This window comes from Podarcis bocagei (genome assembly GCF_964188305.1).
Source record: "Podarcis bocagei genome assembly, chromosome: 16".
NCBI classification, from domain to species: Eukaryota; Metazoa; Chordata; class Lepidosauria; order Squamata; family Lacertidae; genus Podarcis; species Podarcis bocagei.
This window is the reverse complement of record NC_138142.1, coordinates 24,582,565-24,865,365: the sequence shown is the minus strand read 5'-3', so window position 1 is coordinate 24,865,365 and position 282,801 is coordinate 24,582,565. Positions and strand designations below refer to the sequence as shown.

At 46.8% G+C, this 282,801-nt stretch overlaps 12 protein-coding genes and 2 long non-coding RNA genes across 27 annotated transcripts in view; 5 read left to right on the top strand and 9 right to left on the bottom strand.

Moving 5' to 3' along the window:
* Window positions 1–1,087: 1,087 nt before the first annotated feature.
* Window positions 1,088–15,145, bottom strand: FAM89B (family with sequence similarity 89 member B). Its single transcript, XM_081174388.1, has 2 exons — window positions 14,005–15,145; window positions 1,088–3,488 (listed from the first exon to the last, which is right to left on the bottom strand). Exons 1-2 carry the CDS (start codon window positions 14,260–14,262, stop codon window positions 3,204–3,206), a joined length of 543 nt encoding a protein of 180 aa, XP_081030514.1. The 5' UTR covers window positions 14,263–15,145; the 3' UTR covers window positions 1,088–3,203.
* A 2,444-nt stretch (window positions 15,146–17,589) lies between these two features.
* Window positions 17,590–38,424, bottom strand: LOC308575628 (protein ZNRD2-like). Of its 2 annotated transcripts, XM_081174380.1 has the most exons (4): window positions 37,849–38,299; window positions 20,412–20,560; window positions 18,762–18,846; window positions 17,590–18,121 (listed from the first exon to the last, which is right to left on the bottom strand). In XM_081174380.1, exons 1-4 carry the CDS (start codon window positions 38,195–38,197, stop codon window positions 17,709–17,711), a joined length of 996 nt encoding a protein of 331 aa, XP_081030506.1. In that variant the 5' UTR covers window positions 38,198–38,299; the 3' UTR covers window positions 17,590–17,708. The 2 variants fall into 2 exon arrangements, with proteins under 2 accessions (XP_081030506.1, XP_081030505.1); XM_081174379.1 differs by lacking the exons at window positions 17,590–18,121; window positions 18,762–18,846; window positions 20,412–20,560 and adding exons at window positions 25,957–27,959; window positions 28,891–30,235 and having other exon boundaries at window positions 37,849–38,424.
* A 1,709-nt stretch (window positions 38,425–40,133) lies between these two features.
* On the bottom strand, window positions 40,134–49,358 carry CCS (copper chaperone for superoxide dismutase). The gene is made up of 8 exons (XM_081174387.1): window positions 49,168–49,358; window positions 48,235–48,307; window positions 46,665–46,802; window positions 44,750–44,930; window positions 44,586–44,646; window positions 43,480–43,557; window positions 42,407–42,510; window positions 40,134–41,390 (listed from the first exon to the last, which is right to left on the bottom strand). Exons 1-8 carry the CDS (start codon window positions 49,210–49,212, stop codon window positions 41,237–41,239), a joined length of 834 nt encoding a protein of 277 aa, XP_081030513.1. The 5' UTR covers window positions 49,213–49,358; the 3' UTR covers window positions 40,134–41,236.
* Window positions 49,359–49,430: 72 nt separating this feature from the next.
* On the top strand, window positions 49,431–52,575 carry CCDC87 (coiled-coil domain containing 87). The gene has a single exon (XM_081174378.1). It carries the CDS (start codon window positions 49,585–49,587, stop codon window positions 52,180–52,182), a length of 2,598 nt encoding a protein of 865 aa, XP_081030504.1. The 5' UTR covers window positions 49,431–49,584; the 3' UTR covers window positions 52,183–52,575.
* Window positions 52,576–55,219: 2,644 nt separating this feature from the next.
* LOC308575629 (RNA-binding protein 4B-like) lies at window positions 55,220–69,795 on the bottom strand. Of its 5 annotated transcripts, none has more exons than XM_081174381.1 (4): window positions 69,674–69,795; window positions 64,098–64,520; window positions 58,374–59,031; window positions 55,220–55,797 (listed from the first exon to the last, which is right to left on the bottom strand). In XM_081174381.1, exons 2-3 carry the CDS (start codon window positions 64,507–64,509, stop codon window positions 58,382–58,384), a joined length of 1,062 nt encoding a protein of 353 aa, XP_081030507.1. In that variant the 5' UTR covers window positions 64,510–64,520; window positions 69,674–69,795; the 3' UTR covers window positions 55,220–55,797; window positions 58,374–58,381. The 5 variants fall into 5 exon arrangements, with proteins under 5 accessions (XP_081030507.1, XP_081030508.1, XP_081030510.1 ...); XM_081174382.1 differs by having other exon boundaries at window positions 69,679–69,768; XM_081174384.1 differs by lacking the exon at window positions 69,674–69,795 and adding an exon at window positions 69,624–69,648.
* A 2,537-nt stretch (window positions 69,796–72,332) lies between these two features.
* On the bottom strand, window positions 72,333–166,608 carry SPTBN2 (spectrin beta, non-erythrocytic 2). 2 transcript variants are annotated; one of them, XM_081174376.1, is made up of 37 exons: window positions 166,336–166,608; window positions 137,800–137,903; window positions 129,415–129,601; window positions 113,799–113,950; window positions 108,745–108,918; window positions 107,299–107,390; window positions 106,935–107,015; window positions 106,482–106,597; window positions 105,321–105,433; window positions 104,037–104,224; window positions 101,572–101,689; window positions 100,496–100,654; window positions 99,389–99,691; window positions 98,564–98,717; window positions 97,357–98,227; window positions 96,472–96,609; window positions 94,062–94,818; window positions 93,214–93,416; window positions 92,537–92,627; window positions 91,820–91,966; window positions 91,082–91,345; window positions 90,643–90,867; window positions 90,163–90,252; window positions 89,155–89,427; window positions 88,178–88,308; window positions 87,458–87,662; window positions 85,635–86,009; window positions 84,917–85,161; window positions 84,260–84,398; window positions 83,198–83,282; window positions 82,552–82,748; window positions 80,980–81,119; window positions 80,079–80,154; window positions 79,217–79,452; window positions 78,182–78,355; window positions 76,810–76,852; window positions 72,333–75,803 (listed from the first exon to the last, which is right to left on the bottom strand). In XM_081174376.1, exons 3-37 carry the CDS (start codon window positions 129,569–129,571, stop codon window positions 75,570–75,572), a joined length of 7,146 nt encoding a protein of 2,381 aa, XP_081030502.1. In that variant the 5' UTR covers window positions 129,572–129,601; window positions 137,800–137,903; window positions 166,336–166,608; the 3' UTR covers window positions 72,333–75,569. The 2 variants fall into 2 exon arrangements, with proteins under 2 accessions (XP_081030502.1, XP_081030503.1); XM_081174377.1 differs by lacking the exons at window positions 129,415–129,601; window positions 137,800–137,903; window positions 166,336–166,608 and adding an exon at window positions 121,462–121,642.
* A 4,521-nt stretch (window positions 166,609–171,129) lies between these two features.
* Window positions 171,130–211,509, bottom strand: LOC308575633 (acylphosphatase-2-like). 7 transcript variants are annotated; one of them, XM_081174390.1, is made up of 6 exons: window positions 211,416–211,509; window positions 202,935–203,055; window positions 178,644–178,842; window positions 176,485–176,501; window positions 175,213–175,322; window positions 171,130–171,780 (listed from the first exon to the last, which is right to left on the bottom strand). In XM_081174390.1, exons 3-6 carry the CDS (start codon window positions 178,696–178,698, stop codon window positions 171,666–171,668), a joined length of 297 nt encoding a protein of 98 aa, XP_081030516.1. In that variant the 5' UTR covers window positions 178,699–178,842; window positions 202,935–203,055; window positions 211,416–211,509; the 3' UTR covers window positions 171,130–171,665. The 7 variants fall into 7 exon arrangements, with proteins under 7 accessions (XP_081030516.1, XP_081030517.1, XP_081030518.1 ...); XM_081174391.1 differs by lacking the exons at window positions 202,935–203,055; window positions 211,416–211,509 and adding exons at window positions 181,500–181,542; window positions 182,820–182,923; XM_081174392.1 differs by lacking the exons at window positions 202,935–203,055; window positions 211,416–211,509 and adding an exon at window positions 191,359–191,539.
* Window positions 182,910–210,550, top strand: TOP6BL (TOP6B like initiator of meiotic double strand breaks). The gene is made up of 16 exons (XM_081174396.1): window positions 182,910–183,043; window positions 184,991–185,135; window positions 186,242–186,295; window positions 187,669–187,769; window positions 189,399–189,482; window positions 190,785–190,840; window positions 192,840–192,911; window positions 194,304–194,496; window positions 202,165–202,318; window positions 203,719–203,856; window positions 205,414–205,535; window positions 205,753–205,863; window positions 206,948–207,046; window positions 207,742–207,865; window positions 209,044–209,312; window positions 210,422–210,550. The coding sequence occupies exons 1-16, from the start codon at window positions 183,014–183,016 to the stop codon at window positions 210,473–210,475; spliced, it is 1,806 nt and encodes a 601-aa protein (XP_081030522.1). The 5' UTR covers window positions 182,910–183,013; the 3' UTR covers window positions 210,476–210,550.
* On the top strand, window positions 211,494–219,729 carry RCE1 (Ras converting CAAX endopeptidase 1). The gene is made up of 8 exons (XM_081174386.1): window positions 211,494–211,702; window positions 212,498–212,600; window positions 214,289–214,372; window positions 215,246–215,324; window positions 216,086–216,253; window positions 217,302–217,373; window positions 218,167–218,229; window positions 219,143–219,729. Exons 1-8 carry the CDS (start codon window positions 211,566–211,568, stop codon window positions 219,388–219,390), a joined length of 954 nt encoding a protein of 317 aa, XP_081030512.1. The 5' UTR covers window positions 211,494–211,565; the 3' UTR covers window positions 219,391–219,729.
* Window positions 219,730–221,545: 1,816 nt separating this feature from the next.
* On the bottom strand, window positions 221,546–264,276 carry ACTN3 (actinin alpha 3). Its single transcript, XM_081175264.1, has 21 exons — window positions 263,954–264,276; window positions 243,490–243,604; window positions 243,015–243,134; window positions 241,934–242,020; window positions 240,734–240,821; window positions 238,820–238,898; window positions 237,333–237,414; window positions 235,970–236,055; window positions 234,749–234,841; window positions 233,741–233,971; window positions 232,862–233,009; window positions 231,282–231,432; window positions 229,864–229,972; window positions 229,620–229,760; window positions 228,871–229,053; window positions 227,518–227,652; window positions 226,530–226,709; window positions 225,613–225,759; window positions 223,746–223,811; window positions 223,266–223,424; window positions 221,546–222,312 (listed from the first exon to the last, which is right to left on the bottom strand). Exons 1-21 carry the CDS (start codon window positions 264,086–264,088, stop codon window positions 222,154–222,156), a joined length of 2,694 nt encoding a protein of 897 aa, XP_081031390.1. The 5' UTR covers window positions 264,089–264,276; the 3' UTR covers window positions 221,546–222,153.
* Window positions 229,981–247,544, top strand: LOC308576181. The gene is made up of 3 exons (XR_014003131.1): window positions 229,981–231,018; window positions 245,939–246,096; window positions 247,420–247,544. It is a non-coding gene; the product is annotated as an uncharacterized lncRNA (long non-coding RNA).
* LOC308576179 lies at window positions 254,645–263,946 on the top strand. Its single transcript, XR_014003129.1, has 3 exons — window positions 254,645–254,792; window positions 260,540–260,673; window positions 261,684–263,946. It is a non-coding gene; the product is annotated as an uncharacterized lncRNA (long non-coding RNA).
* Window positions 264,277–271,499: 7,223 nt separating the features above from the next.
* On the bottom strand, window positions 271,500–277,465 carry CHCHD10 (coiled-coil-helix-coiled-coil-helix domain containing 10). Of its 2 annotated transcripts, none has more exons than XM_081175319.1 (4): window positions 277,243–277,465; window positions 274,025–274,247; window positions 272,418–272,568; window positions 271,500–271,799 (listed from the first exon to the last, which is right to left on the bottom strand). In XM_081175319.1, the coding sequence occupies exons 1-4, from the start codon at window positions 277,434–277,436 to the stop codon at window positions 271,780–271,782; spliced, it is 588 nt and encodes a 195-aa protein (XP_081031445.1). In that variant the 5' UTR covers window positions 277,437–277,465; the 3' UTR covers window positions 271,500–271,779. The 2 variants fall into 2 exon arrangements, with proteins under 2 accessions (XP_081031445.1, XP_081031444.1); XM_081175318.1 differs by having other exon boundaries at window positions 274,025–274,250; window positions 277,243–277,464.
* Window positions 277,466–279,332: 1,867 nt separating this feature from the next.
* LOC308576170 (phosphatidylethanolamine-binding protein 1-like) overlaps window positions 279,333–282,801 on the bottom strand; it is a 5,940-nt gene continuing 2,471 nt past the window's right edge. Inside the window, exons 2-4 of the mRNA XM_081175320.1 lie at window positions 282,632–282,741; window positions 282,017–282,117; window positions 279,333–281,039 (exon numbers count right to left, since the gene is read on the bottom strand). Of these exons, the coding sequence (XP_081031446.1) occupies window positions 280,822–281,039; window positions 282,017–282,117; window positions 282,632–282,741 (429 nt within the window). The 3' untranslated portion in view covers window positions 279,333–280,821. The remainder of the gene's footprint in view (window positions 281,040–282,016; window positions 282,118–282,631; window positions 282,742–282,801) is intronic.

Below are 282,801 nucleotides of genomic sequence, written 5' to 3'. Positions count from 1 at the left end.
GATGTAAATGTGGACCTTTGCATAGTAGACTATCAGGGTTTCCCAAACTTGAGTCCCCAGCTGTTTTTGGATTACAACTCCCATCATCCCTTGCTAGCAAGGGGCCTTCTCGGTAGTGGCACCCACCTTGTGGAACGCCCTCCCATCAGATGTCAAGGAAATAAACAACTATTTGACTTTTAGTAGACATCTGAAGGCAGTCCTGTTTAGGGAAGTTTTTAATGTTTGATGCTTTATTGTATTATTAATACAGTGGTACCTCGGGTTAAGTACTTAATTCGTTCCGGAGGTCCGTTCTTAACCTGAAACTGTTCTTAACCTGAAGCACCACTTTAGCTAATGGGGCCTCCTGTTGCTGCCGCACCACCACTGCATGATTTCTGTTCTCATCCTGAAGCAAAGTTCTTAACCCAAGGTACTATTTCTGGGTTAGTGGAGTCTGTAACCTGAAGCGTATGTAACCTGAAGCGTATGTAACCCGAGGTACAACTGTATTTTGTTGGGAGCCGCCCAGAGTGGCTGGGAGTACCCAGCCAGATGGGCAGGGTATAAATTATATATATAATTTTGTTGTTGTTGTTGTTGTTGTTGTTGTTGTTGTTGTTGTTAGACCAGTGGTCAGGGATGTTGGGAAATGTAGTCCCAAAGACAGCTGGAGACCCGAGTCTGGGAAACCCTGGACTAGTACTCTCACACAGCCCTCTCTTCTTCATCAAGGCAAAGAAGCAGCAGAATCCGAGTTGGAGGACTCATCCCCAAACCAGGAAAAAACCCTAAAAGTGAGGGGTGTGGCTTGGGGAGATAGGTATGGCCTAGGGACTGCTGCTCCCCACTGCAGCAAGACCATCTAGATCATGAGGTAAAAGAGAAACTGAATTGAATATGCCCCAGAGGAGGTGTGGCAAGCTGGAGCTGGGTCTGTGTGTGTCCACCTATGTCCACATATTATTCTTAGTGGCTCCAGTGGATTCCACAACAAGCAGCAGGCCTGGTCCATCATCAAACGCAAGAGATCTCTTTAGAGGTTGTTCAAAACCAGGATCCTCACTCCCGCCCCAGCTTGGAATGAAACGCAGACAAGACCTGGTTCTGCGAGGCCATTTTATTCCCTGGATTCATGCCACGGTTGCAATGGGCTCCGTTGCAAAAATGCCCCATTAAAAATAAACAAAACAATATATTAACTTAGCCGTCCAAAGTTTGTACCCAGTTATATAATGTGGGATGGGAGAGAAGCAGAGATCTGCCCCAACCCTTGTATTTCAAGGCCTTAAAATTAAAACAAAAAACCCAGAACAATCATATATAATTAAATATTTTAAAGAGGCCGCTTTTTAGGTAACGCAGCCGAGGCACTAATAATTAATCCAGCAAACGCAACTCTGCCTAGAAAAATCTAGCAAGTAAGCTTCTTCGTGCACAGCAAGTTCCTATCCAGCTACGCCATTTTGGGATGTTTCCAAAGGACTGGGGGTGGGGTGGAGGCTGGGACAGAGCTCAGCCTCTAGAGCAGCGTTTCCCAAACCTGGGTCTGCAGCTGTTCTTGGACTACAAGTCCCATCATCCCTGACCACTGGTCCTGCTAGCTGGGGATGGTGGAAGCTGTAGTCTGAAAACAGCTGAAGACCCAGGTTTCGGAAACCCTGCTCTAGAGAGACACAGGAAGCTGCCTTATATTCAGAGTCAGACCCTTGGTCCCTCTCTAAGCTCAGTACTGTCTACACTGACTGGCACCTGTTCCCCGTGGTCTCAGGAAGGGGCTGTTGCCTACCTGGGGATGCGCTGCTAGGGACTGATCTGACCTCCTGCATTCAAGGGATGTGGGTCTTCATCTCCTAAAGAGAGAAAGAGAGCAGGTTTGGAGTGGCAGCCGGGGGGACTAAGCGAGGGAGGTGGCCGAGGGGAATCCTGCTACCCCAGCCCAAGAAGTCTCTTTCAGCTGGAAAATACAGTGCCAAGTTGAGGTGTGACGCATTCCCCAGAAACAAACAGTGAGGTAGCCACAGACATGGCCTCAGTTATGCCTCAAGCACCGTGTACATGGAACAGAGCTGCGGCTTTTCTTTGAAATGGAAGGGGCTTCCTTGTCTCCTCTTGAAGAGACTTCCCTTCTGGCACAGCTGCAGGGTCAGATCAAGCGCTGCTGGGCAGCAACGCTGGGAGGTTTCTTCTAGGTTGGGGTGGGGAAACTTGGAGACCCCCCCAACGCTGCTCCCAGAGGCCACAGGACTAGTGGCCAGGGATGACAGCGGCTGGAGGGCTCCCCCATCCCTTCTCCAGGAACCTGGTTGGCCACAATGGGAAGCCAGATGCTTAAATCCGAATGACTGCAGCGGCTCATCTGTCCCATAAGCCCCTTTTTCTGAGTGAGAAGAGGATGGCCTTTGGACTGGAGGCAGGCACTCCAGCCCATTGTTTTCTCCTGCTCCGGAGGATAGGACCTGAACCAATGGCTTCAAGTTACAAGAAAGGAGATTATGACTAAATGCCAGGAAGGACTTCTTGACAGTTAAGAGCTGTTCGGCAGCAGAACGGACTCCCTCGGGAGGTGGTGGACTCTCCTTCCTTGGAGGTTTTTAAGCAGAGGTTGGAGGGTCATGGATGCTTTAGCTGAGATTCCTGCATTGCAGGGGGTTGGACTGAATGACCCTCATGGTTCCCTCTTTACGATTCTGTGGTTCTATGCCCTGGAGCAGAGGTGCATTTAGGGGACAACGACCAGTTCACCCGCAACAGGTGCCAAGCAGAGGGGATGCTGCAACAAGGACTTAGAATGGAAGGCAAGAGGCAGATTTCGGCGTTGCATGGGGCGCCGCTGAAATTTGAAAGCCCGAAGTCCGCCACTGCCTAGAGGACTAAAAGAATTGCACTCTGTTCGTGAACTGGCCACACACACAAACCTCTTTTTCTCTCTCTGGAAAGATTGCTCTGTGACATCTTGGCGGTGACTGAATGCTAAACCCCCCAAAGGTTAATTGTGAAGCGTAACGTGGTAGTGATCCTCAGGGGTCATTTGATTATGACGGAGCCAGCTGTAAACTGCCCGATGCGAACGGCCCTTCTCTCAGCCCTCCTCTCACTCCTGCCTGCGACCGACCCCCTCCATCGCCCCCCTGAATGTCTTTTGTGAAAGATGCAGGAGTCAGGTTTGGCAGCCGACACACAAGGGGGGGAAAGGCAGGTGTGGAGCAGAGGCAGAGGCTTCAGATGGTGATGTGGAAGGAGTCCTGGAGCCACTGATCCCGGGAGTTCTGGGGCTGGAGCAGGCGGAGCCGCTGTCCCAGCGGGTTCTCCTTGTGCCCGTCAGGGCTCATCTGATCCACCTCAAAGTCCTCGTCCTCATCCGAGAAGCCGTTTTCAGCAGCCAGGCTGCCTTCCGAGTGCAGCGAGGAAGACATGTCCTGGAAGAGGCCCTTGTATTCCTGAATGGACTCGTACAGGGACCAGAGCTGGCAGAGCAGAGACATGTCCAGTTGCCGGAGCCCCACCTGAAACAAAGAAAGAGCAGAGAGGCTCAGCTGGAGAATGGGCAACACCTCCCCGTAGTCCCAGCCGTTCAACGTTTGCTACTTATTCCACACCATAGAAAGAGGCAGTGCCCACGTCTCACTGCCCCTGGCAAGATGGGTCCCACAAGCTGGCTATGCCTACCTCTGCTGGATCAGGCCAAAACTGTTAGAATTCCTGCTCCATGATTGCAGTCATGGGATTTTTGTATATCACATGACGGTATATGTTTTGACTCCACAGAGTGGGAAGTAACAGAGACAGGATGTTTGTGTTACTGTGTTCCGTGAAGTGGGACTTTTGTCCTCTGTCTTTTTCTCTTTGCTGTCTGATGCTAGAGAGAGAGGGAGCCATGTTGCAGTGCTCCGTGTGTGTTTATATGTAAATAAAGTAGATTAGCCAAAATGCTGAGTTGCTGAGGTCTGTTACGCCAGTTGCGCAAACTCTGCAGATCCCTAAGTGTGCTGGTGTTGGTTGGCATCAGTCGCTGTGATGTTCGGGCAGAAGAAAGCTTTTGAAGCTCCTGAACGATTCATCAGGAGGGAGAGAACATGCCAGTCGGGCAAGTGTCTCTGCCAGGGTCCTACTTTAGTGAAGGGTGGACTCCTGTGCTCCATCTAGTCCTGTTCTCCCAGTGGCCAACTAAGTGCCTCTGGGACACTGTTGTTAGGAAAAAAACTGCTCCCTTTCGCTTATGGGGTATCTAAGAGCCCGTATAGAGTCCTTACGTAGGTTCTTTATCGCTAGGAAAAATAACAGAGGCCAACCAGAGAATATTGAGAAGCAAAGCAGCTAGTAAGCATGATCTTTATTAAACAGGGTCCCCCCACTCCCCCACGCAGGGATGGAGGAGAGGAACCCAGAACATGTGTGCAAGCTCTTATATAGACTTTTGAAATTGTCTACCCTGTAGTGTGGCATCTGAATATAGACTGCATTTTTAATCAAGGCATATATTGGCTTATATCTTGATCAGGTTCCTAAATTAAATGGGCTTAGATTTTCAAAAGTTTCATGCCAGGCAGGCCAGCTGTTTTTAGAGAACCTTGACAGTGTTTTCCTCCTAGACGGCAAGACGCCATCAGAGCTGTCCTGATATATGGCTGTCAGACATTTGTTTGGAAACCTTCAAATGAAGGATATCTTTCAATGTTGATGTGAAACTCAAGATCCTTGACATATGTTTAAGATAAAAATTTAAGATTAACCATTTGTTTTAGAAGGCAATAGGGCAGGGAGGGCAAGAGGTGAGCTGGTAATTAAGATTCCTTGTTGAGACACATGTAAGATATATTACTACTTATTTGTCATTTATAGATGTAACAATATATAGCTCTTTGTGTTCCATATAAGGACAGGAGGATATGAGTGTATCTTAAAATTGGTTATAGCAATCAGCCAATAGGAAATTCAAGCAGGCTGATTGAACAGAGGCAGCCACAGGAGGAGCAAAGGGGGGTGGATTAAGGAAATATAAGGGCTGGCCATAATGGCAGGAGGCAGGCCAGAGCTTGGTAACCATATACCACTGTGCCTCTTATTTATTTGTCTGACAAATAAATAATTATTTTAATTTCTCTGTTGCTGCGTTGAATATTTCATTCCAGCTAAGCGTTAACCACAAGCAGGGTGCTACATTTTATGGTGCCTGCGACTCGGATCAGTGGTCTGCTGGAACGCAGCTCCTTCGCCTCACTGGGCGGGGTACAAGAGAGAAGACAACTGATTGCCTACCCAAGCGCGCACTGGGAAAAATTTTTCCAGGGGAACGCAGCAGTCTCGTCTGTCTGATACCCTGCCCACCGACGGCGACGGACCGGGGGGGAACAGAGAAATAAACAGGGAACCAGCTAAGGGTAAGTGCACTAAGGGGTTTTGGCCCTCCAATTAATTGGGAGGAAGAGAAGTCCTGATCAAACTTCTGCGTCTCAGTAAAGGGGAACTGAGTACGCTAGGTGGCTGGGTACATCAGATGGTGATCTGGTGTAGGGAAAAGGGAAGATTGGGAGGTAGAGTATGGTTGAAGTATCTGGCGCATTGCATGTGTGAGAAAGTACAATGTGTAGCTGACCTAAGTGTGGAGTGAGTACTACTTCGTTTCCCAGTAAGGTGTGTGTGTGAGTGACTGAGTGGATACTTCACAGGGCCATACAATGGGAGTTGGGGGTTCAAAGGGGGGAAATACACCTTTTTAATGTATGTTAAATAATTTTAAGAAAGCCTTCTCAGGGGCATATGGAGTCAAAATGACGCCAGAGCGCCTGAAAACGTTATGTGAATTAGAGTGGCCGAAGCAAAATACTGAATGGCCATCTCGAGGAACCTTTGATATAAATTTAGTAAGCAAACTTTGGTCTAACATCGCCAAAGAGACTGGAGGGTGCCCAGAACAATTTTCACATATAGATTCTTGGCTGAGCACATTAAATAAAAATCCTCCATGGATAAGGGAATGCAAAGTCCAACGATGCAAATTATTGGCTGTAAAAGCCAAAGCTAGGAAAGGAATCTTGCCAAATAAATCCAAACACTCCACCAGTTGTAACCCCAAGGCAAGAAAGTGGAATGAATAATGGGGGTGGAGTCACAGAACTTGATTCCTTGATAGATTATGATAAATATCTTCAGGAGGCATTGGAGTTCTATAATGAAGCCCAAGCAGAAGTGGTTATTCCACCTGTGAGTCCCAGTAGAACTCCATCTACAGTCTCCTTTAGTGGAACAACTAATTGCCCACCCCAAACCCCTGTACATCCAAGTCCTAGAGAATTATTACAGAAGTTACAGGGAGACCTTAATCGGTCAGCAAGCAATACAGCCAGGCGTATAAAGCTGCTAAAAGAACGCCTTGGGACAAATACCATCCCCTATGATTTGAGGCCCCTAGAGCAAAGCGAAGAGAAAGATCACGTAGTAGCCCCTCTCAGAAGAGTATTTGATGCACTTGAGGAGCCTGTGCTGGTTAATGGGCAACCAGACCACGGCCACCTCGAACTTCGACCCTGTAATATATTCCATTCACGACTACAGGTCTGATGAATTGGAAAACACCCCATATTTCGCAGAAAAACCTCAGGCTATGATGGACTTGGTGACTTCAATAGTAAATACTCATAGTCCTACTTGGACAGATTGTCGCCAGCTCCTGAATACTCTCTTCACCACTGAGGAAAGGAGAGACATAATTGAAAAGGCACAGATATATTTGCGTGAGCAGGCCAGAGTGGGAAATATTTATAATATTGATCGTCATCTCCAGGAAAACTTTCCCTTGGAAGATCCTAATTGGGATCCAAACAATGCAATTCACCTGGCCAGGCTTACCACCTACCGCCAGACGCTTGTGCAAGGTATCTGCAGGGCATGCCAGAAGCCCACTAATATGTCTAAAGTCTCAGGAGGGTAGACGTGTTACCCATAACACTGTTTCGTGTTCGGTGCACACCCACAAAAAAAAAAGACTTAAGTTGTCACCTTTTGAGCTCCTGTATGGGAGGCCGCCCTCCTTTGTTCAGGATAGTCCAACTGACCTCAAACAAATAAGAGACCATGTGACACAGGGACAAGTGCAATCTCTCTCCCGTGTTTTTGTCTCTCTCCCGTGTTTGTTTGTTTGTTTTTTATCTTAACAGGTGGGCCCTCGAGCGCACGCAGTGCAGCATTGCCGTGCCGATTCATCAGCTTCAGGCTGGCATAGCATATGGGTGAAAGAGTGGAAACGTGATCCACTTGCACCTAAGTGGCGTGGACCTTACACCGTCTTGCTCTCTACTCCAACAGCGGTGAAGGTAGCTGAGGTGACCCCCCTGGATTCATCACTCCCGTTTGAAGAAGTCCGAAGGCAGTTGGACGTGCAAAGGTGACCCCTCTAATCCTCTTAAACTGACTCTCTCCAAAAACCCCTGTATCTAGCCCTACGGGGAACGGGCTAGGTCACGGGCAACATTAGACGACCGGCCTGCTGCAGCCACCACCTGGAAGCTGGCTGACCTGCGCACGCCTGAAGCTTGAGGAGCGTCTGAACCAGAGACTGTGAGCGGGAAGATTCTCTTATACAATTGATTGACTGCCCCCTTGTGGAACAATTATCAGGGATATTACACATTGGGGATCCTTGGGATATATGTTTTGGTCTTGGTGGTTCCCCGTTTCTGTCACTGGGGGAATTATATTGGGACTAATATTTATATGCTATCACAATAAGGTAATCTTTTGTGGAAGGAATGCATATGCTAGACATCAACATGATTTTATTATTAATCCTGATCCCTTGGGAAGAGGAAGGGTCCTTGAATCTGACCAAATTTGCTAAATATGGATTCCGCTATGACCACAATATGTGGGTAGGTTTAGCTGAAATGGTAAGCCAATGTTGCAAATAGGACTAATTGCCTTGTTTGCTCTCTTGGGCCAGATGATTCAGAGGGAGGTATGCCCTTATTACCGATACCATTAAATGCCATTGGTATGGTAAGCGAAATGCCACATCAAACAGAAGTACAGAATTTCCCCGGATGGAACTCAACTAAACATTACGAGTTATACCTGTACAAGGGGAATTCTGTGTACATAAATCATCAGATGCAGCTGATTCTACCATGATAGGCTCTTCTCATTGCCACTATACTTGGGATTATATTAAGAATAGTCATACCTGGGCAAACGGTACTACCTATCGAACTCGGAATACCTTGCCCTGTGCACCTCCTTTTTATTCATGCATGGAAAGTGGTATGGAACATAACTGTGACAGAGAAAGGCAATCTAACATACTGCACTGTGAACTCTCTACCTCTTTTGCTATTTCGCCTTCTGTACTCCACATACCAAAACCCTCAGACCCGATGGTTGTGGTGGATATGTGGAGAATGGGCATACAAGAAACTCCCTTCCAAATGGAGTGGGACTTGTTTCCTGGGATGGGTATTACCACCAATGTGGATTATGCCCACTAGTTCAGCTAAGCGAACACGAAGAAACGCTGATATTTCTCATATAGCAGGAGGAAGTACCCAAAGTTGGAGCGGTACTGATGATTGGCCACCAGAGCGCATTATAGCCTATTATGATCCTGCCTCCTGGAATCCTGGTGAGCTCATACAAGGGGCACGGGATCCTATTTATAATCTAAACAGAATAATTCGATTGCAAGCAGTAGTGGAACTTGTAACCAATGTAACGGCCCAGAGTTTGAGACTTATTGCACAACAGTTGGATGAAAGTAGAGCCGCATTTTGCAGCTGAAAATGGGAATGGATTATGTACTTGCCAAGCAGGGAGGCCTATGTGGAGTCATGAACTTGACAGGGAATGCCTGTTGCTTTAACATTTCTGATAATGGTGAGGCAATCCGTGTGTTGGCCACAAAGATGGAGAATATAGCACATGTCCCAGTACAAACATGGGAAGGATGGGATATGGGATGGTTACCTAATGTCACAGGACTCAAAGGGATACTATTGTCTTGCTTGTTTTTCTTGACAGTAGTGGTAATGGTTTTATGTATGATGCCATGTATCATTTCATGTTTTAGAAGTACAATTAGCAAGATGATTTCGAATGAAACTCTACCTCATATCATGGCCCTATACAGAGCTTTAACTCAGGAATATAATGCAGATCAAGCTATCAAGGACACTTGGTACCAAGGTCCTTGAGCTTGAAAGGGGGGAATGTGGCATCTGAATATAGACTGCATTTTTAATCAAGGCATATATTGGCTTATATCTTGATCAGGTTCCTAAATTAAATGGGCTTAGATTTTCAAAAGTTTCATGCCAGGCAGGCCAGCTGTTTTTAGAGAACCTTGACAGTGTTTTCCTCCTAGACGGCAAGACGCCATCAGAGCTGTCCTGATATATGGCTGTCAGACATTTGTTTGGAAACCTTCAAATGAAGGATATCTTTCAATGTTGATGTGAAACTCAAGATCCTTGACATATGTTTAAGATAAAAATTTAAGATTAACCATTTGTTTTAGAAGGCAATAGGGCAGGGAGGGCAAGAGGTGAGCTGGTAATTAAGATTCCTTGTTGAGACACATGTAAGATATATTACTACTTATTTGTCATTTATAGATGTAACAATATATAGCTCTTTGTGTTCCATATAAGGACAGGAGGATATGAGTGTATCTTAAAATTGGTTATAGCAATCAGCCAATAGGAAATTCAAGCAGGCTGATTGAACAGAGGCAGCCACAGGAGGAGCAAAGGGGGGTGGATTAAGGAAATATAAGGGCTGGCCATAATGGCAGGAGGCAGGCCAGAGCTTGGTAACCATATACCACTGTGCCTCTTATTTATTTGTCTGACAAATAAATTATTATTTTAATTTCTCTGTTGCTGCGTTGAATATTTCATTCCAGCTAAGCGTTAACCACAAGCAGGGTGCTACAGTAGCTCAAGACCACCCCCAAAACATCATACATACATCACAGAAAGAGGTGATCCCCAGCAGAAATTTGAGTGTGTTGCTTCTCTCCTGTCTGCCAGGATACCTGATAATGCCTTATCTGATTGCCTTTTCTGGATAGCCTGGCCATTCCTTTGAGATGGTAAATACCGTTCCTGAATCTCTTATGCATATTGATAGTTTGCCCAGCTTAACAGACACTTGCCAGACTGTATTTGCAGGGAGGTGTGAGCCCCTACAGTCCAAAGACAAATGGAAAGCTTTCCCCATTTCCTTCCTCCTTGCAGAGAAATATTTGAGGTCAATTTGGGAGAGTCAAAATGGCTTCAGGATTGCTCTCCTGTACTATTTCAGACACGTGGTTTATATACTTACGTGCTTGCCTTGTGCATTTACTTTATATATATATAAGACCTTAGAATTCCCATAACAGTATGTAATAAAGTGATATGGTGGGGAAAGACAGTGCGACCAAAGCTCTGTGGCAGAGCTCATAATTTGGCACCTCCAGGTACATCTGGGAAAGAGTCCTGCCCCAAACCTTGGGACCCTACCCAGACCCTGAGAGCATCCTCGAAGGCCCTTCTCTGTGTGCCCCCAATGTGAGCGGTCCAGACCAGGGTGGCAAGATGAGAAAAGGTCTTTTCTGCAGTGGTTCCCTGCAGAGGATTTTTGACTCCGTGGGTCTTTGGCCTGATGCAGCTGCTGCTGCAAGGGTCTCCACATGCTCTTGTTTTGTTTAATCACAGGGGAGAACAAAATGCCCTCAAAGTCACAAGGGCCGATTTGACATCAAGGGCCAGGAAGCTCAGACTTCTTTATCAGGCTGGCTCATGTACAAAGAAAAAGAGAGTAAGCTATAATTAAAAAAAAGGTGCCAGAAGACAATTGCTGCAAACTGAAAATGGGTTTCTAGTATGGGTTTCCCTGCAGATGGAGTGGCTGCTGTGTGTTTCTGCTGCTCCCTGCTGGAAGAGGAATGCACAACACATGCTTTGAAGCCATGCCAAGTCACACTTCTCCTTGACTCCCATTCGTTACATTTAACGGTTACAGGCAACCAACCCAATTTACGTGGGGGCTGCGTTTAAGTGAAGCCGTGCATATTTGAAACACCACTGGAAAAGCCTGCAAAGAACCTCTCAACCTTTGGAAAACCTTGAAAAACCTTTTTAAAAAAACCAGACTCCCTCCAAACTTCCTTGCTCAAGCTCCAACTCTCCACAGGCCTCAAAGGCTCCTGGGATTACACTTGCAAAGGCTTGTGGGATTGCTAGGTACTGTTTCCATTCCTTTTTTGCCCTTTCCAGGCTCTTCTAGGGACATTTTTGCAATTTTTATATTAACTTCTGGGTTCAGCGCAATGCCCACGTGCACAATTGCTCATCCGTGGGGAGTTGCCTGTGCTATTAAGTGGACTGCAGTTCCAAGGGTGGTTTGCCGTCTTTGTTGGGTTTGTTTTCACAACCACCTAATGGGGGGGAAAGGCCACTGTTTAGTCTCTTCACACACAGGAAAAGCTGAAGTTGCACCCAACCGTACAACATAAAAAGAGCCCTGATGTCTCAGACCACCAGCCTGTCTGGCCCAGCCTCCTTTCATCACAGTGGCCACCCGGATGCCCCAATGGAAAGTCTGCAAGCAGCACCCGAGGGCAAAAGGAGCCTGCCCCACTTGCAGTTCCTGACAACTGGCAGCCAGAGGCATACTGCCTCCAGCAGCAGACCAGTGTTAGAAATTAGTCAGGCGCCAGGCGCGTTTTGCAACGGTCCAATTGTTACCATGTGGAGATTTGTGGATGCCAGGGGAAAGCAAAATGTCACTTAAGAGAAGGATCTGAAATATTTTCCTTGAAGCTTGGATCCGTTTTATTCTGGATAGTTTTATTTAATGTTTTAATGTGTTGTAAACCGCTTCGAGATTTCTTCTTTAAAATATAAAGCAGTATAGAAATGATGATGATGATGATGATAATGATATATCATTGGGGGGAAAGGCACCTAGACATTCCGTTGTGGCAACCGTAACCTAGGTGCCATTTAGCAATTAGCTTATATATCTGAGTTTCTAACACTGCAGAGGACATAGCCTTATCCTGCACAAATCCCACTTTCCCAGACTTCATAGATGGAAGCTCTAGGCAGAGATGGGAGTACCTGATGCTTTCCAATGCCCAGGAGCCCCTTCAGCCAGCATGACCAATGGTCAGGAATGATGGGAGTTGTAGGCCACAGGGTCCTCACGCCCGCTCTAGCCACTGTACCATACTCTCTCTTGAATTACCATCCTTTCAGTTTTGATTCACTTACTTTTAAAACTGTCGGTCATTACAAAATGGGTCTCAAGGCAAAACACTAACAACAGCTGTAGGAAATAACCTTATGTTTTACTCTAGCCTATTTAGAATTCATTAACACGGAATGCCGTTGGACACTACTGAGTACTGCATTAATGTAGACTTTGGCTTATATCAAATTATCTTCACAGCCTGACATTTGATTGAGTGCACATAGCTACTTCTAATTTCCTAGGCACTGACTGCAAACAAAGACGTCTTGTAAGTAGCAAGTTTGTCCTGATCTGATGGCAGATAACAAACACTCTAAAGATGAATAAATCCAGGGTGACTGTTTCAAGGAGGCAAAATACTCCGATCCTAGTTGTATTTTACAGGTGATTATGTACTATGCGGGACACGGGTGGCGCTGTGGGTTAAACCACAGAGCCTAGGACTTGCCGATCAGAAGGTCAGCGGTTCAAATCCCCGCGATGGGGTGAGCTCCCATTGCTCGGTCCCTGTTCCTGCCGGTTAACCTAGCAGTTCAAAAGCACGTCAAAGTGCAAGTAGATAAATAGGTACCGCTCCGGCAGGAAGGTAAACAGCGTTTCCGTGTGCTGCTCTGGTTCGCCAGAAGTGGCTTAGTCATGCTGGCCACATGACCTAGAAGCTGTACACCGGCTCCCTCGGCCAATAAAGCGAGATGAGCGCCGCAACCCCAGAGTCGGCCACGACTGGACCTAATGGTGAGGGGTCCCTTTACCCTTTTATGTACTAAGTAAAATAGCACCATGCAGAGCCCAGTCGATGTATGCAGGTTGATCCAAAAGCATTTTAGCATATTTACCATCCGGCTAAACTGATAATTCGGGGTGGGGGGGAATGATTATACTTTTCTCCAGGAAGAAATCCAGTGTGGCATGCAAAAAGGTTTTTAAAGACAAACAGACCATTGGCATACAGAAAATACTTAGGTCTCTGCAATAAAGTCCAAATGGTTATCAATAAAAAAGTAAGGGTGGTGTCGTAGTTAGAGAGTAGGAACAGGGGAAAGTAAAGTTAAAATCATAGAATTGCAGAATTGGAGGCCTTGTGCAACTTCCAGGAGGCTGATGCAGGAAACTTCCAGGAGGCTGATGCAGCACCCCAAATCTATGCCTGTCCATGTCAAGCTGACTGGGTGACCTTGGGCCAGCCACTCTCTCTCAACCTACCCTACAGGGTTGTTGTGAGAATAAAAGGGAGCAGAAATCTTAGTGTTTATTTTTGTACATCGCTTTGAGTCACTTTTGTGAAAAAGAATATGCGTAACTGCGCACTCATCCTTGCCCTTCAGGTTCTAAATGGAGAACAAAATTAAGCTGTGCCCTGCCTTGCAACCAGCTAGAAACCTTATTCAGTGTCTTTCTGGATTCCTGCAGACACAGTCATATCCTTGCAGTCAATGAGGAATAAAAAACCTGCAGAATTTTGTAGCCCAATGCCACTATCTATGCAGGCGGCTTGAAAGGATCTGAGAAATGCACATTCTGGTGGAACCCAAAAGTTGAGTAGACCAAGACAATTTGTTGCCCAAGGCAGAATAGTAAATTACCCCCTCCAGTGACAAGGGACACAGCACCCAAGGCTGGCCCAGCTATGTTGGCACCTGAGCTCGAAAATCCCACAGGTGCATCTCCCTGCTGGCACATACACAAAAGTAATACTACATCAGATAACATAACAACTTCCTCCTCTTTCATGCCATCCCAAATCGTCCTGCTCCTTTTGCCCCGTACCAGGTCCGCCTGAGGGTCCCGACTTACCATCTCCTTGCGCAGCACCGCCAGGGCCGAGTCGAGGTTGGCGGGTTTGCTCCGGAGCAGCAGCTTCTCCGAGGCGGCCTGGGACTTGCTCAGGTCGTCCTGGATGCGCGTCTTCTTGCTGTAAACTTTCTCGATCTCGCGCCACGAGCCTCCGCTGGAGTTGAGGATCCCGCTGAGTCCCTTGGGTAGCGGGGGGAGACCCTCGATGGCGCACACGTTCCCCGCCAGGCTGTCCTGGGAGGACTGCAGGCAAGTCATGGCGAAGGAGAGGAATATGTTTGGGGGGTGGGGGAGGAGAGGAGAGAGAGAAAGCGGAGGGGGAGAGTCGAAATCAGCCCCCACCCGCGCCCGGGGATGGAGAGAAGAGGCCGGAGGCCGAGAGGGAGCGCCCACCGGACGGCAGAGCTAGCCAGCCCCCAGCCATATACGGAGGTGAACAGAGATGGCGGGTGGGGGCGACGCTTCAAAAAGGAGAGGTTCGGGGGCCCAGGCCTACCGGTCTCCACGCCGATTTGGCTGCAGAGAAAAAGGCACTCTGGCTATGCTCAGAGGCCCCCTCGAGACTGCTGGCTTAGGGACCTATGCAGGCTGGGAAACAGGCCCGCGCTGTCCTGCTCTCCCTCGGGCCGGCTAGCTTACCGAGGTCGGCTCGGAGGCGACCCAGCTGGCTCCCCGCATCCCGCGGCCCTGCCCCGGCCGCTCCCGACACCAGACGGCAGTGCCCTCCCGGCCGACCCGCTTGGCGCAGGAGAAGCGCCCCGGCCGCGAAGAGAGCAGCTCCGCCCGGCGCCCGTCTCCGCCTTTGTTCACGCTCTGCCCGTGGCGGCGGCGGCGGCCACACCCGCAGCGCCCCTGCCTGCCTCCCCGCTCGCTTGCCGTGGCGGCGCGGCGCGCACAAGGACGCCGCTTAAAGGGGCGGCCGCCGCAGCGGTAGGCGAAAGGACGCGGGCCTCCTTCGCCGCTTGAGCCCGTTTTCAGGGCCGGGAGGAGCTCTCGGACGTGGAGCACGTGCAGAAGTCGACGCCCTTCCCACTGGCGGGGAGAGCGCAGGTGCCGCGTCTCCAGGTTGGCAAAGGGGCTTGTTGAGCGCGGCAAGGGACTGCAGGCGTGCCTGCGCTGACGCAGGGCTGCGTTTGCTTGGAATGAAGGTCAGCGGAGACCGTGGTTTCTTTAGGTTATATACCTAGGGTGGCAGCTTGAATAAAATATGGGGGGGGGGGGGAGGTAAGCCCCGCCCCGCATAATCGATCACAAGACGCGGCACACGCACACCATTTGAAATGGGGGGAAGGGACCTCTGCCCCTAGGAGTTGGTTCCTATGATATTTCAGACCCTCCAAATCCCAGATTTACAGGAATTGTCCCAGTTTCTGATTGGATCCCGGAATGTCCTGCTTTTCCTTAAGACGTCCCTATTTTCATCGGAGAAATGTTGGAGGGTATGGAGTTATGCGACTCCGGAACCAAGGGAATAAGTAATTATACAACCTTTAGAAGACAAGCTATATTAGGGAAGTCTGACCTGGTATAAGCAGCTTCTTAGATTCCTAAGAAGTCACTGAGGATGCACAGAGTACCCGAAACCCTCAGGCTGCTTCCAGCATCGCTAAACGCATAGTTCTCTCTGCCTCTGTGTGGCGCCAGAGCTCTGATCTTCCAACGCCATCCCTGCAGGTACCGTATATCACTTCTAAATATTGTCCTTGCCTTTCATGGAGGAAATATCAACCCATCTCCCCTGAGCAAATAATTTGCTTTATCAAGAATGGTCAGTTCAGACTTTCCCACCTGTTAACCATATTCACTCTGTGCCATCTGTGAGAGGCTACTTTGCCAAGCCAATGGTAGAGCCCACCCTGCTTTTGGCAATGGCTAATGAGCTAAAAACCAAGCCATGTTCCTTTTCTCCAGCACTGCTTTACTGGAGTCTGAGACCTAGTGAGAAATCCGCCAGAGGTTACCATATCCCAGTCCTTGCTGTGTCCTTCCAAATGACAAGCTAATATTTTTACCATTGTGTTTCACACATCCTGCCCTATGTAGAATGCTAAGCCTGCCGATTTTGATATGCTTAGGTCTGCCTAATTCTGATTAGGAAAAACGCAGTTTGTTTTTATTGGTGGGGAGAGAAGCTTGGCACCTTTCCGCTATCAGACTGCAGCTCTGGAAGACTGCCACTGACTGATCGTTTCTCAGTGCATCCTTTCTATTTCAAATGACACCCAACTTCCCAACAGGAATCATGATAGGGCAGGCTATAGTTGCCTGCTTGTGGCAACATTCTCTACTGGATTTGTTTACTTCCAGTGCAGAACGCCAAGGTATTACGCCAGACTGGGGCTTAGTGTTGCGTAACTGGGGAGGACCATACTTTGGTAGCAGAACATATGTTTGCATGGAGGCTCCATCTTTGGCATCTCAAGAGAGAAAGCATCAGGACAGTCACAGGAAATGCTGCTAGGAAGCAGCTCATAGTCAACATAGGCCAACATAGGTGCCCTCTAACTGGCCACACACTGGGGCAGCTTTAAAATAGGATTGGCCAACTTCAAGGACAAAGCCATCAGTGGCTACTAGCTACAACAGGTATGTTCTACCTCCACTGTCAGAGGCCATACACCTTGAATGCCAGTTTCTGGGAATCATGTATAGGGAAAGTGCTGTTGTACGAGGGTTCTGCTTGCAGGTTTTTCATAGGCATCCAGTTGGGACACTGTCAGAACAGAAGGCTGAATTAGATGGGCCTCTAGCCTGCTCCATCAGGGCTCTTGGGTACACCAGGCAGCTTCTTCTGTTCCTGTTGCATTTGTCTGTTGTCATGAAGCATAAAAACAAGACGCATTCCAAATTCAGCCCCAGACTCATAATGCAAATGCAGAGAAACCTTGGTTGAATACTGTTTCACATTAGGAAACCCGTATCACTTTCCCAAGGGCTACATTATGCCAGCAACTATCTTTGGAGCAGGCAAGAACCCAGAATTCTCACAGCAAGATGTATGTTCATGTTTCTCTGCTGTGTATAAGGATCCAACTCTGCCAGTAGAAGAGGACTAGAACATTCTATCTTCAACCCCCTCATAAAACCACCCAGGCAGGGAAGATGCCAGATTTCTCCTGACTTTCTGCAGCTTCCAATAAGCATAGGTGAAGCTATTAGTTTAATTGATCATTCATGAAGGAGAAAGCAAGGCCTATCAGAATCCACATGGATTTAGGGATGAGGAACCAGCAACATATGGAAAGTCTTAAGTCTCATCCTGACCACATTGTCTTGCCTAAAAGCAGTTGCTGAACCACACCTGAAAGGCCATGGGTGTCCTATCTCTGCTCTACATTAATGTTTGTATAGCTTGTGACTGCCCCCCCTAAGCTAAACCCTTGACAACCCTAATTTTAGAGTATCATGCAGGCAACAAGACCAGGACGTTTACTGAGTGGGCCCAAAGTTCTGCAGGATGGTTCTATGTACCCTTGTCAGAGGGGAAGTCTAACTCATTTCCCTTCCTCATTTTGTCCCAAATGAGACCCAAATAGTTCAACAAAGATCTCCAGGAACCTTTCCCAAACTTCAAGACAACCAGAATGAGACAAAAAGCAACACATTTTAATCGGAAGAAAGAGCACAGTCTTGTTTGAACTGCTCAGACTCTAATCTAGCCTCTAAGAGACACATTGCTTGGTGCCATAGGCAAGGCTGTGCTCCTATGGCTTGCCAATGCTCCTATACATCAGGGCCACTCCCTGCAACAGTTCCTTAATTCCTTTGAGGGATTCTGTGCAGGACCGGATAAGTGAGCAGAGCTGTATGCTTGTTTCAACGCAAGTGCTCTGCTGGAGCTCGTGGACAGCCCAGTTGATCTTCTGCAGAATGGCCTCCTCTGCTGCAGCCAGGGCACCAGTGGAAGGTGGGCAGGCAGGCACTGCAACAGGGGCTGGGAGGGCTGGAGCAATGGCAGAAGCTCTGAGTCCTGCTGCTGCCCCTTCACAGTGTTCTGGGCGTGGCACATGGCGAGGAGTTGGCAGAGAGGAGAGGTACTCAGGTGAAGTGGCATCATCCGAGTTAGCAGCTAGCTGTCGTTCACGCACTTGGGATAGAGCAGCTTGAGCATTCAGGGCTGCAGAGAAGAAGCACATAGGCATCACCACAGGGCCCTGTTTCTCCTGGGCCTCCCTGAGCCCCTGCCCCAGTCCTGCACACACACACAAGCCTCTTGCAAGCATCCCAATGAAAAATAACAGGCAAGTACCACTGGAAGATCTAAGCAGCAACTTGTTAAGTGAAGCAGAAGAGGTTCTTTCCTGGCACACCCAGAGGCCCACTATAATAATTTTACAATAATAATATTTTTATGATTTATATGCCGTCCATCTGACTGGATTGCCCCAGATACTCGGGACATCTCGGGACAACATTTAAAACTTCCCTGTACAGGGCTGCCTTCAGATATCTTCTAAAGGCAGAATGAACAATACAAACATGAATATAGGGATTATCCCAAGTTGCCAGAGCATCAATGTGTAAGCATTAAACAAGTGCTGCAGCACCAGTTATGGTTTATAGCAACGGCAGCATTTAAACTGCCAGAAATGGAGTCAGGCTCATGAATTATTTCCAGCTAATTAAGAAATACCTCTCCCCACCAACATATAACGGGAGGAAAGCCCTAGTTCCTAATTCCCACCCTCTGGTCCAAGACTCCTGTCCTTCCCAATCCATCCCAGTGAGGCAACCTCCACACACTACCCCAAACATACCCGGATTGTCCTTGTCAACATCAGAATTAAGTTCTTGGCAGGCAACACAGTACAATTTCTTCTGCTTGTCTTGCAGCAAAATTGTCTGAAAGGGCAAGGTTATAGCAAGGAGAGAAAAGTGTCAGAGCCTGCAAAAGGAATGTGATGGGTGTGAGAGAGAAAGAATGGTGTATGGGGGTGGGGAGGTGAGAGAAATGACACCAGCGAAATAAATAAAAACCTGGATTCTAGGCGCCAAAATTCTGTGAGCTAATGTTTGATAGAGAAAAGATTGTCACAAGATGTCAGGTGCTGAGGAGAGAAGCAGGAGCTTCCTCCACTTTAAAGACACAGATGCAAAATACTGGGTGCCAACCTGGGCACAATTTACCTCATTGTTTTTGCAATTACATTCAGGGACATATAAAAAAGCATTCTGCACTTGCTTAAGACCAACAGATATCCCTTCTTCAGAAAGCCTCCAGCTCTCTCCAAGGAAAAGATTAGGGCAAAACTATTGTGTGCATGTGTGTGTAGTGGTGGGGATCACAAATGATATGCAGGTGCTGCTTTCTGGATCCCTCCTATCTTCTACTGACCATATGACTGCATATTGAAACCAGTGCTCTGATTACTGGAGAGAGAGGAGCTCTCTTGGCTCCTGTTTTTAGAAAACTACAGGAGAAAAAGATTTGGCTAAAATCTGGGTGAGAACTCAAAGGCTTGTTGATCTCATTATTCCCACCCCAACTTTCTCGGGCATCATATTTTTTTCCATGGTTTGAGCATAACTTGCCATTTCTCACGGTTGTTGCAGACTTGCTGAGCCTATGTGTGGCCCTCTCCCACAACCTCGTAAATAAGACCCAAAAGTCTTAGTTGCCTTCTAAAAAATAGTTGGCAGAGGTTAGCTAAGGAAGGGCAGAGAGCTCTGTTTCTCCCACAACAGCCTTTCTTTGGATGAGTGGCCTTTTCTCTCCCAGTAGCCCACTTACCTTTTATGCTGGGATCAGAGGAAGGATGGAACCTTCTGTTTCTCTTCCACCAGCCTACTCGCTAGCCTGTGGCACCAGGTGAAAGCTGAAATATGCTTTGCAGGCCAGTGACTGCCACAAAAACAGCATATACAAGCCATAATAATACTCAAAACTGCCACAAACTATTTCAAGCATTCAGAATGCTTCTCATATGTTATCTCGCTGTATTCAACAGCCCTGAAAAATGGAAAGCATATTGTAGATGGGGAATGAAGTGCAGCTAGGAGACATGGCAGTGCAAAGATTCAGACCAGTGACTTCACAATTCAGAGCTCAACCTCAGCTCAACCTGCTACCCTGATGCCTTCGTGTAGGCATCAGGTTGGCAAAGGCTGCCTTTGCCAGTCGCTACACCAACTCTTCATTATTATATAAAAGCACCGCACTTCAGGGAATTCTCCTGCCTTTAAGGTGCTTGAGTTTAAGAATGGTTTATTATTATTATTTATTAAAAGCCCTTAAACTCCTCTCAGATGTTCTGCAGCTCCGACCTCCCCAGAAATTCTTCCTTGGCGGAGCAGGGAGAAAAGGATGACAGAAGATAGGGCACTCTGAGCGTGCTCAGAGGTCCCTTCGTTCTCCCCCTCGGCCTCGCGCTCTGCAAACGTGACCAGGCGCCTTCGCCTCCTCTCACCCCGCACTCCTCGCAGCAGTCGCCCAGCATGCGGTAGCCCTTGAGGAGATAGTCGCTCATCAGCTTGCTGATCTTGTCCTGCCGTTCGCGCCGGGCCTGGATCACCTTCAGCTCCGCCTCCGACGGCGGCTGCCACTCCGGTTCGTCGCCTGGGCGAGGGGGGGAGAATGGGAACAACGGCGGTGGGGAAACAAGCCTTCGCGGTCCCCGTCCCGCTAGCCGATTACTGGGCCAGGCTCGCCTCTCGCCAGGGCCTGCAGGCCCGGTTGCCATGGTTACCCCTCCTCCCTCACTTACCTGCCGCGTTCAGCGCCATGATGTTTCCCGGACGCCGCAGCTTCCGGCTTTGGCCACGCCTCCTCCCTGGTCGTCCTGCGCAGAAACTCCGCCTACAAACCTCTCTGTCCTCCTTTCTTTCCCTCCCCGCACGAAACTGAGGCGTTAAAACGAAGGTTCCGGCAGGACGTTTGCTTCCACTTTACGTGAACGCACGGAAATTGGCTAGGGGGCAGCGTAGAGTCTAGTTTCAAGCTTGCCTGGAATCCGTAGATTCTGGCACGCACAAGCTTCCCTCCCATAAACCCACGATGTGTCTGCGGAAGAAAGTTTGCAGCCGCTTCAAGGGAGAGAAGTCACTCTGCACATGCTCAGTGGGAAGCAAGGTTCAGTGGTAGAGGACATGCTTTCAGAGTGCCCCAGGATTTGGCAAGGCATTTGAATGAGAAAATGGAAAGCTGCTGCCCAGTGGAATACACAGTGCTGGTCTAGGTGAATTAAGTATGGGTGGGATCATAGTTCACATCTTTGCATGCAAAATGTTCTAGGTTCAATTCATGGCATCCTCGGTGAAACCAATATCGGGTGACAGGTGATGTAGAAGAGCAGCTGCCAGTTTGCGGGGGCAATAATGGGCTAAATTGTTGCTTCTTTTCTTTCTGGCTGGGGTTTCCCAGAGATATAATAATAATTTATTATTTATACCCCGCCCATCTGGCTGGGTTTCCCCAGCCACTCTGGGCGGCTTCCAACTGAATATTAAAAACAGTACAGCATCAAACATTAAAAACTTCCCTAAAGAGGGCTGCCTTCAGATGACTTTTAAAAGTAAAATAGTTATTGCTTTGACATCTGCTGGGAGGGCGTTCCACAGGGCAGGTGCCACTACCGAGAAGGCCCTCTGCCTGGTTCCCTGTAACCTTACTTCTCGCAATGAGGGAACTGCCAGAAGGCCCTCGGCGCTGGATCTGTGTCCGGGCTGAACGATGGGGGTGGAGACGCTCCTATATGGCCATCTTGCAGTACGATTCTACACAGATACACAGTACACAGATATCTTGCAGTACGATTCTATGCATGTGTACTCAAATTTAACTGAATTTAATGTGACATACTTCCAGGTGTGTATAATATTGCAGCTCAACACTAATAATTCATTTACCTGCAGGACTTACAAGTTCCTCTGGGATACCCTTAAGTTCTAATTAAAGTGAAAACTACTTCTGGAGATGGTGGAGAAACCCAGCAGTTTATTGTTGCAGTCAGTTGGCAGCAGCCTGGGTATGCTGACCTCTCGCCCTCAAGTAAAGGCAAAAAAGAAAGGAGTTCATGCTATTCAAAATCAACTTATTTGGGATAAATGTGCTTGAGGGTTTTTAAAAAACTGAAATGCAAATATAGGGCAGATTTTTATCTCCATACAGACAGTGTGCACAACGTATATTTAAATCACATTGCTTTCCCCAAAGAACCTCAGAAACTAGTTTGTTGGGAGTTGTAGTTCTGTAAGGTGGAAGTTTCAGTTCCCAGAACTCTTGGGGGGGAAACCATATGCTTTAAATGTAGGGCATGTATGCAGTCCAAGTGGTGGGGTAGGAGGGTGTGATGTCTATGACAATCCAACAGTGTATTCCCCCGCTATGATCCCCAATCTGCATGTTGGGGATGAGGTCATAACCATCTTGTTTCATGATGCTGATACCAACCCAGTAGTTGGGAGACTGAGCTTGATACTCTCTAATAAAAGACTTCATATTATTGCCATTTTGCTCTTTATTGATGAAATGCAACAGATCAGATCACGGTCTGCAGTGAAATATTACAGAGATCACTCACTATTAATTTCCAAATAGAAACAATAATGTAGCAGGATATTAAAAACATTTCAAGTGTACTCTTTCGGCTAGCTTTGTTCACATGGTTGTATCTTCAGACAGACCCAGTTCCCGAGGTTCTTTTCTTTGCGGGCGGCGGGGCGGGTTGTCCCGTTCAAACGAGACAGGGAAGCAAATGGCAGAAATGACTGGCAGAATCCGAAACCAGGGAAAAGAGACGGCGGAAGAAGATTGGAAGAAATTTAAGAATTATCTTAAGAAACATTGTAAAATTAATGAGTGTTAAAATGATGCGGTTTTAGAAAATAAGTGGATTACAGCTGTAAAGATTAAGTTAAAAGAAAAGAAAGGTTAACAATTAGATAAAATTAAGGGTGAGGATTTGCTGAACTAAAAATTTGAAAGTGGAATGCAGAAAGGGGAGGTATGAGGAGGTCGGTGAAGTAAGTTTTAAGAAAATAAGGATTTGAAATTATACTTGTTTTTTCTTGTTTGTGTTTGTTTGCATTGTTGTGTCTGATTATAAAATTTGTGAAACTTCAATAAATATTTTATTAAAAAAAAAGAGACAGGGAAGCAAAAACCAAGCGATACCATGTCAGAGGCAGCAAAAATAAAATTGCTTGGTGGTTTTCTTTCTATACCTTTCCCCCTCCGGTCACAGCAACGCCGAAACTCTCTTTCTGATGTTCTTGCAATAGGAAGCCCTCGTGTGCCGCGGGCGACTAAAAATGGTTTACAAAGCTACCCCGGAAGTTTAAGCTAACGACAATTCACGAGCGCCCACTAAAGGCGGGCTGACCCGAGAAAGAAAAATACAGGCTGGTCCAAAGCAGGAATTCTGTTTCTCGGTGGACTTTTCCCGCCCCCACTATACAGAAGCGAACGCTGGGCATAGAAATCATTGGGAAAATCCAGACTTAAGTTGTGGTTGGTCAAAGATTGCAGCAAATATGAGTAATTTTTTGTCAATTCTTATTTTTTTAATCATTTCAGAAAAATGTGAAAGCGCAACTCTTCTGTGCGCGAGGTAGCGGGGCGTGAGACTCCTGTAACGCAACTGATTGCTGAATTAGGGCTGTCAGAGACTCAGTAAGACTGAAGCAAAGTTTCAAGCAACGTAACCACCATGCTGGCATTTGCACTGGCAGGATGTTTAAACGCAAGCAAAGCAAACAGTGGGGTTTTTTTTCATACGAAGACTCAAGTTGGAAAGAGGACGAAGAGGGCTAGAGTCGCACTTATAGTAAAACGCCGGATTTTGCAACACAGTTCCAGCTCGGCATGTAGTAGCTGTTTAAAGTCCGTGCGAGGTGCGCTTCTCCGTTTTGTCGTTCTGTGGTTACGACCAATCGCGACTATGGAGCGCTGAATTTTAATACCTCCCCTCCCGCTCGCCCTCGGCTGTGGAAAGGACCAGAAAGCAGCTAATGGCGATTGGCTTAGGTCTCGGAGAAAACTGGCTTCTACCAATCGACGTAGAGTATGTTAATGAGGGCGGAACTTCCTGCCACCATTAAAAAGTATCGTCCGGTTTCGCCTCTGAGGCGGTTGCCGTGGCAACGGGTGGCACGCGCTGCCGCTGCTCTTGCAGCGGCTGCGGGATACGGTGGGGATGGCCTAGTGGCGGCGTCTACCTGTGCCGCCGCCAACCTGTCTGCACGCCGGCCTCGGGCTCCCTCCAAGCGAGCACACATTGGCCCGCCACGTCTAAATGCATAGCCCGAGTGCAAGAGGCTTTGCAGCGCCGCCTACTGCAGCGCCTTCTCGGCTGCCTCTCCTCTGTTCGCCGGCGGTTGTGTAGTGGGCGCCCAGCGCAACTGCCCCTCCTTGAAGACACATTTGGTGTGCGACCCGCGAAAGCAACCTCATCATCATCCGCCGCCGCCGCCACCCTCAAGAACTCCGTGTTGGCTCGCCTCTCCGAAGGGGCCGAGCTCCACCAGCTGGGGGCGCAGGGCGAGGCGGGTTTCTTAAAAAGGCCTACTAAACTCTGCCAAAGGGCTCGAACCTAGTTTTATGCTGGAATAATTTCTCGCAGAGACCTATCAGACGGGGTACAAGTCTGACGCCGCAAACGGGTTGACACCTGGAGCCGCAGATACCTGTGCTCCATTTGTCCCGCAGTCGCAAAGCTTCCGGGGGAAAGTCGGTAACGGGTCCTAACCTCTTAGGGTTCCCAAGGGAGTCGGCGTAGGAAGGGTAGGTTACAAAGGGATATGTAGTGACACCTGGGAAACTAGGCTTGATGATGTGTCTGCTTAAGTGACCTGTGATGCCTATTGACACCTGATCTGAGGTTTGCTGAAGGGTAAGTGTAAGCAGGTGTGTGACTAACCAGTCTTTTCAAAAAAGTTTGGCTAGCACAGCAGGCCAATTCATGCTAGAGGAAGCAACAGAATTTTCTTCAACACAGAAAGTACAGCAGGCCCCTCTCAAAGCTACGATTTCAGTGTTCTTTAAAAGGAAGCCGATTCAACCTAAATGAGATTAAACCTGAGGTTGGGACACAACCCAGGGATGGACACACTGCACTGAGTGAAATGGGCAACTTATAAGGCACATACTATTTTAATATTTAATTCAGGGCGTCAGAGTGCATAAGGCTACAAACCCCAGAAGGAAACAGCAATTGCATTCGTGTTCAGGAAGCTGAACTGAAAATCCTTGGTTCAGCAAGGCTTGACCACTTGGATATAGGTCTTCTGCAATACCTCTAATGCACTTTTTACACACTTAACACAGTTCACATTTCCTCTTCTGTCTGCAGAGGAATGGAGCAGACTTGTACTGTCTTGAACTACTTCCCTGAGGCAGTAGGGAAGTGTTAGATTGTTTTCTAGACCTATTTTTAAAAATGCCCCACCACACCATTTTTAATAAATGGGAGAAGAGACACAGTGTAGATGGGCAATAAGCTCTTGAAGGATAGAAACTGAACATTTACCAGGAGAAACACATGCTGTCTTACTTCTACCACAGTAAAATCAGAGATCTCTTCCCTTTGCATTGATGCACATTTTGACCAGCCCATCAACTCTCAAGCCCATAATTACCTTTTCCCCAAGGGGCACAGAAGGCAGATGATTGTGTAACTACAGGCAGCATAAAAACAAAGAGCGCTGCTCCTTTTTAAATTTCCATTTGTGGTCTCATTGGGAAAGTTCAATGTAGGCCTCACTAATTGAAGGGGAAAGTAATTATATGTAAGACTGTGCCCTTTGGTTTTAAGGAGCAATCCACTCTAGACTGGAATTGCAGCTCATCTGACACAAAGGGACCAAGCAAAACACTATTTAGAGCTTGTTGATGTGTTCTTGGGTGATTCTGTCTGTGTCATAGGGAAACTAAGAGGGCAGATCATGCAAGTCACAAGAAGTATTTGCCCCAAAACTCAAGAGCCTTAAAAACATGGAACAGATTCAGGCCAGGAATACAGCAAGTTTGCACATTTTAATCAGTTGCCCAGAAAGCATAATCCTATAAAAAGCAGTACAATTATTTATTAACTACCTACTTGGAAAAACACAGATAAGATTGGCTTCACTCCAAGCATTTTTGTCAAATTATTACTAGAAAATGAGCAAGCGTTCAGCCAACATTGTCAGTTGACAATGCTGCTTTTTGCTTTGTGTAGCCACGCTTACTTAAAACTCTGATTAGATTCTAATTGCTACTGCTGTTCATAAACAGTTGTAATGAAATGGAAAAATATGAAGAGGGGGGAAATGTCTCTTTGCAGTTGCACTGTGAGTTAACAGTGGCAGAAAAAGGCATTCATTAAAAAAACAAAAAAAGTTATGCTGCAAGAGATGAAAACAGGTTTCCTGCTACAAAAGCAGCAGCACTTGGGGAGAGTAAAACTACCTGCCAATAATGTCCTGGAAGATGTCCAGCTGTCCTCACCCTTCAGCATTCTGGCACTATATTTTGTGCAGAGATAGCAGTAGTAGGACATGGCACAATCTAACAAATATAGTAGGCAACATCAAGCTGAACTCCACACTTGCTCCTGACAGAACCATCACTTCAGCCCTTCACGGCTTCATGAACATCTCTCTCAATTTCTCCTACATCTTGGGGTGTGGAGCCCTCACCTATCCATGGTATTCCTCTACTTGAACCCCTGTGAGAAACCTGACTTCTCCCACTATCTGAAAAACTTAACACCATGAAAGACAAATAGGACAGATATATTGGTTGAAGTGGGGAGAGAGAAGGGAGAGGTTCCCAAAAAGCTTGTAAGGGAGCAGTCTTAAATATTGCAGGAATAACAAGCACTGGAGACAGAGACCTCCCAGTTCTAGGCCTGAAGGGTGTTCCAGGCCTGTAAATATCCTGTGCAACTAACAAGGGGAGTATTTTGATAGCATTGATCACTTATCATCATCACTGTGTGATGATCACCCACCAGCAGGGATGGTCCTGAGTTCTGCTGTTTACATACACACTTGTATGTAATATGAACGGAGTAACAGCAACATACACACCCCACCAAAACCACCAGGCAGCTGGATTTCCTAAACTATCAGTCTGCCTACTTTTTATTTACAGTTAATACAAAAAATAAAATCTAAACTCACTTCTAACTTCAGGTTTACTTGTGCACTCTATATTAGCAAAAATCAATGGATGCTGTTACATAAAAGCAACTGAGCTCACTTGGAAAGGATACAAAGTGATCCTTTCAACAAGCACATTAAATGAGGATTTCAATGCTAGAACATTTCCTTTCTAACAGGTGGGACATGGCAAGAGGCAGGACCAAGGAACCAGAAGCAAACGTTCACCATGTTGCCATCCTCACCCAGGGACTTTGGTTTCAAAATGACTGAATATACAGCAATTTACAGCAGTCCTGAGGCTGAGCACAGAGCCCTAACATTGAAATTAAGATAGCAACCACAAGACTCTCCTAGAAAACTGTTTATCTTGGATGGCCCCATATGGCTCGCTAAAGTAAATAACACCCTTTACTTGGTATAGGAAAAGACAACAATAACAGAAGATACAAGAGCTACAATGACAAGCTGCTAAGGGCACTGTGACAAAGGGTGAGAAGAAATGTAGTGACTAAAAGGATATTCTGAAATCAAATGGCAAAGACTTCTCATCAAGGATGCAGCAGCCGGGGTTTATGCTAGACGTGTTACAACGGCGGGCGCCAGAACAATGACGCAGTCCCACCCCAGGAAAGACGGGGAAAATCCTTTACAGGCGGCGCTGGTAACTAGCATGCAGCTGCAGTTGTGCGTTACGCATGTAATCGCCATAGGCACCCGCATATCGGGCATAATCAGACTGTGTTTCTGGGAGACGGCGATAATCCAGTTGAGCTTTTGTCGGCGAATGGCGGTACGCGTGGGGGGAGTCTGTTAAATGGCGAAAATCTGAGAGGTCAGATAAACGGCGGTCATCTGAGAGGTCAGAACCGTACCTGGTTAAGAGAAGAGACATTAGATATTTGATAAATAATAAAAACCCTCATGGCCGATGCCTTACATTATATACACACTATGATTGAGATGGCCCCCCTCCACCCGCACAGAAGATGACTGCTGAGCTGTAAGCACAGAAAAGAGCCTGCTAAAGGAATCCAAACAATAATCTTTCCTCCATTGCCTGGCTGCAACTGGGGCCGTTTTACATCTCTCAGACATGGGGAATAATCTCTCAATGGTTCAGCTGTCCTGTAATACTAATTATACTTCACCATTTAAGCAGAATTTTGAGCCTCCCATCAGAACAGTGATAAAGCACAGTACCATGCAGGAGGCCCAGACCTCACAAATCTACACTTAATAGTTTCTAAGATGGATACAAGAGCTAAGGCGTATCAAGGCTCAAAAAGACTTGGAGGTGTTGGAGGTGACCGAAAACGATGGGTTATGCTCATCATTGCCAGGAATTAAAGCTGGTGCAACTCTTATTTGCAATCTCAGTCAAGTCTCAAAGGTCTAGTTTGCCATCTCTGTGGTGGGATCTGGTCAGGTAGCAGAGCCTTCTCGCAAACATGTACTCACAATTATCCAGAGATATGTGCAGGCGGGGGGGGGGGGGGGAAAGGTAAGAGCGCAGCCCATATTTGCTCCCTTCCCCACAAACAGTAAAGCACAGAAAAGATTTGAAAGATCTGATAGAGAGAAACTAATGGCACAGCCAGTGTAGCAAAGGTTAAGCAAGCCCCACTCCTGACCCATCCTTGCTTTCGAATAAATGCCAATTTAAAGGCATAGCGGGAACTCTGCTCCCTCCCATGGAACCACAGAATGAAGTTGTCCTTTGAACCCCTCTGAAAAGTTCAGAAAAATCCTTGGGCAGAAGGTGCGATTGGCGTGAAAAGCATTACAACTGGTCTAGCTGCATACCTCTTATTCATTGCAGCTGCTTTTCTGTAGAGATCCTCACGGTTGCCACGTGGTGGAGAGAGGCGAGTGCGTTCATACGGCGGATGGAGAGCTGCAGCTTCTGACTGGGACAATGCTGTATATGAGGCTGCCTGTTGGGCAGATTGAGTCAGCCCATTGTATGATGGCTGAGCTCTGTAACCTGCAGCTAAGGGAACAGAAGTGGATTGCTGTGCAGCATAAGCTGTCTCTGCTGGGTTTGAGACTTGTGCTCTGTAGGCTGTTGACAGTGAAGCAGAGAGCTGTGTTTTATAGGAAGCAGCAGCAGCAGCTGCTGCTGCATCCTGCATACCATAAGCGGCCGCCAAGTTTGCTGCAGCCTGTGCCCCATATGCAGCTGGCAGGGCAGATGCAGCCTGGGCCCCATAAGAAGCGGCATGGCCAACAGCTGACTGGACTCCATATGAAGCTGTCTGTGTTGAGAGAGGGTGGGTACCATACAAGGCTGCTTGGTTGGCTGCAGGTTGGGCCCCATAAGATGCTGAGAGGGCAGCAGCGGCAGCTGCTGCCTGGGCACCGTAGGAAGCTGCTGCATATGTTGCAGCAGCCTGGGCCCCATAAGTGGCAGCGTATGTTGTTGTGGGCTGGGCCTCATAAGAAGGGACTTGAGAAGCAGCCACTTGTGCTGCTCCATAAGCAGCTGCTTGGGCACTGAGGGATGTTAGTGCTGAGGCTGCTGGCTGGGCCCCAGAAGTTGCCAGGGGAACAGAGGACTGGGCTCTATATTGATTTCCAAGCATGGCTGAGGACTGGGCTCTGTACATTGCAGCCTGCCCAGTTGTAGGCTGGGGTCTGTAAGCCATCCCAAGTGATGCTGCAGGCTGGTCTCTGTAGGCTGTCCCGTGGGAGGCAGAAGCCTGGTCTCTGTAGGATGCTTGCTGGGCTGCCATAGGAATTATGTAACCTGCTCTTGTTGGTGAGCGTCTAATGGGGCTTCTGTCCCTTCCAAAATAGGAAGGAGATACCTGCCTAGCCTGACTGTCTTGGGAATCAATTTTGGTTAAATTGTTGTTCCCCAGGCGCTGCTGATAGTCATACTCCAGTGAAGAATAAGTTGATCCTCCCGCTGGGAAAGCAAGATTACTGGATCTCAAAGCGTCATTCCTGGGCTGGAGTTTATCCAGGGTTGGTATTTTGTTCTTTTCAGCTCTGTTGCCCAGCTGGCCGGCGTGCCCAGCTGGCCCCCTTTTATGAGCCTTATTAGAAAGTTCCACATTAATTCTCTTGCCCTTGACTTCCCTTCCATTAAGATGTTCAATGGCGGCTCTGGCATCCTCATCCTTCTCCATGTGAACGAACGCATAGTCTGATAAAGCAGCAGACAGAAGGTTATCAATAAGGAACATATGACATTTAATTACTGGAACCCACTCATACTTCGATGTGCCCTAGAAAGGCTTCAGCCTGAAACACATCTGTTTGATACCAGAAGAATGCAGAATGAATCAGCTGATGTGGCTTGCTGGGCAACTCTTTAAGAGCCACAAGGAAGGAACAGGCCACTGGCACCTATAAGGTACAAGGAACTGGCCCCTGTCTTAAAAGTTTGAAGGCTAAGCATCAAATTACCCATCCTATCCCACAGCTCACTCCGCCTCCTGCATGATTTGCACATAATTCACAGTGTGCCAAAGCATATCAAACTCTCTCTGTGCTGCTTGATTTCTCATCTTCAGCGTATTAATCCTCAGCAGGACTTTCCCCCACTGCCCCCAGTCAAAATGCTGAGAACATTCCTGTTGCGCATTAAAATGTTACAGTTTCATTTATACCTGAACATCTTGCATATGGATACTATCCTACACAAATGTAAATATTTTCCCCACCCTCAAGAGTTCTGGCTTCTAGAAGCAATATGAAAAACTGCATTTAGGATGGTGGCTTGAAGCTGAGCTATCAAAATTTAAGGAAAAGATTAACTCTGATAAAAACAGAGGCATTTTATATGATTTTAAACACCAGAATTATGCACTACTTTAGCAAAGGTGGATTTCAAATGACAGCACAAAATATACAAGGACAAAGGCCACAATTTTATTCTGTATGGTTTCCCTCCACCCACTGAATTCCACAAATCGTAACAGAATGGAGAACATACTAACAGCTTTCTCAAGGTGTGTTCCCTATTGCATCTTTCCCAGCCTTACATGCCACAGCAGGCAAAGGACAAGCACCTCTGTTGCAAAGGTTGTTGTCTACTGGACTCCGATAAGAAGCCTAAAGGACTCGTGGTTACAAGAACTGCTGGAACAAACTGTTAAGACTGCTGAATACATTTAAGACTTTCTGATGTTTCAACCTAGTGGCTGGATCCTGCTGATGCAATAAAGCAATTTAAATCTAGGGAGCTTAAAATAAGCACCCAGTGGAATGAATCTGAGGTTCTATTCTCTAAAGTGGCTTCTTAGCTTCAATAAGCAAGTCTGTGCCAGTTTCACAAACCACACACTTTTCTTTCACTGCAAATCCAGACAATGGAGACAGGTTGCTATGCGCACATCCCCTCATAGATCTGAAAAAGAAAATATGAATCTGCTGGTAGATCTCTGGGTCATTTGCAAGGATTTCTGGTTCTGTGTTTAACTACAGAAGCAACAAAATTCCTCTCCCCTAATTATGGCTGCTGAAATGAAGAAAACCTGGGGTAACCAGGAGAGGATTTTTGTGTGGAAGGACTGAGCTGTGTTCACATACAATCAGAATTATTTGATTCTAAGTTTGTCTTTTGCACCAGGTTCCTGAATCTCAGGAGTCTAGTAAAAAAACAAACTCAAAATTAAAACAGATCCTGCAAGTCTGAAGTCTGCTCATCCCTGCCCATTCAAATAGCTAGAACAAATAAAGCTGAAATATTAGACTACTATTTCTTTAACTGTATGCTCTATGATGAGATCAGAAAAGTACTATCTAAAAGGTTTTAAGTTTGGGCCAGTATGAAGAAAACGGGAGCACTCATTATTGATGAAGACTGTGATGTATTTACTGTTGTAAGAATTTAAGGTCTCAAATATATAAATTAAATGTACAAGGCAAACATGTACATATATAAACCACATGTCTGAAACAGTAGAGGACAGTCCTGAAACCATTTTGACTCTCCCAAACTGACCAAATGTTTCTCTGCAAGGAGGGAGGAAATGAAAAAACCTCCCCATTGTCTCTGTGCTCACAAATCCTGCCTTAAGGGCACATTTAAGGTGTGAATAGGGTGAGCCTGTGACCTGGATTCAGGAATTAAGTAGTTATACAGTGGTGCGTTCCGCGAGTCTTTTCGTCTTGCGATGTTTTTCGTCTTGCGAAGCACGGTCCGTCGCAACTGCGCCTCTTCAAGCGGCTTTTTAAAAAAAGCACAAGACGTTTTCGTCTTGCGAAGCAAGCCCATAGGGAAATTCGTCTAGCGAAGCAACACAAAACCGAAAAACCCTTTCGTCTAGCGAGTTTTTCGTCTTGCGAGGCATTCGTCTTGCGGGGCACCACTGTATTAACAAAAGATTGGCCAAAGCCCAGATAATGCAATCAGGTAACCTGGCAGACAGGAGATAACACACAGGATTCTGTTTTAAACTGCCCTGTGATGTATTTCTGCTGGAGACCACCTCTTTCTGTGATGTACGTATGATGTTTCTGGGGGTGGTCTTGAGTTTGAGGGTGGGCAATTTCAAAAGTCTATATAAAGGGCTGGCACACCTTTGTTCTGGGTCCTCCTCCTCCTGTGTGTGGGGGAAGCACCCTTTTGTAACAGTTTTAATAAAGATCAGGCTTACTAGCTGCTTTGCTTCTCAATATTCTCTGGTTGGCCTCTGTTATTTCCTCCTTGTGTACCCCATAAGGGAAAAAGGAGCAGATTTTATTTGCAAATAGATGTATTTTACATATCTGGCTGCAACAACTAGCGCAAATTTCTTGACAATGCTTGTCAGTTCTATGAGTGGCATTTCAGTGTTTAAGCAGCTGCATTTTGCAAAAATGTAATAAAATGGAAGACTGCTAAACCAGCAAGCCATTCATTCTGCAGCACACAACAGATTCTGTTCTGACTCTCCCTATCAACTGGAATGGGGATGCACACAAATATAGAGGAGTATGTATCTGTTTTCCCCTGGTGAGATACATTGCTGACCTAGCCCGAACGCAAACTGAATTTTCATAAGTCTTCGCGTTCTCAGCCAAAGTACTTTAAAAAGAAAACAACTGATCCAGAAGAAGAAACAGAAGGGAGGAAATGATTAACAGAGCTTACAGAGACAGAGCCAAGGAGATAGCATTAGACCAAACAAAAGAATCCATCCAACAACAGTTTAGAGAAAGAGAGAGAGGCAACCATTACTGGGGATGTGAAACCCAAACCTTTGACCAGTCTCTAAGGAAACCCTATATATACTACCCTCCAGAGCACTCAGTTGAGTCTCCTGAGGTGCAGTCTGCTTCTATACACCCCAGCCTACACAGGAGGCTAATGGGAAAACTTCAGGATGGGTTTAGCTGTCCTGGAACAAATGAGATGTTGCATTTGATTACATGCTGCAAACAAGACCTGAAAGTGGCATTCAGAAGGATGTGTATACGTAAACGCAAATTAAAGATACTGTCATACGACTTACTGGAAATACAGGAGAGGAACAAAACATGAACCTTCCTCCTGACCCACTTAAATGATAAAGTTGGGATTGAAGAGACAGTTGCCTCTGACTGACAGCTCTGTACAGCATGATGCACCGCCGGGTCCTTTAAAATTATGGAAGATTCAGGAAGGCTCTAAAAGGAATGCTTGACACATCATAGCTCAAGTGACAGAGAAGAGGAATATGCAAACTCTTTGAAGCAAATGCCTACCCAAAAAGCACAGGACGCAAGTGCATTTGGCAGTAATAGTTGGGGCTATAAAGGAAAGGTGGGGCTTGCAGCTTGGGGTGACAGCTTCAGATTTAAAGAAGCTACTTACCAGCCTTAGGACTAAACTACTTGGTGGAAAAAACCTCTCTAACCACACCATTTAAAATTTTAAAAAGCTCTGTATAGCACGTGTTACTATTAAAAATTACAAATTAATGTCTTGACGAAGAAATGAAGCGAGGGCTTTTAGTTACAAACAAAGTGGCTGAAAAATGTGTTTAAGAAACTGACATTCAAGCTACACAAGCTGTGAGGAACAGTTCAAGACTCACCAGCTACAATTGTGGCAACACCTCATACCTTGGTTCAGTTATCAGTTGGAGAACTCCCTTCCTGTGGCTCTTGAGGGATACATGACTGAAACGCTGGTTGGCACTCAAATAATTTATTAGGTCGTTTTTCTTAAATATCTGTTTACTGTATCTATTTGGATTTGGAGATACAAGTAGTCTCTACAGGGGACCCATCAGATATGAATTTTATCCCCAGATTTTTGTCTGGTATCACTGGAAAATTTCTCCTTATTTACAGATACTTGCATATAAATCTTAAAAAGAGAGTGGGAGGGGAAAAGACAATAGAAACCTAAACACTAGACCAGAAGAACCCTGGCTTATTAGAGGCTGCACATATGGGCATGGAGCCTCAAATCTGAGGAGTGAGGTGGGACTGCCTTAGGCACATCAGCAATAAGCACGACAGGGATGTTGACCAAAAGTCTAAGGAAAATGAATTGGGGTATTTTTCTGCCTAGGCAGAGAATAGAAATGTTACTCCTTTCTAACACAGCAACAGGACTTTTTTTTAGCACTATAAAATCCTGCCAATGGAGACGTGGGCAAACGGATACCCATGACCACACCACACACAGTCCTAGCACTATCCACCACGCAAAATTCTACCTTTGACTCTGCTCTAAGAACAGCACTTCTGGTATCCTTATAGTACAGAAGGAGTGTCTGTTGCAAATACAGTGGTACCTCTGGTTAAGAACTTAATTTGTTCCAGAGGTCTGTTCTTAACCTGAAACTGTTCTTAACCTGAAGTACCACTTTAGCTAATGGGGCCTCCCACTGCCGCCGCAGTGCGATTTCTGTTCTCATCCTGAAGCAAAGTTCTTAACCTGAGGTACTACAGTGGTACCTCGGGTTAAGTACTTAATTCATTCCGGAGGTCCGTTCTTACCCTGAAGCACCACTTTAGCTAATGGGGCCTCCTACTGCCGCCGGAGGATGATTTCTGTTCTTATCCTGAAGCAAAGTTCTTAACCTGAAGCACTATTTCTGGGTTAGTGGAGTCTGTAACCTGAAGCGTACGTAACCCAAGGTACCACTGTATTTCTGGGTTAGTGGAGTCTGCAACCTGAAGTGTCTGTAACCAGAGGTACCACTGTACTTATTAGGCAGTACTTCTCACAGCAGGGGTGTACTGGAGGGGGAAAAAGAAACTTTAGTACTAACAACAATAACTTAGAAGCAAGTCTCAGAGAACACAGTGAGACTTACTTTTGAGTAAAGTGGCATATGATGCGGCTGCTTATGTCAAATATAAATCTATGGTGCACCTGCATTTAGAACAATGTAAATAATTCTGGTCATCTGCTGTCAAACTGTATAGAAAAGTATCCATTGAGAAATAAATCTCTCAATTAGTCATAACAAATGGAACTTGAAAGAAAATGTTCAGTGTTGAGTGCTGCTGTTCAGGATTCCAGTCACACCATCTCATCCCCATATACCCCTTTTTCTACCCCTCACAACAGTAAGTCAACACTGTGTGCCTACCAAGCATTGAGTTGTTTGGAGGGGATTTTTTTCAGGGGTGTGTGTGTGTGGAAGAACTTTCTGATGGAAAGAGCTGTTTGACAGTGGAATGGGCTGACTCGGAAAGTGGTGGACTCTCCTTCATTGGAGGTTTTTAAGCAGAAGTTGGATGGCCTTCTGTCACTGATGCTTTAGTAGAGGTTCCTGCAGGGAGTTGGACAGATGACCAGCAGGGTCCCTTCCAACTCCACAATTCTATGGTTCTACTGGTTCCCAATCCCTGCTTCATTAAAATCTTGGATTTCTCCATTGATTTTTATGGGCAGCTTTACAAATAGTTTCTCAGCATGAACCAAAAGACCCCAATTCAAACAAAGAGATAGTTCTCTCTACACTTTTTATGTCTATGTCTCTTCCTTCATGCTCCTTTTTCAGTAACTCCCATTAAATCTTCCCTCCCACCAAGTTTCTCCCATCAAATACAGCAAGTTCTCCACAGACATAAGACACGCTCAGTTCTTATTGGACTGTTTTGGGACTTCTCCCACTTAGGCCTTTTTCCCTTGAAGTTTTTGTATTTGGTACAGTGGTGCCTCGCAAGACAAAATTAATTCATTCCGCGAGTTTTTTCGTCTAGCGAATTTTTCGTCTAGCGAAGCACGGTTTTGGAAAAGCTTCAAAAATCACCAAAAACCTCAAAAAAGGCTACCACACCGCATTCTATGAGTTGCTCCTCGAAGTCAAGTCACAACTGTATTAACGGTGTTAAGAAAAAGGAAACAAACTTGCAAAAAACGCAATACGTTTTCGTCTTGCGAAGCAAGCCAATAGGGAAATTCGTCTTGCGAAGCAGCTCAAAAACCGCAAAACCCTTTCATCTAGCGAGTTTTTCGTCTTGCAAGGCATTCGTCTTGCGGGGCACCACTGTACTTTTGCAAGGCTTATCCAGAGTCTGCCAATACCCCCCTCTTATGCGTGTCTGTTGCCATTTTGGCTATATAAGTGGTAGCTGTTGATGAACTAAATATAAATTAGAATACAGGATATTTAAGAAGGAAATGTTCATGTTTAGAGATTTTTGGGATGCTGAATCCTAGTGATAAACAGTTCCATGGTACTTTGCTTGTGAAGTTCCCAGGGGCCAGTTGGGGCTGGAGAAATGTTTTAAAGTAGATGGACCAATGGTCTGATCCATCACGGTAAACTATATACTGGTTAGGAAACTTAATGGACATGAGGGTCAATGAACTGAAGCTCAGTCCTGACAAGATGGCAATACTGTGGTTAGATGGTTCCCTACTCAGGAAAAATTGTGTCCCACATATTGCACTTGCCCCAAAGGGTAAAGTGATACTTTTTTCTTTTTTTACACTAGACTGGTATGCCAACTGTGACCACCTCTGCTGGACAAGAATAGTCTAGCTACAATGATCCATGCTCTGGCAACTCCCTACTTACACTACTGCTGGATATTGTGCATGGGGCTGCCTTTAAAAGACAATCTGGAAATTGCAAGTGGTAAAAAAATGCAGCTGCTAGCTGAGCTACTGGGTGCATTACTGGCCACGTTTCTGAGCCTGTTCAACATACCAGCCTGGCTCTTTAAAATACTGCACGGCAGCTTGGGATAAACATACATTATGGAAAGCCCATGCCTCCACCATCCTGCCGTGAGAGTACTACCCTTCTTCACATTAGCCCCACCGTCAGGTATAAGGCTTCTGTCAGCGGTGTGCACGTTACAGAATTGCCTTCCCAAAGCATGACGCTTTTCATTTAGGTGTCAGGGGAAAAAACCCGCGTCTACTGTCCCGGGCTTTTCAGCTACCGTTAAGCGCAGCAAGTTTGTCTTTGCAATCATTTAACAGGAAAAGGCGCACTCCGCACACGTTTACAGGCGCTCTTTACCTTCTCACTCAAACCAACTTTTTTACGCTCTCACGAGAAGAACTAGGCGATTTCTCGCGGAACAAGCCTACCGAGAAGCATTAGCAAGGAACAGAACCTCCCCAGCTGGAGGCAGTCTACCTCCAAGTACCTCCAGCTACTGAGGAGGCGGGGGCGGGGAGAGAGATATACAACGGCAGCAGACGGGGGACGTTGTTGGTTTCAACACCTGGCGAGCAAGGCGGATCCGGAGCGGCGGGGGCGACTTAGGAGGGGGAGAAGCGGCCTCCTTCGCAGCCGAGAGGGGGAAAGGCACACGCCGCGGTTCGGGCGGACGGTGGGGTTTTGAGGCCGAGGTCGCCTCCGCCTGCCGTACCTTTGACGACGTCGCACTCGACGACGGGCCCGTACTCCTGGAAGAGGAGGCGGAGCTCGCCGCTGGTGCAGGCGGCCGGGACGTTGCCCACGAAGATCTTGACGGTGTGCGTGGGCCTGGGGCGGGAGGGCTCCACGACGACGCGGTGCCCGTGCAGGAACTGCCCGTTGAGCTTGAGGATCGCGCGCTCGGCCGACGCGTCGTCGCGCATGTGCACGAAGGCGAACTGCTTCATGAGGGCCACCCGCAGGACCTCGCCCGGCTCGGCCGCCTCGAACAGCTCGCGCAACTCCACCTGCGAGGTCTCCTCGGGCAGGTTGCCCACGAACACCTTCACGCCCGGGTGCATCGGCTCGCCCTTCTCACCGAGCGGAGCCAGGCAGGGACAGAGAGAGAGAGAGAAAGAGATAGGAGGGGGGAAAGGAGGGAGGAAGGCGAGAAGGAAAGCGTAAAATGGCGGCCCCGGCGGTGACTGTGGCGATGACCCACAGGAAAGGAGGGGCCCAAGTCGCCGCGCGTGCGCAGTGTGCCCCGCGCATTGGCGCTCCCCTCCCCCTCACAAACCGTAAGGCCCTGAACTCTGAGGAAAGGATGCGAGGAGCGTGCGCAGTGTTCCGCTAACGTCGCGAGGCGCGTGCGCACGAACACCTCCCCGGGGAGATACAGCAGTGTCTTTTAACCCTTAGTGCGTCGAGGCTGCATCTTTACATGTGTACACGTGTCTAAGGGCGACATGTTATATTGATGGGTCCCTGTAAAGCATGGGAGTAGCCAAGGGGGGTGGGGTGGGCAGCTGCCCCCCAGATCAAGTAGAAACACTTAACTTGGCCAATCACGTCGTTTCTGCCCCCCCCAACAAAAATCCTGGCTACGCCTATGCTGTGTAGAGCACAGACTTAGGTAAAAATATAAACTACACTGTAGGTTGCACTTCTGAGTCAAATGGAGCATTTCCTCCCCCGCTTACCTAAATTCCCCTTAGATGGAAGTTAGAACTGTAAATCGATGGTTATTTATCACATTTATATGCCACTTTTTTCTTCAAAGAGCACATGGTCCCCATGAACCCAGTCAGGTAAGTTAGGCTGATAGGCTGGCCCAAAGTCACCCAGTGCGCTTCACAGGCCAAGGCAGGATTTGAACCTTGGTCTCCCCAGGTCATGGTCTAACCATTACAGCACACTGGCTTGTGACTGGCCTGCTGAAAAGTTAGTAGCAAAGATGGGAGATTCTATTGTTTCTAAAATGGGTTAAACTTAAAAGTGCAACGTGTCCATTTTCAAGTTAATGTCAAACTAGGAGACCGGGTAGGGTGTATGCCTGAGTCCTCTCTGATTCCTGCACCCAGCAAGGATTCAATTGCTGGAACAGATTTTTGTTGACGTAGTGGCCCCCTAAGTATGGGTCCTTAAGGTAACAGAAGGAAGTGGCTCTGAGCCAGACTCGCTGGTAGTTAGAAAGACAACAGCCAGAGTTGAAATGTGCATATGAGCTAGCATCATAGAATTGTACACTATTACTTTTTCCTCTCCAGAGGAATAGGTGTGTTAACATATTGTAGTGTGATACCTTAAAGACCAACAAAGTTATTATGGCATAAGCTTTTTTGAGTCAGAAAGAGTGGAAGCAGCTTTGCCCCCCAAAATGAGAAATCCGAGAATGTAGCATACCTTTAACCGGGCAACTGCATGTCCTCCCCCCACCATAAGACCATTCTTTGATGCACTTTATAATTTGCATCTTACTAGTGGGACCTTCAACAGAATGTTGCAATGTTCCCTTGCCTCCTAACAGGAGTTCTGCTCAAGGTTCTAGCCATTCCTTACCACAGGATATTCCAGTCAAATTCCCAACCTCCCTTTCCCCCCAAATCAGCATGACATTCTTCAGCTGCAGCAGGCATTGTCCTCAATGACATTTTGGGGTGCGGGATTCTTCTGCAAACAGGGTTCCTTAGGGCATACCAGTACCTCCATCTTGTTTGTTTCTGAGTTATTAAATGGTCTCAAACTCCTTCCCTTCCTAGCTCAAATTCAGTGTTCAGCTGAAAATCCCGCAAACTTGAGTGACTTCTATGCAAGGAAATTCCTGATAGGTAGAGTTGAAAGGGTCCCAGACCCTGCTTAGCTTTACACATAAGGCAGACATGTTATGCTTCTGTCCCAGGCAAAGCATGAAAGAAAAAAATGCAAACTTCAGGAATTCTCTGAATACACCACAAAACATTGCTCTCATGCCAGATATACACACCAATGAACATGTCAAGCCAAATAAGACTGGATAGCTACTAAAAAGAATTTTAAGTTTTAATGGTTCTATTAGGAGCATAATGGCACGGGTCTAGAGTATGCACACCTCAGATGTCATGGATTCCCCTTCCCATCTCCCCAAAACATGCACTGTAGCACATAAGGCAGCCACAAACCCAACATGACAACTACTGTGCATTTATTTATTAATTCACAATAACGCCCCCTCCTGTGTTTCCATACTCACAATTATTAAGCTGGATTAGTTTCCCTATTCTGCTCATTAAACATGCACTGAAAGAGGGGGGGATAGCCACCCATTACCTTTCCCAATTCTGTGTCCCAAGGGCAAGGATGGGAAACCTGTGGGTCCCTTCAGGTGTTCTGGGACTTCAACTCTCTACAGCCCCAGCCAGCACTGGCCAATGGCCAAAGCTGATGGGAGTTGGGAGTCCAACAAGACCTGGAGTACCAATGGTTAAGTGTTGTGTTCATTTACCTTGTATTATATACAGAATCACAGTGAAGGTTTATCGCAGGAAACACCACCTCCAAAGTTCAACCAAGATCCTTAATTGGCAACAGAGAAGGTCAAGAAAGTGAGAAGCAGCCAGCGAAGTCCTACCAGAGTAGACCCATTGAAACCAAGGGCCATGATTAACTTAAGTCCACTGATTTCCAATGGATATACTTGAGAGTAGGACTCATTGGCTACAATCAAAGTGAGTGTGTCTGAAAATAAGGCACTTGAAACACCCAAAGATAAAGCTAGCAGACTTGTTTATGGGTGGCCCAAAGACACTGGAAGAGCAACAACACTTTCCAACAAACTCTTTGCTCATAAATGACTATTTTAGAATTCAGACAAGGGATATAATTCATATGACACATACCTCACAAGGACTGATGCTTTACCATGTCATTGCAGAATAGGCTACATTTCCACCTCCAGTGCCTTTTAAGAACTTCACAATTAAGACATTCAAGGGGCTAAGCGCTTGCCATTACTACGCCACTACAAAGCAGCACCTGTTGAACTCCTGCCTAACACATTGCACTTAGGACACACAGGAAAATGAAAGCAGCTGGAACCCTTGGGATGTCCTAGCCCAAAGAGAGCCTGGGCAGAACTTCAAAGCCTAGAGATGAGGGGTGGGTTGGCCAGCAGCTTTCCGGTCTGGCCTGGCTGCAGGCCGCTCCCGTTCTTCCCACAGCGTCACTCCATCGCAGGTGCATATTTTCTTGGGGTTCTGGAAGAGGCCGGCAGAGCGCGCAATGATTCCACAGGCCACTCTAGGAAGGAAAAGGAAGGCGGCTTAAGTCCTTAGCTGCAGAGAGGACCACTAGACCGGGTCTCTGCATCCCATTATTGCAGCCTTTCTCAACCTGTGGGTCCCCAGATGTTGTTGAACTACAACTCCCATCTCCCCTAGCTAGCAAGGCCAGAGCTCAGGGATGGGAGTTGTAGTCCAACAACATCTGGGGACCCACAGGTTGAGAACCGGTGCATTATTGACTGAAAATAGTTTTGCAGCTGCCTTCCCACAGCTCAAGCTCTGGAAAGACTTGGGTATGTTTAAAAAAGGATATTAAAAAACCATCCACACACACAGAAGACCCAGCAGACTAGACACAGTCAAATCCAACTCCAGAGATGCACTGCATATCGTGGTGGGTGGGGAAACGATCTGGCTGGCAAGAACAGGATCCTTATCTCCCCTATACCTCTCGCCCCCGCAACAAAATTTTACAAGTGGTTGGGGACACCTACTGGATGTCAGAATGTTATCAGGTGCCCTGTTTTTGCAAAGTTTGCAAAGAAGTTTGAAGGAGAAGCACCGGTGGGTGTGGGTGTGAAGGAGCAGTCTTATGAGTGCACCTTGCTTGACCAAAGAACAACTGGGAGCTTTAAGCTCCCGATTGCTCCTCTGAAGTTTCGCCCTTTGCCCATGCCATATGGCTGGCGTGGCCTACTGAAAATGGCCTCATGGACCAAATGGGGAGGCCTGGAGGTCTACATGCTGACGGTTCCTCACCCTGCTGTACCTGTTTAAATGGAAAACCAGTTGTGCGATCAATCACCTGGCTAACCTTTTCCTCAAGGCTCTGAGGAGTCCAGGCAAGAAACACCTCCAGGTAGCAGGAAAGACTTGGGTCTGCCAAAGACTCTGTTGGTTTTCAGTGAGCCAGAGTAGGCAATGCTATGTCTGATGGACAAAGAATCTGCCCCGGTTTTAGACAGCTTCCTAGGTCAGGTGCCCCACCTTGCAGCAGACAAAGAGAACTCAATAAACTCTAATCCTTCTTACCTCTCACCCGAATTTCCAGTGACTTTTGAGAGCGGGTGGCTTCCGCGGCCCAAGTCGTCCTGCCCTGCGTCTACCACCAGTGAGCGGCCAATGATGTCATGAACCTAAAATGGAGCATAGCAATGCATGTGCAACCAGTCCTTGTCGCTCTAGTGATGGTGGCAGCTCCCAGCAATGCTGGCCGCGCAAGGGGCACTATTGTACTTGATCCTAAACTGAAAACAACTCTGCCCAAACTACTGGGTCATAACAAAACTGTTTGGCCACTGGATGAAGTGCTGCAACACGGTGTGTTCCTGACCACTGTCAATGCTCTGAGAGAAGCTGCCAACAACAGAAGAAAACCGACAAGCAAAGCAGGTTTCATGAGCAACACCACAGAAAGGTCATTTTGACTGGAAAGTGCGTCACACAAAGCCTTGAGGCAGGGGTGGGTGTGATGTCCATTGATAGGAGGGAGCTCAGGAAAGTCTGTTTAATACAGCACAAGGTTTGCTCTGTGGAAAAGATACTGGAGTTTGTAGACATAACAGAGCCGACACGGGAGTTGGGATGCAAGTGAGCTGTGCAGGACCAAGCTGATTGCTAGCTTAGCAAAGGCTCTTTTTATCAGCAAGATATGCAAAACCAGCAAGATACATTCAGGGCTTTGCCCTTTATACTGCTCCAATCCCAAGCCCCCTGGGTGTTGCCTAGTTATCTACGCAACTTGCTCCACCACATCATGTTCCCATTACAGGGGGAAATGAGCGATACCTTTGCAAAGGAGGTAACGGTCAGGACATGGAACACTGCTGAGGAGACAAAAGGTCAAGGAGTGGGCATGGCGGCTAGACAGCTGTAGCTTGTCTTATGCCGCGGAGGAGGGTGTGCCCTCACCCTGCAACGCCATCCCTACAGGAGTTAATGAACAATCAAACTATAAAATTTTCCTACACTGTAAGAAGGGATCTATTGATCCTGAAGAAAATGGAAGGGAAAAGGAACCAGCTGCCCTGTGTCCTGTTGTTTCCATCAGTTTTTTGATCACAAGCCCATTCACTGTGCTCCTCACATCCTCCAGGAAGCCTCACCTTCAGCTGGTTGTCTTCCATCCGGAAGGAAGCCCTTCCATCATCAGCTGCCAAGATATTTCCAAGATCCCCAGCATGCTGCAAACAGAGCCCCAGGAAGCACAGTTAGATTCTGGGCAGCTCAGCCCAAAACCACTATATTTGTTCCCTTTCTCTGTCCCTCCCTCTCATACACACAACACAATGTTAATCCCTTGCCTCCCTGCACACCTTTCTCCCCATCACAACCATGCTCCCAGCCAGCCCATCAAGTAACAGTTGGAGGAGTGCAGTTTACATTGCGAGGGACCATGCATGGGCTTAGGCAGGGATCTCCCCATGAGCTTGGCAGGGAAGCAGAAAAAGTTGTTGGTGGAAGTCAATTTGGCAGCCCGAGAGAACCTGCGAGTGCTACACCAAATTCGTCTGATTCTAAAGAGCTTTCACCAAATGTTGCCTTTCCCTGAAGAAGACAAAAGGTGCTTGCCTCTCCTTCAACGCTCACCCTCTCCCCACTTCTTGGGGTTTTTTAACGAAAAGCTGGACTACTCAGAAATAAAAGTTCACACCACTGGATCACACCCACAAATGGATGCTTAGCCTGCCCTTAACTCCCAAAATTGGAAGTGGGTCCCAAATCAGGGCTGCAAATATTTCATTTCATTCAGTTACTTTATTATTAATTGGTGGGAAATAAATTTTGAATCACTATGGGCAGGTTTTAATTGGAGATAATGAGAGTTCAGGACACGGTTCTTTATTTTTGAGGTTATTGTGGATCTGAAAAGTTATTGCAATAGGGAACGAAAGAAGGATGCCCCTTCTAACAAATGAGCAATAGCTTGTACATTATCAGTATTCAATCAGTTACACACTTGGTTACCGCAATTAATCAACTGAAAGTTCTTTAAACTGGCTCATGGTCCTGGTTGACAATTAATTTCATTTATCAGTCACCTAGTTAAAAAACAGTCTTGTGGTGACTTAAGAGCAGAAAAAAATTGCAGAGTTAAAGCACAGCACTCATCAATATGAAAACAAGACAACCACCTCAACACCAGGAGGAACCGGGAGGGTTCCCACCCCTGCCTTAAGTAATTTAATACCTGGCGATGCCACAAACTCACCCTATGAACATCCTGGGGACCCCCATGACATTCTCCATGAGGATTGAAGTGGTCTCCACAGCTGTTTGAGAGACAAGAAAAGTTTTGATACTGAGAGTCAGTGAAAGAAAGGGCTCCCTAAAGCCAAGGAGACGCCTCAGAAGGTGCCTGTTAATGCCTCTCACCTGTCGCAGGAATTGGTGACATCCCCAAACTCATGCACATGCAGGCCGTGCAGCCCCGGCTCCAGACCATCAATGGCGCCATCAATGAGGCAGCTTTGTGGGGACAGCTGCAAGAACCTCACCACACCCTGGACCAACCCTGGGCCAGACACCATTGCCACAGCGGCAGCACCGAGACTCCCTATAAAGGGAAGAGGTCGCACAAGTTTGCTGCTTGCTTCGAGGAGTTCCCTTGCACACGTCACTCTCAGGACCAAGAGACTTCCAGGGGAGGAAATGGCGGACTGACTGCCTCTCTGTCTACTCTCTGCTGACAGAGGTTAATTTTGTGGTGATTGATGGTAATCAGACGAAATCACAGTGGGATAAAGAGTGATCAAGGGAGTAACCTCAAGTGCTCTGATCAAAACTGTTTTCTGCTGTCTGAACTGACACTGCATCCAAACTCCTCATAAGAACCCTTCATAAGTTCTGCATCCTCCCTTAAACATTTTTGGGACAGGATAGCCTATAACTTAGTGAGATTTATCAGCCGGCAGATGAAAACTCACTGTCAAAAAACTTGCAAGAGCCACTTTCTGTCTTTAATAAAAGAGAGAAAACTGGTTGTTAAAGTGTCTAAGGCAGAGCAAAAAGCCCAATTTTTGGTTGACGATAAAGATTAAGCAACTGAGGGAAAATCTTTCTTTCTTTTTTTCTTCTTGTGGCTGGGAAACCAAAAGTAAATCGGCCATCACTTCCTCTGTGGGGGGAAAATATTGTGGGAAAACAATGTTGCTGTGACTGTGATCTTAGGGTGGAACCTTAAGGCAGAAATCTTAAGTTAAAGTTGGAACTTATAAAGAAACTGTGTTGTTAATAATGATGCTTTTACACATAAGCAGGGAGGGCGAGAGAATCTGCAACTCCTGCAATCACGACGAACGCTCTAGAACAGGGGTAGGCAGCCTGTGGCCCTAGGACAGGGGTGAGAAACTTCTGACCCATGGGACACCCTTAGCTTGCTAGGGGTTCCCATTTTTGCCTGCAAGGCTGTTGTGGTTAAACCACAGCTACCTGTCAATCAGATGACATCATCACAATGTTTGATGGGTGCTGTCAACTCCTGTGAAAACCCTATGGGTACTGAGCAGGGAGTTTTCCCTTGCTTGACTTTCCAGGACTTAAAGTGGCACACAGAGCTGATCCCTGCATCCCGCAGGGATGAACCTGCAGATGGGCAGAGGATTCAGTCCTGCTAAGTTCAGCTGCATATGCCAGTTCTGGTGGGGAACTGACACATGCAGCCCATCTGTGTAGAAAGCAGAATTGCAACCCTCCACCCATCAGATGGTGCACAGGGAATTCAACCCCGCTTGGTCACTATCTTCCCCATACCCACTTATCAGTTTTGGTGGTGGTGGGCAATCATGGGTGGTATCCAACTAAGTTCTACTTAGAGTGGATTGTTAAAATTAATGGCCTTAAATTAGTCATGTTAATTAATTTCCATGAGTCTGCTCTGATCCAGTGATCTAGCCCTAGGCCTAAGGTCAAAAGTCCCCTGCAAGTTACCCATTTAGGCCTTTGGCAAGGATGGCTTGTCGATCCCCCACACAGACTGATGGGTGGAGAAAGAGAGATGGCAGACAGCCACTGACAAGTTGCCCATGAGCAAATGTCACTCTCGATGGCAGGAGGGGAGGTTGACAGCTCCTGCTCTAGCCACTGTTCTTCTCTGTAACAGCACATTTTCTGATAAAAATCCTTAGCCCGCCCCTCCCCCAACCCCCTGGTTAGCTAAAATTGCCAATATTCATTTGGGAGGAGATGAAGAAGCCATGATGCTTGGCACCTATTGAAAACCAGTTTTGAAGTTTGTTGTGGAGATATTCTAGGTGGGAAGCTGGAAGGAGGTGAGGCAGAATCAGCTTACCAGGCACAGCAGCCCCCATCCCTTTCAGCACAGCACTGCGTCCGGTGCTCTCCAATAGGCTTTGGACCTTCTCAGCACCAAGGCTAGTCTCCACCAGCACACTCTGTGATTCCAGCTGGACGTTAAGCACCTGGAGGCCTGGGGAAGAGGTAGGAGGTGGAAAGAGATGGGGAAGGAGAAGGTGAAGTGCAAAGACAGAAGTCACTGCCATGATGCAACTGTTGCATTCCACACTAGTCCATTAAACTGCCCTACTCCCCTGACAAGCCACTACTTTTAATCATAACAAGAGTCTCCTCCTTTATCCTTAACACAAAACATTCAGAAGACCTTCCTGATGGCGTAGGTGTTCTGGCTGTGGAACCAACTGCCTTGGAAGGTGGTGGACTCCCAACTTTGCTGGAGGTTTCGAAACACAATCTGGATGGCCAGTGATCAGGGATGCTGTGGTAATAAATTTCCTACACTGGCAGGGGGTTGGACTAGATGACCCCTGAGGACCATTCCAACAGTATGAGTCCTCCCACACAAACCTGCCTGTTGAGTACCACCAATCTGCTATATATTTTAGAAAGTGATTTGTCTGTCTTTCTATCTGTTCTCCATAGGTCTGGCTACCTCTTTTGCCAAATTTGGCACTAGGGTTCCCACGCTGGGGGTAGCTGTTGTTGTCAATGTTTGGGCATTGGCTGCCATTCTGAAGCAAGACAGCAGACCAAAATGTCACTTTGGCGTGACTTTGTCTGGGGTTTTTTTGGCATCGGTTCAGTGGCCTTATGAGATATCTTTACCCCTGCTTCTTATTCTCCTGGTGGCATCTGTATAGTCACTGTTCCTTTTTTAAATGGATAGCCATATGTTTTAGCAATGTCACAAGGTAGCTAACAATTAAAATAAAAAACAGTACAAATCAAGAAAATGATACAAACACCTGGCGGGGAGAGTGGGGAACAGTTTATCAGAGAAAAGAACAAGCCCAAAAACTCAGGAATTAACCTGGCACCTGAAGCCAGGGAGTATCTAGGTTTGATGGACCTCCCTGAGTATATTGTTCCATTAAAAAGGCCCTTCTGCCAGAGGAGGTGTGGGAAACCTTTGGCTTTCCAGATGTTGCTGATCAACAGCTCCTATCAGCTCCAGCAAGCACAGCCAGAGATGATGGGAGCTGTAAGTTCAGAGATATATGGATGGCCAAAGATTCCCCACACTTATCTTGGCAGATTTAGACAGAAGAACCTGGAGAAAGGCTTTTGATGTTGTATGGTAGCTGTAGACAAGATGAAGACCTAGATGGACAATTGTGCTGATATTGTAACACATTTTTTTAGTACTGCTGCGCTTTCTGAGGAGTGTCAATGTGAGCAGTGGGGAAAAATAAAATTGCAGTGCGCCCAAGGAACAGGAAAAATGCCCACTCCCTGGACAGGGTTTAGAATTGTCACTTCAGATGTTGTTCCAACTTCAACTACCATCATCCTTGCTGGCTAGGGCTGATGGTAGTTGGAGTTCAACAGCATCTGGAGGGCCATAGGATCCTGACAAATGCCACAGGCCTTCATCATCTGATCACCTGGTATTCCCTGCAGAGATGACTGAATGGCCTCAACACAATTCTGACACACCATCTGGACAGCAAACTCCAGCTGTAAAAAAGCGAGAGAAGCTCATATGAGTCCAAAGCTGCATATTGAAAAAGGAAAGAAAGAAAAATGTCGTTTTATGTAGAATGCAGAATATCTCTTACTGATCTGCAGCTGGAACATGATTTCAAATTACCAGACACTATTCAAGGAAAGCAGGGGGAACAGTGCTGAACCTGGTGGGCAGGTGGTCCTCCTTAGCACATTATGTTCACAGGATAAGGTTAGTACTATGTTAGGAGCAGTAGTTTGAATCCTTCACCCATTCAACAGTCTTTCTGCTTCATACCCTATCCATGGACACCCTAAACCTGCACGTTTATCATCATCATCTTTATATCCCGCCTTTCCCCCAAACCGGTAATCAAGGCAACTTAAAAAATAAAAGCATGAAAAGATATTCATTAAAAAGCAATTAAACACTAAAGCTATATCTTTATTGTGTATATGTAAGCTGTATTTCACCATGGCAGATTATGTGTCCATCTAGTTGAGTATTGTCTCTTCTGACTGGAAATGGCTTTCCAGGGCCTCAGGCAGAGGAGGGCCTTTCCATTCCTCGCTGCGCGATCCTTCCTAACTGGAGCTACCGTTGGAGGAGGACTTTGCACGTCTGTTCTGCCGCTGAACGATCCCCCGCCCGTTTCTCCAACCATCCGATAAAAGGTAACAATTCCACCCACCCTCACGGAAGGCTTCCTGCATGTTTGCCATAGCAGGCAGAAACACAACAGGGGCAGACGCGGCGAGGAAAAAAACTTCCCCTGCTAGATTTCTGCATGTCATGCCTCTGCTTTTTAAGGCGAGATAACGGCTGGGCAAAGAAATTAGTGGCCCACCCCCGGCGGGGGATTCTATCCCACCTTGCAGCTGCTGCTGCCTCCACCGCTTCCTGGAGGTGCTTCCATCGCCGCCGCCGCCGCCTCCTTCTTCGTTTTCCTTCACGGGGAAATGTTGCCCGCCGGACCCGCTTGTACAAACACAAAACAGGAACCCGGAAGACCCTGACCTGCCACTCTAGCTCATCTCTATGATCGGCGACCGACTCGTCCTGTAAAAAGAGCAGTAAACGGAGTTGACAACGTCACTTCCTGCCCCTCCTCTTCGGAGTCCGCGCGCCCTTTTCCCAGGCCCGGAACCAAACTCTCGCGCTCAGCGTCCCTCGGGGAAGCCGATTGGCACCGAGTAGTTCGTTGTGGAGTAACCATGACGACCGCTCCATAAGCCACCTTGGGGTTGCTGTTGCTGCGGCAGCTGCAGCTTCCGCCGAGCTCCCCGCCATGAATTCGTTTGTCGCGCTTCCCCGGCGCGAGGTGTACGCCCTAGACAACACGGAAAAGGCCAACCAGCAGCTGCATGACCACTACCAGCGGATCCTCGCCCCCCTGTCCCTCTTCCCGGCCACCGTCTCCAGGTTGAGGAGCTCGATCGACAAAGGGTCCTCTGCCATCTCGTCCCTGCAGAAGCCTGTGCCTGTGCCCATCTCCCTGGCCAACCTCATGCAGCTGCTAAAAGGCCGGATGGAGGTGGGGACCCAGTGGCAGCAAATACCCAGCCCACACCAGCGGGCCTTCCAGCAGGTCATCCTAACTGAGGTCAAGCACATCTTTAAGGATGTACAACGTTCCCTGTATGACCCAGCCTTCAGTCCCCAGGAAAATAGGGAACTCTACCAGCACCTGGTGACTTACATTGGCTTGGTATGCCAGCACCTTTTCCGTCGCTATCTGTCTGTCATGGAGCGCCATCGTGCACTGTCTGTCTTCACGGACTGTGCTAACCTAACTCGCTTCTCTGCTCAACTCTCTCTAGACTGTTCCAGGCTCCTCAATGTAGCAGCCGTCCGCCACCACCTAATAATGGACACGAAGACCCTGCAACTCCGCCAGACCGAAACGTCCAGGAAACGGGTTAGTATGGCGGGTTGGAGGTCAACGCAGATGGACGCATGCAATCTGCGTTTCAGCATTGACTACTTCATCAGGCTTATGAAACCTCACATACCAACGATGAGACAGAAGATAGCGAAGGATATCAAGGAATTGGAGGACTTACCTTTGTTAGACATGAACAAAATAAAGCAGTTAAATCTACCAAGACCGAGCTCTAGTAGCCACTTTAGACAAATGCAGTCTGATGTGATGACAATGCCATGCTCACGCACCAGTACTTTAGGAGATCGGCCTAAACTCCAGCGGGTTAAGTATGCCATTTCCAGCAGTCTCAAGAGGAGCCAGTCGTTGCCCAATATGAGAGTTGGACAGCTCCTAGCAGATGAACTTGGAATTCGTTTATCTGTGCGCCCTATCAGTCCTGATCTGCCTTGTCATTATGGTGAGACCACTGAAGATGATGGGCTCAAGGGAATGGCCGGGCTGGCTGAGGACCTCCGAAGACTAGCACAGAGAACAGTCCTGAAAAGCAGCCAGCAGAAAGGAGAGCAGGATGAGGATTTAGAACTCCCTCCCCTCATTAAAGCCTTGACACGGCGCAAGACTAATGAGGTTCGCCTTGAGCAGCTTCAGAGAATACTTTGCTCTCTGCAACGAGAGGAGTCCTTTGAGATGTCACGGAAGAACACCATGATTGCTGCCCCAGCCACACACCCTCAGGCTGCAACAGTGAACTTTAAAGTCAATGAAAGGATGGTTGTGAAGGCAGCTGATATGCAAGTGTCAGAAAGAACCTACGTAGAAGCTGTGTCTATGGAGATATGTCCAGTAATTTACAACCACCTCCTTGGAGAGATAGATAATGCTACAGTGAAGTCTCTAGATGCAAATCTTTCGACTGGTGAAGAGGTCAGGGAGATGTACAAGGAACTAATGAATACTATCCCAAAAGACCACCTGAAATTCGACCTAGGGCCCATGATAGAATCCCCTGCAACCAACATTCAACTGGCTGGGTGCTTTGCTTCCTCAACATTGACTAGGGGGGAAAGTGAACAGGTCATTAATAAAGAGCTGAGTAACATCCTGCCACCTGGACCATTTGTCCCTGAGGAAGTGTCAGAGAGCCCAAATGTACCCTTCAAAAAAAATACTGGTAAAAAAACCTCTTGGCTTAAATGGTGGAAAGCAACATTCAACACTGACGATTACTTGAAATACATTGGCACCAAGGAGTCTGACTATTTGCCAGTGATATTTCATTTATACAGCGTTAAGGAAGATGAGGAGCAACAGCCTGTATTAGATGAGGTGCAAGTAAAGAAACAAGTGAAAGTGAAGAGAGACGTGATAAAGAAAGCTGCTGAACTTCAAACCAAGAAGGAAGAGTTTGAGCATGGGAAGTGGAATACCAAATGCGCCATGCTGCGGGGGTTGGAAAATGTTTTTTGCTCTGACCACACATCTGAGGATCTCAAGGTCTTTCAGAGAAGGCTGGAAAGACTGTGGACAGTTCTTCATTTCTCTGAACAGGAAAGGCTGGATATGGCAATTAAGTACAGCTCCAACCCATATTACTGGCTGCTCCCAGACATGCTCCAAGCTTGGGAGACAGCAGCACGGTCTATCCAGGACCGAGAACTCCTGCTGGCTGATTTGGAACAGTTTGAAGAAACTGCTTCGAATCCAAACCGCTTGTTTGACCTGGCCCCCCGCTCCTTCATAGCACGAATGAAGGAATCCAGAACCAGGAACCGCTTGCGCTCTGAGTTGGCCCAGTATGACTCAGAGCTCTATATCATCCTGAACAATATCAAAGAGTCTTACAATGACACAGTGACCTACAAGGGACGCCCATACCTGCAGAAGATGGCATGGGACACAGTGGAGATGCTCTATTGGCTACAGCAGGAGCGACGTGCCAATACATTGAGGAGAGTCGTCCAGAAAAGGGGCCTAATTCGAAGACTTCCTCCTATCACTTAAAGACTGGTACCACTGTTTAGCTCAATGGCCAACACACCAAGATGGCAGTGGAGAAGACATCTTTTCTGCACATGCACCAAATTCATCCACATACTTTTCCAGCAGACCTCTCCTTCAGCCAAGCCAAAGGTTGAGAAACATGGAGGCAGACTCCAACAACCTAGATTCAGTTTGTAGTGCCATGGTCTATTGGTGGAATAAGGGAAAGAGCAGAGAGTGGTGGTGGGGAAAATGTGGGCATGCACCAAACATCCAGAATATGTTTAGCTCATTCCAAATTTCAGAAGGGTTGTCAGTTTGTGAGATGTGCCTTATCCACAAATGAATTGGATCCTATGAAGAATTTAAGGTTCCCCGATATCCTCAAATTAAAAATGTTTCTTGTCCTCATGATTTGAAGTGCTGCCATGATCTTTGAAGTAATTGCTTACAGACCACATTACGCCTGCTATGAATTTCTTCCCTATGGTTTACCTTGCCATCTTATCCGGAATTCTATTAGACCATGATTTTGCAAAGAATCCTGATGTGCCTGCCATGCACATTCTCTTCAATCCCCCAGGGCCTCTGGCACAGGTTGTGTCCAGCCTGTGTCAGTGCCCCTGGGGGATGGAGGAAGCGGGTTGTGGCAATTTAGTGTGTCTTCAGAGTTTTGGCTACTGTACTACAGGTTCTACAAAACTGCAAGCATACAGTACAGGTTGCCCTTGATGGAGCTGGGGTGGTGGGGTTCTGCTCCATCCCATAGTTGAGTAATGGGGGACCTGGCTTACCCATCAATCTTACATGGCAACTGGAGGGTAGATGTAGAGCAACGATTGTTGTTGTTGTTGTGGAGGGTAGATGTAGAGCAACAGTGGTGGTTGTCAGCAACTAGTTTTCCTACAGTAGAAACCAAGACCACAATCCTCATTCCAGAGTGGTTTTCAAGTAGTTACGCTATCATATGAAACTATTCATACCTGTTAGTAACAAAGAGGCAGCTAAAATCCTTTGGGGGGATAGATTTGGCAGAGCTGCCAGTTGCGTATCTCTATAGTAGACACCCAACTTTCTCCCCACTCAGTCCTCTTCAGTCTTCTCTGGCTATTGCAAATGGATTCCAGGAGAGGTCTGCAGGTTGGTAACATGAGAGTGGACCTTTTCTGCAGTGGCTCCCCATTTGTGGCATGCTCTCCCCAGGGAGGCTTGCCTGGCACCTTCATTATACACCTTTAGGCACCAGGCAAAAACATCTCTTCAACCAAGCCTTTGGCCAATTAACATTCTATGTACTTTTAGATGTGTATTTGGGGGGGTTGTTTTGCTTTGCTTTCGTTCTTGTGTCTTTTTATGCTGTGAACTGCCCTGAGATCTTTGGATGAAGGGTGGTATACTGATTTAATAACAGATAAATTGCTTTGTGAGGTCTGTCTGAAAAGCAGTACAACTTACTGCACCCTATTGCCCTGTAGAAATTTTGGATTAAAACTTCCATCAGCCTCAGCCCCCACCAGGTGATGATGGGTGTGGTGTATAAATGCCTTAAGGCTTAAATATTCAGTATTGGTGGCCAGTTTGGTGATTGAATAAATGCCTGCTGATCCTTCTATCAACTACTGTATCAATTGTTGCAAATGAAGCAGGATGACAAAATCACAGGCCAAAGTTGCTGGTTAGAAGAAGAAAGGGTATGCCATGAGCACTTTGCACTACTGCACAGATAAATTTGTGTACCAGATAGAAGTTTATCATTGACACCCAAAAGATAGCTCCGTTGGTTACAGCATAGTGCTGAGAACACCAAGGTTGCAGGTTTGATCCCCATAAGGGACAGCTGCATATTCCTGCATTGCAGGAGGTTAGACTAGATTATCCTTAGGGTCCCTTCCAACTCTACAGTTCTATGATTCTATGAGAAAACAGTTGAGATGCCAGCAGAATAAAACCTCTGGTATGTGACTCAGAACAAGCAGCTGGGGAAGCACAATAGGAATAGGTCCAGTTTGACTTCAAGGAAAGTTGCTTTCTGGGTCCAAATGTGGCTTGTAGTATAAGCAAGACCAGCGCTCCACCCTTTCTGCTTTGCTGTCCCTTGTTGCTTGGAGGAGCCTCTCAGAACACCTACATGATGTAAGCTCTCTTCTAATCCACCATCAAAAGCAAGCTGCATAAAGCCTTTGGTCCCCCATCCTGTGCTGTATCTCGGCAAAGACTACAAACCTAGTCCTGCTTACCTGGGAGTGAGCCCCACTGTGTTTTGAGTAATGTGGTTAGGATTGCACTGTAACCAACCCTTAGCATGAGACAACTGGAAAATGGGATAGTGGCGGAACATGCATGTAGAGATCAGTAAATCTCACACCTTGCAGCACCTTGTGGTTGCTATTTGACATCACAGCAGGGTTTCTCTCAAGTGAACAAGTGGCAGCTAGAAAGTGAGAAGGGTTGTCCCCACGAGGGATAGGCACATCCTCCCACACACATTTGCAATTTTAGGCTAAAACGGGTAAACAACTCAACACTAAGGACCGCTCTGTATTAACTCAAGAGGCTGTACCTCTATGTTAACCATCACAAAGCAACTTTTTGGCCATATGGTTAACTCAGCCTTTGTTTTATGGGCTGTAGTAATATGCAGGTATGGGCTTGTGGGTGAGGGGGAGAGGGAGATGTATAGAATTACGAAATGATGCTCACTTCAGACCAACCAATTCCTGCCGGGAAGAAACAGCAGATGGGATTGATCTCCCTAGGCCTCAGATGATAGTTCTTGTGCAACTGATAAATGAAGCAATAAATAAGACATTTAGACATCCTGCTGTACAATGAAGTGAAATAGCCTAACTCAGGAGAGCAAAAAGAAATCAACCTTCAGTTTTGCAGGGGGCTGAACTTTGCAGATGGCCTGTAGCAGAGGGAATGTTCGCTCATCAGGTGCCTAAATAGCTACACTGTCCTATTTCACTTTAACACATATCATAGGGGCTTCACAACTGCTTTAAGTTATCGTTTTGTCTTTTAGTCTATAGTACAGCAGACAAAAAACTCTCAGGCATCTGTTACAAATGTTTTATTTTACTGGAGAAAAAGTTTTGTCAAACTTCAGAGAACAAAAGTCACAGGTTAATTATCAGTATAAGGAGGACTCCACAGGAGGGAATAAACTCAGGAAAATACCAAATATGACAAAACAAAAACAAAAAAGGGGGGAAGGGGGGGAGTACTGATTATTCACTTTCAAAATTAAGCCACAAATAGGGAGACAGAAACTGAGCTGGGAGGGAAGGCTGTGGCTTAAAGTAGGCTCCAGAAGGAGAAGAGCTTGCCTCCTGTTCCACCCAGGACCACCCTAAACTTAAAATCCAGGTCTAGGCAGGGGCTGAAATGTCAGTTATTGCCCACAACACCTCCCCACAGCACCTCCCTCCCCCAGCCCTGCAAAAATCCTTGGGAAATGTGTTCTATTTTTGTTTTTGTTTTTAAAGGAAAGTTAGTTGTCACTAAACTTTGAAGAGACACAAGATGTCCATTAGTGAGACCATGCTAAACACAAATTGACACATCGTGAAGCCTGGCACAGTTTTGTCGCGGATGTACCACAGGAACCCGACGTCCAGCCCTCAAATAGCCTACCTGAAAAATAAAAGACACAATTCATTTGAAGGCTCAAAGGTGGATCTCTGCCTAGAGTGCCTAGAGGGAACCCAGGACCACGTTGCACAGGATTCCAACACAAAGATCTTCACTTCTAAGGATGGTGCGTGAGTACCTACCCAAACTTCTGAATGTCAAGTAAGCTGTATGTGAGGCTGGTGGAAGGAACAGGCATCAGGGATAGAAAGAGAAAGAGAACTCAGAATTGTAACTATTTCACAAATAGCTCTGGAAAGATAATTATCAGCATATTCCTCAGTGGTTTACAAAGCATCCCACTTTGGCTGGGGGCCATAATACAGGATGAGCAGTTTAAGGGAACATTGGTCACCGCAACCCCAATTAATGTGAAATATTTATTTTGAAAAGCAAAAGAACCTCCCTATTTATAGGAAATTCTCAGTGTGCTCATTTTAGTTACAGATTTCCTGAAATGTAAGCAACTAGTTAAAATGCACATTGGGGCAACCACTTTTGGGGCAATGCTTCATTTGTTGGCATTTGCAATCCACCCTGAAGCAGGACTAAGACTGCCTTCTCTCAGCTCAGACCAGTGACTGACACTGCCTCCCAAGCTCCTAGGCAGAGGTCCTTTTTTCACAACCAGGGATCCTTTTAACACGAGATGAAGGGTACTGAACCTGAGACCTTCTGTATGCAGAGCTCTACCAGTGAGCTGTGGTCTCTTCATTGAGCAAGCTGCCTTACTCCAATTTAGATTACTTCTCCATCTAGTCTTATGTTGTCTACTCCGACTGGCAGCAGCTTTCCAGAGTTTCACTGAGAAAATGGGTTTCTCCAACACCTGTTACTTAATCCTTTGGGGGGGAGACTGTGCCTGGGACCTTCTGCATTCAAAGCACAAGTTCTACCAGTGATCTACAGCCTATGTCAACTGTAGTTAAACCCTGACTTGCATGTGAATTGCCCATCCATTCTGACAGACTGCCGAGGAGCCTCAGGCTATCCTACTGTGCACTGGGGTCATACATACCCTACAAACAGCAAATGGTGGCATTTGCTATTATTGCAGTTGGTTGCAAGCAAAACACACCTACGGGACTCCTCATTCCCGTCAACTGCACACAATTCAACCTAACTTCCAGATGAATGCATGCTGACTACCCGAATAGGGAGCTGCTGTGTATTTGTGTGTGTGTGCTCAATAAAAATGTTGCAGTTAGAAAAAGGGGAGGAAGAAAAATCCCTCAATATGGGGAATTATTAGGGTGAGATTGCAAACAGAATTACAAGTGTAATAATATGCATCTGTGGTATGGTAACATTTTATAATGCTGCATATTATCCTATCCCTCAAAAGGCATCACACAGCTGGAAGAAATACAGAAAGGAAGCAATTAAGATATCAAGGGGGTGGAGTGCTTTCATTATGATATAAGGCTTTTAGTTTTTGTTTTAGAAAGAAGACAAATGGGATGGATGGAGAGAGGTTTATAAAATAATGAACCACATGGGGAAAATGTGGAAAGAAAATTATTCACCCTCTCTCATACTACTAGGACTCAGTGTTACCTGCCAAAAATAATTTGCAATGGGTTTAGAATAGAGAAAATCAGAGTATTCCTTCATATAATGTATGATTAACTCAAGAAATTTACTATCAGAAGATGGGGTGATGGCTACTGAATTATGTGGCTTTTAAAAAGAATCAGACAAATTCATAAAGGAGGATATCTTCTCAATGGCCACCTCCATGAATTGAGCAGGATAACTCTGAATGAATGCTGGAGTAGACGAGGGAAGCTCAACTTTATGCCCAGCTTGGGACGTACCTAATTAGCCACTGCTGTAAGGAGAAGGCTGGTCTAGGCAGATCTTGGTCTGATTCAGCATGGGTAATCTTGTGTAAGGAGATGTTGAAACTGCACCTTTGACAAGCTGTCATCTCTGAAAATTCACAGGCCCTCTGCGAATGACCCTCCCAGCACACAGCTCAGAGATGAAGCTGGGGAATCTTCTGGATGCTTAAAGACTTGCTGCTTATTTCAGAGCTGCGTTGTCTAAAGGCCACTGCATCTCCTGCAAGCCAGAGTGACTGCTACACCTCAGCCCCAGCCTCTATAGTGCATACCAAGCTACATATGCAAGGGGGGTGCTGGCAGCCTTGTGAGCAGATGGCAAAGGTACAAGGTCAATGGCAACAGCAGGGAAAACAACCGAAGCACTTGGGCTGGAGAGCAAGAAATTGACAGACAGGGCCAGATTTTAAGAGCAGGAGAGTGGAGCCTATTCTTCCCATGGGAAAATACTCAGTCCAGCTATGCAGCAAAACCCTCAAGGACAGCTTGCTTCTCCTCCCTCTATTGCTGGGCTGGTGACAGTGGTCCAAACTACACCTCCCACACCCAGCTGCATCGCTTGCTCCAGGTTGCCTATGCTAGGCCTATGCTGCTGCCAGCAGCTTTGCAATCCAGAGCACAGCAGATACCAGAAGGTATCCCTCAAGACACAGCAGACCATTTTCCCAAGTCTCACCAGCCACACTAATGTGCCATCCCCCTCCTCCAAGCGACTCAGGAAAAAAACGCTCTCACCTCCAGACTCAATACGCGGAGTATCGCAACCTGTCCGCGCCTGCATCCCGCCCGAACCGCTGGACATCGTAGAGGGATGATCGCGGAACGGGAGAAAGCTGAACACGCTCGTATCCGTACACGTCTCCGACGGTGGAAGCCGCAGCTGCCGAGCGACGCAGGGGGCTTCTATCCCGGGTGTAAAATGAGGAAGTCGCGGCCGCCGCCGCAGCAGCTACTGCTGCTGCAGTTCCCGAGGCAGGCAGCAAGGCCCTCTCGTAGGGCTCTAAGGCAGTGGAGAGGCGATTGGCCATGGCCGTGGCTTGTGAGTACTGGGCGTACTGGGAATACTGGGCCATGGTCTGCTCCGCATAAGCGTCGTATGCAGAAGCCCCATACGCCGCGGCGGACCTCGCGCGATACCGTTTATAGTAGTCCACCATTCCGTAAGGGTCATCATAATACACGGGGTCCCCATAGCCCGTAGGGTAGGGGGTGCGCACCATTCCGTATTGCTCGCTATAAGTTTCGGTCAACTCGGGCACTTGCCCCGTGCGATCTACCGGGCACTCTTTAGACCAGTGACCCTCCTTCCCACACCGGTAGCAGCCACTCTTGTCTCCCATCCCGGGTGCGGTCCTGAGACGGCTGGTGGACAACTGCACGCGCATTCGTTTGCCTTGAAGAAACAGACGCAAGAAGGGCAGCTATAAAGTTTTGTTAAAAACAGTTCAAAGCAAAAGCACAGCAGGTCAGGTTTGTTTGCTTGTTTATGTCACGACAACCAGCTGGCCCAGCCTGCACAGCTAACAGTACAAGAGGCAAAATAAAAAGTGTTTCTGGGACCACTGTTTTCTGGGGAAAGTGGAATCCTGCACCTTCTGACTTGGAATAGCCCACCAATTTACCTGAGGAGCAGAGTATACAGCAGCAGAAGAGTTGTTCCAGCCTGCTTAGGAATGTGAACTATTTCATTCAATCCCCAAACATGGTTCTGGCTGCAGTAACACAAAAATATTTTGGCAGGCCTGCAGAATGTTATGGTAAAGCCCGAATGAGCCAGCAGACCCAGGAGGTTTGGGTTCAAAAACTTTGCTAGCTTACTTAGCTAGCTCACTGTATGGCTGCATCGGGAAACATACAATATCCCAATACGTGGTCCTGAACACTCCAGAAAAAACTGTTGCTCTTGTTGTTTTAAAATAACATTTGTGACCCTTATGAGGGGATTAGATGCTTATAGGGGCATAGCAATGTATGCTAAAGGTTCTAAAAGGATATGAAGAAAGTTCCAACTCTGGTTTCACACTGAATTAATCCTTACATTCTTGATCCACTCTTGTCTATCCATTTTCCAAAGGCAACAGCACTTCCCTGACCCTGACACCAATAAAGCTTGCATATAATGAATCAAATGTAATCTATTCATTCTGCTCAGAGGGATCTTGCAGGATAAGGCTTCCTGAGTTTTCAAGAAATGCAGTTAATTGAGATCCCTGACTATGGCCCTGTCTCTATTCCTGGCCTATTACAGACAGACAGACCTTTTCATGCCCAGAGAAATGACTAGCACAGCAACTAAATGGAAGCTAGAGAGGTTGCAGGGCATCAGGGAGGACAGTGACCCCTTATGGAAGTCATAAACCAAGACCACCCATTTCCTCAAGCCAGACCAGAACCAGACATGCACCAAAAATGAAAGATTTACACTTGGCACACAGCCAAACAGAGCACGGCTTAATTCTTACAAGGCCAGCCAAGTCTTTTTCTTTCTGCTGCCACTTGCCTTAGAATCATAGAACTGGAAGGGGCCACAAGAGCGACCGAGTTCAATCCCCCGCAATACAGGGATCTTTCAGCCTTGTGGTCTTACCATGCACAGAGGCTGATAACATCCACCCAGCAATGCAGGGCAAGTGTTGCTCACCAAACTAGCCTAGTCCATCTTTTAATTAGGGCAACTGTTTACAGTCCGTGCCCTCATATTTCAGCAGTGAAAAGGTTTAAAGTTCAACCCAGCTGATTTCTGCAACATGCATCCAAAAGGCTACTAACAATGGCTATCTGATACCTGTAGTGGCAGTCAAAATACCAGTCATGAGGAAGCATGAGTGAGAAAGGGCTCAGGTTCTAGCTGAGGGCTTCCGAGGCATCTGGATGCTCACTACGGGAAACTGGGCATTGGTCTGACACAGCAGGGCAATTCTTATGCATGAAGCCCCCTACAAACTTGCCCCAAGACCACTGCTTCTTTTCAGCTCTCCTTTATTCCAACACGCCCCCTGGGAACAGGGGAATCTCAACCACCCCCACCCCCGCGCATCTTGTTAGGATAGTGGAGAGGAAGGGAACCTTTTTGTGCCTGGGGTTTTCATGCACAGTTCAGCAGCTGCTTTTGCTCCTAGACAACAAGCCCTGGATAAAACCTACCTCCTGATGGAAAGAGGCCAGGTCATCCTGAGAGTAGTGTTTGAAATTTCCCAGGTGCCTTTTGCAACTGGCGTGGGTCCAACTGCGACCACGTGGAGATTTCTGGATGCCAGGTTGGCAACTGACCTCTCCATCTGGCTGGCCCCTCCAGCTATCTTAAGCAGGTAAGCAGAAGAGCTTATTTATTGCATTTGTATCCCACCTTTTTCTCCAAGGTGCACATGGTTCACCCCCATCCTAAATTAATCCCTACAGCAGCCCTGTGAGGTAGGCTAAGAGGCTGTGACAGGCCCAAGGTTACCCAGTGAGCTTCACAACTAAGTGGGGGTTTGAACCCTGATCTCCCAGGTCCGAGTCCGACACTCTAGCCAGTACACCACACTGACTTCTTAGAGTGGAACAGCTATATAAATTAAGTAGGTAAATAAATAAATAAATAAATATGGGAAAAGCAAAATGTCACTCAGAAAAGGATCTGAAATATTTTCCTTGAAGCCTAAATTTGTTCTATTCTGGATTGTTTTATCTGATGTTGTAATGTGTTGTAAACTGCTTTGAATGTTTTTCTTTAAAATATATAGTGGGGTAGAAATGAAATGAGTAACCAATAAAAATTCCACTGGGGGTGGGGGGGAAATGGCACCTAGGCATTCTGTTGTGGCGACCGTTACCTAGGTTTAAGGTGCCATTTGGTGATTAGCTTATATATCTTAGTTTCTAACTCTGCCTGGGAGTACATGTGGCTCAGCTTCCAAAGTTATCCTTCTTGCCCACTTTTGTCCAATGGATCAGGTTGCACAGCTTGGTTACTGGGAAACAGCTTCTGTGTTCTTGATCTCACCTTTTGGGCTTTATGCTCCATTGCATGTCAACCCACAACTCCAAATAAGCAGCAGATGGGATCCTGTGCCTTAAAAGCTGCATGAACAGGGTAGGCACTGCTCACCAGACCCCACTTTTAACTGAGGAACACCACTGAAGAAGGAACTTCAGCAAAGCTTCTCTCATCTTTCCATCATCAGCTGTGTTTGCAAAAATCCCTTCTGGTTCAGGCAATTTGTACCTTTTTTGCTGCTACTTAGTTATCTCCTGGAATTCATAAACAATCACTGTTACTAGCCTTGCAGTCTTCAGGGAGTATGAGTGAAGCACCTTGGCACAGAGAAACACACTTCGCTGCCAAGTTAGCTACAGTGGCTGAATTTAATTGTATAAAGTCTTCCAACACCAAATCCAAGACTATATACAACTACTGTATGGGTACTCTTTGGAGCCAAAAGGACTGCAAGTAGGAATTTCTCACCTCAAAGTGTGGCTTGATACTGCCAGATTGGGAGATGAAACAAGCAAACAAATAATGGGCATTAGTCTGCAACTCCTAAGATGCTGAAACAACAGAGAGACTGCAAAGGTGGAGGCTTGCCTTATCTGTATGGGTGCTTAATAGGTAATAAATATTATGGCTTATTTCAGCATATGTTTATCCCTGTCTTAACTCTATACAGGCTTCTCCCCGCCATGAACACAGCTCAGCCAAACAATTTCAAATGAACCAGGCCTTTGCTCACATGACTTACAACCCTACCAATTCCTTGCCTTGACCACTCCCTAGAGACATCTAACTTTATATACAGAATTACATCTTACCTATCAGCATGATATAGCTAGATTCTAACCACTTTCCAGACAAGCTAAAAGGAAAATGAAAAAAACTGTGCATTTTAATTGTACATTTTGGTTGTTGTTTTGTTGGAAGAAAGAGTACTTTAACATATTATCATGCAATTCTCACCTGGAAGGTATCAACGTCATCAAAAATTGACATGAATGGCTATTTTGGATTTCTTCCCCCACCCCAAAAAAGCTCCAGATTGGAGAAATTTGTTTTGCTAACACATTTTTGCAAACACTGTACTGAAGAGTTTTAGTAACCAACTAAAGTACAACTCAGATGTTCAACATTCTCAAAATTAGGTATATATCCCTCTCCAAACCCCCGAAAAGTGGAAGTAAAAAAAAGAAAAGAAAAGAAAAGATAAATAAATAAATAAATAGAATAGAATAGAATAGAAATAGTAGAGTACAAGAACAAGCTAAAAAAAATCAATCTTTGCTGCCTGTCCCTAGCCATCAGATTTGCTATGTTTTCTTGGATCTAACAATGACATTCTAACTGCTCGGCAGGAAGCTGTTAGCAACATAATGTTGATAAATATTGCAGCTTCTAAGAGAGAAGTAAAAGGTCATGCAGGCCTTGGGAAGGAGAAGCCATGTGTTGTCAGCAATAAAAGGAAAGGGCAGGGGGGGGGATCAGTTAAGAAGGCCTGGAAGTAGAAAACACAGGAAGTGCAAAAGTAAACTGGCTGAAGGAATGGGAACAGAGCAGGCAGTGGGCTGGGAAGCATGGACTTAAGTGATTGATAGCTATAGAGGCGGGAAGCGGGAAGAAGAGAAGCAGTTCTTGTTTTTAAAAAGGATCTACTTGCTGAAAGGAAAGTGACAGGTAGGTAAGGAAGCTGGGTGAGGAGGAAGGGTAGGATTGCACAAGGTCAAAAGGCTGATTAGGTGGTGGACGAGCTCCATATCGCATGGATTTGAGCCGATCTTCAATCATCAGTGCTGAATGCTTATAGCAATTCAATCAATAACCAACTAACTAAAACTTTAAATACACACTGAACATCCACAAACACCACATAACTAGTAGGGCTAACAAGAAGCAGAGACCTGGGAACTCTGAAAGACCTGGGGGCTTTTTCATTGCTGTTCTGTACTGGATCTAAGAGAAATTTAAAGTCATTTTTAAATTTAAATTTAAAGTTAGAAAACTTCTTTTGGGGTGGGAGGATACATTGAAAGTTTTTCTTCTAACACGTTGGCTGTTCAGCTAAAATCAATTTTTAAGGCATCTTTCTGGGATTTCATTAAATTTACTTGTATTTGAAATTGTTCTGGCTCTACAAGTGGTATATACAAATTTGGATGCAAATGTATTGAGGAGGCCTTCCTTTTTAGAAAGCAGTGAGCTTTGGTTCATTAAATTTCTCTCACAGAAAATAAAGTACCCACTTTCAAATCCACAAACGAGGCCTTTTGCCAAGAATGTACATGTATTTAAATTGAATCTATTTAAGAAAACCATTGGTTAGAAGCCAGACTAATCAAATATTAAAATCTAGCCAGCGGACAGCCCTCCTAGCTGCTGAACGTGGCTGGAATAGTTTGAAACTCTTGTCGGCCCCCGTGGGAGAGGCGAACCCGTACATGGGTCTTTTTCCTTCCTGTTCCTAGCCCACCTGGCTCCCCCTTTCCCACCTTGGAATTCTGTGTTGTCAAGGCCCCTGATGGCCTCCACGGCATCCTCTGCTCTCTCCATGTGCACAAACGCGTAATCCTTAACAATGTCGCATTCAAGCACCGGCCCATACTCCTCAAACTTGGTTCGCAGCTCCAGGTTGGTGCAGCCGGGGCTGATGTTGCCTACGTGCAGTTTGGTGGAAGCCTTGCTCTTGTTCTTACTGGCCTCCACGTTGATGCACACCCCGTGCAGCTTGTAATGGTGCAGATTGCGGATGGCATCCTCGGCTGCCGTCTTGTCCTCAATGTGCACAAAGCCGTAGTTCTTGATGATGTCGCATTCCAGAACCCGTCCGTACTGCTCAAAAAGGGAGCGGATCTCCTGCTCCGTGGCCTCCCGAGGAAGATTGCCAATAAAAAGTTTCACCATGGTGGCTAATGCTGAGCGTGGGGGACAAGAAAGAGGCTGCATTTCAATGAAGGAAGACAAACAGTATTAAGACACTTACACAAAGAAAGAAAACCAAACCGGGATTCACTAGTCAAAGAACAATTCCTCGCATCAAGATCAATAGCATCTAATGAATTTCACAAGCCCCCTTCAAGTGCTATCTTCCAAGAGATCATAATCTTGGGGGTATGGCTCTACCCCCATAGGGTGGGGGGGATATCTGTGCAGAGAAGCAGACTCTAGTTAAGTAGCCTTCCCATGGTTTGCAAACCGGTGTGATCAGGGCTCTAAGTCACAGATACTTCAGGCAGACTCTCCTCTTCAGAAGTTCTTCTCTTATGTGTGTGGATAGCAGTGCGCAGGCACAACCCCCCTCTTTCTCCATGCAGCAGATGGACTGCCTGTTTTTAGGAATATTGTTATTAGGCTTATGTACTTGCTTCCCTGAGCTCCTTTGGAAGGAAGAATATAAACTTTTAGAGTAATAATAACTGAAGGATCTAAACCTGGATTTCCTATATATCCAAAGCAAGTGATCTATCCTATTTACCACAAACTGATTTTCTAAGAAGATTCACTTATTCAACAGATTTATATTCACCTCTTAAGCATTCAGATATTCAAAGCAGCTCACAATAATGTCTTAATCATGTTTAAAGTCTCTGTAAAAGCAGGCCTCTGCATACAAATCCAAAGATGCATTCCGCCCACACGCTGCAACATTTATTTATACAGTCGTACCTTGGATACCAAATGCCCCATAACTCAGACATTTTGGCTCCCAAATGCCGCAAAACCTGGAAGTGATTGTTCCAGTTTGCGAACGGTCTTTTGGAATCCGAATGTCCGATGGGGCTTCTGCGGCTTCTGATTGGCTGCAGGAGTTTCCTGCAGCCAATCAGAAGCTGCAATTTTGTTTTCAAACATTTTGGAAGTCGAACGGACTTCCGGAACGGATTCTGTTCAACTTCCAAGGTATTACTGTATACTGCTTGGTTGTAACAAAACCTATCAACCTATCATAAGCATTGTCATTCCTACTTTCTTTTTTCAGGCCCTTTATCTGTGCCTTTAACAGTGGCTTGGCATAGAAAAATTTAGAAAGTGACTATTTTACATTCACTTCATGCAATAAAAGCTTCCCCTACAGAATTTCTGGGCAACAGATTGTTGCTATAGCAGAAGATCAGAACATCTTTTGTGAGGTACATCCCTCTGGAATTACCTTCCACAAAGCAGCATCTCTCCTAACCTTTGGGGATTAAGGCTGGGTTGGTTTATTCAATATCTGCTACTGAATTGGAGCTCCTTGTGTTGGTGCTGCTTTGTGGATTTGTGCCATACCCTCTTGAAGTGCACAGCTCTCTACCTTCAAATAAATTCCTTTTCAAAAAACCAGTCTCTCCTCAGGGCCTTTGGATTACATCCCCCCACTCTCACCACTGCAATTATAACCAATATTGACACTGCATCTCTTTTCATGCTCTTTTAAGGTGTTTTTTTTTAAAAAAATGTATTGTTAGGACTCTTATTTCATATATATTGCAAGCCACCAAGCGCTCTATTGAGGGAGTGGAAAGACGGCATATAAACTTCTGAAACAAACAAACAAAAATGCAAGTACATGCATTTAATTGCTTTTGCTACCTGCTTACCTCACCGTCCTCTCATTTTCTAATTTAGATAGTAAGTTAACAATGCAGTCCTTTGCATGGCTCTATAGAAACAAGCTTTTGAGTTCAATAAGACCGAAGCCTAAATATGGGCTGCATATGCACTGTGCTTTTAAAGCACACGAGCTCTCCTAAGGAATCTTGGGAACTGTAGATTGTTGGGGTACAGGGAATTGTTCAATGAGGGGTAAATTATAGTCCCCAGGATTCTTTGGGAGACCCCAACTGCTTTAAATGTATGGTGTGCATGCAGCACGAGTTTAGTTTAGGGCAAAACTAGATGTGGCATTGGTTTAGTATTGCATAGTTGTTTTTAATGAAATAGTCGGTGTGTGGGGTGGAAACTGAATTGTGACAGTAGTGTGGGCTGAGGGGAAGTTTTATTTATTATTGAGATTTATACCCTGCCCTTCACCCAAAGGTTGTAGGGTATGGGTCACATCAACAGAAATAAAAAAATAAAATTTAAAAATTATACAACTAAAACTAACACACACATTTCTGATATGATAAAAATACATTTATTCTTCTGCCACTACCCAAAGGAAACAAAAATGGTTTCAACCATCACTGAAACCCCTATGGCATGATAGCCCCATGTAGAGTGCGTTGCAGTACTGTAGTTGGTTTGGAAATTACCAAATCATGGGTTACTGTAGCCACTCTATCTCAGTCAAAGAAAGGCCATAGCTGGTAAACCAAAAGTAGCTAGTAACAGACACTCTGTGACAATGTGGCTACTAGAGTCTACATACCTGATCTTTTAATGGGAGTGCAACCTCTCCAGAATGTGTGAACCCACTTCCTGAATATAGGACCAAAAAGCCACAGAATCTCCATACTTTCAGCTCAGTGCCCGCCCCCCGCCCTCCACCACTTCCAGGCAATCAATTTGCACCCAAAAACCTTCTGATTCCAATGCAAGAAGGCATCATCAACATATTGATGCCAACTCATCCCACATCCCCTTATGATGGTACCCAACAGCTTCACATAGATGTTAAACAGCATGGCAGGCAGGATGGACCCCCTACAAAGCTGAACAGCGCAATTACTATGGGGTCAAGCAGGAATCTCAAAAAGCTATTCTCTGAATCTGGTACCCAGAGTGGATGAGCTACCATTGCACAACACTGCCTCCAATTCCCAATTTACGAAAGCGGCCCAGTAGGACACCAGAGCTAAGTATATCAAAAGCTGTTAAGTGACAATCAACAGAGTCATACACACTCCCATCCCTCTCCCAATACAAATAATCAATAAGGGCAACCAAAGCTGTCTCTGTGCCCAAACCAGGCAGTTGACTGAAATAGGCCATGATAACATGCTTCTTCCAAGCACACCTGAAGTTGAACAGCTATTACCTTCTCAATTGCCTTGCTCCCAAAAGTGGGTATCATATTTCTCGGTCTAAGGAAGGCTTCTTCAGGAGCGGTTGCACTCTCCTTCAAAGCAGCCAACACAGCACAATGCTCCCTAAATGAAGTATTCACCACTGCTGGGATTCACCCAGTCAATCCCTTTCAACTAGATTTTATAAGCCAGGATAAGCAAAGGGTTAAGATTACAGGTGGTAGGCCAAACCCCTTCAATGATCTTCACCAGGTCATTGGGGCACAACAGCTGAAATTGATCCCATTTATCCAACCTTGACACTGCCAGAGACTTCCCCTTGACCTGCAGAAATATGCAGTCCATGTCAGACCAAATACAAATGATTTTGTATTAAAAGTGCCTTGCAAATCTCTCACAGCAAGTGATAACCATAGTTCCCCCTCATGAGGGGTGGGAAACCTTGAACTATGTAGAACAGCTCTGCTAAACGGCTATGTGAGGATGCCATGGTGGCAAAGTAATAAGCCATCACCACCACATGGTAGGTGTGAACATACACTCTTACCTTTGCTTGGCCATGTTCCATGAGAGACTTGTGCCACTTATGTTCAAACCAGTAGCCAGTCCATTTCACTGATCAAAGGTCCTCCTGAGAACCAGTGGGCCCCATCACCTCCATGGACTGAGAGAGGATGCTCAGCAGCAAATTGGCCTAGTGTCCCCTCCATCAGAACATTTGACAGGGAGACCAGGGCCTCAGCCTTTAACCCATTGCTCCTGTCACAGTCCCAATCAGAAGCAGACCCCCTCTACCCCATTTATTACCATGAGAGGAATGTAATACATAACATTTAATCCCAAGAATAAAAGTAGCACATATCGATTGTACTCTGCCACAAAAACTCATTGAAATTAAACTGGATTTCACTCAGAAGATGGTGCAAAAGTTTAAAGCTTCAGTTTAGCAAGAACCTTTACATATCTCACTTTCAAATGAGGTAAGCTAAACAGGATAGTAGAAAGCAAATAAAGTATTTTTGTCACACAATGACTTAATTGCTTTTCTCTCCCCCCCCCCCACAACTTTACCACACTAGCTGAAGTGTCATAAGTAAAATGAGAAGGGGGTGATTTCAGCCCCCAAATCTATTTATTGTTTGCAAAGATCCATACCCCGCCTTGTTAATTTAATTGAAAGATAGGGTATACATTTTAATAATAAACTTATTGGGACACGGACCCCCTCCCCTCTCTCTTTACACTTAAGACTTTGTAAATTTACGTGTACACAGTGACACTGATGCAAAGATAATAATAAACTGCAACAACAATAATGCTAACAAAACCATTATTTTGTAAGCCACCTGAAGAACTTCTTACAGCTCAGGAGAGTGCCCTCTCAGGGATGCCCCCAAGAACAGTTAACTCCTTCTCCACAACAGACACCATGTCTTTACAGCTTCCATCCGTTGCTGAAGACACACCTCTATATCCTGGTCTTTTGAGTAATGCGCTGTGTGGAATTATTTTGGCGGGGTTATGGATGATAGAGCTGTTTTACTGTCTCATGTTTTTTAAATGCTGCAATTCCACCCTGGGACTGTCTGGCAAGGGGTAGGCAAGAAACACAACAGCAACAATAGCACACGTAACGTAATACTTTCTTCATTATTTGATAGAAATGAACGTTAACACTGGAATATGCTTATTGTTAAGAGTATAAACACAATGTGCTAACAATATATAGCACGTTATGGATAATATTAAGATCTTATTAAGTTTACATTACAGTATTTAATCTAACAACGTGTCAACATCAATTAGGATAAAACTGAAAGGGTTCATATTGACCACATACTGCTTTCTAAAAAATAACTGCTAGTATTGTATGTTATCGTACTTCGCTGTTTTCGTATACGCCACCTGGAGAAGTTGGTTATCGGGTGGCATATAATTAAAAAATGCTAGATATTAAAGTATCGATATATAACAGAAGAATAAGACGAGGAGGAATTAATTAATGTCAATAACATAACAATTATTACCAATTATATTATCAGTATTATTTAAATCCACAAAACCCACCCAACCCCGCTTTACACTTCAGCCAACCGCCCAGAATTGCACCTCGTTACCTTGCCTTAGCAGCAGCAGCAGCGGCGGCAGCAGCCCACGGCACAAAATGGCGGCAGAGACAACGGAAAAGCTTCTCACCCGCCCTCCGAACCCCCTAACCCGCGCTCCGCTTTACCGTAATTGGTCCCACGAGGAACCGCCGCGCGTGGTGAGTGGGCACGGGCCAGAGTCTATCAAGGAAGTCTACCCAATGAGAGCCCTCTTTGAAAAGGCAGCCATGTGGGTTGGTTCCTAGCATCTGACGTCGACGACGAGGAGGAACAGGGGGGAAATTTTCGCCCCTTGGCGCGCCCACGCCCAGCTTTCTCCTCTTCCCCCGCCTACGTCGGCTGATCGTTCGTTCTCAATGACGAGTCGCGTCGTCCGAGAGCGAAGGGTCGTACCATTTTCAGGAACGTGGGGGTGCCCAGTTGGGAGGTGGGGGCCGCCGAGTGTATGTTGCTGAATGGTAGGCTCGTAGATGTGGGAAGTTCCCCCCCCCCTCTGAGTGATACCACGGAAAGGCGGGGTTGGTGTCCCATAGGGGCTCACAGCGAGGATGAGAAGGGATAGAAAATACTTTTGGGAAGGAGTCCCTGAAAATAGGGTGGGGAAAGGAGCCTCGGAGTACCTTTATTAATGTTTTCCCATCTATCCGTGATTAACGCTGTTACCCCACTTACTTTATTCTGTTCCAGGCTCCCCTCTCTCCATGTTATTCTCACAACAACCCTGTGAGGTAGGCGAGGCCAAGCAAGGAGGACTGGCCCAAAGTCACCCAGTGGGAGCTTCATATCGAATAGTATAGTACATGCTATGCAATGCAAAATGTCCCAGGTTCAATTCCTAACATTGCCTGGTAGGACTCGGGAAGACTCCTGAAAATTATCTGAGAGCTAGTGTGGCATAATGGTTAGTGTTGGACAATAACCAGGCTTTGAGTCGCCATTCAGTCAGTCATGAAGCTCACTGTGTCACCATCTCTCAGCCTAACCTACCTGCCAGGGTCACCGTGAGGATGAAATGAGAACACTGAGTAGTATCACCAAAAATAGCCCTGATTGTGGGGGTTCTCCATAGGGTGTCTGAAGTAGCATAGAAACCTTTTTTCTTTTCAGTTGTTCCCCCCACCCACCCCTCACAGTATGGGCAGAAATCCAGTATGGAAAGCCTTTTTCCAGTGGGCAGATGCAGTGTGTCAAAAGGGAAGAAAGTATGCCAGATAAGGTCTGACCAAGGGGGAAATGGGGCTGTACTTTTCTTCTAATTAAGCATCACAGAGGAGATGCCTACTGAAGGCTATGGGCAGTTATAGTTAAGTGGAACCTCCATGGACAGGTGCAACCTGAATATCAGTTAGCAGACAAGACATAATTCATGCTTGTGAGTCTCCCTGGATGTTGTTAAGATCTTAAGGAGAGCCTGGCTGCTGGATCAGGCCAAAGGCCCACCTGGTCCAGCATCCTGTTCTCTCATTGGACAACCAGATGCCTATGGGAAGCCTGCAAGGAGGACCTGAGTGCTACACTCTCCTCCCCCACTTTTGATTGCTAGCAATTGGCATTGAGGCATGCTATCTCTTGGCAGTTGAGGTAGAGCACAACCATAATGGCTGGTGGCTACTGACAGGGCAAATAGGATCAGAATTGTAGAGTTGGAGTAGATGACCCTTGGGGTCTCTTCCAACTCCCTGCAATGCACTAGAGATGGGCTCTGGTTTACTAGGGCTCCTTTTAAGCTAAACTTTTGCCTGTGCTATGTCTGTTAAAGACACAGAAGCACTGTCAGCCTTTTTTTAAAAGGGTGGCAGCCTGAAGTTACGGTACACTGGAGGAAGCTGATGGCAGTAGCCAGTCTATAAAGCAGCCTTAAGTCTGCACTGGGGGTGGGGGTGGAGGCGTCTCCCCTCTTTGGGTTAACAATACTTATCCAATCATGTTTCCGCTTCAAATGACGGGTCTCCTCTTGGGGTGTACTAGTTAAAGTGTTGCATGCTGCAGACTCAGGGTTTTTAACAGGAGCAGCTGCCTTGCCCCAAGTCAGGCTTTTCTAGCTCAACACTGGCACTGACTCTCCAGGGAAACCCTTGGGCAAGATGCAGTGCATGCTTCTCTCCTCCTCCCTGCAGCCACTCATTCTGAGCCCAATCTTCACTGTTCCCCAGAGAGAAAGGGCAGGTGAGAAGAGGTCTGCAGGTGACAAGGGTGAGAATTGCAACAACAATAGGCTCTGGTGATCAGCAAAGGGGACCCTGTCAAGGTGCCTGAAAATGCCAACTCCATACATGTCCCTGCATTATCACTTGTTGCAGTGACTAGCAAGACAAGGCAAAGCTTTTCTCCGTGTTGGAAAGCTTCACCTGCCTATATTTTGGCTCATCAGGCAGCTCTCTCCATCTTAAAAAAGCAACTGACCAAGCAGACTAGTTTTAAAACTTTTTGCTTTTAAATTTGTTTTAACTTTCAGACACTTTTATTATATGGTTTTTATCTTTTTAATGTTGTGAACCATTGCAGTATATTTTTTATCATTTGGTGGTATATAAGTATTTTAATAAATAAATAAGATCCTGCTCAGCCTATTTGCCTTTTAACGCAGAGACAGCAACACAGGGAGGGGATTTCAGATTTTGCTGCCGTCGCAACAGGTGGGCAGGAATGAAACAGGCTGGCTACTCTCTACACAGATTCTTTTTATTTGTCCAAAAAGATCGGAACAGATGCCACTGCAAACACGTGAATAACGGTCTCCCACAAGCACGGATACACCACCGGGATGCTGCTTGGGAGCAGGGACCCCTGACAGGTGTGCTGGGAAGGCACAGAGTGCCTTGCTTTTAAAAGCCAGGTCCCCTCCCTCAGAAACAGAACCCTCTTTCCAAGTCACCTCCTGTAATCCAGATTGTTGGGAGGCAGGCGATGGCTGCTCTCTGGGTTTTCCGCACACTGCTGTGGGCCCTGTGCTGAGGCAGCCTCTGCATCCTTTGTGGCAAGGGTGACTGCGCAGTGTTATCTTCACATGGCAAGGGGGTGGGGGGGTGGAAGTGTAGCAGGCAGGGCAGCATATGATTATGAAAAGGAAGGCACACACAGGTCAAAAACCAGAGCTAGAAAAACGGGAATGGAGCAAGGACACAGCTGTGCGGGATGTGAAGATCAGCAGTGGAATTCCATGCCTGTGGAGATCAGGCAAGCTGGTGAGGTTTTGGTGGACATCGAATCCAGGTAGACCCAACAGAGCAACCTCAGTTCCTACAACCGGGCAAAGTAATGTGATTCTTGTAATACCCAACCACCACCACCTGAATACACATGTTCCAGCCATGTAAACTGGCTCCTTTCAATATAGCCTTCAGGAACAACCTTTCCTGCTTCTTTTTCTTAAAAAAGGGCCCAGAGAGGAGTTATTTTCAGGACAGACTTTGCAAAAAAATAAAATACAATCACTGCCCAGAACACAATGCATTTGCTCCCTTTTGATTCCAAAGTCTCCCTTTTAAGACAGAACAGAGTGACTCATGGCCACAGGATGTGGAGACTGGACCTGCGGCTGGGAAGTATAGAAACTGCTATGAGCCGCGGTAGTGCAGAAAGAAATGTCTGTTCACAGGCAGGATACTTCCATGTACTGTAACCTCCTCCAGCATGAAGCCTAGGTGATTTGGACCCCAACTCCCATTAGCCTCAAGCAGCATAGACGTGTTACCTGGAGCTGATGGAGGGCATCCGGTTGGAGAAGGCTGGTATAACAGATGCTGAGAACTTACAAGAGGTGCTGCTTGAGAGTTTTGCTGGATTAGATGTTTGAGCTCATAGAAAATGAGGAAATCAAGGCCAGAAAAAGGCAGGGGTGTGTGAGTGGTCTTTATAATAGTGGCATGGATTACCAGAGCCATAGATAATTGTGATTGGCAGAAGGTGTCTCTTGGGATGCAGCTCTGCCCCACTGCTGTAGAACAAGTCTTTCCAATCCTGGTTCTGCACTACCCCTTCCATCAGTCCCAGCCAGCAAAGCATGTGTGTGAGAGAGAGAAATTGAGAGTGAGTGACAGAAGGGGATATGATCTAAAGTGGAAGTGATGGGTGCCTCTGGCAGACGGCCTACCTATCAGCAGCAATGCCTGCTTTGGCCCAAGTGGTGCCAACATCTGGTTCAGCCCCCCCCCCAACCATTGGCAAACCAATGACGCCTGCCATTTTAAAATTTCCCACAATGCTCCAGGGGCACCAAGGGTATTGTGGGGAAATAAAAGTGGCTGCTGGTTTTCAAGAACCAGCTGGTCAATAAGCCTGGGTCCAGAGGGGTACTTTGCCAGTCCCCACTCCCCAAAAACATGGAACTGGCCTTGGTAGACAGAAGAAAGCTAAATTTGTCTTATGCAAGACCTCTCCTGTAACCACCTGTTTATCCCGGTTCTGTTCCCAGTCTGGAGGCCTGAGAAATTGTAAGAATCACAGTGGAGGAGGCAGTTTCAAAGACGGGGGGGGGGGGGCTTAGCCCCCTACCTCGCTCACCCACAATGTCTCCATTCATACACCCTCTCCTTGCTTAGGTAGCGTAACCCTAATCCAGACCTGGGCAGAGTGTAGGCCTGAGGGATCTACTTTGTTCCCCCCCCCCCACTACAACCCTGAGATCTACCACCTGGAGCCAGGTGCAACAACAGGAGCTCAACTGAGCAAATGTACTGAGGACTTAATAAGAATTAAGGATGAACATGTGCCCTCTGAGCACGTGCTGAGTCCAGGAAGTAGTGATCAGTATCCAGTATCAAGATCACAAATCCTTTCATACAAGAATCCACTCCTGCTTACTCCCTCCCAAAGCAATCTGATTTGAGGGAGGAGGCAGTTGTTGCTATTGTCAGACCATTAGGAGTGAAAACCTCTTGCCGATCTACCACAAAACAGCCAGAGATCTACTAACAAGATTCCAATCTAACTTCTACCCATCCCTGATGAAAGCCAAGGACCGGGGTCCTTAATTAAAGGGGAACTCACTTACTTGCCCATTGAGAAGGTGGCTTAGCTACTGTTTTTAGACAGCTGCTGGGGACATGATTTAGCTAAAAAAAATATTTGGAGGGGAAAGACAGAGAGCAAGGTTGGGTCCAGCAGTGCACTGGAAAAGAGGCTTTTCTTCAAAATCAACCATATATTGTTCCTTCCTGTTAGCCTTCAGGACAGGGCCCATTTCAGGAGGCTGCAAAAACATGATGGAGCATACCAGGTATCGCAGAGAGGAAAATGGGGTGAGGTGGTGGGGCTCCTCAGGCAGTGGAAGCATTTCCTGGCTAGGGATGAGATCATAGGAGAAGATTCTCAACGACAAAACCCTGAACAGTCCATTTCACCTTCGACAAAGTTTTGATGGCACCTGGAAACGGAAAACTTTCGCACAGAGCCCATGCCATTGCAACCCCAGAAAGGTCGGGATCCCTCTGCTCCTATTGAATGGAAGTAGCGGGCCGTCCTCCTCCCTCTCCCCATGACCTGCGCAGCACCCATCACTTGATGACCCAGATGTGCACCCCTCCCACCACACCCAGAGTTCATCAACCCCCCCCTCCCATCTCAAGGCAGCCTGCCCCCCACCCTCCAATGCAGCATCTCTGCCAGGGGCTTCTGCAAACGTGATTCGATAGAGGCAGCACGGCTTGTTTAGTTTTTTTTCTTTTGTTGGAGGGCGGGGAGGCAGGAGGAGAGGCATTCCTCATAAAGTTTGAAGATGCTTCATGCAATCTGCAGTACTAAAAAAAGAAAAACAACTGTGGTCTCCATCAGCTGTGTCATGCCCCGGCCCCTCCCTCCCTCCCCCCCAGTCCAAAGCCCCCGCCATGCCCGCTCTGATGATCAGTTCTGTACAGATTCGGCAGCTGCAGCCCCCACCCTGCCCCACTTCTCCGGGTGTGGCCCCTTATTTGTTCTTCTTGAAAAAGCTAAAGCGTTTCTCCCGATCTTTTTCCTTGGACTCTTTGCTACGCAGAGTGACAGTCCCTTCCGGGGCGCTGTTAGGCGAGACGGGAGGCATGGTCAAGGCCCGGGTCATTCCTTTGCTGATGAGCGGTGGCTGGTCCTCTGCAGGGCCTTGTGGTGTTGGGGCGCAGGCAGCTGCAGCGTTGATGACTCTCATCCAGCTGCTCATCTCAGCCTGGGATGGGGGAAGAAGTGGGAGAGGGGGCAAAGCATGAGCCGATAGTCCTTCTGAGCATGTGCGGAGTGTTTTCCCCCCAGCATGCCCCTGAGAAATGGCACCATTCCCCCTCTAAGGGGTATATAAGGGATGGTGGATGTTAAGGGCTTTGGAGTCAGAGGCTGGGCTGGCAGGGATGGGCGGCTCCTTTCATTTTATAGACTCCAACTCCCATCAGCCTCACCCAGCACAGCCAATGGCCTGAGTTGATGGGAATCCCCCCCCCACCCCAATCCTACTATGACCACCTTTCTTGTACATGGCTACTTAATCTTTCTTCTGGCTACTTAATCTGTGGCACTCGACTCTTAGCATTGGAGGCATGGGTAAAAAAGAGCATTGAGTGAGGGCAAGAAACATCTAGATCCTGTCCCAATCCTGAGATCAGGAGGAGGGGGGGGGCACCCAGGTCGAAGGGTGTGGCTTTTGAGCAGCACATCCGCACTGTACATTTAAAGCACATTTGGCACACATTCAAAGCACCTGTCTCCCCGCAAAGAATCCTAGGAACAGCAGTTCATGCCCCACAGAGCTACAATTCCCAGCACCCTTATAAACTACAGTTCCTAGGATTCCTTGGGGAGAAGCCACGCACCTTAAACGTATCCTTTTTCCCCATACAGACTTTCAGAAAAATTCTAGCCATTCAGATGAAAGTGGGGAGGGGCCCCATAGCCAAGTGCTGCAGAACATCCCAGGTTCAATCCCCACCATCTCAAGGTTTGGCTGGGGAAAAGGCCCATCGGATACCCCAGAGAGCCACTGCCACTTGATGTGCTAGATGGACCATCAGTCTGATTCAGCAGCTCCCAAACCAGGCTGTTCCCGATGCTATTGTAGGAGGAAAAGTTGGAGCTGAAATGAGGGCCGCAATTTGGCTTCATGGTGGTGGTGGTGGGGGTCGGAGGCCTTGGAGCCGCCTGTTCTCTAGAAGCAGGATTTGCAGAATTAGACCTCTACTCACCTCATCCTTGGCCTGGAATAAAAATTCTTTGCCGTCCGCTAACCTGCAAGGAGAGAGAGAGAGAAAAGGAAGGTAAGAATCGTCCTGGTTCCTGTCTGTGGATCATATCCAAACTCCAATCCCTCTGCTAACAGGAGCTAGGAATCTGGCTAAAAAACAGTCACATTACTTTGTGCAAAACACAAAGTCCTAAACATGCTTGGCTTTTCTTTTTTAAAAACATATATATTGAGAAAAAGCCAGTACACAATCATAAGGTATTACTACAAATAAACTACCAAAAACACCACCCACCCGCCTTCTTTACAGGAAACAGGACCGCCGCCCACTGCAATTCAAGGTGCAATATAAGACAATACAATACCATATAAACTTAATAAGTTGTCAAAAGCAGAGTTTGAATATTTAGGTGTCGTCTTCTCCCTTTGTTACCTTTTTACATGTTACTAAATTTCTCACTGGAAAATACAAATGAATGAATGGCTAAAAAATAAAGATATCCCTGTATATTTCTGTATATACTACATATACTGTTTGGACCATCCTGCAGTGCTCCTCTATGTTCATTTATTCAATAAAGGGAAACCAAATGGCCCAAAATGGATCTCTTTTCTGTTGCCTCCTCATCACCTGTAGACAAGCTTACCTGACAGTAACACCTTCTGAATGCATGCATGGGACTGTGCTGTTAGGACAGTACTTTTGCACTGTGGTGGGTGCTGAAAATTCTGTGAACTGATCTGCAACTGCTTTCACTACAGTTCTGAAGATTCCTAAGGCTGAGAGCTACAACAAGATTCCCCCACAGCTCACGTGGCCCCCAGGGCTGTGAGAGACATTCCGTTCAGTTCAAATTTATTGTTGAATTTTTCAAATTTGCACTTTCTGAAACAATATGAAAACCAAAGCACAGCCATCCTTCAAAATCTGCACTCATCCAAAATTTGCTATACAGTTCTCCCACCAAATAATGTTTACACAAGAATGCATGTATTAGAGGAAGCGTGCATAAAAGTAAATAACATACAAAGCATGCATTATATTAGGAGAAACTGCTTGCATATATGCGTGGTTTGGTCAAAGCTGTGTACAGAAGAAATGATGTACAGAAGAAATGCTCACAAAAATGCTGAAGAATCTTCACAAAGATTTTAAATAAGAATCGCTGTGGAAATGTGGATAAGCGAGTCTGAGATTGGAAAAATGAGAAATGGAGGGAAACCAAAATGAACAGATCCTCTCATCCACAGCTGTGAGTCACGGCAGTTAAGCTGCATGGGCAGAGAGCATCCAGTGGTACATTCAGAAACAAGGAGAACATAAAAGTAAGTGTTGTCAATGCCACTTGGCTGAAAGAACCTTGCTGACCTACCCAAGCTTAAAGACGTGCTTGCGCTTCTTGTAGTCCAGAGCGACGTTGCACTGCACCCCTTGCAAGCTGATGGGCACTTCGCCATGGTACGGGATGCCGTGACTGGCACTCTTGCTGTCCTTGTAGAAGCCCAGGCTGCCCTTCCGGACAATGCAGTAGATGTTCTGCCAGGACCTGGCAAGGTGGGGAAAGAAAGGAGCTGTGAGCATCTCTCAATGACCCCCTTCACTCCCAAGCCACCCAGAGTTGCTCTTCCCCCTCCCCACAATGGCCTAGAAGCAGCAGAAATTGTGTCTGTTTAAGTCCGGAATGATTTGCAAACTTTATTCCTGTGTATGAGTTTTTATTTTAGGGACTTAAACCACTGTGGCAACTTCTTTGAATTCAAGTCTTTTTATTTTGCTTCAGCAAGTGTTTTAAGAAAGTTTTCGGACTTTATGGTTGGTTGTAACTGATTTTATGTTTATTGTATCTTTTTAACATTACTGTACACTGACTTAGAGACTAACGTTGAAATGAATTAACAAAATGATGATACGGTACTGTTTCACATAGGAAATCATTAGATAGGGGCATAGGAAGCTGCCTTTTGGTCCATCCAAACTCTGTATTGTCTACACTGACTGGCAGCAACGTTCCAGGGTCCTTCCCAGCCTAACCTGGGGACTGAACTTGGGACCTTCTGCATGCAAGGCAGATGCTCTGCCGCTGAAATAGGCAGATAGATAGATTTTACTCAAGCTTTCAATGGCCTTATGCCCACAAGTAGAATCATTCTCCAACACTAGGGTTTACTTTCAAAAAGTAAAATTCCGGACACCCGCAAAGTTGTTGAGCTTTATTTTAGAAAGACCCCAAAATTGTTGAGCTTTTCCTATCACATTGCCATACATTTCCCTGACATTTTGCCAATTCAACAAAATTCCCCCAACGCCATTTTGACACCCAAAAACCAAGACATGTACAGAATTTTCCTGACGTATGACAAGCCTATCCAGCACCCCAGGTTCACACACACAAACATGCAGAGCTCACCTGTTGGCTGCCTTTTTGCCGTGTGACTCCATTTCCTGCTTCCGACACAACATCCCTTCCATCTGCTCTGAGGCCGAGGGGTCTGGTGTGCGCGGGGCCAGTGTGGCCAACTGAGTGGGATCGCTGTGGGCAGGCGGTTTGGAATGGAGCTGAGGTGATGGGGTTGGGCTGGGCTCCTTCCCCTTGGACAAGGAATCCATTCGTGACCCGTTTACCGTACCAGATGTCTCTGAAAACTGCAAGAGACAGGAGGTGCTGAGTTATGGGGTTCTAAAAACACACTCACCCTTTTTAGTTGTTGTATCCTGTTGTAGTTCAGTGCATCTGCATTGGCATAGGGGTTTGGCGGGAAGGGGGGATAGTAGTAGGTATAAGGGGCAGCTTGGGACTTGGACAATTTATTGGTATTTATTTATTCAATTTATATCCCACCAAGCTTTATACTTTTCTCCACCATCCCCAGTGTTATCTTCAGAACAACCCTATGAAGTAGGTTACATTGATGACTGGCCCAATTCACCCATTAAACTTCCTGACTTTGCCCTGGCATCTCTCGAGTCCTAGCCTGACATTCTAACCAAAGTGCCACACCGCTAAGAGTTCCTGTGTCCTCTTTCTCCTTCCTCTGAGCCACTGGGGGCTTCCAAAACTACACAATGGCTGATGAATGGTTTAGAACCCAATGCAATTTTTCCTCTTGGGAAAAATAAGTGGAATTTTCTTTTTTTAACTCAGGGTTGACTATCCATCCCTTGCCACTCTATGGTTCTAAGATTCCACCTCAGGCCTTACTCGCCAACCAATCACCTCTATGTCTCCCAATCCCACCCCCAGTCGTCACTCCTTAGTATCCATGCCTCACCTGTGGAGACTCGGAATCTGGGTCAATCCCGTTTAGAGATGGTAACTCCAGCGACAAGCCTCGCTCTCCAGGGCTCCTGGGGAAGACAGGTGTGTGAGTCTGTGCTGAAGTTCAAGCACACCAGGTCACAGTACATCTGTGGAGAGACTCTCACCTCTTTATCTCCCGTGTTGCATTTTGCTGCTACAACGCTATGGCTTGCTGCCAGCATTTTGCAAATGCTTGTCTTTTGGGGGGCTCAGAGGGAGTGCGTGCCTCTACAGAGAAGGCACAATAGTTTGACGATGTTTCATTTCTGATTCCTGCTCTATAATACTGTTATTGTCCTTTCGTACTGTGTGTAATTTTATTGAAACCTATGCACGCTGACCTGAATCTCTCATCATAGAATTGCAGGGGAATTGGAAGGGACCCCAAGGGTCATCAAGTCCAACCCCCAAATGACACAGGAATCACAGCTGAAGAATTCCCAGGAAGATGGCTATCCAACCTCTGCTTAAAATCCTCCAAGGAAGGTGAGTCCACCACATTCCAAGGCAGTCTGTTCCACTGTCAAATAGCTCTTACCACCAGAAAGTTCTCAATGGAAGCTGGTTAAATAAAATAAAATAAATCTTTCCCCACCCACCCAATTTATCTTTCCATTGAATATTCAGGTGGGTAATCAACCATTTCCTTTAACAGCCTTTTCTTCTCTCTGCTATCCCCAGTTCCTGCAAATGTAATTTTCATGATAAACACATACAAACACACTTTCCTCCTAATTCTTAAAAATAGTGTTAGACCAACGGCTGTGGATTTAATTTTGCATTCTACTTTTCTTCTGTACTGAATCGGTCCCAGCATTCTGCCTGCTCAGCCACTCCAAATGTCCTTCTTCTTCCCCTGAAACAACTCTCACCGGGCATCACTGGGAGCATGTGGCATTTCCAGATGCTGGTTCTGTGGCATCGTGGCTGTGGGTTCTGGCACAGGTGGAGTCAGGGGCCTCTTTTTCCTCGCTTCCTCCTGCTCACGTCGGCGACGTTCATTCTCTTCCAGCTGGCGGAAAAGAAGAAAAAACTGATGGAACAAAGTTGTCAAAAATAAGCTAATGTTAGGTCCTTTTTTCTTTTCTTTTCAGTTTAGGAAAGGAGACCATTTTAATGATGTACTCATAGTTCTTGCCTACCTTTCATCATTAAGGTCCCAGAAAGGGTTACAATATAAAAAGGCAACATTAAACTCTTTTAAAACAAATTACAATCAGAAGGATAGGGCGCGTCTAAAAAATATCTCTAGTAGCGAAGGCCAGGGTAAAGGCATGGAGCTACATGAGTCATTTGGGAGGTGATAAGAGCCAAAGTTAGACGGCATGCCAGTTTAAACAAGGGGGTGTGGACATGTTTTCTAATGACTTATATAGCGAGATTTCTGCATTGCAGGGGGTTGGACTGGATGACCCTTGGGGTCCTTTCCAACTCTACAGTTCCACGATTCTCTGATTCTGTTCTATGAGATGTCTAGTTTGGCCATGACAGAAGTTTTAAGAAACATGAAGAGAAATCATGGGCTCCATGTCAGGATCAGGCTTGGGCTGGCAGGCCCCAACACAGATGGAGGAGAAAAGGAAGTGGGGGGTTGTGATTTGTGAGAACACAGGCCAAAGGGGAAGTGCTCTGCCTGGTGTGCTTCAACTTCAGCCACTTTGGAAGGGGGGCTAGGATGCCAGCTCAGAGAGTTCTGGCTGGAAAAAAAGTCCTGCCTGCCATGGGTGGTGCACTTTTAATACACAAAGTCAGCCGCTTGAGGCAACCACATCTCTCTGCGTAAGGGGAGGCCTGGCACAAGTCCTGGCTAGAGGCACTTTCCTTGAAGAGGAAGAGGGCCAAAGCAGAGGTTGCCTTTGGATCATGGTGCCTGTCCATAGCAGCAGACCCTACTGCAGGACCACACATCAGGGGTGAGGAACCTTCTCTTATGGGCAACTTTTTGAGGGCCTTATGCCAGGGGTCAGAAGGTTGGGTAGAGCAATGAACGTAAATGTTACCTCTGTACAATAGTCTAGTTTCTACAAGAGGTGTTCAAGGATGCGTTCCAGACAGGCAGAAACATTCAGGGCGTGCAGTAGGGCTGGAGAGGGGATGTGGCCTGGGAAAAGTTGTGAGAGCCAGAAACAGAGGCCTGGAGGGCTGCATTTGACCCCTGGGTCTGGAGCTGAGGAATTCAGGAAGCAATTGCCTTCGCCTTATTGCCCTCATTGTGAGATGGGCCTTTGGGAGAACAAAAAGGACCGGACAAATTCATGGAGGATTGGCCTAGGAAGAGATGTTTGCTGGAAGCAGAATCTTCATGCTGAGGAAATGTACGTCTGAGAACCAGGCTGCTGTAATGTGGTGCCAAGGGGCAGTGGCTAACAGCTGACTCGGGCACTTCCCCCAAGCCTCCCAAGGATTCGCCTGACCCCCCGCCCTCCCTGATCTCACCCACTGACCGTCGTGAGCTTCTCCAGTGCCAGGAAGCGCTCCTCCCAGGCAGCAACTGATTTCTGGAAGCCCTCGTGGCGCTTGATGAGGTTCTCCACTTCGTCCACGTTGCCACCCAGCTCTGCAGAACGCACAATTGGCTCTTGGCTGGAGAGCCAGGCCTCCGCCATGCTAGCATCCCGCCCAAACATCAGCACCTCCATGACTGTGGGCAGAGGGAGGGATGAAAGGAAAGAGAGAGAGAGTAGTCAGTGGTGAGGACCCCAAATCTTGAGCCTCAAGTTCTTGCTTTTAGTTCAGGGATGGTGAACCTTCTTCAGCCTGAGGGCCACGTTCCCTCGTGAGCAGTGCTATATTTCTAGAAAAAGAGGTGCCAGAACTGACCAAGGACATCTCCCTGGTTCTTTTAGAATGGCAATGGTGCCTGAAGCAGAACCTCTCTCTTGGGACCACAGAGGCCTGAGCTTAGCCATGAAGTTCTGCTGGTGCCCTTGGTTTAAAGTAACCACCTCTCAGAAAAACCTACTCAGAAAAAGTTGTTGTGGGGATAATGCGTGCTTCATCCACACATGCCACACCTGCCCCAAAATGAACTCTAGCCCTCTGAAGCCCCACTCCCCGAGTCCTCAGGCCCCCACACCCTCACCCACTTACCAATTTGTAACCAGTCCATTTTCTCCCGCCATTTGTCATTGATCTCCTTGCGTCGGTCCTGCAGCTGGGTCAACTTCTCTGCAATCTGAGCAAAACAAAAGCAGAGAGATGCAGAGGGAGCTTAGCTGGGGGGAAATAGTAATCCCGAGTCGTCCCAATTAATCTGAACGTTGGGGCATGTACAAGCTGTACATAGGTTTACCTGTGCAACTCTCTACCATGAGGACTAGTATCCTACTTTATTTCTAGGGGAAGGGTTTGAGCTTATTGGTTGAGCACCTGTTTTGCATGCAAAGGTTTGTTAATTTACGTCATCTCCAGGTAGACCAGGCATAGGCAAACTTGGCCCTCCATATGTTTTGGGACTACAACTCCTATCATCCCTAGCTAACAGGACCAGTGGTCAGGGATGATGGGAGTTGTAGTCCCAAAACATCTGGAAAGCCGAGTTTGCCTATGCCTGAGGTAGACAGTGGTGGGATAGATGGACAAATAGCTTGACCTAGGCAGCTGCCAATAGAGGAAAAACATCCCTGATCTTTAAAGATTGTGGGGCTGCAGAATATCTCAGGAAGGGAAAGCTTATCATCCAGCTGTGATGCAAGGCTCAGCGAATGCCAAAACTGAACCCTGGTCTCTTGCTGCATCTTCATAAGGCTCTTTTTGTTTAATTTAAAGGCAAGAGGGACTTACCTTGCCTATCTTAAACTGAAAAAACCCAACAGCCATACCTGAGCTTTAAAAAGTGCATAATTCCAAAATCAGTACAGTGGTACCTCGGGATGCGTACGAGATCTGTTCCAGAGTCCCGTTCACATCCCGAACAGAACACAAGACGCGATGGCGCATCTGTGCGTACCACGTTTTGCCGCTTCCGCGCATGAGCGTGACGTCATTTTGAGCGTCTGCGCATGTGCGAGCAGCGAAATCCAGAAGTAACGCGCTCCATTACTTCCGGGTTGCTGCGGAGCGCAACTCGGACACATTCAACTCAAGGTATGACTGTACATCTTTCCTGCAAAACAAGCAATAGCTGCATCAGTTCAGGGGAGGCCTTCTCACCTTGTCAGAGGCATAGTGTCCTTTGGCCAACAACTCATTGCCAATGGCGATGCAGGCGTTGAAGCTGTCTGTCCGGGCCTCAACTTCGGCCTTGATCCCTTGGTGGTTCTTGATGACCAAGTCTGCTGCAGAGACGTCCCTGTGGGGGAATGTAGGAAAGGCTGGCTACTAGGCTTTCCCCCTAGAAATCACATTTAAGCAGAGCAAGAAGTGGGGAGCTGGAGAGCGGGCAGGACGAGACACCCAAAGGATCAGTCTGGTCCCAGCACATCATTCCACAAGGACACATCCAAGGATGGCCACATTCACACTACTTTAAACACTTACAGTTTCCCCCAAAGAATTCTGGGAGCTGTTCGGAGTGCTGAGAGTTGTTAGGAAGCCCCTATTCCGCTCACAGAGCTACAATTCCTAGAGAAACCACTCTAACAAAGAATCTGTCTTCACAGGGATCTCTGGGACCTCTTAGAGGGAAATGGGGGTATCCTAATACCTCTCAGCACCCTTAATGGACTACACTTCCCAGAATTCTTTGGGGGGAAGCCATGACTGCTTAAAGTGGCACCATAGTGTTTTAAATGTATGATGTGAATGTGGCCTGGGTGAGTTGGGGACTAGACCTGCCACCTATGGAGACCTGCTCCTATTGACCCTTACCTGGGCTTCTCCTGGGCATCTATCTGGAGGTTGACATCATCCATCCACAGCAGGAGGTCACGCACCATGCGGAAGAAGCGGAACTTGTCAACAGTGTCAAGGAGGAGGTGCCGGCGGCCGCTGCTGCTGCTGAGCAGGTCAGACCAAGCTTCACTAACAGACTGCTCATGCCTCCGGATATCGTCTGCCTTCTCGCCGGCATAAGCCTTCTGCAGCCGCGCCGCATCGTCCTGCACTTGCTTCACCTGCCAAGCCAAGCAACCCACAGGTGATTCAGGGTCCCTCACTATCAAGAGTGTCCCAGGTGCTCCCACCGAGGTCCTTGATCAAGGCAGGGCAATTGATGTTTGCATTTTGACCACTGGAGTTAGGAGAGACTTTTTTTTTTGCAGAAACAAGGTTTCTTTGTACAAATTTATCTCCAGATTTTTGGTTAAAATGTGTAATTTCCTAATTAGCAATTACTCAATAAACAATTTTGTTGTTGTTGTTCAAAAATTTTTTTTTGAGTGATATGTGATTTTTTTGTTAACTAATTTAAAGGAATAGTGGTTTACAAGTATATAAAAACAAGTTACACAAGCATTAAAACGTAAAAGCTCATTGGAGACTGCTCCACTGTTCTCCCGATGCTCCTCCGCTTGGCTTCTGCCCCCTCAGTAGGCAGAGTCTGGACCTTGCACTGATTTTATTCCCTTTCCCAGCCCCCCAAGTGCACCTGGGTACTAAGCGCCTGGATGTCGTGCTCGTATGCGCTGTGCATCCGCTGCATGGCCTCTGCCGTGTTGAGGTCCCGGCCCACTTCATCGGGCAGCTGCTTCTGCTTGTTCTGGACCTGGCTGAGGGTCTCACGGGCGTCGTGGTAGAAACGGTGCAGCTCATAGGACGCTGCCAGCATCTGGCTCCGGGTGTCAATGAGTTCCAGGAGGTCGGCCCAGGCCTCATTCAGGCTGTCCTTCCACTCAGCGATGGTAGCGTTTTCGGAGTGACCAGCAGAGATCATCTCGTCCGCCAGCCGGTTGACTGCATCCACCCGCTCCTGACCAATAGTGCTGGTGTCACGTGAGAATTCCCGGAACTTGTCCCGCAGCATCTGTAGGGAAGAAGAGAGCACTGTGTCGGGTGTGCATGCAGGAGCCAGGCCCAGTGGCCAATAGGACTCTGCAGGACTGAGGCCTTCCTAAGTTTGTTCTGAAGAGGCAAAGTGAGGCCGATTGGTAACTCACAGCACCTGGTGGCAAGAGCCGGGAAAGGGATGCAAGGTCAGCATTTTCCCTTCAGCTCTTTGTCACAGTAACACATTCCCTGCCTTGCTACATTTGGTTCTTTGACTCCTTGCTTCCTGACCCTCGGACCCTTGGCTTCTTGACTCCCGGCTCTCTGACCCTCAGACCCTTGGCTTCCTGACTCCTGGCTTCTGGACTCCCGTTCCTGCTCCCACGCCGCCATCTTGCCGCCCGGTCCCGACATCCCCAGCCAGGACTTTGATCGCCTGTGAACCCCAGGGGAAGAAGGCTCAGAGCCAAGGGATTGGTGGTCGGACAGTGATGAGTGGTCAGAGGGAAAAGTGGGAGACTGGGAGGAGCAGGTATCAGAAACTGAAGAGGTAGCTGGGTTTGGTGAGCAGGAAGAGTCTGTGGCCAAGAGCAGTCCAGAATCAGAGGCAGAAGTGGAGGCTGGAGAGCAGGGGGGCCAAGAGGCAGAGATGATGCAGGCTGCCAGGGAATCTCCCCCTCTTGCTGCAACCAGCTCCACTCCCGCCAGAACATAGAGGAGGAATGAAGAGGATGGAGCAAAGAGAGACAAGACAAGGGAGCCTCAGATTGCCGGGGAAGGACCCAGGGGAGGAGCAGCCTTAGAAAGCAGTATGAAGGCAATTGCCTCACTGGGGCAAGACCTACTAGATAGAAAGAGTTGCTGCGATCACTAGGCCTGCACTGTTTTGGTTTCTTTGAATAAAGAGCTGAATTCTCTGACACAGGGTGTTTTATTGCTGACCTGCTCCTGACTCCAGCTCCTGGCACAATGGTGGGAAACAAACAAGTGTGAAGAGCAAAGGGGCAAAAAAGGCAGAGGGATAATAGCACAGAGGTAGAGCACCCGCTTTGCACACAGAAGGTTCCTGGTTCAGATCAAGAGATGTCCAATTAAAATGATCACAAGAAGTAGGGGATCAGAGACTTTTCTCTATCTGAGACCTTGGAGAGTTGCTATCAGAAGACACAACAGTGGATAGTTGGACAAATAATCTGACTCCACAGCAGGCAGTTCCCTATGTTCCTATTTAAATCAGCCCTTTATTCAGAACCACGATGACTGGAATCTTACTGGGAAGGGGTGTAGCTCAGTGGAAGAGAACCTGCTATGCATGCAAAAGGGCAAATAATGCACCATTGATATGGGGTTTCCTTGTGCAGAACTAGGATCACTTGGGTGCCCCTGTTCACCCTTCAGCCACCTCAGTGAAGGAGGTATAGAGCTCTGGAGAGGTGCTTCCTGCCTCTGGGTATGTTAGGGATCCCTTGGGAGGGCGAGACCCACCGTGACATGTTCATAGTCCTGTCCAAGCTCATGAGAAGCAGCCACCACCTCGCGCTCCGAGATCCACTGTTCAAGGTCGTCCACTTCCCTCTTCAGCTGGCAGAGGCGGAGCTGTTCCTGCAGCTTGGCCCGGCGCTCCTCAGCCAAGTCCTTCAGGCTGGCATAGAGCTTATCCACTTGGCCCTGCCGGAGATTGATCCGTTCACTGCAGGAAAGGGAAAGAGAGAGGGACAGACATCATCCACGGATGCCAAGGAATTCAGGTCTCCAAAGCCCTGACCAGTGCTGGCTGGCCCACCAGCTGTCGTCATTTTGCATGGAACCCCAGGCTCTCTGATTGGCTTCCACCCCTACAAAAGAGTGGTGCAATAAGCTGGTAAACTGGTGCATGCCCTGAGACCTCTAAGAGGAATGACATCCCAACAGGACTGGGGCCAAGGAGATCAGGCCTCAAAAGCCCTGGCAAGTGCTGGCTGGCCCAACAGCTGTCATCGTTTTGCATGGAATCCCGGGATCCCTGAGTGGCTTCTCCCCCACAAATGAGTGGTGTAATAAGCTGGTAAACTGATTCACACAACAGGTGCATGCCCTGAGATATCCAGGAGAAAGAGGGGTATAATGACATCCAAAACAGGACTTGAGCCACAGCAGGGAACTTGATGGGGCATGTGGGGAGAGGCTCCCCAACTGTCTTGGTAGGGGAATGGAGGGCTTCCTTACCTCTCGGGATGCCCGTTGTTTACCATATCACGGCTCTGGATGGAGAGCTGGTGGATGGTCTGGGCATAGTCTTCCAGAGCCTGCTCCATCACCAGATGTTTTTTCACCATGGCCTGAGCAATCAGTTCATCCTGGTGAAAAGAAAGAAGTGTGTTCCTGTTTGTTTGTTTGTTTGTTTGTTTGTTTGTTTGTTTGCTTGCTTCCTCCCACCCTTTCAGAAACAGAAGCAGGGGTAAAGAGGATGGGGTAGGCGACATTAAAATTTGAACTAGGATTGAGACCTGTTATTCCACATCAGGATTCAGTCCCAAAATGTTTATGTGAAAGAAGGGTTCATGTGGGACTGTGCAGAGTGCCTTTCTCCCCACTGCTGAACAACTGCAACCAGCCTGTGTATATCTGGGGTTGAAAGGGGACAGAACTTTCAATCAGAGAGAAATGTGACTTCTGGCAAGTCCTAGAACTATTCTTACTAATCATAAAGGACAACCCCAGAGTGGATTTGTCTCTAGTGAGAGAGAGGAGTTAAACACAGCTCTCAGGCTTTCCCCTCCCCCACTCACTCCAGTTTTCAGTATGCAACCTTGGAATGTGTGCTGCGATAAAGAAGAGATTTGAGGATTTGCAGAGTGCATTTTTGAATGCTACCAAATGAATTCTCACAAATCGAGGATTAGCAAGTAGGGCACTGCTCTTCTGAAATGAAAGGCCCAGGAAAGAATGCTAGAGAAATTAAGTATTTTGAGAATTTCAGTACGAACCAGCATGATCTGCACTTTCCCCAGCTACTATGTGTATCAGAATTTTGCAATGCAGTTTTGGGCTCCAAAATTTTTTTTTTTAAAGTTTCTTAGTTAAAATACATCTAGAAATGCTCCTTTAAATGAACGAGTATTTTTGCATGTTTTGGTTTTTAAAATGCAGAAATAGGACAGAATGGGTCTATGAATTAACACAGGCAAAAAAAACCCACAGACCTTGGCCTTCTCCTCTAATATCATGTGCAGCTCTTGTTCGCCCATCCAGGCCTCGGCCTCCGCAACATCAAAGTAGAACTGTTGGGCCATCTGCGCTTGCTCCAGGCGCCCGTGCCGCTGCTCCACCTGGCTCTGCAGCTCCTGCCACATCTCCTGCAAAGCCTCCACACGCCCCTGCAGCTCCGCTTCCAGGCCGCTGCATGCCAGCCCCTGCCACCTCCCCAGGATGTCATTGATTCGTGGCTGGTGGCCCTGGATCTCCTTCTGCAGGGTCTGGAAGTGTCAGGAAGAGGGGAGAAGAAGAGTGCACGGTTAAAACTCTGGAATTCGCTCCCCCAATGAGGTAGCGATGGCCACCGACTCGGATAGCATTAGGAAAGGATTAGTCAAATTCCTGGAGCAGAGAAGGCTATCAGTGGCCACTGGCCTTGATGGCTAGGTTCTCCCTCCGCCGCTGGACGCAGTGTGCCCTGAAAGCCACTTGTTGGGCTTGCAAGCTTCTCATGATGGGTACCTGGTTGACCACTGTGAGAACAGGAAGCTGGGCTAGATGGGTGTTCGGCCCGATCCAGCAGGGTTCATCTTGGCGTTCTTTTGAGCAAGGGTGTGTGTGACATGACAAAAGGCATGTAAAATTCAGTATGGTGATGTGCAGAGAAAGTGGGAAGAGATGTTTGCCTCCCTTTCTTATTTTACTTATTTATTTATTTTATAAGATTTACATACCACGCTTTATCGTAAGATCTTGGGGGGGGGGAGTTTTGCAGAATAAAACACAAGACAAAAACAAGGAAATGGGCTAAACAAAACAGCAAAACAATACCCCCCCCCACTTCCCACAGGCACATTTAAAAGGCTGTGGAATATTCATCAGCCCAAGGCCTGGTGGAAGAAGAACATTTCTGCCTGCTGCCTAAAAATATACAGTGAAGGCGCCAGGCCCTGGGGAGAGCATTCCACAAAGGGGAAGCCTCTACAGAGAAACCACCACACCCAACTAGGCCTTACCTGATTTTTCTTGATCAGTAGTTGGACAGTGGGAAGATCTTTGCCATGGTCAGTGGAGACTGCCATGGGCATCCGCTCCTTCACCCACAACTGCAGGACACAAGGCGAGAAAAAGGTTAAGAAATGCCAAGAGGCTCCATAGCAGAAAAACTTAGCGGGGCAAGAGTCATCTTACTGTCCATTTGGGGGCGGGGGGCGAGGGTTGTTATTTAAAATAAATAAATCACACACACAATATCCCACCAGTTAAATTAACATATATATATATTCCAGGGTGGTATACAATATATGAAGATAAAGGACACAACAACATAAAATATACATATAGAACCACAAAATTTGTTAAGCAATTCAAAGGCTATGGAGAAGCGAAAACTATTGACTGCACATGAAGATCGCACAGGTGCAAATAAATTCACCACCCTGCATTTGTGAGGGAATGCTTATAAGCACAGCGGCTCTCCCTCTCCTCTGACTCACAATTTCATCCTCCAGGTCGCGGTTGAACTGGTGCTCCTCCTTGGAGGCCAGCAGCTTCTCGCAGCGCTCCCTGAGTGGCGCCCGCAGCTCTGCAAACCTGTCTTCCACTGCCTGCAGTTTGCCATCCACTTCCACAGTGTTGGAGTCCTCCGGGCTGAGGGCCAGCGCTTGGGCTTTGAGGCCCTCCACCTCCTTCTCCCGCACGTCCATCTGGTTTTCCAGCATCTGGGAGTGGAGAAAGAAGGCGTCAGGAATGCAAAAGGATCACGAGGTGTTGCAGCTCTGCAAATGCCTGCGACATCATTACCGCTTCATCCCAGCAGCCTCCCTCTGCTTCTGCAGATTTTGGCCCTTTCCTCCGAAGAGGCATTTGGTGCAGGTGGAAATTTATCAGAGCCACAGCCATGCCCTTCACCCCTGCCGAACAGCACGCACTCACCTGCTGTTTCTTGAGCAAAATGTTGACGCTGGTTAAGTCCTTCCCGTAGTCGTCAGAGTGCAGCTGGGCCTGAAGGCCACTCAGCCAGGCCTCCATGGCGGAACAGCTCTGAGTGAAGAGCTCGGCGCGGTTGGCGTCAAAGAGGCACTGAGCTTTGCTCTGGGTGCTGGATTCCAGCTCCTCCCAGAGCTTCTGCAGGCTGTCCAGCTTGGCCCTCACCACGGGCTCCAGCTCTGGCTTCTCGGCCACCAGCTGCTCTCCCTCCTGCCGAAAGGAGGACACAGATGCTGACGGAAATGTTGTAGGGGGCGGAATGGAAAAGCGTGAGTGGAGGTGGAATGGGGTATCCTGGAACAGGTCATAGCTGATTGACTGGACCCCTGAGCGGCAGGAAAACTCCACCCTGCAACATTTTGTTACAGGTCCCCCATCATCATCATCTGCTATGATTCAGCCTGTTTACGTGAAAAAGGGAGTGCTCCTTTAACTTACCAGCAAAGAAACCACAGCCACCTATGGGAATAATAGAGATTGCCTCCAAGCTTTAAGGCAGGCTCAGGGCCCCAGCACCTCTCTAATAAAGAAGCCGGGGCATGAAAACAATGGGCTCCTCTGAGCATGTGCAAAACATGCATTTCTACACAGCCATGTCTGTTATTAATTAGTGGGCTTCCAAGGCTGATAACGTCACTGCAAGGAGGTTTCAGCACCAGCGCAGGGCTTGGTAAGAAGACCCACCTTCTGGATCTTCTCCAGCCAGCCCTTGTTGGAGGCCAGCTCGGCCATGAAGGCCTGGTGCTTCTGCCACTTGGTGTGGAGGTTCCGGGCTTCATCATACGACATGTCCTGAGCTGACAGCATCTTCTCATTGATCCACAGGGTGAGCTGGAGGAAAGACAGGAAGAGAGCATCATTGGGTGAGGATCCCCTAAGGAGAACCAACAACCCTAAGAACACCTAATGCTAAAGAACTTTCCCCTAAATAGATCTCAGTTCTCAATGTAGGTGGGCAGGAGAGCCAACCATAAGATGATGCAATTGAAGACTTGCCTAGCATGGCATCCTGTTTCCCACCACTGCCCCACTAGGTGTCCCTGGGAGGTCAACAAGAAGGAAATGAAGGCCACTAGCCCCCTCCCACTCATGTTCCCCAGCAACTGGCATTCAGGGACTTGCTGCCTCTGATCCCAGAGAAAGGATATGGCTATCCTGAGCTCTGCCTTTTTAAAATGGTGGGGGGGGGGGAATATGACTCTCTGGCTGGGGGGACCCATGCTGACCCCAAGCTCACTATGGCCACAATCACACACCATACATTTGGAGCACGATGATACCATTTTAAACTGCCATGGCCGACATATATTATGTTTATAAATCAACGCAGAAATAAATGTAACTTGTATCAAATTCACATTGGCTGGGCATCCATCATCTGTCAAAGGCGATCCTGCTCACCTCTTGACAGTCTTGCAGAAAATGCTGCAGTTCCCGATTGTCACGGAGGCGGGCCAGAAGGTCCTGAGCTGCCTGCTGGTTTTTCCTATGCCTGGAAGAGAGAGGGAAGACAAGGCGTAAAGTAACCAGAAGGAGCTGCTTGGCAATACTGCCCACAGCCGTTTTCCTGGGAGAGGAAGCAAGGAGAGCGCCACACTTATTTTACGGATTTATATAGCCCACCCTTCAACACTAGTGTTACTAGAAAGGCCCACAAAGCAACAGCTATAACGGAATGGAACAATGCAGAATAAAACAGAGGATTACAGCATTTAAAAAATTGAGCAGAAAGTAAATGATCAACAGGGGACGGGGACGGAAAGGGTGATGAGCAAATGGAAAGGGGAATCCTGGAAAATGGGGTGGCTGGCAGGCTGGAACCCTGAACACTGCAATATTTTGCTGTAGGTCTCTCTCACATGCTGTTTTACTTGCAACTTTGAGGAACAGAAAGCGGTGCCAGCACTCTTCCAAGTCCCATTTTACAGCTGGATAGGACTGCAGTCTGTCAGGAATCGGAAACTCAAAGATCTTCCTCGTCGACCTTCTGCCCATTACCTCCAAGTTGCTAGATCGTGCTCCCTTTTCCAAACCAGATTACCGCCACCAGCATTTCTGCACAGAGTAATCCCCCTCACCTGCTGTCAATGGAATTGACCTTCTCCTGGATCTTGTCAGAGTGGAGCCCGTCCTCCATGATAAGCTTCCGGCCAGAGTCCACCAGCCCCTTGATCTTCTCCCCGTTGGCCTCCATGGTGGTCATGAAATCCTCATGTTTTTTAATGGCAGCCTCAGCAGCTTGGAGGGAGCTGGGCATGCTTGTGTGAGTCAGCACATATTCCTGTCCAAAAAAGAAAAAAGGGGGGGTGTTGATCATTCCATAAAGCATCATCAAAGAACACCCCGGACAAGGAGAGGCGAAAAATGGAGACTGCATAAGCCCTGGAGCCGAAGTGGGGAACTTCTAGGCTGTGAGCCTAATTGTTTATTTCATTATTTCATAAAATTTATTTACTGCTTGACTATAGGAAAGGGGAAACCTCAAAGTGGTTTACAAAAAGAATTTTTAAAATATCAGTAAAAAACAGTTGTTTAAAACGTTCAAAAAATAATGAAAATCAACAATCAGAGATCATTTAAACATGTGTCAATATTCTACATGTCTAAATAAAAAAGGTCTTCAACAGAAATAAAAAAACGATACACTGAAGGAGCTTGCCTGATGTCAATAAGCAGGGAGTTGCAAAGTGTGGCTGCTGCCACACTAAAAGATCAATTTCTTACAAATGCAGAGCAAGTATTACACGGAACCTGGAATAGCACTGGTTCTGCCAATCAAAGTGGTTTCCAGTCAACCAAAAAAAGCCACAAAGGTTACAAAACTGGCCACTGAGGGGTGTGACCTGGGGGAGAGAGGAGGTGGCTTAGATAGATTCTGGAGGGCCGCATCTGGCCCCCGAGGCTGTGGGCCCCAACTGTGCCTTACCTGGTTGCTGAGCACCCCTTCCACCTGCTTGGTGTCCCTCAGGAAGATCTGGAAGCTGTAGGCTTGGGAGAGCAGCTGGTGCCGGTTCTCCCACATCTGGTCCAGCTCATTCCAGCCGGTGTCGAGGGCCTGGAGGCGCTGCTGCAGGAACATGTGCTGGGCATCGGTGTGGCCTTGCGTCACCTCCTCCCCCATGGCCCGCAAGCGCCGGTAGTCGCCCCTGTAGTGCTCCACCTCGTTCCGGATGGTCTCATGCTGGTTCAGCAAGCGCTCTGCCTCCGGCAGGGTGGCCGGCACGTCTTCCGAAGCGATGGCCGTCTGGGTGCGCAGAAGCCACGCCTGGAAGTCGTCCAAGTCCCGCAAGAAGCCCTGAAGCTTGCTGGCTTCTCCCAGGGACTCCTCTCGTCGGCGCATGGTCCCCCGTAGCTCGTCCCAGGTCCCGTCAACTTCGGACAAGCGGTCCAAAATGGCAGGAGCCTGCTCCGGGTGCTGGTCCGCCAGGCGGGTGGCCTCCTCCCGCAAGTCCCGCACTTTGCCCTGGATGGCCTCCAGGTCCCGCTCCATGCCCGCCAGCTTGCGCTGCAGGGCCATGACCCCTGCCAGGTCGTTGCCCAAGCCTTGGGTGGACTCGATCACTTTGGTTTTCTCCCGCATCCAAGCCTTGGTCTCATTGCACTCCAAGTAGTAGTTCTGGATGCTGAGAGCCGAGGTCAACGCATCCTTCTTGCGGCTGGCCAAGGCTTGGAACTGCTGCCACCTGAGAGAAGGGGGAAGGAGGGGAGATCCAGTTCAACGCTACCGTGGCTGCCACCTCCATTTTTAATGTGAAACTCGTATATTGAAAGACAACATTTGATCTTCATTTCCCACTCAGGTCCAGGGCCCAGTGGTGGGGAACCTCTGGCTCATGTGAGGAATCCAGCCTCCTCTTTTGTCAGGTGGGCAGGTCAAAGTTGGCTCACAGGGGAAGTAAGGATCTGGCCCACAGATCTAGTCCTCACCCCCAGCCTTAGTCAAAGTGAGAGAGCAGTTGCCTCAGGGAGCTAAATACGATGTCATGAAAAGGCAGGAAATGGATAGCTACTGGTTTGGACCCTAAGTTAGCTTACAGAAGTCAATGGAATGAAAGCTTATCGTTCCCTTTTACCCCCTGCAGCCACTTCAACCCCAAAAAGCCTTTCGGGAGGGGGGTTGGTCAGGGACCCTCCAGAACAATGTGAGATGATAGGGCGCAGGTGGAGGAGGATAAGCTTTCCTTCAACAAACTTCCTTAAACTTTAGGATCTAAGGCTGAGGTTGGGTGATTCCCCTTTCCCGTCAGCAGCCGCCCCAACCACATTGTTCAGGTGTCCACCCAACCCACCAAAAAGTACAAGATAATGCAAAACCACATGTCATTAGGTATATTTCATAGTCACTGTTATTTCTTTCTTATATTATTTCTTTCTTTCTTTCTATTATTATTATTATTATTATTATTATTATTATTATTATTATTATTATATTTTCTCATGCATGATAAATTGTTAATTTATATTCCCAATAGGAACTTTATGCATCTAATACTTAAAATTATTGATATATTGACGATTACGTATTGTTTTCAAAAATAAAATGAAATAATCGAATGTCAGCTACTTTCTACAAAACAATGTTGTTGTTCTTTAGATCTCATACCCACCTTTCAATAGGCAGGTCACAACTTTTTACAAATGAAAGAATAAGGTGGTCCTAAAAACATATCTCAGGTTAAAAAAAAGGGGGGGTAAAAAGGTCTAGTCAAAGGCGACTATGGGGTGGGGCGCTTATCTCTGAGGGAGATAAGGGAGCTGAGGGAGCCAGCATTTGTCCACAGCTTTCCGGGTCATGTGGTCATCATGACTAAACCGCTTCTGGCACAACAGAACACCATGACAGAAGCCAGAGCGCAAGGAAATGTCATTTACCTTCCTGCCACACTGGTACCTATTTAACTACTTGCACTGGCGTGCCTTCCAACTGCTAGGTTGGCAGAAGCTGGGACAGAGCAACAGGATCTCACCTCGTCAGGTGGATTTGAACTGCCAACCTTCCAATCAGCAAGCGCAGGAGGCTCAGTGGTTTAGACCACAGTGCAACCCACGTCCCTATGAAATCTCAGGTAAGGAGCATATGACAAGAACTATACAATGAAGGTGCCAGATACAGCTCTGCAGGAAAAGAATTCTAGTTTGGGGGCCGTCACATACACAAACCACACTTCAGAAGGCCCTCTGTGCCAATCTTAACACCTGAGAAGGTCTGTAGGGAAGGAGGTGATCTTTCAGATTTCTTGGGTCAGGCTTGTCAATGACTCAAACCATTGCACCATCTCCCTGTTCACACACACACACACACACACACACACACACACACTCTTCTAGATCCCCACCTGGCATTGAGCTGTTCCTGAGTGGCCTGGATGCTGTCCTTGTTCCTGTGGTCAGTTCCCAGAAGCCGGCTCGCAATCTCATTCACTGCTGCAATGCGGGAGGCCAGGTTATTCATCTCTGGTTCCAGAGTCTCAAACCTGAGACAACAAGGACCGAACGAGAAGTGGGCGAGAGATTGGATTAATTTATTAATTAAATGCATTTACATTTCATCTTCTCCCCCCCCCAGCTCCATCCAAGGAAGGTCAAGGCAGAGTACATGGTGACCACACCCATTTTATCCTCACATCAACCCTTTGAGGTAGGTTAGCCCGAGAGACAAGAGCAACCTGGCGCAAGGTCACCCAATAAGATTCAGGGAGAAGTAGGGCTCTGAACATGAGTCTCCACTCTCTCACGACCACACAATATGTTTAAAGCACTACTTTAATCATTTTAACCATCATGGGGGAATCCTGGGAACTGTAGTCAGTTAAGGATGCTGGGAACTCTGTGAGGTCAGCACCCTTAACAAACTACGGTCCTCAGGATTCTCAGTGTCTGCTAAAATGGTGTAACAGTGCTTAAAATGAATGGAGTCACATATGACACAATACGTAATGCTATGATGTCATATAGTACTGTGATGTCATGTATGATGTCAGGTGTCAGACAGGTGGCTGTGATTTGGAGAATGGGCCTCATGGGCCAAACAAGGACTCGTGCTGGCTCTACTTAAACCCACGGACTGGATGTTCCCTAGGCCTGACAGAGTTTAACTGCAAACAATATGAAGTATTTAACTGCAAACAATATGAAGTATTTACTTTGAAGAACCCACCCACCGACCCTCCACTCCTGGGCTAGAAGGAGGAACAAGGTGGCTGCTGGTTGAACCTACTCACCTTTGCTGAACCACTTCAAGGTCTTCCAACTTCTCAGGGACATCCATCGTTTCGATCCAGTACTCCCTCTCCCCAATCCAGAGCCCACACGCATCTGCCTCGCTGAACATCTTGTAAAGGTTGAGAGCGTCCTGCAGGGCTTGCTTGCGATGCTCGGCGAGCGCAACCAGTTCCTCGTAGCGCTGCTCCAGTGCAGGGAGCCGCCCATCCACCTCAGGGGCATGGGCAAAGGCAGGGGGCAGGCTCCGGGCCTGCTCGTGGAGGGCGTCGAGGGCAGGGCGGTGGTTGTGGATCTCCTCCTCCACATCCTTGTGCTTCTTCACCAGGCTCTGGGTGGAGTACTCATCATGGCCCACCTCAGAGCTGGACACCAAGCGCAGCGCATCCAGCAACCAGGCCTCCATGTCGTTGGCGTCTGCCTGGAACTGGTAGAGATTGGAGGCCTGGAGAAGGCGCTGCTCCCGCTCTCGGGACAGCGCCTCCAGCTGATCCCACTGCTCCTCGATTTCCCGGATCCGTTCGGCCACCTCGGCAGCCCCAAAATGGCCCTCGGCAACCAGCTGGCGGCCTTCAGCTATGCTCTGTTGCAGCGGGCCAGCACGGCCGCTCATCTCATCGCGGAAGGCGTTATGCTTGCTGGTCAGGCGCAGCACACTCGTCAGGTCCTTGCCAAAGTCGCCCGACGACAGGATCTGGCTCTGCTCCCGGATCCAGGCCTCCTCCTCGCCCATGTCCCAGAAGAACTTCCAAAGGCGGCGCGACTCTTCCAGTTTGGCACGCCTTTGCGCTGCCAACGCCACCAGCTCCCGATAGCAGCGGTCCAGTGTTGCCACACGCTCTTGGACAAGGTGGGGGTCACAGGGCTTGTAAGCTGCAGGCAGGAAAACCGAAGTGAGGAGCCGCATTCCTGTCAACTTTCGCAAAATCAGCAGCAGAGATTGACACTCCCTACTTGGGCTTCAACCTGCTCCCTACACCTACCACTTTACCCACAATAAAGGAATGATAATTTGCAGTGGAGTCACACTGATCATTTTAGCAAATCCCATGTTGCACAGAGAATCCTACAACTGCTGTGAAACAGCAAGACAGATAGGAAAGAGGGGAAAGTTGGGAGATAAGGTTTTGAAATGGGGAGCCAAGGGCACTCCCACCCTGTTCCCCTCCCTCCCTCCATACTTCCTTTTCAAGCTCCTGAGGCTCTCACCTTCCCCAGGGGTGGCAAAGCGCTGGGCAGCGGCACTGATGGCTTTCACCCGTTCGGCCTGGACGGAGATGTCGGCCTCCACCAGAGAGTGGATCTGCAGCAGGTCCTCCACGCCATGCAGATGTTTCCCGAAGTCCTGAGACTGAAGGCGGCCCTGTGAGGAAAGGCAGCACAGGATGAGGGAGACCTGACGCCTGGCCTCATCTCAACCACCCTGCTCGGGGATACAATAGAAAAGACGAAGGGGGTTCCTAGGCAAAGCTGCCCTTCCCTCTCCCCACTAGGGTCTTCCAGGGCAGGTGAGTCTCTAAACATGAAGCTCCCTCACTTCTCTTTCTCGGCCAATAGAAATAAATAATAATCTGCGAATTCATAATATCAGAATTGGAAAGGACCTCAGCAGTCATTGACTCCAGGACAATTTACTACGCTGCCCTGGACAGGGCCCAAAGGCAACACTCCTGTTGGCTTCAGAAGTTTCTGCATCTGGTGGTGATAGGAACCCTGGAAGCTGCTTCACACCAAATCAGACCCATTGGTCCATCTAGCTATATGTTATATGCACTGACTGGCAGCAACTCCCCAGGGTTTCAGGCAGGCTTCTCTCCTAGCCCTACCTGGAGATGCTGGGGGTTGAAGCTGGGATCCTCTGTGTACAGGGCAGGTGGTCTCCCATGAAGCTATGGCCTCTTCCCCTATTCTGATGCAATCCATAGCACTGGACATGACCTCAAAGGTGGCATAGTCCAACACATACACCCCTCCAATGCAGGAAATGCGCTCTCAAGCATCACCCCTCTTGCACACCACAGCCTCGCCAGCTACCTTCATCTCTTCCAGCCAATCCATGAGGTAGGCCAAGTCCTGGAACATCTTCTGCAGCTCGAAATGGAGCATCAGGCGCTCCCGGCGGGCAGCCACCAGCTCGCGCAAGTAGTCCCAGAGCCTCGCCACGTTGTTCTTGCGCGCCAACACCCGCTTGATGTCATGGTACCCCTCCGCCTCCAGCTCAGCTGCCACCGCATTCACGGCTGCCACACGCTCACTATATGCCACGATGTCCGTCTCAATGGCTTCATGTTTCCGCACTGCGGCCTCTACCGCCGAAATGTCCAAGCCAAAGTTATCCTGCAGGTTGCAGAGCAGGAGAGAAAGAATCTCATTCTTCAGGATGCTGGGGTAAAGTTGTCTGTCCCTCCCGCTCTCCCAGACCAGACAGAGAGAAAGATACTCCAGGTTCAGAAAAGTGCCACCAAAATGATCAAAGGAATGGAGCGATTCTCCTCAATGCATGGCATGGAGAAAGTGAATAGAGTAAGTTTTTCCTCTAATTATTATTATTAGTAGTAAAAATTATAATATAATATAATATAAAATAATATCACACTAAAACATCAGACATTTTAAACTTCCCTATACAGGGCTGCCTTCAGATGTCTTCCAAAAGTCAGAAGATAGTTGTTTCTCTCCTTAACATCTGATGGGAGGGCATTCTACAGGACAGGTGCAACTACCAAGAAGGACCTCTGCCTGGTTCCCTGTAGCTTCACTTCTCACAGTGAGGGAACTGCCAGAAGGCCCTTGGAGGCCAGGCTGAACAATGGGGGTGGAGACACTCCTTCAGGTATGCAGAACCAAAGGGCTTTAAAGATCAACACCAACACTTTGAATTGTGCTCGGAATCTACTGGGAGCCAATGTAAGATCCTTTAGCTGGGTCTGGGAAACCACTCCCAGTCACCAGTCTGGCAGCCATATTCCGGATTAACTGTAGTTTCCAAGTCACCTTCAAAGGTCCCAATGAAGCTGAATGCAGTTCCCAAGATTCTTTGGGGGACGTCATATGCTTTAAATGTGCATTGGTTGTGCTTTAAATGTATGGTGTGGATCTGCCCCTAGACACAACCTAAATGCTCCTCCTCCTTTCACTGACCTGGGAGACGAGGCGCTGGTTCTCACTCAGCCAGGTCTCGCGCATGGCTGCCTTGCGGTCAAAGCGTGCTGCCAGCTGCTCCAGCTTCTCCTGCCGAATCAGCTCATTGCGCAGCGCCAGCTCTCTCTCATGCTCTGCTTTCTCCAGCCGCTCCCAGCCCTGTGGAGGAGGAAGGAAATCATGGAGACAAACATTTCCAAAACAAGTGTTTTAATTTCTTTCAAATAAATTCCTTTGAAGCTTTGGCTGCAGAATTTTCAATGCATTCTGCACATGCTCAGAGGCAATGCTCCGCATTATTATTCTAATTATTATTGCAGTGCTCAACTGGAAATGAGTTCATGAGCTGATCCTTGATTAAAATTAAATCCAGATTCCAGGAAATTGCCCAAATGAATGGACTTGCCTATTAATCATTAATCTTTGTTAGCTGACGGCTTCTATTTGGAATCGACAAATATCAGCTGAACCTGGGCATAACTATTTGTTTGCTTCATCGTATAATGTGCTTCCAGCCTGCATTTCTTTAAAATCAAGGTGGTTCTAGTAGATTCAGACACAGATGAACCAAATACAGCACACATATTTAACACCTGCAGATTGGTAAGCACTAGGCCTCCGCTACCCAGGAACACCAACAAAATATACTCTCAAGTGTGCTTCCTTGGGCAAAAGGACAGGTTCTAAGTAACACCACCCTCCCACCCCACAGTTCTGCAAAGGAAGTTCAGCGGTGGAGCCCAGTGTCAATAATCCTGGCAATATGAACAAGTTGCCGGACTCAGTCTAAGGCAGTGTCCTAAGTTCCAGTGGTGGGAGCACAACTTAGAGCACATGCTATGCATGCAGAATGCTCCAGGCCCAACCCCCGACCAGTCAGCACAGGGACCCAGAAAGTTGCCTTGTACCCTAACAGCCCAGTTGGGCCATCAAGTTCAATAGTATCAGTGGCTCTCTGACCCCCAGTGTTCCACCACCAATCCCTTGGCTCTGAGCCTTCCTCCTCTAGGGTTTCCCTTGGGGGTTCCCTGGCTGGAGCCTCCCACCTCTTCGTCCAGCCAGTCCATGGCACTCACCTTGTTGATGTCAGAGATGAGCCTCCCCTCTCGTGGCGTGTAAACCTTTTGGTTATTGGCTCTCATCTTGCTCTGGATGGTGAAAAGCAGAACTTCAAGATTCCCTTTCTCTGTGAACCTGGGAGTAGGATAATGCATGCAGAGGAGGTGGGCAGAGGGAGAAAGGAGAACAGCAAGCCAGGTTTAGGAGCAAGAATGCACATTTCAAAACTACTTTGCATGAGGCCCCTTTCTCACTCACTGTTAACGAGCATGCAGGAACTTTCAGGAGACTTTGTAAGTCAGAGAATTCCACTGGAAACTGGAGCAGAAATTTCAACAACTTATATGGAAATCACACACAAATGGCATTTGCTATGATTGTTTTCTTAGTCTGCAAATGTTACATTACATTATTTTCTGCATTGTTTTTGACGTTTCCCTTCCCTCAAAATTAATCACGCAATCAATTATGCTAGCTTCGGCCTTAGCAAATAGTGAGATGAACAGTGTAGGTTTTAACAGAAGCCGAAATGCAACAGAACAGTGACAGCACTGATTGCGGTGAACACGGGATGGAAATCACTGCCTCCTGACATCCCTACAGAAGATGGACACACATTCTTCCAGCACCCACAACAATAGCGCATGCTTTCCCAGCACTGTGGTGGAGGGGCTATGCAGGGCAAGCAGCTCTGGGACTTTATTTAGAGCTGGAGTGATGCCACCATCTGCTGGAGCACCACAGTAATTGATGGAACTTTCTTCTTCAGGCAAGTGCATGGGTCTTTCAAGATTGTTTGTGACAGCACAGAGCAGCAACAGGGAACCTCCAACCCATGGTCCAATTTAAGCCCACCAGTTCACCCCATCTGGCCCATGAGGCCATTCTTGGCCAGCCACACACCACTTGTCACTCACCTGATGCCATAGGGCACTTGATATAAGACAGGTAAAGCTGGGATTGCCCAGGAGCAACTGGGAGTTCATGGTTTAAGAGTGTGCCCTGTTCCTTTGCATTTAATTTAAATTTGGCACCAAATGTAAGGCCCGCAGCTTTGGGGTGAGATCAGTTATCTCCTGTGAAATGCAAAGGATTGGCTGGCTTCTGATGTGGCCCACTGGTCCCCCACCCCTGGCAGAGATAAAGGTAGAGAATGAGGAAATATAATCAAGCAGAGGCAGGATATTGTATCCCCCCTCCTTTGATGGGGTTGCTATTTCAGGCTAGCAGTTGAAAAGGCGGTAACGCTTTTTTGAAAGTTTTTACTTATTCTGTTCTATGACTGCCAGCTAATCCTAACAAATTGGGCACTGTGCTGTAAATTGCAGCTCTTGCGGGATGGAAGCTTGTGTGTGTGTGTCTGCCTGCACTTTGGGCTCTTCTTGTGGGTGTGGCTAGCATGGCTGCCATGATGAGCTCTTGCACTTCAATCATTAGCCACAGGAGCCTTTTGAGGCCCAAGGGCCACCTTCCCTCCTTGGCAGGCTTCCAGGGCCCACATGCCAGTGGAAGGTGGGGCCATGGGTGGAGCAGCAGGTGCGACTCCTGCCTTTGTAGAGTTTGCAATGCCACAGACAAGTCACAGGTTTCTACACACACACACTCCTCCTTCCTCCATTAAGACAAGCGAGTAATATTACCCCAACTCAAGCACATATCCAGGCAAAATGCTCTTGAGAAGGATGCAGGTCAGCAAGCAAGAAGCAATTTGTCAGAGAAGTTAACTCTTTATCCAAAGAAACAGCATTCAACTCAGCAACACTACCCAGCAAATCTTGCCCCTATACAGCAGTTGCCAGGACTGACAGCCCCTGCCTTCAACCCCCTCTAAGAATCCTCCTCTGCTGGATGTTTCCCAAGCAGTCTCAAACTGCATCTGGGAACCTGTAATCTCTGTTCTGCTGTATGCATCATCCTGCATGTCCTTGGAGATGGGGGGGGGGAGGGGAGATTGTTGCAGTCAGAGAGACAGACTCCTGGGATTCTTCTGCAGCCCCTTGTTTCATGCCCCTCCTCTACTTCAGCCTCTGAGTCTGAACTACACCTTGTCACAGGCTCTCCTTGCTCACTAAATCCCATTGCCTCTTCAGCATCCAACAACTCCCCCTACTGGGGTTCTAGATTTGGGTAGGTAAACGTGTTGGTCTAACACAGTCAAAATATATAAAAAAATTGTCCAGTAGCACCTTAGAGACCAACTAAGTTTGTTCTTGGTATAAGCTGTTGTGTGCATGCACACTTATACCAAGCTAATAAGCTTATACCAAGAACAAACTTAGTTGGTCTCTAAGGCGCTACTGGACAATTTTTTTTATTTTTTTATATCTTCCCCCTACTGGGGTGTGACCTGGGAAGAGTTCTGAGAGCCTGGAGGACCACATCTGTCCCTCTGTGCCTGAGGCTCCCTACCTATGATTTACCATGACCCCACTGAATATCTTCCTCCTCGCTCACCGCCAGGTCCACAAAGGCCAGAACTTACTTGGGGGGTTTCTCCACAGTGCGGTAGGTGTTGAAGGCCTGAAGCTGATTCTGCACTCCGCTCAGACAGTTGGCCAGCTTCCGGTCATTCAGTGTCAAGATGGTCTGCTCAATCCATTGCAGAAGGTCAGAGGCCAGCGTCTCGTACTTCTCTATCAGCTTGTCAGCCTCGATGGCATGGTCCAGGACCTGTTGCGGGAACCTGCATCACTCAGACACCCTGGGAAGGGGCTGATGGCCAAAAGACCCGCACCCCTTCCTCGAAGCATGTTGGTCTACACTTGCCTCACCTGCAACGGCTGCCTAATTTGCATCCTGGCCCAATCTGAAGTGCCAGCGGTTTTTGGTTACGTTACCTCTGGGTGCTACAAGCACCTTTAGGAAACAGTGACTAATGCTGCCTTCTCTTGCCCAGCCTTTCTTGAGGGAGAATATGGGCAAGGGTGAATGTTTGAGCATGCCCAGACCTGGTGCTGTTTGGCTTTCCAATTTGTTTCATTCTTTTTAAATTTTATAATCTACTTTGGGAGTCTTCAGGCCAGAAAAGTGAGATTACATAATCCAATCTGATCTAAACCAGGCTCTCTTGCAGACCAGCTGCTCCAAACAGTCCTAAAATGGATAAAACAATCTAATCTTGCTATAACTCGGCTCTTTATAGCTCAGCTGTGGTCCAGTCCTGCCCTGGATAGATGGCACAGCTGAGTTTTGAGACAGAGCAAACCACATGGCAGGGTAGGGAAGGAGACCAGAGATGTGGGACTGTATGTCCCTCTAGATATTGCTAGACTACACTTCCACCATCCCTGACCATTGGCTGCAGGTCCAACAACATCTGGAGGGACACAGAATAGACATTCCTGGTGTAAGATCTGGAGTTGTGCTTTTAAAAGCACCTAAAATATCCTTTTAATATTCTGCATTGTTTCCCACCCACTCACCCCACCCTGAGAACGGGTTTGGTGAAGACTGAAAGCTTTTTCTGCATTTAAGAATAATAGAATTTTAGCGTTGGAAGGGAACCTGAGGACCATCTAGTTCAACCCCCTGCAATGCAGGAATATGAAGCTGTACCGTATAGGTGTCGAACCTGCAACCTTGGGGTTATCAACACCACGCCCTAACCAACTGAGGTTGTCCCAGGCACACAGGTTGTCCCAGCAAAATATATCACCCATCTCCTCAAATGCCTGCCCTTCTTCCTGCAATCTCGGTGGCACTGGAATCCAAGTTCATTTCGGCTCCCAGCGCTCCCCAGCTCCCACCATAGCCCTGTTCACGGTACCTTCCCAATCCGTTTCCCTTCCACAGCTAAGGCTTTCATCTTGGAGAAGTAGTGATAGTAAGTGGCCACATAGGTGATGATGGACTTCTCATCAGGCTGATCCACGTTCACATCTAAGGAGAAGTGAAGAATAAAGAGGAGCAAGAGAAACAGGACAAAGAACAGCTATTTTTCCAGATGGCCACCACCATCATTTTACTTTGTTCAGTGTCACTGGAGGCCCAGGGAGCCTCGGAGGCTAGAGGTGCCTTTTACAATGGTTGGCTGGCATGGCAGCTGAGACTAATTCCTGGACCAGGAAAGCTTGATCGCAGTACTGTGGTACATCGCAAGACGAAAAACTCGAAAAACGAAAGAGTTTTTTGTTTTTTGAGTTGCTTCGCAAGACGAATTTCCCTATGGGCTTGCTTTGCAAGACGAAAACGTCTTGCGAGTTTGTTTCCTTTTTCTTAAAACCGTTAATACCGTTAAAACCGTGCTTCACAAGACGAAAAATTCGCAAGACGAAAAAACTCGCAGAACGAATTAATTTCGTCTTGCGAGGCACCACTGTAGTGCAGCCACTGATAACTTCGATATTGGATTACTGCAATGTTCTCTCTGTGGGGCTTCCTCTATGCTTTGCCTGAAAACTGCAGTTAGCGCAGAATGCTAGTGTGGACAGGCATGATATCCAGTCAGCATATAACACCCCAGCTCAGAAATCTGTATTCACTGCTGATTTTTTGCTGGTCCAAGCTCAAGGTGCAACTGTTAGTATATAAAGCCCTTCAGACCAGTTTACCTTGTATGCACCCACTCATCCACTTTCCTCTGCAAAACTAGCACTTCTACAAGTTCATTTTGCACTAGTAAAGAACCAATTTTAGACTGTAGCAGTTCCTACACTCTGGAACTCCCTGCCCATTGACATGTACAAGCTGACATGTGTTGTAAGCTATTTAAACTGCTGGTTTAAATTCCATTTTGACTGTTTTAAAATCTGCTTTTAATTTTCACTTTTACTGATAACTTTAAGGTAAATTCTTTTTTTTATTATTATTGAAAACCACTTAGGAGGTTTGATTTTTTCGTGTGATTTTTTAAAACAAACAAACATGTGGCCAAGCCAACAGAGACAAACAGGAACAGAGATCCAGGTGCCCTCCCTGCTGAGCTCACCTTCAGGGTCTAAAAGCTTGGTGAGGCCCAGTTCCTTTTCGGCAATGTTGAAGGCATTCTGGAGGTTGTAGTGTGCGTTGCATTTCTTCAGGGTGTCGATGTCTATCAGGTCTGGCCTGATGAGGACACCAAAGCAAGCATAAGAACATAAGAACAGCCTGCTACATCAGCGATATTTGCTCGCAGAATCACTACTTCATGACAAGGCCAGTGGCCCCTCTAGTGCAAGACCCTGTTCTCACAGTGGCCCACAAGCAGGACCTGAGTGCAGCAGCACTCTCCTCACTTGTGATTCCCAGGGACTAGTATTCAGAGGCGTATTGCCTCCAACAACGGAGCTGGAACATATCCATTGTGGCTGGTAGCCACTGATAGCCTTACCCTCCCCCGAAGCAAAGAAGATGGAGCAAGCTGCTACGAAGCCATGACAGGCCCCAACCAACCTTCACTGACCTGTGTTTGTGGACAATTGCGTTGAAAGCCAGGCCATCCCTCCAGCTGGTGGTGAAGTTGTGGACATTCACATTTGGGTACCTGTAAACATACAGCGGGGGGCAGGGAATAGGCTTACTTATTTTGCTTTGTTTCGTGTTCTTGAACCCAGCCCTCCCTTGAACGTTTGAGACAGGTCACTACAACTGAAATGCATATTTCCCCTTCGGGCTTCTTGAAACATCCAAGTGTAGTAATATTAAACCTTGGTTGTGTCACATCTAGCTGAGCTGGATTTAGCCTCAGAGGCAGCCAGCTCCTAACCTCAAGCCCAAACAGGGAAGGGGAAACCCCTGGGCTCACAGTCCCCCACTTATTCCCTTACCCAGCTGTTTTCATCTGACACCAAAGCAGCAAGGCATCCTTGGCGGATTTCTTCTCCTTGTTATCTTCTGTCTCCACACTGATATCCTGGATCTACAAAAGAAGACAGAATAACAATATCTCAGTTCTCCTTTCACTATTGGAGGGAGAATGCATATACAGTGCTATCTCGGGTTACAAACACCTCAGGTTACAAACACTTTGGGTTACAGACTCCGCTAACCCGGCAGTAGTACCTCAGGTTAAGAACTTTACCCCAGGATGAGAACAGAAATCGCACGCCGATGGCGCAGCGGGAGGCCCCATTAGCTAAAGTGGTACCTCAGGTTAAGAACGGACCTCCGGAATGAATTAAGTTTGTAACCAGAGCTACCACTGTAAATATCATTTGCTGGGAGTCACCAATGGGAAGAGTGGGCTTGTATGTGGGCTTCCCATTTGGGCTTATGGTTGGCTACTATGAGAACAAGACATTGGACTAAAAGGGCCTTTGGCCTGATCCACCAGGGCTTTTCCTATGATTAATCAGAGCTGAGGATGACCAGAGCTGCATTTATACATGTTACATATATTCAAACTGTGATTTTTTTTTTAAAAAAAATAAAACCTGTGCCAAACCAATACAAATTCTGCACCGAAAGGTAATTCTGCAACCTGTGTGACTTATGCAAATTAAGGAATGCTGTACACGTCTCTTACTTTGCACAGTAGGCCTGAAACTTATGTGCAATTCACTTACAAGATTGCATCTTTGCACGCCTCATCAATCAATCAATCAATCAATCAAGAAGAAGGGAGCAGGAGAGCAAAGGAAAACGGTCAAAAGCTGCTGTGCGAGATCTCACAAGAGACTCCAGAGCCCAGAAAGCAAGGCAAAAGGGCTTTAAAAATTCTTTCCGTGATGGGTTTTCCTGCTTCGGGAAGGAAAGCCCTCTGCCTTGCTTACAGTGTTCTGTAAGGTCCTATGAGGCTCTTGCCACTCAGCAAGCCAGTTTGGACAGACCCCCAGAACATAACCCCTGTATAAGTTTCAGGCCTATTTCAGAATTTGGCTTTTTTGCTAGCTGCTGGACAGAATGGGAGAACAAGACTGATGCCCCTTCTGCTGCCTGCCAACTGCTGAAATTATTATTTAGCTGTTTTTCTGCATGCATGCTTCTAAGATAGTATTTGCAGCCATGAGGGCTAGAAACCTGCTCCCCATCCCCTTTTGAGAGGAAGGTGGAGGAGCTGAAGAAGTGGAATTCTGCTTCTTTACTACAACAACCTGCTCTTTTTCTGCACTTCCATGGAAATGCAGTATATGTATCACTCTAGTTGCAGGGAATGGACAGCAGGAGAGAGGGGTCCTTCTTGAGGCTGACATTTCGGGGAGCCAGTCAAGGGGAAATCAAGGCAAGTTCCTTAAGGGGGAGGGAAAGGGGAAAAGGCATGGCTCAGGTTGTACCTGGAAGCGGAGAATGATGGTCCATATGAGGCCCAGGGTCAATCGGTGGTTGCCGTCAACAATATCGTGTGAGCCCATGTTCTCCAGGTGGACGCGCTGCTCCTTTAAGAACTGGAGGGCCTTGTCCACATTCTCCAGGCAGTGTATGCGCATCCGGCCCTTAGTCGGCTTCGGCTAACAAAAGCAGGGTGAGAGGAGAAAGACGGAGATAGGCCTTAATTTTAGCCAGTAACTCTGCCAGGGGATGAGTGTAGTACCCATGAGCTGGTGCAGAGTGCTTTTCCTCTGCCACCAAGCACATCTACCGTTTCTAATCCCAAGGATACAAGACCACACTCACACCAAACATTTAAAGCAGCACACCATCACTTTAAAGAGTTGTGGCTTCCTCCACAGGATTCTGGTAGCTGTAGTTTGTTAAAGGTACAGAGAGTTGCCAGGAGGCCCCTATTCCCCGCACGGAGCTACAATTCCCTAAGTTCCCTGGAACGAGGGATTGATTGTTAAACCACTCTGGCAATTGTAGGTCTGTGAGGATGGGCTGCCAGAGAACCCAGGAGAGCTGCTGCCAGTCAGTGTGGACAATGCTGCGCTAGAAAGATCACCAGTCAGACTCAGTATAAGGCAGCTTCCTATGTTCCTAAGGTCTTTCCCAGCACTACCTGGAGATGCCAGGTATGAAGCCAAGGAGCTTTTGCATGCTGAGCAGGTGCTCAGCCAGTGGTGGTGTCGGAGGTTAGAGTGTTGGGCTATGGTTTAGGAGAGTAGGGAACAAATCCATGCTCAGCCCCGAACTCATTTGGTGACCTTGTGACAATCATTGCCTCTCATCCTCAACTAACTTTCAGGGTTGGTGTGGGGATGAAATGAGGAGAACCACACACATTGCCATGAGCTCCCTGGAGCACAAGGCGGAATATAAATGCAACGGATAAAATAAATAAGGCCAAGGCCACCCAGTCAGTCACAGAGACCTGTCTTTCTTTCATGTTCATTAGCTCATGCCAGCTGGGATAGTTCGTGTCAAGGTTGCAGGTTCGATCCCTGTTTAGGACAGCTTTATATTCCTGCATTGCAGGGGGTTGGACTAGATCAGAGGTAAGCAACCTAAGGCCCGGGGGCTGGATGCGGCCCAATTGCCTTCTCAATCCGGCCCGCGGACGATCTGGGAATCGGCACGTTTTTACATGAGTAGAATGTGTCCTTTTATTTAAAATGCATCTCTGGGTTATTTGTGGGGCATAGGAATTTGTTCATTCCCCCCCCCCACCCAAAATATAGTCTGGCCCACCACATGATCTAAGGGACGGTGGATTGGCCAACGGCTGAAAAAGCTTGCCGACCCTGGACTAGATGATCCACAGGGTCCCTTCCAGCTCTACAGTTCTATGATTCATTAGGCACCAAATGTGAGATGTTTTAGATGCCAGTTTGTTTGTTTTTTTAACTTACTGCTTTATTAAAAAACAAGAAAAAACCAACCAGCTGGGTTGGACTCGATGGCCCTTGTGGTCTCTTCCAACTCTATGATTCTATGATTCTGCTTTTAGTAGCTCACTTATTATTTGATCTGCCACTTTTATCTATGTGATTGTTTTCATACTAGTTTACGCTTTAGCACATATTTTGCAATCCTTTAATGGAAGGTGGGGCAAAAAGGATACTTTAAAATAGTTAGCTAGCGACTGTGTGTGCAAGAGAAGGTGCACCTCCCTTAGCCAGGATGCTGCTGGCATGTACCAACCCACCACCGCCGCCTCCTCTTGGAAAGTCCTAATTGTTCCTTGCAACCCAGTCAGGTGCTTCCACCACCACCCCTCCCAGCATGCTCTGCCGCCTGCTTCTGAGTATACCTGGCGCGAAGACACCAGGGTTGCACCTGCCAGGGAGCCGGTTGGACTGGCACCGGAGCTGCCTTCCTACACGACATTCCCAGACAAGAGTTGCCCGAGGAGTCGCTGAGGTTCAAAACCCCTGAAGGAGGGGCAGAGAAAGTGCCCTACCTATGAGAAGAATGTCCTCTCCTTTTGCAAAGCAAACCTCCTGCCCTTAAACAGGCTGTTGCTTGGGCGGGTGGAGTTTGAGGGAAGAAAATGACAGCGCAGGCCTTGAGGATGGGAAGAGGAGCGGAGGTTGGGACATGAAAGGGAGGCTCTTAAGTCACCCACTGATGCCATTTAAGAACTTTGCTTTTCATCTCGCGCCCCTTCTATTTCTCCCTTCCCCAAGGGTCATTTGTGGATGCAATGCACTGCTGATTTCTTTCTGATTAGATCAGGATTATGCCTTTCATGGACTAAAATGCATTCATTGGTCTTCTACTGATGTTCAAATCTTTCCAAACACAATTGGTGCCAAGGGATGGGGAACCCACTGGGCCCTACGGAGGTTACTTACTGGACTACAACTCCCTGACCACTGGCCAAAGTGCTGACAGCTGGGGCTGATGGGAATTGGGAGTCCCAACACCTTCTCATCTCTCCTGTAGCCTCTCAGGTATCGTTAGGTCACCGTCCTCTCGCCCGCTGCAGCAAACTAAGCATTTCACTTTCAGGCTACTCAGTGCCACCACTATCCTTTCAGAGTGGTGTAGTGGTTAGAGCGCCGGACTAGGACCTGGGAGAGACCAAGTCACAGTCTCTTAGCCTAACCCAGCTCACAGGGTTGTTGTGAGGATAAAATGGGGAGGAAGAGAACCATGTACACCACCGTGAGCTCCTTGGAGGGTCCAGTGCTGGCAGCAGACTCCCCAAGTCCTTTCTAGCCATACCTGAAGATTCAGGGAACTGAACCAGGGCCTATTTGCTTAGAAAGCAGGTGCCCTACCACTGAGCTGTGGCCCTTCAAAACCTTGGTAAACCTGCTCAGTTCCCATAATCCCTCAGATCTCCAGCATCTTCTAGCATGCTTCAGTGTCTCTCTGCTAATACTGCCCAGGGAATTCAGCAGCCATAACAGAAGCACCTGCCAAGCTGCCAAGCAAAGACAGTCTAGCTGCCAGGCTGCTTGGAAACCGGAAAAACTGCCTTGCTTAGGCTGCGAACGGGCTGTTTTCCTTTTGGCTGCAAGGGAGGAAAAGCGTGGAATTCTGGGAACAGGTGCTTGGCTCTCTATTCAGGGGTGGGTGGGGGCTGAGGTTGGCCTAGCCTGGAGAGGTTTAAGGAGACGTGGCAGAGACATGGGAACCAGTCATCACTAGGCTTTATCCCAACAGTCTGGCGAGATTTGTTCCCATACAGCAAGCCTTTCAAAGGATCCCCTATTAATTCAACCAAATAATACATTTCTCTGAGACGGTGCAGCACAAATAATTTGCCACACCTGTGGGCATGCACAGTCACAACCACTGGGTGATGTCATTGTAGTTCACCACTTTGTGTGTGTGTGCATTGTAGACACATGGTTTAAGGTCCTCATCAGTAATGGGTTTCTTGAGCAAAGCATTTCCATGATTCGGCATTTAGGAAATGAAAGTTTTTGGGGGCTATGAATCTGTATAATACACCTGAACTGGGTTTTCCAATAATTAACTGTATTTGAGAAAACGCCAAGGCATTCTGCAAAATTATTTATCCAGTTTGTTTGATGCATATCAGCACAGCTGGAGGCTGCTATATTCATTTCTATTAAAGCATAAATCTTCTCTCAGCTAGATTTGTACACACAAACACAAAATTACAGTTGAGGCCTCAGAATAGGAGGAGCCTCTAAGTACAAAATGATGACCCCATGTCAAGTTTTACACAATTAAAAAAATAATGGGGAAAACAGACTCAAAAACAGACGTTCTCATACTGGTAGGAATAATAATGGTGACAATGATTTTTCATATTGTGTTGATGAATCGGTGCAGAAATAACTAATTTATATCAAAATTTCATTAGGCTGGGTGCCCATAAGATGTCAGACAGCATCAGTAGCAAGTGAGGTGTATTTTAGGAAAAGTACAGACCACACTAGCCTTCTTGCAAGATAAACATTTTAGTTAGGCCACATTCGCACTATACCTTTAAAGCACTGTGATACCACTTTAAACAGCCATGGCTTCTGGGAGTTAGTTTGTTAAGGGTGCTGAGAGTTGTTAAAAAAAACCCTATTCCATCCCCTCCCATCCTTCCACAGTGGGGACATAAGTTTCCGGACAGGATTTGCTCCTGGTGAGTTTGCCAAATGTGCCTTCTTCTTAGCATATTTCTCCCTTTCATCTTGAGGATCTTCAAAGCCCATGGAACCTTTGGTAAAGGCTATTCTCCAACTGGAGCACTCGCAGGCCTGTGTTTCCCAATTGTCAATGTTTATACTACATTTTTTTCAGATTTGCCTTGAGGGAGTCTTTAAACCTCTTTTGTTGACCACCAAGCATTACTTTCCATTTTTAAGTTCAGAATAGAGTTGTTGCTTTGGAAGATGAAAATCAGGCATCCAAACAACATGATAATACCAGCAAAATGGCTGCTGTGAGAATGAGGAGCATCAACACTTTGCATTCTTACTGCCAACTCACACAAAAAATCACTGTCAGTGAAAGACAGGCAATCCCCTGGGGAGATGACACATTTTCAAGCCTATTGTTCTAACTTAGAATGTGCTTGCAAAAGTGTTGATATTCTCCTGGTTAAGTCATTAAATTTCATGAATGTTTCATGAAGAAGCCTTTCCTTAAAATAAAATAAAAAACCAACCCTAATTCTATTTTTTAACCAATACTGAATTTATTGCCTATCAGCTTTCCTAGGAGGAAGCCAGCAAATAGATGAGTGGATAGAAAGTTTAGGAAACGAAGGGGAGGAACAGATGTAAAGCATTGGATTTGGCATGTTACTACTTTGCACTACTGCTTAATTTTTGTTCTTTGAAAATATATTAATAAGCCCTTGAGAGGCACCATCTTTAAAAAGAACCCTGCCAAATATATATATATATATATTTAATGAATACATTGACACTTAATTTTTCTTACTGCAAATTTGAGGTTTTGGTGCACTGTGTTGCTCCAGTTCTAGGAAGCTGGCCCCCAGCCCCAGGCCTGTGATGGAACTGCTCTGCCCACTCACCAATTGCTCCCCTGAGAGCACCTCCAGCAGGCGCAGCAACATCCGCCCATCTCGCAAGTCGCTGTACAAATCACTGATCCGGCACGTGACCCGAGCCAGGTGAGAGTTGACCCATTTGGTGAAGGTTTTCTTCTGCACGGCCTCTCGCTCATCTGCAAGACAAAGCATGTGATGCTCAGAGTAGGAGAGACTTCTCTGCAGCCTTCATGAGAACCAGCTGTCTCAGGGCTCCTCACAACAGGCTGCTTCCAGAGTCTTCCTTCTCTACAATACAAACCCCTTCCCAGTAAGGAAGCTCATAACTTCTGTGGCCCTCTCAAAATCTGCCTTTTGCCTGCAAGCCCCCAGCAGCCATTGGCTGAGCTGCTTCTGATGTCACAGAACGTCAGCAAAACATTCCATCGGCCCAAGAGGAAACTCTCAGCAGCAGAATATTGAAAAATGGAACCAGGAGAGCATCTTAAATGGAAGAACCAACAATCTGGGATACATGGTGGAGGATCAGTGGAATGCATGTTGCTATTTTAAATAACAATGTTGGGCTGAAACTCCCCACAGATGTACCTAATTCTGTCTGCAGGAGGGGACTGTAGCCTTTACATGCTGAAAGTCAGCGTTTCAATCCCTGACACCTCCAGTTAAAACAGTTGTGTTGGAGGTGAAATACCTTTCTCAGCCTGAGACCTTGGATAGATACTGCTGGTCAGAGTGGGCAATACTGGTAAAAAAGTCAGATCTGGCAAGTGGCAGTTTCCTGTGTGCTCTGTTGGCTAATATCAGGTATGCAGACCTTGTGGCCCTTCAGATGAAGTAAACCATGGAGTTCAATGCAGCTTAGACTCAGATAATGTATAATCAGAAAGACCAATAAATCCCTTAATCCCCAAGCTCTGTAAGTGGTGCACGTAACTATTGATCAAAACAAAGCTGAAATGTGCAAAACAGTTTAAAAAAACCAAGTATACATGAAATGAGTATCAATAAAAACACGGATAAAATCAGTAAAGCTTTTAAGAACAAATATAGATAATGAAACTATATATCTAGGTAGGCCTGCTAGAATTAAAAAAAAAAAGTATGACAGCAATGGGGAACCTGTAGCCCTCCAGATGTTGAACTACAACTCCAATCAGCCCCCACCAACACAGGGTAATGGGAGCTATAGTACAGCAACATTTGGAGGACTGCAGGTTCCCCACCCTTGGGTTAAGTTTACCTGTTTGAAGCCTTTGACATCATTCTGCACTATGCAAGGAAGAAGAAGAGCAATCCCTCAACTTGTATTTATTTCTGTTTGTGTATAGGCTGCCTTTGATGGTCAAATCCTAGTAGCATGGACATCAAGCTGTGTCCTCCATTTTTAAAAAGGAGATTCCCTGCTCACTGTTGACCTCTCTTGGGCCCTGTTTGCATTGAACTGCTTGTGGTGTCATAGCAGTTTCTCTAGAGCAAGCTCCCAGGCCACATGTGGTTCACATTTAAATAAAAGTGGGCAGGGGGCAATCAAATATTCCCTTCCCTCCCACTTATTGACATCCCTGGGGATATGGGCATTTCAGAAAGAACCACACACTTGAGTCCACTCATTTGGTCCCTGTATTTGGATACTTACAGCAGTGACAGAATATCTGCTTTGCATTCAACCTGTGGCTAAGGATTGGGCCCGGGGGTGGGTGGGTATACAAATGGAAAGCAGTGGTGGCGGGAAGGAGGAGAGGGCCCACTAAAGGAGCCCTTCAAGCCACCCCACCCCCCAATAAACCTGGAGCTGGCACTGGTAATTTCCATACTGTTTGCAGTATGAACAAGGACTTATGTGACCCAGAACAAGAGATAAAAGTCCTGCAAGGATTTATTCTGCTGAACCAACCACATGTGACCATCACTGTGTATATTTTAAAAATGCCTTGTATCTGCATGATAGCACAGAATGAACCTACATTATGGAAAGTTTTCTGTAGAAAGAAAATGGGGGTGGGGGTTGGGTCTTGTCAAGAAGAGAAGCTGCCTTCTCCAGAACAGGGATGGGGAACCTGGTACCTTCTCGACGTTGTTGGGCTATAATTCCCATCAGCCTCATCCAGCATGGTCAACAGACAGGGATGATGGGAGCTGTAGTCCAGGAACATCTTGGGGGAAACGAGGTTATCCATCCAAGCTCTGGAGGAAAGCCCCAACGTTGTAGAAAGCAGGTGATAAAAATACAAGAGCCAAGCTATCAATAACGCACAACTCGTAAGAACAAGCTCTTATATGGATTTAAAAGCTTAATTTCATTCTCTGAATTAAAAATAATCACTTTTTTGGGGGGGGGAAACATGGCATTGAGGACATTTTTTAAAGAAAAGGAATGACACACAAACATGCACACAATGAGAATTTAAGAAAAGGTTTTGAACTGCAATTCTATGCACATTATCTGGATGCAAGTTGTGCTGGAAATAGAGCTTACATCTGAGTAGGCATTTATAAGATTGCACTATGAAAAACAAAGTAGAACCGCAGGCTTTTCCATAGGTTAAACCAGCAGGTTAGCTATAAAAGCTTTTCTTGATTAATGGAGGGGGCAGTTTAATTGCTACATGAATTTTAATCTGTGTGTCTGGAGAAGGGTACACTTTTTGAAGCTATTTTGGTTCTGGTACATCACAAGCCAAAGAAAAAAAGGGGGGGTTAATTGTGGTTATTTCCTTCTAGCAGAGGCCATGTACACATTTCTGTTGATTGTGAACTCGCAGCATTTCCAGTGCTGGGTTTTTAATCTGGGTTCACATGATGTTATCCAAAATGCATATGTATCTTGTACAGTACTATAAGATACTACTGTTTGAGGAGATGTTTCTAAAACCAGCTTCACACACAGTCTGTAAACTGTTCTGTCTCTAGCCAAGGTGTGAACACCTTTGCATAAGGTAAATACATCCTCACTCCCTGATGTGTACACAAACAGAAAAGGAATTGAGGCCAGTCTGAGCTGATGTGAACAGCTGGGGAAGGTAGAAGTATGAAATGTGGGGGGGGGATGTGTCTCTCACACACAACTTCTTCACTGTGCTCTATGGCAGTAATGTGAACATATTCATAGTGTGGCCATTTAGTTTGATAAACCAAGTAACTTCTTGCACAGTTCCTTCAATATCTCCATAAGGAATCTGTTGATAATTTTGTAATACACAGGTTTACTTTATCTGCCTTTTAAGCAATTCATTGATTATCAGATCAACTAGAAAAACAAGTTAATTGGTTGGCAGCCCACGTTGCTAACATCTCTTGGCCTGCAATCTTAGCATTCCCAGTAATCGTTAACTAACTTATCTGGAAGGGCTTTGGTGCTAACTTTTAGGAGCCACTGAAGGATACATTCTGCAAGTCTTTATACACCAGACAACCCCCCTCCCCAATCCTCTTACTCCCCACCCCCTACTTCTTTTGAGCAAGCTAGGCCTCGTTCTGCTGTTCTACTTTGTTTTGCTGTTCAGAACTGGTTCAAATCTTGCTCCTTGCCTTAAGCTAAGAAGGGAACCTTAGGTAATATACTCTTTCTCAGCCTCTTCTCTCCCAAACCCTCAATAATATCAATTTACTTTGCTGAAGCCCTACAGATATTTTGGGCTAAACCTCCGATCATGTTTGCCCTGCTACCAAAAAACACAAGCAGCTCCTACCTGTTTCTACTCCACCCAGTGTGTGTGTGCGCGCACACACACACACACATACACACAAAAAGATTTGTAGAAGTTCACAAGCAATTATACTAGTACACAGGAGAGAGATAGTTAGGAAGAGAAATTAAGTGGTAGCCCGGACATCTGGGTCCTCTATAGTATTCTGATTTTTCACAAGAATAATACCAACTAAATGTACTGCCAGTGTTTTGTCAGAAGGTCCCATGGCAGGTTACAGTGATTTAAAGTTTAAGAATAAAAACAGTTAAAGCAAATAGCATTCACGTGAATGGGAGAGGAAGGGCCTCTGAAAAACACACATCTTGGGTGTCAAATGGCAGGGTAAAGAGATGTCTTCTGCATTTGTTGAAAGCTGCATAGGGGATAAGCCAGAGATACCTCTGCAGGGAGAGAGTTCCAAAACTTAGGGGCTACCACAGAGAAGGCCCTGTCCTGGGCCATGCCCTAATCCAGGCACCCCCAAACTCAGCCCTCCATCTGTTTTGGGACTACAGTTCCCATCATCCCTGACTACTGATCCCGTTAGCTAGGGATGATGGGAGTTGTAGTCCCAAAACAGCTGGGGGGTCGAGTTTGGGGATGCCTGCCCTAAACTTATGTGGGAAAAGGAACTACCAAGAGGGCCCCCTCTGTTGATCTTGACACCTGGGAGGGTGTGTAAGGAGAGGTGCTCTTTCAGGTATTTGGGGCCTAAGTCATTTAGGGCTTTAAACACTAATGTGAGCACCTTGAAGTAGCAGCTGATGCAGACCTGTAAAGCTCAAGTGCAAGAGGGCTGTAGCAACTAGAAAAGGAGTTGCATTTTTAACCCTATAAAAAGGAGAAAGAGCTTTTGCTTCTGCCTGCACATCACCTTTCTGGACCCTAAGCCTTTGGCTGAGAGACGCCAGCAGTGCTGCCTCCAGCTCCTCTTGCCCGCACACCTTGTTTGCATGCAATGCAAAGCAACCCCAGCAAGTGTTTGGCTCCAGGGTAAGAAAAGCGAAGCCGAAAGGAAAGGACACAGGCAGGCCTCAGTCACTCCACCCCTCCTTGGCTTATCCTTTATTTTAGAGGGTAATTTATTTATTACATTTACATCTCTCCTTTGGCTAAAGAGCACAGGGTGGCACACACGGCTCTCCTTCTCCCCACTGTATACTCACAACAACTCTGTGAGGTAGGTTAGACTGAGTGATAGTGAGCTTCATGGCTGAGGGTCTCAGTCCTACACTCTAACCACTATACCACACTGCCACTGGTACATTCTCTCCAGCGCTCTTCTCTCACATCCTCAAGGGCCAAAACCTCCTGGCCACTGCAGAAGGAAGTACCCTGAGTCCTGGCTCAGATTAGGACCACACCAGCCTTTGCCAACCAGGTGCACTTTTGGCCAAGATGTGTCTTGGCCAAAAAGTCCTATCTATCCCATTCAGCACAGGATGATGGGAGCTGTAGTCCCATGGCCTGCACAGTCGTCCTGCATTTGGGGTTTGTTGCTGTTGTGGGCATGTGCTGTTGGGTTGCTGTTTTCTTCTCTGCAGCTGGCATTTGCCCTGCAGCCCAGGCAGGTGCTGCTCCTGTGCTTCGACCCAACAGACATTATACATGCATGCACGGTGCATGCAGAGGCAACGGAGGGCTCAGCCTGCCCTTCTGCCTGAGTCACCGGGACGTGTCAGAGCAGGGCTTGTTTGCTAACCCTGAGCCGAACAGCATTTCAAGAAGCCTCAGCTGTCTGCAAGCTGCTGCACACTCCCCCAATCACCCCCCTCACCCTAGAGACTGATAAAGGACCCCCTCCAGCTGTTAAGACAGAAGTATATTCTGTGATCTAAGCATCACAGAGACAATGATCCTTGTCTCTCCCCAGTGAAAAAAGGTGGGGAGCGGACGTAGGAACATTCCTTACAGAAGTCAGATCACTGGTCCATCTGGCTCTGTGATTTCTACACTGACTAGGAGTAGCAGTCAAGAATGAGAGCCAGTGAGATGTGTGGGTTAGAGCACTGGGAGACCAGGGTCACATTCCCACTCGGCCAGGAAGCTCACTGGGTGACCTTGGGCCAGTCACTTGCTCCCAGCCTACTGCACAGGGTTGTTGTAGGGATTGACTGAGGAGAGGAGAAAACCACACATGCCACCTTGAGCTCCTTGGACAAAAAGGAGGGATATAAATGCAAGAAATAAATAAATTCCAGGCTGTGATCTCCCTCAGCCCAACCTGCAGATGCTGGGGACTGCACCTGGGACATTGAGCAGGCAAAGCTATGACCTTTCCCCAAAACGAAACAAATGCAAGACTCCAGTCGTCAAAGTTCAGGAAAATGGCCAATTTAAACAGGAACATTAGAAGCTGCCTTTTAATGAGTCAGACCAGTAGTTCATCTAGTTTCGTATTTGACAGCAACTCCCCAGGATAGCAGGCAGGGAGCCTCTCCCGGCCCTACTTGAAGATGCTGGGGACTGAACCAGAGACCTTTGGCAGCCCCTTAATCTAAAACACCTTCCCAGCAGCAATTCAGTCACTAGATGCTACAGCAATCCTCGACACCAGTTCTGTCCCCCATTTCCAATCAGGCAACACTATTGCAGACTCTAATAAAACTGGCCATATACCGTCAGGGACTTGTACACCAGGTCATCCTCCAGCATGATATAAGCCACCACTTCAATATGGGCCCATATTAGACACTGAAAACGGCAACATTCAGAAACCAGTGGGAGACAACTTCCCTCTCCCAGGATACTCTGCTGATGACCTCAGTCAGCCACCAGGCTTCAGCATAAAAGACTTCCAAAGGGAGGCTGCCAGGGGAAAGTGCTGAATGAGAATTGATCAGCAAATCTGATTCTATTCAATTTGGGCTTAATCAGAACTCCAGTTTTCTTTCCTACCGCAGGTGTTGAATTAGCACAGTATATAGCTGGTAACGTGGTATTACTGTCAGTAACTGCTGCTGCAAAAAGGACCCTTAAGTTTGTGTAATTTTGCGACAAAGTTCACAAGAGCACATCTTTGTACTCTGCGATAACGAAGCAGCGAGTGAAAATAACACTGACCTGTTTTGCTCACATAGAATGAAGGAGGGTGGATAACATTTCAGGGGAATCCAACAACAAAAAGAGTTTGGGCCCAGATCATATGGTGGTAGTGGATGCTGCCCCAGAAATTTGGGGGTGAAACCTTGGCAAGGTAAATAGGCTGGGGGTGACGGGGGGGCTGCACAATGTGGGACAACAGCCCTATTCGGTGGGCTATAACTTTTTCAGTTATGTGGACTACTCTCCCCGGAGACACACAGCTGGCACGTACTTTGCTTGCTTTTTTGGTGTCGAAAGGAGGTCATTTTATGGCTCCCCCAAGGAGGATTTATTGCTGTTTTTACTGCAGTTTCATTATTAGGAGATTTTTTTAAATTACAATTTAATGCAATGTAAGTTTTTGAATTATTCTGTTTTTTTATTATGGGTAGCCGACTTGGAACCTTTGACTGAAAGGCAGGGTGCAAACCTTTTAAAAATAAGTAAATGAAAGAAATTGTGACTGTGTTGAGGGGGAGGGAGAGCTGGGGTCAAGGTGAGCATTCCTAGAACAGTACTTCCCACCAAAGAGGGGCAGGGTGTAAGCCAGAGAAGTCCTTGGAGTCACAGAGGCTGTATCTGTCAGTGCCTGTCAAGGCTCCTCTCTCTCTTGACAAGGTCTCCTGCCCTCAGCTTCCAGGAAAATGGGGAAGAAGGGTAGCTTTGGCAGGGGGCAGCTGGGCACAGCCCCAAAGAATCTCAACCACGTCGCTGTGTTTGCCCCATGCAAATCCAGCGTGCGTTCAGCTAATTCCTGGCATCACTGTGCGGATTAGGGTCCCTGCCGCCACCGCTTAAGTCAGGCCAGAGAGATCTTGCAGGTTGGGGTGGTGGGGGGAAGACTCCTGGCCGAGAGCTTGCCCCCCAAATCTCTACTGATCACCCCCCTCCCCGCAATTCTCCAGAGTGCCTACCTTGAAGCTGCTTGAACCTGCCCTCCAACACGTTGGCATACTGGACTGCGTTGATAAATGCGGCCGGGGAGAGCTCAGGAGGGGGAGAAGGACCCTGGATCACCTCCAGCAGTTCTGGATCAGGTTCATACATCCTTGCGGCTGGGGTACCTCCACTTGGACAACCACGGCAGCCCCCTGCCCACCCACCCACCCCGGAAAAAACCAACCGCAGTTGGGCCCAGGTAGCAGGAAGGGAAGCTCCAGCACCTTGGTGTGAGTTGAGCGTTTCAAGAGAGTTTTGCTGCCCCCTTCCAGGCGAGGGCGGCAACCCTGGGAAATTTACATAAAAACAGGTTGGGTTGCTCTGAATGGGGTGTGTGTGTGTGTGTGTGTGTGTGTGTGTGTGTAGAGTACACTCACTGAGCCCAGGCAGACATGGAAAGGGGAGGGGAACGGGTTGGGCAGTCTGCCCACACACATACAATTCGATAGTCTGAAAAACTAGCAAATCTCAGCATTGGGGGTTAGCCAAAGCTCTTATTGAATAGGGCTCAGGGCTCTACCCTCAGCTCCAGACCAGGATGGGTGAAAGGGGACTGGGGCTCAGGACTACTGGATCCTTTCCCCCCCTCCTCACCCTTCTAAGAGGGGACTAATGATTCTGGAGCTTGCCGAGGTAAGTTTATAAAAAAGATAAGACAGGGTTGTATCCAACTAAAGTTGACTCCGAACCAAATTTAGCCATGCCTGTTCATGTCAATGGGTCCACTATGAATAACACTGGAAACAGCCCATAGTGGGGGGCTGAGGTCTCTTCTTCTCTTGCTTGACCTCCAGCCTCAGGTGTGCAGTTTCTTTTTCTTTTTAAGATATCACTATGACATTTACATCCCTCTTTTCTTCCAAGGAGCTCACCCTACCCCAAACATTTGATCCTCGCAACAATCCTGTGAGGTAGGTTAGGCTGACAGACAGGGAGTAGTGACGCAAAATTACCCTGTGAGTATGTTGGCTGAGTGGGGGGGGGATTTGAACCCTGGGCCCCCCAGGTCCTAGTCTGACATCTCTAACCACTACATCACACCAGCTCTCATGCAGTACTTTGTAAAGGGCAGGTAATAATCTCTAGTCCTGTCTTTGTCTCCTGTATTCTCCTATATTTGGGAGAGCTGGGTTTAAAGACGCCTAGAGCTATCCCATGGCCTTAGAGAAGCCCCTCTCTCCCTCTTTGCCTGTTCCTCTTCCCCAATCTGTAAAATGGGGATGGGCCACCATAGTTTAGTCCCTAGAACTGTTTTATCTGCAGAACCCACAGGTGAAACAATAATGCAAAACCTTTTGAGCATGTGCAAACTACTTTCTTCTAAGACGTGAGGTAGGATTTGTGGATCTGGGACTGTGGGTTTCTGGCCTTCATAGCAAGAAGCAGGTGATCTTGTGGGCACACAAGTGGGGGAAGATAGCAAGCAGGGTAGGGAAGGAACAGGACAGCTGGTTTCCTAGCTATTCCAAAAAGGGGGGCGGGGTGCTGGACAGGGACAGATGAGCTCAGCCAGCCGCCAGGGTCAAACAATGAAGGATTTGCATCCCATTGTCTGTTTTGTGTGGCTGTCAGGCTGGGCCATGAATCCTCCAGGCCTGCCAGTACCCTTGTGGGGCCAGCAAAGTGACTCTTTGGCCCTATACCTGCCTCCCTGTTTCCCCCTCAGAAATCTGTTTCTCCCAGTCATCCAAACAGGGACACGCTGAAAAGGTCTAACGTGGATTCACAGTTTTGTTGTGTAAGCTTCTGGAGTTACATAGGACTCTTCTTCAGGTCAGATGTGGAAATCCGACAGTTAGAAGGCATGGCCATCCGCTAAGCTTCACCTGTCATTAGTTGGGGCCTTATTCATCTGAACCAACCCTGCACACCAGAATGGGCTTTTCAAATGCAAGACCCAGCTTTTGAGCCCTTCACATAATCATCAAGAAGAGAATATCTCTGAACAAATGCAGACTGTCTACTCTCCACACCCAGCAAGCAAAGGAAGCTTTTAAAGGGACTTAGGAGGACAGACATTCCAGGCCAGGCTATTGAGAGCAATGGGTGGTTGAAGCCTGCCAGTCCCCCCACCCGATTATGTTCTCCAAACTCTCCAGAACAACCCTGATTCATCTGTTTTATGTTTTCTTGCATGAAAGTTCCCCACCACTACTTTGAACATCTCTGCTTGCAAAAGAGCTCTGTGGAACTCAAAGCAGTTAGAACGGCAGGCCACATTCACACTGCACATTTTAAGTGCTATGAGCCACAATTCCCAGAATCCCCTGTGAAGAGCCATTGTTGGTGAAACCACTCAGAACACTGTAGCTCTGTGAGGGGAATAAAGATCACCTCACAACTCTCAGCACCCTTAACAAGCAACATTTCCCAGAATCCTTTGCGGGGGGGCCCCGAAAGCCATAACAGTTTATGAAAGGGAATCATAGTGCTTTAAGTGTACAGTGTGCATGTAGTCCAGGGTTTCAATCTCTGCTCAGCCACCAGGTGACCTTGAGCCGGTCACTGCCTCTCAGCCTAACCTACCTCACCGGGTGGTTCTGAGGGAAAATGGGGGAGGGGCGGCAGCCGTGTAAACCACCTTGAGCTCTTTGGAGGGGAAAGTGAGATACGGATGTAGTTAAACGATTAAGAACAAAAACAACAATAAATTCCTCCTCCGGCAACCCAAAGCAATTTGACAGAGGAACAACTGCCTTGCCCTTGATCTTCAGCAATGACTGGAACTCCCCACACGCATAAAACACACACCCAGGGTGCCCCCCACCCGCCCCCGCCACCACTGGCTTCCAGTATTTCCTGCCTGCCTGGCTGCCCCACCCTGCTTGGTATCATCCCAGACTGTCATTAAGTGACTGTTTACTGACTCTCCCAGGCCGCCTTTCCCTCGCAATCCTCCCCCAGCCGTTAACAGGGCTGGAGACGCTGAGGTAGCGGCAGAGTTTAGCAACTGCAGGAAACTGCTGGATACGAAATCGGGCTCTTGGTCCATCACCCAGCAGCTCAAGATGTGGGCTGGCAGAGGCTCTTGGGTTGGGGGGGGCGTTTCAGATGGGGAGGCAGCCCCACCTGGAGATGCCATGACGTTGGGGATTGAACCTAGGACCGTCTGCAGATGCTCTGTTACTGAACTATGGCCCTTCCCCCCGGTGCTCATTTTGGGATTACTCAAGGCCACACTTGCTCGCGCTATCGGAGCCCAGGCCCAAGGCCGGCCTGCTGAGTCCTTGGCTTCTGCCTCCGTTTGGCTATCTCGTGTTTGCTGGCACTTTCCCCTTGCGGGTTGTGATAAATAATGATCCCAGTCCCTCATAAAGCCAATCTACCCTTCGCAAAAAAGGGAGGCGGGGTGGGGGAATCCCAGCGTCTAAATACAAATACACAAGGCAGCACCATGGGCAAAAGACTACAAGTTGGAGGTCTGAGAAAGGGGCAGGACCAAAGGGGGGAGGGAGAGTACCCCTACCCCAGCAAAGTTTGGGGTTGCTTTTAAAAGCTAAGGCAGAAATACGATTTTCATCAAAATCAGGCTGTAATGCTAAGCATGCTTACTTGACAGAGAATTAGGTTGAGATTTAATCCAGAGAAAATCAATTTAGGATGGGAGCATTCATTTTAAATCTTCCATTACTTCTCATTCAGAAATTTGGGGGCACCTCTGCCGCAAAATGCCCTGTTTCCTCCTCCACAGTCCCCCCCCCCCCGGGAACATTTTACATATTGCATCTTTGCTGTTATTATTTTGGGTGCTCATAATGATTATAAACAATTTATTGAAAGCATTGGGAGCAGTTTTGTTCCATTGTTTTCCTATGTTTTGCTAGTTGAACTTCTCTTGTATTGTTGGATAAAAATACATTGTTATATTTTATGATAATTGATTTTAACTGTTTTGCAACTGTACAGTACATTTCATCGTGAATTTTCCCCAATGAATCCAACTGTTATACCACAGGGTCACAAATGTGGCGCCCATAGAGGCCTTCTCTGGCACCCACGGGGCGCAACACCCCCCTCCAAAAAACACCTGGCTTGAAACAAGTATTCCATTGCAACCAACAGAACAGGAGACACTGTGTGAATGGCAATAATTTATAGTTTGCAAATGTCCCCGTGGGCCCAAGAACGTTGGTAACCCCTATTTTACGTGATTTTCCATTGTATAATGTTGTTGTTTATGTGCCCTAGAAAAGTAGTATACAAATGAAAAGGCAGGCAGGCTGGTCTTACATAGTTTCTGTTCACTTCAGTAGGGCTTGTGCAAGGAGGTGGAGGACCACCTTGGGGCATTCTGCCCTTAGGGAAGGGCTTTAGCTCAGTGGTAGAGCATACAGTGGAACCTTTACTCACGTACGGAATCCGTTCCGGAGGTCCGTTCGTGAGTCAATCCAGGTTGCTGGGAGAAGCACCGTTCTGCACATGCGCATTCAGCGGCAGCCCCGTTCTGCGCATGTGCAGATGGCAGCAGCCGCTTCTGTGCATGTTCAGTCGGCAGAAGCCGCTTCTGTGTGTGCATGAATCACAGCAAACCAAATATTTACTTCCGGGTTTGCCACGGTCGCGAGTCGGATTGTTCGTGAGTAGGGCCAGTGGTAAGTCGAGGTTGTACTGTACACCAATTCATAGAAAGGACAAAACAATATACAGTCATCCTTGGGTTGAATATGCTTCATGTTGAGCGCGTTCAGGTTGTGCTCAGCGGCAACCCGGAAGTAACAGAGCAGGTTACTTCCAGGTTTTGCCACTTGCGCATGCGCAGATGATCAAAATGACGTCACGTGCAGAAGCGGCGAAAAGCGACACACGCGTGCACAGATATGCCGTCGCTAGTTACGTTTGCTTCTGGATGTGAACGGGGCTCCAGAACGGATCCCGTTCGCATCCCAAGCTACCACTGTACGCAGATCAGCAAGCAAAGTATCAGAATTAATTAGACAAAACCACTACCAACAATTACAATCAATCATTTAAATCAGGGGTTTCCAAACTGTGGTCCATGGGCCATTTAGGAGGTCCATGGTGTGTTTGTGGATTCGTGATTAAAGAGTCGGCACATCCATCACATTAAATGTTCATATTGTTTTTTAACTGTATTCATATGGCTTTTGAATATTGTATACAATTTGAATATTGTATTACAATTTGCATTATATGGAATTCAAACTGAAATCCAAGATATAATAAATAATACAATTAAAAATCACCCAGCACCTAGCACAGCACATTATAATCGCTACAACAGGCAGAAAAATCATTAAGTGTCCTCCAAGACCCTCAGCAAGTAGTCCATGGGGGGGGGGAGTTTGGGAACCACTGATTAATAACTGGGAACCACAGATAAATAATTATAAGCAGCTAGTGCAATAATGGCAAAACCATGATATATGAAATGGTTCCACCCCATGTTAGTGGTTGAACACCTACACACCCACACCCAAATAGCAAGAGCAGGTGAAGAACTGGGGTAAACACACTGCAATTAGGAGTTAACTAAGGAAAGCTGTAACAAAATGCTACAGTGGGGAATGCTCTTGTTTAGCATTTCTGCCAGTGTGGGTGGTGTGACTATGTAGTGGCACTCCTCCCTGAACATCACCAATAAATGGAATGCCCTGCTGATATTCCTGTGGGCCAATGTCCCTGTCTTCCTTGAAGAAAGTATCCCCAAGCTGAAACTTTGACTGGATTCATGCATGTAGGAGGCACCTCATTCTTTGGAGCTGGTCTAAGCACAGCAGCCAGCCACCCACCCAGCCAGGTAAACAGAAAAGCAAGGCCGTTTGCACTGGGAGCAAAGTGCAACAGGCAACCAAGAGTGACAGACAAGAGAAGGGAGAGAAGGAACACCGCTTTTGGGCTCTTGGAGCCAGAAACCATCTGGATTCAACTGCTGCGTGTTTCAGTTTCCCCCAAGACAGAACAGTACAATCCTGCAGAGAGAGCACTGGGATTGGAACTGGAGAACTTCCCTTCCACGTCTCCAAAGTCTCTGCCACGGACTCTTGGTATAAAATTTGGGCAAGCCAGCCTCACTTTCCCTATCGGACAAATGGGAGGAAGAGAAACCTGACTTTCTGGTGCTATGTGAAAGAACAGAGCCAAGCGTGCTAGAAAACTTTTTCAATTAAAAGGAAAGGAAAGCACCACTGATCTAAGTGATCAAAAACAATTTAGCAGTGCCAAAGAAGCTGTGTGAAATATGAGAGCCACGATCCATTGAATGGTGCACTGGAGCATGAGCTGAGTGCCTCTCCACAATACAGTGGTACCTCAGGTTACAAATGCTTCGGGTTACAAACTCCGCTAACCCGAAAGTAGTTGCTCCGGGTTGCGAACTTTGCCCCAGGATGAGAATGTAAATCGTGCGGTGGTGGCGCGACAGCAGTGGGAGGCCCCATTAGCGAAAGCGCTCCTCAGATAAGAACAGTTTTGGGTTAAGAACGGACCTCCGGAACGAATTAAGTTCGTAACCCAAAGCACCACTGTATAAGCCTAGGAAGACTCTCTACCTAAACACCAGTTTGCAAGCCCCTGCAAAGGTGAAGAATATACCCATAGCTCTGTCTAAGGAGTTCCTTCCTAGGAACACGTGGCAGACTTAACATTCAAATCACCGTTCCAAAGGCTGCCTACAACTCCCATCATACTTTGGGGCACTGTGTGCTTGTTACAAGGCTTCCCCTTGCAGCAGCTGTCAAGACTATTCTGTTCCTGTGCTGCAACCACTATGACTCAATAACTTTATTTGTGTGTTTTGGAGAGAAGAGGACAGAGTGGCATGAAAGTTCAAGAGCACATGGATCGAAATTTATTTTACTCCTTGGATACTTTCCAGTAAAAGCTGGACAGAAATATCTCCCCCTCCTCTCCCCTTTTCAGTGTCCCTGACTATCAGAGATGCTAGGATTTTTCGACCTACTTTTCTAAAGTTGTCCTGCAAGTATTCCCTATTTTTCCTGGTTAGCATGAAGTCTCAACTCAGTTGCAGGATTTTATATTGTGTATCTGTTTGCCACCCTGGGCAACCTGAGGAGGAAGGATGGATATCAATTCAGTAAATAAAACCATCCTCATCCATTCTTACCCTGCTCCTACCCCAATCTACATTTCAGCCTTCAAATGAGTGAACACAGTTGAGTTGTTAGCCTGGCTTGCATTGCACTTGCAAAGTATTGAGGGGGGACTCTCAAGCAACTTTAAAAAATGGTTTCTGACTTTGCTTGATTTCCCCTCCCTAAGAACCCAAGAGGACCCCTGAAGCTGGATCAGTCAGACCAAAGGGGGTACATCTAGTCCAGTATCCTGTTTCTCACAGTGGCCAAATAGGTGTCTGCAGGAAGCCTGCAAGCAGGACCTAAGGGCAAGAGGACTCTCATTTTTATATATAATTTTATTTTTCATTTTCAGCTTTTACAAATATTTTGACAAGAAAAATCTAATCTTTACAAATCTACTTTACCTTCCCCTCGACTTCCCTCCCTTCCTTTCTGCCATTTTTAAAAAATGCATTTTTCTTACTGCATCTCCAATTCAAATGTATTTACAAAAATTTCCCTTGTTTTCCCTTAATTGCTGCAAGAGCACTCTCCTGATCGGGTACTCCGGTGACTGGTATTCAGAGTCATGGCGCCTCCAATCCTAGAAGTAATACACAGCCAGTATGACTAGCAGCCTTTGACAGCTCCGTCCCCCATGTATTTTGGGGAAGTACCATGTACAAATTTAATAAATAAAATAAAAATAAATAAGCCCACCCACTTGCCTCCATTTTATCTTCACAGCCACCCTGTGATGTAGAATAGGCAAGAAATAGTTACGCTCCGCACATGCTCATTGCTTCCCTTGTCACAAGGCCGAACTCTCGCAATGCAAACAGTGCCAGAGAAGCTCAGCCTTGGCAAAACAACAAGCCCCTGGCACCCCTTTACCTGCCAGCGCCTTGATGCGAGAGCGCTCGAAAAGCCGGGCCGAGCTGTTCTCATTGTCCCAGTCTTCGTCGGCCACTTCCCAGCGGTTGTTGATGTCGTTGTACTGCTGCTGGATCTCCAGGCTGTCATAGTCGGTAGGGGAGAGGGTGCTGCTCATGGCGATTTCGGCAACAGGGCCAACGTCCGCCTTGAAGTGAAAGAGGGAACAGTGAGAGCCTTCAGGCACAAGGCCAACTCATAATTAACCAAGTATTCTTTTACATCCATTCTAAAAAATGTATATACAGTGGTACCTCGGTTGTCGAACGTAATCCATTCTGGAAGACTTCCAAAACATTCAACAACCGAGGCGCAGTTTCCAATTGGTTGCAAGAGCTTTTTGCACTCAGAGGAGGCCGCATCAGACATTTGAGTTCTGAGGAACATTCGAAAACAGAAGCATTTACTTCCAGGTTTTCAGCGTTCGAGAACTGAAACGTTCGACAAGGAGGCGTTCAGAAACCAAGGTACCACTGTACGTTGTTCTCTAACCATTTAGAAGCCACAGATCCTCACCTTTCTTAGGTGACGTACACCACGTTCCTTCTCCCAAAGAATTCTGGGCATTTTAGTTTACCCCTCACAGATTTAAAATTCCCAGCAACCCTGATCAACCAAGCGCCCAATAAGATACCTATCCACAGGTCACTGACACAAAAGCTCTGTTCACATACTATGTAAAAGAATGAAAGTTCACTGTTTCCCCCTCCCTTCTTTCCATTTCCTCCCCTCTTTCTCCCCACTTCTCTTTCCCCCTCAACAAACTGAATGCCATTGACCTGTAAGGAGGACTCTGAGATTTGAAAACAGAGACACTGAATGTACTTTGGTTACTCATGAAAAATAAAATATACTAAATCACAAAACTCAGAACTCTTGCAGGGGGTGGGGAGTACTTTGAATGTGCTTTAAAGGTATAGAGTGGACGTAGCCTTATAGGGAGTCACCTTATACCTGGTTCCTGTAGCTCAATTACACCCACACTAATAGCAGCAGCAGCTCTCGGGGGGGAGGGGGGGCTTCTGACTGCAACACAGATGCTCTACCACTGAGCCACAGCCCTTCTTCCCCAGCGTAGTATTTTCTACACTGACTCTATCCTGAGGACAGCTCAGTTGGTAAAGACTGTTAAATCTCAAGGTCATGGGTTTGAGCCCCACATTGGGCATAGGATTCCTGCACTGCAGGGGGTTGGACTAGATGACCCCTGTGGTCCCTTCCAACTCTACAATCCTATGATTCTTCAGGAGAGAAAAAGGAAAGGGAGCCTGAAAAACTGCCTGCTAAGATTTAGGGGGGATGGGGGGCAGGAGAGTAACAGTCATAGCCTCACCCAAAGAATCCTGGGAAGTATAGTTCATTAAGGGTGCTGAGAATTGTTAGGAGACCCCCATTCCCCCCACAGAACTAGAATTCCTAGAGTCCAGGGTGCGAACTTGAATAAAATATTGGGTGGGGTCGTTACCCCCACTCCATATAATCAATTACATGATGTGGTGCACGCACACCATTTGAATGGCAATGCCCATTATTGGGGGGGGGGCTTACTTCTATGGGCCAGATCCTTGAAAGGGTCCCTATAGGCATCACAGCACATAGGTGTTAAGATCCATAGGAATCTTATCTGTGACCAACTGTAGGGAGAAAAAGGGCAGAGGAAGCCTGCCTTACACCACGTCAAGACTATTCATCCGCCTAGCTCAATTCTGGCATCAGCTCTCCAGGGTCCCAGCAGAGATCTTTCCCACCACCAGATTCACTAATGGAACGGAGAACCTTCAACATGCAAAACAGGTGCTCGGCTAATGAGCTGCAGTTGCTCTCTCCAAAGGCCCTTTGTGCAGTTTTATTATTAATAGTAATTGGATTTGTTAATTGCTTGTTGCTCAAAGGTCTCCAAGCAACTTACATTTGAAAACATAAGCATAAATATGTTCGGTGGTTCTGCTTGGGATAGCCTCAGTGAAGGTGCCAGGTGGATCTTACTGTTTCCAATCTCTCTCTTTTTCCCCCACCCCCGCATTTAGGAAAAATGACTAAGGTTTCCTGAAACACCTTCCAGATGAACAGATTCATCACGTCATGCACCGCCATTCATCAGAAGCATCAGATGAAATGAACTCTATCTCACAAAAGCTTATTCTGCCATTTAAATGTTTGCTCGTCTTCAAGGTACTAGGGGTTCTCAGTTGCTTTTGCTGCAGCAGAGAAACACAGCTAGTCTTCTGGAAGCCTTTTAGAATGTGCACATTTTTTAAAAAAAGTTGTAAAATCAGCTTTTGGTGAAGAGAGTGAGTGAGTGAGAAAGAGAAAATAGAGCTTGCAGTGATGCGGAAAATGTTTAAATCCTGCTCACAGCAGCCACAGCCAGCATGCAAAGGGATTTTTGTGGCGCTGCCACAAGCCCCCAAAATTAGAATATTCTCAGACGGACACACACAAACACAGAATACTCAGTGAAACTTTTAAAGGGAAATTCTCAAAATGCAACATAATCTTTGTGTGTGCGTTCACAAATCCAAACGTGCTTCAATTTTATCTGCACTTACTACTTTACAAAATGCTTTCCATAGGCCTCAGTGCATTGCCAGTAATTCTTTAAGCCAGGGTGGAGAATCTCTGGTCTGGGGGCCAAATGTGTCCCTCCAGGCCACTCTACTTAGCCCACTGTGGCCCTCCCCGGGCCACATCCCCTCCTCAGCCATATCCCTCTCTCTCCAGGCTGCTCCCTTAATCAGCTATTAACCACCCCCTGGACCAATCCAACCAGTCTGCTCCTACTAATTTCATCAGCCATGATGTGCAGGAATCAAGAGGGCATGATGTCAGCCTCACTGCCAAAAACATTCTGCTCACATCCTCCAGCTGCAGCAACTGAAACTGATCCCATAATAAATTCTTTGATGGTGCACCAGCGACCTCCAATGGACCAGGGCCAATTGTGGCATCCAATTCAGAATGAATAAAAGTGATGTCACCTTCAAAATGGCAAGCAAATCTCACACAAAAGACTGCTTTCCTTGTCCGAACCAGCTAGTTTACTACTCTAAACAGCTCTGCTGGGCAATTCCCCAAGAATGCAGTGGACGCCATGTAGCAGGACCGGCTGTGTGTTCATACCTGTTCAGTCACACTGACTGCGCTCTAGCCAACGCCCAGTCCCATTCATTGACTGGAGTTCCTCAGAAAACCAAGCAGCAACCTGGACTCCATGTGGCTGGAGCGAGTCCTTCTGTGCAGTCCTGTCTGTCTGTCCCCAGGCCACACACCCAACCAGTCTTCCTCTGCACCATCTTCAAGTGTTTTTGCCTGGCTGGAATATGTCCCTGAATAGCCATGGGCAATGTATCGATACATTGCCTGAAACCAGATTAGAGTTAAAATCACGGGACTAATTTCAGAAAATCAGGCAATGTATTGTGAATCCCCGGCCTCACTTGCTGCCAGCATTGCACAGTTCAATAAGGCTGCCCAATGCTTGCCCACTCCCTCTGTGGCCCAGCTGCCAGCCTCGGAAGTGGGGCTTGCCTGCCTGCCTGCCAGCCAGAGCCTTAGTTTCCTTCTCTGGCCGCACAAGCGTTGGCAGGCTGCTTCCTTCCTCCGTTCTTCCTCACACTGAGTAGAACAATGGCTCCAGGTAGCCGCCGCTTGCGCAGCCACAGGTCATCGGGGCAAGCTGCGGCTGGTTCTGGGGAGGATGGCAGCTCTGCGGTGTCGTGCCATGTGGCACATCGGCTGATGCACTCTGCCTGGGGCAGCGCAACCCACCCAGTCTCAACAGGAAGAGGCAGAAGCTGCACATTGTGGCGCTAATTGTCTCCGTGGCCAGCAACTGCCTTCTTCCTTCCCAACATCGTAATATACCACCATATTGTGAAGTTTCGCTGGCAATGCATTACGATGCTGAAAAGCAGGTATTGCCCAACCCTGCCCTTGAACTCTATTAGCACCCCTTGCTCGTTTGGAGCTAGCCTGCTGTACGGATGTAAAAATCTACATTTGTCACTCTGCCCCCACTCACCACGGGCTCACGGACTCCGGAAGGTTGCCCAGCCTTAAGGGAATGCAGAGCTCAGGCTGAAAATGGCTCCTCACCTCTGCCTTGGAAGAACCTCTCCTAAACCTCACCACCTTCCCCAGCTCTGCTTTGCATCTGTGGCTCTCATCCGCTCCCTTCAGACAGGCCTCGTTTGTCACGACTCCTCTGCTGAAACAGACAGCTTTTCTATTTACACTTTCACAGGGTGGCGGGGGGTGGGGGGACAGGACACCGTGGCCATCTGGCCTCCTGTCTGTCTGGTCTTCTTCAAAATGATGGATTGTGACGCTGCATCCCAAGTCCACCCAGAAATTCTCCAGCAGAAGGACTTTTGCTTTGCTTCTATTCAAGCTCACTAACCTGCTCAGATTTTGGCAGGGAATTTAAGATTTATCCGCGGGGCCATTTCAGCACTCTTTGTTAAATGAATATTATCAGTTCACAGAAGTTGACTTCAGTCACTCTCGTCGGTCACTCTCGTCTTGCAAATTGTTACCATGAAATGTACAGGCAACCCCCACCGCACACAGGTTTACGCATGTTCAATATGTGCGCAACTGTGAATACACGCACTGCGCCGAACCGGGAAGTGACCCAAAAATGTCACAAGAAGGAGTGGAAGGGGGTGGGGTAGGGGGCAGAACAGAGTGTTTGCAAAGCTCTTCCAAGGGTGTTTCAAATATACACCTTTTCCTTTAGTGGAACAAATCCCAAGAAAGGTTCTCTTATGATAACCTCTAGCTCGGATATCTCAGTATCTGATGGTTTGATTACATCCATATAACTTACAATCAAAGTCATTTGTTCCGCATTGCTAACAGTGAAGAATAATTTTATACCAATCTGCATAAAACTGTTCCCCTCTGAGATGGCTGCTTAGCTGACCTAAGGATAGCACTGGCCCTGGCTGCAGTTGAATCCTGCACTCAGCAGGGTATTGGGCTTGGTGACCTCCCAGGTCCCTTTCAACTCTTAGGATTCTTCCGCCAGGTTTTTTTACAGATAGATAGCCCTTCTATGGAGGTACAGTTACTGCAGGGAGGGTGGGGAAGAGAAGCTTCAACAGCCGAATTTCTCTGCAACTCTTATAAATTCTCTGAATAGCTCAGTCAGGACAGCATGAGACTTGTAATCTCAGGGTTGTGGGTTCAAGCCCCACATTGGGCAAAATGTCCCTGCATTGCAGGGGATTGGACTATATGACCTTTGTGGTCCCTTCTACGATCCTCTGTCATAGTAACTCAAGCAAAGTGGAGGAACAGCAACGGCAGAGGCCAGCATCATGTGCACAGCAGATGGGGGAGCCTTTGGTCTTCCTGATGTGGCTGAACTACAACTCCCATGATCCCTGGCCATTGGGGATGCTTGCTAGGGCTGTTGGGAACTGTAATATGGGAACGTCTGGAGAGTCAAATGTGCCCCACTCTTAAGGTAAAATGGTCAGGAGCCACTTATGTACCTGGGCAGCTGACATAATTTGTTCCCAGGGGAATCTTTTATTTACTGGGGGTTGCATTCCCCAGTAAATAAAAGAAATCACAAACTGGGGGGGGGGGTGCATACCAGCAGAGGGCGTGGCCAGATGCCAAAGTGGGTGGAGCCACAGGTGGAACTCTTACCTTTGAATAGTAGGCTACATTCCAACCATGGAAAGTCAGAGGTATCTACACACACTTAGACAAACACAAACCATCTTCCTTCCAGAGAAGCAAGAGACATTGTCACAAAAGCACTAGCGGAAGATGTGGCCTGGGAGAGTCTTGAGACCTGTAGGGTGGCATTAGGCCACCTGGGCTTGAAATTCCCCACTCCTGCCTTATAGTTACCGGTTTGTTTGTTTTTTTCATTTATGGAAAGACAAGGTGTGAATTTAACAAAATATGCCCCACATCAAGTCTTTGGGCTATTGTTCTGCTTGCCAAGACGCAGCCGTGGGATGGTGCCCACAAGTCTGCAGCCCTGCACTAAGGAGATGTATCCATCAACGGCAGCTGTTTCCCCTAGGACAGGTAGAACCCATTAAGACTGGCACCAGGAGCAAGTGAGCGGATCTCAGGTTGTGGTGTGTGAGTTGGCAGGTGGCCTTCAGCACCAAACACCGCTCACCCTGGGAGAAAATTACTTCTCTTCTCTGTGATAAGTGGTTTTCCAAGGAGAGAAAAATCTAAAAGCAGTCCATCAGTTTCCCAAAGGACCAACAAGAAAGCATCGCACACGTTTATGCAGACTGCATTCCTTACCTCCCAAAAAAGAATGAACCAAACAACTGAAGTTTTGTTTTCTTTAACAGCACCTCTGAAGCTGTGCCATTTGCTCTCCAGCTCAGGGACAGGCAACCAGTATCCCCTCACCGGCCAATTCTTGCCCACAAAGCAGATATTAAAGGGACTAGTGTATTTTTTAATCCAAGGTGTGACCACAATCTTGCAGTTTTATTTGCAAGCAAAGGACCAAGTTTTCCAGTACAGTACAACTTTTTGATTCCTGAAATTCATTCCGATTGTGCAGATAAAATATCACGGATAGAATTCCAAAGGATGTGTTGTTAGTGTGTGAAAACAGGCAAGACCCACAGACCCCAGGCATGCACCTCCAGATGGTGGAGACGTTAGACGCCATCCTGGTGCCTGGGCATCTTCACTTGGTTGCAAGAGGCCGATAGCCAGGTGCAAAATGCGCCTGGCGAATTTTGAAAGCTGCTGCAGAGCACTGTGGTGGTTAGATACTCTAACCACTACACCACATTTTCCGACACCTTAGGAATAATAGAAGCTGCCTTGCTCAGAGCCAGATGACTGGTCCACCAAGCTCAGCACTGTCTACACCATGGGGAGGGAGGGAAACCTTGGGGCTGGGAGGCAAATGCGGACCTCAAAGCCTTTCTATCTGGCCCTCGGGATGCTCCCTCCTCAGCCGTACTTCTTTCACTCACAGAATATCTACAAGCATTCCAAGGCTCTACAGGTTAAACTCTCAAGCGGTCCTGTTTTGCACCTTCCTTAAGTGTTTTGACCTGGCTGGGATGCACCCTTGGCCTCCGATAAGGCTTCTTGCTTGTCTGAATGGAGGACAGAGGGGCGTACAATTCAAAGTGCTGGTTTTGACCTATAAAGCCTTAAACGGCTCAGGACCACAATACCTCAAGGACTGCCTCTTTCCATATGAACCTACCCAGACCCTGGGATCATATTCTGAGGCCTTCCTTCGTGTGCCCCCTCATCTAGAGGTTCAGAGGGTGGCAACATGAGAACGGGCCTTCTCTGCAGTGGCTCCTCCTCAGGGAAGTTTACCTGGTGCCTCCCTTTTACATCTTTAGGCTTGAGGCAAAAAGTTCCTTTGTCATCAGGCCTTTGGTTGATCCGAATTACCTCCTATGCCCTTTTAAAATGTGTTTTTTGGGGGGCAGGGGCTATTGGGTTGTTGTTTTTATTTTTATTAGGTATTTTGTGGTTTTATATCTTGATTTATAGGGCGGTATATAAATTCAATTAATAATAATAAAGTGTGTGTAGAAACTAGCCAATGGAACCAAGGAAAATATAACACTGCCTCTATCCCCTCCCACCACTGGCATGTGAGCCCCAGAAAGTTGTCCAGAAGGGAATGTAGTCTACACTGCCTGGCAATGCAGATTTAGAATGGACTACTTCCCACTCCTGCCAAAAGATGGCAGGAATTGAACCAGGGAACTTCTGCATGCCAAGCAAGGCGTCTACCACCATGCTATGGCCCTTCCACTTCTTGCAAAAACCCTCTCCCCTGCCAACAAAAAACCCCCACCTGGAGCCAGCACTGTTCATTTGACTCTACGCTGACTGGTAGGGATTGAACCCCTCTGAATGCAAAGCAGCTCCTCCCATGAGTTTCAGGACGGAAGGGGGGAAATCTTGAACTAACAGGACAAATCCATGCATAACATGTACAGTGGTACCTCGGGTTACAAACACTTCAGGTTACAAACTCTGCCAACCCGGAAGTAGTTGTTCCGGGTTGCAAACTTTGCCCCAGGATGAGAACAGAAATTGCGCAGCGGCAGCGGGAGGTCCCAGTAGTGAAAGCACGCCTCAGGATAAGAACGGTTTCGGGTTAAGAACGGATCTCTGGAATGAATTAAGTTCGTACCACTGTACTCTAGCATTGTGCTATGACCCTGCCCAGCCACACACACAGCAATGATGAGTGAGCCATTCTCGCTCCTGGCCTGCCCCACCCTGCAGGGCTGTTGTAATAATTCTTTAATAATAGGAAAGCATTGTTTCGTATCCACCTCATCCAAGTTTAAGGCACAGCTGCCAGACCCCACTTACACAGAAAGTCAGCCTGGTTCTGCCAATCTGAATGCCACGATGTCCGAGTATTCAGCTCCCCCTGGCTGGGTGTCTGTTCGAGAGCTTGTTCTTTATACAAGGACCTGTAACACACAAACACAGAGAGGAGAAATGTTTAGCCTCTTTACTTGATTATTAACCCGCACCATTCTCAAGGCCCGGAGGTAGGCAACAACGCACTTTAAACACATTATGTACAATGCTCAAAATCGTTTGCTTCACAACAGTTGTTGTCTGCAAGCCCCTTCCTTCACTCGCTGAACGGTGGATGTCACAGAACATCCACAAACATTGTAAGTCTTCATGGGGAAGATGTCAGCAAAAGAATGTTAACAAACAGCATTGCTTCTGTGTGGCCAAGTGAAAGGATTTGTTTTGGGGGCAGGAAAAGAGAAGTCAGGTCTGTCTACTCAGAAGTAAGTCCTACTGAGTTCAATAGAACTTACTCCCATGTAAGTGTGTATAGGACTGCAGCCTTAGAGCTTAAGAGAATGGAGGTCAGGAAACCAAGGAGATAATGTTGCTGTGTAAGAAAGTAAATTTCATATTGGAGTACTGTGTCCAGTTCTTGTTAGCACATCTGAAAGAGGACCACCACAAACAAGAGTGTGTCCAGAGGATGATGACATGTATGGCAAGTAGTCTGAAAATATGGCCCTAATAGTTAAAATGTATTGGTACGTTTAGCCTGGGGAAGAGGAGATTAGGCCTGGGGTAGGCGATAGATGTCATCAAATATCTGAAGGGCTATCACACAAATGGTGGAGCAAACAGGGCCCTTCCTGCTCTAAAATTCACCCGTCCTGAACTGATCCAACCAAATATTTAGCTGCAGATTTGCAGAATATATTGATTATAAACAGAGACAAATAGGCTGTGCAGACACTGTGAGCTTAAACGCAGCTAGGTTCCTTTTCTCAGTTAGGATCTAATCTCATTTGGGGTGGAAATGCATCAAACTGCAAGTATTCCATTAAAAAACAGCAGGATAAATATGGATTGTCGCTAACACCCTGGGTCCGCTGCCCTCCAAACCAGCAGTGGAAGCACACTGGGAGCAGAGAAAACAAAGAGTCTGTGCACACATACCAGGAAAGCAGCCGTTATATACCGGTACACAAGAGGCATGTAAGAGGAAGAGAGCCATTAAAATATTACAAGTAGATTAAGCAGCATCATATCTTGCATTGTATGAGGAGTAGCTTCCTCCCTGCAGCTGGGCAGGGCCCACAGGGGATGGTAAGCAAGGCTGCAAGCAAGACTTAACAGGGCAGGGTGCCTTTTTACATAAATGATGGGAGGAGGGCTCAGGTACACTTCCAGTTGTCCCATGCCTAGAAAGCACAGTCAGAACGATTTCCTGCTTTCTAGGCAAGGGTCTGAGCAGTTTTTCCCTTTGACCTGCTGTTTCCCCCCCAGAAAACCCGCTCTTTCGTGATAAATTGGAACAAACAGCAGTCCATGGAAAACCCAGCATTAAACTGCGGGTTTCCCCGGGAGAAAGTGGCTGGACAAATGGAAGTTTGGGTGAGCCCAGAGTGTGATCTGGGTTCAGCTGTTCTGGGAAGCTGCTTCTGGGAAGCAATCACAAGACAAATAGATTCCCCTGATTCTGCTTTCGCTGTCTGAAGTATCACAGATAATCTGGCAGTGCCAATAACTGATGCTGTTGTTGCTGCAGCTCAGAGGGAGAGAGCATCCCAATGGGAAATTGCAGGTGGTCTCTCCACAGAGAGGTGGCGGGACATGGCTTGATATCAGAGAAACCAACACGGCACAGTACGGTTGTACACGGCTGGCTCTGCCACGACAAATTTGATTCTGTTTGGTATCTTCTGCATTTAAAATGCCAACAGATCTTTACCCTCACCCCAAACCCTGACTCAAATCTGCTTTGGCAAAGCTCAGCAATAGACCTGGGATAACTCAGTTGGTAAAGCACGAGACTCTTAATATCAGGGTCGTGGGTTTGAGCCCCATGCTGGGTAAAAGATTCCTGCATTATAATAATAATAATTTTTTATTTATATCCTGCCCTCCCTAGCCGAAGCCGGGCTCAGGGCGGCTAACAACAATAAAATAATACAATTGCAAGGATTGTGCTTGTGGTCCCTTCCAGGTCTACAATTCTTTGATTCTATAAGGCAAATTGACATAAAAGTCAGTCCCAGTATGTTTCCGAGCACAATTCAAAGTGCTGGTGCTAACCTTTAAAGCCCTAAACCAGGGGTAGGCAACCTAAGGCCCATAGGCCGGGTGCGGTCCAATTGCCTTCTCAATCCGGCCTGCGAACAGTCTGGGAATCAGCGTGTTTTTACATGAATAGAATGTGTGCTTTTATTTAAAATGCATCTCTGGGTTATTTGTGGGGCATAGGAATTCGTTAATTCCCCCCCCCCAAAAAAAGTTGCCCCACCACATGGTTTGTGGGACGGTGGACCGGCCCACGGCTGAAAACGGTTGCTGACCCCTGCCCTAAATGGCCTCGGCCCAGTATACCTGAAGGAACATCTCCACCCCCTTTGTTCAGCCTGGACACTGAGGTCCAGCACCGAGGGCCTTCTGGCGGTTCCCTCACTGCGAGAAGTGAGGTTACAGGGAACCAGGCAGAGGGCCTTCTCAGTAGTGGCACCCGCCCTGTGGAATGCCCTCCCATCAAATGTCAAGGAAATAAACAACTATCTGACTTTTAGAAGACATCTGAAGGCAGCCCTGTTTAGGGAAGTTTTTAATGTTTGATGTATTAGAGTACAGTGGTGCCTCACAAGACGAAAAGAATCCGTTCTGTGATTCTCTTCATCTAGTGGTTTTTTCGTCTTGCGAAGCAAGCCCATTGACGGATTAGCGGATTAGCGCTATTAGCGGCTTTTAGCAGCTTATCTGCTGATCGGATCAGCTGATAAGCGGCTTAGCGGCTTAGAAAAGGGGGGGGGAGGAAAAAAAACCAGCAGGAACTCGCAAGACATTGTCGTCTTGCGAAGCAAGCCCATAGGAAATTCGTTTTGCGAAGCACCTCCAAAACGGAAAACTCTTTCGTCTGGCGAGTTTTCCGTCTTGCGAGGCATTCGTCTTGCGGGGCACCACTGTATCATCATCATCATCAGCATTCATTTATCATTCTATTTTACAACACATATGTTCAAGACAAGATTTTTGCTGCTTCTATGCTTATTATTTCTTGTACTACAAGGTTTGTATGTATGATTTAAAAAATAATAATCCCCAAAAACAATAAAACGTAGTTAGGAATAAAATACCCAGAGGGCAGGGCTTATCAGATCTTTTTATTTGAGTCCCAAGATCTACCAACCACTCTTCCTTCCTTCTTATAGCTACTACAAACTGCAGACCAGGGTTTCCATCAGCCCCATAATTTTTTCATTCTCCTGTTGCCTCTTCCAGGTTTGGTTTCATTGCTCAACCAACCAACTTGAAGATGAGTTCCAATTAATCAAAACCTTGCATACATCCTTTGCAACTGCCTAATGAAATAACCATGTTGCATGAAAAACAAAACACCCATTGCCACCCCAACAGAGCCAGCGCCTTCCTTCCCCAGAAATATCTGACAATTGGAAGGTTTGGCTGCAAAGGATACACTGGGGCTGCCAGTCAGCAAACCAACAAGCAGTGTCCACCCCTCCGGAAAATGGAGATCTGGGTCACAGCCCCGATGACTCAGACTCCCTGTGGCAGTTGTGGTGCCAAATCCGGGTCAAGCAGCCAAACCAGGTCACTTGGCTTGCCCTGCCTTCTTATCTTCTGGGGGCTCATGTGCCCGCCACCTCTGCTCCAGGCAAGAAAGAAATCAACACAGAACAGACGGCAGATGCAGCCTTTTGGAAAAGTGACAGGCGGCAAATGTACAGCTGAGGCCCGAAACTGCCGCCAGGGAGTCCGGAGGAAAGTTTTAAGCTGCGATGAAAATGCAGCCTTTGCACAAAGACCTGGTACGAAAACACAGACGTGCCCACAAGTATTTACAAAACCATTTGCTATCTTCCCATTTTGCATGTAGACAGAACCCTGCCCTGTTGCAGAGAACATTTACTGAATTCATTGCAATACTAGAATTTGGGGACATCCCATGAAGCTAAATAGCGAAAGATTCGGAACAGACAACAGAAGGTACCGTATTTTTGGTCTATAAGACTCACTTTTTCCCTCCTAAAAAGTAAGGGGAAATGTGTGTGCATCTTATGGAGTGAATGCAGGCTGCGCAGCTATCCCAGAAGTCAGAACAGCAAGAGGGATCGCTGCTTTCGCTGCGCAGCGATCCCTCTTGTTGTTCTGGCTTCTGAGATTCAGAATATTTTTTTTCTTGTTTTCCTCCTCCAAGAACTATGTGCGCCTTATGGTCTGGTGCGTCTTATAGAGTGAAAAATGCGGTAGTTCTTCACACACAGAGTTTAAACTGCAGCATTCCCTCCCCTAAGACACAGTGACGGTCAAAACTATCCTGCAAAAACAGGATGATGTTTAGGGTTCAAGGGTGCCTAAAAGTAATCTCTTTTGCCTGCAAGATGACCCCAGGTTCTATCCCTGGTATCTCCAGGTAGGGCAGAGGAAGAAACCACCTGGGGTTGTGGCCAACTAAGTTCTACTCAGAGTAGACCCACCGAAATCAATAGGCCTAAATTAGTCAAATAGAATTATCATTGGCTACAGCCCTTCGCCTCAAGCTCTAGGGAGATGCTGGGCAAGAAAGACCAATGAGCTGACTTACTAGAAATCTTAAAACAGTGCAGCTGATAACCCAGACTCAAATACGCCACATTTTAAAAATCCATTTGTTCCAAGGCCTCAACCAGGGTCCAAGTCCCTGGAGTCTTGTTATCAGTAGCTAGGCTAAATCCTGGAGTGTGAATAACATCTTAGGAACTGTATTGATGAAGGGCAGTTTAAAAATATTTTTTTTTAAAAAAATAATAAATAAGAAAGCTACCTCTGAGCATGTGCAGAATTCCTTTCCTCCACCCACCTCAACCCCAAGCAGTCCCTTCCCTCAGCACACATTTTTTAGTTCAGGGGCAGCCTGCTTCTGACAACACGCTTAGGCAGGCTTTTCAGTTTAAGGATTAAGTCCACGATCCATTACCTAAACACACATGCACAAATCTGATTTCCTTCTTCCCACTTCACATGTTCCAGCTAATTCACAAAGTAGATTTTTTTAATAAATAAATAAATAAATGCTTTTTTTTTTTTTTTTTAAAGCGCACCGGCACATTTTTAGCATGTTCACAATGAGATTTTATCGCTAAGGGCTTTAAAAAAGGAGGCGAGGACTTCCCTTTTCCAAACTGTTCCCGCCCTCTAGACTCCGACTGCAGGTCCAGTTTGGCTGCTCGCTCCCCACCCATCCCACACAAAAAAATAAACCTTCAGAGGGCAAGAGAGAAAGCTAGTCAACAGTCAAAGCATCCAATTTTGCATTTTACACTGAGGATTTGGGGAGGAAAATTCAGAGTGGGAGAAGCGGAGACAGGAAATCAGCAAATGTGTTCAAAAGTTTAAATACCAATTTCTTTGCTTATGTTGCCCAATCAACAATTACTCTTTCCAGAATTACCACAAAGCAATTGGCTTGTGATGCCTTCCCTGGATTTCAGGTTTAGCTAGCTGCCTTATTGGGAGGGGGGAGGAAAACATTAATGTAACCTTCCACACCTCTGGCAATAAGAAATGAGATTTCCCGATACCAGCCCCTATTGTGCTCTGGCTATCAGAAGCATCCCAACACCAAACCTAGGAGCATCAGAGTGGCTAATCCACAGATTACGTGGGCCAATTGACTAGTTTATTCTTAGCTTTGGACTGCCAAAGGGAGCTTATACTCTTAAAGACTCCAGCTATGGACCTGTACACTGCCTGTGTTTTTTCAACAGCAATAAAAAGGACTCCTCCCCACCCCCACCCAACAACAATGAGGACTAGAATCCTTTTGTTTGTTAAAACAAATAATAAAAAATAGGGATTTTGATTTAACAGGCAGCCAGATTCTATACAGAATGGAAAACCTGAATTTAGGGCTCGCAATGCACACCTTGCTTTTAAAATGTGGCGGGTTCCTCTCACAGCAACACCTCCCCCCTCCAAAGTAGGGTTTTTTAGTTTTTTTTCTGGGGGCAGGCTCCTGAGTGCCAGCCCAGAGCTTCTTTTTCAAGGTCTGGAACACAGCAGGGGAGAGAGTCTCCTGAACATGTGCAGAGTGTCCACCAACAACACTTAGTGAGCATTTTAGGGGGAGTAAAGTTACCAGGCCAAAGCGTACGGCTTTCAAAGGAAGGCTTAAATTCCAGCACTCCTTTTTGCAGAAACTGTGCACTAACTGAAGCCTCATTTGATATTTTGCATAAAAGCTACAAGCAGCACATATGTCTCCACCCCAGCAGAGCGGGATTTATTAGCTGTGTCCAAACAAATACGGGGATTTCTGCCAATATTCTTCATTGCTGCCCCCCCATCACCCTGAAAAACCCTTCTCCTTGCACTGCTAATACCATGAAGACTTAATCCAGACACTGATTGGATTGAGAGCCAACAGCAGAAGGGGCCTAAACGGGCACATGAGCCAAGAAAGCAGGACATGTTCGCACCGCAAGTGTGAACTCTGCAATCATTCGCGCTCCCCACTCCAGCAACCTCCAAAAACAAACCCAATTTGAACGGTGCTGCTGGCGTACATAAAATGAAATCCTTCCCCACAACGTCATATATACAACTTTTAATGCAAAAGAGAACACCAAATCAAAGTGTAAACCCTTGTCAGTAGTGTCCAGCTCTCCATTGCCAAAAATTCCCTGAATATCACCCTCCAAAAGAGGGGAAATAGCACTCAGCCTCAGAACACCTGGAAAGGCAAAGATTCAAAACCTCACTTGAGGTAAGGGGAAATGGTTAACAGCCTATTTTGTGCCACAAGGACACAACACCACAAATCTAGGCCTGAAGGAATACTAAGATGGGCTCGTCGTGGCACGTGTCAGCCCATATTCCCAAAGACGACATGGCGCAAATGTCTGAACGACTGTGGCAGTTCAAAAAATATTTTAGGGAAGAATGGCTGGCTATAGATACAAGGGGCGTTCCTTAAAGATTCCCCCTGACGTACTTCCCCATGGACTGAGACAAATGAAACTGGGCACACTTATTAGTCCATCTCTACATAGCTACTAGCAAGAGTCAAACCCTTCTCCCATCGCTTTATGCAGCTGTGGAGACTTCGTCTGCAGAAGTCGGCAAGTTGCCTCAGAAGCCACAACTTGACCTCAGAAATCAGCATTTCATTGTCTGGAAAAAGCTTGCCCTTCAAAAATAACTTCATGGTTGGAAAGAGGTGGAAGTCCAGTGGTGTGAGGTCAAGAGAATAAGGAAGGTAAGGAAGGATTTCATAGTCACAGGACTGTGCTTCCATCAGCGCAATGTGCGAGTTGTGAATCAAGGAATTATCCTGCAGGAGGCAGACACCTTTGGTCAGCATACCACGCCTCTCGATTTTGATGGCCTTCCACAATTTCTACAGCAGTGAAGCGTAGTATAGCCCAGTAATTGTGGTACCCTTTGCCAGGAAATCCATCACCACTACTCCACGCTGGTCCCAAAAGAGCGTGAGTATGACCTTGCCTGCTGACGGTTGGACACGTGCCTTCTTTGGAGGTGGCGAGGCAGAGTGCTTCCATTGTTTGGACTGGGATTTAGTCTCTGGGTCATAAAGATGGATCCATGTTTCATCCTGAGTAATTAGTCTGGCGAAGAAGTCATCATGGTTTTCGTGACACATGGCCAAAAGAGCCTGTGAGCATGTGACTTGTTCCTGCTTCTGGAAAGCCGTCAGCAGCGAGGAACCCACCGTGCAGACACCTTTCCCATGTGCAAATGGTCATGGGTGATTTTTTCTACAGAGCCCACTCTGATCTTGACATCTGCAGCTAGTTGGCGAATGGTTACATGGCGATCCTCCGAAATGGCGGCCTCAACTTGCCAGATGGTGTCATTCATCAATGACCAACTGTGGTTGCCCAGGAATGGGAGCCATTCCACCGAAGTCTGACCACACTTGAACTGACGATGCCAGTGCTTGACTACGTCATACGATGGGGCATCTTCCCGATAAGTCCCTTTCATCTCACTGAACATCTCCCGTGGTGTGCGCCCTTTCAAGTACAGGAACCTGATGACCGCTCTGCTTCAACTGGTTCCATTATCAGACGCTACTCCACGTTAGCACCAGTAACAGAGAAACTGTTAGGAGTTCAGAGCTACAAATTACCATGTTACCTATGGAGAGATGTATCATTATACATGTGCAATTTCATCCTCCTACAATAACCGGAAGTGGGTCAGGAGAAATCTTTAATGAGCAACCCTCCTGAAGGTCAATATTAAGGACCTTTCTTAAAAGATCAGTTGGGGGGGTATTTAAACTGCAGGAGTGACCCTTAATCTTGGCCTAAAGCAAAAACTGCCACTGCAGGACTGGAAAAAGCAAGCCCAGAAATCCAAAACCAGGCAATGGACAACTGGGAGAATCGCAGCTGGTGAAATAATCCGAGGGCGAGAGAGTTGCCCAAATCTGCAGGAAGCCAGGACCCCCCCCCCCATTTTTATAACCTGGGCTAATGAGACTTTCACTGAGCTTCAGCTGGAAAGCAAGGATATTGATCACATTCCTCAGGCAAAAGGCCATTATAATTCCATTTCATTACTTCCAAGTAAAAGAAGATTTAACACAGTTCTTCACCTTACATGGGAAAACCAAATGAAAAATAAAAAAGCCTCTTTCAGGACTTGAGTAATGAAACCCTACAAAAAAAGGCTCGAGTTCAAAAAATATATACTGTACTGAAAAACTATGAAACGTGGATATTCAATACCATTTGTTTTTCCTTTTTAAACCGGCAGTAATCAAAGAAGGAACCATGCCAACTGCTACTACTCATGATGAGGGAGCTAGAAAAACGCTTACAGCCCTGAATCTGGGCCAGGATGAAGAGGCAGAACTGGAAATAATGACCAGAATGATCCAGAGAAAGCACAGAACCATCTATACAGCTGGCAGAAGAAACCAAAGAAAAACAAGAAAGAAAAACGGAGAAACAGCAAAAACAATGGCAACCTGAGGAAGCCATTCTGTCTGAAACCCAAGCTGAAAGGAAGTGTTTTTATGTCTTCCTCTGAACAGGAGAGTTTAAGTACTTTCTCTTGGTCAGTAAGATGTAATGCAAAAATTATGAATTAATGGGAAAGCGTCCCTGTATGTTTACAAGGGACGGAAGAATTGTGGGTATTTCTGTTCTGTCATTGCTGCCGCCGCTGCACTTATCTTCTTCATTGCAGTAGCGTGCATGCAGCAGAACATTGCTAAATTTTGGTTAAAAGTACATGTGTCATACTTGCTTTCATGGGGTTCTCGTCAGCCTAAGAAGGCAGCCCATCCAGGAGAAGGAAAACTCTGATCCAACCTCCACTGCCTTGTGAGAAAAGCTTCGGGAGTAAATCCTGAGGAAAAATCCATACCCTCATCTAGCAACAGTGCATTGCAATTGCTACAAAAGGCAGGAAAAAATATTTTGGGGTCCCACAAGACTCTCAGTGATTTTGAAGCAGTCCATGGGGGGGAAACATTTGGGAACCACTAATCAAGATTACTATTCCCCCCCCACACACATTATCATAACATCATAACTCATACAGTCTAGCTGATCCAAAAGTCTAGCTGATGCAACTATTATAAGCCAGTAAACTCTCCAGGTCCTTTGGACCATGCTTCTGTTTTCACTACCGTACATATAATGGACTCTCCTCTAAAAACCAGAACACGGAAACTAAACCTGAATCCACTACTTAACACATAGTTGATAAATTGAAGGAAGATTTTATTCTTTCTTAATCAATGACGCTGGAGGCCTTTCTGAATGAAGTCTTAGTGGAGGACTCAGTGAATGTAGTAAGAGAGGCCATATTAGAATTTAATTTCTGAATGAAGTCTTAATGGAGGACTAAGTGAATGTGGTAAGAGAGGCCATATTAGAATTAAATATGCACATCTTAAAAGGTCAAGAGAGGCATCAAAATTTAGTCTCCAAACAGAAATAAAGAAACCTGAAGACACCCACAAACAATCAGGCAACAACAATAAAAAATATGCAGGACATTATTACAAAAGAACAGAATTGACAGGTTTAGAAATTAGGAAGATAGCATATGCAAGGCAATATACTAACCAAAAATTCTATGAGCACACTGATAAAAATTCTTGCTTTTCAACAAGTTCACAAGGACACGATGGAGAGCAACAATACTGAACAGAGACAGTGGGAGAAAAATTGCAAGCATTCCTTTCAGATTAGATGTTCAATCAGATATTCAGATCAGAACAGCAGATATTATGCAAACGAACAAGTATTTAAATGAAGCGAAACTAAATGCTCCAGAAAGGAATCAACGAAAGAAATGAAATAGAACCAATATTGGATGGAGATACTATGAAAGCCTTAACAAAATTAAAGCTTTATAATCCAGTTCTACAAATCCAGGTTTTATAATCCGGTTCTATAAAACATTTAAAAAGCAACTGAGGCCTAGACTAAAAATATTATTCAGTTCTATACTGCAAGGAGACCCAATCCTTACTGCATGGAAGAAACCTGGGAAATTTCCTATCCAAGAAGACTAATGCCGGCTCATAGCTCTCATAAACCAAGATGCTAAAATCTTTAGCAATATTTTAGCAGGTAGATTAGCATTATTAACACCTTTGATAATAGATAAAGACCGAATATGCCTTATTAGACACAAATACATAGCTGACCCAATTATATGGCTGATATAGTTCATAATACCAAAAGAATGAAGAACCAATCTCTATTGCTTCATCGGATTCCACCAAGATGTTTGACAAGTTGAGCTGGGATTTCTTGTACACCTTGTTGGGGAAAATGCATTAATGGTCTGAAAACACGTCTAGGCCAAGCTAAGGTTAGGTTAAATGGATGGGACACACCTTGGTTCCGGGGGGGGGAGGGCATGAAACAGGGCTGCCCCCTTTTCACCACTGCTTTTCTTTCTCGCCATGGTAAAAAGGTAAAGGCAAAGGACCCCTGACAGTTAAGTCCAGTCGCAGAACACTCTGGAGTTGTGGCACATCTCGCTTTACTGGCCGAGGGAGCCAGCGTTTGTCCACAAACAGTTTTTCTGGGTCATGTGGTCAGCATGACTAAGCTGCTTCTGGCAAAACCAGAGCAGCGCATGGAAACGCCTTTTACCTTCCTGCCGGAGTGGTACCTATTTATCTACTTTGACGTGCTTTCGAACTGCTAGGTTGGCAGGAGCTGGGACCGAGTAACGGGAGCTCACCCCGTCGCAGGGATTTGAACCACCGACCTTCTGATCGGCAAGTCCTAGGCTCTGTGGTTTAGACCACAGCGCCATGGTGCCAATAGCTAATACAAAAAGATAAAATGACTCAGTACAGGAAGTAAAGTCTGCTGCACCGGCACATAAAACAAACCTCTTTGTGGACAATGTAGCCTTGCTGGTCAATCCCAGGACCTATTTTCCAGGGACAGTCCCAGATTTACAGAAGCCGTCCTGGTTTCTCATTTGATCCTGGAACGTCCTGCTTTTCCCTAGGACGTCCCTATTTTCATCAGATTAACGCTGAAGGGTATGGAATTCTAAAACCTTTTTACCAACTGCTCTTGAGGAAATTACAGAGTGTCGGGAATGGAAATCAATGATTATTTTTTTAAAAAGGAAAATGATGTACATCAGTCTCTCCCCCTCATAACAATTACATTTTATAGCATCAATCTAAAGTCAAGCTTTGTCCTAAATAAATAGAGTACCTCAGGAACACTTGAGAGTATCGAATTTAACATGGTGTCACGATGCAGCACAATAACTTCAGCCCACTATAAATAATGTTAACACTTGTTACAACTCACCTGGATTTCCTTGGAACGAAACACTTTAAATTTAAAAAACGTGCAGCAGCACTTCTATTCCCGACACACCACCCAATTGTTCCCCCAAATATACTGAACACTTGCTAATTTACAAATCTGAACCAAAAATCTCGCACCAGCCATTTCACCAATTCTTATTCCCTTTTGTCACTGTCCCATTTGTTTTAGAACAAAATATTTGTAACTTAAATTAGGGAATAACCGTTTAAAGGCTGGAAACAGAAAGGACTAGGAACAGTCAGGAATTTATATAAAGATATGGCACCGCTCTCACAAGTATGCAACTAAAAGGAAAGTTGGGAAACGCAGACTGTACAATTTTATGCCCAATTCTACAATTTTATCTGAAGCCACCAGGGTGAACCAGAGTGAATCCTAAATACTGTTCTCAGGAACTGCTATCAAACATACATAAGCTCCTATGTGATTCAATGACAAGTGGCCTTAGCTCCTTAAAATCAATATGGCAAAGAGACATGGATTGCAACACAGAAATGTACGACTGGCAAAAAAAAATAAGAGGAAATGGCTATTCAACTCAGTGTCAGCAAACACAGGAGAACATAGTATTAATTTTTTAACACAGATAGCATTATGGGCTGTTTGAGAGGCTGCCTACAAATGGGGTCCTACAATCCTAGCTAATGGAGTCACAAGAAAGGTTCGATTTTTTAGGAAGCTAATTATGAGCAAGTCTCATTACAGACCAGGAAGTACCTTGTGATCCCAAAACTGCATTGTTAAACTTGTTTCTTGATTATTTAAAAGAACTCATGTTTAAAGACTTATTACTCCTCTTTGTGACAGCTAGCCAGGCAAATTCTAGCTCAGCTTTAGGAAACAGCAGATTTAACACTGGAGGCTTGGCTGGAAAAAGGTATGAACATTGCTCTCGTGGAAAAACTGTCAAAGCAGCTTAACACCCTTTTAAAAAATGCAAATGTCGAAAGATTGTTTTGAGGAAACATGGTATATGTTTATTTCAGACATTAGGAAAGTTGACACAATGACAAAACCACCAGCAACTCACGGTACTCTCTGGAGCAAGATGCTAAAATGAGAACAACAATATTCAACTATCACAACCGGTCATGATCCAATACACACTTATATGGATCTTGTATAACATGGAATCACTTGGAGGGAAAGGGGGAATTGGAGAAATGACCTTGTGTTCATTTATACTTTTGTAATTATTATGAAAACGGCAAAAATGCTGACTATGAAAAAGTGTTCCCATGCTCAAATACTGCTAGTGCAGTGTAGAGAAAGTGGTTGTGGATACAGACATGGTCTTGCTTATTCTCAAGCTCAACAGCTGTGCATCTCCCAACCATTTTCTTCCTTCTAAGATGATGCCAGGACCAACTCCAGGATTTTTTAGGAGTTGCGGGGGGGGGAGGGGAGAGGGAGAGAGAGAGAGAGAGACAGGACGCTTGTGTTAGACCCCCTGCCACAAAGGTGTCCCCCTGTTCCTGAGGTTTGCAGGGGCTCTGGGACTTACTCTGTTTCCTTTTTTCTCTCTACCCACAATGCCATGGAACACTTCAACTCTAGATCATAAGAGAATGAGGATGAAGATGGCTTTCTAAAGCCACTCAGTGCCAGAGTGTTTTCTAGGCCCAGAACAGGCATCGGTGATGGGACACCCAGATGGGACATCTTCTACCCAAAATGCTATATGGGCAGCCTTTGCCAACAGCTGTGCTGGCTGCGACTGATGGCAGCTGTAGTCGAATACATCAGGAGGGTACCAGTAGCAAAGGCTGTTATATGGAATGCCCCACAGACAGAGATACCCCCTAACCATGGGGCTAACTGAGACGGCCACCTCAGATGGTGTGCTTGAGGGTGGTGGCCGCAAAGAGTGTCACAATGGGAGACAAGCAGATCTGTTTTTTAAAAATATATAATTTTTACTGAGTTTCAGCACATGCACAGAATATATACAGAATAAAACCGTACCGCATTCAGAACTCAAAAACATCTGTCCCCCTTCCTTCCCAGCATCCTCTCTCTCTCCCTCCTCTCACTTCCCCAGAGAGTTTAATGCCATCAGCACAGTCTAAGCAGATTCACAATACTTGGTTGCAGCACAGACTCAGGAAAGAAATCTAGTGCAATATAGCTAAAAGAGCCAAGTAGATTTGTATTGGGTTGGAGGAATTGGTCTATTGCTGCCTTGAGTATTCACATATTAAATCAAGCAATGAAGTTCTGACGTTGGGTGCACTTTGTGGGGAAGAGGTTCTCTCAAGCAATTCTCATTCACATGACCCACAATGCACAGAGCAAGTCCATGCACTGAGGAAGGGTGACGCGTGCAGCTGCACATACTAAGATCTGCATGCACATAACAAGTGCTTCTTTCTCCATCACTCTGTCTGTCTGTCTGTCTGTCTGTCTGTCTCTCTCTCTCTCTCTCTCTCTCTCTCACACACACACACACACACACGCACGCACACTTGAGATCCTGGAAATGCAAAGTCACCAAGAGATCAGTAGATTCACATTAGGCTCAGCAATCAGCTCAGCATCGCTGGGCATCTGCTGAGGTCCACAGCCCAGCAAGGGTCTTGCTGTTAACTTTTGCTGCTGCTCCTCCTCCTCACAGCACCCTGGAGAACCACTGCCAATCAATGAGAACAATGCTGAACTAGAAGGATCAAGTTGTCTAACCTGGTAGGAGGCATCTTCCTATGTCCCAGTTTAAATCAGCCCTTTATTTAGAATCATGAGGACTGGAAACTTTCCTTTTGGCAGCTGAGCACGTGCCCTGCATACAAACTGTCCCAGACCCAGTCCTTGGCATATCCTGCGTGAAACCCTGGAGAGATGCTGCCAGCGTTATAAGAAAACAGGAAGCTGCTTTACACCGATTCAGTCTGTTGACCCATCTATATTGTCTAAACGAGCTGGTTTCAATCTTCTTCAAAGTTTTAGACAGGAAGGCTTTCCCTGTCCTCCTTGCAGATACCAAGGATTGAACCAGGGACCAGTGCTTCTTTTTTTTCAGCCAGAGCGCACCAGAACACAGTTCCGGCACCTCTCAGGTGGGTGCCATTGCCAACCAGCACTTCCTTTACACGCTTGCCGTTACCTACTTCTGAGAAGCCCAAAACAAACATTTCAAGCCAAAACAGAAGTTGGCCAGCATGTGCAAATCTGTATTTTTTATTAGATCTACATTGGCTCCCAATATGTTTCTGACCACAATTCAAAGTGTTGGTGCTGACTGTTAAAGCCCTAAACGGCCTCGGTCCAGTATACCTGAAGGAGCGTCTCCACCCCCATCATTCTGCCCGGACACTGAGGTCCAGCGCCAAGGGCCTTCTGGCAGTTCCCTCATTGCAAGAAGTGAGGTTACAGGGAAGCAGACAGAGGGGCTTCTCAGTAGTGGCGCCTGCCCTGTGGAACGCCCTCCCTCCAGATGTGAAGGAAATAAGCAGCTATCTTCTCTTTAAAAGACATCTGAAGGCAGCCCTGTTTAGGGAAGTTTTTAATATTTAATGCTGTATTGTTTTTAACACTCGATTGGAAGCTGCCCAGAGTGGCTGGGGAAACTCAGCCAGATGGGCAGGGTATGTATGTATGTATGTATAAATAAATAAATAAAATCATCATCATCATGATCATCATCATCATCAATGGCTCCACCCAGCTCCTAGCTACTCCTAGGTACAACTGCTGAAGCTACAGGGCAGGTCCAATTTGTATTTCCTTTTCTTCAATCAGTCTCCCGTGTAGCAGTGGCCAGCTTCAAACTTTCCAGCCAGGCCTTTCCTGTTGCACGTGTGCGTGTTTGTGCGAGGGCCCTTCTGAGCTGCCCGCCTGAATCTAAGAGAATGAGGGAGGCGTGGGCGCATTTATTTTACCTGCACGAGAACCAGGGATGACCACCACCCCCAAACAGCTAGTGAGGCAGCTTGCTGTAGATTTTAGCACCTCTACGGGCAGTGAATGCAGCTGTTGTCAAACTGGCATCTGTTTGGGGCTGCTCCGAATTGCCCAGCAAGTCACTGTAAGAATTTAATGGTGGATTCCGGCCTCTATTTTTCTTGGGGAAAAGCACTGCCAGGGACCTTCTGCATTCAATGCATGTGCTCAACCCCTGAGGCACGACTCCCCAAAGCTAGATGGACCAATGATCGGACTCAGGTAAGGCATCTTCCTGTTCCCCAGGAGACCCCTAAGATCTAGGGCAGGCACAGATTTGAAAGGTAAAGGACCCCTGGACAGTTAAGTCCAGTCAAAGGCGAGTATGGGGTTGCGGCGCTCATCTCGCTTTCAAGCCGAGAGAGCCGGCGTTTTACCACAGACAGCTTTCTGGGTCATGTGGCCAGCAGGACTAAACTGCTTCTGGCCCAACGGAACACCGTGACGAAAACCAGAGTGCACAGAAACGCAATTACCTTCCCACCACAGTGGTACCTATTTATGTACTTGCACTGGCGTGCTTTTGAACTGCTAGGTTGTCAGGAGCTGGGACCAGGTGCGGGATAGCTGCTCGGGTGCCCGGAGCAACGCATGCGCCCTGCAGCTGGGGGCAGAGCGAGCCACTCACAGGGGCGGAGCGAGCCGCCCATGGCGGACATTCAATGTGCTGCCCACCCACGATTCCCAACCCTCCCCCCAAGCTGTCAAAACAAAGGGGGGAAGGGGGGAAATGCTGCTGGCAAAGCAGCGCAGCTCCCCCCATACCCCAACGGCTTGGGATAGGCTTAGGAGTCACAAGCGGATGGCGCACCGAATGTCACCCCCCTCAGTGAGGGCACCCGGGGCGGTCTGCCCCCCTCTTCCTACACCCCTGGCTGGGACAGAGCAACGGGAGCTCGCTCTGCCGTGGGGATTCAAACCACTGACCTTCCGATCGGCAAGCCCCAAAGGCTCAGTGGTTTCGACCACAGTGCCACCCGCGTTTGTATACTCAAACACACAGAGGATGGCATTCCACGCCAGTCCTCCTCAGAGTAGACCCACTGAAGTTATTGGACAGGACTCATTTCAACGGGCAGGGCTCTGCTGAACACAACCCGTAGCATCCTGGACAGAGGATATATAAGAGTGCATGTCCTCCGACTTACATGTGGGGCACCAATCCACATCTACACACAGAGAGACCAGCAACTGTAGAGGTACAGATCTAAAAGAGCCACAGGTAAAAATCCAGACTTCCAAGAAGACACATAAACATCCTCACCCTCTCGGAGATGAGGAGAAAGAGTTAAAAGCCCTATTCGCAGAGGTATCAGCTCCTACAGGTGGCTAAGTGGTTTTGCCACTGCAACCCTGATCCATTTGCCAATGGGAACAATCCTTTCCCTTCCCCTACATTCAAGGGGGGTGGGGTGGAGGAGAAAGCTTCCTTATGCCTGTATTACAAGCCACCCTTTCTCCCCTCCCCCTGCCAGGCCAGGCCAGCTGGCTACAAGCAGTGGGGAAGGGGGGCAGGTGCCGAGTGGGCTGATTTAAACAGAGCAGGCAAGCGAAGCGTTGGGTGTTTTGCAAAGGGCAAGGGACTAAGACAATAGCAAGCGTCCCAAGGTACCCCCAAGGGGTGTTCACCACAGAGAGCCAGCTGGAGCGAGACAAAGCTGGGATGGCAGAAAGCCCTCCGAAGACACACAAAAAGGAAAGGAGCTAGCAGGACAGGATTTCTCTCCTCTCAGCCCCCTCACCTCAATTTCATTGCTGGGGGGCATCCAGTCATAGATAGGGCTTTCGGAGATGCACTGTAATAACACGGCAACTACCAAGATCCCTGCCACAGCCACAATGGAAGGCTCAGGACAAGGCATGTCTACATTAACAATCTCACTCAGCGACACATACACAAACCCTCCAGCCTCCAAAGCTTTACCCAGCAAGCAGGACAGGTAAAGGTAAAGGGACCCCTGACCATTAAGTCCAGTCGCAGACGACTCTGGGGTTGCGGCACTCATCTCACTTTATTGGCCGAGGGAGCCGGGTACAGCTTCCGGGTCATGTGGCCAGCATGACTAAGCCGCTTCTGGCAAACCAGAGCAGCGCACGGAAACGCTGTTTACCTTCCCGCCGGAGCGGTACCTATTTATCTACTTGCACTAGCGTGCTTTCGAACTGACAGGTGGGCAGGAGCTGGGACTGAGCAACAGGAGCTCACCCCGTCGCAGGGATTCAAACCGTCGATCTTCTGATCAGAAAGCCGTAGGCTCTGTGGTTTAACACAAATAAATGTGAACAAGCAACTTTGTGAACGGATGAGCTGGACCTCATAATGGAACCTTGATGCCTGTGGCTGCCCCAATTTGTCTGTTTACCTAATGCAATGGATCTCCTAATCTGTGCTAGCATATGCCATGCAATTGGACCTATATGAAAAGGTCACATTTATCAAACGGCTGCAAATTGTCACCGTGCTGGCTGGGGCTCATGGGAAGCTGTAAGCCAAAAGGAACTTGGTTGGCAAAGGCTGATCTATGGGCTGCTGATGTCACCGATGCCGACTCATTCCTTTGGCTTGGCCGCGGGTTTAGTTTTTTTAGCCAGGATGTACCAGAGCTGAGCTCCAAGGCATATGAGAAAGAAAAGTGCTTCGGAATATGTGCAAAATGCATTTTGTGGCATCTTCTCTTTTTCTCAGTTATGTACTGGTGAACATAAGACGAGCCCTGCTGAATTAGGCCACAGGGGACCCACCTGGTCCAACATCCTGTTCTCACAGTGCCCAACCAGATGCTTCAATGAGAAGCCCCTTAGCAAGACCTGAAGAAAGCAGTAGCAGCTCTCCCTAGGATTCGCCCACCACTGTGGCATTAGCCCCTCCTCGCTTGTTTACGCACCCATTTCTCAAACAAACGTTGAAGAATTCACATTTTGCAGTGGAATAGCCCAATCCTAGCATTTAGAGTCTGCCACCACCAGAATAAAAATGTCGAACCCCATCGTCTCTCTTGCTGCTTTTGCCACCCTTCAGCCTTTTACAAGATCCTGGAATGCCTTCCCTTCTCACTTCCCCCTTCAGAGCAAGTTCACACACAGCAATTGTAACGCCAAGTGCCATCTGCATGCCTCAAAGAGCCATTGCAGGTCAAACACCGCAGAGTAAGCTTCTGTATCACCTCAACACACAAGGCTAGTTCTCGGTCACAAAGGGAGGAGACACTCAACAGTCTATGCGCAACTGTGAATCAGCTTTAAAATCCATTGCAAGAATGCTGGCGTGAGAATAACATGCTCTAAAGAGGTTCCCAATCAATACTACTTTCAGAAGAAGAAAGCAAAAATGAGGAAATCATTTTATTAAAAAATGAGAAAATTGTTCTGTGTTGGAGTCAATTCATTGGGGAGGGGGGGAAAGCATCTATGTACCATGTATATGCTTACACACCACAGAAGATTATGTATGAATGTGCATATATAATATACACACAGACTATATTTGTACATCTCAGTAATCCACGTTCCTGGCTTATTGTGGTTAGCCATAAGTGAACAGCATTCTCTTGCTTGCTGCCCAATTGCTCCTTCCCCGGCGCAAGCAGGAGAACCAACCAGGAAGGATTGGTTTCCTCTTACATTCAAACTGGGGGTTGTGGTTGGTTGCTCCCTAACAAGCCATGATCAGCAAGCCAACAAACCGTCAGTTCAGGTTGGGCAGCAACAACAAACCACGATCGTTGGATCAGGTGCAAGAGGAAATGGAGGCTTCCTGGTTTATTTACCATGTCTGAGCCAGCAAAGCAGCAGCAATCAGGTGGCATGCCTCACGAGCAAGTTACCATTCCACAGCAAACCAGAATAAGCTAGAAACTCATGGCTCGTGATGTGCTAAAACAGCCGTGCAGAGAGGGGAGGGGAGCAAACAGACTGACAGACACAAGATCCTTTCTTCAGATTTTTACTAGTTTAACTGACACAGAGAATCCTGGAAATGAGAGTTTGGTGAGTGGGCCAACCAGGTGGAAAAGACCGTGGGCTCCAGTTTTAATAGCTGTGCTATACCCTGCTGAAATGTCCTCTTCCACATCATCATCATCATTATCATCATCATCATCATCATTAATAGTCCTACACCCATAGATCTCAGGGTGTTTCACAACATAAGATTACAATTTACTATTGTACTACTAACCTATTAAATATCCAGGAGCTCCATTCCCTTTTAATTTTATTTGTATATAAATATATTGGTATGCTGCTATATCATAAAAAAAAATCAAAGCAGTTTACAGCAATAAAGGCATAAAACCACAATTCAAGATGCAGGCCCCGTGACCCCAACACAAGGAAGCACCTTCAATCTTGCTCCTCATTGACCCATGTGGTGGTGGGGGGCCACAGACCCCTCCTCGGCTGATGCACCAACAGCACATAAGAACAGCCCCTCTCTCAATTCCGACCCCCCCACTCCTCTTGCAGTCAGCACTGCGCATGCACACCCGACACACTGAACCAGGGTGCTACTGTTTACGCACGTTTCCATGCATTCTCCTTTGCTTGCCAGGCCAGAATTCAACAGATGCTGCACTCTGCACCCACCATGGAGGCCCCTCGTGTGGAGCTGCAGCCTTGTGACCATCACCCACACCCCTTTAGTGGGAGAGGGGCCCCATTTCAAAGTGCTCTCAATCTCGGATCTCATCTACGCATGGGTCGTGACAGCAAGGGAGATCACATTGCCACCACTGGGACCTGCTGTGAAGCATCTTTGGACTCTGCCTCTGGACCACAACTCCCAGAAGCCCAGCAGGTTGGAGAATCAGTAGCAGGGGCAAGGGAGCAGCCATCCAGGACATGTAGGAGTTTGGATTTGATATCCCGCTTTATCACTACCTGAAGGAGTCTCAAAGCGGCTAACAGTCTCCTTTCCCTTCCTTCCCCACAACAAACACTCTGTGAGCTGAGTGGGGCTGAGAGACTCCAGAGAAGTGTGACTGGCCCAAGGTCACCCAGCAGCTGCATGTGGAGGAGCGGGGAAGCGAACCTGGTTCACCAGATTACGAGTCTACTGCTCTTAACCACTACACCACACTGGCTCTCATGTAGTTTTAGGGCTCTGTCTTCATTCTCTGGGCTGCTGCTTCTTGTTCCCCCAGGAACATGGGTGGTTGTTTGCCCTAGGAGTGGAAGCAGGAAGCACGCAGCACACCCTGATGGAGCCCCAATGCTATAATATGCCCGAGACCAGGGGAAGGAGATGTAATTGACCCATAGGGACAGGGAGGCAAAGACCAGGCAAATGGCTGCATTGCAACTGGAGGCAACAAAGGGAAGACCAGGGTTCAAATCCCCACTCGGCCATGGGTGATCTTGGGCCACTCACAGCCTCTTAACCTACCTCACAGAGCTGTTGTAGGGATTAACAGAGGGCGGCAGTGGCAGCAGCAAACCATGGACTCCTTGGAGGAAAATGTGGAATATAAACACAATGCATAAGCTCATCTGCTTACCTGCTTTAGAAAGCTAGAGGTGCCAGTCAGATGGAGATGTCAGTCGCCAGCCTGGCATCCAGAGATCTCCATATGGCTGCAACTGGACCCAAAACACACCTGGGGGATTTCTAATACTGGCTGTCTGGCCGTTGCCAGGGACACTGTGTGCACTACGTCACCCATTGGCATTCTGGGCCTGGTGACTGCAAGGTCCATGTGGCATCGCGGTTTGTACACATCCGACCAGTTGGCTCAGGAACGCTCCCCTGCATGTCCACAGGTGGCCCCGGTCCCCATGGGGACACCAGCCAAGGCGGCTCTGTGTTTTGGTGGGATGTCTCCCCATTCAGCTGGGCAGCCAGCATTTCCCTCCCCCCTCGGCCTCCTGGGCAGCTTCTCCATGTGCCATATATATGCCAGCTTGATTTATGCCGGCATAACTTGCACCAGGTACCTGTGCTCAGGATTGTTCCCTCAAGTGCTGGTGGCATCCTATGGGAAACGGGGGCTCTGCTAAGGCCATGCCAGCAGGCCTCAGGCAATCCAACTCGGTGGGACAGCGGCTACAATTGGCTCAGGTCCCCATCCCTCCCTGACACTTTCTGGACGGCTCTGAACAAACTATCATATCTTACCCCAATCAATTTCCAGCCTAAACTTAAGCACCAAAATCCCACTAAGGGGGACATTTAAGCAGAGGCGAGGGAACATGTACACAACAATCCTAATTGTGTTCCAAATAAAATGTTATTTACTAGCAATTTACAGTACTTTTCCGTGTATAAGACTGTATTATTTTATTGAAAAATTATGCGAAAAAATTGGGTCGTCTTATACATGGGTAGGGACGTGGGTGGCGCTGTGGGTTAAACCACAGAGCCTAGGACTTGCCGATCAGAAGGTCGGCGGTTCGAATCCCTGTGACGGGGTGAGCTCCCATTGCTCAGTCCCTGCTCCTGCCAACCTAGCAGTTTGAAAGCACGTCAAAGTGCAAGTAGATAAATAGGTACCGCTCCGGCGAGAAGGTAAACGGCATTTCCGTGCGCTGCTCTGATTCACCAGAAGCGGCTTAGTCATGCTGGCCACATGACCCGGAGGCTGTACACCGGCTCCCTTGGCCAATAAAGCGAGATGAGCGCCGCAACCCCAGAGTTGGCCACGACTGGACCTAATGGTCAGGGGTCCCTTTACCTTTACACATGGGTAGTGAATAGGCTGGACATTTGATTGGTTGCTGCTGCGGCTGTTTGCAGCTATTGTGTGTGTTATTGGTTGCTGCGTCAATGGCTGGTGTTGATTGGCTGACGCTGCGGCAATTGGGTGGGCGATCGGCAGCAATTGCAATTTTTGGCAATCCCCCCTAAAAAAAGCTCAGCAACCCTGGGTAACCCCTCCATAAAAGCTCAACAACTCTGTGCCATCTCCCCCCATTTTCTGAAATTTGAGTCCCCCGAAATAGGGGATGTCTTATCTGTGGGGGCATCTTATAGACAGAAAAGTGTGTTTAGCAAGGCAGCGCTGGATTCCAGTGAATACGCTATGAAAGTAAGGTCCAATGCAGCAGCTAAGCAGGTGGCAATCTAATCACCCCCTTCAAAGAGTGAAAGCATAGTTGCTCCCCATTTCTGACGTTTAGAAGCAAACATTGCTGCTTACGCAACCAACAGCAATATTCACACACAAGAGGGGAATATGAAGAGGCCAAAGGAGGGGACTCCAAGGTTTGCATTAAGTACCAAAAGAAATCATTACAGTATACTGTAGACACAGAATATTGATAGTTTTCAAAGAGGAATGGAATACCCTGGAAAGGAGCATGGGTGACTGGCATAGACCACTCAACACTGCAATGTTTCGTTGCAGCCTGCATGCTAATAGCTTTTTAAAGGATTCCAGCCCGATCCTATTTAAGTTGACTAAAAGTAAGCCACGTGGTTCAATGGGATTTACTCTTAAGCACATATGCATAGGCATGCAAGCACCCTTTAAAATCTTTAACATTAGGGCCGGATCGTGCCCTAAATAAAAATTCTAAAGGGCTCAGTACCGAAAGGTTATATAGAGAATATGATTATTAATAGAAGATTCATGGAAGGAACTAATTATACGTTCATTCCCTCTAAGAGCAAAATCAAGTGGTAGAGGACCTCAGTATGGAAGTGAAATGGGACCACTCAAAAACAGGGCAGTGGTTTCTGCATACTTGGGGGGCCTTCCTAGTATTTCAAACTATTTACTGTACTGGCCTGAATATAAGCCGCACCCACAAATAAGCCACACCTTTAAAATTGATGGGGGGGGAAGAGTAAAGAAAAACAATACCCTGGCTGCTTCCAGGGTGGGGGGGAGCCACATTGCTTTGCCGGTGGCGTAAGGTCACAAGTATAAGCCGCACTTTAACTTTTCAAGGTCGCAATTTGGGGGGAAAGTATGGTTTATACTCAAAAGTGCAAAAATTGCAAGAATGTTTTAAAAAACTTCCAAATACCAGCCTGACAAGGAACATCCAGGCCAAAAAAGAAAGAACTAGTAGAAAGTGCCCGATGCTGCTTGGGAAATGAAAAAAATGCTGATATTTATATTTATAGATAATAATGTAATGTGTTAGTTTCTAGGGCTGTGCACTGCCACCTTGACCTGCCCCAGCGGACACCCAACCGGAATCCTGCCCCGAATCAATCTGGGAACAAGGCTCATGTTTACTTAAAGAGTTTTTAAAACCCTGTGTGGTCAGAAGGGGAAAGATGCTGCTGTTTCTTCCTACCATCGCCTTGATGATGTTGCTGAGAGAGGGACAGTTGTTCAATCCTGCTGGGAGCATGCAGGGGACCAGCAGGTCCGCATCCTTGCTGGGTACATGCTGCAGCTCTGTGCCACTCATGCCCCAGCAGTCATTGCTGGCGCTGCCACCACCTCCCAGCTCATGGCTGCCACTTACAGAGCTGCCACAGCATTATAGGAAGTACCCACCTGTGCCAGACCCACCTCACTCATCATCGCCCCCCACAAAAAATCATATTCTGCTCCAGCCATCACCACGGGGGCTATAACCAACAGACCCCAGGCACTGAGCCAACACAGGGGTGGTAGACGGTTCTCCTCTTCCCCCAGCCCCTGGTCCTGGGGTTAGGTCTCCTCCTCCCGCTGTTTGACCTCTGTGGTCTCAACCATCCTTTTTTTCAGTTCCGATGCAATCTGCTTCGCCAGCACATTCCCTGAGGCTAACTAGCAAAGCTTAACCCTGCAACCAGCAGGATTGCACCAGTGGCTGAGCAAAGAGCTCGGCCCTGCTCAGTTTGACAGCACGTGTGTGTTCCCCTGCTGGGGACAAGTATTTCCCATCCTGCTCTTTGCAGAAACTGTCTCCCCTTCTTCCCACCCAGTTCCCCACCTGCTGAGAGCCCTAGACTGCTCCCAACCTAGATCTGCTCAAATTGGCCTGATCTGGTTCAACTTTGCCACATACTAGCTTCCTGCCAAATTTGGTTAAAATCAGCTTAGAATGGTTCAGTACTTCATCTTGATTCAAAATGGCATCCAACAGTATCCAAACATAGAGATTATGCATCCTTAATCTCAGAAACCATCACACCAAATTTGGTGATACCTTCCTAGGTGTCCAAAGCAGTGCAGTTTGGATCAGTTTAGTTGGCCTTCTGAGTTTAGTTGGCCTTCCTGTGTGAGTGTCTGGAGGCGGTTGGAGGATGGATGGCGGCAAACAGATTGAGATTGAATCCTGACAAGACAGAAGTACTGTTTCTGGGGGACAGGAGGCGGGCAGGTGTGGGGGATTCCCTGGTCCTGAATGGGGTAACCGTGCCCCTGAAGGACCAGGTGCGCAGCCTGGGAGTCATTTTGGACTCACAGCTGTCCATGGAGGCACAGGTTAAATCCGTGTCCAGGGCAGCTGTGTACCAGCTCCATCTGGTACGTAGGCTGAGACCCTATCTGCCCGCTGACTGCCTCGCCAGAGTGGTGCATGCTCTGGCTATCTCCCGCTTGGACTACTGCAATGCGCTCTACGTGGGGCTACCTTTGAAGGTGACCCGGAAACTACAACTAATCCAGAATGCGGCAGCCAGACTGGTGACTGGGAACGGCCGCCGAGACCATATAACACCGGTCTTGAAAGACCTACATTGGCTCCCAGTACGTTTCCGAGCACAATTCAAAGTGTTGGTGCTGACCTTTAAAGCCCTAAACGGCCTCGGTCCAGTATACCTGAAGGAGCGTCTCCACCTCCATCGTTCTACCCGGACACTGAGGTCCAGCACCGAGGGCCTTCTGGCGGTTCCCTCACTGCGAGAAGCCAAGTTACAGGGAACCAGGCAGAGGGCCTTCTCGGTAGTGGCGCCCTCCCTGTGGAACGCCCTCCCACCAGATGTCAAAGAGAAGAACAACTACCAGACTTTTAGAAGACATCTGAAGGCATCCCTGTTTAGGGAAGCTTTTAATGTTTAGTAGACTGTTGTATTTTAATAATTTGTTGGAAGCCGCCCAGAGTGGCTGGGGAAACCCAGCCAGATGGGCGGGGTATAAATAATAAATTATTATTATTATTATTATTATTATTATTATTATTATTATTATTATATTCAAAATGGCATCTAACAGTACCCAACTGGATGATGATATCTTCCTAGGTGTCCGAATCAGTGTAGTTTGGAAGGTTCTGGTGTACCATCCTTGATTCAAAAAATGGTGTATGGGGGTTCTAAACATAGGCCAAAGCCTGCTCCTCCATCTCAGGAACCTTCATGTCAACAGGGAGAAGGATGTATTCAGAGGTTTCCAAATTGGCACAGTTTGGAACATTTCAATTCAAAATGGCGTCCCATGGTATCCAAACATAAGACCAAAAAATGGCTGCTCCACCTCAGGAAACATCATGCCAAGTTTGGCAACAATATCCCAAGAGGCATCCAAATGAATAGAGAGCAGGCAGACAGGCAATTCAAAATGTATTTCAAAATATATAGTAGTAGAAGATGCTGAGATAGCACTTAAGGGAGGCAGGGAATAATCACCACCACTGACTGGCCTGCAAGGCCAGAAAAGGCCTACAAGGCTCATGTTTCTGGCTGGTTGAAGCTCTCAACATGAACAATATTCTTAGGGACTGTTAAATTTTGCTCAAAGTCCCACTTGTTATCTAATAGTGCTAAATAAACAGCTGATTCTTTTTTATATGCAACAACATAGTCCAAAATCCTCATCCTTTTTTTTTTTTTTTAAAACAAGCCAAGAAGGACTATGAAAGATTGCCATGAAGGGATAAACACAAAAGCCCCAGGTTTAAAATTCTGATTCAGGTATATTAAGCCCCCCAACACATATTTGGCATTCTCCCATCTCTCAATGAATTTTCACTGATTTTTCCATGTTTCCGGGTGTAATCCTAAACATATTTACCAAGACATAAACCTCAATGAACACAATTAGCTTTACTTCCAAGTAAACATACATAAAGATTGGTTTTCTAAGAAGCAATAGAAAGGGTTTGGGGGGGGGGGTAGAAGGGGAAATTACATAAATTGCAGCATCAAATTTTGAATAGTGATTGCATTTTAAGTTATATCACCCAAAAGCTGACTTCTTGTTATTGCTGGCATCAGTCTGTCTGGTACTAGGGCAAAACCCACCCTCCCTTCCAATAATGTTTTTATTTTTTGCAGTGGCATGAATTTATCCTTCCAAAGAATGTAAGGCATCTTGGGGGAGGGGGTGGAACTTCAAAGAGAAGGAAATAAGCCTTACAGTAAGAACACTGTTGATATCATTGCAGTGTAGCCTTCTTATGAGTTGGGGCTAGCTCAGATCACCTTAAGCAACAAATCTGGGGTACCAGCAAATGGCATCATAACGGGAAGGCAGCAAACCTGAACCATGGCAAGGGTGGTGGAGATAATTTGGATTTTCTGCCTCAGGCACCAAACCCAAATTCTGTATTTCCACAGCCTCTCCCTATTGTAACTGACAGAACAATTGCCTCCGTTCTAAAACAAACACCTACCTGGCCTCTAAGGTCAAAGCTTTGCCTTATATCTAACCCCACAATAATCCCCTGCCCACGTGGCCCTGGGGTGGGGTGAGGGAAAGAGGTTTTTTTAAACACCTTTGTAGGCCAAAGTGGCTTCTTCTCTTTGATCCTCCTGAAAACGCAGCAGCAGCCCCACCGCGTTGTGAAGAGGGCATTTCTTGGCAAAACAAAAACCAACACATTACTACATACGGGGAACACACAGGTAGGCTCAGGAATCAGCCCAGAGGTTGGAATCGAGAAATAGCAGGAACAGGGCCGAGCATAAGGATGAAGAGATCCCCCGCAACTCCTGCCAATGGGAGCAAGGGAGCCACTAAGCGGTTGCCCACCGAGCCTCGACGTCAGCCAGGCCTCCGCGCCCTCCATACACACACAAAACCACTCTTTCGAACGCCATGCCTTGGGGTGGTTTAATCTGCCACGCGATAGAAGCAGCTAGTTCTCTGAGCAAGTGCAGAGTGCCCCCACCACTGACTTTCAACTGCAGCGCATTAGGTGGTGCGGTTATATGCCAGGGATGGGAGGCTTCCAGCAGCAGAAGCCTCCATGCCAGGGAGATCCCTTTTTTCGTTTGAAACGGCGAATCAGAGCCCAGGATCTGCTCCATGCTGCTGCGGGGCGCGGGAGAGACCACGCTACGAGAGGAGCGGTCTCGCTGCCGCCCGCTTCCCTTTCTCTGTCTAAAACAAGGGCCATCTGGCCAGGCGAGCGGGGGATGGGGCTGAGCCAGGCTGGCTGTCCGTCCGTCCTGGAGCGCGCACGCCCTCCGCCCCAGGGCTTGGACGGCGGCGCCCGCACGCTGCGCTCCCTCCAGCATCGCCTTCCCTCCCCGGGCTCAGCGGCTCCAAAGCGGCCGCCGGCCTCGCCACAGGTCTCCGAGGAGAGCGGCCGCGCGCCCCGGGCGGGCCTTGGGCTCTCCAAGCGCGGCGCTTCTCGCCAGCCAGGTGCCGCACTGGAGAGCTGCGCCCCCGGATCGCGCCTCCTTTGCCGCCAGGGCCCCGCTTGGTTGCCCGGCAGGATCCCACTTGCCCTCGATGCGGAGACAATAAACAGCCCCTCCTCCTCCTCCTCGCGATCGCGGCTCACCGACCTCCTCCACCTCCTCCGGCAGGCGCCCGGCGTCTCCGTCGGCTCAAGGCGCGCCCGGTGCGCGCATCGCCGTCTCCCGTCCGCTTCTCCAGCGTCAGCATCACAGGTGGCGCCGGGGCGAACCCAGGCGGGCGAGCAGTGGGCAGCCTCTTCCTCCTCGCCGCCACCGCCGCCTCCACCCGTCGATGGAGGAGCAGCAGCAGCACCAGCGGCCCCGGCTGCGGAATCGGCTGCCCAGCCCCGGCTTGGCTTGCCGAAAAGCCCCCGCCTTCAGCCCCGATGCTGGATCAGTCATTGGGCGCCTTCCCCGCCATTCACGCGCAGCCGCTGGGGGAGCCCGATGCGCACGAGGTCCCTGCTGTCGGGGGTGGGTGGTGAGGAAGGGGACGCGACGCTTCCAGGGAGCGGGGCCGGCTCTGAGCTCAGCCAGGGAAGGGGTGGGTCTTGTCCCAAAGGAAGACGCATTTTCCTTGTCGGGGGCAGTCCTGAAGTCGCGCAAGACCGACCAGGGCCTTCTCAAGGCGCGCGCTTTGCGCCTAACTGTGAGGGTCGTCGGATGAAGATGTGAAAGATTCTGCGCATGTGACATCGGAGATGCTAAAGTATGGTCAAAAGAGAGGTCTCCCCACCCCCTCTTGGATAGGGGGCTGCAATGCGAATTCTGCTTTGCTTCCAGTGTTGGAGGCAGGAATGCTTCATAGATTCATAGAACTGTAGAGTTGGAAGGGACCCCAAGGTTCATCTAGTCCAACCCCCTGCAAGGCAGGAATCTCAGCTAAAGCATCCATGACAGGTGGTCATCCAGCCTCTGCTTAAAAACCTCCAAGGAGAGTCCACCACCTTCTGCTAGAGACTGTTCCACTGTCAAACAGCTCTTACTGTAAGAGAGTTCTTCTTGAGGTTTAGTTGGAATGTCCAACTAAACCTCCAGAACAGGAGAAAGCAGCCCCTGAGATACTTCAAGATGGCGATCATATCTCCTCTCACTCTCTTTTCCAGGCTAAACATACCCACTTCCTTCAACTGTTCCTCATAAGGCTTGGCTTCTGAAGACTGATTGCTGGAAATCACATTCCTATTTATAGGACAACATCTGGAATGCAGCAGGTTCCCCATCCCTGCTGTGGAGCCACTGCCAATCACCCCCAGAGTAGCCAATACTGAGCTAGGTTTGCTAGTGACCTGCCTCTATAAGACATTGGCAGTGGTGGACCTTGCAGTCTGATATTTCAGCAGTGCCCTGTGCGGCACTAAATTTTGCCCCCCCCCCCGTGCCTCTTGTGCTATATTCCACAAAATAGTTGCAGCGTCTATGGTGGCTCCCAAGGTTCTGCACCCAGTGCGATCAAACCAGTCTTGTTCCCCTAAATCCGCTTCTGACACTGACCAGCTTTTTATGCTCTTATGAAGGGAAACCAAAGTGGATTAAGACCCAAAGGAAGTGGTCTTTCTATTTCAGCCTCTAACTGTTCTGCAGAACATGTGACTCTTGTTTCTGCAAACATGTCAGACATTTAAAGCATGTAGCTTCCCCACCCCCCAAATAATCATGGGAATTGTAGTTTACCCCAGGGCTACAATTCCCATACCCTGTACAGACTACACTTCCCAGGATTCTTGGGGGGGAGTCATGTGCTTTAAATGGATCGTATGTACACAGCCACAAGTGCACATTTATGTTCTCAATGCTTATAAGTTAAATATTGATCATGCAACCCACCACCTCTCTTTGCCTGTACCCCACAACATCCAAAGTGCCAGGGCAACATCCTGTCTTTGCTCTAGATAGCTGGCTCCACATCAAACCACATTAGATATGCTGACCCTACATCAAACCATGATGGATGTGGAAGTATGGAAGGTTTTACTTCCTCACCAGCAGCAAACAAAATCTTTTAAAAGGTGGCACTTTTCATATTGTAAAAACTCAGGGCACATCCACACTTCCATTTGCCCTGCCACTTTGCCTGTGAAAACCTGCAGTTTAGTGCTGAATAAGAACAAACAGCAACTGGGTTTTCCGTGAATTGATGTTTGTGCCGATTTAGCACTAAAGAGCAGTTTTTCCAAGGGAAAGCAGTGGAGCAAAAGCAAAACCACTTGGACTTGTCTAGACATGGGACAAGTGGAAGTGTTGACAAGCTTTCCGTGTAATTCCCTGGAATAAATAGAAAGGCAGCAGTTTACAGAAAGCAACACATAACGGATCTTTGGAACTTCTGTCCAGTGATGCTGAGAAGGCAGGTAGCAGAAACTACAAAGAATTAAAGTGGAATTTACGTTTATGTACATTTCAGTCATCCTCTGCTGCCAGAATGCTCTCCACTGCTTCAAATGTGATAAAATCCACAGACGCTTCCACTATTATAAATGGTTCTTAAGGTGTTGCAGGACTCTGTTGGTTTTGGCTTTAAACTTTCTCTTCTCCATCTGCAACATTCACACTTGGGGCAAAAGGAGGAGAAACGCACAAGCCTGCTTTTTAGTGTGAGGTGTGAAAAAACTGTCTGTGCTGAATTGATGGATGAGTACTAGCCACAATAGTGCAATATCCATGTTCCTAGACACAGGATTACTGATTTCTAGACACTGGGGACTAACAGCAAGGGATGCCTATTGCCTTAAGTTGGTGTCTTGTTAATGAGCATCCCTGGAGCTAGCTGCTCGGGAAGACAAGATGCTGAGCCGGGTGGGGGGTGGGGCTGACCCATTCATTTTACCCAGTGGGAGAGGATTAAACTTCCTTTCTTGGTTTTGTTTGGAATCTATCTTTCAAGGTTTCATGATATGTTAAGCTTCTATCTTAACATGTTACTTTAAATGCATGTCTTAATCCCATGCTAGTTGATGTTACCCATCCATACTGGGACGAGTTTAACCCTCCCTCCCCTTTAAAGCTTCAGAAAGGGACTAGATTATCAGTTTTTGTCCCTTTCCTATACTGTATTGCAATTTTGTACCACGTCTTTGTTTTATTTATGGCTGGGCAAATTTACTACTTAAAAAAGCCAAAAGCAAACCCTAATAAAATGAAGTGCTCAAACTGTATACAAAATCAGGCTTTCCCCCCATTCTATAACTATCTATAGAAGCAATTGCAGCAAAAATCTGATGAAGACGTATTTCAACATAAACAATCCTATAGAGCAAGTAAGGTCCTACTCCCCATTGGACATCTTTGCTAGGCTGTCACCCTGTGATGAAAGTGTGGATCTTTAATGAAACATGTTATGCCAATTAAAAACCCTCCATGCCCATATATGTAATTGAGAGTTAATTCAAAAGCATCAACCTCTACCTGCTCAACTAGCCTAAGCAAGCACAGCCCATGTCAAGAGATTCCAAAGAATGTTTGGCATTCATTTTACCTTTACCGCCTTGGCAACTTCCTAAGCAGCAAGTTTAATATACTCAATTTGTTATTTCAGGCTTAATGAAGAAAGACCCTAAAAGCACAAGACTTTAAAAAGAGAGCATCTGCAATCATTGCGGCAGAAATTGTCCTGCTGTTGCAGGGAGTTCATACATAACTTCTGTGATGGGTGTGCCCATTTTGAAAATCTTCATAATGATATCTATGGCTAGTATAAGAGAAAACAGAATATAAGCAGCTGTCAAGAATGGGAAACAGTTTGCTAGTTGGGCTTTTCTGTTACTACATCCACTTGCTGTGGGCAGAATTTCTTGCCCTAGGCTCATCACCAGGGACAGCCCACCAAGAAGACAAAGTGAGGCAATCACCGCAAGCAGCAGGATTCACGGGCAGCAGATCCCGATGTAGATCTTTATTGTTCCCTTGTTCCTTCTTCCCAGCAGGGAGGGGCACCATTTGGTGGCATGCTTGGGCCACCACTGCTCACCACCATCACTTACCAGTTGGCACAGGTGCACTGCGGCATTTTGATATTTCTTTCCTTTTCACATTGTAGTGAATAGTTTTAAGTTCTCCATAATTCAAAAGCACCAGCAATCCAGTAGTTGCAGAAAACTATGCACAATTACCAAAGTACAGTGGTGCCCCGCAAGACGAATGCCTCGCAAGACGGAAAATCCGCTAGACGAAAGGGTTTTCCATTTTTGAGCTGCTTCGCAAGACGATGTTCCCTATGGGCTTGCTTTGCAAGACGAAAACGTCTTGCGAGTGTTCCGGTTTTCCCCCGCTTCCCCCCCTTTTTCTAAGCCGCTAATAGCCTTTTCGCCGCTAATCCGCTAAGCCTTTAATAGCCACTAAACCGCTAATAGCCGCTAAACCGCTAATAGCGCTAATCCGCTAAGCCGCTAATGGGGTTGCTTTGCAAGACGAAAAAAACGCTAGACGAAGAGACTCGCGGAATGGATTAATTTCGTCTTGCGAGGCACCACTGTATGTTTTACTGGCGCAAACAGGGATACGCAAAGACGCTTGTGTCCTAGCATACAGATATTCCAAGGAAGAACCTCTTTTATATCACAGAGGCGTGGATAGGATTATCAGAATGGGGATAACTCTTTCACAAAAGCATGCAGGTTCTGCATTTTAGTTGCAGCACAGAAGAAAGGGGAAAGTAAATTACTTATTCAGAAAAATATATAACACAGCTGAGCCTTAATGTGTCAAAAAGTAGGCCACACCTTGACGGGGGAAGGCCTGCATGTTGCCAACACTAGACCATTGCATTCCCCTAGTCACCTTCTGCCTAACTCCATCTTCAGGTCTTTCAAAAGGATTTTCCAGAAACATAAATTGTCTTCCTTATCCAAGAATGTCCTGCACACACCTGACCTTACCCAACTCCCAAAAAGAAGAGGCCATTCGTTTTCTTTCTTAAGATAATATTTAATGAGCCAATATTCTTCTGAGTGGGGCACTGGTGTGAAGGGGAGAGCAGCCTGGCTCTAGTGAGCAAGTGTGTAACTGAGGAGCTACCTGTTATTCAAAAGCCTTTTATCCTGATGGTTGTCCAAAAGAGGGTTCGAAGACCAGCCAATAGTGCTCGTGAACACATTGTGAAAGTAACATTGTGGAAGGCCTCCTGGAGAGACAGATGTAGGCAAGGCCCCTCCAATTGATTTTTCTCTTTTCTGCCTCTGCCACCTTCACAAGTGATGGAAAGCAACAAAAAGAGCTTACAACCTCTTTATAGACACCAGTGGGCAACTGGTACTTTTCAGATAACTAGCAGCTGGAAGGATCCAAAAGGGTACTTGAAGTGCCATGGGCCTAGAACACAGTCAAATTTGGTCATCAGCAGCACAGCCTGTCCCAGAAAGGGAGAGGGGTGCTTCCTTCTGAGCGGAGTATCCCTCCTTGTTCTTGGAGGTGGACATCCCATCCTGACCAGCCAGCAGGCTCTAGTATTTGGTGGTGAAGGACTGGAACTCAAGGGTGCTGATCTCCCTCTCATTGGAGAACACAGCCTGGTCAATACGAGACATGGGACTTCCTACGCTGCGTAGCCAGTTCTTCCTACGGAGGAAAGGAACACAAGTTAGCAACCCACCCATGCTACCCTCCTCTCTCTTTTAGTCCCACCTGTGCTCTCTGCATGGTCATAAAAGGAACATGGCTATTGACGGAACCAAAGGGTAATCAAATCTAGTGTACACACACACACACACACACACACACACAGTCTCTCTTTCTCTCGCTCTCTCTTTGCTAGAAAGAATGGGACTTTCCCATAGGCATTTGGTTGACTGCTATGAGAACTGAAGGCCTTTGGTTTGATCCTGCAGGACTTTACTTATGTTCTTGCATTAGGTACACTAAATAAAGATTCAGACAGAGAAAATGGCTCCAGCTGACACAAGAAACTAAGCCATGCCAGGGCAGATGAGGGGTAGATTCATGACATAGTGACTAGCCAATCTGGGCAAAATAAATTCATTTCCTGCTCCAATTTTAGGGCTCAATCAGGCTCATATGCTGAACAGTTAGAGCAGGGACTTTTTGACAGTTGCCCCCAAACAGTGGAATCCTTTCCTCCTTGAGATTAGGCTAGTATGTTATCTCTCTTTCCAAGGGGAATAAAGACCTTTCTGCTTTGCTGTGCCTTTCTAGTTTGGAGCATATTCCATAACTGTTTTCCTCTTCTGTTTGTTCTTTTGCTTCCTTTAGCTGGTGATAGTTCTAAATTACTTTAATTAGTATTTTACATTATTTTTATTACTGCTGCATTGTTAATTTGAAATACTTCAAAAACCATTATGGTCGAAAAGCATAATGTATACCAATGTCGTAGATGAATAATGATATGCTGGACAATGTCTATGAGGTATGTGGTGCTTTGCTGATTAAACTAAAAAGATAGGCCCCTGATCCAGTGAGCATTCAGTTTAAAGTAACTGCTTCCAGAGAGGTAGCTGCCTTAGTCTGTTGCAGTATGAAGAACACACAAATGCTTGCAGACTGAGGACTAATTCAGACTATTATTGCAACTAGGTTGTTTGGATATCACAAACAGGTGACTGGTAACAGCTTTTTTTTTTTTTTAAGTATCAGGTTTTTCCAGGAAAGGGTAAATCCAGATTAATGGGGGTGGGGGCATTTTCATGCCAACAACATCATGTGGACTCTACAAACAAACAAACAAACATACAAACAAACAAACAAACAAAAAACACCCCACCATTGCATGCCTTTAAATATCTATTCCACAATAAACACCTTTCTAGAAACACTCAAAAAATCTGCTGGGAATTTTAACAGTTTTATTATGGGATAAGCTTTCCAGGCCTATGGTCATCTGACAAAGCAGACTCTAATCCACGAAGGTTAATGCCAAAATAAAACTGCTAGTTTTTAAGGCGCAACAAGAATCTATTTGTTTCGGTTTAAAATGTAAGCTGCCAATTGCCAATTTACCCAGCCTCTAATGGGAAATAGTTGCCCACATTTAGCAAAATAAATAAATAAACATGTTTGTTTGTTTGTTTAGTCAGGAAGGAAGCATCTGAGGAACCTGGAGGAAAGCTTTTTCATCTTCAAAAGGTCCAAAGAACCCATGAATGAAGCTCTCCAGTTAACGGAAAAAGAAAGCTGTTCAAACACTGCCCACGCATGATAAACTTACTCAGCTGTTCTTCCATTTCAAAAACTGAAGTGAGTGCATATGGGGGGGTACACGTGTGGGCGCTACAGATTCCCACCTGAACCCTAATTGAAAAGGGGTGGGGGCTCAATAGATGGCTGTACACTTTTGCTTTGTTATTCCCTGCCAGGATCTGAAAAAGAGAGAGCAGGAGGAGGAGAGAGTAAATGCGGGGTGGGGTGGGGTGGTGGAATACATGTTGCTATGGATTATCTCACTCCTGCTTATCTCCTGCAAGGGATGGAGTAGTATGGTTGCTATGGAAGCGGCCCCAATTTCCCCCTCCCCCCTCAAAGACATGAAGGTGGAAGAAATGGAGAAGCTGGTTGCTATGGAAACTGTCCCAGTTTCCTTGCATGTTCCCTCTCTCTATGTAACTTCAAGGTGATGGGGGGAAGACTTGTCGCTATAGAAACTGCCTCTGGTTGTCATCTCTCTGAAGGTGACAGAGCCCGTTGTTAGAGAAGCTGTCTCACCATCACCACAAACCCCCAGGGTCGCCCTGGGAGCGCACCATCCCTCTCCGCACCCCCTTCTCCACTCCCTTGCTCCACCTCCACCCGCTGCTGCTGCTCACAAATTCATAAAGCAATTTTCTCCATCTCCTCCTGGACCAACTTCCTAATTGCAAGCTGACCCAAGTCCCAAATTTACAGGGTGTCAATTCACTGTTGAGGGAGAGTCTGGGGAGGTGCCCTATTTAGACACTTCAGATGGAGAGGGGAGGGAGGGGTGGAGTGGGATTGAAGGCTGTACAGATTGCCAATGCCAGGCTCTCTTCAGATAAGGATAATGGAAACCATTATTACAGGCCATTTATCCCTCTTCATCCCACCAGTTTTCCTCCAGATAAGAACCAGGGGTGCCATTTTGGAAGGCCAAGGGGGCAGTCACCCCCCCTCCCATGTTTCAGATCACAGCAGCACCAACATCTCTGGATATTAGAAAGAATATACAAGTAACCATGACAATCACTTTTAAGATGAAATGCTCCCCCATTTCTTCCTTTGCAATTTAATTTTGAACATAACAAAGACCAGACTTTTGAACTTTGCTATAAATCTTGCCCTGTCTCTTTCAGTGGGGAGGGTTATTCACCTGAAGTGGTACATTAGTTCTGTATTCAGGCAGGGCACTAGATATTTAACAACAACAAAAGAGATGGCTAAGGAGAGACTCTGGTTAAGGGAGGAGTTTGCCTGACATCTATATACTACATGCCCAATGCCTTGTGCCTCACTCTGCTGAGTAACATTAAGTGTCAGTGTTGAAACATAGATGTATGGGGCCAGTTGTGGTGGATTCAGGGTACTGTGTCTATGATCAAGTCCAACAACAGCCATGTTGGACTTCTTGGATATTATGGGGAGCTCGTGTTCCAAGGTTTGTCTCCAATTTCAATCTTGTTAATGCCATGAACAAAGCAGATTCCGCATGATGCATGAAGTTGTGCCCCTCTCCCCCTCTCCTTCACCCTGACCTTTTCTAGTCAGTTAAGCAAATTAAGTGGTTCCCCTTTAACCCTTTATACTGTGCTTAGCTGGCACCACCCCTCACTCAATCCCCAAAATACAGGCCCTGAAGCTGCAAGTCAAAGTGCATAGTATCCAAGGCTGGCCAAGTTATTTTAGCACCCAATACAGAAAATCCCACAGGCACCTCTCCCAGGCAGTAAAAAAATATATAGCAACAATATATTAAATAACTAATAATTTGCAGCCCTTTCATAACAAACCGAATTAGCTGCCTAATTGTAAGGTCAGCCCTTCCCTCAGCCACTGCTGAAGGAACCCAGTTCACATACTTACATGATCTCCACTTTCTCCTTGGGCCCTTGCACTTGTCCGGTCACTGTCCCCTGGGCAGTGTTCTTCACCCAGCCAACCACTCCCAACTTCCTCCCCTGCTCTTCTGTGTACTGGTGAAAAAAGCCAGAAAAATAGTGGTCAGGGAAGCTTGCAAGGCTGATTCTCAATGGCACATACATTGCTCAGTCTCTTCATTTGATGACTGGTGGCTGAATGAGTGAGCAGCCTTCATTGAGTTTTGTGATTATGCCAGGTGACATGGAAGCTCAGTCAGTGGTATATGCTCTGTGAGGTCTCTTTTCAGATGGACAAATGTTTTCATTCCTGGAAATGTTGATAGCGCAAAGTGAACAAAGAAGTATAATTAGGGTTCTGCTTCATTTCCCCATAGCATATGTGCATAGTAGCTGTGGAATCATTATTGTTCTTTTATGCACTGTGACTTGCCGTTGTTTTATTGATTATAGTTTAGAAATTAATTATAATTGTTAAGAGTGGATTTCTGTTTACCGTAATTTTTATATGTTGATAGTTAATATTATTCTATACTATTCCAATGGATTGTTGAATATTACTTTATTTGATATAAGTTGCTTATTTTAAAGTTATGTTTTATTATCACATTTTCGTATTGGATTAGATTGTTATAAGGTGTACATTCTTTGTTTCTTCAGCTTGTAAACCACCTTGGGTATTGTAAAATAGACGGTATACAAATTAAAAGTGAAATAAAAAAAATGAAAAGAAATAATATCTCTGCCTGTTTGTACCCTGGTGGGAACAAAACCAACAGTACTACTATGGCAAAACCAAGCAGCCCGCAACATCAACAGCAATGAAATATTTCTCTTTTCCTACAGAGATTTCTAAGGCCCTAATTGCCTCCCAGTCTTGACATCTCATTGGCTGGAAGAGGTATATAAACCTCCTAGGTTCACACTGACATGGATGCTTGCTACTAGCAAGTCAGGAGTCAGACTGCTTTGTTCTTTACTGTTTAGTTTGCTTGAGTTTGCTTCCAAATGCCATACTCTCCTCTCTGCTCCTATGGGCAGCTTCTCTGGGTATCCATTACCCTACACTAGACTTGGACCTGTATAAGGAGGAGTACAAGCTTGGGAAGCTGGCTTGAGAAGTGCTCTCTCCAGTTATTCCAGTAAAGTACCGTCCAAGTAGAAACATCAGCCTTTGCAGTCTTAGTTTGCTAAGTGCTACAATTTGGCTATGTGCTGTAGAATGCCTCACCACATCTCACATGCAGATATATCCTACCTTTCTAAAGAAGACACCTAGAAGATGAAAGAAAGAAAAGTCAGTCAGCGATCACATTCATAACAAGTATCAACAATCAAAGTCCTATAGCTACATATTTAGTGTTTCTTTAGTCCAGTCTTCTGTTCCCTCCAGTAGTGATTGTGTCCCATCTAGTCCAGCATCCTGTTCTCACAGTGGGCAGCCAGATATCTAGCAGGACAGCAGCACTCCTCATGGCACACCTCCTTAATGAACAGGCTGTGTTACATTGTCTCTCTCTTCCCAATCAAGCCATGTGGCTTCAACTACCAACAATGTGTTGAAATTTTAGGGGTTTTGGAAAGGGAACTCCTAGGACACAGACAAGTATTTATCACACCTGCAAGTATACAATTGCTAACTGGCCTATGCTTCCATATGATCTAGTGACACACCTGTGAGGGACTGGTCCCTCACTCTGAAGGAAAGCAGATTTTGTAATTAGCATAATCTTAATATATATTGCCTTAATATAGATTTTGGAATTCTTCTCTTCTTCTTTAACCCTCCCATTCTAATAAATTGGTGTTTGTTTTTTAAAATGCTTGATTATTTGATAACATTTGAATGGTCGGTTGCCCACAATTTTTTTGACCGGTCAAATACTGACTTTCATTCTGGACTTAATACTTTCTCATTAGTGGTGATTATGCTTTTGCCTTCAGCAAGCTGTGTTCCAATCTTTATGCCTGATTTCCCCAGCTTTCCTCCTGATATTTATGTATTAGTTTATTCCCTATTACACTTCTATCCCACTTTTCTTCCAGGATACTCAAGGCAGCACACGTCCTTCGCCACCTATTTGCCCTCACAGCCCTCGAAAGGTCAAGAGAGTGCCTAGCCCAAGGTCATTCAATGAGCTTCATGACTGAGTAGGGTTTGAACATGGGCCTCCCTGATTCTTCCCCAACATGCTAACTCTAGCTCTCAAAACGTATATGTTTTATTTGTTTTAGTGGTAAGTTGTCATTTTTTATTACTGAAAGGGATATCGTGTTGTGTCAATCCCGCACATCCTAATCTGCACCTTCTTGTTCCTAACTGTTGTACCGGCCACCTGAATCTCCCTGTCCTATCATTTACCCATGAAATCATGACCCACTTGGCAGTTAATGGAGTGCCTTCAATCTGAAACTTTGCTCATATCACCTCTGTAGCCTTAGTTCCCCCTTAGTTCCCTGACCCACCCCCCAGCACCTTTGTTTGCCTATGTCCTTTCTCTCAACAGCACACATCTCTTTTTGGTGTGTCCCATGTGAAGTTAATTCCATTCAAAATCATCTTCCCTTATTGAAGCTGCATTCTTTTTTAGCATACTGTACATGTTCAATTTGAGCAGTCAGATCCTGCAAGGATATTGTTGAACATTCCATTAAATCACAGTAACTCAGCTAATAGCTAGGGCCTAGAGGTAACATGATTTTTTTGCCCATTGTATGACCAATAATGTGAAAGTAGCTCTAGCCTGCACTTCAAAGGGCTGACAGTTTAAAAGGCAAACCTACCACATCCTGTCACTAATACCTAAGTGACAAAGGATGCAGCACAAGAACACAAATTTATTCCTTTTTGCCACAGAAACAGCTCTTTTGAGTTCTCATTTCTGTACTATGGTGGCTTAGGCTATGCTGCATCCTGAATGTTACAGATCACGTTACAAAATTGCTATTTTTTAAATAGAGTGGGGTGTGGATTAAATCAAGTAAATGAGGTTGAATCAAGGATGCTCAGCCTCCCTCCCTGTAATGGCCCAGATCTCCACACCGCAAAGATACAGCACCTTCCTACTGTGCTCTAGGATATGCAGATCCAACACCCAATTGCATTAATGTTCCCAATTAGTCTCCTCCATATACACCCCGTGTGTATTAGCTTCAATTAAGTTCCTCTGGAGTCCTTGCGGACTGTCATTCTAGCTGCACAGCAGCTCCAGCCAACCTAGCTGCAGTTAGAGCCGAATAAAGATTCTGCAGTTGGAGGAGAGGGCTCTGCTGCTAGCATCTTATTTCAAGGGCTATACTATTTGCAGCATGAGCCGCAGGGGAACTGAGCAACCATCTCCATAGCCCATGCACAAAAATCCCACCCAGAGCAGCACAATAGCAGTACAAGGGGTGGGGGAAACTAAACGGACTCACCCTGGACTTCCCCATAAACCTCATAGTCGATTGCCCAGAGAACAGAAGCAGCCATGGTTCAGTGCAGGCCACGGGCAGTTGTTAGGAGCTTCCACAGAGACGAAGAGGGGTGTGCTATTCGATCTGCTTCACACTGCAGTCAGTTTGGCCAGCCTGTGTTACTAAATTCAGCCGCAGAGAACCAGGGGATGTGGCCTACCTGGAAAAAAGAAACAGGAAGAGAGTCTCTCTCATCTTTCAGCCAGACAGGTACATAGAATCCTCAAGCCCATAGCAAAAGGGTTGTGGGGGGGAGAGAGAGGGTTAAAAGCTGAAGCATAAATCAGATCCTCAACTCTCCTCTCCTAGGTGTGATCTAATGTGAAGGAACCTGATCTCGTGTTACAATTGGATGCTGTACCTACAGGTGACATTTACTGTGCAAGCAGAGTTAGGAATACCTCCGGTGCCTAACATTTTATTCAAACACCTAGGATTTTGACATTTTTTCAACCCTGACTGCAAGGTTGCCTTGCTCCAGTGCATACCGGTAATCCATAGGACAAAAATAACAACATTAGGGAGGCAGAAGGACAAAAATCTAGCCTGCTTCCGACTAGTATTGTAGTATTCTGCAGTAGATGCATTTTTTAAAAATGCTAATGAAAATTCATAAGCAAATTTCTCCTTACATATTTTTATATGAGATTTTGTCTGATTTACACATTTTTCATGAATTTTTCCCTAACACAATGCATTTTATATACTATTTTCACTACTATATAAATTTTTGTACACATTTCTCCCTGAAGTATGCATTTGACATGTATTATTTTATTGTAGAACTGCATCACAAGATTTGGATTTTGAAGGATAGCTGTGTTTTGGTTTGCATATTGTTTTGGAAAGTGCAAATTAGGTAAGGTGAAGGTAAAGGGACCCCTGACCATTAGGTCCAGTCGTGACCGACTCTGGGGTTGCGGTGCACATCTGGCTTTATTGGCCGAGGGAGCCAGCATACAGCTTCCAGGTCATGTGGCCAGCACGGAAACGCCGTTTACCTTCCCACCAGAGCTGTACCTATTTATCTACTTGCACTTTGACGTGCTTTCGAACTGCTAAGGAGCTGGGACCGAGCAACGGGCGCTCACCCCGTTGCAGGGATTCGAACCGCTGACCTTCTGATCAGCAAGTCCTAGGCTCTGTGGTTTAACCCACAGTGCCACCCGCATCCCACACAAATTAGGTAGGTTTGCAATAATATAAAACTGAACCAGATTAGTACCCATCCATAACTGTAGCCCATGGTACATTAACAAAAAAACAGAACACACAGAAAAACAGAACATGCCATGCCAAACTGAACCCCCATGGAAATGTTTGGCTGTTTCACAAAGGGTTGCCACATCCAAATGCAAAATAGAAGTGAGACTCAGGATCTATTTCTATGCATTATGAAAGAAGAAAAGGGGGGAAAATGCCAGGCTTCTTTAGGCCACACTTGCACCGTCTTCTTTTCCTGCTGCTTTGACATAGCAGGAAGGGTAAATAACCAATTTGAGGTGCTTTATAGTTTACTGTATACCATAAGATGTAATGATGAGACACAGCAAAACCCCAGGGGGCAACACTGCTTCTGAAACTCAGAGACCTTGGAGGGCTGCTGTCAAAGTAAACATTACTGCTCTCAACAGACAATTAACCTGACCTGGTATAAGGCATTTTATTATATTCCTATTTAGGATTCACATAGCACATATTATGTGTTCAGGGCTTATTTTCTGTAATGTTTTGGCATTATGTATGATCCAGCCCATTGTTTATTCCTTTTTATTCCTGTTTCTAGCCCTCTGGAAGAATGCTGCAATTAACAGGGTCAACCCAATACATTTTAATCGTCTATCTCAGGCACCTGCACCTGCACAATCCAAACGCCTTCTTCCCAGATTCCTTGCATTGTTACAGGGAACAATGGATGCAGCACCTGGTTGGTATGTGTGATCATGTGGTACAGATGACACTAACACCTTCACAGGTGATTTGTGTGCTCGTGTCAGACTTGGAAGTCAGATATTATCCTTTTTTCTTGTTCTTTTTAAAATTAGGAATCCCAAATGCCATAGTTACAGACAGAAGCCATCTGCCTGCCCTAAACTAATGCATTTGAGATTCCCTCTCCGTGATGCAGTGGTTAATCTTGAAGTGTAGGAGCTCATCATGACAGCCCCCATAACCAAACCTCCAAGGAGTGCTCCAAAATGCAGACAGCTGTGTTGATCCCAAATGCATGCATACACAGACATCAAGGAGCAGAAGTACACGCTCAATGAATATCTAATGCATGAAGATCAGCATGACTGCAACCCTATCCATAGTTTATTGGAAGTAAATATCACTGACCTCAGTGGTGCTTGCTTCAGACTGCATAGGCTCAGCTTGTAAAGCACACAGAGATCTTCAGCCAGCTGAATTGCAGCCTTTAGCTTTTACTTAGGAATGCAAACAACCTTGCAAAGAATTGCTGCCATTTAAACTACGGTACTAGTATGAATTAGGAACCCCATATAAGAAAAGGAGAGATGTATCCAACCTCTGCTTGATCATTTCCCTCATTCTCTGACTTCCTTAGTTTCAAACAAACTTGAAAGATGCATTCACTTTCCAGGTGCTTCAGCATACAACTCCATTACTTCTGACCTGGAAAAAAAAAAAAGTCCTGGAGTTCTGCCACCCTTCCTTCCAGCACACCACTATCAATGACCCTCACTGCCCCATTTTGTTTCCTCCACAAGGTTTGGGAAAAAATACCCACTTTTCCCCTTCAATGCCAGGAACCCTATGTTTCAACCCACACAAGTTTGACCTCAAACTCCTTACCTTGCCATTTTAAGGGGCGTGAGTGGGCACCATAATGTGCTAGCTTTAGGGGTGGGGAAAAAGGAGATCAAAGAAGGTTGGCAAGGAAACCAATGTCTGTACACCCAGTAATTTGAATAATGGGAATGTGGTAGGAGTGGGTAGGTGTGTTTAGCTGGGGTGCCCAAACTTTTTTCAAAGAGGGCCAGATTTGATGAAGTGAACATGCGTGAGGGCCGACCAAAGTTGTTGAGCTTTTTTTTACGATTTTACCCCAAATTAGGCCCCCAAAACGGACTTTGGGGGAAACTGAAATGTGAGTTTGGAGATGAGGTTAAAAGTGGCTGTGTAGTAAGAGAGACAGAGGACTGCTTCGATGAGCACAGACCCAGCAATCTGGAAATTGTATATAGGAAGACAGCCTGCTGGTGCAGAGGTTAAAATGTTGGGCTAGGTTAGAATGCTGGACTTGGACCCAAGAAAGACTGCAGTTCAAATCCCCACTTGGCCATGAAGCTCACAGGGTGACCTTGGGCCAGTTGCTCGGTCTCAGCCTAACCTACCTCAAAGGGCTGTTGTGGGGATTAATTGAGGGGAACCAGGTAGGATGCCTCAAGCTCCTTGGAGAGAAAGGTGGGATATAAATGCAATCAAACAATCAATCAATCTGGAGTGGGTGTTACTGAGATTGCTGGATCTGATGAGCTCCTGGGTGGGGGTGACAGTCAATTCTTTTGAGGACAAAGCGTCTTTAAAGATATGGGGGGGGGATATCTGTTGAAGTCCCTTTTAACCAGGGTTTTGATTGATTGGATTGACATCCTACGTCCTTTTAAAATGTGGTGTGTTTTTTTGGTGGTGGTGGTGTGTTATTGGGTTGTTGTTTTTATTTTTATTATATATTTTATGGTTTTTACCAACATGAGTTTGACCAAACTGCGGGAGGCAGTGGAAGACAGAAGTGCCTAGCATGCTCTGGTCCATGGGGTCATGAAGAGTCAGACACGAGTAAATGACTAAACAACAACAACATTTTGATTTTGTTCTGTGAACTGCCCTGAGACCTCTGGGTATAGGGCAGTATATAAATTCAATAAATAATAATACAAGGCTAGAGGTGGAATTAAAAGTGTGTTGCTGGAGTGGTGGGCGGGGTGAAATGTTCCTGAGAGAGACATAAAATGAAGATACTGTAATTATAAGCGGGGGGGGGCGTCACCTAAACTTAGCAATATCGAAGGACTGATCGATATAGTTACAGAAATAGTGAGGGTTGAAAGCGAGTGGACGTGAAGGGTCAGTAAAGACTAATCATCATTACTATCATCATCGTTATTGTACCTGGAGGAGGAGGATGGGGGGTGTGAGGGAGTAAGGGGATTTGAAGAGGGAGAAGGAACGGGTCTGGCTCTTGACTGAAAGAGGGAGGAGCCGGGGACGCGCTTGGCGAGGGCGCGCTTTCCTGTCCCCGAGGGGGGGGGAGGAGGGATGGTGTCAAATTTTGCGCGGGAAAACAGACGGCCGCGCGCCTAGCCATGGGGGACGTGGCGTTGGCAACTCGCACGGTGAGCGCGCGCCCCCTGGGATGGGGCGGGAAGGCGTTTCAGGTGGTTGAAATGTGTGATGGATTCAAGTGAAAAAGGAAGGGGGGGTTGACAGTAGTGAGCTATGAGGGGACTAATTTTAACACACACATACTCTCCCTGCCTTGCTAATTAACCCCCTCATAGCTCACAACTATAAAAAGTATCACAAACACCGCCTCAAGATGTGTGAGGATGAGGATGGGGAGGTTGTTGAGGGTGCTGGGAACCAAGGAGGAGCAGGTGGGCTTGTAGCTGTGAGGTGGTGTTGGGATGGGGGGTGGGGAATGGGAGGCCTGGCCTGAGGTACAAAGAAAAGGTGGCAAGCTGATAACATTGGGAGCAACAAGTTGACCTAAATTTTTGAGGTCAACCTGTGGCATCTTGTGTGAGGGAAGGCAGAGGAAAGAACTGTGGAAGAAGGGGGCAGAAGTTTGGGGTCAGGGGTTTTCCTTGTTTGTTGAAATGTACATAACAGGCTTTCCCCCACAGATCTCTGAGGTAGAAAAAGAAAAGCGAACATCACATCGTTTCAGGGATATACTGCATGGATAGGCACCAGGACTAAGTAACAATGGAAACAATCCAGTTCCCTAAATTTCTGACTGAAATCCACATCAAACATTTAAAGCTTATTTGGTGCACATTTAAAGCACATGACTTCCTCCAAAGAAGGGCTTGGATTTAACTTTAACTTCATTTCATGTCTCAATTTCCCTTTCTGTAAAGTCTGGGTAGTATAACCTACATGGCCAAAGTGTTCTAGTGCTGAAGACCAAAACAGATAATCTGAACAGCATCTTTTAGTGGGGGAGACTACAATAATTGCATCTGAATACAATTTCTTTTTATCTGACCTGTGAAGCAACATGGCCAGAGTCAGCATTGCTGTATATTATAGCCTCTATGCTTAGTTGATGCACATGCTCTTATTCTACCCTCTAGTGGCCACTGAGAACACCTGCTGTATATTGCTCAGGGCCTTGTTGCTTTCAGTTTGAGGGAAGCTTCTACAAGTATTGAGCAAAATCTTCAATGGTCAAATTAAACCTAGGATTTTTGTATATCATGTAGAGAAACATTAGGGGCTAAAACAATGGCATTCAGTTGATGCGGGGCATTTTGGAAACCTCCCACCTGTGGGAAAAACTCTGTGAAGATATAATGATGCTGGCAGTGGTGCTGCCTGATACATTCTAATCCACTTTTTACCTTGCTGCCAGGGATTACAGAATCTAGGGCTGCTGGAGGAGAAAGGCTTTGCTCTTCAGTATACTTTGCCAGTGTTTTCCCCAAGCATTTTCTTCCCCTAGGACAGACAACATTTGTTGTTGCAAGCTGTTTTCTTCCAAAGGACTTTCTCCCTCCAAGTTTGCTGTGATTCCCCAGCCAAGATTTCAGAATTTACTCCTGGATTAAGAGCGCCTGATCCATTCAGTTTCAGGAAGCAAAAGTAGAAAAAAACCCAGTAGCAGATATTTATTTCTAAGACTGATAACCTTTATATAGAACTCGTCTGGATGAGACCTCTATCCTAAAATAAAACCTCCTTATAGTTATTTCTGATATTCAAACCTTTTAGAGAAAGAACTCTGCTTGGAAATTCAAAATAGACACAGTAAAAAATCATACTACAATCCTTGGGACGAAAGAAAAGCTTTGAGTAACATTGGTATTCTAGAATTGTGTGGTAGCAGTAAGAGAAACTGAATGCCGCCTTGGACCCAGAATTCCCTGTAATCCCATTGAAGCTTTTAGGGCATGACACCAGACCATCCCATTTCCAAGGCCAGGTGGTGGTTTCAATCCTGCCAGTGCTCAAATTAGTAGAACAGGATAGTGTGTGTCCACACTCTTCTTTCAGGACAGAATTTGTGTATATGATTACATGTTTCATTGCATGTTTCACAAGGCTCTTTACAATTTCAGATTCTAGAATATCTATTTGTTCGCCTTCAGTATGCAAAGGAAGAACAGTCAAAAGGATTTTCCACATTAGAACGGATACTTGTAGTTTCGGTGGACATTGAAGATTCTTTCCAGCGTGTGCATCATTCCCACTGTACTACTACTAGTGAGTATAGTTTAAATGGTGCCTTCAGAAGGACTCTTACAATGTCTATATTTTACAGAGGGGTAAAAAAAGAAGGCAGGTGGAACTTGATAATGCCCTCATATTTACTAACTAGGAATAATCCACCCACCCGGGCAACCATTTTCAGGCCCTCTTGCCCTCTGCATGACTACCAATAGTTTGGATGACTGTTTCCAGCTTTCCCATTGTACTGTCATTTTACTCAGCAAGGTTAAACTGATTTGTGTTTTCATCACAGTGCCAGCCCAATACATTTTGCTGCTTGGAGCAAAGGACAAAAGGTCACTCCCTCCTATTTCATACAAAAGAACTGACTTGATTGGCAGCTAAATCTTAATAGAACACTGGCTACAGGTCTGCATTGTTCACTGTACAGTGGTACCTCTGGTTACAGATGCCTCAGGTTACAGATGCCTCAGGTTACAGACTCCACTAACCCAGAAATAGTACCTCGGATGAAGAACTTTGCTTCAGGATAAGAACTGAAATTGTGCGGTGGCAGCGTGATAGTAGCAGGAGGCCCCATTAGCTAATGTGGTACCTCAGGTTAAGAACAGTTTCAGGTTAAGAACAGACCTCCAGAACGAATTAAGTTCTTAACCCGAGGTACCACTGTACATGTAGGCAGGAAGCTAGCTTAAGAGGTGCAAGGCAGGCCACTTGGCACACATAGTCCTGTCCTCCCAGCACTTACCACTTGAGGTACTCATTCTCCCTCATGCTACAACCAGTCTTGAATCTCCTATTACTGCTGTCGTGAAGCAGATTTTACATACATTTCTGCAGTAATTGAGTTGTCACAGACCTTACTTTTTGCATTCCGCTGCCATTTAACTCTGACTTTTGCCCTTTCCCCTTGACACCTGATCACACTCCATGCATCAGATGAAGAGAGCTCTCATCCACAAAAGGTTATATGGCATAATAAAAACGAGTTAGCCTTTAAGGTGCCACAAGACTATTTGGTGGTTTTGGTGCAATAGACTGCACGTCTGGAAGCTGTATTTTGATATGTCATTATTAATAGAACAGAAATCTGAAAAAAATACAGTAAATAAAAGTTGTCCATTGTTTGTTCCTTGCAGTTTCAGCAAAAGGTGACTTCTGCTACAAACTTCTCAGTGATCAGATGTGTAGAGGTAAATAGCCTTTCAGTTACCAATGTCTGAAGGTTCCAGATTGTGGCTGTAGATTTCCTAATCTTGGAGACAGCTCAGGCTTAAGGCTTGCATCCCATAATAATGTCCTAAGTTACAGGTAGCTTTAGAAGGCCCAGGCAGTGCTTGAATTTATGGCAGAGGGAGGCAGGGGCAATCTCTTACCTTTTTTGACATCTACTGTTTTTAGAAGACTACAGGGGGGCATGAATTGTCTGAAACGGGGTGAGGGGAATCACGAGTTGAGCCTTGTGAAATCAGTTCAGGCCTGTCCTACCTTACTCCACATAATATAACCATGGCCTTAGGTAGGAAATTGTTCACATGCTATGCTAACATCAGTGTGGGAGAGTTTTAATGCCTAGTTGCTTTTCTTCCCATAATGAAGTTAGTTGATGCCAGGTAATTTCACAGTTTCTGCGCAGCAAGAGCAGCAGTGTTCCCCTGGGATTTATCTGTGTCTCCTCCTTCAGACTAATAAAACATGGTAAAGCTGTCCTAAATATAAACCTTGCTAGTTTCATTTTAGAGTCAGAGTTGGAAGAGACTAAAAAAGGCCACTTAGTTCAGTCCTCATATGCCCAAAGACAGGACCACCCACCTCCCCTCCCTTGACCCATACAATCCTGACCACCACCCACAGAACAGTAACTTGGGATGCTTCAGGCAAGTGAGCAAAGCCACAGATCGCTATAAGCGATCAGTCAGACATAGGGATTCCCTCCTGAGTCCTAATATTGCAAATTCACTCAGCGCTTACTGGTCCAGACATAATACTGGCTTCCTTTTAAGCATAATTAAGAAGCCAACTGTGTGAATGTGTGCTCCATCCTCCCACCCATTCCCTTCACAAGACTGAATTCCCCCTTTCTATCTTGTTTGGGTGGCTGTGTGTTCTACTTTGGAAGCCAGATAGTCTTCTGTAAAGAACAGACCTCGGTTTGAAAGATTACCTGGTCAAAGCCCTGTTTAAAGATAAAGAGTGAAAAGAAGGGAGGGGGCTTTGAAATTACTGGTAGCCATCACCAGTTAGCTCCTGGACAGCAGATTGACCACTGGTCACTAAATCTTCCCAAAGATACTGTAGCGGTCATCTCCCTATGCCTTAAGCACCATTAGGGGGAAAGCCAGTACCAGTCTTATTCACTGTTAATGCTGGGTTCCTGTTAGCCAGTACCTGGAACCGACATTAAAAGGTCTCCACCATCCCCGAGTCATTGTAAGGAAGATTTATTGTGGACAGCTACGTACAAACCTCCGTTCCGTGTCTTCTAACCATAGTTTCATCCAGAGAACAGGATTTATTTGCTGGCCTTACAATGTTTGTCTTACATTAGTAATTTTCCCTCCTGCAGAAATGAAAGATTTGCTGCCTTTATGCCAGAGCAAAGCCTTGAGTGGAAGGGGGTGTCCCCATGAATGTACAGACATCATGCCTTTTCAACTTTCCTTTGAGGTTAGACTCTTGTGTGGACTTGGCCCTTAATTCTCAAACCTGGTACAAATTATCCTGCAGAGCCTGGATGATACCTTAGGTTGTGCACATATTACCACCTTAAAACACAGCTAGGTTGTTCTTTTTCTCAATTTGGATCAAAACAGGATGGGGAAAAACACATCAAAATGCAGTATTTCATTAGAAACTACAGGAAAGATATGGATTGTGGCTAATGACTTGTGTTCACTTCTTCCCAAACTAGCAGTTGGAGCACACTAGATGCAGTGTAAATGGGAATGTGTACACAATGACGACAACCCATGTGATGGCATTGGACATATCGATGCCAGCCCTGTGAACAATTATGAGGACATATTGGCCTGTCTGCAGTTTTGCTAGCTATAAATCTCTCGAAAATCCCTGCTGCTGCTTTTCCTCAAACACTGATGCCCTATAAGCTCTTGCCTGCAAAATTTCAATTAGATTTCTTGTGAGGTCTCTAGTTAGAAATATACTGCAACTGCCTCTAACAGCAAGGTGTTATATCTTTCCATGTAACAATGAAAGCTTCATAGGGCTTTGCCCCAGGAGGGTTTGCTAGTTCTTTTCTGGGGGTGGGGGGTGTCTTTTTTTTTTTTTTTTTTGCAACTGCCTGACCTTGAAAGTTGTCTCTAGCTTTTTTACTAATAGTTGCTTGCAAATAAATATGTTACCTCTGTTCCTGCAGAGGACTGAGGGCCAAACTAGAGGTGATGTTAACTGTTTGGGGTTTTTTGTTTGTTTGTTTTTGAACAACCATAGTCTAAGTCCATGTTTTCATTTCTAAGAGTCTTGGGCCTCTGAACTCACATCTCCAAAAGCCTCTGGCTTTTATGGTGCCAGTCTTCACAACTGTGAGAGGGTGGCAATCTGCAGCTGTCCCTTTTTCATGTACTGTATCTTGGCCTCTTGCCTTCTCTTCAGAGAGATGTTTAGGTGGGACAGCTTTGTAGACCAGCCCTACTTATCTGCCCTACAAAACTGAAACCTGTTCCAAAACTGCTGTTGCTGTCACAGTGTTTTCTAGAACATGTGTACAGTAAAATCCACAGAAAACTGCTGGGAGGCAGGGAGTTATTCCTGCACCACCACCATAAATGAAAAGCACATTAGTTCTTCTGGTACAACTATCCCCAAAGTTAAAGTCAGTGGCCTGATTCTTCTTTACAGCATAATGACAGGTTCAAGGACCTAGATTTCAATTTGAACTGTGAGTGAAAAAAAATCTCCTTGCACGGTCTCTCTTATGTAAGGGAGTGGGTTGTGCCATGTGCAAACAGCTGTATTAAAAATTTATTGGTTCCCACATTTCACAAAACAGACAGTAAGAGGAAACGGGAGTCTTGTTTGTTTGAAATATAAAGTGCTGCACTTCACAGGTCCTGGTTGGCTTAAAGTGCTTTACAGTAACAAAGAAAGAATTGCATGCCCTCTCCTTTCCCTCACCAGTGTTTTCAGTCTCTAAATTGAAACTGAGGTTTTGATGGCCACGCAAAGCGGTGACGTGAAATAAATTGAGATCTTTGGTAGCTTACGGAATAAAATACAGCTTTAAGGCAAAGTTTTTGGAAAGGGGCTCTTAACATGGTGCATCTTGTGGCTTTTCAGCTTGATGAGAAATCTGGAGCTATCCAGGAGGACTGTTTGGCATTGAAGCAATTCATCCACCGGATCAGCCTTACGCACACAACAGTAAGATTCCACTTCTGCGTTTGGTTTTGTAGAATATAATTCCATCTGAAGCCTCCTCAGGACTAGTTTGTTGAAAACAGGGGTGCGAAGTTGGGGGGTTAGGAAGATGTTCAAGGAGCTGAATAAGAGGATAGTTCTCATTCTTGACCTTTGAAGCAGTCCAGGTGCTAGACCAGGGGTCAGCAAACTTTTTTAGCAGGGAGCCGGTCCACTGTCCCTCAGACCTTGTGGGGGGCCGGACTATATTTTTTTTGGGGAAATGAACGAATTCCTATGCCCCACAAATAACCCAGAGATGCATTTTAAATAAAAGAGCACATTCTATTCATGTGAAAACACACTGATTTCCAGACCGTCCGCAGGCCGGAATTAGAAGGCAATTGGGCCGGATCTGGCCCCCAGGCCTTAGTTTGCCTACCCGTGTGCTAGGACACCCCCCCCCCAGATGTTGTTTGACTTGATTCTATTCATTTTATTTTCATACAAGGGAGGAAATGCATATTTTGCAGTTCTTATACAATATGAAGAATGCCAACATGTGTCTAAAGGTATTAAAAGGGAATGAGATTAAATGGGTTTAGTGCCTGCCACATCTGCCATGCTTCATTGGTTGCTGGCAGAGCTAGGGTGTGAAGTGGACAGAACTAGGCATGCACACAGCCATTGTCTGCATGTAAACCTATTGTTTACTCTGGGTTTCATACAAAGTTTACTCTGCATTTCTTGAGGAGTGATTGCTTAATGATAGCATGCCAATAAGCACAGGTGCAAAGTTAATTGGAATTTACAAGGGCTGTAGGCTGATTGACAAAAGAACAGGCAGGGAGAGGAGAGACATAGCTAATACTTCAGTATTACTCCCCGCCCCCAGTCAACACACCGCCTAGACACTGAAAACAAATATGCACCAGCCAAAGTGTGTTTTGTAAAAGTAGAGATTGTTGGGGATGAGAACCTCATGGAAGCCAACTCAGAAGCCATGCCTCCCAATGTCAGGATTGAGGACTAACATTGCACTTTCTGAGAGGTATTCTTCCTTCAGCCCACCCACTATGCTAATTTTCACTCCTTCTTTACTAAAGCATTGTGCTTTTTGCCTGGCTTACCATGGGCCCTGCAGTCTCTCAGCACTTCTCCATCCTAGCACAGGATGCAGATCTTCCCTGCCCACCCACCCCCAGATGACACAAGAGGCAAAACTGAGCTTAGATGGACCCATTGTGTGTCTTGATAGAAAGACACTTCCTATGTTTCTTTGCTGTTTTGAGTCTAACTTGAATTTTCTACTGCTCTGCTCTGTAGGTAAAATTTCATTATTGTGTAAAAGTGAACGGCTCAATCTCTGCTGAGACCTATAAGTGAGTAAATGTTTCCACCATGAAGTAATATTGATGGCTGTAAAAGGTTTATAAGGTTCAGTTGTTCTGCCAGTTGACATGAAACAATAGTTATCGCGCCTGCTGAAAAGGGGGGGAAAGAACCCAGCCCCTGGCCTGGCAACAAGAGAGCTGAGGCATGCCTTTTCTCTATTGGTGTGGCAGATACCTGAAACACCTGCTATCCATGACTGAGTTAACCATGACCCAGTATAGCATAATCATTGTATGATACTACAAGGGACCTGAACTTCCACCTCCCCCAAAATAAAAACAACATTGCATCCATTACCTGCTAGCAGGGCAGCTCCTGCTCAGGGTTGCAACCCAAACATGTATCCTGAGGTACTTGGGGCTTTCTTTCATCAGCATAAGTCCAAACTGCTTAACCTAGATGTCTTTATTGTCTTTTGTTGTCACTTCAAAAGCCTACAGGCACACTTCCATCTCAAATGTATATATGGTTTCTAAACTAAACATTTTAGGGCCAACGTACTTACAGGTTTTCCTTGAGAACAGGAGAGATTGTGAGAGTCTCTGTCAATCTCATTTGATCTGCAGAATTGCCCGTGTTGAATTCTGCAGGCAGGTCTGTCCTGGTGGCTTTGCTGTCAGTTCCTAATCAGTGTGTGCCAAGAACAAAGGATGTCCTGTTCTCCTTTCAATTGCTTCAGAAGAGTCTGAAATTTAACTGCCCTGAATAAGTTGCCAATGATTTGGCACTTGGCAGTGTGGCCTGTGTTAGGCTGAACAGGCTCTTATTTAACATTAAGGCTGTGTGCGCATTCCTGTTTACTCTGCATCCAATGTGCACCTGCTGCTGGTTTGTTAAGTGTGCACACAATGTTAGCCACAATCCGTAACTATCCTGTCATTTCTTAAGAATACTGCATTTTTATGTGTTCTGCTCCACACCAGCTTTGATCTGAATTGAGAAAAAGAATGACCTAGCAACATTTTAAGGCAACAATATGTACATAGCCATGCACATAGTCTTGCAGCTCTAAAGCCCAATCTCATTTTTCGTGTAAAAAGTGGGGCGGGGGGGGGGGGAAGATGGATAGTACTGCCCAAACTTCCTTTATCTTAAATTGTTTGTGTTAGCATTTTTTTCCTAATTTCAAAACATAATCTTCATCTCCCTTTTATCAATACCTTTAAAATCTCATACACTATTTTGTTGAATATAAAGGACAAAGGAAGAGCTGTTTTGATTCTCTATTTTAGCTTAAAAAGAAAAGGTCCATAAGAAAAAAACTGCGGAATCCACATTTTACAGATACCTCTGGATTTTTCTATGTCTTGCCTGCAGGTCAGAGTGTTTTCAGTAGTGCATTTAGTTAGCTCCTTTTCAGGGAGGAGTTGTTACTCACTTTTGGCAAGTGGCTATCAGCAGTGAAGTTGTAAGCATATACACCCCAGTGTAATTTGTATGTTAAAGGTCCTGAAACTGTCAGAGGAGTCTAAACAGCATTAGTAAATTATCTTGCGCTCTCTATAACTGAAAGCTAATGAACTTCCCAATCCTGGGAGAATCTGAAAAGCAAAGCAAAACCCAAAGCAAATCCTCTGCTGCTGTTTCATTTCTCTTCAGTGCCCAAAATGGTAGCACTCTATTCTGTGACATGTTGTTGTAGGTCCCACTCATTTATATTATTTATCACCATTTGTCTCTCTCTTTTTCCTTCAAGAGATGGATATAGTGTTCAGGTCCAAGCTATTATCCCTAAAGTTCAAGTGCCTTAAAGTTCTTGAAAATTGACTGGCCCAGACATATAACTTGGTCATGCTGCAGCATATTCTGTGTTGCTCCTTTTAGAATGTGTGGAGTGCTAATTGAAAATTGTGAGCATTGCTTGCTAAGGAAAGGGTGTAGAAGGGGTCTTGTTTATTTTTTTTATTGGTGTTCTGTTTCATGATAAAACAAAACAAAACAAATGCTGAGACTTAAAACAAAATATATATTCCTTCTGCTGTCTAGAACAGAGAGGGGAGCTGCCACTTGTTTGCCAGGTGGGACAAGACTACTGAGTGACGGGAATCATTTTGTGAGGTGAGGAGTTGGAGGAAGGGGTCTGTACTGCAGGCACTAAGTTAGCAGTTACTGTTGAGCACTAATAATGGAGATGGGATTCAGGGACACTAGTGGAATGTTTGGGATTGTATGAGGCATGATGAAAAGATTAAAAGGGGACAGATTTGTTATTCTTCCTGTTTTACAAAACTGGAGCCAAAAGATTTTGGGCACAATAGACTGGAAGTTCTTTTGTACAAGCCGTGTGTCAGTTTACGGGAACTCTGCTAGAGCACTGTTGTAGGTGACCTTAGTAAGTTTCCATTGCTGGCCGAATTTGAATTTAGGATGAATGCCAGACATTGAGAGGGTTAAGCAATGCTGCTGCAGGGTGAAGGAGTCTGGGCGCCAGAATATTTCCTTCATCTCCTTGATCTTCTGGTCACAAAGCCCTGCTTTAGGCACCTCAGTTATTTGCTTGCAAAAATACTGGCTGAGATGTTTTTTTAAAAAAAGAAGTAGAAGAGAACACCTTATCTCATAAGCAGTCTGTGTTGCCATCTGGTGGACATGGGAGCGGAGAGCTGGATGTGTAGTAAGGATCCCTGGCTTTTGTCAAACAAGCACCTTAGAAAAACCAAAGCTAGCCGCCAAATGGGACCTGTCATAGGCACCTACGAGACAGTGCCACATACCCACAACTCCCTAAATAAGTATGAAGATGGAATGTCTTCAGATGCCCTCCAGGTGGCCATGGAAAATTAAGGGACTTTGAGTGGATAATTGTGGGGGAGGGCGCCATGGCAGGCTGGATGGCTTGAAACCCTAAACAGAAGGATTCCCATTAGAAAACAAGGACACACTGCAACATTTTGTTGCAGGCTACACTTCTCTTACTGACTGTAAGAGATTTTCACCATGCTATGCTACACAAAGTGGTGTGTGTATACAACTTAGCCTGTGGCAAAAAGAAGGTGCTATGCAATCCCATGTATGTTTGCTCAAAAGCAAATTAGTGTTCTAATGAAATTTATGTGAGTCTGTGTAACTTGAGCAAATCATAACCAGTCACAAAATGTGGGGTTTTCCCCCTGATTGCATAATTTGAATTTGTTTAGCTCACAGATGTGACAAACCTAATAGAGTGCTGATTGATACAAAAGTATCTGAACTGTCAACACAGTACAGGTCCCACTGTTAGGTGCAGGTGGATGTCAGATGTGGCCTGAAAACACGATGCTTTAGCCCTGCCTTCCTCAAGCTGGTGCCCTCCATGCTGGCTGGGGCTGATGGGAGTTGCAGTCCAAAACACCTGAGGGACACTAGGTTGGAGAAAGCTGGTTTAGCCCATGGCCAGTCTTGCCTTCCTCCTGCTATTTCCTTGTTTTCTTCCTAAACCCCTTTATCCCTTTCTTTTGTGTGTATGACCAGGTCAGCAGCCAGGGATGTGCCTTCATCTTGTGACAAAATCCACCCCATGACTGGTGAGCCTATTTGCCTCTTAATCCCAGATGAGGTAGCTGAAAGAGGCTTCAGTGGAGAGCTAAGGCTCATGCCTGTTGTCTCCCTGTGTCCCTGCCAGAAAACATACCCTAACAAGCCAGCACAAATAGCTGCTGTCTCTGTATCCTTTGCTGTGATCAGTGAGTGGAAGGTCAAAGTGAATCTATATGGAGTAAGGTTCACTGTTTGCAGGTGTTAACGGAAAAATCTGAGGGCTCTCTTGGACAAAAAGTAAAGACACCAACCAGGATAACTTGGAGCAAAACAGCAGCCTGTAGGCTTGGCCTTTATTGATCTGTTGCAACAGGGTGTTTCCCTCACTAGCAAGAGAGAGGAAAGACCCAGAACAATGGGCTGCAAGACCTTATAAAAACTTTTGAAATTCCCCTCCTCTAGGTCAAGCCCACCCCCAGAAACATCATGCATACATTACAGAAAGGAGGGGTTGACATCATGCATACATTACAGAAGGGGTTGACATCATGCATACATTACAGAAAGGAGGGGTTGAGGGAGGAGTTGTGGTGGTAACCTGAGTGTCCTGTCACCTGGCTGGTTCCTCCTTTCCCCCTCCCCATGAGTACTTTCCAGGTGACAATGGGGAGTTTGCAGTTTCCTGCCCCCAGAGGGAAAATCTGATCATTGTCCTTTGTTTCAGCCTGTGGTGAATCCACTGTTCTTTGTGATTTTTGATTGTCTTCTGTCTGGGATTATCAGGGTTGACATAGCAACTGGGCAGGGCTCCTGTGGATGTGCTGGTATGCTGAAGAGATTATGGCTGACCAGAAACCAAGCCACCCTCCTTTGATATTAAAATAAAAATGGAACAGTGCAAATCCGATGTATGGTTGATTTTCTATGAATTCATAAGAGAAATGTGGCGTATGTAGTGTGTGAGTGTGAGTGTGTGTGAAGTTTGTACAAACAGAATGATTGGGGTGGGGGGGTTCCTGCTACAGTTCCCCCCTTCGGAGATAAGATTGCAAAGGTGGCTACTTTGCAATCCTTTTCTCCGCACAATTTAAGGTGGTATATAATAACCTGGTATTCTCCGTCCCAGATGTGTGTGTCCATGTGAACCTGAAAGGGACTTGGGTATCATGCTACTTTAAGGATATTTGCATAGAAATATAATGGTGTAACAGTGCACATAGTTAGACATAGGATATCACGTAAATTAATAATTTGTTGCTCAGTTACTTGTGGTATTCTAGCGCCTTGGAAGAAATATTTTCTCAATAGTGATCTATGCTTTACATTTAGGCAGGAAGGTCCACTAATGACTGAAAAGTGCAGTTTGCTTCCCCCCCGCTATTTTTGTGTTCTCAGGTGTCAAGCTAGCTGTTTTGTGGTCTCACACCGACAGTGCTACAGCAACACATCCTGTCTGTTGAATCCCCTCAGGGCTTTCATTTAACCATGTCGCCTGGCATTCACCATAGCTGGCACAGGTTTGGGCATCTCGTGAGGGAGAGGTCTTCGCCTTGGCCTTTAGCTATGGGATTTTATTATAGGCTGTGGTCTTGGGCTCATGAGAAGTTGCTCACTTGCACTTAAAGGACCAAAAAGCTAATTGCAGCCTGGATACACTTGCCCAATTCAAACTGAGTCCAATTTGAATTTATCTTGCCCCATGGTTCTCAAGTCTTCAAACCAATCTGTTAAAAGAAAACCATTCTTAACAAGGGCAGTTGTCCAAATAAGTCAATTTAAGTCTATAAGGGATCATTCCTGCTAAACCAAAGCATATCCACCTTCATGTTTCTTAGAAGCTTCTCCTTGGTAAAGCAAGTTTTAGCACATTTTAAAATGGATAGGGAAAGTTGGCAGAGTGCCAGGTGGAACAATGAAATGTGGTTATAAATTGAGCTAAACATTGGACTACACAATAGTGTGAGCTATTAGAAAGTATAAAATGCATGAGAATTCTCCATTGGTGTGTAAGCAATAAGACATTAAACATAAAAATTACACACAAAAATACCCCCCTTGTGGAAATAACACACTGTCAGACACATTTCAACATTCCTACATAATAACACTTAATACAAAACAAACTAATTAAATATCAGTTGCATATCTTGACACAATTGTGATCTTTTACGCATGTATCTTTTGAATCCTGGAGCACAGAGGCTTGAGGTTCAAGTGAAAAGATGTCCTTGCAAGTCAACTCCACCCCCCTTTGTCAGGCCCACTCCCCTGGCAGTCTATATCCTTTGAAAGAGATAGCTGTGGGCACTTGAAAACTCTGGTGTCTTGTGATGACGGAAGAACTGAGTTGAGGGGTTGTTGCTGCTTTTCATCATTGCACATCTGTATAGGTGATATCCTGTAAGGGGCAGGGTTTTGGGGCTTAAAGACAGTTAGAAAAGGGAGGGGGCAAAAGGCAAAAAGGATGTCCTTCGGTTTCTGTTGGAAGCTGCAAATAATAAAAATCTTAGCGAATTAAGCGTTTCATTCATTCCAATATTATTATCACATTTTCCTATAACTACTGTTATTATCTGCCAAATTCGTTTGCTTTCCTTCACTTTGGAGAGAAAGAGAACTGTAAAAAATACAAAGGTTAAGAAATGCAAAAGAAAGCAAAAAATTAGATTACCAGTCAGATGGAAACAAACTTGACACAAAGACATCAGATTTAGAAAAGAATTATTATTATATATATTATCAAAACCACACAGATTACTACTAGACTGAAAAAAAATGGGAAAACCATGGGGAAAAACTTTAAATTCACCATGTGCTATTTGATAAAAGAACTTCATGAAACTGACTTTCAACATGTGATGAACATGTCCCCAAAGTAAAACACACACACACAAAATGACCTATGAGGAACCAAATAAATAAATGCTAAAACACACAATTAATAAGTAACCTGAAGTAATCTGTTTTGGCATTCTAACATCCCAAATGAAAATAAAATAGTGTTTCTTGATGTGACAACATCAACTGTAATGTTAATACGGGAAATGAGTTAATACCAAGAAAAATGAATGGCAATTTAAAGTTGTGCAGGTACCTTGCACTAGCCAAAATGACAGAATTAATAAGAAATGCTCAGGCAAAAAGGTAAACAAATACCATTCACCAAACAATGTTTGGTTGTGCTTCGATTAACTTCATAGACACCAATGGAGAAACAGATTAAATAAATGAAAACAGATTATTTGTAACTTTAAAAAAAGTGTCAAAGCCATAAAGAGATGGAAGTCAGGGATTCAGACTTGTTTCACAGAACAGAAAGAAAGTTGCTGTGGGAGGAAAAAGGGACAAACACTTTGTTATCGGGGTTCACATATCCTGTTAAAAGGGAAAATTATTTCATGTGAGAAGCCTGTCAGGAAATGCTGTTCCTAAAATTCCCATTGAGGGGGGAATGCTTTGATATTTACCTGTGAAAAGAATTTGGCATGTTAAGATTTGGAACTTGGAAAGCTCTTGACTTTTGATGGGCTAGTTGTTGCTTTGTTTTGTTTTGTTTTGTTTTTTTTAGCCTTTTGTCTTAAGTAGCCCCTGGAGCAAAGACAGATTAAGGGTGATTTCCCTCAATGGTTCCTCAATGTTTCCGAGTTTTCTTTTACATTTGGAAGAAACCTCCTCTCCCCCCTTACAGTTCCCCCCTTCCTCTCTCTCTCTTCTTTAGCTGATCTAGCCTCTGTGCATGTGCAGAGTTCATGTCTCAGCAAACCTTTTATACTATTGAAAATGTTGCATCCTTTGGCTAAATTACCATTTGAATAAGGGAAGGGAAGGGTAAGGAGTAGATTTTGAAAACAGGGTTTGATTTTAAACCAAAAAGAGAAACTCAGCAATTTAAGTATTCACCAAAGCTAGCAATTTCAGCCCAAGCAAACTGAGACTGCTTCCTTTATGTACAGGAAAGGGCTAATATCCCTCTGGCCATTCGCGGAACAATCAACCGCTCTCTTATTTATGAGTAAAAATGACCAGGGTTAGAATTCATAGGTTTTTTTTTTTTATTTTTTAACATTCTCAGCCATTTCAGCCTTACCATTTGCAAACACTGTAATCACTCAAATGCTTGATATTACCAGTTGGGCTTCACCTCTCACCTTTTAAAACTAAAGAGCAAAGCTAGGCTGAATTTCAACTCCATTACCACACCAGAATTTAAGAATTACCCTCCAATGCTTGCAGACACATGGTCTTCCACACAGCCACAAATTGGGAGAGTTGAAAGGTACCCTGGGGTCATCTAGTCCAACCCTCCAAAATATAGGGTTCACAGTAAGATTTCGCAGCAAGATTTGTACTACCAAAGAGGCATACACATTTAAGTACAGATTTACAGCTGGGAAAGGAAACATCTATACTCCTGAGAGGATCTCTTATAAAGCACAGTTAAAGCAGCCCTAGATTTGATTTTTTTTTTTTTAAGGGAATACACAAGTGTTGCCCCCTCCCCTCTTTGCAGTTTCCTTTAAAGGAAGCTTACTCGGGAGTAAACTAGCACAGAAGTAAGAAGGGAGAAACCAACTGAAAGAGGCAGAGTGAAACAAGGGGGAGGGGGGGCATTTTCTAACAAAAGAGGCCATGAAGTCTTATAGAGACTGGTATCAGGAGCCTTACAATAACTCTCCTGTCCAATCAAATCGAAGTTAAAACTGGACTCAAATATTTTTTCTTAGAATGAACACCATACTTTTATAGGCATACGCTTAATGAAATACATACACTGCATTTTAGCTTGAGAGAGCAGTTGTGCTCAACTAGGCTTTTGCAGCAGAAACATTAGGTTAACTTCTCCTTCTCACAAACTCAAAAGTTACAACAAACATCATTTGCCATTAGACTTAGAATCACCCTCCTCACTTAAAACTAGAAGAAAGAGGTGGGGTAATCCCCCTTTCAGAACACAAGTAGCACGTATACAGGATTTCACCACTTGGGAGGGAAACTCTCTTTTAGAGCCTCTCTCAAATAACAAACATTTGCACACTCCATTCTCCATTTTGTTTTGTTTTAAGATTGATAAGGCGCAACATGGCTTCCTTAGATTTAAGATTTTTGAAGCAAGCTTGCAATTTAAAACTATGTGCATTTTAGAACATGGGCTGTTATTATATCTACTGCCTTCTGTGCACCATTAAGTTTACAGTTCCACGTTCCAGCTCTAGGCTACAGTTTAACAACACAAACTTGACCATTTTTGCCCCTTTATTTTATTTCTATTTTTTTCTCCAATTGGAGATGACAAGCTGGAGGGGCATATTAGAATCCTCTCTGGGGCAAAAAGGCTTCATGGAAGCTTTGTTGCCAGGAGGAGTCCAGCTAGGGTGTTTAGTGAGCTCCCATTCTCTCATATGTTATTATTGGGGGGGGGGTTTCGTTAACGAAGTACGCTAAAGACAGAAAGAGTGGAAACACACACACAAGGGAGGAAAGGCAATGGGAAAGAAAGGGGGGGACAGAAAAAAATATCCTTTCAGTACTCAAAGTACCCTTGACTAACACAATTCCTACATATCTACAAGCTTCAAACTCATTTCAAGAAATCCTATACATGAACTCAAACTCCAGCCACGGGACTCCTTGCCCGAGAAAACTTCAGTTACGGGACACCTTGGCCCGTCTGCCACGGGACACCTTGGCCCGAGAAAGTTTCAGTCACGGGACACCTTGGCCCGTCTGCCACGGGACACCTTGGCCCGAGAAAACTTCAGTTACGGGACACCTTGGCCCGTCTGCCACGGGACACCTTGGCCCGAGAAAGTTTCAGTCACGGGACACCTTGGCCCGTCTGCCACGGGACACCTTGGCCCGAGAAAGTTTCAGGATATATATATTTTCCACTACCTCAGCGCTGTTCACAAGACTAATCCTAGTGTGGGGCCCCAATTTGTGAACCGCCCCTTCTACCCTCCACAACAGCCTCCTGCCTAGCCTTTGAGACTAAGTTTGGGCTCCCTACTGGACGCCTGCGCTGTGCAGTGCCAGATTGGGGGTCCGAGAAAACAAAGTTTTGAAAGGGGAGCAAATGACCTTGCGTTCTCACATACCCGGGTCATCCCTAACAAAGGTCACCAGGCAGGAGGGGCAGCTTCATTTGCAGAGTTAGGGTAGGTGGAGAGTAAGAGAATACTTGAAAGACTCCTCTGGACGACTCCGAGAGAGGGATGTCAGAGAAACAGTAAAAGAGCCACGCTTTCCCGGACTCAATTCCAAGACGGAAAACGGGGGAGAAAAGAGATAGAGAGATTAAGATGTTCCTGGACGACCCCGGGGGGGAACATCGGAAAACAGCAAAAGGTACCACAATTTCCCCGGCCACACACCGTGTAAGAAATTGAGGGGAGAGAAAGAGAAAGGTTTTGGCGTACCCAGACGACTCCGAGAGGTATGCGCCACACAGTAAAGTTCCGCGATCTCCCTGGCCACTTTCCGAAGGGGAGAATCGGGTTAGAAAAGGGTAAAGTTAGAGCGCACCCGGCCGACTCCGAGGGGCTACGCCAGAAATGAGAGAAGGAAAGTCTGGCTGTCGTGGGGTCGTTACTTTTCCACCCCCCTCCCAATGCATTTACTTCAAACCATACTCACGTTCGAAGATGTCCCCCGCAAATCCCAGGATCCTTTTCTTTTTAGCCGGCTTGACCTCGCCTTTGCTCCCCTGGTTGAGCTTTTGGTGACGATTGATTACCGCCCGCAAAGAGGAGGCAGGGAGAGGAAGAAGGATCCCTGGGCTAAGGTTGCCCAGTGGCGCCCGATCCCTTCTATCTCCCCTCTCACCTTTACAGGAGAACCAAGTGTCCCTTCGTGGTCGCCAACTGTTAACGGAAAAATCTGAGGGCTCTCTTGGACAAAAAGTAAAGACACCAACCAGGATAACTTGGAGCAAAACAGCAGCCTGTAGGCTTGGCCTTTATTGATCTGTTGCAACAGGGTGTTTCCCTCACTAGCAAGAGAGAGGAAAGACCCAGAACAATGGGCTGCAAGACCTTATAAAAACTTTTGAAATTCCCCTCCTCTAGGTCAAGCCCACCCCCAGAAACATCATGCATACATTACAGAAAGGAGGGGTTGACATCATGCATACATTACAGAAGGGGTTGACATCATGCATACATTACAGAAAGGAGGGGTTGAGGGAGGAGTTGTGGTGGTAACCTGAGTGTCCTGTCACCTGGCTGGTTCCTCCTTTCCCCCTCCCCATGAGTACTTTCCAGGTGACAATGGGGAGTTTGCAGTTTCCTGCCCCCAGAGGGAAAATCTGATCATTGTCCTTTGTTTCAGCCTGTGGTGAATCCACTGTTCTTTGTGATTTTTGATTGTCTTCTGTCTGGGATTATCAGGGTTGACATAGCAACTGGGCAGGGCTCCTGTGGATGTGCTGGTATGCTGAAGAGATTATGGCTGACCAGAAACCAAGCCACCCTCCTTTGATATTAAAATAAAAATGGAACAGTGCAAATCCGATGTATGGTTGATTTTCTATGAATTCATAAGAGAAATGTGGCGTATGTAGTGTGTGAGTGTGAGTGTGTGTGAAGTTTGTACAAACAGAATGATTGGGGTGGGGGGGTTCCTGCTACACAGGTCTACTGTAACATAGGTGTAGCTGCCCCCCATCAAGTAAAACAATAGAAATACTTAACTAACTGACTAATCATGTTGGTTCTGCCCTCCCTGCCCCCCCTGCAACAAAAGTCCTGCCCGCCCTAACCAAGTCCTACCTCCCCCAACAAAAATCCTGGCTACACCCATGTACTGTGATATCAATACCACCATTCATTTGCTGATTTTTTTCCTTAGCTAGTAATATATCTTTCTTTATGACCCAGCAGGTCTGCCTGTATTGTTCTCCACAAAGGAAGCATCATGTTCTTTTTTTAAAGATCCTTCATGTCTAATAACATGGGAGAAATATGGCTATCAGGCAACACTGAATTCAGATCCCCATTGGGAAGAAGGTAAAGGTGATATATTTGTCACTTGCACAACTACTTGTGCCCAGTGTGAACATGAAAAATATATGCTATCCATTTAAATTCTCGGGGGAGTCTCATGAACCCCTGGGACTGAAAGCAGAAATATTTTGTATATTGTATTTTCAGTGCAAATAAAAACTTTCCTAATTACCCTAATTAACTCCATAACTTAGGGTTGCCAGCAACTCATGCATAGAAGTAACAAGTAAGAAAAGAAAAATGTTCTGGTGGTATCTGGTGAACAGAAATAGCCAATGCAAGTTGTTGTTTTTAATGAAATGCAAGAGAGAAGGAGGGATTATTTGGCTAGAATGAAAGAAATTAAGCAGAAGGTTGATGGGATATCATCACTGGTTTAGGAAGAACATATGGATATTTGCACGGAAAAGCGTGATTGGACAGTATTTGGGAATAATAGAATTGTAGAGCTGGAATGGACCCTGAGGGATAATCACACATGACTGAACAAGCATTCATGCTTGGTGAAAACTCATGCAACAACACATTTGGTGGTGGGGAAACCAGGGACCATGCAAGGAAGCATGCGACCAATATAACATGTAGTTAGGTCTCTAGGTATAGGTGAGAGAAATGAGTGGCTCACCTAAGGCCATCCACTGAGCTTCACAGCTTGAGGTTGGAATCTGTGTCTTCTGCATTCAAACTGAACACACTGCTTCTTGGTTAGTGGAGGAGTGGAGCACAGAGGCAAGCGTTAAGTCCTCCTGGAGGCAGAGTAAAAAAAGTTCAGTGGCCAGCTGGAGCAGGAAGTAACTTTCCACTGACTTCTGGTTTGTGATACAGCTTTGACCATAAAAGGCCAGCCACTTTCTTTAAACTGTAAACAACTTGAAACATATAACAGAACAGGTTAGAGAAATAGAGGGAGAGGAGGGTGGTCTCCCTCCTGCAGATAGCATAAAAAAACCTGCCTTGATGATTCACTTGGGCTATACAGTATGACATCCGTCCTCACCAGCACACGTGACTATTCCAGGATGAGGCGGAGCTTGAGGGCTTGTCAAATGGCCCTGCACTCCATCCTCCTTTTAAAAAGAGATGCTGGCCCTACTTTATTTTTTTTATAGCTTTGCAATACAAATCTAAATAATTTTTTAAAAAATTCTTGCACAATCATTATATGCAGGTGGACATAAGTACAAAGGTGGAATGTCTTCATTTGCCCTCAAAGTGCCTTCAAATCTGCCATCTTGCACAGCAGGGGTGTTAAACTAAAGAGTTTCAAAACAAAAAGATAGGTATTTTAAAAACTGGGGGTGAAGCACATACTGGGGAATTAGTTTACCTGACACCATCCAATTTCTTTGATATAGTCATTCATCCTTGGTGCTATCTATATATGCCATGTGATGTGTTCTGTCTCTTAGATACTGCAAAACCTGATATCAGATACAAGCTTCATGCCAGCGACCAACAGGACTCAGATGCTCAGGAACAAACGCTACTGCTCTTCCTCTTTCTCAGCTACTCAGATCAGTTTAATGACAAGACAGTCTATAATTTCTGTACATGCTGCTATTTATTTATATTTCTACCTTATTTTGGGGAGTGTAATAGAATAATGTACCATATGAGTTTTGGAATGATCTGCCATCTGAAGACTGGCCAGAGATGATGAATTATTTAAACTGAGATTTAGGGTCATGTTTACCCCACGCTAAAAATACAAATTCTGTGTGGATGTGGTTTTTAGAACATTTAGTGGGGCCTCACAGCTATTGTCTTTAGAAACAAAGCAAATAATAATAATAATTACTATTATTATTTATATACTGCCCTTCTTTCTGAAAAGCCCAGGGTGGCAGACAAAATGCAAATTGCCAGGGCGGGGGAAAGTGGTTTAGAGACCATTTCCCTCAAATAACTGCTCAGTTAAAGAACAATTTGCAACATTGGCTGTGAGTAGAAGGGCATGCACACAGATTCAGAATCCAGGGCATTGGAGAAGCAGAGCCAAAACAAGTGTATGCACTCTTTTAGCTTTTCACTGCTTTTGGCCCTTTACGTGCTCGGATCCTAGAACAGATACTCGTCAATTGTTCTGGATTCCTTACTATGCATCATTATACAATTCTCAACATGTAATCCCCTACTTGTTTTTTCATGGTTTAAAAAAGCAGTCTTTCATATTTGAAGAGGAGGATATTGTCTTTGCCATGAGAGTTTCTGCTTTGGGGGATTTGCTGAGAGGAACAGCTCCAGCTAGGTAAAGCTGCCTAGTATAGCTTCTTCTGACTTATTTTTATCAAGCACAGCACTTAACAGTTATATTTTTAATAAACACAAGGAACCTGCATGTTTCCCCTGAGGATGGAGGCAGATCTGAGCAGTGCTTCCCCCCCTAAAAAAGTTTTAGGGGTACTCTCATTTTCCTACTCATATTGAAATACTGCCCCTCAATGAGGCCAAACTTAGATTCACAAAATGTTTAGGTGTATGCATACCCCTGTGTCCCCCCAGAAAAATAGCACTGGATCTGAGTAATAGCTGCCCACCCAGAGATGGGGAATCAGTTTTTGTTTCTCCTCAGAGGTGCCTTGGTGCAGCCTGAAACCTGCAGAACTTTGTTTGCTGCCTCCTCCTCCATTACAACTTAAGGCTCTTAAAAGATGCAGACTCATGGCCAACCCCTCTCCGCCAGCACTCTGATGAAGAGTTCTGGCAAACTCAGAAGCTTGCACACTATTTTGTGACATTTTAGTTGGCCTAACAAAGACATTGCCCTTATAGGTATTTTGGAAGTCCAGCCTTTTCATTTGCTAAGTATTCCTACATTCAAGCAGTATAAAGCTCATGAGTAAAAGGTTGGTCCCTATCTGACATCCTGTTTCCTGGTTCTTCTCTAGAGGGCCAGTCAGGTCAATTTGTCTCTATAATATCAAAAAGTGTATTTGTTTCTTTAAAACATACCTTACTGTGATCTCTGAGGTTTTGGTACATTCCTCTTTTACTAATTTTTTGCATATAATATTTGCAGCTTGACCACTTGGCATCCACTGCCCTTTACCTAGATTTAATCCTTAATTTAATCCTTTGTCATTTTCACTCTTTGTGTGATGCAGGGGACCGGCAAGTGATTCTATCACATCTCTCTCCTATCCTGTTGTGCAGCAAACAAGCTGTGAAAGGCTGCATCCAAGGAGTGGTCAGTAGGATCCTGGAGCAGCATTACAAAGTGTCCCGGGTGAGAGTTCACTGCAGAAGACAAGGACCACTGAGGCTAAGAGTTGTGGTGAGGGGCATGGGGCAGAGAGTAGGGGATCTTCAAATTCTTGTCACAGATCTGTCTCTGGAGAAGTGGTGCTGACAGTGAGTCGGGACTGAGGACAAGGAAATCTTGCTCTGGTTTTTATAGGCTGTAAGACATCCAAATGCCATGCAATGCTCTTGGGTCTTCACAGGAACAGCAGAAACTGGCACAATCTTTGCCCATCATGGCAGATGCCATTTCAAGTATAGTTTCAAGCAGCACTAACAGTGAGTTCAGAAGGAAATGCCTCCAGTCTTTGCAGGTATGGCCAGAGTTACAGGTACCGTTACAATGCACCTCTTCCACCAAGCTTTTTTTGGGGGGGGGGAGTGGTCTGATTGAATTTTATGAGTTTCCCCTTGTGGAACTGTTGTTTTATTATGTTTTTGTATCATCTGTAATGTTAGTTTGGTATATAGCTTATTAAGTTTGTCCTTTTTTGTTTCCACACACTGTCCTGTAACTCAGGTGAAGGCCAGTATATTCATATAAAATAAATGTCACTGAGCAGTTGGAATTGGTGGTGTAACAACTGTGCGAATAAACATAGAATAAGGAAGTGAGATTTTCAAGGTTTATGCCTTGAACTTACTTTAGAAAGGCATATGTGGAAGAAGAGGGAAGTGAACTGATGAATGGAACAAACACATGTTCAAGCTATACTGCTCAGAGTTAAAATACAATCTTGAGAGGAGAGGAAGAAGTGGTTAGCATGTCAAAGGCAACGAGAAGCTGGTTGGTGTAGTGGTTACAGTGTTGTTCATTGACTGGGGAGACCTGGATACAAATCCCCATTGTGCCTAGTCACTCTCTCTATCAGCCTAACCTCCTTCCCAGGGTTGTTAATATAAGATGCTGTGGGGAGTGTGTTGTAGAGGAAATCATGTATACTGTACTGCCTTGAGCTCCTGGGAGGAAAGGTAGGAAATAAATGTAATGAATAAAGTTAAATTACTTCATTTAAGTGAGTCCATTTTACCTTGTGAACTGCCCTGAGATCTTTTGATAAAGGGCAGTATATAAATCTAATGAATACAGTGGTACCTCTGGTTACGTACTTAATTCGTTCTGGAGGTCCGTTCTTAACCTGAAACTGTTCTTAACCTGAAGCACCACTTTAGCTAATGGGGCCTCCTGCTGCTGTGCCGCTGCACGATTTCTGTTCTCATCCTGAAGCAAAGTTCTTAACCCGAGGTACTATTTCTGGGTTAGCGGAGTCTGTAACCTGAAGCATTTGTAACCCGAGGTACCACTGTAATAATAAAGTGACATGCTCACTTCCTCCCTCGTGGAGAGTAAAAGCTACAACTGTTTCTCTCTTTCCCTGTGTTTATATTTATCTGTAGGTTGCAGATACCCAGAAGTTCCAAGTGACCATCAAAGATACCTTCAACAAAGTCATTCTTAACCAGTGGAAATGTAGCAGTGCATGTGACACCAGTAGGGCAAGTTTCTCTGCTTAAGTGTGTTTGCTGGCCATCCTTAGATCCTTGTGCTATCTCCATCCATCTTCTGTTCAGAACAGTCCTAGTTGCAACTATTAACAACAAAAAGTTAATCTTCCACCAAAATATCTATTCTAGAATCCAGCTCAGATCTCAGTCTAGCCCATTTTGTGGAGAAATATCTTTTAACGATGACTACTGACAGGTGCACCACCTTGCCCCCAACGACAGAGGGTGCCTGGGGTGTGCTTATTGAAAATTTGTGAGTGCCTGGGCCCCCATGGCCCTGCATAGATGGCGCCTATGTCTGCTGATGGGCTTGGGCTCTCAGTTCAGCCCTGGACTCACAGTGGGCTTGGCAAATCAATAATCTGAGCCTCATTTGTCCTTCCTATAAAAGGGGTATAATAATAGTGACTGATTTCATGAAGATACGTGTGACTAGATGAAATGTCTTATCCGGTCAGGCCTGCAGAGTGAATTTGCTGAGAGAGTTTTAGCACTTTTGATCTAACACCTCCCTTACATTATTGACTCCTTCCTTGGAGGTTTTTAAGCAGAGGTTGAATGGCCACCTGTCATGTATGCTTTAGCTGAGATTCCTGCATTGCAGGGGGTTGGACTAGATGACCCTTGGGTCCATTCCAACTCTTAAGACTCTATGATCTATTGTGTGCCCCTTTCTTCTTTTGTAGCCATTGCGTAAAAACGATGAGGCAGGAGGAGGGCTGCTTAGTGCAGACCTTCCTTTACCCACCAATCACCAGAAGTTATTGGGCTCGAACTTCAGTTCTGCACAGCTGGAGCAAGGAGGAAAAGGTACATCAGAAAAGTGTGTGCATGGAGTCAAGACAGAGATCCAGTTTGTTGTACATTGTTGGAACGCTTGTTTTATCAGATGTACTTAATGTAATTAAGAGAGAGAAAGAAAGGCAGGGCAGAGATCCTGGAGCTTAGATGATGAGAGAGACTGCCCCTCCTGATGCTGCTGCAGGTTTCCCTATAGGCCTTGGACACACACACAAAATCAGTAGTGGCTCCTTAACAATCTGCAGCTCATTTAGTGAGTTATTTTCATCAGTAATTACATTATATAATGCTCAAAACACAGTCCTAGCACCAGCTGGTTCTTGTGATGTTGAGAATGAAATGTCTTCAGGTCCTTTTGAAGTAGGATTTTGAAGGGATCAAAGGTTTGGAATATTAACCTTTAGTCTCCTTGTCTGTCTGAATTATATGGAGCTCTGTTATATGTGGTATCTGGACTCCTGATTAAACCTATGAGAAACATCCCATCAGCTAGTCACCTGCCTTACTTTGGCTCCCAAGGCATCCAGATGAGACAACTGAAAGCCAGGGTTGAAGCTGATTATCTTAGGAACAGACTATGCTTGGTGGAGACCAGGGTGTATTTATAATTTGGGTGTACTTGGGGTGGCTGAGGAGGATTGTACAGTCATTTCTTCACCTTTCAGTAGATGAAGCTATTGGGTTACAATGTAAATAAGAAATTATCCAGTTGAAGAAAGGGCATTGGTGGGTGGCCCCCGTTTATTAATAACATTTTAAGTCAACTTTTGACTTGCCAGGAACCTTCGAAGCAGCAATATAGCCATCACAAGATAATTCAAAAGCAGCATAGAAATAGAAAGAATATTTAAAGTAACACTAGCAAGTCTGTAGAAAAATCAACAGAGAACAATTCCATCTAAGGCAAAGGGACTGTGAAAGCTGCAAAGGCAAATCTGGGTTTAGAAGGCAAAGAAATCCAAAACAGACCCTCACCAGATGCTCTAAGTGAATTTTGCATGTGTGTGACATGAGATTAATTAAAGAATGAGAGAAACATAATGGTAGTTCTGTTTGGTTGATCTGAGCTTCTGTGTTGTTTCAGCATTGTTAATTACACCTGTACATGTTTGTGGTTCACAAATTGTACTTGAGTGTGTGGCTTCATGAACACCAAGGGTGTCCTGCCCTGGTTTTATGTTCTGCAGGATTTCTGTTTGTCAATTCAGACTGTGGTGGAATGAGCCAAAAAGGAAGCAGGAAGATCCATGTGGAGGATTCAGGAGACCCACATGTCACTGGGGCGGCTAAAAGCAAGGAAAAGAACAAGAGTCTGTTAGCAGAATCAGGCACCTCTTCAAGCTCTTTCTTCTCACATCCAACTAAAATTGGGTGTGATGCTCTCCAAGATAAAAGCCAGGTGGTGTCTGCAGGTCCTTCAGTGAAGAAAATCCGAAGCAATGAAAATCTATGGCAGGTTTGTCAAGAAATATTGCACCATGAAACCAAAGCAGAATGAAAAGGCCCATCCCAGTTCCAGTTAATAACCAAAAGAAAGCAGTGTAGGGAGTAGGTGCCACTACAGTGGTGCCTCGCAAGGCGAAATTAATTCGTTCCGCAAGTTTTTTCTTCTTGCGAGTTCTTTGTCTTGCGAAGCACGGTTTCCCATAGGAATGCATTGAAAATCAATCAATGCGTTCCTATGGAGACCGTCCGGGGACAGAGGGGAAGCGCCACGGGCCTTCCCCTCTGTTCCCGGACCTGTTTTAAAGCAAGGGAAGGGGCAGCAGGGAGAATCGCTTCTCCCCGTTGCCGCCCCTTGGTTCAAAAGGGGTCCGGGGAGAGAGGGGAAGGCGTGCGCACGCCTTCCCCTCTGTCCCCGGAGATTGCGGGGCTGGCAACAGGGAGAAGTGATCTTCTCCCCGCCGCCCCTTGCTTCAAAAGAGGTCCGGGGTACGGGGGCAAGCTTCATTTTGCGAAGCAAGCCCATAGGGAAATTCGTCTTGCGAAGCAACTCGAAAATGAAAAAACCTTTCGTCTTGCGAATTTTTCGTCTCGCGAGGTGTTCATCTTGCGGGGCACCACTGTAGTCATATGGTTAATTGCCAAAGATCCCCAGTACGTTGTCAAAGGAGCACCAGTGAGTTCTATCAACCCATCTGCAAAACCAGGCCAAAAGTGGAGAAGCAGTATTCACAGCTGGTTTGCAAGGCATTTTGAGAGGCCCTTTCCACTTTTCAAAACTGGGTAAATACAGATCTTCAATGGAATCAGTTTCAACAACTCTTAGTTGACAAAACCTGTTTTTAACATGTAATGTAAAAAACGTACAAAATATTCTGGAAAGGCTGGGAAAATAAGAACGATTTCAATGGGGAATCAAAGGGCATGATATCTAGCACCAAGCAAGGCTCTCTGGTCCTGCATTTAACAATGTTAGCTCCCTGGCCACCACCCACCTAACTTCAGAGTGTGGGAACTCAGAGGGACTCTGAATATGAACATAATATTAGGACAGGCTTCTGTGTAAATCTGAAGATAGTCTTCTCTCTGATGTCCTTATTTGATTTCACTTTTGTATTACAGGATGATTACTTTTGGAAACAAGAGGTCTCAAAATTGGCCAAGTGGACATCCTGAAATGGTTGCAGCCTGAGGACATTGCATTTCTGCATTCTGGAATTTCTGTGCAGGCCAATGTAAGGGGGGAAATCATTAATGGTCTCACTTCCTTTCTATTACAAAGATGAATTGGAGAGCAAACATGTAACCTTAGCAAATAAATATTCACCACTATTGCTGGACCCAAGAAAAGTGAAATCTCCCACCTGCCTGATTTTGGAGAGAGACACCAATTCACTGGAGTGCAGAATCCTGAAAAATTATTAGCAGGCATGTCCTGAGGAAAAGCATTGTCAAAGAGCATGCACACAAGAGCATACAACCACCAGAAGTGCAGGGCAGGAATGTAGTTTGTGAAGGCAGGTTCCATATTTGCCAAAGGAAAGGGGGTGGGTTGGAGAAATTTGCAATGATATTCTGGGCAGGAAAGCTCTGACAGGGGGAGATGCAGAGCAAAGCAGTTTGGGGACTTTTGCCCTTACCAAAGAGGCATAGTTTAGGAGGAAAGTTTCAAAAGAAATACACAAAAAATTATGGGGAGCCTTTTTTGTTGTTCTTTAAAAAGTGAGGGGAGCTCCTGCCTTTTGTAGCTGGATGGCAGACAGAAATTCAGTAGGTGAAGCTCTCCTCACAATTGTGCATTTGCTGATTGTCTTACAATTAGTAAAAATAAATGGTGGCTCCCCTCTTCCTAGGAAGAGAAGTTGGGCGAATGAATACAGTATTGGAAAATGAAACCATTCCGTTTATCGACTTGGGGCATGAAGGGGGGGAGGAGTACCAGTCTGTTCGCAGCGGGGAACTGGGGAGGGGGAAGGGGGAGAGAGAACGCGGTGCAACCGCTGCAATGTGGGGAGGGGGTGGAGCTTGCCGTGGGAAACGCTTGCAAGCCGCGAAGTGGGCGGTGGGTGGAGCCCCCGCCCCGGCGCCCCCGCCTTGCCCCGGCTGGGGGTCTTACCGTCGCACTTGCTTGGCGGGCTGGGCCCGCTCCCCTGCCCTTGGCTGCGCCGCCCGCTCAGCTGGCTTCCTCTTCCGCGGCCTGGAGGCGGAGGCTCCTCCACGCGGCCCAGCCTGCCTTGCCTGGGCAGCCGGGCTGTTCTGATCTCCTATGTCGGAGGAGACGGCAGCGGGCGCGGGGCCGGGGGGCTCCGGCTCGGGGCTCTGCTGGGCCTCGCTCTTCTCCTGCCTCAGCCTGGCCTGCTGCTATGTGGGCAGCCTCTACGTGTGGAAGAGCCACTTGCCCAGGTGAGTGGAGGAGAGCCGAGATGCGCCCCCGTGGAAAAAAAAAAAGCCCCGCTCGACTCCCCGCAGGACCAGGCGCGCTGCGTCTTTCGCTCGCTCCGACCCCATCACGCACCCGCGAAGTCTTTGCTCGCAGGTTCCCTTGAAGCGTCTAGGCTCCCTGGAGGAGGGGGGAACCTTTCCCGCTCTTTGGGGGCTGGACAGGGAGGGGGTTGCCACGGCCCGAGCAAACGGGAGGCGAGTGCTCCAGGTGAGGCAGAAGTTGCTCTGAGAGTCAGCTGCAACATTTAATGCACTGGGAAAGATTGTAAAATGAGTGCCCCCCCCCCCCGATCCGACGCTGCACTCCAAACGTGACCGCTTAAGGTGGCCGGGCTTCTTTGAAGTCCGCGCTCAGCTATGAACGCCCGTCTGCAATGGGTAGCAAGAACTTCTGGGAGTCAGTAATATCCAGGAGCCTTTGCTGGCGTAGCCGGCCCCCCCTCCTGCACTATATAACTTTGCTTATATAATCGCTTTCTTCCTGGATTGAGACATGGGTCAGGCAAGAGTCTGTGGGTTTCTTTGCAAACTCTTCAACGGGCAGGAAGCTTCGTGTTGAATGGGGGAAGCTGTTGGGGGTTCCTATCCCAGGGTAAAAAAATTATGTAGGAAATAAACCCTGTGAATACTGTAGCTGTGCTCCTGCTGCAGTCTTGCCTTGTGGGGATTTGCATCTTTGCCGGGTGGGCAGCCTCAGCCAGGGCCTCTAGAGGTCCGGCTCCTGCAGCTTCTCCTGCTGGGCCTTTCTCCTTCCAGGGACCACCCAGCTGTCATCAAACGGAGGTTCACCAGCGTCCTCATTGTCTCCAGCCTCTCACCCATCTTCATCTGGGCCTGGAAAGAGGTGACAGGCATTAAGGTGAGATCATGGCCAGGTCTGGAAAATGCCTGGCCAAAATAAGCAGGAGGTTTCTGTCACTTCAAGCTTCTTTAATTAGTAAGGTCATTTATATGCCACCTTTTAAAATCCTAAAATCAAAACAATAAAGGATACAAAATGGTCAGCATTTAAAAGCCAGAGAGTTTAAGATGCTGAAGGCACTAAAATGTTTTAAAATATTTGGGTATTTTCTGAAAAACCAAAATGTACCTGGTGCTTAAACGACTTGGGCATGGGTTGCAGCACAGTAGATGCAAAGTAGAGCATCTACTTTGCATGCAAAAGGTTTTGGGTTCAATCCCTGGTAACTCCAGTTACTGAGCTGGATGTGGGCTGGTACCCTTTATGTGCACTCAGGTTGGTACAGGAGGAGGCTGTTGGGTCCTACCTGGGTCCTAATTTGTTTAGGACTTCAGTGGGTGAGCATTAGCCTTTTGAATTGGGCCTGGAAACAAATAGGCAGCCAGTGACATTCTTTCGAAACTGTTTTGGTGATCGGCATGATCAGTGCCATCCAAAACTCTGGCTGCTGCCTTCTCCCCTCGTTCCTGTTCCGATGCCTCTGCCGTGCCCCTGTACATTTTGGAATGATCGTTTGTATGGTATTATGGGGGTTCCTCCATCACCACCACTTCTCAGGCATCTGAGCCTGTGAAGACTACGTAGGATGGTATTGGAACGGTGTGACATTGTTTACAGTAAGGCTTTTTATACCGCTTGTATGATGGAAACCATCTACCGTCGTCCTAATGGAAAAGAAAATTGTCCTGGGGGACAGATTGTCAGTTATGTAAGAGTGTCTGGATGTGTGTGGTGTCTGATTTTAGCACAATGTAAGAACTTTGCATGCAGGAAGGTGCCATGCTATTTAGATCAGCCCTTTATTCAGAACCATGAGGGCTGGAACCTTAATTTATTTTTAAGGGAAGAACCATAGCTCTCTGGTAGATCACCTGCTTTGCATGCAGAAAGCCACAAGTTCAATCCCCTGATATTTCCATGTAGAAAGACCCGTTCTGAAACCCTGAGGAGCTGCTGCCAGTCACTGCAGGTGGCAGTGATCTGGATGAGCCAGTGGTCTGACTTGATACCCAGTGGCCTCCTGTATTCCTATGCCTCCAGTTGTGGCTTGGCTCGCTTGTGCAAGCCGTCATTTATTTCGTAAAATTTATACACTGATTGATTGTACAAACAAGCAAACCTCAAAGCGGTTTACGAAAAGATAATAGAATCAAGGAAAAAATACAATACGTTAAAACATACAGGAAGTTAAAATACTAAACCGAGTTAAAATTCACACCGGCATTTCTAAGAGCCCAGGTAGGTTTGCCTGAACAATCATGTTTTTAGGTGGCGCCGAAAAGCTGTCATGAGCTATTTGTTATATAAGCACCAGGACAGTGCCCCAGTGGGGAGCCCATATTTATTAGCGTGTATAAAGGATCCTAGGTTCAGTTTTTAGTATCTCCAGTTAAAGGAGCTCCAGTAGCCCAGGGCAGTCAGGGAAGACAGTCCTCAGCTGGGTAGACCTGTGGCGAGAATTGATGTCCGGTTGTGCTTTGTAACTTATATGCATTGCACCATTGCAAGCTATGGTAGATTATTGCGGGGGAGGGGGGGATTTGTGCTTCCCCAGGGCTAATGAAGGCGTTTCCTCTTCTGCTCAGCCAGATGCATCCCTTCTTGCCCTGATGGGCTTCCGGCTTGAGGGCATTATACCAGCAACCGTGCTGCCTTTGCTGTTAACCATGGTAAGTGCAGCTCTTGATCAGGCAGCGCTCTGCTAGGATTCAGCAGGGCTCATTTACTCCCACATATTTAAGCCGTTCTCCCTTCTGGGGACCATATACAAGTGCTGGGTGAGACCAGTGTAGGGCACAATTAATATACATTTTACCTTTGTACAGCCTTACACTTCACCCTAAGGTCCCACCGCAGGTTACAACATTAGGACGCAATATTAAAAGCAGTTTAAAGCAACTTACAACCCCCCAAATAAATAAGGTGGGTCCTAAAGATATACACCTCAAGTTTCAAAAGCCAGAGTAAAGAGGTTTAAAGGATAGCTCTGTCGGTAGAGCATGAGACTCTTATTCTCAGGGTCATGGTTTTGAGCCCCGTGTTGGGCAAAAGTTTCCTGTGCTTCAGGGGGTTGGACTGGATGACCCTCATGGTCCCTTCCAACTCTACAAAAATAGGACAGAGAACTTTTTTGATGGAGGGCAATCTCCACTCAATGCACTTCATTTCAAGAAAGATGAAGTGGAAAGGCTGAAGAATAGTTACGGAGATTGGGATGGAATAGATTCTTGTTTATTCTGGAACAGGTGTACTAATCAAAATGTTTTGCCAGGAAAATGGTTCTGATCTTTTATACTTTTAGTTTATACCCTTTTTATTATGCAAAATTTTGAATAATGATGTTGATTTGTGGCAATTTATACTAGTTTAAAACTTTTCAATAAAAAGCTTTTTTAAAAGGAAGAGGGGGAAAAGACAACCCTCAATGCCACGCTGACTGATGTGGCTCTTCCATATTTACACACCAGGTGCAGAAAATGCAAGGGCTGATTTTTACATGTGCTTGTGAACATGTTCTTTGCTCCTTCTCCCTCGCCCCACAGGTCCTATTCCTTGGTCCTCTTATCCAGCTCTCGATGGACTGTCCTTGGGACCTGGTAGAAGGTTTGAAAGTTGCGTTTGGTAAGACTACGTAGATTGGCATGTGATGGCAGGGCTTGGAGAGCAACTGCAAGAGACTCTAGGAGTGGGGCTGGGGAACTTTTACAGGCCAGGGGCCACATTCCCTTCTGGAGAAGCTTCCAGGGGCCACATGCCAGGGTGGGCTGAGCCAGAGGCAAAAAGGGGGTTGGAGAAACGAATGTGAGCGTTACCCTTGTACAGGAGGCTAGTTTTTACACGAACTTACCCACCCACCTGCCTCTGTCTTCCGCCCTCGCAAACAAGAAGCATTATCAGAGTTCATAGACATATTCCAGCCAGGCAAAAACACTGAATGGGTGGGGGACATGAAGCCGGTTTGGTAAGGGTTGCAGCCTGAGGATCAGATAGACAGTAAAGGCCTGGAAGGCTGCATTTGGGCCTTGCTGTAGGGCAAAAAGCGAGTGTCTCCTTGTTTTCCCTCATGACACTCTACTCCCAGCATGCAGTGCGCTCATTTCAGGAAGCAAGCTTTTCATGCTGGCTGGAGCGATGGGAGTTGTAGTCCAAAGCAGCTGGAAGGCTCACAGGTTGGCAAAGGCAGGTTGATGGGATGTCATCCCAGTGCCTGCTTTTCCATGCCTCTCTGGAATGTGTGCTTTAAGCCCCTGGCGAAGTGGTTATAATTGCCCTCCTTCTTGGACACCCATTGGCAAAACACCCCCTTTTTTTTGCTACTGCTGTGCCTTCTCAAGAGGAGGGGTGGGGTGTAAGTAACACTACTCCTCCTCCTCGCCCCCCAGACCCCAGCTTTTGGGTTCTCTGTCTGACTGACATGCGCTGGCTCCGCAACCAGGTCATTGCGCCCTTCACGGAGGAGCTGGTCTTCCGGGCCTGCATGCTGCCCATGCTCGTCCCTTGCACAGGATTGGGGCCTGCTGTCTTCACCTGCCCGCTGTTCTTCGGAGTTGGTGAGTGCCATATTTCTCCCTGGCAAGAGGAGACTGTTTCTTGAGGCGGTCCCAACCTTCACCTAATTGCTTGGACTTTCTAGTTCCTTCTTAGCACAAGGCTGACACATTTTTGTGGGCCTGAAACCAAGGATGGTGAGCTTTTCAAGCTGCTTGGAGGTTACCAGACTCCATCTCCCATCATCACTTGCTGGCTGGGGCTGATGGGAGTTGTAGTCCAGTGAGGCCTACAAAGCCACAGATTTCTCAGGGCCGAAACTGGAGTGTTTGTTTGTACTACAGAAAGTTTTGAGGCACTTCCTACTCTTTCTCTGGTTTCTTAAATGTATTTTTTTATCATTCCCTGCATATTCTAAATTAACTTCACTTATTCTTTTATTCAGCTACTTTAATTATTTACTCTTATGAAACTGCAGGTTATTACAACAATCCTGCCAATGTCCTTATCTGTTTACAACTCCCCTCTGAAGAAAGGTTGCAGCGTTTGTGCCTTTTTAGTTTAGAGAAAAGGCGAGCAAGAGGCAACATGATAGGAATGTATAAAATTATGTATGGCATATTGAGAGCAGACAGAGAAAAACATCCCACTTTCATGACACTAGAACTCGTGGGCACCCTCTGAATCTGAATGTTGGGAGATTCAGGGCAGACAAAAGAAAGTATTTCATGCAGCTCAGATTTAAACTATGGAACTCACTTCCACAGGAGGCAGTGGTGGCCACCAAGTTGGATGGCTTTAAAAGAGGATTAGATGAATTCACAGAGGAGAAGCAGCTATCAATGGCTAAAACTTAGCCACAACGGCTGTACTCTGCCTCCACTGGGAATCACAGGACGGGGAGCACTCTTGTGCTCAGGTCTTGCTTTGGGGATTTGCACAGGCATCTGGTCGGCCACTGTGAGAACAGGATGCTGGACTGATGCAACAGGCTCTTCTAACGTTGCAGGAAGAACCTTGGCTTTTGCAGGGAGATGATGGGGGGGGGGAGAGAAGGCCATTCAGAAGGCTGTTCTGCCACATGTGCTGAGATGCGTCTTTGTTTTCTAGCTCACTTTCACCATGTCATTGAGCAGCTACGGTTTCGCCAAGGAAGCACAGCCAGCATCTTCCTCTCAGCAGGTATGGCTTGGGCAGTCCCTTATTTTCCTCACCATCAGAAGCCAAGAGGGTGGCAGGACATTGGCCACAGGGTCCTTTTGAGATGCGCGCACACACACACACACACACACACACACACACACACGGCAGTATTACCATTTCGGGAGGAGATGTCAGCTGAGTGGCAGAGCGCACACTTTGCACCCAGAGGTTCAATCTGCAGCTCCGGTTCCTGGCACGTTCCTTTGGAGGAATCAGGTGGTCCCGTCTCTGTTGGAGGGCCAGGGGAGCTGCTGCCTCTCAGAGTACACTCGTACCTTGGAAGTCGAATGGAATCCATTCCAGAAGTCCATTCAACTTCCAAAACGTTTGAAAACCAAAGTGATTCGAAGCTCCTGCATCCAATCAGAAGCCAAAGACCATCAGACGTTCAGCTTCCAAAATAGTTCGCAAACTGGAACACTCACTTCTGGGTTTGTGGCATTCAGGAGACAAAACGTTCGACAACTAAACTGTTTGAAAACCAAGGTACGACTCTACAGGGCTAGATGGACAAAAGGGTCTGTCCTGGGCTAAGGAATTTGATTGTTTGTTCTGCACAAATGTATAGATTGGCGTTTAGCTCAGACTGAAAGGTGTAGGTGGCGTTGGCCAAGCAAAGTGGTTTGTAAGCCAATTTCATTATGTGGTGTATCACTGTGTGGGCAACTTGCTCATCCAGAAGATGCTGCCTGAAAAAAGGATGCTCTCCCCAGCCCCCTACCACCCTCTTCTCAACCCTCCACCAGCTTCTGACGGACTGCTTCCTTTGCAGTGTTCCAGTTTTCATACACAGCTGTTTTCGGAACATACACAGCCTTCATCTTCATCCGGACAGGTAGGTGGGGAAAGTGAATAAGGGAATTGCACCAGTTGGGGTGGGGTTTAGGAATGAGAAGGTGCTGCCTATGTTAATGGGGATCCCCCTGTCCCTCTCCTGCTCAGTTGCCCCCCAAGGTAGCAGCTGGCAATCACATTATGCATGTGAGAGAGTTTGAGTATCTCGGATACCAAAACCAAATGGTTAACGGCACCAAAACAGCCACGGAGAATCAAGGGGTGGGAGGTATCGGCATGCATTGGGTGCGTTCCGGTGGGTGCAGCAGTACTGAAAGAGAGAAGGCTTAAAAAACAGCCCAATGGGGACTGAAATTTTTCGGCACAGTTTACAGGGGCTGCACAATGCTGAGCGTCAGCCAGAGGAGGAAAGCCCAAAGAGGTGGAGGCACAAGAGAATGTGAAATGATGCCTGTTGTGATGCAGGCCCTTCCCTTAGGGCACCCCTGATGTGGTGCAGGAATGAATGTCAGAGAGGCATTCCCCTTGGCCGCGAATCTTTCAGTGACTGCTGTCTTTCACCCTAACCTGCCTTTACCAGGTTGTCCTAAGGAGAGGTGGTGTGGAAGCAGAGGGCAGGATTAATAAATAGCCTAAAATCAGTGTGTGCTGCTGCTGCTTTTTACTTTAGAACACTGTATTTCCCCTGATAGGCAGATTTAAGCAGATATTACAAGCAATTCAGATTTCTTAGGGCAATAGCATTAAGGTACCATATAGGTTAATTGAATATTCAGTCTGTGTGTGTGTGGTGAAAGGAATTAGGATGTCTTCAGAGAGAACTCTTAGCCTAAGCCATTTCTATTGCAACTCCACATGAGTTGTCTCTTCAGCCCATAAGGACTAGGGACTTAGGATTTTAAATAGTATCTGCTGGAGGCATCCTGCTCAGTCCCTCCTCCCTCTCCCCACAGGGCACCTCATTGGGCCTGTGCTCTGCCACTCCTTCTGCAACTACGTCGGGTTCCCTGCTGTCGGCGCAGCCCTGGACCACCCGCAGCGCTGCCTTGTCATCTTCTTCTACCTGCTGGGAGTGATCCTCTTCCTCCTCCTCCTGCACCCCATGACGGATCCCGCTTTCTTTGGCCACCTGCCCATCTGCTCCCTCTCCAGACTGACTTCGCACACCAGCAGCCTCGGCAGCTTCTCCCTCTGCTCTTGACACCTGCCTGGGACCTTCTCCCAATCTCCCCACACCCCATGCACCCTTGCGTCTACAGTGGCACACAGCGCTGACGCTGTACACTTGCACCGGTTTCGAGGTGGCTTTCTCCTCATGGCCCCCACCCCTACCCTCCTCGTCCTCTTCTGCAGTTGTCATGGGGAGAGTGGGAAAAGCCATTTTCTGAAACCTGTTTGCGGTGGAAACGTAGCTGTGCCTGCGTTCTTGCACACATCTCCGCCTGAGCCAGCCAGCCCTTTTTATAGACCCCTGGGGGGCCTTCTTTTCCTCCAGGCCCCAAAGAGCTCTATTTTTTATTATTAAAGGTCTTTAACGAGGCCCTGTTGGTGTTTTAATTGTGGCTGAGGTTTGAAGGTGGCCTGTCCTTCCACTGTGCTGCTTGGTTATAGACTTGGCGCTTGCGTTTTATTCAGGGCTGGGAGCAGGGGGTGCTTGGCGAAGGGGCAGAGCTTCCTGAGTCTCTGTTGGTTCCGGCAGAGGGTGGGCCACAAGTACTTGTGACCAGGCAACAACTTCATTGAGGTCATGGGGATGGGGAGGCCGACCTTCCAGGTGTTGGGAGATTCCAGCTCCTGTCATCCCTAAGCCTTGGCCACATTGACTGGGACTGGGAGTTTGACAACAGCTGTTCTCCCATCAAGCTCTATCCCAGATGCAGTTCTCTGCTGAAAACAAAGGGAGGAGTGTTTTGCTTCCGGAAAGTAGGGGCTTTTGCCCCAGCCTGCCCAGAAGGTAGCTGGAGCAGATGAGACGCAAGTTTTTAGCATCACAGTCTCTGCTGGACTGATGGAGCCCTGCTCCGCCACACAACTTGGAAGGAGCACAGTACGAGAAAATGTTTCTTCCAGGAACCTTTGGACATGCAATATCATTATGGCAGTGACCTCACATGCCTCCACCAGTGGTCTTGCACGTGACAGTGTCCTATTGTACGCTATTCCAGTCTCATCTGGCCCAAGTTCAGAGTGAGGAAGCTTCACGTTGCTGCTAAGGCTGGTGTGGGGGGAGCCTGTGGCCTCCAGGTGTTTGTGGGACTACAAGCCCAAAGCTGCCATTTGCACCAGAGGATGAAAAAAACATTCCAAAGGTGCTGATCTCCCACCCACCACCCCTCCCCAAGCTCTTATAAGAACCAGGGTCGATTTTACAGAACTGTATGTATACTTTTTATGTCTCTGGATGTGGTTGAACATGATCCATGGTGTGTTGGGGGATAGCTAGAGAATGAACTGTATATAAAGCAGCAATGGGACACCCTGAACTTCACACTCTGTGGCTCCTAGAAGCTGTCAGCATGCAGCAGCCGCCTCCCCCTGGGAAACTGCTTTGGCCGGCCAGCTATACCTGGTGAAGATAGCCGATGAGTCTCAAACCCTCAGTGAGTTAGGGACTTCCCCTGCATGCAAAGACAGGCTCTGGTGGATTGAGCAGATGAGACCAATGGTGGATCCAACAGTCAAGAAGGTGGTTTCTGCATGTGCTGTAGAGGGAAGTGAGGGGCAGATTGGGCTCATCAATTTGGGAAAGTAGCCCATCTAGGAGAAGATAAACTGATCCTAAACCTCCACTGTCTTGTGGGATAGCTTGGGGAGAAGAAAAGGCTAAAGAGTAAACCCCACACAAATCCAGAGTGGAGTCCCAAAGACAGTTGGATGGCACCTTGTATGCCTCCTTCCTGCAACTCCTGCAGCCAAGTTGGAGCCAGATGTATTGCTCTGCCTTCCTTTGGACCACATCAGCAGGGCCGGGGGGGGGGGGGAGGCTTGTATGGGCAGCCAGGACCTCCATACGCACTGTCCAAGCTTGCGCTCCAGGGAGGTCACTTTGGTGCTGCTAACGCAGCCATTTGACTTCATCCATGGAGGCCCACTCAGTTATCTCTTGAGACAATAGACCAATTGTCCTCCATATGCTTATTTGAATTTGTTTTTGCTTAACAGCTTCCATCATCACTGGCTATGTGGCTGGGGCTGATGGAAGTTGCCGCCCAACAATATCTGCAGGGCTACAGGTTCCCCATCCTTGGCTCCCCATCTATTCCTACACAAAGGTCTAGCCTTCCCCTCTCCTGTACATGCCATTCCATATACTTGTCCAAGTGCAACAGAGTGGGGGGAAAAAAGGACTTCCATGCTGGGTGGGCCTCCAGTGGGCGCAGTTTATTGGTACAGCATTCCTTCCAAGCCAGCCCTCCCCTGCCTCCTCTGGTACCCGCCTCCTTCCCAGTCCCAGCATAAAACCCAGGAGATGCACTTGGCGGTGGCCCGTCTGGTCAAACGGTGGCCCCTCCCTCTAGGTCAGCAACAACACTTGCCTCTCCTGTGGGGGTGGGCCAAGGGAAAGAGGGGGGTTCTGGGGAAGAGGGAAGGGAATGTGTGGGACGGGGAATGTGTGCAACTAGCTCAGCAGCAAAGAACAGACACGACAGCTTCTACAAAGGGGGAGGGGGAACCTTGAGAGACTTGTTTCCTCACCAAAACCACCCTGGATCCACCAGCTGCAGCATGTGGGTGGAAGTGGGGGGAATCTCAGCCTCTTGCCCAGCAGCGGGGGAAGATGGTTGTGGTGGTGGTGGGGTTAGTAGCGGTAGTGCCCTCCCCTCTTCCATGGTGGGCACAAAGCTCTCGATGGCACCAGTTCCCCACAAGCGAGTGTGTGGGGAGTCGCTCTGCTCCCACGTGCTTTTTTTTGTTTCTGGTGAGATGGGGGTAGGTGGGCAGGGTGGGACGGGGAGCAGGGAGATCACAGGTCGCTCTCTCCGTACAGGGCGCTGGAGAAGGAGACATAGTCCAAAGCGCCGGACACAGCGTCAGCTCCTGTGTACTTCGTCATCCTGCTGATGCAGTATTCGGCCTGCTCTGGTGGCAGCTCCCGACGTAGCTCTTCTATCGTGATGTAGTTCTGCAGCAGGGAGGGAGGATCAAACAAGGAGGAACAGCATGTTACTCAAAAGACCAAGGGTGAGGCATCTCAGGCTTGGGGGCCAGATGTGGCCCTCCGAGGTTCCCTATCTGTCCCCCCCAGATTACACATCCTTACTCATATTTTATTTCCCTTGACTGCATGCTGTGGTAGCATAATATGCACCCTCCACCAGCATTTTTGCCTGCCAGGAACATGCCCTCAAACTCAGATAATGTCTCTTCTGAGGCTGGATGGAGGTAGAGATGAGCTAATAGAAACTAGCCTTCTGTAGCATGGTAATTTTTTTTTTACTTTGGTTGCTCTGTCCACTTTTGTCTCTGGTGCTACCCAACACAGAAGATGGCTCAGAATGGAATGTGGTTGACGCATTGCACACTGTGCAGGCCTGTTCTAGGTTGCAATATTCCACTAACAGAGTCCAGGAACCCTTTTTCTGTTAGGGCAGCTGTGATGGAACCTTGAGCTCTCCACCTGTTGTCAAACTACACCTCCCATCATTCCTGGCTGTTGGTGGGTTGTGGTCCCAGCAACACCTGGAGCACCAAAGGTTCCCCACACTTAGGGGCAGTTTGTCAAGGGCTGCATGCCAGGGGCAAACAAGGCCTGAGCCTAAAATGGGTAGGATAGCCTTTACTTCTCTGCTACCTGAATGGAAAGAAGCCACCCCCCCACAAAAACACTTTCTAGACCTGCCAGGAAAGGCTTGAAACATGCCCGGTGGCAGGAGAGGAGACATAAAGAAGAGAGGAAACAGATTATTGGAAGGCTTTGAATTCTGCTTCAATGCCTAGATCTTAATTTTAACTGCAGAATATCACTCAACCTCAGCATAATGTTGCTGGGTCCTATGAATAAGCAAGAGACACTAATTTTGCTTCTGTGGACAAGAGATAGCTCCACTTCTCCTGTTCTTTTGGTGCAACGCTTACCTTGTCTGAAGCCAGGATCTTGAAGGAAGCCACGACTTGCTCTGCAGTGTCTGTCTCAGCCGTCTCACGAGTCATGAAGTCAATGAAGGCCTGGAAGGTCACCACGCCTGTGTTGTTTGGATCTACCAGGGTCATGATGCGTGCAAACTCCACCTCGCCCTGTCAGGAGGGAAGAGCAATAGGGATGTTGGTCAATCAGGGAGGGATGCTCCCTGCCAAGGGACATTCAGCATCCCTGACCAGTTTTCCCACCCAGAGCCACCCTTGGATCATGGAATGGGGCTGAAAACTGCCTCAGGGCAGACCCAACCCATTTCCACTCAGGTTTTGCTGTCTAGGGATGGCCAAGGCTTTGGTTCAGTCACCATTTTCAAGCAGACCAGGAGATCCTTGTGATATTAAACTACCCAGAATTTGCCCTCCAACGGATGTTGTAAGGAAAGCTATCCTTCTGGGCCCCCAAAAGGGGCAGCTTCCTACCAAGTCATATCCCATGGAGATCAAGCAGGCCCGGAAGTCGTCAGGATCCATCATTCCGTTTCTCTTCTGCAAAGAGCAAAGAGGGGGAAAGAAGCTGTTGATTTGGAAGAAGACACCCCCAGCCCCAAATTCTACACTCCTGAAGGGAAACGCTGCATAAACTGGTGGCACTGGGCACCCTTCACAGGAACACAGGAAGTGGCCTTACATCGAGACAGACCATCCGGTCCACCTCACCCGCCATTGCCTACACTGACTGGTAACAGTTTACCCAGGTTTCAGGCAGGAGACTCCCAGCACTAACTGGAGATTGAACCCATGACCTTTTGCAAGCAAATCAGATGCTCTGCATCTGAGCTATAGCCCTTCCACAGTCTGTGAACAAGCCCCGCGCTCAGCCAAGTCCCCCTTTCTTGTGGCTTGTTTGGAGCTGACCTCCTCTCTGAACGGTTGCTGAGAGAGAGAGAGAGACCAAAGCCATGTGTAGCCATTGGGCGGCTCGGGAGTCCCAGCCGCCTCACAGATTGCCACCATGCCTCTTGCAAAGTTTTTCCGTTGGCCAGGCTGGGATTAGCTGGACACACCCTCTTTGTTGCTGGTATCAAGATCGGGCATGGGCTGGCGATGGTGGCAAGCGAGCCTGGAGCTAGGCCAATGTGAGGAACCTCTAGCTAGGCTAAGGTGAGGAACCTCCAGCTAGGCCAAGGGGAGGAATATATAGCTAGGCTAAGGTGAGCAACCTCCAGTTTGGCCAAGGTGAGGAAAATCTAGCTAGGCTGAGGTGAGGCACTTCTAGCTAGGCCAAGGCAAGGAACCTCTAGCTAGGCTAAGGTGAGGAAAATCTAGCTAGGCCAAGGCGAGGAAAATCTAGTCAGGTCAAGGGGAGGAAAATCTAGCTAGGCCAAGGCGAGGAAAATCTAGTCAGGTCAAGGGGAGGAAAATCTAGCTAGGCCAAGGCGAGGAACCTCCAGCTAGGCCAAAGTGAGAAAAATATACCTAGGCTAAGGTGAGGAACCTCCAGCTAGGCCAAGGGGAGGAAAATTTAGCTAGGCCAAGGTGAGGAAAATATAACTAGGCCAAAGTGAGGAACCTCTAGCTAGGCCAAGGTGACAAAATAATAATAATAATAATAATAATAATAATAATAATAATAATAATAATAATAATAATAATAATAATAATAATTTATTTGTACCCTGCCCATCTGGCTGGGCTTCCCCAGCCACTCTGGGCAGCTTCCCAAAAAAATATTAAAATCCTCTAATACATCAAACATTAAAAGCTAGGCCAAGGCGAGGAACCTCTAGCTTGGCCAAGGTGAGGAAAATCTAGCTAGGCTAAGGTAAGGAACCTCAAGGCCTCTCTACCTGGCCCTCGGGACTCTCCCTGAGGCATGGCCCTTCCCCTTCTTCGCTGGCCCTGCTGCATGCTCCCCTCAAGTGCCCTGACCTATGATCATGCTTCTTGCTTGCCTGCGTGGGCTTTTGCCCAGCTGGAGTGTGACCTCTTGTGCAAAGGTTGCACCCATTGCCTCTCCCACTTTTTTGCCTCTCATCCTTCCTGCCACTGGGTTGCCCATGAGGGAATGTGGCCATTGGGCTGAAAAGGAGTCCCTCACCCTTGGTCTAGGACAAGAGACCAGGCTCCTGACTCCATCGTTTGATCAGCTCTAGATTAGCCTCCATGGCTGGAACAACAGCAGGGATCTGGTGTGAGGGCTGCGTGAACTGGAGATGCAGGCAAGAATTTGGCAGGAGGCTGCCTGTTGCAGGCTTGCAGTTGGATTAAGCTCGGGAGAAGTGTGCAAGCGAGAAGCGGCGGTGAGTGTGCGAGTGGTCAGGGCTGGGTTTGCAAGAGGCCACCTTACCCGGTCGAAATGGTTGAAGGAGGCCCGGAACTCGTTCATCTGTTCCTGGCTGATTCCCTTGGCATCGCGGGTCAGAATCTGGTTCTCGACTTCGTTGATAGTGCGGGCAATGGTGGTCAGCAGCTGTTCCCAGCCCACCCGGATGTGCTGCATACAGTCAAAGACAGTGGGGTTTGCAGAATGAGATCCAGAAGCACTGGGGAAGGAGGTGGGGGGCAATCACACCCACCCAATCCTTCACCTACTTGCTGGAGATCCATTCTGGGGGGGGGGGGTTCAGCCAGGAATTATCCCCCCTTTTTAATATTCACTTATTGAAAATCAAAATCAGCAAAATCAACAAATCAGCAAAAATGCTGTCAATAAATTCAGCCTGGTACAATCCCACACTTTGTACAGTTTTGCCTTTTAAGAGCTAAAAGAAAGATAAAACAATTAAAGGAAAGGAAACAACCCCAACAAATAAGACTACCAACACACTAAATAGGTTCCAGTTCGAATTTCAAATTGTCATGGAATAAATATCTGCCTCAATTTCCAATTTTCCTCATGGTATTCCTTGTAGATTACAACTACTACTATATGTATTATTTATATGCTGCCCATTTGACTGGGTTGCCCCAACCACTCTGAGTGGTTTCCAACAAATATAAAACCACAGTATATAATAATAATACTCATATAGTTCTTTAATCTTGCATGCTTCAAAATGCTTATATTTATGTGCAGGAAGGCAAGCTGCTACTTGGAAGACTAAGCAACTAGTCTTAAGTTGGCTGGTTTTCACAAACATATGAAAGTTATTATTTTTACACCCATGCATCGTGGAGTTTGACTTTTATGTATCTTAACAGCCCACCCGGGAATTATTTCCGAAAATGCCCCCACCCCTGCAACACACATGCAGACCCCCCCACCTCCATAGTGTAGCTGGTGTGCTTGTTGTCAAAGATGAGGGCCTCTTGGATGAGTTGGTGGTCTCCCTCCAGCTTGTCGATGTTGGCCTTGTAGTTGATGATGTTCTGCTCATGCTGCTTCAGGTGGTTCATCTGGTCCTCAAGAGACCCGCTGATGTCCACAGAAATGTGGCCGATTTCCTGCCAGGGGAGGGCAGAAGGGAAGCCTCCTGTTAGCTTAAGACCCTAGAACCTAGCTCTGATCTCATGGGGCACCCTTCCTCTACAGCAGCACTGGGAGAACCTGTAGCCCCCCCAGGTGTGGCTGGGTATCAATTCTTAGTGGCCTCAGAGAACACGGCCAGTAGTCAGGCTGGTGGAAGTTGCTGTACAAAAGCACCTGGGGGGAGCACAGGTTCACTATCTCTGCCCTACAAGTGATGGTTTGTCACTGGCAAAGACAGATTCACTATACATTAGCTTTACAGAGCTGCCGCATTTGGTCAGCACTTATTGGCTAACGAGAGGAGCCATAACCTGTTGCCTAGAGGGCCATTTCACCCTTTCCAAAGCCATTTGTTGGATCCCTCCTATGGGTGGCATCCAGAGCGTTGTAAGGTGGAAGGGTCAAGAAATAGCAGTAAGATTCTGACTTAGGGAAGCAGTCCAAGCATCCTGGAGTCTCAAGCCTGCTCTGATGCTCCAATGCCCATCCTGCTTCTAACCCACTAGACAGCCCCCTCACCAGACAGAGCTCGTAATCTCTCCCAGGGGATGTAGGTAGATAGGGGCGTAGGTAAGGAGTTGCCATACAAGGAGTCAAATATTTGGTGCATTGTATGCTGATCAGCAGCATTTCTCAAGGATTTTGGGCCAGAGTGTCACCCAGTCCTATCAGTAGATGCCACTGGGGACTGAACTTAGAACCTTCTTCATGCAAAGCTCTACCACTCAGCTGAGGTCCTTGAGGGCATTTTGCCCTGGCGGATGGGGCAGAAGAGGACCTTACCTCCATCTTTGTCTGGATCCAGGGACCAATGATGTTAGCCTGGGCGGCAAACTGGCGTCGGAGGCGTTCATTGGCTTGCTGTCTTGCCAGCTCTTCTTGCAGGGTTTGATCACGGTGTGGGACCAGCTGCTTCACCTGGAGAAGCAAGATAAAAGAGACTCTGCACATAAGTATTGGGGTTTAGAGACCCTACTGGAGGGAGATGTGGGTTGGTGTGGTGTTGGGTGTAGTCCTGGGAGGACAGGAGGCACTCTGCCCCCTCACTTAGAGCCTTTCCTGCCTAGGATGAAAGCAGGACTTCCAAAGCACATGCATCAAGGCAGCTGGAGAACCTCCAGATGTTCCTCTTCTTGGCATTTGTTTAGGGTAGGGGACCTGAAAGCCCTCCAGATGTGGTTGCACTACAGTTCCCATCATCACTGGCCATGCTGACTATGGCTGATAGGAGTTGGAGTCCAATGACAGCTGGAGGGCCTGACAGGTTCCCCACATCTGGTTTAGAGGCTCAGTGAATTAATCAGCTACTCCTGGAAAGAGGAGCTCTTGACTTATTGTCACTTATTGAATCAGGGATGAAGGACCGCAGCATTGTTTAGCTTCTGCATCAGCCAAGGCCCCAGAGATTTGGAAAACACCCTCCTGAAACTGGACAGGCAGCTACAATTCTGATATTTCATCCCTTGCTGAAAACATGGATTGCTTGCTAAGCTTTGTTGGAGAATTAATTTTCTGCACTGTTGGGCACTTGTTCTTCATTTTATTATTCTTTAATGATTTTAACATATCTTTTTAATGAGTTGGCATTTTGTAAATCATTTTATAAACAAACGGGGGATGGGTCTGTGCCTTGGCAGTGGACTTTCCATTCCTCTCTAGAAAACAATCTGGAGCTGGCAGAGGGGAGGATGTCTGCTCAGGTCCCCCATAAGAACACCAGGTAAGACCTGCAAACTAAAAAGGCCCCATCTAGTCCAGCATCCTAGATGCCCCCATGGGAAGCAGGCAAGCAGGAAGTTTTTAGTGTTTGATGTTGTATTGTGTTTTTACTATTTTTTGTTGGGAGCCGCCCAGAGTGGCTATCCCTCTCCTGCCACCATTCCCCAGTTGCATTACTTTTGATCCTGGAGGAGGTATATAGCTTCCGTGTCCCATAGCCACACACCCCATCTGGATGTCTCCTGTGTCTTTTGAGAGGGGGAGCACAAGCAAGGGAGCAAAGACAGTATCCCAAGGAGTCAGGGAGGAGCACAGCACCTTGGGGGTGACCCGAACCAGCAATAGCCTTTGCCCAAGACCCTCACACAGCTCCCGCAGACACACCATGGGGCTGGTTTCTTAAAAGGATGCTCTCACCCTGTCCCACTTGTTGGCGATGTCGAGATGCGAGAGGTTGGTGTAAGGGTTCAAGCCCGACAGCTTGATGCCGTAGGTCTGCGCAATCTTCTGGATCTCGTTCTGGATGCCCAGGATGGCCATGCGCTCCTTGTCAGCCTCAGGCAGGGTGGCTTTGAACTGCTCATGGGCTGTAATCAGGCTCTGCTCCAGGAGGAAGGGGTGAAAGTTAGTTGCTGTCCAGGTGAGTACAGCAGGCAGAAGGAAATGAGCTCTCTACTTCCTTTTGCTTTGCATAAATCTATTGCTCTTTGTAAGAACATGAGGCGAGCCTCCTGGATCAGGCTCACAGCCCACCTGGTCCAGCTTCCTGTTGTCCCAGTGGCCAACCAGGTGCCTCCAGAAAACTTGTTGGCCATCTGGACACACATGCATTGGCACCCTGCTCAACTGTGATTCCCAACAACAGGTATTCAGTGGCGGTAGAATACAGTCATCCATCAATAACTTTCTCCTCCATTAATTTGTCTAATCCTCTTTTAAAGCCATCCATGTTGGATAGCTCTCACTCTCAGCATGATTCATACTGTTATAAACCTGTATCATGTTCCTCCTCCATCATAGCTAAGAAGCCTTTCCCCCCCCCCAACATGAAGTTGCTTCCAGCATCCCTTGTTGACCTGTGCTGTACCTTCTCCAGCTCTAATTTCAGGCCCAATGTAATTGCTTGGAGTTCTCAAGAAGCATTTGGCCCTGCTGATGCGCCTCACCTGGATCTCTTCAATGCTGTGCACAATGAACATGTCCTGAAGGTCCTCGATGGCCCCATCCATCCAGTTGTTGAAGGGGGCAGCTCTCTTGGCGAACTCCAGGTACAGCTGGTCAATGGTCTCCAGCAGCTTCTCCACACGCTGGGTGGCAAGGAGAGGAAAGAAGGTGAGGATCAGAGAATAAAGTCACCTCCCTCATACCGAAGAAGAAGGGACCAAATCCTGCCAGCGCCCCTTTCCTCACCTCCAGGGCATCTCTCCTCTTCTGAGTGAGTGTCCCCAGGGTGTCCCACTGGTCACAGATGGCCTGGCAGCGGGAGTTCACAGAGGCTGCGTCGTGGTAGTCCAGCTCACTGTAGTGATGGGCCACAAGGATTAGGGGTGCATAGCTGAGGCTATGGGCTTCCCCACCCACAGGAAAGCATCAGAATGGACACCTTTCCTTTCCCAATCACCCACCCACAAGAGGAGGCTGACTTCTCCCCAGCCAAGGGACCGCGACAAATGGGAAATCAGCCACCCAAAGGCCATGCAACAGGAAAACTATGTGACCACTTTAAGCGTAGAACCCATTATTGCTCACACCAAGGTTGTCTTTCAATGGAGAACAATAGTGAAATTAAAAAAGGCCAAGGAGGCATGAACATTTGTGGGGCTGGCAAGACAAGCATTTTGCAACCTGAGAATCTCGGCAGTCCTTTAAGAGAAGGATGAGGGACCTCTGGAGGCCCTCCAAAGACTCTCTTTTTAAATTCTTGCAGCTCTTCCCAAAATTCACCGAAAAAGGATTGGTATGAGAAGTTGAAAAGAGGAGACACCTGTTGAAGTTAAAACTCCACAAAGAGTCAACCTTTCTTAACAGATCCTCACAATCACAGGAGTTTTTGTTGATGGCCTTTCAAATACTAGTTGCTGGCAGGGGTGTCATCTGGGTCAGGGGGCTGAGCCCCCCCCCATTTTCAAGGAGGGGGCTGGACTCCCACAATATTCTGTGATTTGCAGTGGGCTCCGCCGGGCCTTCCCACAGCTACGACAGGCCCTGCCAGGTCTACCTGCGGCTGCAACTGGTCTCCTCCCACTATATGACGTCACATATGCTTGCCAGGGTCCCCCAAAGTTGGGTGGAACCCAGCGCATTTGGTTGCTGGGTATAACCAGGACTTTTTTCAGCTGCAATTCTCCAGAACTCAGTTCTGGTACCTCTAAGATGGACACCATTGCCATTATAAGAGAACAAGAAAGGTGTTCATGTTGAGTTCCAGCACCTCTTTTTCTAGAAAAATAGTCCTGGGTACAACAAGTGGAGAGAGTTTCTGCTGTGCTCATGCAGGCTTCCTCAAAGAGACATCTGATTGGCCTCTGTGAGAACCAGATGCTGGGACAGATGGGCTTTTCTTAGGTGAGTCAAGATTTGGAGTTTTCCTCTCCTTTCCCTTCCACCCCAGTGAAATCAGGCATCCCTGGGATTCTGACAGACATGCAATAGAGCTATTGCTGCCCCAGTCCTACACGAGAACTAAGCCATGAACCTCCAGCCTTCAGGAAGTGAGAGGTTGGGGGTGGTGGCCAAGGGTTGAAGTGGGAGCAGCCAGGACCCCTCGACTAGCACCCAACTTTCATCTCAAGGGAGAAAGGGCAATGTTCTCTCTCCTCGGCACCCACTTGAGTTCCTGCGCGATGGCTGCGATCTGCTCCACACGGTCCTGGTGGGCGGCCAAGTCGCTTTCAAAGGCCTCGTGCTTGCGCATCAGGGCTCTGATCTCATACAGAGATGCCGATTCGTAGTCCTTCTGTGAGAGCATCTCCTCCTTCCCTGCGGTGGGAGGAAGCAGAGCTGGGGTGAGAGGCTGGGCCAGGAGCAGAGCAACGAAGAGTGGAATATGAAGAGTGGGATGGGCACAGGAGGAGAGGGGATCTCCGCCTTTGGATCTGTCCTGTGACCTCTCCTCTTAGGCCCCAACCCTCCCCCACAGACCTCCTGCTCCCCCAAAAGGAGTGAAAGAGAACCTTTCACTAACTTTTGGGAAGAGGTAGGTGAATCCTGCCACTACTCATTAAGTACCGTAATTTATTACCATGTGATTAAATTTGATTGTTTGGTAACTGGATTCTAGAGCGCTCTAGTATTTATTATGAGATTGGCTAACACTGATCACATTGGAGGTATCTAGTGAAGGAGAGGCTCTGTTTTATGTGAAGCAAGATTATTGTGTTTTAGAATCCAATGTGAACACTGCTAAGTTGAATAGAGCAGTGTTTCCCAACCTTTTTTGGGCAAAGGCACACTTGTTTGATGAAAAAAATCTCGAGGCACACCACCATTACAGCCCCGTGACGTCAGCGCGCAGCGTCACGCCGGGAGGGACGCACGAAAGTGTAAGTTTCAATTTTTTCCCCTCCCCCTTGCCGGGGAACCTCCAAGCTTTGGGGGTGGGGGGGGGGAGGAGGCAGCAAAGCGAGGCAGGAAGGAGAGCGCGGCTTGGCTGGGTGAGCTTTGGCAGGGGCAGGGAATGAGAGCCGCGAGGCGGGCGCTGCGGACGGAGGCGCTGCCCGCCGAGCTCGCAGGCAGCCAGACGGCGAGAGCCCCGCGCTGGGCGGCCTCTCCTCGCCGCCGCCGCCCCGCCTCTCGCCGCCCGACTCGCCCGCCTCCCTCCAGGCAACATCTCGCGGCACACCAGGCAACATCTCGCGGCACACTAGTGTGCCGCGGAACAGTGGTTGGGAAACACTGGAATAGAGGGTTGGAGCGCTTCTTCTCTGCTTGAAAGAAAAGGGAGCAAAGCTGCAGGAGAAGGCAAAAAGTTGGAATCTCTCATAGGAGCTGCAAGGCGTGGCCTAACTGAAAACATTATGTTTTAATTTATCTGTATAATTATCTGCAGGGGAAGCTTTTGAATGTTCAAGTCTGGGCATTGGTTTAATTTCCAAAGAAGGGAGTCAGTCATATATACGATTCGAGCTTCTTAGCTGTGTTTTCGCTACCCTTACTTCAACACTATTGTCCTGAAAATCTACCCATAATTAGGCTTAAAAAACCCGTGAAAGAGAATGTATGGGGGAGGATAGTGGATTGGGAGGCAGAAAGCTCTGGCCCCGCCTACTTTTGGCCCCGCCTACTTTTGGCCCCACCTACCCCTGGCATGTAGTTCCAAAAAGTTTTCCCCAAGGGAACGGAACCCTTGATATAAAAGCAGTTTCCTGCCCCTGGAATAGAGGGAGGGGCTCAATTGCGGGCAGGTTACCTCTGGTCCAGGTCTCGTGCAGGGTGGCTTTCTGCTTAAATTTCTCAGCCAGGTGGTCCAGGCGCTCCAGGCGCCTGATCTCGGTCAGCAGCCATTCCTCATAGCCTTTCTCAACCTGCTCCAGCCCCTTCCAGGCATTTGCAATATCCTGCAGGCAAACACAGGGCAGCTTCAGCCTAGCTCAGTTGGTAGAGCATGAGGCTCCTTAATCTCAGGGTCGTGGGTTCGAGTCCTGAATTGCAGGAAGTTGGACTGGATGAACCCTCACGGTCCCTTCCAACTCTACAGCTATTCGACTCTCCCCTCGAAGTGGCAGCTGTGCCCACCAGGAGCTGGTGCCCAGGCAGAAACCTGGGAAAGAGATCCTCCCTGGCACTTGGGCTCATAGCCTACAGGCACATCTGTGCCCACTCTTGACACCCCCTGGCTCAATGGACACCTGGTTGGGGACCAGGAGTGTGTGCACTCACCCCAATTTTTAGCCTCTGTTAAACAGAAATGTTTCAAAACCTTACAATACCTGCTTGTGCAGAGCAGGGTAGGGAACTGGATCTGGCCCCTGGGCCTGATTCTTAACTTTCCCTTCCCTCGTGAGCCAAGTTTTTGCCTGCTTTGTTGGGAACCACCTCAAACCACTTTCCACATAGTTGGACACACTTGGACACAGTTTACTGTCTCCATTGGGACCCCCAAGCTTAATTAAGATCCAATTGACTAGCTTTCACTTGGAACAGCCTCCCAAGGGAAGACTGGCCCTGTCACTGCTTTTGCTTTTTTAGACTGGCAAGCAAGGATGGTTTTATTTCAGCCATCTTCTGGGGAGCTTTGTTTCTCATCCCCCCCACCTGCCCTATGCCCACCTGCCACCCTGTGACTTACAGAGACCATCTTCCCCTCGGAGGGCATGAAGGCCGGGCGGTTGCTGAGGCGCAGTTTTGTCTGCAAAGTGTTGAAGTTGATCTCCAGCTGGCATTTCTCCTGCACGCGGGGGGGCTTGTGCACGCGCCGGTAGTCCCGGAAGTCCTCCAGCTTGCGCTGCATGGCGCTCATGCTCTTCTCTGGCACGCGGTTCTCCAGCCATGGGATGGTGCGCCGGATCCATTCCAGGAGCTGACCGGGAAGAAACAGAAGGTGGCCTTAGTTGGCTGTTTGGGGCTGCGGAATCGAGACATGCTGTCCTGTATACAGTGGTGCCCCGCAAGACGAATGCCTCGCAAGACGAAAAACTCGCTAGACGAAAGAGTTTTCCGCTTTGGAGGTGCTTCGCAAAACGAATTTCCTATGGGCTTGCTTCGCAAGACGACAATGTCTTGCGAGTTCCTGCTGGTTTTTTTCCCTTTCCCCCCTCTTTTTCTAAGCCGCTAAGCCGCTTATCAGCTGATCCGATCAGCAGATAAGCAGCTAAAAGCCGCTAAAAGCCGCTAATAGCGCTAATAGCGCTAATCCGCTAATCCTTCAATGGGCTTGCTTTGCAAGACGAAAAAACTGCTAGACGAAGAGAATCACAGAACGGATTCTTTTCGTCTTGCTAGGCACCACTGTACTGCCAACCTCTTGAGACCTAGAAGCCCACCTTTAGCCCAAACAACCATTTTGGGGGCCCACGTCTTAATCTTTTACCATATCTTTGGGCTGCTGCCATGACCCAACTTGGATGCAACAGCAGTGCAAGTGTGGATCTGTGATTCCCCTCCCACCGACCCACGAAAGCTTCAAGGGAAGTAAGCAAACAAGCATTAAATGCTGGGACAGGTTGGGCCCTGTGAGCCGAACCCAGGAATTCAGCTTCTGAGTTCAGTGCTCTGTTTCTTGGTAGGAAGGTATTGGCCTGGAGATGTCAAAGGGGCATTGCTTTGGGGGACTTCCGCACGGGTAGTTTCAAGATACCTCGCTGGCCAGCTTCTCGTACTCCTGCATCAGTTTTTCATTCTCTTGATTGACAGCAAGCACCTTGCAGATCCTGTTAGCTGCCGTCTCAGCCTGGAAGAGAAATGCACTTGCTGGTTAGAAATGGGAATAGTCAATAACAACACCAAAGAGCTGTGGGCAGGGAGGAAGCATAAAGAGATCATCTAGATTAGACCGGGAGTTGGTGGGCATCAAGTGAAAGACATGCCAGGGCATTCAGAGCTTTGAAAACTTCCCTTGGTGCGAAAATTTGCCTCCTATGTGATTATAGAAATATAGAATTGTTAAACAAAACAAGATAGAGAGTTATACCAGCGACTGACTGACTGAGAGGGAAGGATGGTCAATAACAGGATTGGAAAACTTGGAAGTAATAAAGAAGAAAGCAGAAAATAAATGATGGACATTAGCTCTTGAAATCCAGAACATGGGACGTCCCATTGAAATTATTTAATTCGGACTCTATAATTGGCTGTATTGTTTTCATCTGCTATTTTAAAACTATTTTTGATTGTGGATTTTGCTATAGTCTTATTTTAAAAGGCACGGTCTGTTGTGCATGTATATAAATATGTTGTGGCTAGAACACAGGAAGATGCCTTATACTGTGTTCACCTAGCTCAGTATTACCTACACTGACTGGCAGCAGCTCTCTAAGGTTTCAGGCAGGGGACTCTCCCAGCCACACATGGAGATGCCGGGGATTAAACTCAGGACCTTCTGCATGCCAAGCAGATGCTCTTTCATAGAGCCCTAACCTTTCCCCAAGCTGTCTTGATAATCAAATATTTTGTCTCATGTTTGTGGTCTGTAGCTCAAACTGCTACCACCACCATTAAATCCATCAATACCATCATCTTTGGCTCCAGAAGGCAAGACTGGAACCAATGGGTAAAAAATTCAGCGAAGTAGATTTCAAGCAAACTTCGATATAAATTTCCTAAGAGTAATAGCTGTCCAACCACTAATGCAGGCTGCCTTGAGAGAGGGTGAGCTCTCCTTTGCTGGAGGCAGTTATGCTGTGTCTTGATGGCGGCCTGTTAGGGATGCTTTAGATGCATCCTGCACTGAGCAGTGGGTTGTCATAGAAGATCCCCAATTCAATGATTCTAAAAGGAAGAAGGAACTGGGCTAGCATAGTTCTCTGCTGCAGATATGTAGACCCAGGGGGAAATGCTGCTACCGCTTCTTTTTGCTTACCTGCTCTGCCCCTGCAAAGGCGTGGTAGAAGCAGGAGACGTAGGTCATGATGGCTTTCTCGTCCGGTTTGGGGGTGTTGACAATATCTGTGGGAAGAAGACAAAAGCTGAAGGAGGAGAGCAGCGAGGCGCTCAGTAGAGAGGGCTACTCGTTAATGCTGCTGAATTATATTGATGGCGCAAATGGGGATACATTGCCAAGAGAATTGGTCTTAAATACAACCCTGGCAGTTCAAAATGGTAATTACAATTCAAAGGAAAACAGCCCAAAATCTTACACTGAACGCTAGGTACCACTCGCTCTGGAATACAGCTACAATGGAGAAAAATCACTCTTAATTTGATATTTCGACAAGGGCAAGAGAGCTCAGTTGGTAGAGCTGAGACTTAAGCTAAGGGTTGTAGGTTCGAGCCCCAAGCTGGGAGAAAGATCCCTGCATTGCAGAGGGTTGGACTAGATGACTCTTGTGGTCCCTTCTAACTCTACAATTCTGTGATTCTATGCTCACTTTCAGATGCTTTTTATATGATTTGGCATCATTTTAATGACAACCCTTATCAAAAGCCTGACAAATCTGGGACAATACTTGGCAATCAAATGGCACTAATATAAAACAGCACTTTACGAGAATACAACTTTAATTTTCACTTTTTTCTATCATGACTTGGGCTTGGTTACTTAACCCATGTGTAACAGCACTTATTTTATGTGCTTATTTTATGGTCTTGTTTCTCAACTTATAATTTTCATCTGCTGCTATAACTACTCTCTCTGTTTTATATATATGATAAAATAAAATAAAAAAACTTTACCAAAAATTTTTAAAAATAGAGCAGGCACTTCAGAAGAAGGCTACCTGGCCTGTGGCTTGCAAGCAGGTCCAGCAGAAACCAGAGGGGGGTTTGGCATAGCAGATGGGTCTGGGGAAGATAAGTCTTAATTTGCTCTTGGGCCCTTTGGGAGGCTGATTTGCCTCCCTTACAAAAGACAGGTGCTTATCCCACTTCAGACCCATTTCATCACCCTTCATCCCTAAACTCTCTCTCTCTCTGTTGGTTAGAGCATGCTGCTGATAACACCAAGGTTTCAGGTTTGATTCCCATATGGGACATATTCCTGCATATTCCGGCATTGCAGGGGGTTGGATTAGAGCAGGGTTTCCCAGACTTGGGTATCCAGCTGCTTTTGGACCACAGTTCCCATAATCTCCGACCATTGGTCCTGCTAGCTAAGGATGATGGGAGTTGTAGTCCAAAAACAGCTTGCGACCCAGGTTTTTGAAACTGTGGACTAGAGGATCCTCAGGGTCTCTTCCAACTCTCTCACTCAAACACAAACACACACACGGTGCCTGGCTCCTCACCTTCTGCATCCAGCATCTTAGGGATATCCAGATACTTCTCAGCCACCTCAAAGGCTGTGTTGAGATTCCCAATGGGGTCATCCTGTGGACAGACAGACACAGTTGCTCAGAACGAATCGCTACACCATGGCAGGGAGTAGCTGGCAGGGTTACAGGTGAGGATGAGTCAGAAGGTGGACAGCTCCTAACTGAGACACTACTTATTGCTGCTCATGCTGAACTTGCTACAGGTATGAGAAGCTGCTTTGTGCTGCTGAGACTCTATCTATCAAGACCAGTCTCCATCTCCTCTGATAGGCGGCAGCTCTCCAGGGTCTTGAGCAGAGAAGGGTCTTCCCCGTTTCTACCTCATCTGTTAAACTGGTGACACCAAGAACTGAACCTACAATCTTCTTCTTTTTTTTTAAAGCAATTTTTATTGGTTTTTCACCTTTTATAAAAACATGACACACACAAAAAAGACAAAGACAAAAACATGTATAATTTCAGAAAATCCTACTTTCTTAACCTTGTTCCTTGACTTCCCCCCACCCCCCTTCATGCATCCCAATTCCCATAATTTTGTCAGCAAGTTATTATTTCTCCTCTTTACCATCTTAATATTACATCTTTTATGAAAAATAAGTTTTTTCCTAAGTTGGACTCAAATTCCCTTCCATCGATTTCCCATTTTGTATTAGATAAAAGTCATATTAACTAAACCCAAAAGTCATAAGTGTTTTTAAAGTTCTATTCTTCCCTCCCTCCCATCCCCGGTTTTTGTCCCTTCCCCAATACGTGTCCAAAATAACAGTTCTTAGCCTGGATTCCTCACATCCGAGGCTTTCAAGTCTCTTTCAGAAAGTAAAGATGGAAAGTACCAACCAGAAGCTTACACTAGTGGAGTATAAGCAAGGAGACTTTTGGATCACATCGATTACAAATCTGCGAAAGATGCAAAAGACGAAGGAGGAGGCCCCTGGAGTATATGGAATACAGGAACTTAAAATAAAGAAGAAATATGATTGGGGCCCCCACTCTGACTCTGAAGATGCATGGCCTGTGGAACTTTTGCAGCAGTTGTTCTTAAATACTCTGGTGGGAAGAGAACCTGGTTTGATGGGGATAGAACTCCTTCGAGATTCGACGACCAACATAAAGGACTACCAACAAGAACCTACAATCTTCTGCATGCAAAGCAGACTCTCAGCCACTGAGCTACACCCTTAGCAAAATGCCCACCCTTAGCAAAATGCCCACCATAATGGTGGACAGGGACGAAGCAGTGGGTCTTTGGGCCCAGACACACAGGGGTCAGATTGCTGGCAATGAGCGCCACAAGGAGAGTCCTATTTGCTCTAGCTGGGTGATTGGCGGGGCAGGGGGGCGGGTACTGGAAATCACAGGTTGACTCAAGGACAAAGATGTCAGCAGACACCGCAGAGATCGCAAGCAGAGAGCCTGAAAGGAATGGGCACAGCCAGGAAGACGCAAGAGGAAGACAGTACCTTTCTGAGCTTGGCGTAGTCAATGAGGTCAGGGCGGTGCCTGTGGATCAGGGCGCAGAGTGCCAGGCCATCCTTCCAGCTGGTGGGCAGCACATGGGCATGGAGAGAGAAGAGGGAAAGAGTGAATGAGTGAGTCCTGGGTCTCTTCAGCTGGGTCTGGGTGGCCTCCAGCTTTGGTCCAACATCCTTTGTCAGAGAAATGGCGGCTGCCCCATACAGGTATGGAAAGGCACAGGGTGCAAATGAAGAGGAAAAGGGAGGAACAGAAGCAGACATTGCGGAAGGAGCAAATCTAGTCCATAGAGAGGAGTGGAACCTCAGGCTCAGGGAACAGATGCGGCCCTCCAGGCCTCTCTATGCGGCCCTGGGAACTCTCCCCAAACCACGTCCCTCAACAGGCCTGCTTTGCGCCTTCCTGGGATGCTTTTGCCTGGCTGAAATGTGTCCCTACATATCTTTAGGCACCAGGCAAAAACTTTCTTCTTCTCCTATGCCTTTGGCTAATTAAACAATCAATGGTCTTTTTTAAGCTGTAGGAAGAGGACACTGTTTTTCTTTGTCATTATGTTATGCATTTTTAAAAATATATGTTGTAAACCGCCCTCAGATCAAAGGCGGCATAGAAATTTTAATAATAAGAATATTCATCCAATGCTCCAGCCACATTTGCCTCTGGGTCTGCCCTACATGGCCCTCAGAAGGTTGCCCTGAAAGGAATGTGGCCCTCGGGCTGAGCAAGGGGGCCCCCTGGCCAGAACTGGCTTCCTTCTTCCTGCAGGAACATTGGCCCTGTTGCCCTCTTGGCAGAGGAGGCTGGTTGCAGGAAATTAGCCCAGGAGCTAAGTCCCTTTTGGCACCCAGCTCTGGTGTTGTTCCTCCATGCCAGGGAGCTGTGCTGCATCAGTTTCAAGCCAACAGTCAGGCAAACAAATGCTGAATCCAGCTGGTAGGTGTATTTATTTATGTTTAAATATCCCTATTGCAGAGTTGGGGTTCTGCAAAAGCTCTTTTGCCTCAAAGCAGGCAGAACTGGGAACTGGGGGAGGCTCCTCACACTGAATGGAACCAGGGACAAAGCCCTGACTGCCCCCCCCCCCACAATCCCACCCCGTTTTCCTTTAGGGAATTCTGTCTTTGGCAAACAGAAAGTTTATTTATTAATTTTGTTGCATTTTTATCCGGCATTTTTCACCTGAGGAGCTCAGGGTATTGCAGATGGTCCGCCTCCTCATTTAATCCCTGCAACACCCCCCTCCCATTAACCTATCAGGCAAGTGCCATAGAATCATAGAATTGTAGAGCTGGAAGGGACCACGAGGGTCATCTAGTCCAACCCCCTGCAAGGCAGGAATCTTTTTGCCCAATGTGGGGTTTGAACCCTCAGCCCTGAGATTAAGAGTCCCATGGCTCTGCTGCCTTAGCTCTGTTTTTATATATGGAAGGGTTTTTAAAATATTTGGGTTTGTTTATATACAGAATTGCTTTTCATTTGAATTATTTTACACTTTTTCTTGTTCTGCCATTGTAACTATTGTATTTGTTTCATAGTTATGTGTTTTATTGCTGTAAGCCGCCCTGGGAAGGGTGGGCAAGAAATCCAATTCAACAAACTAACAAAAACCATTAGCCATAGTTTTATTTGTCAAATAAAAGCACCTGCCAGTGATGCTTTGGCTGAGATCCTCGCATCGCAGGGGGTTGGACTAGATGACCCTTGGCATACCTTCCAACTCTACAATCCTATGATTCTATTCTTCTTATTCCTCCTCATCTTCTTGTATCCTGGCTGCGTAGAAATCTTGTCGCTCCAAACCCTCTTTTGCTATGCACAGCCTGTGCACTTGTAAGCGTGTAGCAAACAATTAATGCAGCTCAAATTGTGTGTGACCCCCCTCCCCCTCCCTTGCTTTATACCTGATGTGGAAGTTTTGCACGTTGACATTGCGGTAGGGAGCAGTCTTCCTCTGGCACCACAGCAGCAGCCCCTCCTTGGCTGAGGTTTCTGGAAAGGAAGGAAGGAAGGAAGGCTCAGGCAATGGACCCTCTGCGCTGGCTAAGACCCAAGAGTTCCCTTGATGCCCGGCAGGGACACTGGCTCTTGCCTACTCTTGTCCGCTCAGAGTAGATGGCATTTTCTACTATCGACTGACAGCAACTCTCCAAAGTCTCAGCGAAAGTCTCAGCCAGTGTGGTTCAGAGCGGTGGACTCGTAATCTGGGGAACCAGGTTTGTGTCTCCGCTCCTCCACATGCAGCTGCTGGGTGACCTTGGGCTAGTCACACTTCTCAGAAGTCTCTCAGCCCCACTCACCTCACAGAGTGTTTGTTGTGGGGGAGGAAGGGAAAGGAGATTGTTAGCCGCTTTGAGACTCCTTAGGGTAGTGATAAAGTGGGATATCAAATCCAAACTCTTCTTCTTCTTCTTTCCCATCATTACACCTTCCTGCAATGCACTTGCTCCAGCACCACTAAGCCATGCCAGCCTGCCCACCTATTGCAGGGCGGCCCATTCCCATTGCCAGTGGCTTTTCAGGATTCCCAGCAAAGGACACCCTTTCCCATCACCTGACACATGGCAGATTTAACTGGTGGTGCTGGGAGTTGAGCTTTGGGGCCTTCTGCAATTGAGGGGGTGGGGAGACCAGCACCAAAGACTGTCATTGTTGGTCAGCTGCCGGGGGGGGGCACTCCAGAGTTAGCAGGCTCCCCATTCTGGCCTGGTTGCTGATCTGCCTGGGTGTTGCTCCCTTTTCTGAGCAGAGGCCAGAGTGAGAGAAGCAGAAGCCACTGTCTCTACCTTCCCTGCTTGCTCCCTCTGGGCAGCAGCGCATATTGCAGTCAGAAAGAAGAGGACAAGGGAAAGGGCAGTGAGGAGCATGGCAAAAAGGGCTATGAGACTCTAAGCTGGTCCTGTTCCCTCTTCCACTTGGGTCCTAGGAAAATAGGAAGCTGCATTGTACTGAGTTAGACCCTTGGTCTGTCTGGCTTAGTATTGTCTACACTGACTGGCAGATGCCACTGGGGACTGAACCCAGGTGGCAAGCGAGCCAACAGCTCTTCCCTTAAAAAAAGCAGACCGGGATGCCGCGAGGGGCTTGTGTGCCCTTGTGTTCACCTTCCACCGAGATGTCCTGGATGGCAAATCGAAGTATGATTGTCCAGATCATGCCCAGAGTCATCTTCAGGTTCCCATCCACGATTTCTGGAAAAGAAGGAGGGGATGGAGGGAGCTTAGAGAACCACAGTGTCAACAAAACTGCACAAATGAGACATGGATTTTCACCAAAGGGATTCCAAACATGTTTGGAGATATAATCTCCTTCTGTGGGGGCACAAACTGGGGAAGGATGTCTGTCCAAAACATCTGGAGAGCAAGTCTGGATTCAGTAATTCTTGGGCTTATTTATGTACCACTTTTGGGCCCAGAGACCCAACAACTAAAGCAAATTCAGGAGGAGGCCTATCTGTGGCTCTGTTAGCAGCAATGATAGCTAAACTGAGCCTCCAAGTTCAGATAAAGTGTATCTCTGAATATCAGTTGCTGGAAGCAAGCAACATGCAGGAGTTATACAGCCAGTTCAGCCCCTGTCCATGTAAATGTTATGTCGGGATTTCATTGCTCCAATGCATTTTATTTACTGATCCTAATTTTGTTTTGGCTGCCTTCTTGTGGTCCATTTGCCTGCATCCTTCAGGAGCTCTTGGCAGCCTGAGTTTTGCCAGGCTGAATAATTTGGTACTATCCACTCCTTTACCCATTGCTCACCCTGACTCCAGATTGTTTATGAATAAGCTAAATCGTACCAGTTCTAGTACAGATCTTTGAAGGGGACCTTGCAATTTACTTTAACCTATAAAGGTAGCATTGTTGAGTGGGACATCCATCTGCTCAGAGGGCTGTACTGGTTGCCAATATGCTGTTCAAGCTTTCACTTTTACATTTAAAGCCCTTAACAGCTTAACCTGAGGAACGACCTCATCCCCATGCACACCTGTTCTTCAGCATCCATGATCATTGGCCGTGCTGGCTGGGGATGATGGGAGTTGGAAAACAACATCTGGATAGCACCATGTTGGCTACTCCTGGCTCTTAGAGCACCGCACGCCCCAGAGATGTGCTTAGCATGCACTACAAACCAGGCTTTTAGTGTTACATCTCCAGCCCTCTGGAATGAGTTCCCAAACAAAACACTCACCCTCAGCACCAATAGATACCAGCTTGACCCCCTTGCTGGCGATGAAGTCTAGTGCCTTGTTGACATTGGCGATCTTGTGGAAGCGCATCTTCCCTTTATCTGGCTTTGGCAACCTTTCACCTTTGGGGAGAAGAGGAAGAGGAGGGAAGATGGAGGACGAGGGAGAGTCAAATATAAAGTATTCGTTCAAAGCAACACCATCAACAGGAAACTAATATATTATCTTAAAGATTTCAAAATGAAACATCACAAAGGAGGTTGCAACAGACCTATTGCTAACTTCAACTAAATGTAGCAGATCCTGCCACTTGGTGATTTGGAGTCTTAGGCAGAAGTTGAACAAATGATAAAATTTTTATTGTGTCTGTGGCTTGCAAATTTTGCCTCAACCTCCCCGCTCCACATTTCTTGCCCCTGGGCAGCTCCACAGATCATCACCCTCCCCAAAGCTTTTATTTTATTTTATTAATAATACCTGAAATCACCTCCAGCAGAAGCATGAGCTTCAGGCCATTCCGGAAATCTTCCTCAATGTTCTCAATCTGCGTTCCTGCCTTCCTCAAGTGAGAGTTACACCAGGCAGTGAATGTCTGTGGGGAACACAATGGCAATGGTCAGCTGAATCACCGAATACCCATACACATCCCATCTCTGTTTTTATGATGAGTGCATTGAAATGCTAATGATTAAGCAGCACAAAGATGCCTTAAACCAGGGGTCAAAAAACTTTTTCCGCAGGGGGCCGGTCCGCTGTCCCTCAGACCTTGTGGGGGGCCGGACTATATTTTTTAAAAAAAATAAAAAATGAATGAATTCTTATGCCCCACAAATAACCCAGAGATGCATTTTAAATAAAAGGACACATTATACTCATGTAAAAACATGCTGATTCCCGGACCGTCCATGGGCCGGATTTAGAAGGTGATTGGGCTGGATCTGGCCCTGGGCCTTAGTTTGTCTACCCATGCCTTAAACAAATAAATAAAACACGCACACCGTAATTACTGAGGGTTGTATTCAACTAAAGAGCAGCTCAGCCTCTGCATATCAGTTTCTGGGGATCTCCAATACAAGGAGAACAGTGTTGCACACAGGCCGTGCTTGTGGTCTTCCCTGGGGGAATCTGGTTGGTCATTGTGAGGATGAGATGCTGTGAGGATGAGATGCTGTTGAGCTTTTTTATTTTTGGCCTTTTTTGAATTTTCACACACACACACACACACACACACACAAAACACCCCCCTTTCATGTGTCTGGGTTTTCCAGACATCTTGCCAATTTGCCGAAAATCCACCCGGATGCCATTTCCCTGCAAAATTTCTGGACATGTCTGGAAAACCTGGATGTATGGCAGCCCTAGGTAAAAAAATAAGTACATCTAGATATCAGACCCTCCCAGTGTCCCTGTTTTCTAGGGACAGTGCTGGATTTAGAGAAGCCATCCCAGTTGATCCTGGCATGCCCCACCTTTCCTTAGGTTGTTCTTATTTTCATCAGGTAAATGTTGGAAGGTATGAGCCAGCGAAATGAGTAACTATACAAACATTACAAGAAAGAAGCCCTGTATAGGAAATATTTTTTTAAATGTTTAATGTTTTATTGTTTTTTATATATGTTGAAAGCTGCCCAGAGTGGCTGGGGCAACCCAGTCACATGGGCAGGGTATAAATCATAAAATGATGGTGATGGTGATGGAATAGGACATCTCCATTTTCATCATAGAAATGTTGGAGGGCATGCGATCATTCAAATAAAGATACTGTACACGGCATTTATACTTGGCAGGCAGGTGTTAAACCAACACCGCTATGAGACTAGCACATCCTGGGTGACTGGTTTCTAAATCATGGTAAAAAATAAATACATCTAGCTATTCGGGGAAGCAGGTGACTGGCTGGGAGTTCCTTGTTTTTGGAGAAGAAGTGGGTATGTGCCTCTCTGTGTGTGAAATATGGCTAAACAGGTCCAATTGGAGCATATGGGATCATACATTGCCTTCAGTTCATTCCACAGCATCCTGATCTCAGCTCCCCTGCCTCCCACCCCGGTGCCTGGCCAAATTTAGACCTGGCCCTCAAGGTGCCTGCAATGAAGCAAGTTTCATGCAATGCCCTGAGTCTGCAGAATATATTTATGGCCAGCCACCTGGCGCCAACAGAATGGGAAGGATGGGGGAAGAGCAGTGTTTCCTGACCATCCCAGGGCACTGAGCTTATGTACAGCAGAGAGCGTACAGTGCAGGACGTGGCGATGGCAGGCACATGGCGAGATGTCACAACAAGCAGCTCCAGCTGGCAATTGGATCAATTGTTGCTGCATTTTGTTTTGTTGTCTCATTTTACATTACTGTATCGTAAGCCGCCTTGAGTGGGCCTTTTGCCTAAAAAGGTCAATACGCCGAACAATCTGAACAAACACATACCTGGAAGCGAGAGGGCAGCCACATTTGTTGCTTTGTGTGACTGCCTGGTTCTGGGTTCAGTTTCAGATTAAAATGGGTGTTCGGGTGAGGACACTGAACCCCTTTCTCCGCATTACCTTGTGTGCACTCCCTTGAAACTCTTACCTAGGGACTGACTACACTTCAAAGGTCTCCTCAGTCCAAGGATATTGTGGGGCCCACAGTGGTAGCAATGGGGTTAGGGGAAACTCCCCCCCCCCCATTTAAACAATTCCCAGAATCCTTTGGGAGAAGCAATGGCGATTAACCTGGCATATAGCCGATACTGTATACACATTTGTGTGTGCATGTAACTCAGGCAGGCCTGTAGAATTACGCGTCCAACAAACAGACAGAACAGACTCTGGAAAATCTGAACTGAGCAGCGGTTTGAGATGGGAACCCTTGGGGTCAGGGGCCAAATGCAGCCCTCCCAACTTCTCCCCTATTTATTGTTATTTTATTAATTGCGTTTACATTCCAGCATTTTCTTCAAGGAGCTCAGAGTGGTGCACGTGGTTCTCTCCCTCCACAATTAATCTCCACAACAACCCTGTAAGGCAGTAACCCAAGAGTCTTGCCTCAGACCGCACCCCTTCTCCCCCAACCCATGCACCCCACCAGCTCTGCTTTGCACCCTCGGTGAGTGTTTATGCCTGGCTGGAATGTGTCCTTGAGCTCTGACAATGCTCATTGTTTGCCTAGATGAGGGAGAGAGTGGGGGAAGTGTGTTGTTAGAAGCTACCCTGCTGTACACATGTGAAATGTACTCTTGCTCCACCTATTTTTGCTTATGACCCTATGCACTACTGATATGTGGCACCTCTGGAAAAAATATATATATCTCCATCTGTTCTAGAAACTGGGAGTCAGTACAACATTTCCAACAGCTTTAGGGTTTGGGGTCTGCTGGCACACAGCTGGTGCTCAGCACCTGTTTCTGATATTTGAATCGCTATGAATTGGTCTTGAATTGCATTCATTGTTCGTTGAATTCTCCAAAAAATGCACATGAACAAAGGACGGCAGTTCCGGAGGAACGGGCAAATGTGTGGAAACCACATTAGAATGGTCCTTACAACCTGCTGTTGTGTTTTTTCTTTAAAAACGAGCAGCTAAACACCAGAAGATGGCCATGAAGCACTAGATAGTAAAAATGGGTTCAGCCGCAAATCCTTCCTGCCCCCCAAATGCAATGGAATTTGGGATTTGTTTTACAGACATTTCAGGTTGGGGGCCATTTATTTGTTGGAAGCAGCAACATGAGGGCTAGAAACCAGGAAGCTGCCTTATCCCGTCAGATCATTAGTCTGTTTAGGTTGGCAGTGCCTACAGTGACTTGACAGTGACCCTCCTAGGGTCACAGCCCTGCTTGGAGATGCCAGCTGTTACATGCCACCCCAATATCCAAGCAACAACAAGACATTCCAGGGGTGCCTGCACTTACCCAGTGTTCACTTTCCTTGGAATGAGGGTCAGTGGAGACTGTGGTGTCTTTAGGAGACATGGTTTTATTTATACTTCTATACAAACTGAGCATGGGACGCGGGTGGCGCTGAGGGTTAAACCACAGAGCCTAGGGCTTGCTGATCGGAAGGTCGGTGGTTCGAATCCCTGCGATGGGGTGAGCTCCCGTTGCTTGGTCCCTGCTCCTGCCAACCTAGCAGTTCAAAAGCACACAGTGCAAGTAGATAAATAGGTACCGCTCTGACGGGAAGGTAAACAGCGTTTCCATGCGCTGCTCTGGTTCACCAGAAGTGGCTTAGTCATGCTGGCCAATTGACCTGGAAGCTGTCTGTGGACAAACGGCGGCTCCCTCGGCCAGTAAAGCGAGATGAGCGCTGCAACCCCAGAGTCATCCGCGACTGGACCTAATGGTCAGGGGTCCCTTTACTTTTACCTTTACAAACTGAGCATAAGGTGGAGGGTCTCACAGCAACACTCCTATCTTGCTCTCCTCTTTAGGTTTCCAGGGGGAGCTCCAAGTCCACAGTGCAAGGCATGTCTTTTCCAGCTTCCAGCTCTCTCACTCAGAACTCTGGCTTCCATCTACCAGCCAGGTGAGAGGTGGCTACTTGTGATTTATCTTGTATTTTATTCTGTGAACTGCCCTGAGATTTTTTGATGAAGGGTATATATAACCTTAATAATGATAATGATTTGCTCTATGGCACAGAGCAACTTATTTGGATATGCTAAATCGCAATGCTTAACAAGGAGCCAAAGTCATTACCTCGAGGAAGGAACTGGTTTGGCAATCTTTCTCTTGCATTTTCTTCTACCCCCATAGATACAGGATTGCACATTTGGAAAGGGAGACTTACAGCACCCAGACCCTCTCCCGCAAACTCAAAACACCAGGAATTAAACCAGCGACATTTTGCATGCAAAGCAGGTGCTCTGAGCTACACTCCTTCCTCTGTTAAGATTTGTGGGAATGGGATGGAGTAAGCTGAGCATGGAAAGGGGCAATTGGCCTGTTTAAAGTACAGTGGTACCTCAGGTTACATACGATTCAGGTTACATACGCTTCAGGTTACAGACTCCACTAATCCAGAAATAGTGCTTCAGGTTAAGAAGAAGAAGAAGAGTTTATCATTCCCCTTCAGGAGTCTCAAAGCGGCTAACATTCTCCTTTCCCTTCTTCCCCCACAACAAACACTCTGTGAGGTGAGTGGGGCTGAGAGACTTCAGAGAAGTGTGACTAGCCCAAGGTCACCCAGCAGCTGCATGTGGAGGAGCGGAGATGCGAACCCGGTTCCCCAGATTACGAGTCCACTGCTCTTAACCACTACACCACACTGGCTCCAGAACTTTGCTTCAGGATGAGAACAGAAATTGCGCGGTGGTGGCATGGCGGCAGTGGGAGGCCCCATTAGCTAAAGTGGTGCTTCAGGTTAAGAACAGTTTCAGGTTAAGTACGGACCTCCGGAACAAATTAAGTACTTAACCTGAGGTACCACTGTAGTCACACAGCATGCCCAAGAGCTCAGTCCTGCTTTTCTGGATGTATTAGCCTAATCTGCTTCCTGAGGTTCTGGTGGGGAAGAGCAACATTCACTCCACACCCACCCACCCACACCCCTGCCTCAAAACAACAACACCATTGCACTTTGTCCTCTCCTCAGATCTTTCCTGAATCCTCTGATTCCTTCTCCCTCCCAGTCCCCTTTCCTTTTGAGTCGTACCTGGGTAAAGGGAGCGACAACATTATTATTATTTCCCCCCAAAAAGTGCAGACATGCATTTTAAGCGTCAAACAGAATAGAAGGCGCTCCTAAAAATAGGCAGTTTTACAGAGGCATGGGTTCGTCTTTTAAAAAAAATAAAAATACAGTTGAGCTGCGTCTGCGCTTTAGTCTATTTCTAGAGACTCCTCGGAGGCAAGAATTTCGAGACAGGAATGTTGCAGGAAGCTTCCCAGCAACCACTGTGTAACCTGAATTAGCTGGCTTTTGAACCCAAAATAAATTAAGCTCCAAGGCGAGCACTTCTGCTGAGCTTCCAGTTGAACCAATAATGAATTTAATCCTGTTTTATTTTTAAACCCAAGTCTAAACCATTTTTAAAAAAGTGTTAAACTGTCAGCCTTCTGTGGAATCATGAGTAACTAGAAATGGCTGCCCAAAATATTTGCAATTGTGCTCTGGGACATCTGTGGCACACAGCCTCCCCCAAAGAATCGTGGGAACTGTGGCTTGTTAAGGGTGTTGAGAATTGTAGTTCTGTTAGGGCTAAACTACAGTTCCCAGGATTCATTTTGTGGGGGTACCATGTGCTCTAAATGTGTTTTAAATGTATGGTGTAATCCCTTACATCTCAATAACTCCAGCAGGAGAGAGAGATAAACACATGCTTAACACCCTCTTCCCATTGAAACCAATTGGAATTTAAAATATTTCACTTTGGCTAGGATTCTGCTCTATGTGGGGGCAGTATGGCCCAGTGGCTAGCCTTAGACTGGAGAGAGACGGGTTCAAATCCCCACTCAGCCAAGAAGCTCACTTGCTCCTTGGGATCAGCGACCCTAGGTCATAGGGTTATCGTGAGGATAAAATGAGGGCAGGAAGAGAAACATATACACTGCTTTGAGCTCATTGGAAGAAAAGTATTATTACAAATAATAACACAAGAATCATATTTACGGCTGCATATTCAGGCTTCAACAGATTTAATCCTAGCAGGCTGGGATCTCTCGTACCTCCTTGCAGGGAGCCTCTCTCACTGTTCAACACAGGGGGATGGAGAAACCACAGGCCTTGGGTTGCGGGCCAGATACAGACCCCCAGGCCTCTCTGTTTGGCTCTCATTCCTCAGTGGTCCTGCTTGGGGTACTCCTGGGGTGCCTTTGCATACCTGGAAGCTCCCTTGAGCTAGGATGACAAATCATCCTTGCTAGCCTGGATGGATGTGCAGATGTGTAGAGGAGGCACCTCTGGTTTATGTGGGGCTGGTTTAAAGTGATTCAGACACTGTTGGATTTTGGGGTGTTAACTACGAACCCCAGGTTGATTTATCAATTACTTGTTTTGAGGGGTGCTGCGAAAACGCAGGGCTTTCACTGCAAAATGACTGCAGAACTTTGGCACAACAGGATCATTGGGAGGGAGGAAGAGAAGAAGAAGAGGAGGAGTTTGGATTTGATATCCCACTTTATCACTACCCTAAGGAGTCTCAAAGCGGCTAACATTCTCCTTTCCCTTCCTTCCCCACAACACTCTGTGAGGTGAGTGGGGCTGAGAGACTTCAGAGAAGTGTGACTAGTCAAAGGTCCCCCAGCAGCTGCATGTGGAGGAGCAGAGACGTGAACCTGGCTCCCCAGATTATGAGATTACCGCTCTTAACCACTACACCACACTGTAAACAGCTTAAAATTATCGCCAGGCTACCTTAGGCCAGTTGTTTTTTTTTCCTCTCTCTCTCTCTGTCTAAGCAACTCTGCAGGGTTGTTGTGAGGCTAAAGTAGCGAGGAATCTTTTTCACCCCCAGCTTCTTGGAGGATATAAATCTAAATGCCTGCCTGCATTCTGTAACCCAAGAATGGAAAACCTGTGTGGCCCTTCAAAGGTCGGACTCCAACTCCCATCAGCGCCAACCGGCATGACCAATGTTCATGGGTGATAGGAGTTGGAGTCCAACAAGGTTCTCCCATCCCTGCCATAGTCCCTGAGTGGTTCCCACGGGAATACAAAAAAGTCCCACGACAATTTAAGCTGCAGTCCTAACCAGACTTACCTAGGAGTAATCCCCACTGAATTCAACAGGAGTTGCTTCTGAGTAGACATGCTTAGGTCTAGCAGCACTGTACAGCCCTGCTTCCTATTTTCTCAGTTCTTCACTAGACTGGATCGCTGTGGGTGCGGAACAGGACTGCCAGTTCCTTCCCGCCCACCCACAAGTGTGGTGCACGCCACATACTTGATCCTGGCCACAATCCAGAGAGCCATGCATGTGTAACAGCCATGCTGTTATAATGAACAGCAGGAGGCTACATTGCAACAGAGAATGCCCTGAGGAACTGTGAATGTTATCTTGATCAGAACATGTACCGTGGTACCTCGGGTTAAGAATTAAATTCGCTCTGGAGGTCCGTTCTTAACCTGAAACTGTTCTTAAGCTGAGGTACCACTTTAGCCAATGGGGGCCTCCCGCCACCGCCACGCAATTTCTGTTCTCATCCTGAAGCAAAGTTCTTAACCTGAGGTACTATTTCTGGGTTAGCGGAGTCTGTAACCTGAAGAGTCTGTAACCTGAAGCGTCTGTAACCCGAGGTACCACTTGTACTGTACTGGGAACTTTGAAATCTCTTGAAATGTTAGATCTTCACATTGTTTTTCTTTTCATAGAATTGTAGAGCAGGAAGAGACACTGAGGGTCATCTGGTCAAACCCTCTTCAGTGCAGGAATCTCAACTACAGCATCCATTTCTTCATTGTTTCTCCAGTGTAGACTGCTGAAGATGCCTTGCCGCTTTGCCTGAGCAATATTCAGTAAGTTGTAATTTTCTATATATACAGTATACATCCATGCATCTATTTAGCTTTTAAATAATCCTATGATTTGTTGTTTTATGCTGGTGGATATGTCAGTGCAACCATAGAGGGGAGGTCAGACTGAACGATTGATGAATAGTGATTTGGTTTGCCATATTTTTAATCTGATGTTTCTGCCAGACAACATGGGCAGGTAGGGGGGAAATTAGGTATGCATAACAGCTTTTGTGCACAGCTGCTTCCCATCTGGCCAAGCCTGATTTTTCTCCAGCAAAGTTCTGAGGATGAGCCTAGGCAAAGTGCCACCCTTGCCTGAAAAGTCCAGTACATCTGAACCGTGGGAGTGTGATAGATCAGTGGGAGAGGCTGAAAGAGAGGGGGGTATACCCATCTTAAAAGTCTGAAAAAAATTCCAGGCACTTGGTTACCCTGGCGCCTAGAAATCTGAAGCTGGCACATAAATGTGCCACAATTCTCCTGCACCTATACTGCTGCACACAAGGGCTGTGGCATGTAAAACATTGATTCTGGCACTTAGGAAGTTCTGCAAAGTTTTGCTGAGAAATTTGATGTGGTATCAGCTTATGCCATCAACAGACCACATCAGGGGTGGGGAACCTTGGGCCCAGTGGCCAAATGCAGCCCTCCAGCACTCTCTGACTCTCAGGAGTCTCTCCAGGCCACACACACCCCTGCCCTGTTCCATGCCCTCCCTGAATGCTTTGGCCTGCGAGAATGCCTTGAAGGAGGGCGCAAAGAGGTGTGTGGTGTCGTGTGTATGTGTGTAGAAACCTCTGACTTTTGTCTGGCTGTAATGTGACAAAGGTCAGATTTTCACCTGTTGTTCTAGCCCTGCCACGTGGCTCCCAAAACGTTGGCCATGAGGGAATCTGGCCCTCAAACTGGAAAAAGGGTTCCTCATTCTGCTGGCCTAAGACAGTGCACAGTACAATCCTTTTTGCATGCCTACTCGTAAGTAAATCCCATTTAATTCAATGGCACATACTCACAGATAAGTGGGTAGAGGTTTGCAGTATTAGGGGGAGGGCAGACATCAGATAGGAAAAAAGCTCACACTCTGCCCCTCAGTCATGGGCTCGGCCCAGCTTCTCCTGTCTTCTCAGTTGTGTTGACCATAGTACACACCATCAAATCAAATACTGGTTCCGCTACTGCCCTATGTTTTGTTTTTGTTTTTCCTGGTTTATTTACATCCACAATCCATTTATTCATTGCCTTAATACATATATAACTTTTTTTAGGTACAGAACTGTGGCAGGATATAGGGGGTGGGTTTTCGTGAGAACATGGCTATTAGCCAGTCCATGCTATACCCCTGATCATTTTTATTGTGCGTTGATTTCTGCTCATTATACTATCAGGGCAGTCACACATGATCCCGTTTTCGATACTCTTTGTCCCTGCAAATGTTTGGGGGCAGGCATCTTGCTTCATTTCTTATCAGTGTACAGTGGTGCCTTGCAAGACGAAAATAATCCGTTCTGGTGATTCTCTTCGTCTAGCGGTTTTTTCGTCTTGCGAAGCAAGCCCATTGAAGGATTAGAGGATTAGCGCTATTAGCGCTATTAGCAGCTTATCTGCTGATCGGATCAGCTGATAAGTGGCTTAGCGGCTTAGAAAAAGGGGGGGGGAAGGGAAGAAAACCAGCAGGAACTCACAAGACATTGTCGTCTTGCGAAGCAAGCCCATAGGAAATTCGTTTTGCGAAGCACCTCCAAAACAGAAAACTCTTTCGTCTAGCGAGTTTTCCGTCTTGCGAGGCATTCGTCTTACGGGGCACCACTGTATATTGCATAACTTCCTAGTGAAATCTTGTAACTTTCTAATACCACAAATGTTCTGGTTATTTTTTGTCCCACTTTTGTTGCCCTATAGCAGAGGTCAGCAAACTTTTTCAGCAGGTCCACTGTCCCTCAGACCTTGTGGGGGGTCAGACTGTATTTTGAAGGGGGGGGAATGAACAAATTCCTATGCCCCACAAATAACCCAGAGATGCATTTTAAATAAATGCCCCTGACTGTCTACGGGCTGGAATGAGAAGGCGATTGGGCCGGATCCAGTCCCCGGGCCTTAGTTTGCTTACCCATACCCTATAGCTCCTCAGGATAGCAATAATGTGGCAGCATCAGGGAAGCGTCGCACAACAAACTAAAGCAGACTCAATCCACCACTAATTATTGTGCCAAGAACATGTTGTGGAATAAACCTGCAATAAAAGACTAGTCTGGAGGGGGTGCCCAGTCTGGTTTTCCTGCAGTTATTTGGAAGATTCAGGACAAATAAAAATCCTTCTTCACACAGCACATAGTTAAGCTAATGGATCTCCTTCCCACAGGAGGCAGGGATGGCCACCAACTTGAATGGCTTCAAAATTCATAGCCACAATGGCTATGCTCCACCTCCATGTTCAGAGGCAGCCATGCTTCTGAATACCAGTTGCTGGAAATGCCAGGAGAGGGGAGGGCTCCTGTGATCAGGTCCCGCTTGTGAGTTTCCCACAGGCATCTAGTTGGCCGGTGGCTACTGTGAGAGAACACACTGCTGCATGCCCTCCAACTTTTCCAGACCAAACAGCAGGGATGCGCTCCTGGGCAAATCACATGACCTACACAGTGATCTTGCCCCCCAAAAGCGCTTTTTTGGGGGGTGATTGCAACGCAAGAATGTGGCACCTGAATGGCTGCCGGGATCTTGCATGGAAAAAATGGGGTGTCCTGTTTTTCTTCTGGGGCAGTTGACAGGTATCCTGCTGGATTGGCCTGATCAAACAGGCTCATCTTATAGTCTTATGTTCAACCCCATAGAGTAATGTGGGGTTTTAGAGCTCGACCCAGGAGAGGAAGACTTGCATAGGACTTGAGCGCTCCCAGCTTGGAGTTGTTGCTCTAAAATGGCTGTGCATGTACATACACAGGAGACTGAGCAATCCGCAAAAGACAGTGTTTGTGAAGGTTCCAGCAGATAGGGCTTGAAAGATGTTTCAGATGCCAGGGCGCATCTAGAAGGCTGGTAGGATCGTAGAATGCAACAACTGATTGGCCTGCAGGAAAAGACCAATCAGGCTCCAGGAGGGAAGCAGAATCAGCCAATCAGACGGGACTTATTGTGTAAATAATGCATATAAAAGCCTGAGGTTTCGGGGCAATTCAGTCATGCAATAAAGCTTCAATAAAGAGCATGAAATCACTACAGGACTCCAAGTATATTTCACAGAGCAAACAGGCATTAGATGTTTCTGACGGAGCCACAAGACAAGAATAAGTTTTTATTCACACTTAGGGATTTCTGAACTGGCATGGATACGGACCCAGCCGTGCACAACAGGTAATGATTGCCTCAATGAGACTTGGGCTTGCAGGGTCAGGCCCCAGGCTATCACTTGCTGGATCCCACCAGTCCCCATTTCCCAAACAGAAACAGTGGTGCAGAATTCCAGGCCCAAATGCGGTCTACTTGGCCTCTCTCTGGTCCTCTGGCCTTTCCCAGGCTACACCATTCACTAGCCCTGCCAGGTGGGCCAACTCTAGGGGGACTGGTGTGTCTCTGGCCCCCTAAATTTTTGTTGGAAAGGGACGGGGCCCCTCAATGTTGAAGGGGGCCCGGTGTGTGTTGCGCATGCGCAAGATCATGGCATCACACGTTGCACCTCTGTCCGGCTCCTCCAAAGCGCTCAGCCTTCTGCAGATGATGTGCATGCTCACCATTTACACGATGTCACACATGCACACGTGTATGCCAGGTGCCCCCAATCTGGGGGACAACCTGGAGCTCTGGGCCCTGCTTTATAATCTCCTTGAAATTATTGGCTGGAAGATATCCTTGAACTCCAACAATGGTTGCCAGCATGGAGGCTAGGGAATGTGTAGAAGCTAGCCTCAGCAGCGGGCCTACGTTTTTAGGCCTTGAAACTTGAAATGTTATGGGTGCCCCTTCACAACCAGCAACAAGGTCTGGGTAACCACTGTTATCTTCTTCAATGGGGTTGTTCCACAAAACAACACCACATAACAACAACAACAACAACATCTCTGATTTTACTTAAAATTGCTGTCCTGTATTATCTTTCATGTCAAAGTCACCTTTACAACATCTGTGGTACTGACTCTCAAACTTTGGGATTATGGAAATATATACTAGACCCAATTTTTTTAAAGCAATGTGAACTAAAGTCACTTGTGGGGCCCTTCATGGCCCTGAAGCTGAACCTTTGTTAGTTTCATAGTAGATCCGCCCCTTACTGCGCAAAATTAAAATTCTCATTCATTGCTCTGGTTGCTTTTGTCTCTGGCCCTGCCCACTGTTGGCCTGTGGCCCCCAGAACGTTACCTAGAAGCAAATGTGGCCTTTGAGCTAAAACAAGCTTTCCCATCCCCGACGCAGAAAAATATTGAAACATGTAGACAGTATGGAAACACATGGGACAGGCACCTCCTGGAAGCCTATGCAGAGATATCACAAAGAGCAGCTGCTTTCTCGTTTACTTCACTAGTTCGGTGTGGTTTGTTAGAGTTCTGGACTACATCTGAGAAAACCCAGGTTCAAATCCCCCCTTGGCTCTGAAGCTCATTCGCTTTCTTCAGGCCAGTCACAAAACCGATTTAGGTCACGTTCATTTAAAGCACATGGCTTCCCCCAAAGAATCCTGGGTACTGTAGTTTGTTAAGGGGATGGGGAATGGTTGCTCTGTGAGGGGTGAACTTCAGGTCCCAGGATTCTTTGGGGGAAGCCATGTTCTTTAAACATGATCTGAGTGCAACAGTGATTGCCAGCAACTGCAGACCCTGCAAGTGTCCCTGTTTGCCACGGACAGTTCTGGATTTATAGTAGGCATCCCGGTTTCTGATTTGATCCTGGAATGTCCCACTTTTCCTTAGGACATCCCTATTTTCATCAGAGAAATTCTGGAGTTTTGTGATACAGTACTGAGCCATCTAAAGGCAGCCCTGTATAGGGAAGGTGTTTAATGTTTAATGTTTATTATATTTTTATCTATGTTTGGAAGCTGCCCAGAGTGGCTGGGGGCAACACAGTCAGATGGGTATGGTGTAAATATAATAATAATAATAATAATAATAATAATAATAATAATAATAATAATAATAATAATAATGATGATGATGATGATGATGATGAAATGGGGCATCCCTATTTTCCTCAGAGGTATGTTGGAGGGTATGCAACTGGCATTGAGGGATGTTCTCTTTTTTCTTGGAGATTATACACACACACACACACACACACACACACACACACACACACACAAAGAGAGAGAGAGATTTTTCAAAAATGATCTTACTGTGTTTTATGTAAACCCCTTAGGGAGTTCACATATTGTTGTTGTTGTTGTTACTCAGCAAGACGCCATGTGGTTTGTCTTTCTGCTCTCAAAAAGTTCAGTAAAGTGGTTGGGATGCTTAGTGTTTATCACATCCTTTGTCTGACTATTGTTCTGGCGTTGGCCCAGCTTGTAGGTTTGCCAAATGGTACTCCACCCAGTATGATGTGTGTCTGGCACTTACAATGGGAAGCTATTTGCGGCCTCACGAGAGGGCATCTCCTCACAGGTGCTTTTGTCAACATAGGTCCGGAATGGCCCTGCCAGATTCACCACCCCTGTTTACTAGGATTAACAGAGCTGGCGGGAGCCCACATGACAAACCCATTCAGTGCTCACTGCTTGCGGAAGCCAAGAGATGATGAAATTGAAAGCAGAGGGTTCAGGGCCCTGAGGAGAGGGGCAGAGGCGGACTCTGCTTCACTTCAGTGCTCAAAAGTGTATATGTGGAATGGATTCACTAGGCAGTTTTGTACATTGCGAGCGCACCACCACTTAGAGATGCTTGAGGATTCCTGTACAAAGTTTCCTCATCCACACCTCTCAGGACTAATGTGTGGATCAATACTAAGCTGTTGTGCAGAATTACAGATGTGTTTTATAATAAAATATACATTTAAAAATGCATGTTTGCATGTTTCTGAGCTGAAACTCAGTTACATTCTGATCTGCACACTGATTCAGAAGGTTCCGTTTGCATCAGGACTTGGAAAGATCGGATCCCTCAAGCATCCCAATGGATGTCACATGTATGTAGATGTTCCACAGAAGAAGAAGCCCACATGTTTTCCTGTTTCTTTTTTGAAACGAGAGCTGAAAAGTCATGGCAGGAATCCAAAGTAATTCCGGGGGAGAGGGCAGCCCCTCACAGTGCTTTCCCACCTTCCTCTTCCTCACCACCTCCTCGGTGGGATCCTCCACTGCCCTCCTCTTTTCCTCTTGGCCAGCCCAGGTGTGGGACGCACCCATCCGCAGGCCACAAGGAAAAGAAGGCACCTGCCACTGCCACCAAAGGCCCACCCCAGACGCCTCGATGAGGGAGCCTGTCATGGGACACCTGGTTGCACCCTCTCAGAAATTCGCTCCCGGGGCCCTGACCCCCTGACACCACGCTACGCCACTGGGACTAGTCAACCTCTCAACAAATTGAACCACTCCATCCAGCCAATGAATCATAGCCCCAAGCCACGGAAGCCTCTTTAAATAGCTACTTTGTTCTTGAGGAGGCCTGGCCTTGCCATCCGCCTGCCCATCCATCTCTCATGGAGGGTGGGGGCAGAGGAAGACCCTTCTCGTACCCTAAATAAGTTCTGCCCTCTTCCAAAATACTGCCATTAGCTCATCCCCTTGCCTCCTTGCAGGGAGCACAGGCACAGGGCAGTTTTTAGAAACAGCCTTATAAGGGCAAGGCATCTGGAACAGCAGCAGCTACCCGATACCCCTTTCTGCGAAACCACCCCCACAGATCTCTCGCATCAGCAGGAAAGGGTGTCCCTGGCTCCCTGCAGGAGCAGAGGAACAATCCCATATCAGTAAAGCTGTACAGAGAGGAACAAGCTCCCAGGGACAGGAGGAGGAGGAGGAGGAGGAGAAAGTTGATTTTCTCAAGGGTGATCGTTTGCAAGGGGGGGAAATGGCCTCTCTGTGTTCTTGTTCACACCAGGTCCTCCTTGCCACTTTGAATCTGAACAACTCAACAGGTGTGGAGTTACTGCCTTCCTTAATTGGCAAGCGGCAGCTATGTCTCATTCGCCCGTATTAAACCACATTCAGCATGGCCAGGGAGGGACATTGTTGCAGGAGATCCATATTCCCCAAATCTCTGTTTGGACATGGAGCTGCGTTCAGTCCTTTTCTCTCTGCCTTACTATGACTCATTGTTGGATGGTTGTTCATACAACTGGGGTATAAAAGTGGACGACACCCCACCGTGGGGTGGGGAAAATATAGGCTGGCGGGGTCTATTTTGTTTTTCACCTTGTGGCTCAGCAAGGTGGAAGGAAGGTGCTTCCGAGTGCATGTGCTCAGCCCAAGGATTTCCTTCCGGAGCTGTTTTTCCATAAGCTTTCTTGATTTCAACAGGAGTGAAGAAAAGGCTTTTTGCTGGTGCTACTCTTAAAGCAAGTGCAGCCAACATGATGCCCACCACATGTTGTGGACAACAACATCACCCTCAACCAGCATAATAGGAGTTGTTGTCCGGGATATCTGGGGGGCACCATGTTGCCCGTCCCTGAGTTAAACCACTGAGTTTTCCAATCGCCTGCAATTGATTTGGATATCTACCAATAGATCCCGATCTGAAGTGAAAAGCTGCTTGAAACAGGGGTATGTGCGAGAGAGTGGGAGCATTTAATGATGTGAGATAGGTTGGTTGGTTCAGCACAGGAACACAGGAAGCTGCCATTCTCTCAGTATTGTCCACAGAGACTGGCAGGAGCTCTCCAAGGTTTCAGGCAGGCTGCTCTTCCAGCTCTACCTGGAAATGTCAAGGATTGAACCTGAGGCCCTCTGCACGCAGCGCAGAGGCTCTGACACTAGTGGACTACAATAATGCCTTTTCCAAAAGCATCAGCCATCCATTGGGAACAAGCGCTGCAGGAAATGCTGCAAAAAATAGAACAGGGTTCTCACCCACCCAAGAATAGGACAGCAGCTTAGTCTTGGCCCAAAACCTTGATCTATCTGGAAACCTCAGTGATTCCCCCCCCCGCCCTGTTGCAAGGTTTGCCACAATCTCATTAACTGCATGTGTTTAGCTAGCATACACATGGCTTTGTGGAAGAGGGGCAAAGCTGAAGATGCACAATTTTCCAGTTTGGGGAAGGAGACCAGCCTGTAGGAACTTCACATGAACCTGCTGAAACCAGTGAGAACCCCGGGAAGAGTCTGGCTGCTAGAACAGCCTCAATGCCCAATGCTCACACTGACCAACCAGATGCCAATGCGAGGACCTGAGTGCAACAGCTAATCTTCCCACTTGTGATCCCCAGTGAATGGTATTCAGAGGCAGGCTGCCTCCAGTGGTGGAGATGGACATGGACCAAGCAGCCCATCCCCAGAAACGTGTGGTCCCTCTTATCTCATGCGATGCTCAAAACCCATTGGGGATCCTGTTCCGCTCTAAGTAGCAGCCGGTGTTCAAGGACGGTGTGCAACTTTGCCATGAGGTCTTCCTCTCTCTTCTGTCTCTCCCCGACACTGCAGTGGCTGCAGGATCAGCCATGTCGCAGGCCCAAAGGAACAGGTGTGGAAATACTGTCAGCAATGAGATAAGTTGGAACGGTGCCCAGGCCTCAAAAGTGCAGGGTTAGGCAGCCCAGCAGAAACCCCTGGGAAAGGCCAGTCTGAGTCATTTAGGGAGGCCATAGCTCACGTTTTAAGCAAGGGAGATGTTCAGCTGGCATTTGCCTACTGGTAGATTAAACAGACCCTTGCAGACTTAACGTGGCCCTGGGGATGAATTGGATCTGATAGTTCCCCCCCTAAAAGCCAGAAGCAATGGTAAAGGACCTCTCAGCCTGGAGGAACCATAATGTGAAACTTGACTCGTTCCTAAGGCTAATTCAGCCTTAGCAATGAGCAACATGGTCATAAATCTAGTGTGATCAGGAGATCTCAAGCCACTTAGGTTTAAGTCCCCCAACATAGCGCGAGAGGCTCTGTCCTTAACTTTTAACATGAAAATGCCAATCAAATACTGCGTAAAAAATCCTCATTGTCTTTGTCATTACAGGGATATAGAAAATCAGACCTTTGGTCCATCTTGCTCAGTATTAAAAAGAGTTTTCACCTGGACACACCAAGGATAAAACCAGGGGCTGTTTGCATCCACAGCAGATGCTATACCAATGAACTACTACAGCACAGGTAGGCAAACTAATAGCCAGCCCAATACCCTTCTAAATCCGGCCCACGGACAGTCCAGGAATCAGCGTGTTTTTACATGAGTAGAATGAGTCCTTTTATTTAAAATGCATCTCTGAGTTATTTGTAGGGCATAGGAATTCGTTCATTCCCCCCTCCCAATATATGGTCCAGCCCCCCCACAAGGTCTGAGGGACAGTGGACCGGCACCCGGCTGAAAAAGTTTGCTGACCCCTGAACTACAGCCTTCCCCATAAATTTGAACCAAACTAGACCATTACCCTTTCGCTTGTTGATGTTGCTAAAGTTATTTGGCACAGAACATGACCTGAGGGGCAGGGATATCCTTGGGGTACCACAGCCCTAATTTACTTGCTAAGTGCTCAGGCAGTGGTGCCAATGACAGAAAGACTTTGGAGTACCCACCCACCCACTGCTGGCCCAGAAAAATGTACAGGATGAACACAGCAGAGCTGGATTATTGCATATTGAAGTAAGTTACTACTTTCTTAAGACAGGGACAACCTCCCTCTCATAAAACGATTAAATTCAGAATCTGAAATAAGCATTGTTCACTCTCTAAATCCTGCCTAGGTGCAGAAATCACAACACAATATTCCCCCACCAAGGGTTTCCTTCATAGTAGATAGATAGATAAATAGATAGATAGATAGATAGATGATAGGGGGAAATGTTATAATCTTGGACAATTGCCATTTTTCTCTCCACATAGCCATTTCTTCATTATGCATTTAACATGCAGCAAGGCTTGGTTCACTTGCGCAACAACAGTTCTATGAGGCAGACTGCTCTTTCCTCTATTTTAACAATTGGGGAATTGAGGCTGAGAGCCAGAACGAGATGTCTGATGGCCGCTGCCACCTCAGTCCATGAGGAAACAAAGCAAGAATTTAACCCAGAGCTCAAATCTAGCACTTTATTCTCTGGATTAGACTCGTGTGCTTTGGGCCTACCAATCAATGACAGCGAGTGCCTTCTTCGTGTCTGTTTAGGGTGCAAAACACAGTAAGAATACGTTATGTGGAAACCTGTGAGAATTTAAGTGAGCACACCTGGAGGACAGTGAGGGAGCCTGCGAAGAGATTGTTTGGTGTTAATGTTTTTTCTGGATGAGACAGACTTGGGGGGGGCGGTCACTTGGCACATGACTAAAGCAGTGGATTGATACTTGTGATTAGCCTTTTTTCTGTGTCAAGGAGGAGGAGGTTAAGGGGGGAAATCTATGGGCACTTCCAGATGACCCACTTATTGAACAGTCATCCTCATTTCCTTGCCGCAAGCTTACATGGAGGTTATGCAACGCCTGCTTTTTATTGAGCATTTGTTCTGAATTGTTTGCCTTAAGATTATACTTCTTCCTGATTGTTGATGATTATCGCACTATTTTAAAGTGGACCAGTGGTGCAGTGAGTCAGTGCGTGTGGCTGTCAACCAGAAGGTTGGTGGTTCGAGCTCATTCAGGGATGACTGTAGGCAGGATTCCTGCATTGCAGGGGATTGGCCAGATGGCCCTGAGGGTCCCTTCCAACTCTACAATTCTACAATCTATGATTTCCCTGTCACTTTCCTAACTGCAAGCAGTTCAGCTTGATTTTAGAAACATGGATTTGTTGACCTGTGGTGTTTTAATTGCAGAACGCGCTTGAATCCCTCCCGCAAAATTGTGACAGCTTTGAGCATGGTGGTCCCAGGACCTGGGCAGGTGATGGCCTCCCTGGTAGCTCACATGGGCTCGCAGAGCGGTTCTTGTATGTTTAACAGTTGCAGAGAAGGCAGAACCAAAGGGTGGAGGTCTGGCCCATTAGCTACTGTTATTAGAAGACGGGCTTGCGAATTTCCTCCTTCCCAGCCCTGAGCAGCATCGTCACATGTGGATTTTTCAGTTGCGGTAGCGTCGGTATGGGAAGAGATAAGCCCCAGCGAAACGTCGGCCTTTGATGCAAGTCTTAGAGCAGTTTTCTCTGGGTGGGGCCCTGAAGGACTTACACAGATACTTTTCATTTGACAATGTGGTGAACGAGTCTGATCTCTCTTTGCACCTGTAGACCTGGCGCTTTTTCCGCACTCCAAATTCAAGGCGCCAAGAGGTGCAGCAGCGGAATGCAGCCCTGAGTTATGTTGCCAAGGTGGAGAAAGGGCCTGGGACTGTTCTGCCTCTGAACATTTGCGATTAGGACATCCCCCATCTGTGGTATTATTTCAAAGCTTAGCTTAGGACATGTTCCCCACTGCCACGCACAGATATATTTAGCCGATTCCTTCCCCTCTCCCTTGGGTCTCCATCATTCCAGGCATAGCTCAGACGCAGCCCGGGCCCTCGATAGATGCCACTGCACTGACATATGCTCTCCTTCCCCCTTTCTTTCTGGACCCACCCCCGGCCCTGGTGCGAGTCTCTTCTGACGTACTCTGCCCAAAATGTCACTTGTGGTTCCATATAGGATAAGGATCTGGGTGATGGCAAGGGACAGCTGCAGCCAACAGCATCTGATGCTCCGGGGTGGCAGCTGGCTCCAAGGGGCTGCCCCTCCCCTGCCTGCAATGCACTGCCTGCTTGTAAGTTTAAAGGCCCGCAGGGTTCTCAAGAACCTCAACATGGTGCAGAATCGGGCGGCGAACATGGAAGAAAACACAGTGTTTGGGGGCAGCGATTCATTCCGGAGAAGCAAAGACCTCCTCAGACACTTGGAGTAAATGTCTCCACCGCAGCCTTCCAGCTGTTTAGGGCTACCACTTCCATCAGCTCCAGCCTGCTCGAGGGGGTCATAGTTCTTCCATCACCACAGAAACCTCTTCAATTTGGGAAGCATCGCTGCCCATCTTCCATCATTTCCATTGAGGCCCATCCAAGGCCTTTCGCTGCCCCACAAGGGAAAATGGCGCCCTGGAACCCCTTGCAATCTTTTACTGGTGTCTCCAGAAATAAAACAACCATGCAGGGTTGTCCTATTCAGAATGACATCTGTGGAGAGCTGCCCTCTGTGTTTTTAGCAGCTTTATGGGATTATTTTTTTAAAAACACACTCTCTAGCCACACAATAACTTATTTAAATATATGTGAATGCAACATTGCCACCTTTTTTTTTAAAACCACCAGCATGGGAACCAAACAGAAACAAAGAACCAGCAAAGCAAAACATGCCTTGGTAAAAAGTTGGTCGCGTGACCATCCTTGACGCCTCTCCTGGTGACAGAAAGTCCGCTACGGCCTGGTCCTTGGTCCAAGCCTGCCCACCCTGTCCCTTGTCCCTTGTCCCCCTACCTTTCGCTGTTGCTTCTCCCAGGCTGGGTCGAGCAGCAGGTCGCGGTCCCAGTCTTCTTCCTGTGCCATGTAGTCCTCCGTCATCATGTACGAGTGGTTGTACTGGACGTGGGTCTCTATGTGTGTGGTTGACATGTTGCCTTCTTCCTTCTTGCGCCCCCTTTCCCCCCTTTTCTCTCTCCTCCCTTGCTCTCTCTCACGCTCTGCAGCAGCCCCCTTCCTTCCCTTTTGCTCCCCTCAGCTCCTGTCGGAGGACAAGGTTCCCCCCAAGACTGTTCAGGCTGTGCGGTGGTTGTCTGCCTGCTTTGCAGCTGCACCTGTCAAAACCAGCCCACGTGACCAGTCCTCAATAAGTATTATCAGCCCTGGGAAGGGGGATCAGGTTCCATCTTAAAAAGGCCAAGGGGAGGGGACGGCACACATGTCCCTACCAACCAGATGGGGGTGAAGACAGCTGCTGGCAAGCCAAGGACCCCCCCCCCCTTTAAAGCACAGCCGGTGAGCTCTTAAAGGAGAAATCGCCCCACCGAGGTGTGGGGGACCCCACGTCCGACACCAGCCTCGCTGGACGCAGAGTAAGGATTGGGGGAAAGGGGGATTCGGTTCCTATTTGGGCCAAATGTGCCCGTGGTTCATGGGGGTGGGGTGGGGTTATTTTGATCAGTTCCTACTGAGATACCAGGAAAGATTCCTTGGATGCCATCTGCTTCAAGAATAAATATATGGCCTATGAAGAAAAGGTTTTGTGAGACTCCGTTTTGGGACGGAAGCAAGGTCAAAACGCTTGGGGTCGTGTTTGGACTAGGACCTGGGGGACCCAGGGTTCAAATCCCCACTAAGCCGTGAAGCTTCCTGGGTGACCTTGGGTCAGTCTCTCTCCCTCTCTCTCTCTCTGCCTAGGCTGCTTCACAGAGTTGTTACTGGTGTAAAAGAAAAATGAGCAAAATGTTCCTAGATGGACTCCTGTGACCTTGGGTTGGTCCTTGGTTTCCCAAGCACACAAATTGCACAGTAAAGTCGTTTTCCAGAAGAAAAGGCAATGGACTCAAGGCTGGAGCCTTTGAGTTTTTCAGTAGTGGAAGAAAGGCACTCTGTGCATAAAATAATGGAATTGTAGAGTTGGAAGGGACCCTGCAATGCAGGAATATGCAACTGTCCCATATGAGGATCAAACCTGCAACCTTGGCGCTATCAGCGCTATGCTGTAACCAACGGTGCTATCCAGGCAGAAATGGCCAGATGCAATATCCTTTTCACTGCTGCTTTTCATGTTCTGGGACCGGAGTCCTGGTACTGAAAATAAGCTTTGCTGAACGTTTGGGATATGAAAAGTGGTCCTGAAAGGCCACTGCATCACCCTTCTTATTTATATAACTATTCATTAATTGGTTCTTTCTAAACCACCCTTCATCAGTTGCAATCCCAGTGCAGTTTATGCTCCAAAATCAATACATTAAAGCAATACCATTCCAGTAATAGCAATTGTTAACAATTTAAAACTAATATTAAAATACAAGCAAAATTAACAACACAGTCGTGGGCATTATTTCACGTTTGGTTTTCTCTACATTAATAAACCTTGTGACGTTAATGTAGCTCAGTCAGTAAGAGCATGAGACTCTTAATCTCAGGGTTGTGGGTTCGAGACCCACGTTGGGCAAAAAGATTCCTGCTTTGCAGGGGGTTGGACTAGATGACCCTCGTGGTCCCTTCCAGCTCTACGATTCCGTGTATTTATTTTACCTTATTTTGTGACCATTTCTGGTCTAGAAATCTCTCAATAAATAAATAAAACAAATCCCCTCCAAAAGCCTTGTTTAAAAAAAGTGAAGTAACCAAATAATTGTGTTTTTTAAAAAAAGATATTTATTGAAAGTTTTTAAGATATAGCAAAAAATGAAAAATAAACATACAAAATAAAAAACAATTAAAAACACACATTAATTTTCAATAACATAACTTCAGTACACTTATTTCCTCAGGCCTCCTCACACCTCCCCTCCTTGTATTCCAATTCAGTTTGTTAGTTCAGCAAATCCTTACCATTAAACTTTTACCCATTTGTGAATATTTTTTTTCATGTCTCCTAAAGCATTACAGCTGGAAACCACTTAGTTTCTATCCAACATCCTTCTAACATTCATTAATTTTACAATATTTCTTTAAATAGTCTTTAAATTTCTTCCAGTCTTCTTTCACTGACTCTTCTCCCTGGTCTCGGATTCTGCCAGTCATTTCCGCCAAGTAACCAAATAATTGTTGTGTGCCACCCCAATCTTTGAGTGGTGCAAGATCCCTGGGGTTCCAGGTGCTTACCCAGATTTCATGTTTCCTTTTGGAATGAGACACAGTAGAGGCTGTGGCATCTTTATGATACATGATTTATTTACACACATATGACGGAGGCGTTCACAGCATTAACACCACAAAAGCATCTTATTTCTCCCATAGCTGCAGCCTTGGATTCAAACAGAAATTTTAACATTGTTCTCAAACTTTACCCTGACTCTCTCTCCAACTTGCTGCTTTAATTCACCAGTGCAAAGTCTGCTCCAGACTCTGGCTTTGTCTTCTGACCAACCGCAAGCTAGTCTCACCTTTTCCTTTGTTTCCCTCAACACAGGAAGCTAACCTGGCTTATATTTCAACCCTTGCTGGGTCCAGGGGTAGAAAGGCCTTGCATACAGCCTACTTCCTCTTCCCCAAACTCATAGCATAATGAAGAAGCCAACTGTACTACCAAGGAAAGGGAGTTTCATAGGCAAGGTGCCACCACAGAGAAGGCTCTAGCAGGCTTCACCCAACAAGCTCCTTCTCTGCCAAGCTCAACAAGCTGGGATAAGTAGAGGCCCTTCTTTCAGTATTTGGGTCCTACACCATTTAGGGCCTTGCAAGTTAATGTTGACACCTCTGGTAGCGTATAAGCAATCTCCTTCTGACAGAAGGGCGATAATCCTTTCCATCGTGCTGAAACCAGAAGGAATAAGCCCCTCCTTCCCTCAAAATGTAAAAGCGTCACCTCTCCACGTTCACCGAGCTAAAAACCAGCCCTGATAGCACAGGGCAATGGGAGAGCCAGCCTGGGTGACATTTCTAGGGGGCAGGAAAACGGCCCTGCAAAAGACTCATTTGTCCTCTCCTGTCTGGGATAGGCGATGAACCCACATTTGGGACAGATTCCAAAGAGGTTTAACCTCTTTATACTCTGCTAGCATTTGCATAACCTGGTGAAGCCTCTGTGCTTCAGCAGGGGGCTTGCTCCTCCTGTTACACTGCGGCTATTCTTAGGAGCAGTGGGAAAGTGCTTGAGAGAAGGACAAGAGGCCCAGAGAACATCTCAGGTTTGGGTGCCTGAAAGCAAAGTGACTTCGACCCGTGCCTTGAAAACCCATATCCTGTTCCAGAAAATTTCATTTCTTTACCACCTTTCCTTCCAAGGCGCTCAACAGAGTGCCATACAGAATGCTCCAACACCCATGTTATCCTCACAACAACCCTGCCAGGTAGGTTAGGCTGAGGGCCCAACATTTAGTCTTCATGACAGCTGTCACTCAACTAACTGAGCTACAGGCCTAAGTGGGGATTTGAGCTGCATTATATCCTCTAAAACGGGGTTTTCCAAAGGTGGGTTTCCAGCAGCTTTTGGACTACAACTCCCATCATCCCAGATCACTGGCCTAGCTAGCTAGGGGTGGTGGGAGTTGTAGTCCAAAAAATAGCTGGAGACCCACATTTGTGAAACCCTGCTCTAAAACAACCCTGCGAAGTAGTTGGGCTAAGACAGAGTGGCTGGCTATGGTAAGATTTCAACCTCATTCTCATGCAACAAGACTCTAACCCTGGGGTTCCCAACGTGGTGCCTGTGGGCGCAGGAATGCTCACATGGAACTCTCATGGTGCCCAGAAGGCTCTTGATGAGAATTACCATATTTACTCGAGTCTAATGCACCGTCGATTCTAATATGCATGCTAATTTTTGCAATGTACAGGAATTTAGCAAAAAAGTACACATTAGACTCTAGTAAATACGGTAGAGATTTGAAACATGTTACTTCTGGTTCCTGGGAAGTTGGACTGGCAGGTGCATTTCTCTCCCTTGGAACTACATTTCCCAGCATGCACTTGGCTCTCAGCTGTTCAGAATGGGCTCAGGCATTTTCCTTAGGGGCCAAATGAGTTTATAGCGCATTTAGAGTGCTTCTAAGCTAATCAGGGAGGAGACCAGAGAACCCTCTTGTGGCAAAGAGCAGCCATGACGGCTTGTGTGGTTTTTAAGTGAGGGAGGGAAGGAATAGAGTGAATTGCTTCTAGTCTATCCTTTTGAGAGCAGCCAGAGAAGAAGAAAGACGAAAGAAAGAAGAATAAGAAGTGGGAGAGGAATAGGAAGGAAAGGGGGAGCAGGGAAGGAAGAAAATAGTATTAGAACCGGAAATATCCACCCAGTTCTGGGATGAGGTTTTTTTAAAGAAATAGCAAAAGAACTGGGGGGGGGGGGATTCAGTATATCCAGTGGAGACAGCAAAGGCTAATTGCATAAACATTTATTTGCTTACTTATTGGTGGCAATAATATTCTAGCTAGAAATTGGAAAGAAGCAAAGGGTTTAAACGTACAAAAACGGTATAATATAATTTGGGAACTAGCATTTTCTGAAAAACTGATGCAAAATCTGTTTCCAGAGTACAAAAAACCAAGAGACCTTAATGGCAGACTAGTGGTCAGCACATGAACAAAGACTAATTTTACCTTCTGCATTCCAGAATACATTTTCCTTCATATTGATAGCAGCAACTTTCCGTCTCCCTCCAGTTCTGTGTTCGCATGAACTTTACTATTATAGTTTGCATTTGAAAACTTTGGGTTGGGAAAAGCGGGGCAGGGCTGGGGCAGGTTGGAATGTTTGATTGGTAATCTTTTACTTCTAGTTAGGAAAGAAAGAAGGGGAAATATCTAGCAGCAGTCCAGACAAGACTTTTTGAAGACCAGGAGCTGAGCTTCACGCCGGGCTGCAGCCCTATGTTAGAAAGCTTTTCTGTTGCTAGTCTGGCCTTGCAATGGGGGTCACTTGCTGCTCTCGTTCCCCCCAGCCACCTCCAGAAGGCAGCCCCAATTGCAGGAACTGTTGGCTGACCCTGGCCTCAGTTTCCCTTCCTATGTTGACTCCATCACATCCGTTTTTTTGATCAGGGATCATAGGGATCGGTCTCCTGGGCCAAATTTGAGAGTTGGGCAGTCTGCGGCTTGAGGTTATTGTGGCATCTGATGCCAATGTCCCTTGCAGCATTCCTGCTGAAGCTGCAAGAAACACCAGAAAGAGCTTATTTACGGCTCTTTGGACAGCAGGGGGCTCTTGAGGTGGGGTGGAATAAAACTCCTTTTTTCTCCTTCACTTTGTCCTCCCCCCACCCCAGGCAGTGAAGGAAGGAAGCAAGCCACCACGTGTTGCTACAGTGAGCAGCCTTTGACATCACAGTCCTGAGGTTTATTCTTATTTTTATTTTACTAATTGAATTTATATACAGTGGTGCCTCGCAAGACGAAATTAATTCGTTCCGCGAGTTTTTTCGTCTTGCGAAGCACGGTGTCGGGAAAGTTTTGGAAAAGCTTCAAAAATCACCAAAGTCTTTAAAAACCTCAAAAAAGGCTACCACACCACGTTCTATGAGTTGCTTCTCAAAGTCAAGTCGCAACTGTATCAACGGTGTTAAGAAAAAGGAAACAAACTTGCAAGACGTTTCCGTCTTGCGAAGCAAGCCCATAGGGAAAATCGTCTTGCGAAGCAGCTCAAAAAACAAAAAACCCTTTCGTCTTGCGAGTTTTTTGTCTTGCGAGGCATTCGTCTTGCGAGGTACCACTGTACCGCCCTATACCCGGAAGTCTCAGGGCAGTTCTCAAAAAATATCACAATATAAAAAATCAAAATAAAAACAATACCCAATAACACCCCTCCCCCCAAAAGCTGCATTTTAAAAGGGTATAGGATGTCGATCAAGTCAACCAAAGGCTGGTTAAAAAGGAAACATTTTTGCCTGGTGCCTAAAGGTGTATAATGAAGGCGCCAGGCGAACTTCCCTGGGGAGAGCATTCCACAGACATGGAGCCACTGCAGAGAAGGCCCCGTTCTCGTGTTGCCACCCTCCGGACATCTCGAGGAGGCGGCACACGAAGGAGGGCCTGAGAATATGATCTCAGGGTCTGGGTAGGTTCATATGGAAAGAGGCAGTCCTTGAGGTATTGTGGTCCTGAGCCTTTTGCGCCTGATCTCTCTCCTAGCTCAGGGAGACTTGCCAGCCTTTGCAAGGATCTCTCCTACTTTAATCTCTGCTTCTCTGCTGAGACTAAGGGGCTGCACAAACCATGCAGGATTATACCCTGTTCTCCTGCCCATCAGCTGACATCATCAGTAGTTTTAGGGTTAGGGTTCAGCTTAGGTTGGGGATTAGTGTTAAAACAGCTCAGGACCGCAATACCTCAAGGGCCGCCTCTCCCCATATAAACCCACCCAGACTCTGCATTCAGCATCCAAGGCCTTTCTTCATGTGCCTCTTCCACGTGAGGTCCAGAGGGTGGCAACTCGAGAACGGCCCTTCTCTGTAGTGGCTCCCTGTTTGTGGAACACTCTCTCCAGAGGGGCTCGCCTGGTGCCTTCATTATATATCTTTAGGCATCAGGCAAAATCGTTCCTCTTCAACCCGATTAATATTCTACAGCTTTTTAAATGTGCTTCTGTGAGGGAGCAGGGGTGATTATTGTTTTGTGTTTTTGCACTTTTATCTTGTGCTTGTATCTTGTGAACCGCTGTAAGATCTTCTGATGAAGGGCAGTGCAATTAATTAATTATAAATGAATAAATGCGTCAGGATTAGTTCTGGGGTTAAGGTTAGGGTTACAGCTAGGTTTGAGGTTACAGCTGTTGTTAGGGTTAAGGTTGGGAGTTAAGATTAGGGGTGGGGTTATGGTTAGCATTAGAGATAAATTTGGGGTTTGGGTTCAGGTTCGCGTTAGGGTCAACATTAATATTGGTGTTGTGGGTGGTGACCATGCTATTGTTGATTTGGGGGTTTAGGGTTAAGGCTGGGGTTGTGTGCACCTCCAAATAGCACTGTGCTATGTGTCACGAGTTAACAACAGAGTCTAACTTTTACCTCCATGGTTGGAGGCAGTAATGTTTCTGAATACCAGTTGCTGGAAACTGCAGGAAAACTCAGGCCTGGTTTGCGGGGCTTTCCACAGGACGCTGGACTAGATGAGCCATTAGCCTCACCCAGCTGGCCAATTTTATAGATTGTATTTATATCCCACCTTTTTCTCCAAGGAGCCCAAAGTGGAATACATGAGCCTCCCTCATTTAATCCACCACAACAACCCTGCAAGGTAGGTTCGGCTGAGAGTAAGTGACTTGCCCAAAGTTGCTCTGTGAGCTTCAGAGAGGTCTCTCCCAGGTCCTAGTCTGCCACTCTGACCACTACAGCACACCTCAGAGTGGTTAACGAAAATGTTTATGAGCGCACGTGTGTGTTTTAATCAACAGAAACATATAGACAAGTTGTAGATTAAAATAAAACCATCTCCTTTTATTTTACATTTCTCTACAAGAATTCAAGTGGGACCCAGATCCTTAAAAGTCTGCTATAAGAATTTAAACTAGAATTCTCCTTGTTTGCCAGCCTACAACTGAGAACAACACTAGAAAGCTTTTTTTTTGTGCCAATCTGATCAGATCCCTCATCTGTCTCTGTCTTCCAGTCCCTAGCCTTTCCGGGCTCCTTTGGTTTGTTGCTCTTTCCAGGTTCTTCTCATTTTGCGACATTAGTGCTAAAATGTCCTCATGGGAGGGAAGTAACCCCTGCAGAAAGAAAGAATAACAGGCTCAGTTTCAGCACAGAATAGACAGCTGGCGCCTGAAGGTGATGCCAAACATTTAAAGCACATTTAGCGCATACTGCTTGTCTGCAAAGAATCTCGGGAACTGTAGTTTCCCTCCCCTTGCACAGAACTGCAATTCCCAGCACCCTTAACAAACAAACAAGCCCACTAGCACTGGTAAGGTGGAAGGCAGGGAGGCCAACAGTAGGTGGCGCCACAGTGAATGCCAAGCAGAGCCAACTAATTGGAGGAGGAGGAGTAAGAAGCTGATAGGCAGTGCCAACCACTGCACTGGTTGTAAGTCAGAAGGCAGACTCGTGCAGGCTGCCTGAGTTTGGTGGGGCAGTGAGTGCCCTATTTGCTCTTATGGACCCATCTCCACTGGTTGGACTCTATGACCTCCAAATCGCCTCTAGGACCCTATGCTCTTGCCCAGTTTTGTTCCATTTTGACAGGGCTGGATATGCTCCCAGTGCATAGGTTTCAGAGCAGTAGCAGGGACCCTCTCAGGGTTAGGAAACTCACAGCCGTCTCTCAAACCCCAACGGAGAGCCAGGTAACGAGGCACTTCCCCTCACCTCCATGCCGAAACACTCACCGCTGTTGTACTTGCACTGCTTCAGGGCCTCGTTGAAGCCCTCGCACAACGTTAGGTCGCTCTGGTTGGTAGCGCAGTCGAGGAACTGCTTTATCTCGTAGTGGCAGGGGCCAAACTGGGATCCCTGATAGGCTGGCTGCGGCCTGGACTCCTGTAGACAAGGAAAAGAGAGGAGTAAATAACCGCAGGTGAACCTTTCCGAGAAGGGACTTCACCCAGGGGGAAATGGTTTTGCAGACGTAACGTCTCCCGATTAATCAAGGACAGCTCTACCAAGCTAATCTTCCAGGCAGGCTTTGCCTTTAATTAAACCCATAGCCAAACGGCTTAGTGTCAAAGTGTCTACTTTTAGCTGGCAAGAGTCATCCCACAGAGGTCAAGAGGATGCCCGACTCTCCATCTCCAATGATGGCCACCACCCGGTCCCACCTTGCATAAAATAGGTTTATATGCATGCACAGACATTTCTCCCCCATGGCTGCTGGAGAAGTCTTTCTCCTGAGTGTGTGGCATGCAACAACCCTGGGAGGGCAGGTGGGTGTGGCTTGGCTGGAATGGTCTCCTGGGCCAAATGGAGAGGCCTAGCATTCAGAATTAGGCCCATGGCTGGTGGTTCGAACCCACCCAGAGATGGCTGTGAGCAGGATTCTTGAATGACAGGGGGTTGTTGTTGTTGCTGCTGTAATTATTATAATATACCACCCTTCATCAAAAGATCTCAGGGCATTTCACAAAATAAAATGACCCTTGGGGTACCACCCAACTCTTAGATTCTATGAACACTCTCCTGCGTCAGATTTTAGATTGTAATCTCCTCAGGGCAGGGGTTTATCTTCTTGTATGCTGCATTACAGTGCATAACCATAAGGCATATCAGCGGTTCTCAAAGGGTGTGGTGCACTACACTGGTATGGCAGGAGAGGATGTGAAGTGTGGCAGGAAGATTCAAGGACAATAAAAGAAAATGTAAACATTTCAGTATAGGATAGGATAGGATCAAGATTATTTTGGGGGGATATACAACCAGTAACAGCATCCACAACTCTCTTCAAGAGCATTGGCTTTTCTTCTACAGTTCTCCACGACATATTGTTGTGAACAGGGATTTTCAACTCTGTCAAATATGAAAGATCAGAAGAGAGAAAGGCTTCTCCATGTTGAGGCGGCGAGTTTGTTCATCTCAAATTAGACCCAATATAAATGAGAAAAAGCAAGCTCACGCCTCTCATCGAGTTTGTACACATACTCAAGGTACATATGTAAGACGCTTGTTTATAATTATATTCTGGGATTGATTCCTGTTTTTATGTAGCTGCATTGTTTTATACTTTCCAGATGCCCCATGATCGTATCATAAAGTGGTTGTGTTCGATGTATTTCTTGTCGGTAAAAAATTTGGTGCAGCACAAACCATTTTTTTATCCTGAAAGCGTGGGCGCAGATGAAAGTTTGAGAACCACCGATATAGATGAAGAACGAACCCACAGAAAATTGCACTGTTGTGCATTTAGAAGGCTAGCAGTCATTCCTGCACCCTTAGCGACACACACACACACACACACACACACACACACACACACGGAGCAACTTGGCAATTATAGCCTCACCTGGACAGCACTGCTTGCTGGCTTGGCCGGCTCGGCACTGCTCCCTCCGCTGAAGGCCCCGGTGAGTGCGCCGCCAACCACATGACCCACCGCAGAGCCGACAGCCACACCTGCCGCGGTCGTAGCCATCTGGGCCATTAAGCCAGGCTGTTGGGGCTGAGCTGGAGCAGCCATTGCTGAAGGAGGAGGGTGAGCTGGGGGGTGGGCATGAGATGGTGCTGGGCTGCTGAGAGAAACAGAGGAGGAAAGAAAAGAAACAATGGAAACTTGGTTCAGGGTTTGCAAAGAGAGCGGTCTTCTCCAACCTGACAGACTACGACCCCCACCAAACCCATGCAGTGCATCATGTTATAAATTTCTATCAGGTCTATCAAGCGGGGCTGTTACAGTAAACTTTTAGATGCATCACAGCCCGCTGGGGAGTGGGAAGAAGAAGAAGAAGAAGAAGAAGAAGAAGAGTTTGGATTTGATATCCCGCTTTATCACTACCCGAAGGAGTCTCAAAGCGGCTAACAGTCTCCTTTCCCTTCCTTCCCCACAACAAACACTCTGTGAGGTGAGTGGGGCTGAGAGACTTCAGAGAAGCGTGACTGGCCCAAGGTCACCCAGCAGCTGCATGTGGAGGAGCGGAGACACGAACCCGGTTCCCCAAATTACGAATCTACCGCTCTTAACTACTACACCACACTGGCTCTCCAGCGGGTTACAACGCAATGGGAGGAATTTGATGTCACACTAAGGAGATCGCTCCATCAACACAAACGTGACACAACCATCTCTCCGCCCACCCCAATGCCATTCTGTGGGTTCTCTCAACCAGAGTTCAAAATTTGCCAGGCACATTTTGCACCTGTCTGCCGGCCACTTGCAACCAAGTCAACATGCCCGGGCGCCAGGATGACTGACACCTGGCGTCTCCACCATCTGGAGGTGCATGCCTGGAGATCCTTGGATCTGGACTGTGTTCACACACTAGTGACAGATCCTGTAGAATTCGACCCATCACATTTTATCTGCACAATCAGAATGAATTTCAGGAACCACCCAAAAGTCGTATTGAAAAATGGCAACTAGGCATTCCGTTTTGGCGACTGTAACCCTGGTCTAAGAGGCCATTTGGCACCTAGCTTATATATCTGAGTTTCCAACACTGCTCTCAACGGCCCCCGGAATCTATTTTGTGGGGCAGACAGGGGGAACTTTTGGTTTACTTCTGACCCACCAGGGAGCAGAGTTCACTTTCTTTCAAAACAATCTAAACACGAGACTGACGTTAACCAGCAATTCCAAAAGGTCACCTTGGGATGTTCGGCGATCTTTGCCATCAAGTGCAACAGCAGGTAAATACAACTCATATATTAGATTTGTATCCAGAACTTTCTAGTCTTCCCTCTTCCTCATCCCAAATCCTTGTATGGTGTTTATGTATTTACAGTATCTCTGGCCCGCTCTCTAGTGAATATTTTTAGTCTGCAAACCTGGAGAGCTGCTGCCAGCCAGTGTAGGCAATACAGTGGTACCTCGGGTTAAGTACTTAATTCATTCCGGAGGTCCATTCTTAACCTGAAACTGTTCTTAACCTGAAGCACCACTTTAGCTAATGGGGCCTCCCGCTGCTGCCGCGCCACTGGCACACAATTTCTGTTCTCATCCTGAAGCAAAGTTCTTAACCCGAGGTACTATTTCTGGGTTAGCGAAGTCTGTAACCTGAAGTGTCTGTAACCTGAAGCGTATGTAACCCTAGGTACCACTGTACTGAGCAAGATGGACCAATTATCTGACTCTGTATTAGTCAGCTTCCTGTGTTCCAATATCCTGACCTCAAGCTATCTTAACACCTCCATGAAGCAACAAGTTCAATGCTGGAAATTGATGGGGGGAAATCTAAAACTTCCCAGTAAACCACTGAACTGATTGCTGCTGCCTTTACCAGGGAAGGGAGAGGTTATAGAAACACAGCCTTAGAATGTTCCAGAACAGAGCACCTTGCAAAAACACACACCATAAAACCAAAACAGTCACATTTTTTTAGAAAGGAAGAAATACAGCACCCTCACTACCAATATGATTTTGCAGTTTAAGACTTCCAAACAGCCTCTTCTCATTCTAAAAAGTGGAATCTCATTATTTTAAACAGGCCTGATGTCACTGATAGCCTTCAGATCTACGAGCAAACCAACAACCTTCAGCTACCCACACTCTAAATCAGTGACGCACAACAGAACCTTCTAGGTGTTGGTTCCTAATTTGTGGAATGCCCTCCCTGCTGAGATGCATCTGTTACCCTCCTTATTATCTCTCAGGAAAACATTCCTGTTTTCCTAGGCATTTGATGGCTGAAAGATACTGTTCCTAAGTGACCTTGAAATTATTACTCTTTTTTTACCAACCCTTCACCCTAAGGTCCCGGGACAGGTTACAACCCAGCTAAAAACTCAAATCAGTAGAGCACGAGACTCTTAATCTCAGGGTCACGGGTTCGAGACCTACAAAGGACAAAAGAGGGTTGGACTAGATGACCCTCATGGTCCCTTCCAACTCTACGATTCTGTGAACTTACAATCACAGGAATAAAGTGTGTTCTTTTATAAGGCGGGGGTCCAGCTTAGTGGTAAGTGTGACAGTTTTATGTTTCTATTTTAGTTTTCACTGCTACCCTTTGATGTCTGTTGCCCTGGGTATCTCTGGTAGGAAGGGCGGAAGAAAAATTAAAATCAACAACCTCCTTCCTAATGAATTATTTTTTTTTTGGAAAATGTGAATCGGGAGCGACCTATTTCCAGTGTCAGAACTCTGCGTTTCTGACCAACAAAACAGTCTGGTGTAGTGGTTAGAGAGACAGTCTGAGGCTAGGGAAAACAGACACGAAGCTCATTGCATGACCATGGCTGGGCCAGCTGTTCTCTCTTAACCTTGCCTACCTAACAGGGTTGTTGTGAGACAAAAACTGAAGGGAGTGAAGAGAGGTCACCTTGAGATCCTTTGAGAAGCGACAGAATATAAACGCAATAACCCAAATATATAAAGAAATGTGCGTGTACACATAGGTTTTTCTTTCCTCCTGGTATGAGGCAGGGGTTGATAGGGTTTTTTCCAGGACAGAGGGAGGGCGTAACCTCAATAAACCTCGGGTCCTTGCAACTGCTCCTTGGAAAACTAAGCCCTTTCTTATTTAAAGGTGACTTGCCAACCTCGCTGCTCAGACACTGCCCTCGTACCTGGCCACAGTCGACCGGGATCCCACGCTCCTGCTGCCCCTGGGCATGTTTGATCCTCGGTCTATTTGCACCAGCGCTGCTCCTGATTGCCGGCCGGCCTCCTCCTCCCGCTGCTGCTGCAAGACACTCCGAGTCTCCTTGAACTCGATCGTTGCGCAGCTAGTTTCAAGAATGGAACCCACGTGGTTCAGCATCAATCATTAGAATTAGAACGCTCGCTCTGAGCAGGCGCAAAGCCGCGCAGCCAATGAAGTCTCTGCCCTCTTCTGGCCCACGCTAGTTTGGAGACACTTCTCCCCGCCCATTCACAGACACCTTTCCTCCCCCTCCTCATAGAGCTATAAATTGTAGAGGCGCAGCAACGCCGTCTATTGACGCAGCTTCCTGGTTCCTTTTGACGATTAGGTAGATATATTGTAAATTTGTTTTAAACCTGGAGGTTCTCTTTATCTATCATATCTAACAACTGCTGGTGATGCTCTGTCAGTGTCTCTAGCCCACTTTTAAAAGCCATCCAAGCCAAGGCAACGAAGCCCACAATACTCAGTCAAAAGATAAAGAACCCCAGTTGTTTGTTGGACTACAACTCCCATAATCCCTGGCCATTAGCTATGCTGGCGAGGCTTGATGGGTGTTGGAGTCTGATAGCCTCTCCATGCGTGCATTATCTGGATCACCTCACCCTAATAGCTGCGTAGTTTAATTGCCTTCCAATGATTAGAGGGAGGGGGTGAAATATCTGCTTGCTTTCTCTGTATCATGCAGAATCCGAGTGTCTTTGACTTAAGAAAACCATACAATAGAGCACAGTGGTTTTCCCCATGTTACTGGGAGCGGGGTGGGTGGGAAGACACAAGCAGAGCGACTTGTGTTCAGGCGATTATCACATTGTCCTGACTATAGCAGAGGAGGTGCTGCATAATAGCAAAAATAAAACAAACAGATGGCACTCTTCTCTCTGTGTGTGTGTGTGGTACCAAGGTTGCTGGTAACCATTACAGTGGTGCCTCGCAAGACGAAGTTAATCCGTTCCGCGAGTCTCTTCGTCTTGCGGTTTTTTCGTCTTGCGAAGCACGGCTATTAGCGGTTTAGCGGCTATTAACAGCTTGGCGGCTATTAACGGCTTAGCAGCTTTAATAAAAAGGAAACAAACTCGCAAGACGTTTCGTCTTGCGAAGCAAGCCCATAGGGAAATTCGTCTTGCGGAACGACTCAAAAAACGGAAAACTCTTTTGTCTTGCGCGTTTTTCGTCTTGCGAGGTACCACTGTATGCAACTGGCAAGTGACTCAGAGAAGGTAGCCTTCATTTCCCGCCACAGGGCTTGCGTGGGTGTGTATTTCAGTGAAAAATAATAATACCAAAGTCCACCTGCCTTGGAACATCTTTCCTGAGTTTTCATTTGAATCCAGCTTCTCCTTGTATAGTTGAATCTTACCACACACAGGTGGGACCTGCAACATGATGTTGCAGCATAGAATGCTATTGGGTGTTTCAGCCTCTTGGCCAGATCTGTTTCCAAAATGTTGTAGCTCCATTCCCAGGGCTAAGGATGAGCAAATAACTAAACTTTTGTTCCCGTGTTTCTAATTTTTACAATTTAAAGTTCAGCTCTCCAGATTTCCACATCGGTTTGTGATTTTTAAAAAAACCCTCATGAAAATTGATTAGCATTTTACTGTAAGTATCTCCTAATATACTCATTTATTTTCCCCAATATAAGCCATTTATGTGTGCTATTGTCCCTAATGACTGCCAGTGATGCGTGGATGGATATATCTATATCAATCTAAATACGGTACATTCTCCAACAGTGGCTGGAAATATGCCTATGAAACTGGGAACAGAAGATGTCTGCAGCCCCTTCTCCACATCTGGTTGTACTGAGGCAAGCTGCTATTGCAAATGGAGGCTCCATTAAACTAGCAGAGCCTAAGGCTGGATCTACACTGATCTATAAAACGCGGTTTTAAAAAAAAGTTACATAGCTCTCAAATGCAATTTCCCATTGACATGTCACTGCTCTACAGTGCCCTCTAGTGTCACATTTTTATAATGCATTTTTACAGCTATAAAAAGAAAAGGACCACCTTCAATTGTAAGCTTTTAATTCAAAGAACGAGAACAAAGCATAAACCACAGCCCCTTGTCAACAGAGGGCTATAAACACAAGTGACAATGTATGTGTGCAGCATTCAAAGATCTCCCAAGAACATCAAAAGGCCTTGTTACACATTGGTTTAAGTGACACATTTTTGGGGGGCAGAGGAGAAACATTTCCAACATTAGAGACCGGTATATTGGCAAAATGAGACTGAAGGCAGTGGGGTGAACCTCATCAAAAACACATCATGGACAAAATAAAGCAGAAATTTCTAAAATCGATTGCTGATGAGGACACTGGGATCCTGTGGAGATACCAAGAGAAACTAAAAATAGCCAGGATACAAGCAGAGGACCAAAGCCCAGGGAGAGGCATCATCCAGCATCTTAAGCACAAACGATGGAGCTGCCGCAGGGTTGGCACTGCCCAAGGCCCACATTTCCGTCCCTGACTCTGCTGCTGGTCTTTCTCCTCGCTGTCAGCACTTGTCCTGAGCGAAAGAGCAGCGACAGGATCAAAACGAAAACTTCCAACATGCAAATAAAAAAGGCTCCCATTTGTGGTTTAGTGTAACAATTTTTGGTTTTAAGGAGAAAAATGGCGTTTGTGGTTTGGTTTCCCGAGAAAAACTGGACAGCCAGCAATTCCTGCTTAATGTTATCCCACTCCCTTTGAAATCCCAGTTTCACAGCTTGCAAGGAATTCAGGGCTAAGTAACTCAACAGTCCCAGGAAAGGCCTCCTTGGAACAGGGCTGGGCTGAGCTTATGAATATTTGAAAGCCTAGAGCGTTTTGTTTGGGGGGGGAGACACTGCCCCTATGCATTTCAAGGTGGTGTAGGGAAATTTCAACAGCAGGGTGGAAAACTCATCAGCAGCTCCATGCTGCTGACCACAGTGTTTAAACCCCCAGAATTTATGCTATAAGATGATGGGAGCTGTTTTGAGGGATGTGAGAATCTATATAGGCTGGCAGCAAAGAGGATTCTAGAGGAGTGTGAATTCTGTGCATCCCTCCACCCCAAAAAATGTCACCACGCCGCTCCAAAAACAGCCAAAATGCCACACACACACACAAACTTTTGCGGAGGACCACAAAAGAGAGATGTTTTGCCACAGTTCCTTTGTTGTTGTAACAAATTCATTTACTGCACTTCCGACTGTCCCCCACAAGAAACTATGGCCAATCATCTTGCAGAATCAGCAGAATCTATCTATCCCTGTTTGAGTTTCAGGAACAGCTTGGAGCGGGGGCGTCACTTATTAGTCTTCAATCCAGTTTACTTAACACTACAGGAAATGGGAGTTCTAAAGACAGCCTCCTTCCATTTGTGCCCCTCTTGGAATACAACTCGTATCAGCCCCAGCCAGGTTAGCCTATGGCCAGGGATGATGGGAGTTGTAGAGGGCTGAAGATCTCCGTTCTAGGAGAAGAAATCAGAGCAGGGGGAGGATGGGGTGCTGGAAGAGGCGGGTTTTATTTCCCAGATAGCTGATTGTAGAGCAACGGCACATAGTTGTCCCACTCGGCCTGGTAGCATGTTCCTGCCACGGGGGCCCCCAGCTTATACTTATTGCGGAAACTTTCCACTTTGAAATTGCCCCGTTTATCCCCGGACCGGTTGCTGAGGATGGGCTCGTTGCATTCCAGCTCCTGGGCTTGCTCGTAGACCAGCCACACATAGCGATGGAGCCCTGCAGTGTGCGAGAGAGAAAACAAGGGTTGCGCACCTGCGTCAGGAGGAAGCGATCACGAACCTCCCCTCCATCACACTCAGGTCACAACCATCCAGTAACACAGTGGATCCCAAAGTGGGTGGTGCCACCCCTGAGGGGGCCGAGGGATTACCGGGGGGGGGGGGTTGCTTAGAGGCAAGGGGAGGCAGGAGGCTGCTGGGAGGTGTAATAGTTTATCAAATTTTGAAAAGCTGGTCTCACTGGATCAAGGCCATTAATTTTGCCGAATAAAACTAAATCGTTTGGATTTCGATGAAAAGTGCAACTCACTGTTACTGTTTTGAATTTTATTATCTTCCTTGGTGGGTGACGCAAACCACTATTCTGAATAATGCTTTTTAATAGGGTAGGGAGCACTGGGGATGAGTTTATCAAACCAAGGGGCGTGGTGGCCCAACTTTTCGGGGTGTTGGTGGGGAACCATGGCAGTAACACACGCACAGGATTCTGATTTTATTTTATTATTTTGCAAATAATTTTTGTTGCTTTATTGTAACAAAATATAGTCATACCTTGGTTCTCAAACAGAATGCATTCTGCGAGTCCGTTCCACAAGGCAGGAACCGCTACTGAAGGCCGTCTGCCTGGTTCCCTGTAACTTTGCTTCTTGCTGTGAGGGAACCGCTAGAAGGCCCTCAGAGCTGGAACTCAGTGTCCAGGCTGATTGATGGGGGTGACAGGGCCGAGGCCATTTAGGGCTTTAAAGGTCAGCACCAACACTTTACGGAAATGTACTAGGAGCCTGTGTCCTTATGCTCTTATTTCAGCCATGCAAATTCCTGAAGCAGAATTGTTTAGCTTTGCAGCTTTTCTTGTGCTGTTTCCAACCTGCCCTGATCCAACGGGTCTGCTTTTCCCTGCAAAGTGCAAGCTGAGTCAAGACACTCAACAGACCTTGCCTTAAAGCAATGGAGCCAGCATTGCTGCTTCCTTACCTGTTCCCTTAGGTGGTCCAGATCCCACGTAGTCCGACAAGACGGTGCCGCTGCTGATGTCGTTGCCTTTCATATTGACCACTAGGAAGTGGTGCCATTCCCTAGAGAGAGAGAGCGCATCTGCCTCAGTTTTCCCAGAGTAAATCTTGCAGGAACACTAAAAAATTAGACCCTCAAAGCAGTTTAGTAAAAACGTAAAATAAAACCGAGAGGGAAAAAATCACAAACATACTTTAAAACATACAAAAGTAAAAATACTAAAGAGATTAAAATTAGCTCAACTTTCTAAGCATCCGGGTGGACTTGTCTCAACAAGAAGGTTTTTAGCAGGAGCCAAAAAGAGGGCAGTGAAGGTTGCCTGCTTAATGACAATAGTCAGGGAGTTCCTATTCTTAGTCTTATACAGGTGCTGCCAGATGCTGATGAGGCTCTTTCCGGTGGCAAGCAATCAAGACTTTACTGCCATCAGCCCAGTCCTGTGGAACTCTCTGCCAAGAGATACAGCAGAAGCCTTCTGTTTCCACTTTTAGATGCACTTTTTCCTGCAAATCCTGGTTTCCCTTCTGGATCAAATCTGGCATGGACATTCTGGATCTCACAGCCTGCCCCTCTCACCTGAACTTTGGGTTTTTCCTGCTCGGTGCATCAGGGTCAGTAAGGACCAAAGTGTAGAGCTTTTCTGCACTGCAGTTCTCCCAGTCAATCTTCGTTGGGCGATTCTTGACCTGCCAGAAACAAAACGGCAAGACCTTTAGAACCTATTCAAAAATATAAAAACGAAGACA

What these genes read in the sequence shown, in the direction of transcription:
- CHCHD10 (XM_081175318.1), bottom strand. Translation starts at nt 277,436, where the DNA reads ATGCTGAACCACGTGGGTTCCATTCTTGAAACTAGCTGCGCAACGATC. An exon ending in TCCCGGTCGACTGTGGCCAG is followed by an intron (nt 274,251 to 277,242) that starts GTACGAGGGCAG and finishes TGTTTCTCTCAG; the next exon opens with CAGCCCAGCACCATCTCATG. An exon ending in GCAGTGCAAGTACAACAGCG is followed by an intron (nt 271,800 to 272,417) that starts GTGAGTGTTTCG and finishes TTCTTTCTGCAG; the next exon opens with GGGTTACTTCCCTCCCATGA.
- LOC308575628 (XM_081174379.1), bottom strand. Translation starts at nt 38,197, where the DNA reads ATGCACCCGGGCGTGAAGGTGTTCGTGGGCAACCTGCCCGAGGAGACC. An exon ending in CGAGTGCGACGTCGTCAAAG is followed by an intron (nt 30,236 to 37,848) that starts GTACGGCAGGCG and finishes CTGCTTTATCAG; the next exon opens with ACTATGCGTTCGTTCACATG. An exon ending in GCAGCTGCAATGAATAAGAG is followed by an intron (nt 27,960 to 28,890) that starts GTATGCAGCTAG and finishes TCTCTTAACCAG; the next exon opens with GTACGGTTCTGACCTCTCAG.
- TOP6BL (XM_081174396.1), top strand. Translation starts at nt 183,014, where the DNA reads ATGGGGGACGTGGCGTTGGCAACTCGCACG. An exon ending in CTTTTCAACTTTCCTTTGAG is followed by an intron (nt 187,770 to 189,398) that starts GTTAGACTCTTG and finishes GTGGCTTTTCAG; the next exon opens with CTTGATGAGAAATCTGGAGC. An exon ending in GCAATGAAAATCTATGGCAG is followed by an intron (nt 209,313 to 210,421) that starts GTTTGTCAAGAA and finishes TTTGTATTACAG; the next exon opens with GATGATTACTTTTGGAAACA.
- SPTBN2 (XM_081174376.1), bottom strand. Translation starts at nt 129,571, where the DNA reads ATGAGCAGCACCCTCTCCCCTACCGACTATGACAGCCTGGAGATCCAG. An exon ending in ATTGGCTGGAAGAGATGAAG is followed by an intron (nt 98,718 to 99,388) that starts GTAGCTGGCGAG and finishes CTTTCCTCACAG; the next exon opens with GGCCGCCTTCAGTCTCAGGA. An exon ending in CAGGAACAGCTCAATGCCAG is followed by an intron (nt 94,819 to 96,471) that starts GTGGGGATCTAG and finishes CCCTTCTCTCAG; the next exon opens with GTGGCAGCAGTTCCAAGCCT.
- LOC308575629 (XM_081174381.1), bottom strand. Translation starts at nt 64,509, where the DNA reads ATGGTGAAACTTTTTATTGGCAATCTTCCTCGGGAGGCCACGGAGCAG. An exon ending in TGACAACACAGAATTCCAAG is followed by an intron (nt 59,032 to 64,097) that starts GTGGGAAAGGGG and finishes TGTTTCTTCAAG; the next exon opens with GCAAACGAATGCGCGTGCAG.
- LOC308575633 (XM_081174390.1), bottom strand. Translation starts at nt 178,698, where the DNA reads ATGGCTGCTTCTGTTCTCTGGGCAATCGACTATGAGGTTTATGGGGAA. An exon ending in AAGGAGAAAGTGGAGATCAT is followed by an intron (nt 171,781 to 175,212) that starts GTAAGTATGTGA and finishes TTTCCTCCGTAG; the next exon opens with GAAGAACTGGCTACGCAGCG.
- CCS (XM_081174387.1), bottom strand. Translation starts at nt 49,212, where the DNA reads ATGGAAGCACCTCCAGGAAGCGGTGGAGGCAGCAGCAGCTGCAAG. An exon ending in ATCTCTGCAGGGAATACCAG is followed by an intron (nt 46,803 to 48,234) that starts GTGATCAGATGA and finishes CCTCTTCCCCAG; the next exon opens with GCCTCCAGGTGCTTAACGTC. An exon ending in TGGAAGACAACCAGCTGAAG is followed by an intron (nt 42,511 to 43,479) that starts GTGAGGCTTCCT and finishes GCTCCATTTTAG; the next exon opens with GTTCATGACATCATTGGCCG.
- RCE1 (XM_081174386.1), top strand. Translation starts at nt 211,566, where the DNA reads ATGTCGGAGGAGACGGCAGCGGGCGCGGGGCCGGGGGGCTCCGGCTCG. An exon ending in TGGAAGAGCCACTTGCCCAG is followed by an intron (nt 211,703 to 212,497) that starts GTGAGTGGAGGA and finishes TTCTCCTTCCAG; the next exon opens with GGACCACCCAGCTGTCATCA. An exon ending in CAGCATCTTCCTCTCAGCAG is followed by an intron (nt 217,374 to 218,166) that starts GTATGGCTTGGG and finishes CTTCCTTTGCAG; the next exon opens with TGTTCCAGTTTTCATACACA.
- ACTN3 (XM_081175264.1), bottom strand. Translation starts at nt 264,088, where the DNA reads ATGTCAACCACACACATAGAGACCCACGTCCAGTACAACCACTCGTAC. An exon ending in ACTACGCCAAGCTCAGAAAG is followed by an intron (nt 237,415 to 238,819) that starts GTACTGTCTTCC and finishes GTCTGTCCACAG; the next exon opens with GATGACCCCATTGGGAATCT. An exon ending in ACACCAGCTACACTATGGAG is followed by an intron (nt 225,760 to 226,529) that starts GTGGGGGGGTCT and finishes GACTGTATGCAG; the next exon opens with CACATCCGGGTGGGCTGGGA.
- CCDC87 (XM_081174378.1), top strand. Translation starts at nt 49,585, where the DNA reads ATGAATTCGTTTGTCGCGCTTCCCCGGCGCGAGGTGTACGCCCTAGAC.
- FAM89B (XM_081174388.1), bottom strand. Translation starts at nt 14,262, where the DNA reads ATGACTTGCCTGCAGTCCTCCCAGGACAGCCTGGCGGGGAACGTGTGC. An exon ending in CGGTGCTGCGCAAGGAGATG is followed by an intron (nt 3,489 to 14,004) that starts GTAAGTCGGGAC and finishes TCTTTGTTTCAG; the next exon opens with GTGGGGCTCCGGCAACTGGA.